The 263,685-nt window shown below is 34.8% G+C and overlaps 19 protein-coding genes, 1 long non-coding RNA gene and 4 pseudogenes across 29 annotated transcripts; 11 read left to right on the top strand and 13 right to left on the bottom strand.

Moving 5' to 3' along the window:
* The first annotated feature begins 5,736 nt into the window (after window positions 1-5,736).
* Window positions 5,737-14,106, top strand: LOC142613911 (putative copper-transporting ATPase HMA5). The gene is made up of 6 exons (XM_075786429.1): window positions 5,737-6,030; window positions 9,966-11,354; window positions 11,469-11,723; window positions 12,355-12,477; window positions 12,701-13,180; window positions 13,538-14,106. The coding sequence occupies exons 1-6, from the start codon at window positions 5,737-5,739 to the stop codon at window positions 13,952-13,954; spliced, it is 2,958 nt and encodes a 985-aa protein (XP_075642544.1). The 3' UTR covers window positions 13,955-14,106.
* Window positions 14,107-15,047: 941 nt separating this feature from the next.
* LOC142614261 (glutathione S-transferase T1) lies at window positions 15,048-21,566 on the bottom strand. The gene is made up of 7 exons (XM_075786840.1): window positions 21,393-21,566; window positions 21,160-21,233; window positions 20,362-20,422; window positions 19,532-19,585; window positions 18,897-18,976; window positions 17,294-17,499; window positions 15,048-15,562 (listed from the first exon to the last, which is right to left on the bottom strand). The coding sequence occupies exons 1-7, from the start codon at window positions 21,455-21,457 to the stop codon at window positions 15,347-15,349; spliced, it is 756 nt and encodes a 251-aa protein (XP_075642955.1). The 5' UTR covers window positions 21,458-21,566; the 3' UTR covers window positions 15,048-15,346.
* Window positions 21,567-38,794: 17,228 nt separating this feature from the next.
* LOC142614100 (multiple C2 domain and transmembrane region protein 7-like) lies at window positions 38,795-44,804 on the top strand. Of its 2 annotated transcripts, XM_075786646.1 has the most exons (3): window positions 38,795-39,041; window positions 39,187-39,255; window positions 41,479-44,804. In XM_075786646.1, the coding sequence occupies exon 3, from the start codon at window positions 41,549-41,551 to the stop codon at window positions 44,588-44,590; it is 3,042 nt and encodes a 1,013-aa protein (XP_075642761.1). In that variant the 5' UTR covers window positions 38,795-39,041; window positions 39,187-39,255; window positions 41,479-41,548; the 3' UTR covers window positions 44,591-44,804. The 2 variants fall into 2 exon arrangements, with proteins under 2 accessions (XP_075642761.1, XP_075642762.1); XM_075786647.1 differs by lacking the exon at window positions 39,187-39,255 and having other exon boundaries at window positions 38,861-39,041.
* A 537-nt stretch (window positions 44,805-45,341) lies between these two features.
* Window positions 45,342-47,683, top strand: LOC142613015 (xyloglucan-specific galacturonosyltransferase 1-like). The gene has a single exon (XM_075785196.1). It carries the CDS (start codon window positions 45,675-45,677, stop codon window positions 47,487-47,489), a length of 1,815 nt encoding a protein of 604 aa, XP_075641311.1. The 5' UTR covers window positions 45,342-45,674; the 3' UTR covers window positions 47,490-47,683.
* A 2,626-nt stretch (window positions 47,684-50,309) lies between these two features.
* On the top strand, window positions 50,310-54,765 carry LOC142613354 (putative phospholipid hydroperoxide glutathione peroxidase). The gene is made up of 6 exons (XM_075785671.1): window positions 50,310-50,618; window positions 51,394-51,470; window positions 51,882-51,943; window positions 52,180-52,298; window positions 54,294-54,461; window positions 54,547-54,765. Exons 1-6 carry the CDS (start codon window positions 50,364-50,366, stop codon window positions 54,577-54,579), a joined length of 714 nt encoding a protein of 237 aa, XP_075641786.1. The 5' UTR covers window positions 50,310-50,363; the 3' UTR covers window positions 54,580-54,765.
* A 2,412-nt stretch (window positions 54,766-57,177) lies between these two features.
* On the top strand, window positions 57,178-61,476 carry LOC142613353 (putative glutathione peroxidase 8). The gene is made up of 6 exons (XM_075785670.1): window positions 57,178-57,349; window positions 59,242-59,318; window positions 59,541-59,602; window positions 59,951-60,069; window positions 60,895-61,062; window positions 61,200-61,476. The coding sequence occupies exons 1-6, from the start codon at window positions 57,296-57,298 to the stop codon at window positions 61,233-61,235; spliced, it is 516 nt and encodes a 171-aa protein (XP_075641785.1). The 5' UTR covers window positions 57,178-57,295; the 3' UTR covers window positions 61,236-61,476.
* Window positions 61,477-62,443: 967 nt separating this feature from the next.
* Window positions 62,444-70,489, bottom strand: LOC142612381 (subtilisin-like protease SBT3; annotated as a pseudogene).
* On the bottom strand, window positions 70,300-78,271 carry LOC142613641 (AT-hook motif nuclear-localized protein 5-like). Its single transcript, XM_075786079.1, has 6 exons — window positions 78,014-78,271; window positions 77,045-77,869; window positions 76,242-76,309; window positions 75,303-75,434; window positions 71,142-71,300; window positions 70,300-70,746 (listed from the first exon to the last, which is right to left on the bottom strand). Exons 2-6 carry the CDS (start codon window positions 77,481-77,483, stop codon window positions 70,510-70,512), a joined length of 1,035 nt encoding a protein of 344 aa, XP_075642194.1. The 5' UTR covers window positions 77,484-77,869; window positions 78,014-78,271; the 3' UTR covers window positions 70,300-70,509.
* Window positions 78,272-83,795: 5,524 nt separating this feature from the next.
* Window positions 83,796-85,235, bottom strand: LOC142612380 (putative pectate lyase 16). The gene is made up of 4 exons (XM_075784477.1): window positions 84,972-85,235; window positions 84,361-84,716; window positions 84,101-84,236; window positions 83,796-84,008 (listed from the first exon to the last, which is right to left on the bottom strand). The coding sequence occupies exons 1-4, from the start codon at window positions 85,218-85,220 to the stop codon at window positions 83,796-83,798; spliced, it is 954 nt and encodes a 317-aa protein (XP_075640592.1). The 5' UTR covers window positions 85,221-85,235.
* Window positions 85,236-91,493: 6,258 nt separating this feature from the next.
* LOC142612929 (disease resistance protein RML1A-like) lies at window positions 91,494-104,153 on the bottom strand (annotated as a pseudogene).
* A 4,220-nt stretch (window positions 104,154-108,373) lies between these two features.
* Window positions 108,374-109,600, top strand: LOC142612378 (serine/threonine-protein phosphatase 7 long form homolog). Its single transcript, XM_075784476.1, has 4 exons — window positions 108,374-108,594; window positions 108,715-108,897; window positions 109,001-109,088; window positions 109,184-109,600. Exons 1-4 carry the CDS (start codon window positions 108,374-108,376, stop codon window positions 109,598-109,600), a joined length of 909 nt encoding a protein of 302 aa, XP_075640591.1.
* Window positions 109,601-109,980: 380 nt separating this feature from the next.
* Window positions 109,981-112,149, bottom strand: LOC142612377 (uncharacterized). Its single transcript, XM_075784474.1, has one exon. It carries the CDS (start codon window positions 112,147-112,149, stop codon window positions 109,981-109,983), a length of 2,169 nt encoding a protein of 722 aa, XP_075640589.1.
* Window positions 112,150-116,800: 4,651 nt separating this feature from the next.
* On the bottom strand, window positions 116,801-118,386 carry LOC142612376 (putative pectate lyase 4; annotated as a pseudogene).
* Window positions 118,387-122,342: 3,956 nt separating this feature from the next.
* LOC142612856 (uncharacterized) lies at window positions 122,343-126,105 on the bottom strand. 3 transcript variants are annotated; one of them, XM_075785025.1, is made up of 8 exons: window positions 125,983-126,105; window positions 125,446-125,608; window positions 125,004-125,061; window positions 124,591-124,659; window positions 124,418-124,513; window positions 123,948-124,037; window positions 123,136-123,203; window positions 122,343-122,739 (listed from the first exon to the last, which is right to left on the bottom strand). In XM_075785025.1, exons 2-7 carry the CDS (start codon window positions 125,592-125,594, stop codon window positions 123,153-123,155), a joined length of 513 nt encoding a protein of 170 aa, XP_075641140.1. In that variant the 5' UTR covers window positions 125,595-125,608; window positions 125,983-126,105; the 3' UTR covers window positions 122,343-122,739; window positions 123,136-123,152. The 3 variants fall into 3 exon arrangements, with proteins under 3 accessions (XP_075641140.1, XP_075641141.1, XP_075641142.1); XM_075785026.1 differs by having other exon boundaries at window positions 125,948-126,030; XM_075785027.1 differs by having other exon boundaries at window positions 122,579-122,732.
* Window positions 126,106-128,683: 2,578 nt separating this feature from the next.
* On the bottom strand, window positions 128,684-167,311 carry LOC142611817 (lysine-specific demethylase JMJ17). 2 transcript variants are annotated; one of them, XM_075783960.1, is made up of 34 exons: window positions 167,149-167,311; window positions 165,626-167,003; window positions 163,197-163,254; window positions 162,600-162,722; window positions 161,913-161,970; window positions 161,657-161,793; window positions 161,255-161,416; window positions 161,071-161,157; window positions 156,942-157,124; window positions 155,506-155,658; window positions 155,214-155,405; window positions 155,052-155,117; window positions 154,828-154,923; window positions 147,122-147,208; window positions 146,893-147,009; window positions 146,583-146,790; window positions 146,405-146,469; window positions 146,172-146,230; window positions 145,909-146,040; window positions 145,662-145,821; window positions 145,248-145,583; window positions 136,778-136,954; window positions 136,568-136,629; window positions 135,760-135,838; window positions 133,559-133,696; window positions 133,309-133,442; window positions 132,837-132,957; window positions 132,691-132,764; window positions 131,582-131,726; window positions 131,140-131,289; window positions 129,990-130,085; window positions 129,820-129,915; window positions 129,500-129,699; window positions 128,684-129,053 (listed from the first exon to the last, which is right to left on the bottom strand). In XM_075783960.1, exons 2-34 carry the CDS (start codon window positions 166,957-166,959, stop codon window positions 128,819-128,821), a joined length of 5,520 nt encoding a protein of 1,839 aa, XP_075640075.1. In that variant the 5' UTR covers window positions 166,960-167,003; window positions 167,149-167,311; the 3' UTR covers window positions 128,684-128,818. The 2 variants fall into 2 exon arrangements, with proteins under 2 accessions (XP_075640075.1, XP_075640076.1); XM_075783961.1 differs by lacking the exon at window positions 131,140-131,289.
* Window positions 167,312-171,167: 3,856 nt separating this feature from the next.
* Window positions 171,168-180,126, top strand: LOC142612832 (serine/threonine-protein phosphatase 7 long form homolog). 3 transcript variants are annotated; one of them, XM_075784996.1, is made up of 12 exons: window positions 171,168-171,715; window positions 173,883-173,994; window positions 174,098-174,861; window positions 175,033-175,123; window positions 175,232-175,624; window positions 175,790-176,568; window positions 176,681-176,742; window positions 177,015-177,350; window positions 177,849-178,029; window positions 178,514-178,723; window positions 178,968-179,175; window positions 179,577-180,126. In XM_075784996.1, exons 2-7 carry the CDS (start codon window positions 173,884-173,886, stop codon window positions 176,685-176,687), a joined length of 2,145 nt encoding a protein of 714 aa, XP_075641111.1. In that variant the 5' UTR covers window positions 171,168-171,715; window position 173,883; the 3' UTR covers window positions 176,688-176,742; window positions 177,015-177,350; window positions 177,849-178,029; window positions 178,514-178,723; window positions 178,968-179,175; window positions 179,577-180,126. The 3 variants fall into 3 exon arrangements, with proteins under 3 accessions (XP_075641111.1, XP_075641112.1, XP_075641113.1); XM_075784997.1 differs by having other exon boundaries at window positions 176,681-176,816; XM_075784998.1 differs by lacking the exon at window positions 177,849-178,029.
* A 9,325-nt stretch (window positions 180,127-189,451) lies between these two features.
* On the top strand, window positions 189,452-198,663 carry LOC142613405 (serine/threonine-protein kinase BSK7). Of its 3 annotated transcripts, none has more exons than XM_075785765.1 (12): window positions 189,452-189,710; window positions 189,886-190,054; window positions 190,478-190,577; window positions 190,662-190,882; window positions 191,331-191,466; window positions 192,756-192,889; window positions 192,992-193,097; window positions 193,709-193,794; window positions 195,852-196,040; window positions 196,441-196,590; window positions 197,307-197,393; window positions 197,875-198,663. In XM_075785765.1, exons 3-12 carry the CDS (start codon window positions 190,496-190,498, stop codon window positions 198,118-198,120), a joined length of 1,437 nt encoding a protein of 478 aa, XP_075641880.1. In that variant the 5' UTR covers window positions 189,452-189,710; window positions 189,886-190,054; window positions 190,478-190,495; the 3' UTR covers window positions 198,121-198,663. The 3 variants fall into 3 exon arrangements, with proteins under 3 accessions (XP_075641880.1, XP_075641878.1, XP_075641879.1); XM_075785763.1 differs by having other exon boundaries at window positions 197,280-197,393; XM_075785764.1 differs by having other exon boundaries at window positions 189,454-189,710; window positions 189,946-190,054; window positions 197,280-197,393.
* A 340-nt stretch (window positions 198,664-199,003) lies between these two features.
* LOC142613978 (tubulin beta-1 chain) lies at window positions 199,004-203,097 on the bottom strand. The gene is made up of 3 exons (XM_075786504.1): window positions 202,547-203,097; window positions 200,681-200,950; window positions 199,004-199,947 (listed from the first exon to the last, which is right to left on the bottom strand). Exons 1-3 carry the CDS (start codon window positions 202,938-202,940, stop codon window positions 199,271-199,273), a joined length of 1,341 nt encoding a protein of 446 aa, XP_075642619.1. The 5' UTR covers window positions 202,941-203,097; the 3' UTR covers window positions 199,004-199,270.
* A 3,056-nt stretch (window positions 203,098-206,153) lies between these two features.
* Window positions 206,154-216,370, bottom strand: LOC142613144 (glutamate--cysteine ligase, chloroplastic-like). Its single transcript, XM_075785357.1, has 16 exons — window positions 216,177-216,370; window positions 214,761-215,107; window positions 213,865-214,015; window positions 213,519-213,626; window positions 211,621-211,713; window positions 210,840-210,923; window positions 210,493-210,561; window positions 210,338-210,408; window positions 210,160-210,228; window positions 208,792-208,885; window positions 208,556-208,645; window positions 208,382-208,462; window positions 208,055-208,147; window positions 207,204-207,284; window positions 207,060-207,129; window positions 206,154-206,516 (listed from the first exon to the last, which is right to left on the bottom strand). Exons 2-16 carry the CDS (start codon window positions 215,096-215,098, stop codon window positions 206,428-206,430), a joined length of 1,581 nt encoding a protein of 526 aa, XP_075641472.1. The 5' UTR covers window positions 215,099-215,107; window positions 216,177-216,370; the 3' UTR covers window positions 206,154-206,427.
* Window positions 216,371-223,733: 7,363 nt separating this feature from the next.
* LOC142612375 (subtilisin-like protease SBT3) lies at window positions 223,734-224,455 on the bottom strand. The gene is made up of 2 exons (XM_075784473.1): window positions 224,062-224,455; window positions 223,734-223,819 (listed from the first exon to the last, which is right to left on the bottom strand). The coding sequence occupies exons 1-2, from the start codon at window positions 224,453-224,455 to the stop codon at window positions 223,734-223,736; spliced, it is 480 nt and encodes a 159-aa protein (XP_075640588.1).
* Window positions 224,456-229,150: 4,695 nt separating this feature from the next.
* Window positions 229,151-230,830, top strand: LOC142611713 (2-methylpropanoate--CoA ligase CCL4-like; annotated as a pseudogene).
* Window positions 230,831-241,507: 10,677 nt separating this feature from the next.
* Window positions 241,508-242,562, top strand: LOC142614308 (zinc finger BED domain-containing protein RICESLEEPER 1-like). Its single transcript, XM_075786899.1, has 2 exons — window positions 241,508-242,134; window positions 242,304-242,562. The coding sequence occupies exons 1-2, from the start codon at window positions 241,534-241,536 to the stop codon at window positions 242,372-242,374; spliced, it is 672 nt and encodes a 223-aa protein (XP_075643014.1). The 5' UTR covers window positions 241,508-241,533; the 3' UTR covers window positions 242,375-242,562.
* A 2,509-nt stretch (window positions 242,563-245,071) lies between these two features.
* LOC142613067 (uncharacterized) lies at window positions 245,072-246,120 on the top strand. Its single transcript, XR_012840227.1, has 3 exons — window positions 245,072-245,189; window positions 245,651-245,877; window positions 245,982-246,120. It is a non-coding gene; the product is annotated as an uncharacterized LOC142613067 (long non-coding RNA).
* Window positions 246,121-250,155: 4,035 nt separating this feature from the next.
* LOC142613300 (5-amino-6-(5-phospho-D-ribitylamino)uracil phosphatase, chloroplastic) lies at window positions 250,156-252,293 on the bottom strand. Of its 2 annotated transcripts, none has more exons than XM_075785594.1 (2): window positions 252,165-252,293; window positions 250,156-251,622 (listed from the first exon to the last, which is right to left on the bottom strand). In XM_075785594.1, the coding sequence occupies exon 2, from the start codon at window positions 251,569-251,571 to the stop codon at window positions 250,429-250,431; it is 1,143 nt and encodes a 380-aa protein (XP_075641709.1). In that variant the 5' UTR covers window positions 251,572-251,622; window positions 252,165-252,293; the 3' UTR covers window positions 250,156-250,428. The 2 variants fall into 2 exon arrangements, with proteins under 2 accessions (XP_075641709.1, XP_075641708.1); XM_075785593.1 differs by having other exon boundaries at window positions 250,156-251,703; window positions 252,165-252,284.
* Window positions 252,294-263,685: the final 11,392 nt, after the last annotated feature.

Below are 263,685 nucleotides of genomic sequence, written 5' to 3'. Positions count from 1 at the left end.
CAATGTAAATATGTAATTGACACCCTGTACTGCCAAGTTAATATTTTTGCTCATACTGAACCGTAAGCTAGAAGTGCAACTGTGCAATATAACATATGGTTATTAGGCTTTAGCCAAAGCAAAAACAGGGATCTCTACAGCAGATTCATTCAAAATGTTTGACAGCCACAAGTATGTAATTGAACCTGTACGTTTATGCTGGGCTAGCTTATCCCATATCACTATATCAGCACAATTTTTTTTTTATTTGCTTCAAAGCTTCAATCAATCTTATTATTACTTAACTGAATGGGATGTGTATGAATCGAGTTAAGGGGTTTTTTCAATCCAATCCACTATGGTCAGGTTGGAAAAAAAAATTCAAACCAACCCAACCCATCACAAGTCCAATCCAACAGTTCCAACCCAACCCTCCTAGATTGGGTTGGACAGTTTTTTTTTTTTTTTTTTTTAACTGAGCATTAGAACAACACCAATACAAGAGCAAATTTATAAGTTATAACCTAATAAATCCGAACATAACACAAAATCAACACAAACTATTTCATTAGTGCTTCAAAGTTAGTAAGATATCATATAATTATATCTCAATCCCAACTCAATTGATTAAAAAAAGAGTAAATTTTAAAATTATATAATATATTTTTTAAAATATATATTAAATATAGGTAGGTTTGACTGAATTAGGCGGATTTGCGAATTTGCTAACCCATAGACCACACCCAACCTTACCCACCATAAAAATAAAATAAAATTTTGACAATCCAATCCAACCCATCAACTCTTAAAAACCGACCCTCTTGACGAATTGAGTTAGATCAGGTTAAATTTGGCAAATTTAACTCCTACTTAACTCAAAATACATACGGTTAATTTGTTTCGTGGTTTGCGCGTTATAGTTTTGGCTGTCAAAACAAACTAGAGACCTCCTTACGAGGAGAAAAAAAATGACTTTTTTTTTTTGGCTTAAATCGCTTTGCTTTTTCCTTTTTTCTTTGTTCTTTTTTCTTGTTTTGGCAAAAATGCAAAACTGACCCTCTAACTTTCAATGTTTTTCATTTCAGTCCTCTAATTTTAAGTTTTGTCATTTCAATCCTCTAACTTTCAATTTTTGTCAATCTAGGCTTCTGTTAAAACTCAGTTAAGATTACCGTTAAACTCACTGAGAAATGACCTTTTTGCCCTTCTTCTTCTTCTTCTTTTATAAATTTTGAAATTAAAAGAAACAAAGAAAAATCTAAACAAAACAAAAAAAAAAAAAAAAAAAACGCCGTAGCCTCTCCATAGTCCATAATCAGACATCTTACAATAAAAATCACACAAACAAAAAAATGTTAGTAGCTCAGATCTGAACCCAAAACAGCAAAAAATAATAATAAAAGACAAGAAAAAGAAACCCATTTGTGGAAAAAAAAAATGGAGAATGAGATGAACACAAGGATCGGGCTTTAATATAAGAGCTGAGTTGAGCAGTGGTGGCAGCAGCAATAGCAGCGGCAGCATCGATCAAACCCACGAAACCACATAAGACACTGCAATGGCAGCAACCCACAACCACTGATCAACCCAAGCCAACATCGATCAAACCCAGTGTCAGCATCAATCAACCCAAGTCACCACACCCACGCCCAGCAACCCACAACCACCGAGAAAGCCACTGATTTAAACCCACCGAAATCACTACCACACATCCACGCAGCCCAATTTAAACCCACCAATTTCAACCCAAGCCACCACACTCACGCCGCCCTCCACCGATACCATCCCCGAAACCAAAGCCCTATGCCACTGAGAGAGGAGAGAGAAAAAGAAACAGAAGAGAGAGTGAGAAGAAAGTCAGAGATAAGAGAGAGAGAGTGTGGAGATATTTTCTGAAAAATCTGAAAAATTTTGAATGCTTGCTCATCTCGCAGTCCATACAAGACGACTTCAACAAACGCCGTAGCCTCCGCTCAATCTCCGCCGTCAAACCCGAAGGAGCCCCAGAAGTCTACCCGAGAACTCACCGTTTGAAGAAACTAGCATCAACAACAACAAACGCTTCATCATCATCATCAACAACCACGTCAACCATGACGGTTACAACAACGGTGTCTTCTTCAGATTTTTTTTTTTTTTTTCAGATTTTTTTTTTTATCGGCAAACTGTTTTTTTTTTTTTACAGATTTTTCTTTTTTTTTAATTTCGAAATTTATAAAAAATAAAAAAATAAAAAAAGAAGGGCAAAACGGTCATTTCTCAGTGAGTTTAACGGTAATCTTAACTGGGTTTTAACAGAAGCTTAGATTGACAAAAATTAAAAGTTAAAGGACTAAAATGACAAAACTTAAAGTTAGAGGACTGAAATGAAAAACGTTGAAAGTTAAAAGGTCAGTTTTGCATTTTTACCCTTTTTTTTTTTCCTTCTATAAAATGAAGAATCAAAACGGAAACTCATAGGAGGAATGCGTAGGCTAATTTCGAATGGTGATTGTGGGTCATATATACTCTATTTTATGGAAGTTATATATGTCCAAATTATTGACATTATGATTTTTTATGAGTAATAATTATGAAGACTGATATGGAGAGATTAAAATATAAGTAAATGGTTGGCCCCAAAACGTTAGCTCTCAGCCTCTCACATTCCAATGATCTTCCATGTGACCTAATGATGCACTTTTACATTAGTGTATGATTAAAGGTAAAAGTCTCCTATTGCTTTCCCTAAAAAATAAAAATAAAAAAAGTCTCCTATTGCTTAATAAGGGCTTATGATCCTCAGCTTGTAACGGACATGTTCATGTATAAGGGCTTATGATCTGCTGGGGGCTTTCCCTCTATTGATGAAGGAAAATGTATTTACAACATGAGAGGAGAATTTTAACTATGGATAATGAAATTTTCATTAAAAATACTAGAATGTGTCGATTTGTTAATTTATAAGTTTTTTGGCTGAGAATAAAAGCCTAAGAAGCACCTGCACAGATATGGTACAACAACATGGTAATTAAAAAAAAAAAAAAAAAAAGTAGAATATAGGTACAATGAGGATACATTTATGATGTCCGTTCCTGATGATAACTCTTTTATTATCAGACTAAAATACTAGTCAATTTTTTATGGAGGCGGGGTTCAGGTGAAGATTGAACCTTAAATCTCTTATTCAACCATCAGAAATTTTATCAGTTGAGCTAACTAGAACCCACTTTTTAATTATATTTTTATACATGGTTAAGCATTTATTTTTCATATAATATTAAACATATATCAAATTAAGAGAAATAATTAATATTTTATTTTTAAATCATTTATTTTTTAATCAAATTAAAAGTAATAATAGATAATAAAGCAAATTTGCTACTATTAAAGGATGTTCAAAACTTAGAATACAAATCAAGAATAAAGATATTTATTAATTTTCAAATGCAATACTATTATTCAAAGTATGAATGTTCTCTTTATCTTGTGAAAACGTGTTCGTTTCCTCGGGAAAATATGAAATGATGACGAAAAGATCAAATTTGGGAAGAAAAAAACTCATAGGTTCAAGCAGTGTTGCCAATGCACAAAATATACAAAGGAAAACAATGCACTTTAGATGCAATTATGCAAAGAACACAATGTACTGCACTTTTGTATATTTATAAAAAAATAATAATAATAATAATAATAAAAACACATTGCATATTTGTTAGGCTTTGGTAAAAGAATAGGCAAACTCACATAGACCGAAATCTATGAAATTTTTGTGAGGGCCAATCATTACAATTTTAAGAACCCAGCCTATTTGAACATACTATTATAAAGGGATTTCAAAGTTTTGGGGGGCCATGTACCTCCGCCCCTAACTGCAGAAGCGTCTGAGAAGTGTCAAGTGTTCAACGCATGTCCGATACAAGTAGGACACTCCTAGTGAAGTGTTTATGCTTCCTAGATTTAAAAGCTATCAATGAAAACAGATAGAATTTGCGAAACTATCACAAAATTCACGACAAATCCTGTATATATACCGAAGATAGCATATTGTTTGACGAATATGGATTCAACAAAATAATTGATTCACCATCCTATGGTTCACAGATTATTTTTGTAACGTAGAATATCATATATGGCATCATCATCATCATCCATTTTAGCGCGTGGTGCTTCAAGTAACCACATGTAGGACACACTTAAAAGCTAAAACAAAGACTGTATGTGTAGGTGATAAGTATGTGTCAAGTTATATCTCTCTTTCGAGTAAAACCTCTCCGTGTGTGTCTCATTAGCCAAAAAGGTGGATGAAAAGATAATATATTTATCTCTCTTTCCCACTAATCCCGGATTCTTTTTATTTTTTGATTTGTTCATAACTAATAGTTTAGCTTCCATTTGTAACACGCTTAAGATTTGCTATATTTTATGGTGTTGCGTTTCATAGAAATGGAATTCCTTTTTTACATTCCATTCAGCCACTTAATTAATCTTTTTTTTTTTGGTTGTCTTCGATTGCTTTTCCGGTTTTCCTTCTTTGAAATACGAGAGTAGGTCATCATCTTTGTGACTTGTACGTGATGCCATTTATTAGTAACAGAATGGTGAGGGATACCAACAGAAAAATATCACCACAATGACAACTAGTTAGAGATGAGAAATTTGAACCTTGGATATATCTCTGTTGTCTTTGATGTACAAAGCATAGTTGATTTTTTTTTTCCTTTTTTTGTTATTATATAACTAGTTTAGTACTTGATATTAAAAATAAATAAAATAAGATAATTGTTGTCCAGCTCTTGCGCCAAGTTGCCATCTACATTATAGTTCAAGCCTTGAAGGTACAATGCTTATCAAACTTTATCATAGAGTAAACCTAGTCTTGGCCCGTTGAATAAAAAGATTAATACTATAACTTGGTCAAACAAACTAAAATATTTGGTCAAACTTCAAGTTGTTCTTAATGAATATTCAAAAACAATTAACTTGGTGCATATGCGATATATCGCATATGTCAACTTAATTATTGCTTTTTTGTATAGGTGTGTATGTGTAATTGTGTATATGTCAACTATGCAAATTTCAGTTTGTTTTTGTCAAAAACCTCATAATTCACTAGTTAACACTTCTTGATATTTTCAACGAAGACATTTAGAGTTTAAATTCCTAAGTGGAATAGAGCTCAATCTTTTGGCCTCAAAACACCAAGAACTTCGACCCTTATGACTATGAAAGAGAGGCAAGAAAGAACAAAAAGTATAATAGTATATATAGATATATGAAGAAAACGTGCGCCAAGATTAATGGTTTTGAGTGGGACGCATATATATTTCTACCACATATTCTGTCATTACTCTATGCACGCTAGAGACAATAGGAAAATCCTTCATCTCCTGATCAAAGTGTGCAATTCCTAAGTAGTTAGGTTTCTCAAAATTGATTTTGTGCAAGGTTTTAAGTGGGAACCTACACATACTTCTACTAAACATTTTGCGTTTTTCTCAAGAAATGGTGGACCCCTGAACTGTACTTCAACCATATCAATTCTGATCTCTCCACCATCATGGAGTATTAAACTGTGTATCCAATTATGCAAAAAATTAAAGGCAGCACTAACCTCCCTCCCATCCTCAAACTTCATCATTCCCTGGTTCTTCCATGTTCCTTTTTATTTTTAAATTTGCACAAAAGCACACTGTTTTTTAAAGGGTAAGGAATAATATATAGCAAAAGAATTTAGCTTTTTTGATTTTTAGTAAGAGACACACACATATATCATATATGCACATTGCTATGGCCACCAAGCGTCGAGCAATATCGAGTTTCATTTGCAACAAATGTGCTGGGAACCTAACTCCAAGCCCAAAGTACACCCCAACTCTTCAGCACCCAAGAGGCGAAAACGAGTTGGAAGGGTCTGAAGCTAAGGCTTTGTTCTCAGTCGCCGGAATGGCAGACTCGACATGTGCTGTTCCGGTCGAGAAGGCCATCAAGGGGCTTCCTGGGATACATGAGGCCGTCGTAGATGTCCTCAACAATAGAGCACAAGTCCTTTACTACCCGAGTTTAGTCAACGTAAGTTTATTTTCCACCACTTTTGTGTTTTCATGATTTGATGAACATATATGTTTCTTTCTTTCTTTTGATCATAAAATGTTTCCCAGAAAATATAATTAGTCTTTTTTCATGAAGGTGATTGAGGTATCCAATGCATTTGTTTTTGATAATTGGATAGTTATGATTACTCTAGATACGTATTAACTGATGAGACCACGTTGCTACCAAGTTATACTATTTACTGCATCAAAAAAAAAAAAAAAAAAAGTTATACTATTTACACACACCCAATGACAATCATTCACGTGTCATGAATATGTGGATGTTGTGTGTGAGACATATCACATCAGACACAATATTACTATTGCAAGTTTTTTTTTAATTACTAATGCACGGACAAGGAACGAAAATATTCGAATTAATTAAAAGTTCGAAGTTATGAATATTTCTTTCTTATTAGACTAACAAAAAAAAGGTATTATAGATACGTTTAGGTATGTTTGATACGATTCTTCCTCCATTTGTTCGAACAAGAAAATATTCGTATAAAAATTCTTCTCAAGAAGATTTGTATTAAAATATTTAAGTAAAATTTCCAGCTGGAAATCGAACAATCATGATGGACATTTACTAACTCAGCCAAAAAATAATAATAACAATAATAATGAATTTTCACTAACCTTACATGAATATGTATGCAAAAAGATTTACGAGTTATTATGTTATAAACCTTTTTTTTTTTTTTCGAGAGGGATGATTATGGTGTAAACTATAATATTAATTTTGGTTCTTTTCTTTTGAGAAACAATTTTGATTCTTATGTTTCATCGTAACATATGTTAAGTAGAGAAGTATAAAATTAGGAAAATTTTCTATACTACCCTTCATTTTTTTAATAAAAATAATATAATATATTGAATTATTTGGGCGCATTTTCTTTCCAAAATTTTGGGTCTTGTAGCCTTTTGAAGCTCCCGAAAACAACTGAATCCAATGTCTAAAAATAAATAAAATCTTTTAATATGAGAGCTCTAAAATTTCAAATTGTTCTTGAAGATTAAAGGACTCACAATCAAAGATTTAAGGAGAAAATGGGCTTTTGCCCCTTTTTTTTTTTAAATATCCAACATTTTGCCCCATTTCTGAAACTATTTAGGAAAATGCCCCTGTTTTAAAACTCGATTTTTGGACAATCGAGTTATAGCGAACTGAAAATTTAAAAAAAAAAAAATTCTGGAACTCATGGAACTCGAGTTTCTTGAAAAAATTCAAGTGGAACTCGAGTTCCATAAACTCGAGTACTTTACATGGAACTCGAGTTTACGGAACTCAACTTAAGTCTACATTCGCTATAACTTGATGTTCCAAAAATCGAGTTATATATTTGAAACTCAATTTTTAGAAAATCGAGTCTCAAAATAGAGGCATTTCCCTAATCAGTTTCAGACATGGAGCATTTTGCTAAAAAAAAATTGAAAAATGGGTAAAAGCCTATTTTGGCCCAGCTTTAAAAAGTATGTAGAAAGCACTATTTTTTATGAGAGATATTTTCAGTGCCCTTATCATTTTCTTTAATAATTCAAGACGTAACCAGTAAACCTACTTGTGTCTCCCTAATAAATGGCCCTCCCTTTCCTGTTATCTAACTTTCGCTTTCTTCCTTGATTGCTTGAAGATGAAGATGATTGAGTTTACTGACTTGCCGTGTTCATCATGAAATATATGCATATTAACTTTATATTACATTTGTATAATTGAGGCCAGAGTAAAGCCCTGACCAAATTGTTGATTCCCTAGTCAATTTATGCACTAGGTGAAGCCATGCATTTAGTTTTTAAAGCCATGCTACTTTCTATACACTAACTCCCCCATGGGTTAATTGCTTCTAATTTATTTCTCATATTGAAGGAGCTCTTAATTCTATTAGCTTTGGGTCTACAAACCATCTTGTTAGGGAATAGCCGATTCCTTGGCCCATAATTTGGTCAATTGGGCCTTGTTGTTCTTTTGATGGAAGAATTCCAGGTCAATGCCCTCCCTTCTTTTTCAGGGCGATCCTTTTGTGATTGTGTTTGTTTTCTTTAATAAAGTAGTACTATTCAAGGGAGAAAAAAAAAATGTCCAGGATGCATTTAGGATAGAATTAGATATATATATATATATATATATGTGTGTGTGTGTGTGTGTATATATATATATATATATATTAAACTTCTCTGCCTTATTTTTTAAAGACTATCACGGATTTATTTTGAATTGACATAAGAGTATTGATGTTTGTTTTTTTCTACCTTAGATTTCAGTTCCAATTATCAAGAGGTGAATTGATTACAAAAGACCTTAAAGAGTTTATAACATTGTAAAAAAAAAAAATTTAAAAATTATATAAAATCTAACATATTGGTTAGGAGATATTGCGATAATATACAATGTTAATTTTTTTTTTTTCTTGACTACATTAGGAGAGTTGAAAAATATGATTTTCCCTTCATTAATAGTCAGTCACCCATGTTCAACAAAATATGATTTTCTCTTCTTTTTTCTAAATATGAATTTTGATAATTATAGTAGTTATTAATTGGAATTTATTATGATTGTATTTTTATATGTATGGAGGTATTTATTCTACCATTAAAAAAAAGTATGTTGTGAGAGTGTAAATATATATATATAGACAAAGTTTAGCTACAAAATTAATTGTAGCCTAAAATTACGGATTCAGATCCTCTAGAGTTCTTAGGGTACTCTACCAGTAAATTTCATTAAATCCTAACCACTCTTTAATGATTTAATGGTTTAGATTCTGCCATGTCAGCATTTCATTAATAATGTTCTTAAAATAATAAAATAATGTTGTAAACAAAACAATTACGGATCTGAATCCTACAACCAACCTTACTCAATATCTTTTTTATTGGAGGTGAATTTTGACAAATCCACTATTGGATTCCCTTTTCTTCTTATATCCTCAATGCTTGCAAAATTTCTAGAAAATTAAAGATCAATAGCTATCTCATTAATAAATTGTATAAATTGCAAGTTTTTATAGTTTGAAATTATGCATAAAATATAGTCTTATAGATCATATAGTAAATAATATCAATTTGGTACAAAATTTAACATGTATATGTATTAAAAGTATAAAAATTATACAATCCAACGATTAGATTTTTGAAATATGTAGTAAAGTTAATGATATTGAGTAAGGTTGTAGCCTTAAACTATAATCAATTTTGTAGTTAAATTTTATCCTTTATATATATATATAGAATATTGACATGGAAAAAAAAAATTAAAAAGGGTTTTCTAAAGCTTATGAGCAACATTAGAAGAAGTCAACAAATATTTTCATTCTATATTATATATAGATAGTTAGGTAGATATAGATTTGGAACAAAATCATAATGTAATCTTTAAAATCTAATTTGGATCATTTTCTGAACTTTCACTTTAATATATTATATAGATTAGTTAATCCTCTTTCTAAAGTGCACTATTGTTTTTTCTAAAAGGATTTTTGTAGGAAGTTTTTTTAAGGACCCGCGTATACTATTCATTTTGTGGTATATGATATCATTAAAATCTGAAAAATTAGTTTTCACTATATTATCAGTCTTTAATTAATATGGTACACAAAGTTTTTTTTTTTTTTTGAGAAGATGTTACATAAAGAATGTGAGCATATTACTTGAGTGAATTCATAATTATTTAATTATTTCAATTAACTCAACCACATAATTCTCTTTTCATAGTACATGATAACATTAAGACATTTGGAAAATTATTTGTAACTATATTATTTAATATAATTATATAATTAATATAAACGGTTAAATGTATTTAAAAAGATGCATTGTACTGCAAGTAAGCAAGCTAAATTGCATTAAGTAGGACTATTATAAAGTTGCATTAATTAATTCTTAGCAGTATCATATTGTTTAATCATTTTATAGGAGGAAAGAATACAAGAGACTATTGACAAAGTTGGATTTCAAGCCACATTGATCCAAGAAGACACAAAAGAGAAATCCACACAAGTATGCAAAATACGCATAAGTGGAATGACTTGTACTTCTTGTTCCTCCACTATAGAATCAGCTCTGCGAGCAATTTCAGGTGTGCAAAACGCCCAAGTGGCCTTAGCAACTGAAAAGGCAGAAGTTCATTATAATCCAAAGTTTGTGAGCTACAGTCAACTATTGCAAGTCATAGAAGAAACTGGATTTGAGGGCACACTTATTAGTAGTGGGGATAATATCAACAAGATAGACCTCAAGGTTGATGGTGTAAACTCTGATCATTCCTTGATTATGATTGAAAAGTCTCTCCAGGTGCTTCCAGGGGTTCAAGAAGTAGAAACATACCCTGAACTCAGCAAAGTTTCCATTTCTTATGAACCAGATATGGCAGGACCAAGAACTTTTATCAGTGTCATTGAGTCAACTGGGAGTGGACATTTTAAGGCAACAATATATCCTAGAGAAGGAGAAGAAACTGGTAGACAGCAGGAAATTAAGCAATATTATAAATTCTTTGTATGGAGTTTGGTTTTTACGATTCCCGTGTTTTTAACATCCATGGTTTTCATGTATATTCCTGGAATTAAGATGGTATTAGATACCAAACTAGTCAACATGATGACTGTTGGTGTGATGTTGAGGTGGGAGCTCTCTACCCCAGTACAGTTCATCATAGGCAGAAGATTCTACACAGGAGCCTATAAAGCCTTGCGTCATGGTTCTGCTAATATGGATGTTTTGATCGCCTTGGGAACAAATTCAGCCTACTTTTATTCTGTCTACTCAGTGTTAAGGGCTGCTTACTCTAAAGATTTCAAGGGTACAGATTTCTTTGAGACTAGCTCAATGCTTATTTCATTTATTCTACTTGGGAAGTATTTAGAGGTATTGGCCAAGGGAAAGACATCAGAAGCTATTGCCAAGCTTATGGACTTGGCGCCTGAAACAGCTGTATTGCTAACTCTGGATGATGAAGGAAATGTGATAAGCGAACAAGAAATTGATAGCCGGTTAATACAAAAAAACGATGTGATTAAGATTATCCCTGGTGCCAAAGTAGCTTCAGATGGTTATGTTTTGTGGGGGGAAAGCCATGTAAATGAGAGCATGATAACAGGAGAAGCACGGCCAGTGTCAAAAAGGAAGGGAGACACTGTGATTGGAGGAACTGTGAATGAGAATGGGGTGTTGCGCATCAAAGCAACTAGAGTAGGATCAGACAGTGCCCTTTCCCAGATTGTTCAACTTGTTGAATCAGCACAAATGGCTAAAGCTCCAGTCCAGAAGTTCGCTGACCGCATTTCTAAATACTTTGTGCCTCTGGTAAGTATGTATTACTAATGCTTTATCCTCTTTCTGGATACCTTTTGATAAAGTTTTTACCTATTATTAGTTTGTTTATGGAGGCATTTGTTATCAAATAGCTTTCTTTTGCAGGTCATTATGCTTTCATTTTCAACTTGGCTTGCCTGGTTTTTGGCTGGAAGGTTCCACAGCTACCCAAAATCTTGGATACCATCTTCCATGAGCAGCTTTGAGCTTGCACTTCAGTTTGGGATCTCTGTCATGGTCATTGCATGCCCTTGTGCTCTAGGCCTAGCAACCCCAACTGCTGTTATGGCTGGTACTGGAGTTGGTGCATCTCAAGGGGTACTGATTAAAGGTGGCCAAGCTTTAGAAAGTGCACATAAGGTAATATTGTGGAATTCATCTCAGAATATGCAACTTTATATAAAAATTGAAAATGTTGGTCTGTGTCCATATTACTAAATATTGAGAACTTAATCCTACTTCTTCCTATCAGTATCAACTTGATTCCTTGAATCTAAATTTATTAGAACTTCAAACTTGTCCTTAGAATACTGCTGTTTAACATTATGGTTAAGTGACAAGAACTAGTGAACTACTACTTCTGCAATTACTTCTCATATACTTTTCCCCAGCCAAGTTAAAATTCTGTCATTGTGATCTTTATTCTCCAAGAAGATAGAGACCAAGAAAGGAGAGGTTTAGGTATAGACAAGTTCCATTTACCAAACCAAATGCTTGTAGGTTTCCAAGATTTGACCTCTTTTTATGCTTTCTATATTGTAACTACTTCACCTGGGAACACTTGAATAAGAAAAAGAACTTAAAACTCATTAGCAATTAAGTGGACCAATGTTCTGGATCATGTTTGTTTCTAGTAAGTCAAGGTCGCCAGTAAGTCTTAAATTTCATATTCTAGGTAACTCATGGAAATTAATCCATATTCCTTAAATATTTAATGTTTTCCACCCAGCATTCTCGGATCTGCTTCATGTGTGTCTATTTACTCATGTAGGTTAACTGCATTATATTTGACAAGACAGGGACTCTCACGGTTGGGAAACCAGTGGTCGTTGACACACAACTTTTAAAAAATATGGAACTTCGAGAATTCTATGTTCTCATTGCTGCAATCGAGGTATACCTTTTTCCCTGCGGATTCTATATCTTTTCGCAATAAGTCTAGGGATCCAACATTCTTCACAACTGCTGACATGGCATGTAGTGGACCTACGTAAAGATGTTGCTTCAATCACAATATGCCATATTTTCAATTGTGAAAAAAGTTGTCCCCCTTTGTAGCAGGAGAGATAATATGTATCTCTGGCATTGATGATGTTGGCTTAATATGTCTGTCGTAGGTGAACAGTGAGCACCCATTAGCCAAGGCCATAGTGACATATGCCAAGAAATTTGTAGAAGATAAAGAGAACCCTGTTTGGCCAGAAGCACAAGACTTTATCTCCATTACTGGCAATGGAGTGAAAGCCATTGTTCAAAACAAGGAAATAATAGTGGGCAACAAGAGTTTGATGTTGGACCAGAACATTGCCATTCCAGCCAGTGCTGAAGATATACTTGCACAAGCTGAAGGCATGGCACAAACTGGGATTCTAGTATCTATAGATAAGGAAGTCGCCGGAGTTCTGGCCATATCTGACCCCCTTAAACCAGGTGCTCAAGAAGTCATTTCCATTCTCAAGTCCATGAAAATTAAAAGCATAGTGGTGACAGGTGATAATTGGGGAACTGCCAATGCCATTGCCAAGGAAGTTGGAATTGAAACTGTTATTGCAGAAGCCAAACCAGAGGATAAAGCAAAGAAAGTGAGGGAATTTCAGGTATGTAAAGTACATCACTTGAAGAAACCTTGTTTTACGTAATTCGAGATTAAATGAACCATGGACACATGCCATAGTTTAATACCCCGAGGAGGGACCAACATAGTATTTATCCCAGTGATCATTCATCCACGTCTAGATCTCGTTTTCTTAAAAGATAAACTTGACAAAGACCATATCTGATATGATATCTCTACCTCCATGTATCTTTTTGTTGATTAAATGTGAAATATCTTTTACTAAATTGTTGGTCATCAAGACTAACAGTTTGACACAGTCACAGGCCTAGCTCAAGTCCTAGTGTTTTTGTATGCTTAAAAGACTTTAAAACGTGTAAGTTCCGTTTCTCATTCACAGGATGCAGGCTACACTGTGGCAATGGTAGGAGATGGCATCAATGACTCACCAGCACTTGTTGCTGCAGATGTTGGAATGGCCATTGGTGCCGGCACAGACATTGCTATCGAAGCAGCTGATATTGTTCTCATGAAGAGCAACTTGGAAGATGTGATAACTGCAATTGATCTTTCCAGGAAGACCTTCTCACGTATACGTCTTAATTACATTTGGGCTTTGGGGTATAATATGCTTGGTATCCCAATTGCTGCTGGGGTCATGTTCCCATTTACTGGATTTCGTTTACCACCATGGATTGCTGGAGCTGCAATGGCAGCCTCTTCTGTCAGTGTTGTTTGCAGCTCCCTCTTGTTAAAGTATTACAAGAGACCCCATAAGTTGAATAACCTGGACTTACATGGAATACAAATTGAGTAATCAACAATGTTGGTTTTGATCCATATTTGTCAGTAAGTATCCAGGAGTTAAGGTTCTCCTAGGATCAAATTTAGGCAGCGCTGATTGATGAAAAATTGTAAATAGTGTACTTGTTTTGTTGGTATACCCTGAACAGGTGACAGTGACCAAAAGATGAATGAGATGAAGATTAGTGAAGGCACCGAAAAACCAGAAAACAAGAAGTACTTGTTTTTAATGAAAGATGAATAATAATAATAATAATAACGGTGATAACTATTCACATTTGTCATTGTATGACTTATTTGCAACAATTGTATGTGGTAGTTTGGAAAATGAAATTATTTTAGTGTGCGCCATCTCAAAAGCGAACCAGTAGTAGGTCTTATAGTCACTCTTGTATGTAACATTTACTTCGAACATCCCTGGTATGGCAAACTCAAAATTGGAAGATATCGGTTTTTTATATGACTTGTAAACTAGGGGGATTGGAAATTGTTGAAATGCTACTAAAAAATCCATTAGCAATGTTGCATTTCAGATTAGATGATATAATATTCTTGATGTGCAAGAAACATCTGGATGGGAATGCAACCATATCACAATGAAGATACTACAGAGAGGGTACTATGTATCCAAAACATTTTCAATGAGTTTGTGATCTTCTGCAAGCTCAGAATGATCCACTTAGAAAAAGGAGTGAGGCACACAAATATCTTTGTTCAGAACTTCTTGGGGTTTTCTGTCCATATTTTTCTTGGGTGTGACTGTGAAGGGAGCCTAATTCAAGACTTTGTTGGTTGTGCTCCAAAAGTTCAGATTAGAAAAACCAAAACAGATGAGCTCATGCTCATCTGAGCTTAAAGAGACCACCCCCCCCCCCCCCTCCAAAAGATTTTTAATGATTTAAAGAGACCACCCCCCCCCCACTTGGCTCATATATGAGAGCCATAGGTGTGACACCCTCTGCACTCCCTCAGGCTCGGTCCATTTATAATCTTGAGCTTCAACTCATTTGTAAGACAGTTTTTGACATCTCTAGCAAAACACAACAAAGTCTACCATGGAAGCTCAGAAAAAGGATCAGAAATTTAATAACAGAGCTCGCAACAATATAAAAAAGCAAGTTTTCATAGACTTGACAAGTCGCTATATAGAATAACAAGTACCAAGTGAAGACTTTCCACTTCACATAATAAGGGAAGGGGGAACGGAAACTTAAAATACATAACATCTATTTATATATATGGTTTAATGGTTGAAATTAAGGCATAGTTGAATGCTGGAATAGAACTCACATTTATTTTCTCTGATGCAACGGCCAACGGTGACATTTACAATGTCAAGCCCAGAAACCTTTATTACACAATAACACTAAAATTTACAATAGTCAACAAAACAGAAACCTGGTCATCACATCTTTGAAGGCAATGCCTTTCTTATGCTAGACTCCTCCCTCTCACTGTTTGCTTGCAGAGTCCGCTGCACTTGAAATTTTGTTTTGGCTTTGTAGAGGATTTTATGTGCTTCGTCAAAGTGAGGTTTTGTAGCATTTCTTGTATCCTCAATCCACTGCTGAACTTTCTTGTGTGGGCCTAGTACACGACTGCGATCCTTCTCATCCAAAAGCTAAATTTAACACAAGTAATATAATGAGATCCAACAATTTCTCCTGGATAACCTTATAAAAAAAATTGTAATAAACTACAAGTTACACCAAGACTAGAGCAAGAATAAGTGCCTACGGACACCCATATATAAGAATTCCAACTGATAAAATATACAACAGTTGTTCCCCCCCCCCCCCCCCCCCCTCTGAGAAAATGAAACTAACTTATATTTTTCCAACCAGTTATCTCAACTAATACCAATTTAAAACTTGTCTTGGTTTGGGGTCTGTTAAGAGCATTGTAAGCGTGTGATCTCCTTAGAATGACCGGTTCTTCTTTAATTAATATTTCTCCACTCATTATTCTCAACAAACACCAATTACAATCCCACCATATTGAAATCAAATGAAGAAAAGAACACCATTCACTTTTAGATTAAATTTAAATATGGGTTAATTGCACAAAAATCCACCTTAAACATGCGGGTACTTTTACTTTGCACCACAAACTACAAAAACTCACAATCACCACCTCAAATAAAACAAAGCTTGCAAAGCTTGAAAACTTGCAAATTACACAACCAATTCTCCCAAACTTGGTTCAATCCCCGCCTACACCAAAAACTGATTGGTGTCTTGGTTTGATAATGAATAGCTATCATCAGGAGCAGACGCTATAGTTTGAAACTCTCTCAAAAAAAAAATTCCCCCAAACTTTCACAATCTCCAACAACCCCACCAATAGCTAATCACAAGCTACAACCACAATGACTGATTAGTCAATACCACCGCAAATGCAAAGTCATTCAGCATCCACAAATTTATCATTAAGCCAAATCTCAAGTGTTTGGCTAAGTATCACATAATCGCCGACCTGAGTTTAAGCAGCATCATCGATCACTGAACTGTCAAGTCCTCTACACACCAATGGTCTCAATTTCTCTCTGTGTTGCAGCGCCACCAGGAGGCCGCCAGAAAGCCACCTTGGTCTGAGGCCACCCCGAGCTAAATAAGTTGCTGATTGGGCTGAGAAAGTTAGGGATTTTGGGGGGAATTGGTTGTGTAATTACAGAAAGAAGTGGCTGGGTATTTTGCCCTGTTTGGGAAATTAGTAATAGTTATTTAGTAATTTAATAATAAGGGCAAAAGGGAGAATTCATTTTTTTAGGGTCAAGTAAGTTGCGTGTGACCATTAGTTTTGACAATAAATCGGACACTATTGGATTCAATTCGCAAGCTTTGTTATAATTGGGGTGGTGATTGCAACTTTTAATGGTTTGGGGTGCAAATTACAAGTACCTCCATAATTTCCCTAAAAATATTCCAAGAATGTAATGAATGGCATTATAAAAAAATGAAATTCTTTATGATAAATTAAATCAAATGGGAGAGCAGAATTTATATTTAAATCACACTAAATTAAAAGCATTAGAAGGATCATTTCATTCTATCATTTAAGCCAAACAATAGCGAAACAAATACTGTAAAAGTATGAATATGATAATTTTCCTCATGCACATAATTGTTATAGCAAATTGGTTGAAAGGAAAGCTTAAACGCAAGAGGAACACTATAAAGTCATTGTGCCATCATTGCTATATTTTGTTTCTCTCAATGGTACCTTTTTGTCTATATTTTCCTGGGACCTCTTTGTTTTTGTACCCCCTTTCTCCCGCAATATTCTCTCACAATATGTATTGCCGGTTTAACGACTAGTAACAACAAGAAAGCATTGAGTCACGTCCAATTACCTCTAGTTGCATAATCTCACAAACAAGGCTGAGATCAGCTATGGATGGTTGCAAGCCACCCAGCAAGAAGCGCCCATTCCCCTTAAGCCAAATGGACTCTATTTTTGACAGAGACGAGGATAAAATTTTCTCAGCTTCAGCAGCTACTTGTGGTTTCATGGGAAGGCCAAGCGCAGCTCCTAGTACGGTGTTGAGAATAAATGTGGCTGAAATGAGAAGAGTCAAGTGAAAATCAATAGACCATCAGAAAAGAGAAATCTTGGTGAAGAGAATTGAAACACCAATAATGTGAATATGTGTCGCTACATTAAATAATAATCATAAAATATATAACATCCGATGTTTCGATGCTGATTAATGCAAACTAATTTACAAATCAGTACATTTACTTCCCAAAACACAGCATCATTATCATCTTCCTTTTTTGAAAGGAAGGAACATGATAATCTACAGATGCAAAGGAAAGTAACTAATTATGAACTCAAAAGAATTGGCTTTTTTTTATGGAACCCACCACACTACAAATTACTACTAAAGAAGTGTATTTTAAAAGATAGCATATTAATCAGCAACAGGAAATCATTATGTCGCTGACCTAGGGAAGGTAGAGTAATTTATTCATCAATATACTCTAAGATCCTAACTTATACAGGACAGAAAAAGAAGAAAACCCAATTGCAAACCAATCAGCACCACCACCACCATCCCTACATTTAATGATTTTCAGTACAAACCAATTGGCAGAAAATGTTCAGGATCATTTTCAGAGTCACAACCAAAAATAGATAAAAATAGTTATTTTACCCAGGAAAATATTTTCCACCAAAACAAATGGAGTGTCAGTTAGAAAAATCATATTTTGGACACTACAGATAATCAAATGAAGAATTTGGTTTATATTGACAGCTTAAACTACTAAGATTGCCAAAGATGAAGCATCTATCACAAAACTGTGCCTATTCAAGAACCCTTATTTGAAGGGGGTTTAAATTGGCTACATCATAGTAAGTCAACATGCAAGAATCGAGTTTAACCATTGTAAATGCAAACTCTAATTTTAAAATAAAATAGAATAAAAATATTTACTGATACTGAAATTTTTTTAATGTTATTACATGGTAAGAGGGTGTCTCTCCTTATGTCTCTATGTAAAAACATTTGCCTCTAGACAAAAGATGAGAAGAGTCACATATAGGCAGCACAACTGGTTAACATTTATGTCACTTTTTCCCAAACAACTTTCAGGATTACAACAGAATACCAATGACATTGAATTGCAAAGATATATATATATATATATATATATATATGTTGCTAGACACCATGGCACCACCTAAGTTCCAGTGAAGTCACTTCATATAGGTTCTCCTTTTTCATGGATACAGAAACATATGGTTGTCAAGCCAATATGTGGGGATACTAGTATACATGTCAACATTAGAAAGATTCATATATCAATGTTAAGTCATCCATGACTCGCCTATCATATTCTACGAAACATAGAACACTTGATTGTTTCTAGCAAATATGACCAAAAAGAAGTAAGGTTATACTTCGCTATTTAAACACGAAGAGCATCTTTTTGGAGTTAGTATGAAAGCACCTGCACCCCGGCGTAGATTGGAGTGATGCCAATCCAACACTGAGTGAATTTTAGCTCTCCTGGTAACATCAGCTGGATACCTGATAGTATGAAAAGAAAAAAGAAGTTAAAATTAGCTACAGAAAGTATATACTGGGGATATGTGTGTGTGTGTGTGTGTGATACAACAAACCACTGAGATAATATAGTAACATTTCTGAAACAAGAAGCACATAGATACAAAACAACATTTTAAATAAGTTTATGTAGACACCAGCATACACATTAGAGTACCTAGGTGCTGAATCCACCTAGCTTCCAAATTTAGGACACAGACATGCCTTTCTAAATAAGTTGTTCAGTTTTCTTCTTCTATACCGTAAAATGAAGTGTGCATTTAAATTGCACGTTTAGATTTTGAGGGAGACAACAAAGTATGCAAATCGTCAAGGAACTCCTGGTGAACAAGGCTTCTTTTCCTCAATTTTGTCAAAAAACAGCATGTAGTGAACGAGACCAAGACACTACACTACCCATACCCACACACACAGCCCCAAAACCTTATCATCCTTCATCTATATCAGGTATTCCACATATTTTGAATGATAATAAATATAATCAGAAATATACTGCATTCAAGGAGCAAATGTACTTACCAATGATCTGCAACTCCTGGAAATGCAGAAGCGAGATAGATAAGAATTGCATGACTGGGAAAAAAAAGGAAGGGTTAATTAGACAAAAGAACAAAGCAATTCTTTAACATGTTCAATTTAGTTTTTGAAGCAGGCATATGTTAGATTTCCAGAAATGTTTCAAGCAGCAGCAATTCTGGACCAGAATTGTAAAGATTATAAGCAAACTGAACTTTAGTCTAGAATATGACCTCTAAAAATCCGTGATGCATGTACTACAGAACAATACTAGAATAAAATAAAGCAAATTACAAGGATGAATGGAATGATTGATGATAGAAACCATGACTATTTAAGATACCAGTTTCATCATATATTCATATGTATATCATCAAAATCAGGACTCTGTAAACCATATATTGTAAAGATCTGCAGCCTATAAGCGTTAGACATCCAAAGAAATCCACACAGCTATGTATAAATATCCTCAATAAGAACTTGGACTAGGGGAAACTATAAGAACCTAATCACTATTTTCAAAAAAGCATATTTACCAAGTGGTGGATTTCAAAGCCAATATCTCAAACGAAATATAAATCTTATTGTGTCTGCAAGAATAAAGATTTAGATACATTTAAAATGGAGTAACAAGATATGGAACTGAAGCATACAAGAAAATGACTACAATGCTTCCGTAACCATCTATTTCAGAATTCTTCCCTATGATAGTTGAGTTGTAGTATCATTTCCCAACCACTAAGAAAACTCCCTCTCATTCTTCAAGACAAAAACATTTTGGTGAAAGACTCAGCCAAATTATGATGAAGCAGGGGGTTACAATTTTAGATTACCTTTCAAACAACTTAAACCTTCCATCAACAATAGTTGGAACTTGCCTCATAGGGTTTATTTCTGAAAATAAATACAAAGGGGAAAAAAGGAGTTAGTTCAATATAAATGTAGCAGATAATAGTGGGGCCTAACAATTGTTGCAATCTCAAATCACAGGAGCTAGTAATCAACAATATGCTCATATTGGTGACACTATTGTTACTATAATCAAGGAAGCAATACCAAACACACCTATAGAAAAATCCAAAGCGATCAACGCTGTAACTGTATGTACTTAAGATTCGCCTTCCACTTCCCCCTAACCCCCCTCTCACCTCGGACCATAGATGCATGTGGTTCTTTACTTCTTTACATCCTTGCTACAATCCCATTTGAAAAAAGGAGAAAACTTTAGTCATTACTTTCTTAATGAACGGTAGCATTATTGATGTTTTCTCTTAATAGCCACTTGCATGCTTTGATACTGAACACCAAGTGTCAAATCATGCATCATGGAATGTGTATGTAAAATTACCAATCAAATGACCCTTCCTCTTCTCATAATAATGGAGAGTCAGGTAATGGACAAATAGCAGTGAGTATGCAACTTAGCCCACCTCACTAAATAAAGAAGAAGAAAAAAAACTAAAACCAAAATTCATTATAATTTCTACTTCTTTCAAATGATGGGTATGCAGTACAATCATTTATAATAAATTCTCAATAATATTAATATACAGCACACCCACGAAGTCTGTAAACATGATAAGCAAGCTCCATTCCCACCATAAACATATACTCTAGTTATATGGATTTACCTTTGAACTCAGCAGACAACTGCTGGCGTTTGGACAGGTCCACTTTGATTTCTTCAAAGTTTATTCCATTAACCCTGATAACATCAATTTCCCAGAAAACAAAAAACAACCCAGATTCCAATCACTACAGATAATGATACAATTGTCCCAATAATTGAACATTACACTAATGAATCACACCCCAACAAACAAAAAAACAAAAAATTTGAGGATTAAGGAATATAGAAAATTACTTGCAGAATATAATAACAGCACGAGATGGCTGGGACATCCTATCTGCATATACTTTCAGCTCCATTTTTTTAGCTCTTTCTCTTCAGTCTCTGTGAGTGTACCTGGGAATTAAGCAGCACAATATTATGTTGTTCCGTGTGATAAAGGGAACCTTTGGGGGATACAAGAAAAGAAAGGTGTTTTTTTCTTTTATAATTATTATTTATTATATACTTTTTTTTTAAACAAATATATCTTTGGACAATGAAATTAAATTTTAGTTTTTTTTAGGAAAAAATTATAATATTATCTTTGACTTCTTCATCTTTTCTCTTAAAGATTTGTAGAAAGTGTTAATTTTGTCCCTCTTTTTATTGAATAACTTCGTCCTTTTTACCTGCATTTCATTTTCTTAAAAACAGTAATAACTAAAAACGATACTCTTGAAAAAAAAAAAAGAAACACATGCACACAATATTATCAAAGAAACAATTGGTCAGACATGTAAACATGTTGCAGACAATTCAGATATGAGCTCATGGATGAATCTTATGATCAAACTTTGTTCTTTTTACCTGACTCTCAAAAAAAAAAAAAACTGTCCTTTTTACCTTTTTTGATATTTTTGGAGAAAAAAAGTAATCTTAGTATTAGATTCAAATTTGAACCAATAACAACTAACCACCTGTGATTTGTTGTGATAATGTTGTAAAAATGTTGTGAACGTAGCATCTCTCCTTTCCTTATGTCTGTTTGTTGATAATTTTTTTTAATACCATCTCTAGAAATTACTTTTTTTGCTTTTAAATTGTAAACTACCATACATAAATCTTAAAATCATACTAAATTTCATAAAAGAAAAAAAAATGAAATTAATTAATTTAGCATTTTGCATCACATTTTGGGCTTCCATTCTCTTCACTAAGTAAGCCCTAATACGTAAAAATATTCACTTTCAAATGGGATGTGATAATGTTTAAACTCATAAACATATGCAGTAAACGGATTAAGGAGAAATAACTACTCATATATGCATAGAATTAAACCATTAGTCATTTTGAGTGATTTTTGGATAAAATTACCGGACTAAGTGAGTCCTTAAAAGTCTAAAACGACTAAAATGATTTTTTAGACAAAGTTAGTGGATTAGAATGGCCAACTTAAAATTTGAAGGATTAAAATAAATTTTAGGTGAAATCAATGGACTAAAATGACCTATTTCATTTGCTCAAAGAAAAATGACCTATTTCAAATTTAAAGGACTAGAATGATTTTTGGTGTAAATTTTATTTTTGGCAATTGTTTATGATATGAACCTCCTTTTTGTTTCGGATTGGGGCTTTGTATTCGAGGGTAGATCTACTAAATTTTATGGCCTATAATTTTGCGGGTTGGGTTCCTAACGTATTGTAAATCCTTTGGGCCGAGCCTCATCTCCAAACTTTTCCTCTGGGCTTTTGAGATGGTTCGGGTTGGATCCATTCTTTCGGGTTTTTTTCTGCTATTAAACTATTAATTAAGCCGAGGGCCAGTTCACAATATTTTCACAACAAATTATAGTTGGTTAGTTATTATTGGTTCAAATTTGAACCTAACACTAAGATTACTTTTTTGCCCCAACAATAACAACCAGGCAACCAACCACTTAAGATTTGTTATAAAAATGCTATGAAAATATTGTGAACATATCATTTTTCATTAATTTATTAATATGAAATTTTTTTTTTTATACAAAAGAGGGTACGATAGTATTCAACATCTTTGAGTATTTAAATATTTCATCCAATGTATATAATCTTTAATCTTATGCACCATATTATTATCGGGAAGAATTCTAGCAATAAATTTCAAGCTCAAAATGTCATAAATATTACGAGGTATAAAGATTTAAAAACCACTTAGCCAATCCAAGTTAACATGGATTCGATCCTTAATTCAGAGGAAGTTTGTGACATTACTACACGTGACTAAACTACTCATATATAACTCAATGCTGACTATGCAATCAACAACGATAATGTAAGAAAATTCATGAAAAATTCATATATGAGACCGTCTCATACTACACTTATTCGAAAACACATAATTACAATATTAAAAGGGGGAGGTTTAGTCTAATGCTTCCAATGTACTGGATCTAGTTGGATGATGACATGTGTTCAAAAAATAGGTCCAATGCTTCCAGTGTACTAAACCCGGTCAAATGATGATATGTGTTCAAAAATAGACACATGTCATAATCCCAACGGTTCCAATGTTGGACCCAATCCGGACCATCAGAAGATTGTGACGGTTCCTACTGATTTCACAAGACCATTGATTTCCCGAGTCTGGAACCTTTTCCCATGCTGAATGTCATAAAGGCGTTGGCAATATATTAAAGTCCACCATTAATGCTTCGAGGTGGACCATCATCTTCTTCTTCTTCAGGTTACAGGGGCATGGAGCTTCTGAAACCAACTTTGACGTTCGTACTCAATGGGGTACTATTTAATCCTCCATACAAGTTACATTAATTAATTCTACCTTTTCTTTTTTCTTCTCAAGCACGTGTAGTATTTATTGTATATGATGAAGCATGCATAAGTATGGGGCAAAAGCCCAACAAATTTTGAGGTCTAAGGCAGTATATTTAAATGAGATTTTTTTGTTTTTACTTAAATAATATTTAACTAGTTTTTAATATCATAATTTTTTTATAACAAAAATCCATTCTTTTTATCTTGTAATATGCTTCTTCTTCTTTTTTTGAAGAAATGCTAAAGCTATAAAAAAAAAATTTACTACAAAAAACTTACAAACAATATAGCAATGAATGTGATTAATAACACTTTAAGAAGATAATAAATAAGTATTTGAATAAATGATGTTAGGGATGTTATAAATTTTACAACATGAGACTTATAAAAAGTAATTTAAAAATATATTTAATAGGTTGTTGATGTCCACAAATCATATTAATTGTCATATTAATTTGTAAAGGTTTTGAAGTAAAATTTATAGTATTTTTAGCATTTTCCTATTTGAATTTATTTCTTGCGATTAGTAACACATATTTGTAAGGCCTATATATTTGAAATTGTATTATCTCTAGTATTACTCATGTAGGGACACGATTTGTACCTAAGCTCAAAATAGTGAGGGAATCGGCCCAAAGAACCTAATACAATGAATTTGTAGAGAGTAGGTTGGAAATTTAGCTTCTAATAAGTTTGTAAATCAATTATAATGGGCCAAGATCACAATAGAAACAAGTTTATATAGGGTAAATCATCATCGGACTCAATCCGAGGAGGCTAGCTCTTCTTTATACATCTCTTTCACTTAATAACAGATTACAAATATTATTCCTCAGTCTACAGTATTTTTCTCTCTTTCTTTTCCGATCCCCCATTTTGGGAGTTTCCTCTCCCTTTTATACCATCCTTCCTCCTCTCTCTACCCTCCACGTATGGATTAGATTACTTGTTTAATCTGCACCTTCCGGAAGTCTTTGGAAATAGTTGTAAGGTTGAACCTTGCTGCTTAGATATCACTTCCTCATTAATGCGACCAGAGAGTTAGCTGCAGAGCATTCAATGCGGTGGTAGCAGCTTTCTCTCTAGATATTTCATAGCATTTCCTTGTCCTGTGCTCTTACAATATATATCCTTACCTACAGGATCATCTAGACGTTGCTTCTGAGTGGCAGACTGCCACTTCCGACCTCGGCTTTGCTCAGCTGAGGAAGTATACCTCCTTGGACCACCTTCTTTGAACAAACATAATCAAACCCTACTTCTTTGTTTCTTAACACAGGTTCTTGGGAAAATATTTGTCCATCCTCAGACTACATAATGTCCTCGGATTGGGCCTCTGGCCCAATAGTTACATATATATGTACTCCTAGGCCTGTCACCCCCACAACTCACTTCTTTAAAACTTCTCAAAAGTAGAGGAAAAATGTAAAACTATTTTTTTTTCTTATATCTCAAAAAAATATTTTTTATAAAAATATATTTCAATTTATGTCACAAAATTTGGGGCCTTTCTCTGGTAGGGGGCCTTAGGCGATTGCCTAAATGGCCTAGGCCTAGGGCCGGCACTGGGGCAACTATCTTACTATTTTTGTAGGTTTTAGTTAACTCAATTGGTAAAGTCTTTAATAGTTGAATAGGAAATCTGAGATTCAAATCTTGGCTATAGCAAAAACCAATTGGTGTCTTGGTCTAATGATAAAAAGCTATCATTAGGAACAAACATCATTAGTTGAAACTCTCTCTAAAAAAAAAAAAATCTTACCATCCATAAGATATGTGAAATGAACCGTTTAGAACGTTTGCATCAGCTAATGTAAAAAAAATGTCTATTTTAATATAAGAACCAACATTTTTTTATTTTACATACTTAATTTTCTAAACGCCCCACATCAAATTATTTATTTTATACTACATTTTATTAAAAAAAAAATCAATTTTTTAATCGTTTCTCTCTCTTGATTTTACACTACTTGAGATTCATGCATGAATACTGTGAGGTCCCGAGGACCCAAGAACCCTAAGACCCGAGGAAAAGAAGGCCGACATGCATAAGCAAGAGGAAGTGAAGGAGTAAGGGAAGTTACCTGGGGATACCCGAAGATGATGTGGCATGGGCACTGCTGACATAAGGGTTACAAATATCCGAAGGTGGCAGGCTAATTGCATTAAATGCCCGGCAACAACCATTCTGGCCGCATTAATTGGAGGATACCAACTCAATCCATTGCATTAATGTGGACATGACCTGAACAGTGCTAAATGCAAAGTTAGAACTCTGCTCCATTACCGACAAACAGGTGTCAGAGGGAAAAGCATAGTAGATGGTGAGGTGTAAGGCCAAGATGAAAGGAACAAACGATATAAATAAGAGTCAGGACACTACGGAGAGGGGACTTTTGTTGTTGGACCCTCTCTACCAAATATATTGTATAAGGATCTTTGATCAAGAAACGAAGAAGGGGTAGTTAATCAAGTTTGTGAATTCTCAGGTCCTTACAAATACCATATAGAGATTCAATGGGAATTGGGACACCTGTGTTTGGGTATGGATGTTTATGAAAGTTTCCTCTCCTATAATCCTATTTCATTATTTCTATTAGGATATTTTATGTTGGCTAATTTCATGAAAATTTTAATTATAAATATTCAACTATATTCAATTGTGATTGCAAGGTGTAATTGAGGATGAAGAAAGTTCATAGTTCATACATACATATATTTGAATTATTTAAAATTGATTAGATTTTTATATGTTTCATGATTTTTTAAACTATTTATAATTTAATATACTCTAAATTTTTAATCTCAAATTTATTTAACAAAATAAATCTTGATCTGAAATGTTTAAAGAATATTAGCCATAATCGGTAATATTTAAAAGATAGTTCATACTTTACAAATCAAATGACTAGATAAAAAAAAAATTGTAAATATTTTGTTATATATAAGAAAATAACATATGCTAAATTATGTTTTTAAGCATATCTTGTGTGTGTGTGTAATATATGTTATATTCTTTGAATTTAAAATTTTCTTGATATATTTAACTTGACTCTGTCCCTACCCCAAGTTGTTATCTCCCCAATAAGGTAACAAGTTTAAGTTTGTTATATAACTATAAAGTAGTATAAAGTGTAGCTCAAAGTTTTTCAAAAAAAAAGTGTAGCTCAAAATTTAAACACACCTTTTCCTCCTTTTCTTTAGACCAAGTTGTTATCAACTAGCTTATAGCTATGTTGGTATCCGTTGTTTCCATCTTTGGGGATTGTCTCTAAGGACTCAACCTTGCTATAGGCACCAAATTTTTTGTTAAATAAATCACACCACCACTCATCCATCTCATTTAGAGGTGACAATGCATTTGGCACGAAGTGCAAACACAACACCTTTTTTTTATATATATAGTTTAGTGTTTAGTATAAACTAGTCACAAACCCGCGCGATGCACAGGAAAATTTGATAGAAATGTGTTTTATTGGATAATTATTGAATTAATATATTAGATTATATATTTTTAAAAGTCAGTATTTGCTATTTGAAATTATGTTTGTATTAGAAGTTTTTTGTGGTGTAACAACTAACAAATTAAATATATTTTGTAGTTGGATATTACATATAGTGAGATATGTATGAAAATACATTTCAATAAATTTTATATAAATTTTTTTTACCATGTAAGAACTATTACACTAAGTTCTAACCATGTATATATACTTTGTTTATTACTATATAGATGTATGCAATTCAACACTTATAGGTATATTCTTCTCCAAAACATAGATCCACGTCACTTTCTTCCACACAATTGAAACTAAAATAAAATAAAATGCAAAAAAGTAAACTTTATTTCATCATATGAACATATGAACAAACCCCGCAATATATAACTCTTCAAATTCATAAACCACATAATTACTTAGATTTTATAATAAAATAGATCAATCCATCCATCATGACATTGCAGTGTAGTCTAGATATAATTATATAAAAATCACAGTTTGTTGATCATGTTTCATAAACCAAAAGTACCATATATACATCTAATAAAATCTTGAAAGAGTAACACATAAGAATTCTTAATTTGAACAGTCGATTATATATATATATATAGGATTGAGTTCAAGTCACACCTGGTGTAATTCTAAACAATGTTACACTACTCAATAACTTACTATAGAATTCATATTTTGAGAATCCCACCGCTGAATTACATGTTCTCAACATGCATGCCAATTTTCATACCAGTCAAATGTAATTTATCATTCGATCCATAAATTCATCTTTTATGCATTATTTCAAACTACAAAAACTTGAATTTAGACAATTGATTAATGACATGGCCATTGATTTTTTATTATCTTTAAAATTTTCAAGCATGAAGAATATACGAAGATAATGTAATCTAACGGTGGATTTGTCAAAATTCTTATCTAATTAAAAAATATTGAGTGGTGTAACTTTACATAAAGTTACACCAAGTGTAACTTGAACTCATCTTTTATTTATATATATATATATATATATATATATATATATATATATATATATATATATAAAAGATGAGTTCAAGTTACACTCGGTGTAACTCTATAGAAGTTACACCATTTTTACACCGTAGATCTCTTAACGGTTTAAAAAAACATAGTTGACTTTTTATTGCTTTCCAACTCATTTACATAATTAATAGCAATTTTTTTCTCTCTCCTTAAATTATTCCTACCTTCCAGCTTCCATTTCCTCTTCTTCTTCTTTTGGTACAACTACTATATTAAATCAGAAGCAAGTTCCCACTTTACATTGTAAAAAACAGAGACCTAGCAAGTAATATTTTGCACAAACAAATAGCCAAAACTATCCAAGGGAAAAAAATGGAAAGATCAGTTTTTATATAGTTGATGCCACTACAAATAATCAAGTTCATGAATAAATACCAGTAGATATTGTTGCTAAAAGGCTAAAGAAAAAAATTGGTTCATAATGCAATTGTGAGTGAGTGAACAACCATTGGTATCTCCTTGCTAGGAAAATATCATTGGTACCCTATCAAAACAAATGCTACGATATAATTAAACGCCCTATCAAGCCACAGATTACTGAAGATGACATCTTTGTAATGTTTTGGCTATGGTGGGGTGACCTTAAAGGCTTCAAAAGTTTCTTGAAAAAATGGCAGAATGACATTTAATGAGATGGAAAACAATCGTATATCAACCATTAAAAAATAAAAAATATATGGAAAGTAATAAATAAGGAGTGAGAAAAAATGCTATTAATTAGGTAAATGAGTTGGTAAGGAATTAATATTTAATGGTGTTTTTTAAACTGTTAGATCTTTTAAAGATCTATGGTGTAAAAAATGTGTAACTTCAATAGAGTTACACTAAGGTATCGTTTGGGAGGAGGGAATGGAATGGAATGGAAATGAATGAAAATAATAATTTTAAGAATATTCTTTCATTCCCTTATTTGGGAGTTTTAATGGAGGGAATTGAAAGTCCATTCCCTTATTTGGGAGTTTAAGTGGGAGTGAATGGAATGGGTATGAAGGAACACTTATTCCTCTCTATTCCCTCAAAACCACAAATTTTCATTCCCCCCGAAATTAGGAATTGGAGGGAATGGAATTAGATTTAATGAATTTTTTACTAAAACTCCAAAAATACCCCTATATATTCAACCCTTTATTTTAAAATAGGGGTTTAATAGTAATATTGTCATTAAATGATTCCATTCCATTCCCTCCATTATACTCCCAAACAAGATTACTTACTTTCCATTCATTTTCATTCATTTCCATTCCTTTATTTTAAAACATCCAATCAAGGTTACTTAATTCCATTCCATTCCATTCTTTTCCACTTCTTTCCATTACTTAAATATATTACATTCTCTTATGATCATTCCATTTCATTCCCTTATGAACTCCCAAACGGAGCATAAGTGTAATTTGAACCTATCCCTATATATATATATATATATATATATATATATATAAAGAGAGAGAGAGAGAGAGAGAGAGAGAGAGAGAGAGAGACGTAGATGGTGGTGGAGGAGGGATGATGGGTTTTGAACCACAAATAGGGGACACCATAAAGAATGTTGCTAGGCTATCACTTGAACCCTCAAAAATTGATCTAAGAGGCTAGGCGTAAGGATAATAGGAATTCCAAGAAAGAATTAATCAGTTTTCTTAAGTATCTATACATAAAAACATTAATAACATAATGCTCTAGAGTAGATTATATTTTGTCTTATTCTCTTATTGGCCTTTTCCTTAAAGATGATCAACTAAACAAAGTAAAAGCTTACCAAGAAAGCTTAAATTAGCTAAAAATTTAATTGTGGAGATTCCTATTATTTGTAACAGAATGAACAAAATAAAAATCACAAACAAATTTGAGAAAAGATGCATAAGATTTCTAAAAGAAATTTTACCAAACACATGGGATGCAACAATAACAAAATTACGGCACTGGAAATTTTTTGACTTCTTGGCACTTTACAAATAAGCACAAAAAATGTTCAGTATTAATAAGTTTCATATCAACATTAGGAATTTCCACAAAAATGATAGGCTAAATAAATTGCATTAACAATTCTAAGTCTCAATTAAAAATAACAAAAGTCAATATTGTTGAAAATTTTGGGAAAAAAAACAGCAAAATCACTTCAAAAAATGCAAAAATATTAAAAAGAAAGGAAAACGAAAAAAAAAGAGATCATTTTTTATTGTGCATTTTGTTGACCTCAATGGTCTTCCTATTGTTGCCTTAACTTTGAAAGTTTCTGACAAAAATAATTGATGTCTTTTCAAAATGATGAAAACTAAATCTTGATTGAAAAATATGAAGAGCAATTAGTATTGTACTAATTTTTTTGATTCAAATGACGGGTGATAGTATCTAGAATGTGCATTGATATATATAACATTGTAAAACTTAAATAAATAATCAATGTATGAGAGAGAGAGAGAGAGAGAGAGAGAGAGAGAGAGAGAGAGAGAGAGAGAGAGAGAGAGAGAGAGAGAGAGAGAGAGAGAGAGAGAGAGAGAGAAGGTTGTGTAAAACCAAAATTTTGGAAGAGAAAATACTATAACGGTAGATAAATGAAGAGACACTTAATGCTTGATGTTTTCTCAAAATGGTGAAAACTAGCCAAAGGCCTTGTAGCTGAATTGACACCTCTCCATGTACAAAGTGCTTGGGCGTCTAGAGGAGAAAGTGTTCGAACTGCGAGGTTAGCAGCATGTTGTAATTATTTCTCAAAAAAAAAAAAACTGGTGAAACTAAAGCTTGATTGAAAAATATGGACAACAATTAATATTGTGCTAAATTTTTTGTTGTAGATGATTGGTGATTGTATCTAAAATGTGCATTGATATATATAACATTGTAAAACTTAAATAAATAATCAATGTATGAGTGAAAGAGAGATAAGGTTGCAAAAGACTGAAAGTTTGGAAGATGAAACACTATAATGGTAGATAAACGAAGAAACACACTTGAAATGATAATTTTATCCACTAAAAAGATAATGAATTATTCAATTTTAACAATTACTTGAAATTTGAAAGAAGAAAATGAAAAGTTGAAATCAATTAGGATAGCTGAATAGTCAAATATGTGTATCTAATTAATAATAATGTTTGTCCATGATTTGTATTTAATTATTTTATAAAAAAAATTTTAAAAATCATAAAGAGAAAAATGATTTAAAATAAAAAGAAAAAAAGTATGATGTGGCTTAATAAGAGTATAGTAACATTAAATGTTACGTCTCAGCTTTTAAATATAAATAAATATAATATATATATATATATATTTATATGTTCAAGTTACACCTGATGTAACTCTTATAGAGTTACACCTGATGTAACTCTTATAGAGTTACACCTTTTTATAACCATTGATTTTCATAAGATCTAACGGTTAAAAAGACACCACTATATATGTCTCGTTAATATAGAGGCTTTAAATGCCAAATTAGCCAATTTTCCTTAAAAACCTATCCATATACATCGTTCCCAATATTTAATACTTTTCCATCTTATTTTTAGAGAAAAACTTAATACTTTTCCTTGAAAGTCTCCACCAGTATACCATCTTCTTTAAACAAATCCCATGGTTATGTTACTGCAACCAAATTCACGTGAGTGATATAGTGGATTCTAACTTCTAATTCAAGAATCATAGTGAAGGAAGGAACATTTCTTGGCAATTTTGCGAAGTTTCTATTCTCTACCCTCTTCTTAAACATTGGAATTCCTAGGTGTTTGGTGGTCATCACTTCAGTGGGCAAATGCAAAGAGAGAAAGAGAATAACACAAATTGACCTCCATTGATGCACCTGACCGTGTAGTGAAACTAAATTTTAAATCATGGATAGATAATTCACAAAATTTCTCATTGTCTTAAAAACAAAGAGATATCCACCTATTTTTTAGATGAGTAAAGATAACAATTTAAGATTTGGTTTTACAACTATTAATGTTAATTTCCTGCAAATCCCTTTGTTTATCTTCCTTATTTCTCTTTATTTATCCATCACAATTTTATTTTTTTCTGATGGGATTTATCCGGCCATCACATTTGGTGGACCATAACTAAATCCAAATAAAGTTAGGATACTTGTAAATGTAATTTTTTTTTTTGTTGAGAAATTGTAAATGTAATTAATAAGGAGAGAGATAATGAAGATGCTATTAATTAGGTAAGTATTTAATAATGATGTAGATAATACTGTTTTTTTTTTTAACCGTTAGATCTTATGAAAATCAATGGCTATAAAAATGTGTAACTTTTATGGAGTTACACCAGATGTAACTTGAACTCATCTCTAAATATATATATATATATATGAATTCATGTCAAAGTGGGTTGACATGCTTTAACACAATTAATAAATGTGTCAATTTTTTGTAAACTAGTTAACTTACTATCAATTTGAAATGATCGATTCATGTAAATAAATTTGAATTTTATATATGATTGAGTAATTAAGAAAATTTTAATGGTTATATTGATAAATTTTTCATTGAAACTTTGAAGTTTCTAACTCTTTTACCGAAAACAAAGAAAATAAATTATATTTTAGCTTTTCAGTTTTCTTAGATTGTGAATTGAACGGGATTAAAATTGATTGTGTCATGTAATTGATAGGGTTTTCCACCCGAATGGAATTGATGGATTTTTCCACCAAACGCACAATTCTTTTTTCATTACAAATTAGAAAGAAAAAAAAAAACAATGAAAAAAAAAATTACCTCCACTCTTTCTTTGTCACATTTTTCATCCTCCCAAATTGCTACCGTGGGCTAACAACTTTTTGTTTTGTGTTCTTTGGGATGGAGACTATCTAGCAACTGTTATGGGTTTGGAGACATCAGACCAAGCTTTGAGATATTAAATTATGAACAGGATGGAGTAAAAAATTAAAAGGCAGAAGGTAAAACAAGGTGGTGCTGCTGATTTTATTTATTCACCAATGCAGCAGGGAACTGTTTATGGACACCACAACATTAAGAGTTCAAGACTGTTTTTTGGCCAAAATTGGAAATTAACCCTGTTTGTCAAACAATGTAATTAGTAGGCACTGTTATAAAACTATATTTTTTACTAACATCTTGAGTCTCAAAGACTCGATTTTGGGCCTATAAATTGAGTCTCAAAGACTCGGTTTTAGTGTTCTGATCACGTCTAATTTGACGTATTTTCCACATGGCGTCCACCTGGAAATCGAGTCTCTAAGACTCGATTTATAAGCCAAAAAAATTTAAGTCTAAGTCATGTACAAGCCATTCCCAAAAATACCAAATTTTTTTTAAAGAAATCCCAGCACAATGAAACACATTCGCTATTTATTCAACAATGAAACAATTTTTCTAGGTTTTTCTATTTTGACTAAAAACTAAACTTGAAAACCCAAATCAGATCAGAGAGAAAAAGAATCCGAGGAGACCCAGATTAGATTAAATTCTTAGAGACCCAGATCAAATAGGAGAGAGAACTCACCCATAGCACAGCAGCCACCACCACCACCTAAAATCCAACAACACCACCACCGCCAAATCCATACCCACAAACCCAAACAGACCGGACTCCACCACCACGCCAATCCCCACAAAGCCACACCCTCCATGCCGATTTGAGAGAGATGGACTGAGACAGAGAAAGGAGAGAACAAAACAGAGAGTAGGGAGATTTGAGACGCGAGATCCAGAATCGGATCCAAAACCCGAGACGATCAGATGGAGATTCGAATCGGAGCAAAGCTCGTCGAAGCTCTCCACCAAGTCCACTGCAATTCCTCCTCCTTGTCATCGTCAGCCAAGCACTCCTCCTCCTCCTCCGTAGGACGACACCGTGAGATCCGAGACGCAGCGAACTGAGTTCTCGCCATATCGGCCCCATGACCACACATGGCCCACGCCAAGCTGAAGCCATCCACGTTGGTCTGAAGCCACCCACGCTGACTTGAAACCGACCCACCCATGGTCCCATGCCGATCTGAAGTCACCCACTTCGATCTCGATCTTCGACTGACTACAATCCATGTTTTTTTTTTTTTTTTTCCTCTCTTTCTTCTCTAATGAGACTTCTCTAATGAGAAGGTGTAAAGTGGATTTTAAGGGTTATAAATTGAGTCTTTTAAACTCAAGATGTTAATAAAAAATATAGTTTTGTAACAGTGCCTACTAATATATTATTTGGCAAACAGAGTTAATTTCCAATTTTTGCCCTGTTTTTTAAACATAGAAGTACGGTATATGTGGTCCTTCAGAAATGATATCTACAAACGAAACAGAAAATATTAATGAGTGGTCCTTCAATAATCAATATATAGTCCTGCCTTCATTGCAATCTCTTTACTGGGGTCTTTGTTTTGGACAGCCAGGAGAAAAGAGATCTGTCAAAACCTGCCTGATTGAGAGGCTTGTTTCTAACGCAGCTATGAAAGCACATTCAAGCCTACAATTCAACTTCTAACATTCCAAAAAAAAAAAAAAAACCATGCAAGTCACAATTCACTTCCTACAAAGAAGAGATAAAATTTGGTAAAATCATATGTTCTTTTAAGTTTTTTGGACGACTGAGATCTAGAGCCATAGCTCAGTCTATTATACCGCTGCACCATGCAATAGCACTGTCAATAGCTGCTATTAAAAGTTCACTCTTAATCTTAATTAGTCCTTGAATTTTTCTTTTGTCCTTTTTTTTTTTTTTTTTTTTTTTTTTTTTTTTTAATCTTTTAACTTGTTACTTTGTTAATTTTTCCCTCTCACATCAAACTAATAATTACACGGATCGCACCATATTCAAATCTAACTATATTTCTAGTGAGATAGATTGATCAAATCTTGAATGTTTTTATTAGAAATATCGTAAGATTTCAATTGTCCTGCATGCTATTAACATTATTTATCGTTTAAGTGATTAATAAAACTTACATATAAAATATTGTGTTGATTGCTGAATTGAATAATTACTAATCACGTATCCTTCCATTCTCGAAATTAAAAACAATATATATATATATATATATATATATATATATATATATATATATATATATATATATATATATATATTGCTTTGAAGTGTGTTTCTATCAGTTTGTTCACTTAAATGGTTTAATACATGAAATATCTATGTTTTCAAAATTTCCCAATAAGATATAATTATCACCCAGATTCGAGATGATCTTGATCATTTTTTTTCCACAATAACCGATATCTTAATATTGTATTAATTTGATATTTTTTTAAAATTTTCAATATTTTTTTTAAATCTTATTAAATTTTTTTAATTTTTTTCATGAATTTTCACATGTAAATATATAATCATTTTATATTATTTTTGATATAATATATCTTCAATAGAGATTATTTTTTTAATCCACGTTTTGAAATATAATTTTATCATTGAACTTTAAAATGACCCAACTTAACATATATTAAGTTAATTCTTTTTTCTTTCATTGGTACGAGGAACTAAATCTAACTTAATTCTTTTTTCTTTTGTTGGGAATGAGGAACTAAATCTAACCATGTCTAGCCATGAGACTTGTAGTTCATTTCCATGATGATTGTTCTTTACGGTCAAATCAAAATACTAATTGATTTTTAATGTAAACATAATTTAAATCTTAAATCTCTTATTCGACAGCAGTAGCATTTACTAGTTAAGCTAACTGGAACCAACTACTAACATTTGTGTTTTTAATGGAGACATCCATTGTTTAGATCATAATTCCTCCAATTATTGAATTATGGGAGAAAATAATAATTTAGTAATGTCTTTGGCCCGCTACAATCCATGCTATAAAGTATAAACTCAACTACTTTGAATAATAATTAACTCAATTAGTAACCTAGTGGGGTTGGCCGAGTGGTTGGACACTCGGTCTCAAAGTGGCTTTCTTAGAGTTGACTGAGAGCTTCCCAGTTTAAGGCCGGACATCAGCACTTCAAAAAAACTCCTTGAGCCAACGATTTATTTTGCTATGAGCCCACTCATCGTGAACAATAATTAATCTCTGGTTAAAAATCAGACCCTCAATAATAGATACATTAAAGATCCAACACTCAAAATGAACCCATTATGCTGCGCATCCACATTGCATCCCTATTACGCCCCCGCACAGCACAGCATCAGTTCTCTTCATAATAAATGAAACTTGGACAACGGACAACGATGCGTCACTCAGAAAGCTATAACAAAAACTGAAAAAGGGCTTTGTCTCTTTGTATTTGCTCTCACCACCGGAGACATATTTCTCTTTCTCAGCACTAAAAAGTCACTGCTCTCTACTAATGCTATTGTCTTTAACCCCAACTTAAAAAAAAGTAACAAGCCTATATATACTCGGCTCCAAAACAGCCACGACAAGTACCCACCAAAAACAAAGTTCCTATTTTATAATTTACTTTCTTTTGGAGAAGATAAGGATAATGGGTTAATTTTGGGTTGGATTTTACCTTATTTATTATTCACGATGCGATCTTTTAAGAGATTTTACTGGTTATATTAATTATTATTTACAGTGATTGAGTTTATACTTTATAGTATGGATTGGATTGTAACGACCCAAATAGAGAATTAGATTTTTTTTTTCCGCTATAATTAATAGTTAAAGGAACCATGGTATGAATGGTGGACGTTTCCATTTAAAAAAAAAAAAAAGTTTGAAAACAACTGTTTATTTGAGAAAAGAGACTTAGGGCATCTGTATCAAAAAAAAAAAAAGAAGACTTACAGCATTAGCAATGGATATTGCAAATCTCAAATGTAAGCCTAATTTATAATTCAGGCCCAAAATGCCACTCCATTAGATGTTGGGTTTTGAAATTATGGCAAAAAAAAAAAATACGATTGTGCTACAATGCGATTCTAAACATAGAATCGCACTGTAGCTCAATGGTAAAAATAAAAATGATTTTTTATTCTGTTCCGACTCACTTGTCTTCCTCCCTTTTTCCTCATTCTCTCTCTTCTTTATTTTTTCTCTCTGTCTCCCTCTTTTCTATCTGTTGGCATGGGGGGTTGGCTGTCATGGGTGATAGATTTCTAGATCGGCGTGGTGGAGACCAACGTGGAGATCAGCATTAGAGACCGACGTTTTGGTTTTTTTGGCCCCAATCTCTGTTCCAATAGTCACATTCCAGTCAATTTCTTTGAATCCGCGTGGTGGCGAGGTTGGTGGCGTGACTGAGATGGGCGTTGTGGCTAAAGGTCAGCACGGTGGAGATCGGCGTGGAGAATGGCATAGAGACTAGCGTTTGGTGGTGTTGACATGGTGGCCGGTGTTTGGTTGGTTGGGTTGCTATGGGTTTACTGGGTTTTTAGTAGGTACTTGGTGGGTTTTATTTTGTTTTATTTTTGAGTTTTTGGTTCCGGTGGGATTTTGTTGGGTAGAGGGTAGTGGTGGCGTGGTGGGCATGGTGGTGGCGTGGTGGTGATTGCTTAGTTGTGGCCGGTGCTAGAGGTTAAGGGAGAAAGAGAAGAAAAGGAAGAGAAAAAAAAAAAAGTAAAAAAAGGAATATTTAAATAAATGGAAAAAAATAGAGTTTGGAATGTTGGATTTATTGTAAAATGGTATAATATAATTGTAAAGTAGGTTTTTGAGATGGTAAAATGGGATAGAATTGAGAAAACCACTGTTGATGCTCTAATAGTTTACTTAGACACAACTGGGGAACATCTCAATTGATGAAGGCTTATAGTTTTTTTTTTTTTGGTTGAGAAAAAAGGCTTATAGTTTACTAAAATGTAAGTTTCGATTCTCCTCAAAAAAGAAAAAAAAAATGTAAGTTTCGATTAAAGGTTTATTTAACTCCTATGCAAGAAATAAGTTTCTTTAGGTAGATATGGGAGGAGGAAGTGATCATTTGAGATAAAAGAAGATGTTTATTTAACTCTACCGTAAAATTCTTAAAATTTTATAAATTAATTTTTTAATAATATTTTATTTTGTAATTCAGAAATTTTTTTGAATATTGAACATCTCTTGAAAACACACATAAATGTCTAATAATTTTAAAATGAAAAGATTACGTTTTACCAAATCATTAATAATTTAAATAATCATCAAAATGATACACTTAAAAAAGCATTTAAAAATATTTTAAAAGAAAAGTTCATTCAAATCAATCATAAACCTCCTACTTCAACTTATGAAAAAACATTTTTTTTAAAATTACACATTTTGCACATAAGATGACAGATTATATTTTCTACCTCAAGTTATGAAGTTATTGAAAAGAAAAAATTCACATATTTTCACCTAATAATAAATTAATAAGTGAGTTCATGAGTCATGTCTTTATAATTGAGTTAACTTTATCTTAGATATTTCCCACCCACCATTAATAAAACACTTTTGTCTGCACCGTCAAACAGGCTCGTGTAAATAAATATGTCTATCTGAGTTTGTTGTTTCTTCTTCTCTCTATCTCTCTCCTCGTTCCACGTGCATTGCCTTTTGTGCCATAACTCTCTCTCACAGTCTCACTCTCTCTCTCTCTCTCTCTGAGTCTGAGTTTGATGCTTCAGCTGTGAGGTCAAGGGAGTCCAAACTACAAAGCTGTGAGATCTTATGGAGCTCCTGAAATTGAAAATGGTCATACTCTTTACGCTTTTCAGCTAAAAAAAGGTAACCTTTTTTCTTTTAAAAATTTATTTTGATTTCTTCTGCGTTGTCTTTTAAACCATATTTCTCAGTCATAAACTCCAAAAAGCTAGCTTTTGTTTCTTCATATGCTACTTTCATTTTTTTCTCTAACTGTTTGTTTCCTCAGCGTTACATTTTGGATTTTGCTTAGTAACGGTTGGAGTTTCAGTTGCTAGAATTTGCTAACAAAGAATGTGTAAGTCAAATTTATCAACTTTTTAACACTTTCTTATCCTACATTTCGTTTTTTTGAGTAAAATAATATGATATTTAGCACACTAAGCTCACACTTCGTATACTATTCACTGATCTGTGATGTTGACAATTTTACTTTTCAAATCTTGTTTTGCTACATTTTCTTAGCAAAGTAAACGGATCAAAGAGATGGGTTCGGAATTTTTTTTGGTTTTCCTTTTGTATTTTTGTTACTTTTGCTTCTACCTTTTTTTTTATTTTATTTTATTTTTTATTTTGAGTATATTCAGTGGGAACCTCATGTGTGTGAAGCGGGGTTTAAGGGTCTTTTAGCTTGAAGAGTAAAAGTATTACTGTTTACTAATATATAATAAGCTTAAATTTCAAGATCCTTCTACCACGGAGCGATGCACATGATAATAATTTTTTAGAAAAAGATTTAGAAGTCTTGGCCTGTGTGCTTTCTGGGTCTAAATTATATAATTTTGTTTAAGTTCAAGACTCACTTTTAGTGTTAGTCAAGTAAGTAAATTAGCTTTCGGATTTTCCGGGTAATTTTCTAGTGTTACTTAGGTTGTAATTATAAAAAATTAAATTAGCACAATAAAAAAAATTAGAAGAAGATAAAAATGAGAATATCTTGTGGATTCTGCTTGTGTTTGTCTTATTCTTTCTATTTGACTCTTGACGAAGGTGAAAATGATAGTTTATAAAGTTTGGTTTTTTAATTTTATTTCTCTGTTTTGTCTCTATCACAAGAGTTGCTAGCTGATGGTAATTTTTTACTCACTGGTTTCTTTTTTAACCAAATTTTCCATTGAGAAAGAGCCCGTGTACTTTAAATGCAAGGAGGAGAAAAATATTGGGTTTGGATTTATTTTTATTTTTATTTTTTTATAGCAAAGATTCTGATAAATCACTATCTTCGTGGTAATAAATATTCAATGCATAATTTTTGTGCACATTAATATTTTAATGACTTTCTGCATAACTGATCTGTCTACTTCTATATTTGCAGATTTAATTTTTAATTTTTAATTTTTAATTTAAGACCAGATCTTTAAACTAGTGTCATCTATTCATTTATTTATTTTTTGTGTGGTTGAAGTAGAGAACAAGTTAATAATTCTTAGTTTGTTACTATTTGAAGCTTGATTTTTTTCTTAGGGAATGTCAAATGTGACTACATGAAGCTTGTTTGCAAGCTGAGGTGTATTTTTTAGGTGGCACACCAGCATACTGTGTGTGCCCCCAGATTCTTATGCAAAAGGTTCCATCTTCCTATGTTTTCATCTCAACTTAAGAATGAATTTAGTTGAACTACTTATGAGTTATGAGAGCTACACTCATGATAAACATCTTCAAAGACTTAAAAGGCAATGTGTAACCCTTTTTCTCATGTCACTTTATCCCTTATGGTGTACTTGCACAATTTATTTATTTATTTATTATATTTGCTTGTCATTTGATGGCATGCCTTGTAAATTAAGGTTTATTGCCTGCTCTTTCAGTTAATTGCAAGGAATTATGCTCGGTTTATTTCACTTACACTGCATTTGATTTACCAAAACATGATTTCTTGGGCATGGCAATCTCTATCCATTAATGAAATATTTGAGAGCTCTTTCATTAGGTGATAGATTCTTGCGTTTTACTCATATGTCAGGTCCTTTAGAAGGTCCCATATAGCAAGGTTTTGTGTCTGTTTTGTTGGAACAAATCAAATGTGTTTCCCCTGCCTACCGCAATTTGAAGCCCTCCATTACCTTGCCAAAAGTCACTGCTAGAATTTCATTTCATTTTTTACTTTTTAAGGTTGGGGGTGAGGGGTGGTTTATGATTTTTTCATGCTTTCGTTAGTGTTTACTGGTGAAACCAATTCAACTTTGATTCTTTTACAACTTTCTGATTGTTGTTGAAATTGATCTTTCTATTGTCTTTATTGCCGTGTTAGTATTGTGCACACTGATACGCCCAAGCATTCTCATATTTATTGACTTGTGACCTTTCCTTCATTGCTTTTGTATTAGATCGCTTTAGAGTACATTGACTGCTCTCGTAGTAGAATGTTTTATTTCATAGATGTATAGCTTCTACTGCTTTAATTATTGGATGTTTATCATAGGTATATTGCTTCTATTAATTATTCAAATAAAATTTTATCTCTTTCTTACAGATTGTTGCAAGCAATTGCGCATATTGATAGCTACCCTCTTCTTTGCAGGCACCAGTAGCTATTTGCTCTCTCTCCAGTAGTTCATATTCTCTTCAACAAACCTATCTGCCTATTCATCATGATGAACAACCTTAAGTTAGGGGTAGATGTAGTAAGTGCCCACAATCTCTTGCCTAAAGATGGGCTAGGTTCATCCAGTGCATTTGTGGAGCTCTACTTTGATGGTCAAAAGTTCCGTACCACCATCAAAGAAAAGGATCTCAACCCTGTTTGGAATGAGAGCTTTTACTTCAACATATCTGATCCCTCCAACCTCCACTATCTCACTCTTGATGCCTATATCTACAATAATGTCAAAGCTACCAACTCCAGGTCCTTCCTTGGGAAGATTAGCCTAACTGGGACGTCTTTTGTTCCTTACTCTGATGCTGTTGTCTTGCACTACCCTTTGGAAAAGCGAGGCCTCTTCTCACGAGTAAGAGGAGAGTTAGGCTTAAAAGTTTATATTACTGATGACCCAACCATAAAGTCTTCTATTCCGATCCCTGCTACTGAATCCTTGCCAAGTAAGGAACCAAGCGTAACTAATGCACAAGCCCAAACAGTTCCAAATGCAGCCACAAACACTCACAAAGTTGAGTCAAGACACATCTTCCACCATCTCCCTAACTCAACTCACCACCATCATCATCAATCTTCTGCTTCTGCAGCTCCGAGTCCTATAACTGCAGCTGTTCCCCAGCATGGAACCAAATATGAGTTTGATGAAATGAAAGTAGAATCACAGCCTCCAAAGGTAGTTCGTATGTACTCTGCATCATCGTCACAACCTGCTGAGTATGCACTAAAAGAGACAAGCCCTTTCCTTGGTGGTGGGAGAGTTGTTGGGGGCCGTGTCATTCACGGAGACAAGACTGCAAGTACTTATGATCTTGTGGAAAAGATGCATTTTCTCTATGTAAGGGTTGTTAAGGCCCGTGATCTTCCTGCTATGGATGTTACAGGAAGTCTTGATCCATATGTTGAGGTGAAAATTGGAAATTATAAAGGGATTACAAAACATTTTGAGAAGCAGCAAAATCCAGTGTGGAATCAGGTGTTTGCCTTTTCAAAGGACCGGACGCAAGCATCTGTTCTGGAAGTTGTGATTAAGGACAAGGATCTTGTCAAAGATGATTTTGTGGGCATTGTAAGGTTTGACATCAATGAAGTTCCATTGCGAGTACCTCCGGATAGCCCTTTGGCTCCAGAATGGTACAGGCTTGGGGATAAAAAGGGTGAGAAGATTAAGGGTGAGCTGATGCTTGCAGTTTGGATTGGCACCCAAGCAGATGAGGCCTTTTCTGATGCATGGCATTCTGATGCAGCTATGCCTATTGATAGCACACCAGCTATCTCTGCAGCGATACGTTCTAAAGTCTATCATGCACCACGGTTGTGGTACGTGCGTGTTAATGTTATTGAGGCGCAAGACTTAGTTCCAACAGAGAAGAATCGTTTCCCGGATGTGTATGTCAAGGCACAGATAGGTAACCAGGTTTTGAAGACCAAAAATGTTCAGGCTCGGACCCTGTGTTCTCTTTGGAATGAGGATCTTTTGTTTGTTGCTGCTGAACCCTTTGAGGATCATCTGGTCATATCAGTTGAGGATCGTGTAGGTCCTGGAAAAGATGAAATCATTGGAAGGGTCATCATACCCTTGAGCTCTGTAGATAAGCGTGCTGATGACCGTATGATCCATTCCCGTTGGTTCAACCTAGAAAAGCCAATTGCTCTGGATGTAGATCAGTTGAAAAAAGAAAAGTTCTATAGCCGACTCCATCTCCGAGTCAGTCTAGATGGAGGATACCATGTTCTTGACGAGTCCACTCATTACAGCAGCGATCTCCGCCCCACAGCGAAGCAGCTGTGGAAGCCACCAATTGGAGTTTTAGAGCTTGGAATATTGAATGCTGTAGGGCTTCATCCCATGAAGACGCGAGATGGAAGGGGCACATCTGATACATACTGTGTAGCAAAGTATGGTCATAAATGGGTCAGGACACGCACCATTGTTGACAACCTGTGTCCAAAATACAATGAACAGTACACTTGGGAGGTGTTTGATCCAGCTACAGTTATCACCATAGGTGTATTTGACAACAGCCTGCTTGGTGAAAAGGGTTCAAATGGTAACAAGGACCTGAAGATTGGGAAGGTTCGTGTTCGTATCTCCACACTTGAAACAGGCCGTATTTATACACACTTTTATCCATTGCTGGTTCTTCATCCTTCTGGTGTTAAGAAGATGGGAGAACTACATTTGGCAATACGGTTTACATGCACCTCATTTGTGAACATGCTTTACCAATACTCACGACCTCTACTGCCAAAAATGCACTATGTAAGGCCTTTTGGCATTATGCAGGTTGACATGCTCCGTCACCAAGCTGTCCACATAGTAGCAGCACGGTTAGGTCGAGCAGAGCCTCCACTTAGAAAGGAAGTTTTGGAATATATGTCTGATATAGACTCACACCTTTGGAGCATGAGGAGAAGCAAGGCTCATTTCTTCCGGCTAATGACAGTTTTCTCAGGACTGTTTGCTGTTGGGAAATGGTTTGGGGAAATCTGCTTGTGGAGGAATCCTATTACAACAGTCCTAGTTCATGTGCTCTTTCTTATGCTTGTTTGTTTCCCAGAACTGATACTGCCAACAGCTTTCCTCTACATGTTTCTAATAGGGGTGTGGAACTTCCGGTACAGGCCAAGGTATCCTCCCCACATGAACACAAAGCTCTCACAAGCTGAGGCTGTACTCTCTGATGAGCTAGATGAGGAATTTGACTCATTCCCTACAAGCCGGAGCCCAGATGTGGTGAGAATGAGGTATGATCGGCTGAGGAGTGTGGCTGGTAGAATTCAGACTGTGGTTGGTGATGTTGCAACTCAAGGGGAGCGACTTCAGAATCTATTGAGTTGGCGAGATCCTCGTGCTACAGCCATCTTCATTACATTCTGCCTTGTAGCTGCACTAGTGTTGTATGTGACACCATTCCAGGCTGTGGCAGCTTTGGCAGGGTTTTACGTGATGAGGCATCCAAGATTTCGCCACAAGTCTCCATCAGTGCCTATCAACTTCTTCCGCAGGCTGCCTGCTAGAACGGATAGTATGCTGTAAATTGGTGATTGGTATGTCTTCCTACCTGGGTTCTATGCTCATGTAACTTCATCACCCATGTTGCAAATCCTCCTTGTTCTGCATGTTTTTTTTTTCTTGCTATGTCTAAATTAAAAGTTGTAATTGACCAGATACTGAGGGACAATGAATACTTTGTATCTTCCCATTCTGCCTAAAATAAAGTAGCTTATTAAAGGGTTAACCAAGAAAAAAATAACAACAATGGACAATTACATATTTGTTGATTTACTTGTACCAGTTATTTTTGCCCATTAGTGCTCCACTAAAGCATTTAAATCCAACTGCAACTGCATGAAAAAGGAATCTGGAGCCGATATTAATAGAGAAATGTTACGTCTATAACATTTTTACAACAAATCATAGATAGTTAGTTGTTATTGATTCTAATTTGAATTTACCACTAAAATTACTTTTTTACTCCACCAATAACAACTCGTAATAACCTATCACATATGATTTGTTGTGAAAATATTGTGAACATAACATTTCTCATATTAATTTGGTCCCATTTTGTACATTAAGCATACAAAAATGTTATTGTTATAAAAAAAAAAAAAAACCCGTTAGTTGGATAGGAAATGTGGTATGGTAGATTTAGCAGTTTCTGGGATCAATCAGTTGACCAACGATTCAGTCAATTTGATGATTTTGAGCATAATTCAAATTGACAAATTTGAGCTGGTCTTAATGGCAGAGTACTGAAACTGTAGAAAATAGATACTTGGCTTGTGCAGTCCAAGTTATACATTAATCTAGCACGTCTTTGACTATTTATATATTTTGATACTTTGTCCATGGACAAAATAGAGGTTCAATCAGCATGCATGCTAACTAAAACAAAGAAGTGCTGACCTGCAAAGTTTATATTATAATGCTGAGGCATCACCTTCAAAAATAATTTTTTAGTCTCCAACGTGCAAACTTATAGGACACATTCAAACGTGCACACATATCTCATAATACGTGCTTCCATGTTCAAATCATTCCAGGAGACAATGGAACTTTCCCCTACTAGAAAACCAGAACTAAGACCAGTTACAAACATTGTTCCTAGCTACCAAAAATGGCAGTTTCTGTGTCCAAAAAGAAATCAAAACAATCCAAAAAAGTAGAAGCACGAGAAATTTGCTTCTCTTATTCAATTTTGATCAACTTTTTTTATCGAATCCCAGCTGCTGTCTTCCTCCTAATCCTTATCTTCCTTTGGTCTTCCTCCACCACCATTATATCAGGGAAAATCATTCATGTCTGCGTCTCATCTCGGAAACTCAACAACCTCTATTGTCTCTCTGCAGGGACCCAGCCAAATTTTGATATCCCTATTCCGGTAATCAATAATAGTGCCATTAGTCCTAGCATCAACGGGGATATAAAAGAGATTCTTAATGTTGTTCGGGATGATCTGAATCCTGAGATAGGAAAAAAGGTCAATGCAGACAGAAAAGAGGAGGTTGCAAATACTGTGCAGGCTGTCAATGTTGTTTTGGATGAACAAATTCCAAATGCTGAAAACCAAGCTGACAAAGACGAAAATGAGGTTGTAAATGCTGTGGAGGTTCTGAAAACTGCTCAGAATAACCCAAATCCAGATATTAGAGAATTAGAAAAAGGCAGAGAAGAGGAGATTGGACATGCTAAGAAGGTTGTGGAGGAACAGTTGCAACTTCATCGATCATGGAAGTCAAGTAAGAATCATCCGGTGTGTGATGGGAGGGGGATATATGTTTATGATTTGCCATCAAAGTTCAATACTGACTTGGTTGGTCAGTGTCATGATTTGGTTCCATGGACAGATTTTTGTGAGTATTTCAATAATGATGCATTGGGTCAGCCAATACCAAAGCTTGGAAAAGGATGGTATCAGACTCATCAGTACTCACTGGAGCCAATATTTCATACGAGGGTCATGAAGCATCCATGCAGGGTTTATAATGAGCATGAGGCCAAGCTTTTTTATGTCCCATTTTATGGTGGTTTAGACATTTTGAGATGGCATTTCAAAAATGTATCCAATGATGTCAAGGATACCTTACCATTGGAACTCATAAAGTGGCTGGAAAAGCAGCAGCCTTGGGTTCGGAATGCTGGTAAGGATCATGTGTTTGTGTTGGGGAAGATATCATGGGATTTTAGGAGATATGACAATTCTCCATGGGGGACTAGATTTTTAGAGCTTAGTCAAATGCAAAACCCCATAAAGCTCTTGATCGAACGCCAACCATGGCATGTAAACGACATTGGAATTCCACACCCGACCTTCTTCCACCCTCATTCAGATGATGACATTATCTCATGGCAATTGAAGATTATCAGTTCGAGTCGAAAAAGTCTTGTGAGCTTTGCTGGGGCACCACGGCCTGATCAACCGGACAACATAAGGTCAATATTAATCAACCAGTGCAATTCTGCAGAGAATGGAATGTGCAGGTTTATGAATTGCAGTTCAGGAGGTTGTGATCAGCCTGAGTCAGTTATTGAGCTCTTCAAGGAGTCTGAATTCTGCTTGCAGCCTCCAGGGGATAGCCCAACAAGAAAATCAGTATTTGATTCTTTGGTATCTGGTTGCATTCCAGTATTTTTCTGTCCTTTCACAGCTTACTACCAGTATCCATGGCATTTGTCTGCTGATCATGGTAAATATTCTGTGTTCATAGACCAAGAAGAGGTGAAGCAGATGAAGGTGAATGTGGTGGAGAGGTTGATGAAGATTTCTCCAAGGAAGAGGGAGGATATGAGGAGCTTTATAATATATGAAGTACTACCTGGGTTGGTATATGGGGATTCAAATTCACAGCTTGAGAAGTTTCAAGATGCATTTTCCATAGCTATGAATAATTTGCTTGAGAGAGTAACCAGAATGGAATCAAATGCACAGTAGAGGTTGCTGTTCTTCTTTATTTTGGTTATTGATTTTTTCTCACTTATATACAAAGTATAGTGTTAGTGGGGACAGTTTCGTATTTGTCTTATTACAAACTGTAACTTTACTTTTTAAAAAAATTTCGATATAAAGTCGGCAATCATGACAACATTTTATTGTTTGCCGACTACCTTATTATCTTCATTATTCCACCCAAGCATTTCAAAGTTGTGATACTCCTTCTCTCTCTCTCCATTGATAGTTGGGTAGAAGATTTGAACGACAGACATTTTTGTTGAAAACATTTAAAGGTGCCAATTGAGCAATAAGGCTCTCGCCAAAGTTAGTGCTCCTAAATTACAAGCAAATATCATTTTTATTTACTTTCCATGCAATTGAAGACCAAATCAAGACATTGATTTCAAGAGAAGATATTGTAGCATTTAAAATAAGTTATCAAATCTTGTCTTACACAATTTGAAGCACTCTAAGCTTCGCTTTGGTGCGTGTAAGCTTCTTATAAAAGCTTTCCTTTATGTAATCATACTATTATTTCCACGACACATCTAGGTTTAACTCATATAAAAAAAAATTGAATTATAAGTAGACTTTTCACTTATTAGGAAACAGAGTAGTCTTCTCATGAATGTATTTTTCCATTTTCTATCAACCCCTACTCCAAATATCCATCCACAAATACATTGTGAAAACATTTTTATTTAGACCCCAATGGCTTAACTACCAAATTTTAATTGATTAACCCAATTCTTATTCAAGGTAATTAATTTGATAACATTTAAATAACAAATAAAACACAACAAATAACCATAGTCACACAATAGACAAGAACTTGTTCATGAAGTGAAAACTATCATAGGAAAATACTACCAAGGTGATGACACTTTGAGGGCCAAACTCCAAAAAAACAAATCCTCTATAAAAGGTTGTCGGATATAGAATGTACTCATAAACTATACATCCCGTTAGATAGTCACCGTACCCAAGCTCTCCACTTCACAAACGATTTCTGCTTGTAAACTAAATCTCTCGGCCACTCCAAGAACTACTTGAAGATTTGGATTCTTTTATGCGTTTCTGTGATCAAAGTCCAACACACAGTAGGTAATCAAGTTCTTGGAACAATAAGGCCTCTCAAGGATAGTCAATTGGAGAGGTTTGGAAGACCATGGAAATATGGAATTCTCTCTCTAGGTTTTCTCTTTATTTTATTTTTTTCTTTCAACGGTCTTCCTTTCTAGATATGAGGGTTCAATTTTGGCTTTTATACATGTATGGTTGGGGTAGAGGTGCCTACAACATCTGCCTTGTAAGTACAAATTTGTAACTTCCACAATAAGGTTTTGGTCAATTGGGGATTATCGAGTGTGTACATAAACTTTATATCTTAACTTCATTCTCACTTGAACGAAATCATGTCTTGTACAATGAATAGACATTTTATTCGACCTAAATTGCACCGGTTCATATTACGTAATACATAATCCAAAATTACAACATATTTTTATAATGAAATAAACTAATACTGAAATTTTATAACAAATTAATCATTGAGATAAAAACTTATTTTTTGTGGCCAGTATTAATTTACAATTTTTTTTTGCTAACATTATGTAGTCTGTGACACTCTTCATAGTTTTTGACTTTTTGTGTTTCTTTTTCTGGAAATAATTAGAAATAAGGAAATGTTAACTGATACCTTAAGGGCATTTGTTAGTGAACCATTTTAGAAAAGTTTTTATAGAAAAAAAAGTAGTTAATATTGTGATAGTTTGTTCTATTTCCATAAAAGTGGTATAAAAACTTTTCTAAAATAGTTTGTTAACAATTGTTTTAAGGTACTTGTTAACATTACCCTTAGAAATATATTACTAGTATGACATGCCTTATGCAGCTTGAACCAAGGCCCTACTAATCCTCTTCGAAAGGACACGTGTATGTGAGTTTGTGGAGAGGTACCATCTGGAGTTCGGATTAATGATTCTAGTCTCATACTTTTTTGTTTTAGAATTCAAATTATTTTCGGTGTTTGTTTGGAAATAACTTATTTAGTTTTTTTATTAAAATTATTATAGTAAAAAAAAAAAAAAAAAAGAGCGAGACAAGCAAAACGTACTTGATATTTTGAGATAAACCATAACATAGGACTCGCATTCAGCTAATCACTTAATTGTATTGCCTTTCTGACCAAAAATATAATAGTGGAACTTGAGAAAATAAGCTACCAAGGCAGAAAAAAAAAATTCATTTATTGTGGGATCAACATGCAATAAATTTTTTCACAACTATCTTTACGTGGTAGACTGTAATTTATTATACGTAGTAGACTGTAATTTATTATCTATTATTTTTGTATGAATCACATATTCCTACTTATTTTTCCTTCCAAAAATTACAACCGTATCAAAATTGTGATAAAGTTGTGTCCTACAAGGCTATTGTCCAAAAAGAGATTGTGACAAACTGGCTTGTAATTTTAGTCCCGAACGCACGGACATGTGAACCTCTAAACTTCTACCTCATGCAAATTCTCACAAATCACAATGCACAAAAACAATACGCCACGTCTCAAAAGCCATCCTCTAGAAGCACACAGATACCCCGTTCACACTAGTACTAACCAGACCAGTTCACACTAGTATTGCCATACCATGACGTATTCTCTGATGCAAATGATCCTAGCCGTCCGTTTCGCTCAACTCCAAAAAACCCAACACTTGGTCCATAATGCTCCACACGTGCACACAACACCAGCCCTCCACGTGTAACCTCAAGATTCACAAATCTTATATAGCCCCTACGATCATCTAAACCCACACGAGTACAAACCTCTGTACCTATCTATATGTGTATATATATATCTCACAACTCGCAATGCTGTGTTCCTCAACTCGCATTATCCTACGAAAAAATCAAATATTGGGACCCATTTTTGCGTCCTTGTTGACAAACCAGTTTTCAACCTATTCTAAGCAAACCCATTTGCGTTTTTCGCATCTTTCTTCTGTTTCTTTGTTCTCGAAGTCAATCCGAACAGAGTTCTCGAGGCCCTTGTTGTTTGATTTTCGATCGGTTCGTGCAATGGCTAGCCAATCCCAGACTGAATCTGTTCACAACTTCATCGTCAAGGTTGGTTATTTTTGGGTTATTTTGGGGTGTTTGGTAAAGTAGTTTGACTAAGGTTGTTTGATTGTTTTTGATACGTGTGAAAAAGATTGTGGAAATATGTAAAAGTGGGTTTAAAATGCTCAAAAGTGTGCTTGAAATGCCCTCCCAAACGGCTGTTTGTTTCCCTTTGTCAACTTTTTGGAGACGCTTTTCTTGTTTCTTTGGTTTTTGAAAAAAAATTTCATGTGGGTTTGTGATGTTTTGTGTGGTTAAGAAGTTGATTTGATTATATCTTTGTATTGAGTGACATAAGTAGTGATCGGGGAATGAGTGTTACTCAAGAAATGGGGATTCAGTCTGTCAAATTAGTGTGTTTGCATGCTGAGAAAAACTGTGAAAGAAAGAAGAATATAAATCATAGGAGTGGAGAACTCATATAAAAAGATCTAAAAAGTTGTGTTTTGACTTTAAATTATTGTTTTCCTTTGGTGTTTGCTTGATAATTGTCGTTGCAACTATGAAAACTATATTTTATGGCATCAAACTAGTCACTAAGTCTGCATCTGTTTCTACATAATTGAGTGATGGATTTTGCTGAGGGCTGTAGTTTTAAGGTAGGAACCTTAATGTTCGAATAAGCACTTCCAAGTCTGATTCTTTATATGCTTCTCAAAAAAAAAAAAAAGTCTGATTCTTTATATAAATTATTGTCCTTGAGATCAGTAACATCAATTTGCTTTCTCAGACACATAATAATGTTTCTTTCATTCATCCGAGTTCTCTTTAATGCTTGCAGGATGCTAAGGGAAACGATGTTGATCTCAGCAAGTACAAGGGGAAGGTCCTCTTGATTGTCAATGTTGCATCACAATGGTATGTGTAACTTCTCATTTTTATTTTTACGATTAGGTGACTGTCACAATTAGAGTATAGAAAGTTCTCTTGATCAGGATGGAGACTAAAATTTGGATGGTAATATCCTGATTTGAATAAAATAAGATTTTAATATGAATTATGCTCTCCTAAACTTCCTCATGGCATACATATTTTTATTTTTTATGGAATGGTATGAATATGTTACCTTAGAAGCAATTCAGCAAGACTGTTCTTAGACCAGAACCAGTTTAGACAGAGTCTCTCAAGCTGGATATTTACTTATTTAGTACTTAAGATAGTGATATTTGTGAACTTCCTTCTGCTAAAGAGTTGTGCTTATTGCTGCTCCCTCTTGCTGTTTATGTGCTACACTTTATGTATAGTTTTAACACTCAGCTTTTTATGCAGTGGCTTGACTAATTCAAACTACACTGAGCTGAATCAAGTGTATGAGAAATACAAAGATCAAGGTTGGCTTTCATTTTCCTTTCCCTCCCTTTCTTCTTTGTGCTGTTTTAATTATTTTTGCTTTTCCTGGCATCAAGTTACACTTACACCCATACTATAGAAAAGCATAGAACATGTTACGAACTCTTGCTCTGGAATTATGTCTTGCAAATTTAGTAGTGACTTTTCATCTTTTTATTCTTCTTTTTTTTTTTTTTTTGGATGCTAGAGGACTAATCTTGCTTCTGCCTTGTTTCAGGACTGGAGATTCTTGCATTCCCATGCAATCAGTTTGGAGCTCAGGAGCCTGGGAGCAATGAGCAGATCTTAGAGTTTGCTTGCACCCGCTTTAAGGCGGAGTTTCCTATATTTGATAAGGTAGGAGGGTAATAATTTCCATGTTTTGTTTAAAGATAGTTCTAGAGACTAGGTTTTATATTCAAAGATTTCGATAAAAACCAAACTAGAGCTAAATTAAGCAGCACTAAAGTGACAGGACAACTATGCAGTTTGAAATTATTTAATGTTGGAAGTAACCAGGCGGAATAGTTTCTGGTACTAAGATGGATAGGGTTTTTTTTTTATAATTTTTTTTCAGATGTTGTAACCATTATGTTTTGCCAATAAGCTTGCAAAATAGTTTTAGCCCACTGAATTAGACTTTGAAAAGCTAAAATGTTTTGGAGGTGAGGTGTTAGGTAGGGTGTTCACAGTGTGGTGTGGCTGGTTTTCGGGTTTTTTTTTTTTTTTTTTTTTGCACTACACCTACATGGGTGGTTTCCCCTTTTGCTTGATTCACCTGTGGAGAGGTGGGAATTGGTCTACACAAGATGTGGTGCATCATACTGGTTTGGTGCGTTTAGTTTGGTTATGTAACCCTAGATGCAAAATGCCAAAAATAAACACTTACATACAATATCAAACATTTGTGAACTCAAAAGAGAAATTCCCTAGTAATCTTTGAGCCTTTGGGCTTTAGTCCTATACTAGGCTAAATTGCTTAAACACCCCTGAAATTGCAAGAAAATAACCCAAATAAACACATTAGAATCACCAAATCGGACAATTGGTGAGCTCCAAACAAAACCAAAAAAGAATCGGAGAGAGTGCAAAAGGGAGAAATAAACTTACCAAAGAGAGAGCAACATGGTGGCACTGGAAAACGGTGGCTTCAAGTGGTGGAGGCGGAGAGGGGAGAGAGATTGACTGACTTAGGGTTTTCGTGAGAGGAAAAAATTTCTGAGTGAGAAACTGATTTCAAATGTGTGGCTGAGAGCAATGGAGGTACACAATATCTAACCTGATTGTCATTATTTCATGGTATGTTTTATTTTTTTAACTTGATACTAAAACCACGTCGTTTGGACCTGATATTAAAATTATTATCAGGTCCAAAATGGTGTCTTGTTTAGCATCATATAATCGAAACGACGTCGTTTTACTATATGTATTTTTTTAAAACTGAGACACAATTGAATATGTAATAGATATGTTAAAAAATATATATATATATATATATATATATATATATTAAAATTGTATGTCTAAAGTAGGAAGAAATTAGTTTTTAGATTTTTTTTTCTTTCCCGTTCATGAGATTTGTACTGCCAAGATATGCTAGTTTGATTTTTCTGGTAAACGTAGCTAATTCGAGTTACTAAAGATCCAATTATGATTTTAAAAATTGTGAGAGCTGTGTTATTATCATTCTGAGTCTGTAATATGATAGGTCTCTGAACATTTCATGTGTGTTTGGATGCAGGTTGTTGCAGATTGCTACTTTACTGAAAATTTGTTGAAGTCTAATTGTACCTTGAAAATGTTAAGACTTTAAAAAGTTGTATGTAAGAAAAAATAAGCTAAAAACTAATATTAACCAGTTTGCTTAACTAGGGCTAGGCTGCGAGGGGGTGGTTGTGAGTTGGTTCATTGGAAAATGTTTGTGGGTTGATGGTGAGTGGCTATGCTTGGATTGAAGGGAGTTAGGAGTTGGCGGAATGGAAAGGGTAGTTGTAAGCAGCAGCATGTAAAATATATATATATATATATATATATATATATATATATATATATATATATATATATATTTTATGCATTATACATGTGGCCGGTTCTAATTAGTTTGTTGAGGATTCATATCCAACCTAAAAGTTTTGGTATAAATGTTGCCGAAAATAATACATTGTGTTGTTTACAACTATGGGAAACATAAGAGAATTTGAGAATTTCAAGGTGATAGGGTGTTAGGCTTCAATCAATGATTGTGCCAGAGGGATTCAATTTATTTCTTTGTTTCATGGGTTTGTTTTTTATATTTTGTGTCATCTGAGTTGGAGATGATGCCTTATGAAACTTTATTCTGTGTATTGGTAGGTGGATGTGAATGGTAATAATGCTGCCCCGTTGTACAAGTTCCTGAAGTCGAGCAAAGGTGGCATATTTGGAGACAGTATTAAGTGGAATTTTTCAAAATTCCTGGTTGATAAAGACGGGAATGTCATTGACCGTTATGCCCCCACTACTTCCCCACTGAGCATTGAGGTAAAGCCAGTCTGTGGCATTGTATATTCATTTATCTAATAGTTGGCTTATTTGATTAACTACAAAGTTTGGGTTCCTCTTGCAGAAGGACGTAAAGAAGGCACTGGGGATCGCTTGAGCTCTGCAAACTGCTTCTTCAGTTCTTAGTAATAAATGATGATGTTGACTATGAATAAGCATCGATATGTAAATGCTTCCTGTATTTTTTATCTTCACTCATCGACATTTACTCAAGCTGTTGTTTTTATTTTTGTTTATGATTGAAACCATAACTGTTTCAATAAATTGAGATTTTGCTATCCTAGTAGTAAAGGATCAGAGTACTTGATCTATCTTCTAACCTTGTAGGCAGTGGCATTGAGATCTTATTTCACATGCCAGTTACATGGATTGAGACCTCCAAACATGGGGCTGGTTGAGTATTGAATTGCATCTTATAACTTACAGGTTTACCCAACTTTTATGAGCTGCGCTTGAATTTGGGTTGGCTATTACATCAACGTTGGTGATATGAGTACCAAACATGTTGGTTTTGTGGTGGTCACTATCACTGGATAAATTGCTTGTTTGGGAAAGTGAAGAGGCTGGAGCAGTGTTGGTAATAGGTGTTCAAATTGGCTAGTCTTTTTCGTTTCTTTTTAGGATGGAAGACCTACGATTGTATTGTCTCTATGAGGCACACTACAATATAGTCATGGTTAGGGAAAATTACCCATTTAACTACTCACGTGTTTCAACTTGTCCATTTTATATTTCACTTGCGGATGAGGTAAGTGTTGAGGGAGATCATAACTAGTATAGTTTTTAACTACCCAATATTGTATTTTTTTTTTTTTTTTTTTTTTTGAGTAGTAGTTTTTTATCCCTAAAAAATTACTATACAAGTCTTTTCCCAAATAATAATAATAATAATAATAATAATTTGGAGATCTAATGTATCACCTGAAGTTGCTTTCTTTTTGTGGATTGGGGGAGATTTTAACTAGTGATAATTTACTAAAGAAACGGATTGATGTTAAATTAGTGTTATATGTGAAAATGGATTCTTTGTGTGTTTTTTATTTTTTATTTTAATTTTTTTTTTGAGGTAGGATTCTTTGTGTGAAATTAGTGTTTTATTTGTTTGGTGTTTAATGGTTTATGCCACAAAGAGTGCATGAATATGAGTTTAGACTCCATCGGAACATAGCCTTTTGGAAAGTAGTGTCTTATTGTGTAAGGTGGTGTATTTGGTGGAAAAGAAATCAAAGAAGATTTGAGGGCTGTGAATGGATTACTCCTAATCTTAAGCTGTTATTCTCTAAATATTTGCTTGATTGGATACTAGCTTTGGCTTCATTTTCTTTTACTTCTCTCTCAGATGTAATTGATCATTGTAACTTGATAACATTTTTTTTTGGAGAAGATTGTAACTTGAGAACCTGATTGTGTTGTACTCATAGTATACCCCTTTATGCTTGGCTTACTTTTTTTTGTTAAATAAAGTTATATCATTTATCAAAAAACTAAAAACGAACATAATTATAGCTCAGTTGGCCCAAAAAAAAAAGTATAATAGCATCCAATTAGCTAAAAAATTCACACAAAATGATAACGTTATATATTCCAAACATAATTTTTTTTCTTTTCCTTTCCTTCACTTCTTAGCCACCAAACGGCAAGAAGTGTTGAACTGTTGATGCGGTGATTTCTGCGAATTAGAAAATATTTTTATTAATATTAGGTATAATAATAACTTGACATATCAGAAATTCATTTGTCACCTCAATGGTTTTCATTAGTTTTGACTGGGAAAAATCGCATTGGATTATGGTCATTAATTAATTCAAACAGCACAAGAAACTCTTTATCATTGTTTAGAGACTTTCACATAGAAAATCAGGTTCATCTTCTATCCATATCTCCTCTTGGTTTATTGTTTGACAATTCTGAGTTGTAGTAATATCTGTGGAATGATTATCAAAGCTCACTCAATTCCTCTACATGGCTCAAGATGATTCGCACAATAAAAGGTGATATTGAAACATATGCTTTAAAAACAGTAATAGGGACTAAATTGAAAGCCTTATAAATTTGCCAGAGAAAACATCAATTTTTTTGTTTAATTTAATTTCAAATTTCCCAATTTTATATAATTGTATTGGTTAAAACTAAATTACAGTGAATACCCTTTTAGGGTAGTTCATCGTAATATTACATTACGCTGTAATATTATACTATTGTAATTTTACGTTAATGTAATCTCATACAAGAATACAATATAACATTGTTTAGGAAGCGATGAGATTAAGATGATGCGATATATTTTATAATTTTAAATTATGATAATATTATAAAAAATAAAATAAATAAAAAATTTTAATGTCATATCATCCTAATGTACATCATATTAAGGGCACATTATAGCAAACCGAACGCCCCTTTAAAGTTTGCGCTAGCCAAGTCTAAGACATTATAAAATTGACCAATTTGATCCCTAAACTGTTACTCATTTTTCTCCACTCTTGGTAATTAAACACCAAATTGAATAGTTTTGAAATATCAAAAACTTAGCTAGTATTAGCTCAAAGTTAACTGTATTTTTGTACTCTAAAATGAACCAATTCTACAGTCTCTCCAAACATCATTATCCAGGAGAAAAAACATCATTATCTAGGAGGAGAGAGAGAGAAGATTTTACAAGTGTCAGAAGAGTAGTGCTTGAAAGCGGAAAAGTCAAAAAGCATGCTTTATTAACATCTCTCTGCTCCCCAAAGTTGTTGCTTTGTGTTGTTCTGTCTTCTGTCATTTGTGTTGTTCTTATTTTTCTTGTTCAGAAAAGAAAAGATTATAGGATGGCAAGCCAACCAGCAAAGGAGCAACAATCGATCTACAACTTCACTGTCAAGGTTAGTCTCTTGCATTAACATGTGTGCCTTTTAATCTTTTTTGATAAGTTGCTTGCTTGTACAGTTTTTGCTTTGTTACTATCATTTTAGCTCGGTTTCTGTGATTGTAAGATATAAAAGTACATTTTTTTAACATGGGTATTCTTTTTCCAGTCTTGGTTTTCTTAAGGGTTATTGAATTTACGATGGTTGGTTTATCATGTACAAAGTACTGAAGTAGAACTGATTAATACGTCTTATTGCTCTTCTTTGAGGAAGATGACCAGTGTTTTAGACCAAATTGTAACATGGGTGGTCCCTTTACACTTTAAATGATCAACCGGTCTCTAAAGCATTATATAAATGTTAAAAGCTTTGGATATTGAGTATTTTGTTATAGCATGTTTACCAGAAGCTTCTGAAAATTTTGCTTTAGTCCGGAGTTAGCAATCAAATAGATAGTGCAACCAAAGTCAAGATCAATTCAAGTATGTCACCACAATCCAAACACAATAAAGATATTTAAATCAATAAAAGGCACACAAAGATTTGGTGATGAAGTGGAAAACCTGTAAAGAACTCTTCATAGGAAAAACCACTCCTGGGCTAACCAATCCCTTAGGAACTTTCATTATAGAAGAAGCAATTACAATAATTTAAACTTTTGTAAACAGACTCTCTATGCAACCTCAACAAAAGATAGGGACCCCAAAACTTGAAAATTCTTCTACGAAGATTTCCTCCACAAACAAACTCGTCTACAAATTTTTGTAGTGGGTGATGCAAGCCTAGTTATGGATCCGATTTGAAGAAGACATGATCTCAAACTGGAACATCTCTTTAATAATTAAGGGCATATGGAAGTTAATGTTGAATTTTGAATCTTGTTTGTTTAATAGAGTTAGCAGGTCTGCAAACTCAGCTACTCATGAGCTCGGTCAATGGGAAACAAAGGCTATGTTCTCTGGATGGGTGGAACCAGCTCAATTTCCTCCAACCCTTGACAGTGCTCCCATGGCTGATTCTTGTAATAACCTCCTTTGTGCAATATAATGAACTTTTTTTAAGCAAAAATAGAAAAACAAACTTAGAAAGTGAGTGTGTCAGTTTATAACCATCTAGTTTCATCTCCAATTCAAGAAGAACCGGTACATTAGGTTCATATACAATGCTTAAATACCTTGAGTAAAAGCAATGTATCCTAGGGAAATTCTTTGAGCAGCTTTCTTATCACATACAAATAAATTTATATTCTTTGGATTACATAGAATATATAGTAGAAACAGATGCAACTTAGGCATGGAAATAAGGCTCTTGAGAAGCACAAGAAAGAAAGAGAGGTGGTTGAAATGGTTACCCTCTGCTCAAATTGGGAGCATGGTAATCAAATTATTTCCAGTTTTTGTGTCTTGGGCTTTTGATCATTGTCCAATACAATAATATTACCCTTCTATTCCATATAGGTGCATGCATAATTTTCTTACGAAAGAAGAAAAATAAAATACATGAGTTTCTTTTTTCTTATCATATTCCTTGAAACAGATGAATAGAAAAGTACCCAATAGTAATGGTTGAAGGGATGAAGAACAAGACTAATGAATTTAAGAAAAATGAATTAAAATAAAAGATTCTGTGCCGATGTAAATATTCCACAGTGGCGAGGGATATAGGTCTCTTTTGCTTCATTAAAGCCTAAAAAAAAGTCCTAATATCATTTTTAAGGCTTCAAGGCTGAGAATCATTAGAAGGATCTTACCGAAATTATCATTTACAATCTTAAAATGCTTGTTGCATTGATATCTACTTGGTATATATCTGTACTAAATCTTTGCCCTAAAACTTTAGATATGATTCCTATTTGTTATTTCATTATATTTAAGAGTTGTATGCTAATGCTTGCTTCCACTTTGCAGGATGCTAAGGGAAATGATGTAGATCTTAGCACTTACAAGGGAAAGGTCCTCCTGATAGTCAATGTTGCCTCCAAATGGTATCATGCATCTGCTTCATTTTTTCTTCTTTATAATTATTACAAACCTATTTTCCCTAAGAAATTATAGATATAGTTGAAGTAAGTTGTTCTCTACTATTTGGGATTGGAGCTGATCTTATTCCTTAGAATTTTCCCTTACTATGCAAAACTAAGCATCCATAGTATTCTTTTTTCACTATTAAAAATATCTATTTATTGCTTGCTTGTCTATTCATGCAGTGGCATGACCAACTCAAATTACACAGAGTTGAATCAACTATATGAAAAGTATAAAGAACAAGGTTTGGAATTCTAACCTTTGCATAATTGCACTGTAGTTTCTTGCCTGTCGTTTCAAGAACCATTACATTTATAAATTAGTCTAAAAAATGACATTCTTGGGCTTACAAACGTTGTTTTCTTACATGTGGTCCTGTGTCCTTCCTTATCTCTTCCTTGTTCTCTGAGAACAATTGCATGTGCACACATGTCTGAATCTTGTGTCTGTATGGTATCAGGAAATCACTGATACACACAATGAGTACAGCATCAGTTATTTATAAATCAGGCATTAAGAATAGTTTGGGAGCTCACGTTGACATTATACTATTTTCATTATTTTCTGTATCATGTCCTGGGGCTTGATGCAGGCCTGGAGATACTGGCGTTTCCATGCAATCAGTTTGGTGAGGAGGAACCAGGAAGCAATGATCAGATTGTGGAGTTTGTCTGCACTCGCTTCAAATCGGAATTTCCTATCTTTGACAAGGTAGATCTGAGAAAAGTGGAATTACGTTGCATTTATGCTTTAATAGCTGCCTCCTTATTACACACCTTCTTAGGTCACTACAAATATAGGATTTTTTTCCCCTTTTATTTTCCAAATTTTCATTCCCTTTGGCCTCGGATGGTGAACAAAATAGAATGGTTTTGGTGTGCTTGGTATTTTAAGATTACAATCAAATTTTATTTGTGTTTGCATCCACATTATAAAGTTATCTATAAGACATCTTAAAGAAACCGCATCAACAATTGCATCTCGGGTCGCATTGGGCGATCTAATAATTGTTGTACAAACAGCATTGCGCTGCCAAAAAAGATTCTGAGAGTGAATATTATTGGACCCCACCCTAGTGTCATTTAGCACTCCTGCCCTTGTATTTCTTTCTTGTCTTCCCTCTTATTCCATTCAAACAATAGTGGGCTGCTGAATTTTCTGTATGCCACTAAAAAGGACAGGATCTTCTGCACCCAGATGGGAAATTCATCAAAAATAACTGAGTCATTTATCTTTCTGTTAAAAAAGCAACAAAGGGTGCAAACATGATTGTGGTGCATGTGCATGCACACACTTCAAACTTATTAAAGTTAAATTAATTTCATATCTTCTAAATTGTACTAGTAGTATATCATTATATCTAATGGTATGTTTTCATTTCCTCCTTGTGTTGTTGTATATAATTTCTTGAACAGTAAGACATTTGAAAAAATTTACATGACCTTCTACTCTTCTTCCCTCTGGCTATTCCTGTTAAGGTTTGCAGCATTATAGTTATCATGATCTATGAGATATATTGCTCTTTACTTGTTTTAGATTGAAGTGAATGGTGAGAATACTGCTCCAGTGTACAAGTTCTTGAAGTCTGGAAAATGGGGGATAATCGGGGATGATATCCAATGGAACTTTGCCAAGTTTCTAGTTGACAAGGATGGGCAAGCTGTTGATCGTTATTATCCCACAACTTCTCCTCTTACCATTGAGGTAAAACCCAGTTTGCAGTTTATGTTTGATTCTCAAAGTTCAGTTGGCTTATGCTGCCTAATTGTTCTTTTATAGCAAAAGATCATCTTATTCTATCAAAGTGATGTAGTTCTTCTTGCTTTGTGACATTACTGCAGCATGACATCAAAAAGCTTCTGGGAGTGACTGAATGAATGCTATTTGGGAGGGGACATCCTATGTTTGAAGCCTTTGATGTGAACTTGGCTTTTGTGTTTGTGACTTTGTGCTTTTGTGTTTGTGTGCCTTACTGACTCGTTAGATTTGTATAATAGAATATTATGTGTGACTATGATGCGTATTTTCCTTCATCTGTGTTAGTTTTAGTTGGTTTGGAGTTGTTGCAATCTGAACAAAATCCTTTTCTATGTATTGATGCCGTTTATCAGTTTTTAATTTTTTTTTCCTTTAAAGTCAAAAGGAAATTTTTTACTAGATAGCTATAAGGCCAACTATATTGGTCTATCAAAAAGACATTCATAAAAGCAGCAATAGAAAGTATAATTTTGGATGGGATATAAAGACGGAAAATAATGCATATGGCTGCCCCTGATTAGTATGTTGAGAATCTGAACCTAAACACACAATTTTTGGTACTGATGCTTTGTTGTTGTTGGTTGTTGTTTGTAGTTAAGATAGTGTCGTTAACCACACCATATTGCTTGTGCAAGGAAAGAAGCAAAATGTGGATTTAGGAGATCGAAACAAAAATTTAAAATTATCAGGATGTAAAGGGTTGTCAAAAATGTAACTTTGAGATTCCGTGATGTGAAAGGTATTAATATGCGTAGATCCTTCTTCAGAATTTTGGGTAGTCCAGTACATCATCATGGTTAGTCCTTTTTGGGGTTTGTGGGCTGTACTCAGAAGTAGTTGATGAATTCGGGTATGGTATAGAAATCCTCCATTCTAAACTGTTACATAGTAGATCATGGTACTATAAATCTATTCCATATGGTGGAATGTATAATTTACGCAGAAGACTAAAAAGAAAGTACACAACTTTCTTCTTTCTTCTTTCTTCTTATTAGTATTATTATTTTTAAAAGGAATGAATGAACTGGTACCCGAAATTAAAGTAATGGTTGGGATGCAGAACCGGATTAATGAATTTAAGGAAAATAAAATACAGCATTACAAGGTGCTAAGTTATAACTTGCACATGGTGGTATGTAACCAAAAGCTTCATTGTAGCCCAAAGTCTAGTCAAACACTCATCAACCACAATGGCACTTAATTTCATTCCTTGGTAGGTTGGCACGAATTGTACATATATTGACAATACCAAAGCATCCTAGTCAGGATTTATATATAATCAATTTACTGATACATGCGTGCATGCATTTTCAATTTAGATTTACAATCAACACAAGCCAGTGTTTGTTTTATAGACATCAAGTGTTATTACAATAGGACTTCTAACCATGTGATTTCCATTTTCTTCAACCCAAACGAGTGTGCCGAATGAAGATTGTTCTTTCCATTCATATGTTATAGTGAGATTATATAATTTCTTTTCATTTCTCTTCCTAAAGATTAATTTATCTGGTGAAACCATAACTGTAGAACCCTCTGGTGCTGTCACCATTGCCTTGTAAGTTGAAACATCTTGTCCGACATTGGTTACAGTTCTTTGAAAGTTTTGAATGATTGAAGATGCCCTTTTCTTACGGAGTAGAACTATATATGATGGGTAATTGAGATCAGATGAAGGGCTTGAACAAAATTTGTGCACTGTTAAAATTCATGGAACATAAGAGATTCACGTAATCTTGTGGGGTTGCATCATAAAAAATATGGTAATAAACACCAAGTTATCCAAGTCATATTATGTAATAAAATAACATTATATTATTATATACTATCTTTATAATGCAATATGGACAACATCAATGAAATAAAAAAGAATAAAAAAGATAACAAATTTAAAACACAAAACTTAATCACATCAACCCAAAGTAGAGCACCAAATAATACAAAATTTATCAACCTAAAGTAGAGATGCAAGAAAAATATAATAAAATCCAACAAAAATGAGAGAGAGAGAGAGAGAGAGAGAGAGAGAGAGAAATAACCATTTATGTGTAAAAAAAAACTATGAATAGAATGGAAAAACTAAGGTTATGTTTGGTAACAGTTTTTGTTTTCTATTTTCAAAAACTTGTTTATGGGAATATAAAGAAAAAACATTTTTCTTGTATTTTTGAAATTAAAAACATGTTTGGTTAGTTGAAATTAAAAAAAAAAAACTAAAATATGTTGTTATTAGGATTTGAATTCTAATGCTAACTCATTAAATGAGACAGATTCATTAAATCAAATGCGTGTTTTCATTGACTTTTGAAAATTAGAAACTGAAAATAGCATTTTGCATATTTTTAGTTTGCTTCATAAATTGAGTTTTGAGAACAGTTTTTGTTTTTTGTCCATTTTGGGTTGCCAAACAAGTTTTTAAGTTTTAAAAATAAAAAATTATTTTTGAAAATAGAAAATAAGGGAAAAAAACAATTGCCAAACACACCCTAATTGTAAATTTATAATAAGTGGAGGGGAATTAGAAAAGCAAAAAATAAAGGAAGATAAAGGGATAGAGGAAAAGTGATATTAAGGTAAATAGTAGTGGAGAAATGAAAAGATAAAATGGAGAGGAAAAGTTAGAGAAAATATACAATAAGTTGGAAAATTAATAAGAAAAAAAAGACTTAAAAATAAGAGAAAGAATGTTGAAAATGGGTGGATGATGTTGCCGTTGATGTGACTCATCAGAAGCGTAGCAACAATAAATGCTATATTTTAATTTTTTTTTGACACAAGATAAAATTTCTACTCTAGCCTAATTTAAGTGTACATGTGTGTGAAACTCCCACCTGAAGACTTGAACCCCGATCCTTACCCCCGACACCCCACAAGCATTTACACTTGTAGGCGTTAATCTTGTTAAGTAGGTTGTTTGCTTTTCTTGCAATTTGTCTAATTCGAGTAGGCTTGATAACTTAGGCTTGGTAATTTAGGTATGATAATTTAGGATTTTCCTTGTTTTCATTGTTAAATTGTGAATTTCTCAAAAAGTCCTATTAAGTTGGGCAATTTCGAACCCCAAATCCATATCCTTGAAGTCAAATATTCACTTCAAGTAGTTTGGATCACTTTGAGTAACTTTTTTTTTGATAGAAAGATGCTGCAAATTTAATTAAAGGAAAGCCAAATCAGCTTGAAATACAACATTGATGTGTGGAGAAATATCATCAATGCACACCAATAAAATTGTGACATTTCTATCATGTCTAGCAAAATTATTAGCTACAAAATTGGCAAATTGATGTACATGAGAAAAAAGTAAAATTTATAAAGCTAAAGGATTTTGCAAAAAGTTTAGCATCAATGATTAAATATCTATTTGAATACAACGTTTGCATTTCAACGTCTACATCCCATGCAGTTTTTGTGGATCTTGTGCACTGTTCATGGGACTCGCAAACTACTTTTTTCCTATAAAAAAAAAAAATCTTTAAAACTGGGTCTCACGGTACTATTCACACATTTAAAAATTATTTTGCTACAATATTTTCAGTTTTTAACAAATAAGCAGTATCCAAACACACCCTAAGTAACCAAAAAGGGCAAGAGATTCTAATTCAGCTTTTAAGGAGTTTATAAATTGAAATATAAAAAAGAGACCGAAAGTATATAAAAAGTGGTTTCTACTCAAACAAGTGTACCATTTTGGGCTTAATATTAGTCTAAGTACATTAACATGTTTTTATATATTTTTTTAATTTTTTAAAATTATTTATTTTTTTATTGTGCCGGCCAAAGCATTCCAAAAATTCCTAATACAAACAGGTATCTAATTTGGTACATTTAAGAAGAGTAACTGTAAGTGCACAATTTGTACTCGAACCCAAATGAGTGATGGGCTCAGGCCCAAAGAGCTTTATACAATGAAATTTGTAGAGTATGGTTTGAAACCTAGGTTAGAGATATTGGGGAATTGATAAATAAGTTAGAAGGCCGCAATCCACGCAAATAAAAGATAAATATGGTAAAAAACTCTCCTCAGATGTAAGCCGATGACCACTTGTATAACCTTTCTTTTTCTAAGCAAAAGATTACAATTTTTTAGTTTCCAAAAAAAAGATCATCCTTCTTTTCTCTTTTGTCCTCTTATATCATTCTTCTTCTCCCTGTTTCATCCACGTGTAACACAAATTTTTCTCCTAGATACCTGCCCCATCCATCTCTTTCTTAAAGTCTTCAAACAATAGCTGGAAGGCTGAATATTATTGTTCAGAGATCATTTCTCCATTAATGCGGCCAGGGAGGTAGATGCAGGGCCTTTAATGCGGTGGTAACAGCTTTTTCCTCAAATATTTCTCACACGTTCCTGCTTCTAATGGGTGCTTGATCACGTCTTTACCCAACAGATCTTCCAGAATGCTATCTCTAAACCCTTTAGCAAGTCCCCTGGCCTTTATGGGGCCTGTCCGAGGAGATACTCCTCCTCGGACAACTTCTCGGCCCCATGCAGCGCGGACTGACCTGTAGGTCTCGAAGACTCTGACTGAACAGACTTATACCAATAAATTAGGCCCAAGGTCCAAACGTGCATTTAAGCATTTTTACCCCCCACAGTAACAATACTAGTTTAATAGCGGTTACAATATATTACATTGATAAGGCTGATAGTGATACGATATTGATTACCTTGATATTGACAATGGCAAACCATCTTAGTCAAAAATTTGATTTAGTGATTCATGAACTCATGCATTTTCAATTTAGATTTACAACTAACACAAGCCAGTGCTTGTTTTATAGACATCAGGTGATATTACAACGGGACTTCTAACCTTGTGATTTCCAATTTCTGCAACCCAAACAAGTGTGCCGAATGAAGATTTTTCTTTCCCTCTATATGTTATAGTGAGATTATATGTATTCTTTTCATTTCTCTTCCTAAAGATTAGCTTCTCTGGTGAAACCACAATCGTAGAACCCTCTGGTGCTGTCACCGTCACCTTGTAAGTCGAAGCATCTTGTCCAACATTGGTTACAATTCTGTGATAGTTTTGAATGATAGGTGGTTGAGATCAGAAGAAGGGCTTGAACAGCTATAACTGTTTGATCCAGTGAAATTCAAGACTTGTGTACTGTTAAAATTTATGGAGCATAAGAGATTCACATAGTCTTGCGGGGTTGCATCATAAACTAAACCAGGATCAAGTGCTTGATTTGGACGAATATGACCTGACCCCATGGCCAGAGGTGGAGCAATTTTCAAACCATGCCAAAGATGTCCCATAAGAAACTTTCAAAACCCGTGCATTGCCTAAGCTAATCAAAATGCAAGGGAGAGGAAGAAAATTCATATTCTCCACTACATATATTGAAGGATTATTGATGATAATTATAGCTGCTAACACATTTGAATCGAGCAATGACCACGCTTGAGATTTAAGCTTAGCATATTCACCACGGCATACAATAATGTCCTTAGGGACATTCCGTATTTTATCATACGGTCTCATGATCTTGGGGTAGAATAATATTGCATTTTGAAATAAGGTCTTACCAGGGAAAATGTTCCACCCAACAATGTCTTCCCCATTCCCTAGGGCTATAGTTCCAGCAAACCAACGATCAATGGTGCTAGCTGTGACTGTCATGACCCACGGATACCCATTCCGTATTCTTTGGTCACCTTGGAATCTGATGAGGGTGATTTTACGAGTTACCAAATACCTTAAGAAGGCTGACGGGAGTAGCAAGCCCGTCAGCTCTGGTCAATAAAACGTCTCCTTTTGACATCCATGGCTACACCTCATGTCTGACGGCGTTAGGCTGAAGGAAGAAAAGATGACGGAGTCAAAGCTGACGACCTTACCGGAGACATGCGTAGGCTGACGACCTTACCGGAGACCCGCGTAGGCTGACGACCTTAGGAAGCAAAAGCTGAAGGGGTAACCCAACCTTCATCCATAGCTTATTTTGTCCACTATGTACGTGCATATGAGGAAAGTTCTTGCGCTACACGTTTGGCCTTAGTCCAGAAAATTCCTATAAGGAAAAGAACTCTAAGAAATACGAAATTCCACGAGTTACTCTCCTAGAAGGAAAGAACTTCTTGACCAAGGCGTGAATTTCGGCCCAACGCTACTATATATACCCAAAACCCTCACAAAGCAAGGTACGCATAATTAATTCGACTCTGGCATTCTAGGGTTGTAAACAGACTCTAACTTGACCTTCGGAGGGTTTTTGGCCGACACCACACCGGTGCCCTTTGTTGGTCTTGTCTGTTGTTGTGCAGGTGTTGTTTCGAGTAAGGTGAGGACCACGTGACAACTGGTGGATTTTCGTTCATCATCAGAATCTATTTCCTGCTACAGTAGAAACCAACACACCTTCCTCCATGGCAATAAATGTAGCTTTTGCTAAATTATCTTCTTCTAGAGGTACTGACTCATTAAGAAAGACCATAGATAGGGAAATCACATCCACACCATCAGTAATGGCATGGTCTATGGCAGCAATAACATCGGATTCGTAGGTAGAAGATTTCCCTGCGACCTTGTACATGGCTAACCTAGCACGTGGTGCAACACCACTTGCTGTGCCGGTAGCATAGCCAAAAAAAGAAGCACCCTTTACGTAATTCCCTGCAACAATGGAGGAAGTTAATGTTCCATGACCAACCATGTCTCTTGCAGAGTTCACACTAATATAGAGGCCTGGTTTATTAGCTATCAGACCGTTGCCAAAGCTCCTAGCACCTATGAGCTTTTTATTACACATGGAGGCATTAAACTCTTGCGCTTCCTCACACTTTCCCTTCCATCTTTTTGGGTTTTTAGTCATGCCATCATCATTGAAGCTCTTACTTTCTGGCCAAATTCCGGTGTCAATGACACCAACAATGACACCCTCACCCTGATTTGAAGCTAGCCATAAGCCAGTATTAGGATTGAGGGAGAGGAACTCGGGTGCGAGTCGTTTGAAACTTGAAAGTCCTGTCTTCAGAAGCCAAGACAAAACCCTGTGACTTCTATAGTGCCTCTAGTTCATCTTGAGAAGAGCAACAAAACCATGAATGGCCTGATCATTAACTGTATAGAAGTGATGGTGAAGACTCATCATAATCTGATGATGCATGATTTGTAGTTTGGAGGGAGTGAATGGTGGAGGAATACCAATTGTGATGATTGGTAAAGGCTTTTGGCATGAAGGTCATATCCATGCTTATAATATATGTTTTCCTTGATACTAACTTTGATTTGGCATGAATAGTTTGTAACAAGTACATAAGAAAGAACAAGTATATTAAAGGAACCCCATTGTCACTTTCATGGCTAGACGCTTGAAAAGTTAATGAGATTTGAATGAAAAGAATGTAGAAAATGGGAAAGGGAAAAGGTGACTTCGAGAATATTTATAGGTAAACTTCTTAAAACTAAATTGACCTTTGGTGAAAATTTAGGAGTGAAGGTGTTTCAATAAACTAATGTAACATCACAGTAGGAGAACAGAAGAAGTTTGCTTTTCATATGACTTAAGAGTTGGGACTTAAATTGTTAAACCTAAACAAAATCATATCTTTTCATAGCATGAGAGGTTAATTTTGTCCCCCTGTTAATTTTTATAGAAATTTACTATAAACAATTCACTTTTTTTCCCTAACTTAATTAAAACCCATTGCAGGCTCATTCCATTAGCATTACTGTATGTCTTCCAAGCTCAACTAGGTTGTATTGTCTAAAATGCGATTTTTCAAATTAGTTTCCATTAAACCACCAATTGAGGAATGATAATTTGAACGGTGAACATCTCCTCAAGAGATGCCAGTTGGCCTACAAGTCTTTTGTCAAATCTTCTCTAAAAAGTTTAAATCCATTTCTTACTCTAGTAAACTTATTGAAAATCCCTTCATTATACTAATAATTATGATTTCGAAACTATTCAATATGAAAATATAATGATTATGAAAAATTATTTCTCAAAAAATCAAGGCCAAATTGAATTAAATGATTGGTGTGAGATCAATTTCCTATATGTTAAAATATTCTTGGGAAGTTCCATTTCGATGATAACTTAGCTACAACTATCCTTGACAAACACTACAATGATGTCAAAATGACATATTCAACACTCGAAAATGTAAGCACATAGGAATCAAAGTGAAGACAATGGCTTTTGCAGAAACAATTTACTTAATGGCGGAAATGAACGACAGTTTTTCTTGTAAATCAAAAAAATTAACAAATAATCCAATTCTTATGATGGTGTCCAAATTGTAATTTTAGGGTTATATGTTGTGGAAGGTATTACTATTTACTATGTATAAATAAATTTTCAAAATTTTGGGTAATAAAGTTCAATATAATTAGGCCTAGTTTGGCCTTCCTTGCTAAAAGAGGTTATTTCTCGATTACTCCCTAGTATGGTTTTCTAGTACTTCATGTTGGAGACTATATGCATTTCACCCTTCATCATATTCAAATAATGGATATTATTGCTATAAAATTAAAAGGATGTTATTTTTCTAACTTTTCTTAAAAAGTTTTTTTTTTAATCAATCAAATAACAAGAGATTTAGTGACTTTCTTTGATTATTTTATTATTATTATTATTAAACACCAGTGTTGTGTTAACCCTCTAATACAACAAAAAGTAAATAATAATAAAAAGTCAAAGGCCTTATTGTCATTTACTTATCTATTATGGAAAATGTTCACTAGCATTAGTTTATAAATTATTTTTAAAATCATTTTATAGAAAAATAATAAAACAATTAATTTTATGACAATCATTTTAATTGTCATAAAATTAGTGTCAAAATTTTCTTATTATGATTTATTAACAATTGTCCTAAAAACGCTCATTAACATGACCTATCTATTATTCATCTCACTTTTCAGTATTAGCAGTGATTTTTTTTTTTTTTTCAGAAACGTATTAGCAGTGAAATATTATGTAATACATAGAATTACTATAGAATAATATAATTAAAACTTATGATAAAATCTCTTGTTAAGTATGAAAAAAGACCTTGTGTAAGAGACTAAAAGTGCATTTTGTGTGTTTTGTAAATCCAGATGCCTAAGATTTGCCAAGTGACACTGCTTTTTCCTCACTGAATTTAAATCATAGACATCTAGGAATTCTAGATTTTCCCCACGCATAAACCTAACACTTCAAATTATGAACTTTTAAGTAAGATCGTTTTGTGAGAATCTTGAAAGGATGGCTTTGTTACAGAACATGAGAATCTTGAAATGATGGCTTTGTTACAGAACATGTTAGCACAAACCCGTCACCCGTCATTGGGCAAACAAGCTGGAGTTGTAAAAGTTACAATTCTCTCAGAATCATCAAGTTCATATACAACAACACATATATACAAAATTGTCATGTGTCTGTTGCAGCAAACTTTCATCCACGCGTCAAGTCAATACCGGTGTGGGGGTTGTTTCTCAATTCAGCTTGCCGTGAACCATGCCAAACGTTTATCCCTGAGGGATTGTAATTTTGAGAAGACGGTGCACTAGTTGGTGTAGCTAACTTATCACTACGCTGAGCCTCAGAACCCTCGTTACCTATGGCACCAGCCAAGGCCAATTGTTTGGGCTTGGGTTTAGAACCGCCATATACAAAACTGCACACTACCACCTGCAGTGAGCAACATATTGATAATGTATTAGGCTCCCAAAACACAACAATGTATTCCCAACCACCCCCCAAACCACTGGCACTAGTAAATATTCGACCACCCCACATGTATACACAATCAGCTATAAACATCACAAAAACTTATCAAAATAAAACCATAGCATATTACCAAACACACATGTTAAATGAAAAACCCCTCCCCCTCCGCCTCCCCCAACACACCCCCCCCCCCAAAAAAAAAAAAACTTTTCATCTCCAGAGCACACATTCCATGCCGCATCCACATGCACATGAACATCTATTCCCACACAAGCAGTATGCAAGCATGATGACATTCCAATCAGGCCTAGTATTCTAGGAAGGTATGACAAAATTCAGGGCAATCAAGGAAATACCTGAACTGGGCTAGATGCAATAAGCATTGCAATACCACCACCAATAACATGACCATCAGCACTTGAAAGAGAAGCACTTACGCCACCGGTACGATTACGTGGGCCACCATCTTCAGCAACCAAGTAGGAACCAGACAAGCATAATATCTGGAAACGGCCCTATTAAAAAAAAAACAGAAAAAAAAAATTATAAATTGTTTGAAAAGAAAAATATATATACCAGAAAATATGATACACAAGAAATGGCCAAAAGCTTATCTAACTGCAAAAACTAACTGTGCAGAGTAGATGTTGGGAAAATTAAAAAAAAAAAATAGTAAAACAGTGCATAACATCATACAACATTTTATTTTATTGAATTTTTTGATAAGTAATAAAGATTTATTGATATAAAAAAAGAAACACCAAGTACAGAGGGAGTATACAAGGGGGCTGTTATTGCATAGTCTGGGCCTATGCTCCCTCTCTCTCTCACAGAGGGGTGGGTCCCACCCACCCTGGGGCCCACCCCTCTGTGAGAGGCAGGGAGCAATAATTTTCTGAATACAAGGGTGTACAGATCAAATACAAAAATTACATAAATCAAGTAAATCCAAAATTGAAGAAAAGGGTTGGTTTCTCCACACTAACCAGTCCAATAAGGTTCTAAAAAATAATAACTTGAGACCAGGCATAGAATGCTCATTATCTTCAAAGCACCTACTATTGCTTTCTTTTCTTTCCTTCCAAACACACCACATCATACACCATTTTATTTCTGTTCAGTAACATCATTGTTCACCATTTCAGCATTGACAAAGGACATGTGCGTCGAGGGAGGGATGATGTCCATGAAACTTCTGTATACTCATCTCTAAAGCCAATGCTGCACAACTTAAATCCACAAAGATGCTCAATGCATCACATTGCCTCAACCATACTCTAAAAATGACCTCATTAAGCTGAAATTTGATAGCTCAAGACAAGTTTAGGCTAGTATAGGCCCCACAAAGTCCTATGTTGAGCCCAAGTTGAATGTTAATCAAACCTTAATATGCACAATTATGTACATTTGGTTCAACCGTGTTTTGAAGTTGAAAAGCCCTGAGAGTCACGAACCAACCCCATCAATCCCCACAATAGTCCCTTTTTTTTGTATAGTTACAACAAGGAGGGGGTATTTGAACCCTAAATGTCATGGAAACACCAGGAGGTGCTAACTAATTGAGCTACAAGGCTTTTGACCACAACAATCACTAACTTAACTCAAGTCCATTACAATTCTCAATTCACTACAACACCGCCATTGTGAACTTTTTTTCTTTTTTTGACAAGTGCTCACCAATCACTGCCTTTGTAAACATGTCACTATCACCTCTGTTTCTGAGGTTCACTCCTCTCATCAAAAGCAGCAATCAAAAGCAACTAATTCTATCTATTACTAACTAATCCCACTAATTATCACAAACTAGGATAACTCAATACTGCTAGAATGAAATTGTTTAACTTGAACCCATCACCATTTTCTCTTACTACCAGCAGTACCACTTTACATGAGCTTCAAATTTCAGAAACTCCATTCTGCCCCTATCACCAACCTGGCCCTGCTTGATGTTGCATTCTCTATTTCACAGTATCGCATACCAACCACAGTTATACACTAGCCTCCCTTGAGGCTTGAAGAAATGTAAGAAACCCCCTCATATTTCCAAAAGTTGGCACTTAACCCCCTCTAGTTATTATTTAATTTTTTTTTTTAAATCTTATAATCAATTGGGTTATTAAACATTATTTTGAGGTTATGCTGGATGGGAATTTAATTTTAAAAATATGTATTTTGACGATTTGCAATGGACATAAATGGTCATAATGGGTTAATTATCATTTGAATCAAAACCTCAAGGGGTGGAGTGTCACATATAAAAATAAGAGTCCCCAATCCTTAAGCAAGGTTATTATAATTTACCTTAATAATAATAGTAATAATTATAAAAAGAGCATCACAAACCAAACGTTTAAAGGATCTCCTCTAGTAAAAGCTTTAAAAACTATTTCTTTCAATCAAGAAGTTCATCCATTTAAAGAGAAAACACCTTTCCCCAAAACCTACAAAAGCCAAGGGGTTGTTTGGCTCACCCTCTTTAAAATGTGTTTTCAAAAAGGATAAATCTGGTTTTGAAATGGATTTCCAAGACATATTTTTGTATAGGTTTTAAATGTAAAAGATGAAAAAAAAAATTATTTGGCAAATGTATCTCAATTTCAAGTTTTTTTTTTTAAAAAAATATTTATTTATTTACCTCAATAACCCAAAAAACCAGCTCACACACACACACACACACAAATCACCCAACCAACTCCGGAAAAATATCACAAATCACCCAACAAAAAACCTCCCCAAACATCACCCCAAGAAATCACAATGGACCAACTCTGGAAAAATCCATCGCTTTGGATCACAATCATCATTGTTGTCTCTCCACAGAATACCCCTGTTGTACCATCTTCACAATCTTCGTCATCCAATGGCTCGCATTTCTTGTCATGATGTTTAGGCCAGTTTCACCTCCCTTGCCTCTTGTTGTGGGACCACTTGTGCCTCAGATTGCAGTCTCTGCTCATTGTGGGAGAGCTCTCACCAAATTGGTGGTGGTGATTGGAGGAGTTGTGGTGCTTGTCATTTGTAGGCAGGGTGGTTGCTCTTTTGGGGTGGAAGAGAGAGACATGTGCTGTGTTGATTGGAGTAAAGCACGGATGGCAATGGGGGAAGAAAAAGGGAGAGGAAAATGTGGTTTTCAATTATTTGGTTTGAGTGACACAGGAAAGGAAAAAAGATGGGTTGGATGTTTTCCACCCGATCCCACCATTTTTTTTTTCATTCCAAATCGGTAAGAAAATATGAGAGAAAATGGAAATAAGAAGAAAAGTACAAAATTACCCCCACTTTTTCATCCTTTCACTTTTGATAATAAGCACATGGTTGTAATTTAACCTTTACCCTTCAACTTTTCTATCCTCTTTACCAAACACACATAATGGAAAATATAAACATTTTCTATCCTCACTTTCTCATCCTCCTAACATTTTCCATCTCCCCCTTTTTCCATCCTCCCAACCAAGCATAGCCTTGGAGAGAAGAAAGAGTTGGAGAGGGAGAGCTAAAGAAAACAGAAAATGAAAAATGAAACACCAAAAAGATGTTTTCACTTTTGGTGTTTACACATTAAATTTAAGATAAGGTTTTTAAGATGTGTTTTTTAAACAAGATTTTAATGATTTTTTTTTTAAAGCCCAACCAAACAAGCCCTAGGACACCCATTTTAAATGATAAAAACTGTTTTTAAAATGACCCCTCCACTTTTTCATTCTTCCACTTTTAATGATATGAGCATCATAATAATTTACTCTCTATCCTTCTACTTTTACATCCTCTCTAATAGAAACACATGAAAGAAAGACATTTTCTACCCTCCAACCATTTTCCTCCCTTCCAACCAAATAAAACCTAAGTAATCCTTTGTCCTCCCCACACCCCCCCCCCCTCCCAAGAAAAAAAAAAAAAAAAAACCTATTCCCTTGTTCTGCCAGCTATTGCATCCACTCACCCTTGGAGCTTAGAAGCACACTTAAAATCCCAACCCTCAAGTAACATGCTTACAGCCTCTAACCCAAAACTCATACCATATGCAAAATTTTTCTCTAATTCTTAAACATAATCCTCAAAACTTAGCCTAATTTGGTTAGCTCTGACTGCACTAATTAAGCACTGAAGCTATTGTAGTAGGTATAAAATGAATACACGGCCGCTCTCATATCTCATTTGTCAGTAAAAAAGAACTGTTCTGTTCAACAGTATTTATATACTAAATATATCAACTTTGAAACGAACTATAGTATATATCATATAGACAAATTAAGAGCAGAGAGAACAGTTTACACTTTGAAATAGTATACATATTAAAAAAAAAAAAAAAACCATAATTTATATGTTGGATCCTACATGGGTTTGTATATAATGTCTTTGCACAAAGGAAAGAGAAACTTCAACCTTCATATCCTACTCTCAGAATAAAAATTCAAATAATGACTGACTGAGAAGACATCACAATGGAATACTGTGTGTGTGTGTGTGTGTGTGTGAGAGAGAGAGAGAGAGAGAGAGAAATAATTGAATGCTTCAACCTCATATGTGACACTGACACCCGTAGATGCAGGTTGCCGTAGTGTTACTGAAGAAACTGTACCAGTGCCCGACAAGATGCACAGAGCCCTTGGTCTCTGTTGTGAAAATGACAGTATTTTTGCAACAATGTCCTGCAAAGAAAAATACTCATAAAGAAAAAACGTCCTGCAAAGAAAAACATGAAACAATCACCCTAATAATTAAAGATTAAATTTAGCATGCCCTTGAGCAATAACTGTGAAGTATTCAGTTGCCACCAAACCAGAGATCCAACATAGAGGCCTTTACTAAAAGCCACTTATAGCAACATTTAACAAGACTTGGGGGCTGACATTGATACATGCAAAGTTGTACATGTTTGCAGCAGAACAATACGTATTTGCACGGATTTGCATGTAATTGTGACTTTCTTCCCAATCTATATTCTTCTGATGGATCTCATCTATAAAACTATATGGTCCAATTTCCAGTATGTGTAACTACACCATATATATTGGATATATTACAAACAATATTCATGTAGCTTATATGTCACAACACATAAAGGATCATACTTTATTCATCATCTTATCACTTTTTTCCTAACTATCACCTGTGTACAACACTACAAGAAAACCTTTGGAATCTATTGCCATCAATATAAAAGCTATGTGAATCACAAACCTCTACCAAGTTATAGAAGGAAACCTTTAACAGATCATAAAGCACTATCTGTTTGCATCCCTGGAATCATTCAGTTTTCAAGTTTTTTCTACCCTACATGAGGAAGCAATTTCTACTAGTGTTCACATGTAATCTGTCTCAACAGCTAAGAAAAGGAAAACAGACAATTATGGGTATATAACGTCAGCCTCTTGGGCTCTCTCAGAGGAATTTGGTGAACTCAATATGTGCATCATATTTTAGATGTCTAAGTAATTTAAACGTATGTAACATACCTCCCCAACTCCAATGGTGATAACATGTGGTGCAAAAGCCATTCCAGCTGAATTGTTCATCCATTCACCTATGAAAACAAACATAAAGTATTGAAAAAGAATCCACAGACCTCTCTGTACACACACCAAAATTAAAATTTCAATCAGCTATTACTAACATGATCTTCAGTTACATAAGGACTGTAAAGTATTGAAGCTAGAAAATGGCCAGGGCCTCTCCTTATTGCAATGATTTACCTCAATTTTACAACTCCTGATTATGTCTACAAGATGTTCATTCTAATAAGGTTTCCAACTGCTAATGAGGAAGTCAAGGACACAGCCAATGAATGAACGAAGATATCCATTGGAAATTTCAGTAATCATTAAAACTGGCATGTGCTAATGAACAAGGTTAAAGATATCCATAGATCAAACTGATAAGAAAAACTACCAATGAATGGAAGTTATGAAACATGATGACAAGAACCAAAATTATTGCATGTTAGCCCAATAAAACAAATAAACAATGTTCAGTGAAATAGCACAATATGCATCACCCCATAAAACCCAAAGAGTCGTCTTCTTTTTTCAAGGGAATAAAGAAGAATTAGATAGGCACTAATTACTCCAGCAAAACTGTATCATTGGACAATTCTATGGCAATAAAAAAATAAGCATAATAATTAATCATTATCGAAATACAATATATGAGAATCAAATTGCTTTCTACCACACTGGAATATGAGTTACGAATATGGTCAAGATAGTGACAACATATCGAACTTAACATATACCAAAAACAAAACAAAAGCAAAATTTACCAAGATCAGCTAGTATCTGCTTCCTGCCAGTCCCAGGTGGCCACCCTCTGGCCCGCTTTTGGGATGATGAGTTTGATCCGGGTGTAGCATTAGGAGCAGCAGACATAGGAGACAATTGAAGAGAAACTGGGCCATCAGGACCATATTTCCTGGGCCTTCCTCTCTTCTTCTTTATAGGCTCACCAGATGGAACACCAGGAGACACTCCCATGCTAATGCCATGAGTGAAATTGGGATGTAGTGTTTCTACTGAAAATGTTGGTCCAACCGAGCTGACCCTGACATTGGACTGAGCTGGAATACCCTGATTGTGCAAGGGTCTGAACCCAGGTGGTACATGTATCATCCCAGACTGTGTTCCAGACCCACTAACTCCACCTCTATGCATGTAATATGAAGCTGACCCACTAGACAATGCCATGGCTTCCCTCCCATCCATGCATTTACTGATTGATTTGTTACTCAAAAACTTAAATATTTTGGAGCCTAAAGATTTTAACTTTATACCCTTTAAACCTGGATCCCTTAACTAGACTAGAGATTCTAAAATCATCACCAAAAGTTCAACCAGAAACGGAGCTTTCAAGAAACAAAAACAAAAAAAAGGGTTTTACAAGGGTTTTTCTAGGAATGGTGAAAAGCTAATCAAACACAACATAAATTTTGAATCTTTACTTCCAAAAAAAGAATGAAAAATAAATGACACAGATCTCCTTCTACCCTAAAATCTTCAAATTAGAAACACACGGAGATTCAAAATTAAGGGTTTTACAAGGGTTTTTCTTGAAATGGGGAAAATCTAAGAACCCAACAAAAATTGTTTATCTTTACCCACAAAAAAAAAAAAAAGGAAAGTGATGTTAAAAGCTGAAACAGTACTAAATCCTCAATAAAAAAAAATAATAAATAAATAAAAACAGAACTTCATAGAAGAAGAAATGTAGAAAAATCAGAAGCTCACAGACTTACAGACACTGAAGGTCAACAACCTTGCAGTTCCTGGATCATGCCTCAACCACCCAAGAGAAACAAAACCCTAGATTTGAAATGAAATCTAGGGTTTTGACAGGAAAATGCAGAAGGTGGAAAAAGAAGAAGACAAAAAGACAAGAAGGGGGGAGTTGGGGGAAGGAAAAGAAAATGAATTGACAAATATGAGCTTTTGAATTAAAAGTGGGTTTGTTTGTGTGTGAGTCAGTGCGTGTGTGTGAACTGTGCTACTATGAAGTGGTAGTAGTACTAGCAAAGACTAATGACTAAAGACTAAATAAGAGTAAAGACCATTACTTGTCCAAGCAAAAAAATAAAGAGAGTAAAGCCTTTTTCTTTCTTTCTTTATTGTAATGTTGTCAGGGCGGTAGGGGGGTGTATCTCTGACTATATGAGGGGAAGGACTAATGGTATTGGAGGGACAGTGTGGTGGCCCACCAAAAGTACCAAACTTAGATGTCCATGTCAGGGTGCTATTACTTAGGACATTGAGCCTCTTCTTTTTCTCTTTGTTTGTTTGTTTTTTTTTTTTTCTCTCTCTTTCAAACAAAGACTATATGGTACTTTAGCTGGTTTTGGTTAAGTCTTACTGTACTGATGTAAGCATGCATAGGATTTGAGAAGAGGAGAGAGAGTGTGTGACTGGTGTGTGGTCTTGAGAGACGGTCAAACAGTGTTCAAAGTTCAAATTGGGGAAAAAAATTAAAAATTAAAATAAAATAAAGAAAAAAAAATCAATATTTTTTTTTTTCATGATTGTAATGTAAAATAACTGATTTTTTTTTTAGAAGGGAAATATGAAAAAAAAAAGTTTCCTTTTTGAGAATCAAAGATAAAAAATTAAAAAAAAAAAAAAAAGGTTGGAAAGAACAAACAGCCGGAATTGTCTCCTAAAATTCACTGGTCAATACTCAATAGTGGAAAACATATGTATCATAGTGTGTGTTCCTACTAATGATTCTACATGTGAAAAACGAAAACAAAAAAATTCTACATGTGAGAATAGACTTGGTCTAATTCAGCAACCAAAAAAAAAAAAAAAATATATATATATATATATATATATATATATATATATAGACTTGGTCTAAAAGGTCTCTAAATTATGGTACATAAATTATTAAATTTGCAAAAAAAAAAATTATTAAATTTAGTGACTCCTCTTTTCTTTTCTTTTTTTAAGTCATCCTATAAATTTATCGTTCTTTTGTACGATTTTTCTTCTAAATGAGACAAGTGGTAGCTACTAACTTTCCTCATATGTTGTTGGCATTTTTATTTATTTATTTCTTTTTTTGAGAAAAATGGCATTTTTATACTTGATTGGTTGATTTCATGAAATATTGTTTAAACTTTAAATCAGGAATGGATGCTACATTATGGGAAAAATGATATTTTTGTAATATATTATAAGCCATATATGGTAGCATCAAGCGGGATTGAGATTATAATAAATTTCACAACTGATTCTTATTTAATTAACTCTTAACACCATTTTATTGTCCACAATTAATTGAGAATATATCAAGTAATCAAGAATATATTAAGCTTGACCAAGTTTTGTGTCAGAATAAGCTGGCCTAGGTGCTCCAATTCATAGTACTAGCCCGGCCAACATTGCCATTAGCTGAATGTGGACATTCATGGTCTGATTTTGGTTCGATGTAAAAGACTAATTAAGGAAGAGTTTAAATTCAATAAAGATACAGTACAAAATCCATAGTTTACATCCTCCAATTGCAACAATTTTTCACAAATTAAAGAATATGACTCGCCACACAATCATGCCTCGCTCCGGCTAATCTGTCCTTCTTTCATTGGATTTGAAGAACCACCAAACATCAACCCACCAGAGACGCTGCTGGAGTATGTTTAAAAACAAAACCAGTGCGGAGAGAAATACACAACAGATTTTGGACCTCCACAGCTTTGGCATTGCAGCCACTAACCTTTTATAATTCTACTACATTTAATGACTTTAATGGTTGTGGCCGTAGTAAGGAAATTGCCACTGACAGACATGAGTTAGATGCAAATGCCTAGTTTGTTAATTGAGAAGTGCTACGTCCACAACATTTTTACAATATTTTCACAACAAATCATAGGTGGTTAATTATTATTGGTTCAAATTTGAACTTAACACTAAGATTACTTTTTTGCCCCAACAATAACAACCAGTAACAACCTGCCACTTAAAATTTGTTGTAAAAATGTTGTGAACATATCATTTCTCTTGTTAATTTTAACTTATGCCAATGTGCTAATCTTTGTGTAGTTATTTGATTGGTTTCCTGATGATTTATTCAGAAAAAAAAAAAAAAAGACTGGTTTCATGATTTGGGAAGGAGGGCATGGTAAAAGAGATGAAAGTCATTTTCTTTTTTTAACTGCTTAACTCTGGCAGCTTCTCCAACGGATTTTGCGGCATCTCTCCAGCTGGTTGAGTTTCGATGGTTCTTCAGATCTAAAAGGGAAGGAGGATGGGATTTTATCACTAATTTTTTGTTAGATAGTTAATTAGTTTAAGGGTCCAGTTAATTGGTATTCTTAGAATATTTGTTAATAAACTACTTAAAAAAAAATTTGATACATTTTTTATGGTAAATATAAAAAGTGCAGTTCTTTTTTTTCTTTTCTAGTAAAAAAGTTTTTAAAATTATTTCACCACTAATTAAACACATGAAAATATTTTCTAAATTTGTAACCAAATACCATAAAATAAATTGTTTTCCATCAAAATATCGAGTTTCACAGCACTTTTTACTTTTTACATCAAAACAAATAAGCTCTACATGCCACATCCATTCCTAAGAGATATGGTTTCATATACCTAGTGTATTATTCTCTCTTCTCACATAAAGTTAGACTTCATAAATAGGATTTATAGATAGAATTCACTCTACTAGAGGAGAATGTGTAATACATCAAGTACAATAAATAATTTCAGTAATCTCAATTGATATATATACATATGTGTGTGTGTGGGGGGGGGGGGGGGGGTGCCTTTCAAAGGTTTCCTAAAACACATATTGACATTTTATGATTTTAGACAAGTTATTTATATATGTTAAAGGAAGTGTGACAAAATGATTTAATCATTTGTGAATCAACATTTTTCTCTTTTAGACTTTGAAGCAATTAATATAATTGTATCTTCTTTATTGATTAGTCTAAGATTGTTAATATAAACAAAGAGATATATTGTGTACTAACCTTCAAGATTTAATTCTATCCAATTCAATTAGAGTGGTACAATTCTTAAGAGCTTTGTTTCCCATCTTGAGAGTTCTAGTTTCTCAGTGGTTTATGAGAGACAAAGTTTGGCTATAAACTTAAAAAAAAAAAAAAAAAAAACAATATCAGAGGACATATGTTCATGTCATGTGCAATGTACATGCCGTACGAAACCACACTTAAATGATTGTATATTATCATTTTAAGTAAATCATGTGCATTGCACATAACAGAGACATATGTCATCTTTTTATTGTTAGGTTATAACTAAATTTGTAACTAAAGTATCTCTAGTTATGAGAGCTATAGTGAGTTTTAAGTATCGTTGTATAAATTGGCCACAACCTTTTCCAGCTTCCATTTTGCTTCACGTTGTGGCTGACCTTTATATTGAAATAGTGACAAGGGTGACTTCAATTGAGGATTTGGTTTTGATGTGCATAGTTCCACGTTCTACACGCTAATCAAAAGGCAAAAAATCCTTTAAAGACGAGAACTATTGAGTAAGAGATTTGAACTCAAAACCTCATAGATCATGAGGTCTAAAAACCACTAGACTAATCTTATAGGACGGTTTTGCATCCTCTAATATAAAACCCACAAACTTTTCCTTCCTAGTAAGTCAAGGCAAAGCAGTCCTTTTCTTCTTTAGTTAGGATGCTATAGACAAAAGTTGGGACATTAAATTGGTGCACACCTCTATGATACATACTCAAATCAAAGCTCTCACATTTGACCTAACTTGAACAGTGTGAAATTTTTTATGCGATGTTTTCGATCATAAGTTTGTCTTGTTATCTAATCCTAGTTACAAAACATTGTACTACGTAGTATTTGTTGCTTGTGGTCGTGGGAATACTAAGAAATTGACATATCCTATTGGAGGCCACTTTACACAATAAACCAATATAGGCCACTGGAAAATTAATCAATCTATGATGTCAATTATTGCAATTAAGGGGCAATTATGTGTGGTGGTATGTTCTAGTTTGTTACAATGTTAGACGACTTAATCAAAAGGCAAGAATGGATTGTCTTGGTGATGCCACAAGGACTAGTAGAGTAGTTCCTTCCTTGGGTTGGCTATTTAGATATGGTGGAAATATTGGTGGTTCTGTGACATGGGCAGCAACTATGGATAATAGTTGCATATACCCACAAAAATTTGACAATAGTTGAGTTAACAAGCTTGCATTGATTCTTATTTGAATTCACTATTGATATCATTTTTTATGTTTACCATTAACAATATGATACATTAGCAGGTGTCACATTTTTTGTCTATAGACTTTCTCTAGTTGCATTATTTTTGGGTAATAATTCTTCGTTTTTCTGTGGATGCTTTCGATTACTTTGGATGCAAGCCTAGTATAGCATATACTTGACAGAAGATTACTTGAATATATCCTACAAGAAATTCCTAAAAGACAAGGCAAGGACGTGGGCACGTATAGTATGCAAAACAGAAGCTTTGAGCCACACTTTAGAGCTGAATCTTATAATTATGTCACATCAACCTTTTTGAAAATTTAATTTTGAGTGAGGTTAAGACCATCATATATTCTATTACATATTACATAAATTGTACAAATTGATATAACAAATTTTAAATACAAAATTTTAAAAAAATCAAAATATTGTTTTATCATGTTATTTTTATTTTTATTTTTATTTTTTTATACAAGATAGAATTTTACTCTAGCTTAATCTAAGTGCATATATGTGTGAAGCTTCCTCCTAGAGACTTGAACTCCTGCCCTTGTCCCCTACATCCCATAAACATTTATACTTGTGGAGTGACTATCGCACCAAGGATGTGCGGTGGTAAATTAATATATAAATTAAGTTTTATCATGTTATTAGTATGGTACTAATCGTATTCAATGTCAAGTTTTTTTTTTTTTTTTTGAGAGGAAATGTCAAGTTCATTTGTAAATTTATCTTAGTAAAATTAGTAATAACTTAAACTATTTATTTATTTATTTATTTATTTTTGTTCTATTAAATTTTTTAAGTATTGAAATTTGATTTTTTTTTTTTTCAATGTTCAATGTGCCATTGTTTTTATGCTGTACATTTTTGGACAAGTTTCTCTTTTAGCTGGCGGCTAGCTCCACAAATGTTAATTGGTTTTCATTTTACTTGTGTCAAGGTATTTATTTTCTATTTATTAAAACAAACATACACACAAAAGAGATGATGAAATTGTAACACAAAAGTACACCATACATCACAAACTCCATTCAAATGTTATAGAGCATACCCGACAACTCAAACAACGCTATTTTTTATTTAATTAACAAAAACAAATGTGCATACCCAACGATTCAAGCGACACTATATTTTTTTTTATCCAAATATAAAAGAAGAAGGAAAACCATTGGCATGCTAAGTCAACAATTGCATTGAAGACCAATATTGCTAAAACAATGTACTCCTATAAATTTTATTTATTTTCTATATTCTATATTCTATATTCAGCCTCCTTCCAAGTTGACGCTCCATTTTTCTCTTCAAACTCTTTGCCTCAGCATCTAGACCGTGGTATGCATCGTAAAGCACCAGCTGATTTTGTCAATGACCTCACTGTTCTTGCATCTGCAGCTTGGAAAACTTGTTCACGGTTATAGTTTGGTTTTACCCCACCAGCACCTGTTTCAATGAATCTAGCTCCATTTTCAAATACATCATTCACTGAGTAAAATTTCCATGACCCTCTTTCACCATTTCTCCACGTCACCTGTTAATATTAATTTTATGCATTGTGTATGTGTTAGTACAGGTATATGCATTTTTGTAACTTAAATGACAATGAAAATATTGAAATTTTACCTCCTTGTTCCCTGATTTTGTTGCAATGAAGAGGTTGGCTTGACTCTTGACACTAGGATTCATGCTTCCCCCTATAGCATATTGCATCCATCCTTGGTAAAGGTTGTTCACCACATGTGCATATCCAAATCGAATCCTACAAAGTTTATTTGTGTGCATAAGATAGCTGATTTAATATATTATATTATTGTGGCTTCATAAATATATGATTGATTGGTTTATGTCTAGAATTCCTTGAATGAGGAGGATCAATTACATACCTTGGCATCCTTTGATTGCAATTAGGTCCAAAATGGTTGTACATGACTGTGACCTTCATGTTCTTATCACGCAAGAACCCATCATCGTGTCCAAGAAGGATGACCTTGTCCTGGTTTTTGAACCAGTTGTTGGAGATGGTGATATCTGTAGAACCTCGAGTTACATCAAGAAGGCCATCCTCACTCTCATAGAGTGTATTGTGGTCTAGCCAAACCTTTGATGCAGTAACCAATCTGATTGCATCTCCATCAACTTGACCTAGTGAAATTATCTTTGAGTCTGGACCCATTACTGTGCTAGGTGGTTGGGATTGGCAATGGTGGATGCGAAGACCATGAATGATTATGTTGCTTTGCTATTGATATATAAGGTGCATTTTAGTAATTGGTCAGCTCAAAAAAGCTAAATGTAATGAAAAATGTTAGAGAGATACCACGACAATTTATTTCACAGTTTGTTAAGTTGTTATATTGTGACTAGTCACTAGTACAACATCACTTTTATGTGAAATCATCTATGATATCACTTTTATAGTGTGCTAATCAATAATCAGTATGTTACCTAAGCAATTGTGAAAATTTGAACAAAAAAATTGGTGCAAATTACATACCTTATAGATCATCAAGCATGCATTACCGGCAATGTGAACATTAACACCCCGACCATCAATGGTTGTGAAACTACTAATGAGAAGTAATTTCTCAAGTCTAATGCGCATGCTTCTTTGGAATGTGATCAATTTTTTCCCTTTGATCATGGTTGTTCCATATCTTAAGGTCCCTGGTTTTGGGTTAATTGGGTTGTCACTAGGTTCAGTGACTACATATTGTGTGAGGCCCCTTCCAATGTTGTTGGTCATCTTCCCAACATAACCCACTGAGCATGTGTCAAGTTGGTGTCTGTTCCTTCGCCAGTCGGGGTTCCATTTCCAGCAATTATCAATCGCATTCATTTTTAAGCCAGTGATCTTTGTTTTCTTAGCAAGCCTAACATTAGGAGTGGAGAGCATAACAATGACAAGAACCAAAGCAAAGTGCCAAAGGATGGCAATGTTGATGCCTTTCAAAGCCATATTCAAGTGCATGTACTAACTCAAAAAACGTAAACTCAGATAGAAAAAGAGGCAGGTAGTATTGGTTTGCAAATAATTGGAATGGAGAGGGATATATACAGGTGGAGTGGTTAGTAAAACATATTAGTTTGTTTAGGTGGTTTTAAAGTTGATGCTAAGGAGTGTACGACACAAAAGAAGCTATTAATAGGTATTGGTTTTACTTCCTCACCCCAATTTGAAATAGATTAGATAGCTACAATTTTGTAGCGGCCAAAATGACAGAAAAAGTGAGCATTTGTGTCATTTCTAGGATAAGGAACGCGTAAAATTTGAAACTTCCACGTACAAAGACTATAGCTATAATTGCTTCTCTCGAGTAGGGGTTTCTCCGCTAGGAGATATCATGGATGTGAACCATTACATGAGTGGTGGGTAGAGACAAATTTTCACAATTTTAAGGTGTTACTTAAAATTATGATTAAACTAATGTCACTATTACATGTGTTGATATTGCCATTATTATTTATAGATCATAAGTTGTAAAAAATGACAGTAGTAGAGTTTTTGTTATTATAGAAATGTCTTTTTGTTATTTAATTATCAATTTACTCTTTAAAAAAAGTGATTAGAGCAACAGTGATACACATAAACATAGTCTAGCACGCAACTATCTTTTAAATTGAAGGTGTCAAGTGGGTTTCAATTAGTTCAGTTGGTATAATTTCTTATTATTGAATAAGAGATCTAGGATTTGAACCTCACCTACATTAAAAACCAATTAGTGTCTTGGCCTAATAATAAAGAACAATTACTAAGAACGGAGGCCATAGGTTGAACTATCTCTCAAAAAGAGAATTGAATGTGTCTACTAATTTAATTGTTTTGATCTCTTGTTGTTTAATATTTAAGCTATTTCTATAATTTTCAGTAAAAATAAAATTAAGCTCTTATAATTATCATAATTTTTGTTTTGTTTTTGGTTTTTTTGGGGGTTTTCTTGAGAATCTATCAGAACTATTTCAAGTACATTATAAAATTAATTTTAATTTTATAGCATATAAGAAAACCATCGACCCCTTAACTGTAAAATAAAATATAAAAACGCTCAGCTAGTTGACAAAAACTTGTCACAATCTGTTATAAAAAAAAAAATAAAAAAAAAACTTGTCACAATCTCACTTTGACTTTTAGAGCATTGTTAATATATTTCATAACTTCTGGCTTCATTGACTAATGATACTGCTTCAAAAATTTCAGCAAGCCGCTTCAAATTCAACTTCAATTTTCCCTACCAATTAATTTAATTGAAAAGTTAGGGATTCATCCTTGATTAAAAAAATAATAATAAAATACTCAAAAAAAAAAGATTCGTCTTTTTGACCGAGTGATAGTTGCAAGTTTTAAATTTTTGAGGAACCTTTTTCTTTCTAAAAGATTTTTTTTTTATTTTAATTTACGTTCATAAAGTTCCCATCACATTCATTAACACCTTGTTATATTCATGTCTCTTAATTGACATTAATTGACTGTAGTTGTGTTTTGCTAATCACCCTGTAATACTAATATTCATGTCTCTTATCATTGTTATTTGGCCATGTTACATGTTGGAGATGTATATAGCAACTGTAGTCAAAGAAACATGTGGTATATTATTTGTTGGTCTTTCTCTTTTCTTAGTTTTTTTGATCTTTAATATCAACATGAAAAGTTATCATTAAAATTTTTCTAGATCATAGCTTGGTTTCTATCACTGTCTGAGTATCCCATTTGTAAAACTTGACAAGAAAATTATTAAAAATATGTTTATTCTTTTTTTTTTTTTTGTGTTAATAAAGGTGAGTTTTACTTGCCTAACTAATAAGATAATGAAAACTTCCAAAGAAAAAATTACAAATATAATTTTTCAAAATGTATCGTATGAATTGAAACTTACTTACTCATCGAGTTCAGGACTAGTATAGATAAAATCAACAATGCCAACCTAAGTCAATTCTAAAGTTCATAATGGAGGCTTGGCTATAGGTAAATTGTATGTTTTCTGCATTGCATGATAAAAGTTATACTTATTTTTCGGATCAAATCTGATCTATATGCAGATAGTTGAATGTAGGCAAGTTCTGAAATGGACATGCCCATGGATATAACTTACCTGAGCGTGAACATTCCAACAGACAGATGAGTACTAGCAAGGTATGTCATTTCCTCCCATTGATATAATGTTATTCCATTTGTCATGCAGGTGAAGCTGTGTCTGAATTGGAGCAACTTCATCAATATGTAGAGAAGGAGCTGCCACTTCACCTCAATGCAGATAAAAAATGAAGGATTTCAATGAGTTCCACTCAGAACTTGCCGGACCGAATAGGTGAAATTCCACAGAAAATATTACATAGGGCTTTATCCAGATAATATGGCTTGACCACGAATTAACTTGAAAAAGATTTTGAAGGACTTGAGAATATTGGAACCATTTCTTCGTATTAAATGTAAGACTAGGTGGGGGTATTACTGCTGTAAGATAATCTCTGGCACTCTATATGTAATGACAAACATTAACTTTGAAAATGCCGCCTAACCTTGGCAGGAACATCACATCAGTGTTTTATTTTTTGGCCTAGATTCTGAACTCGAATATCATGCAACTTACTTTCTCATTGAAGACCAAGGCAGTAAAAAATGCTTCACTGTATGCCATGAAGTATGAGTTGCTTAGCTCCTAACTTTCTGTAGAATTTAGAAGTGGGTAATTTTTTGTAGGATGATTAACATTTTACACTTTTCAGCTTTCCTTTCTTCTTGCGTCTGTTTGAATACAGCTGAAAATTGAAAATACTGTAACAAAATAATTTTTAAATGTGTAAATAGTATTGCGAGACCCATTTTTAATAAAAAATTGTTGAAAAGTAAGTGAACAGTACAGTGCGCGTTGTCCCTGCAGCAGAAACGAAAAAAAAAAAAAAAAAAGTCTACGTTTAGCGCTATCCAAACCAAGCCTTAAGACATACTTGAAATAGTGGAGCTTTTCCTATAATTACTCACTGTCTTGTATATCAATGGAAACAGTGGGACTCGGAACAACTTTAGAATTTAGTCCGAACTGTAGATAATGATCTATCAGATGTGACTCTCATGGCGCCTGCAGCAGGACTGTTAAGTTAAAAATGCTTGGGAGGTTGGAGGGCTAAGGGTCCAACATGCAGATCAAGTAGCTCCAGTAGAAATATTGATGACTCAAGCCACTGGTCTGGTGAACATTGAACATTTGAAAATGTCAAATCAGCCACCATCGGCCAAGATGTTCCAGCAACGCTGGTGAACCTAATGAACTGTGCAAGTTGAGGCACCTGATGCGAAGTTATTGGTCCTCTTTCTTTGGCTGGTTGGTTGTAATGGTGAATAGGACCTAGTGGAATGTCATGGAGAGTTTTCCATTGATCACTTACCTCCCAAATTATGAAACTGAGAAGAAAGCATTATGGAAATAAGATCGGAATGGGAGTAAGGGAGATAAGTGTATCGTGTATGTCTTGTGTTAATGGATTATGAGCTATATATAGTTCATGTTTCTGTAAGTTTAGTTGTAGCAAACTTGAAGCCCCCACTTCAGTTGTAAGAATGAACTAGTTGGGGACAAAAAATTTTATTGGCTCCTATATGAATAGAATTAATGTAATATACTGTTTATCATTGCTTCCATTTTAAAAAAAAACCAAACAAATAGCTTTTTGAAAGATTCAAACCCAGTACATCATTGTTCAAAGGTTCAAACAACAATAATGGAGCCTCTTCTATCTAGGTTACATAATCTTCAATATCATGTGCATATCTCGCCAGAATGTGTGTTGTATTATTTGTTTCCTGTCTAGTAAAACTAACTTCCCATTGCTGAAACTGTTGCAGATAAAACTTGGCTTCCTACACAACATTTCCCCACCAATACCATCCTCTCCGTGTTCCCGAAGTTTTGCTATAACCTGTGCTGAATCACCTTCAAGAATTTTTATGGTGAATGCCAACTTCATGAGAAAACCGACTGGCTTGGACAGCAGCCTCAAGTTCTGCTTCAAAGCTCTCCATAAATATTCTCACCAAGACTAGGAATTCATGCTCTCTTCCTCTAATTACCACTTTACTGCAACACCAAATTCTTTGTGCCTCCTCACAGCTCGACAATACATGCACTGTGGCATCCTCATTTAATTTGCACCTTGGACACCATGGCGGAGTTAGAACCCTTATTTTCACCCGACTGGCACATGTAAGTAGTATCTTTCTTGTTCCTATTGAGCATATCCCATCTTGTACATTTTATTTTCTTTCTGTTGTCCCTCCTGTTTAATTATATTTTATACCTAGCTAGAAAGTCCGTAGAGATCCACTCAGGCGAAAATACGCTTTTGGTCCCTACATTTTGAATCAATTCTCATTTTGGTCTCAAAATTGATTTCATTGCTAATGTCATCCCTAAAAATATAAAATCGTTTCTAAAATGGTCTTTGCCGTCAGTCAATCAACGGAAAAATCTTGCATGTCTAACAAAATGCATTGCTTGTTGACATAACGCTGACGTAACCATTAAAATATTATTAAAAAATATTAGTTGGTATTTTTTAAATGCTACGTCAGCATTTTAATTTTTTTAATAGTCATGTCAGAAAATTTAAACAAAAATAAATTAAATTTAAAAAAAAAGCCTTAAATCTAATTTAATTTAAGCCTTAAATTTTTTTTAATTTCTTTTGGTAAGAACATAACAATTTGTTCTTGATGTTATTTCCAAATCCTAGAAACAAACCCAGCAATTAAATTCAATCTCCAGCAACCAAATCCAATCTCCATCAATGCCAAGAAAACAATAAAGAAATCCAACAAACCAACCAATCTCCAGCAAACCCATAAACTCATAAATTTCACATTCAAATGATCAAATTCCTATTCCAAATTCATCTTAATCATGAACACACAAGAACAACACAAGAACACCATCTGCTCCAAGATCCAAGATCCACATCATCGTCCAAGATCAACACAAGAACACCGACGGCATCATCGTCCAAGATCCATCTCCCTCGTCAACCCACCATCTCCGCATCACTCGAAACCCACAAGAACAACACAAGCTCTGCATCACTCGAAACCCACCATCTCCCTCGTCAACCCAATCATATGGGTTTGAGAGCCACTGCCTGAGATCGGGCCAGATCACAACCCAACCACCGATCCGTGTTCACAACACCCACCGATCCGAGTTCACCAAAACCACCAAGCGACGACACTCTTCTTCATGGAGCAGCGGCGCTTTTCTTCACCAGACCCACTTCTCCAAGCCCTCGCTGCTCACATTCTTCACCAGACCCACCAAATCATCACCAACATCAACATCATCCTCATCACGATCCTTACGCTCATCTATGAAACTCAACCTCTACAAACTCCATCCTCAGAACCAACACCAACATCATCAAAATTCCAAGAAATCCCATGATCAAACCAGATACGGTTTTGATCATGGGATCGGTTTTGTGGGTCTTCAATTTAAAGGGTTATGGGTTCTCTTGATCTTGATTTTTAAGAGCTTTTTTTTTTTTGCTAAATGAGAACACGATGGAGCTTGAGTTTCAATCTTTACAGCTTCAATTTTTGGCTGAATGAGAACACAATAAAAGGCTTTATTTTTTATTTTTTTTAATTAAATTTAAACTGTGAAATCTGGCTTTTTATTTTTTTAAAATTTTTTATTAATTAAAATGCTGACATGACATTTAAAAAAGTCAAATAATCTTTTTTTAATAATATTTTAATGGTCATGTCAGCAAACAGTACATTCTGTTAGACACGTGCGATTTTTCCGTTGATTGGCTGACGACAGGGACCATTTTAAAAACGATTTTCTTTTTTTAGGGATGACATTAGTAACGAAATCAATTTTGGGACCAAAATGAAAATTGACCCAAAATGTAGGAACCAAAAGTGTATTTTGATAATGGTATTGCAAGCGCCCCTAGGATTTCCCTCTTTGTTTGAGATGGCTTGCCTTCGTGCTTGTGGATTTCTTTTTATTATACCCATAACATTAATTGGGGACTATACTACCCATAACAACAACAATAATGAAAATCTGTACAACCTCAAAAGATTGTCATGTTTGTTACAGATATTTAAGGAATCACATATCCTAGATACAAACAACAATATTCAAATTTAAAACCCAGAACACATGGTGTGTTGTACATATTTGGAGCTCTACTCAACGTCGCCTCCAAGATCTAATGCTCAGCATTGAATTATCTCTTGAATTTGCTGCAAAAAGTGTGAATGAGAAAGAGACACACAAACAGGGAGAGAGAGAGAGAGAGAAATGTTTATGTGTCACTTACAAAACAGAATCTGGAGCTATTTAAGTGCCCTTAATGGACTTGTTGGATTCCCAATTAAACCAAAAGATGATTCATCTAGCTTAAGAATGTCAATGGAAGACTGTATCAACCATTGAGCTGCTGCTACATATTGTAGGCACAGCGATTTCTGCATTTGAAAAATCTAGCTAATAAGAATAAACCTCAAAGTGAACCCATGGAAATTGGAAGTCAAGTTCTGAACACCAACAAAAAAAATTAACTGTCTTTATCCTTTCAATATAATTCTTCACTGGTAGTTCTTAGTTATCATTGGATTACTTCAATTTCAAAATGGCCATTTCAAATTTTGGTTCCAAGTTCCAGGTTTGTCTTAATCAAAAAAATTTTAAATCTCAATTCTCAAGCCAAAGACATTGGTTTTTTATATGGATAATGAGAACAAACTAAGATTTTTGAATGGCTTGAATTTTTAAAAAATGTACAAAATTACTTCTTTTACCTCCGCATTTTCTTTTGACTTTGATGTGTAGTCTTCAGGGAATGGATACAAACTACAAAAGTTGGAGCCCAATCTTCACAAGTTCTCTTGGGTCAACATCCTGATTAGGAACTTTCTCACATTTTCCTTGTTCATTGTTCTCACTTTTCAAAAGGAAGCTTCAGTAGCACTTGAGCTTTGTTGATAAACAACAGTACTAACCTTCAAATGTTTATGCATAAAAAAATAAATTTTATGAGACACTTATCAAGGAAAAAATCATGGTGCTAGATAACCTGTTTCATAAAATAAACTTTGCCAGCATAATTTTTAGTAGCCCAATAATGATTATGTAGATTTCCATTCTTAAATTGCTAATAGAAATTGCAAGTGCAGGCAACATTCAATGTCTACAAGCAGGGGAAAAACAGAGAGAGAGAGAGAGAGGCTTAAGAAACAAAAGAATGGCCCTAATGCTCACCCATAGCAGAAGAAAAGGAACAAACGTACATCTAAACCTAAGATACAATTAGTTCTAGGTCTAAGTATTATATTCAATTGCTCCAAAAGTGCTTTCCACTTACTTTAAGGGTCGGGTAGCACACAACCTGATGTAATATTGTTTCACCACAGATACCTTGGGGCTGAGGCAAAGGGACTCATTACAAAGCATTAGCAATATGGAAACATCTTGACAAAGTGTGGAAAACAACATTTGCTATAGTACAGAAAATACTGACCTCGAATGTCAGATAATACATAAAGCTATTAATAAATTCGAGCCAGCTAAGACATTGGAGTGATAATCTAGACATTGCAATTCCTCGCATGTTTAAGGGCACGAATTCCTTGAAAAATTATATTAAAATTGAATCATAAGATCACGAAAAGGCCTGTAATATGCAAGGAGGAGAGAATATATGAGAGGTATTTTTTTTTATTTAAAATTTGATGCATTTGCCACATCCCCACAGAGTTGATAGTCAAATGTGTTTACAATAACATATTCTGAAAAAATCTGTCAGGGTTTTGCTTGATAAAACTATAGAAAATGGACATTGTACTTGAAAATGGTGCAAAACATTTCTGAGAAATTCATGGTCACACCATAGGATAGTATAGACTGGTTGGATGAGAAGAATCAAAACCAAGGAGAACATTTAGCCAAACGTATAGTAGGTAAAAAAACAGACTACAGATATCTATCTAACACAATTAATAAAAAAGTAAAAAACTAAAGGATGGAGTTTATTCTAATAAAGGACAAGAAGAATTCCTCTAATAAATAACAATAAGGAAAAAAAAGCATTAGTGATTAGATTCCTCATTGTAAACTCTCTTATCACCAAAAGACTATCGTTCAATACTTTCCAGAGGAAAATAAGCACTTGGAGAGAGAATTTTAGATACCATAGGTCAGCCCACATTTAAGAACTATATCTCAGAGTTCTTCTCCTTCCATATAAGCATTCACGATGGAGAAGCCAGTAGGCTCAGTTGACAGTAAAGAGACCTGATTGATTCATGGGGCCTAATCAGTTTAACTACACTTCCAAACCTAGGAGTTAGCTGCTTCTAAATGATATAGTTAGCTACATGAGAATAATCCCCCAGACACATTGGATCTTACATTAAGCCAAAAGTCATAGTTATTAGGAATTGAGTTCCCAATTCCTACCAGCCATTTTGCTTCTGTGAAAAAAGACAATCCCATTGCTTTCTTTTTTGATAAATAAATAATTTCATTAGCAAGAAAGTTGCTACCCCAGTACACAGTCTTTACTCAAGTACAATTTTCTTTTCACTTCTTATTTAACATGAAAACTTCCTAGAAAGTAGTGAGAAACAGCACCCAACCTCTGTTTCAAGATGTGATAGTAATTTGAGGTTTTCTTAAAAAACAAATGCGCTTGCTCCTTGACATAATGACAACAGCCATTTCTTTAGATTATCTGCAGAAATGGCAGTTAAACTCATCTTCAAAGAAAACTTCAGATTTAAACAGTTTCATTTGGAAGAGATTATTCCAAAAACCATCATCAAACAAGCATTTGCAGTTCTGTATTTTGTGTGTACTGACTAATTTACATTCCCAAACCCAAAATAAGGCCTCAAGCAATCAGCAAAATACAATACATATGCAATTAAAATTTACATGGAAGGAATTTTATCTTAATTTAAAGCTTAACCTTCAGTGGGGAAACTAAGTTAATGCAATCAAAATGGTACCACTCATCACATTGATCAAAAGCAATCATTGCTCTCTGATCATATGGCTTTCGACAAATACAATAAAGCATACTTAGTTCTTATAGTAACTGCACCAACCAAACACTAGCTGATCAATGAAATGCCGAGGCAAATATTATTCTTTTCCATTTTCCTTTTTCAAGTAACGCAAAGGAAAGTAGTTTTTTTTTTGGGGGGGGGGGGGGGGGGGGGGGGCTCTGTACCTTAATTTCCTTCTCCAAGTAAGAAGGTAAATTTTCACCTTCCATGATAAGTTCAAAAACTTTATCTAAGCTGTGAGCTCCAGAATCTGTTGCAACCTGTACAAAAAAAAAAAGAGCTAATGAGAGAGAATGAGTATGAGACATTTATAGACCTTCCTGGCACATTCTGCCTACTGCAAGCCAATACGCTTCACTTCTGTAAGTCTTTGCCTATAGTAATCTTCAGGTGGAATGCTCATATATGATGATTTAGTTTATCATCTATGTCACAGTATTGCAAAATTGCTTTTGTCAAGAAATAAAGTTTTAAATCAAGTTCTGTCAAACAAATACAAATTTTAAAGAGAGATTTTCTACATCCCAGAAAGTGTCTTCACTGTCCAGCTCACTTTTGAGGAAGGTTAATTAATGCACTGTTACTTCAGGTCATTTTTGCACTTTCAAAGACGTTCACATCAATTAGTGCTGTGACCTTCTTTACAAGGAGTAATTAATATTGAACTCTTGAATTATGACAAGGGCCTATATAGAACAGATGAAATTGGCTAGTAAAGCACACCATGTTGAAGTGTGCCAATAATAAAAATGCAGTCCTTCAACGAAGAAGTATTTGTATCCATATTTCAGTCTTACAGGAACATTATCTTCAACAAATTCTTCTTAACAAACTGAAAACACAGATAACCTAAGTAATACCACAGCAACCCAATGATATCTTATAGTAATACTTGAGCATCTATAATAGATGGATTGCTAAACAATTACTTAAAGCTATATAAGAACTAAGAGTGAAAGAAAGATTTTCCTGGATTGACTGCCCATACCAACCACCTCTATCTAGCTAATCTCCATCACCTTATAAGGAATTGTAACTAGTACTCACTACTTACCCAAAAAGGGAAGATAGTCCTCACAAACCCAAATCAATCATTATTCTCCAGCCCTAGCTAAGCCTCCTACTCCACTTTCTATATGTTTTTGTTTATGTTTCCTTCCCTAAAACAAGAATTTCTAGTCTCTTCATAGAATTAGAGACACAAGGCAGAAGCCAGTTGACATGCAACACATCATGAATTTTGTAGGGGCAACATAGGCATTAAACCATATTAGGTTCTTGTGGAAATGGTTTTCTGTTTCTTTTTTTATTCCCTCTTTATTTGGTAATTCTCAAGAACTGACAAATATCAATTTTAATAACCAATGGACACTCTTGGAAAATGCTATCCCCATGTGAACTATCCCACTTTTATAACTAATAAAAGTGAACAAGTGCTAGAGAATTCAAAAGAAAATAATCCATATTAAGAATGTAGAATAGTCCCAAAAGACAAGTAAACAAGTATTAATGGTCGGTAAAACGCACCTCTATCAAATGCTGCTGAATTTGTTGGATCTTTGGCTTTTGTAAACCCCCTAATAATCTATTGACTTCGAATCTCCATGAGTATCTTGCTAAAGCCAGCTCAAGGTTGCGATTAGCTTGATGATCATACAGAAATGCCACTTCAATGGCCCGTGCAACAAAACCATTTCCAATAAGGAAGAATGTACAAATGCATGGCTATATAACAGTTAACACTGAAAGGATAACAATTTTATTAGACTGGAAGCTATTGCATTTTATGCAAACTAACAACATGTATAGCAATAAAAATTTAAAGCCAATTATGCACTAAGGAATTATGTCAAATCCAGCAGAGAGAGATTAATCCAATTATCCCAAGAAGTTGTTGAGGACAATATTTGGATGGCAAGCAAAAAGGATATTTAGGCCAATTAAGAATCTTTATCCCATTGGGAAATATGTCAAATCCAGCAGAGAGAGATTAATCCAGGTTCTCAATAAAAAGAGTAGAATACAACAACCAAATGCTTCTACAGCATAATATGTCAACAGTATATAATGCTAGCCTTGGCAAGTACCTTATAGCAGCAGTAGTTAATTTTTCAGAGACCACACCAAGATCTTTATCAAAATAAGCTAAAGAAAAATTGACTATTTTTGTCAAGAAAGTTCTGCATGCCATAGCTTGTTCCACAAGTTGTTCCAATACATCTCTTTCCTCAATCCTGTAGAGCAGTTATCAAAAAAACAAAGCATTCACATGCAGGAATTTGATAACCCATCAAATAATCTTCAATAAAAACCCAATCAAAAGCATGTGCCAAATTCAGTGGAGAACCATTCTTTTTTACAACTGTCATATATCCATAGTAGTTACATAAGTGCAATTGGATAAGCATGAGGTAAAACAATCCATGAGCCTAACAAGTGAGGCAAAAACCAAAAGTACAAAAAATAAGAAAACCAAATGCCAAACATATGGTGGACCAGGCAAGCCATCCTTGGTTAATATATGAATCAATTGAAGAGGAAGAAAAGACATCCAGTTTACAGGGCACATCGTGAAGCTCAGTTTTGGTTGCAAACCAACCTGCTCAGTTTTAGGAGTACCTTGAAATCAAACTAACATAGAAGTCTATTAGTGAAAATTCATATTTCATATGTAGGCTGAAAAGGTTATTATTGTTATTAAATAGGCTGGTGACAAACTGCTAGACATCAGTGTCTGTCTTAAAATTTCACAACCCAAGGTCTCAGCCATCCCACTAGCAGTTTTCTTACAATCAATCTTTGTTTCTCTAAGTTGTGAAGAGTATTATGGCCATGTATTTTGTGGCTTGAGAACTTAAGTGACATATAGTGCCAACTAGAATCACAGCTAAAGTTCATAACAAAATAACAGAAGGTATTCTTCTTTTTCTCATCAAATATGATGTTTATGCAGAAATTTGAACTTAGGCAAGTTCTAAAATGGACAAATGTCTATGGATATTATTTACCTGAGGACAAGCATAACAAGAGACAGTTCTTTAAGTACTTGAAAGGTTTGTCATTTCCGCCAACTTGAAGGAGACAATGTGTCTCATCCTGAATTGATCCACTTAATAGCTATTTGTAATGCAGGTCAAAAATCTCTGGGGCAGCAAAAGCAAAATAGCATAAAAAGCATGGTGGTTGGCACAACTAGCCAACTCATGCACGAACTAGATGTGTCATCAAGGACCAGAGGAGACTGATATTCTTCATCTTCTTCTGCTTCCAAATCATCAGATCCATAAAATGGCAACTCGCTCCAGTAATCAACATCATCATCATTATCATCATGTCCAGCAGTTAGAAGGGGCAAGTTAGGTATACCAGATTCTTGCGGAGGACAGATGCACTCTACGTGGACCCCCCACCTTGTGAGATTTGGTGGCTCATCGTGTTTACCATGGAAGATTTTATATGTAACCTCAACATGACTCTGGTCAGTTGGATTTGATTTATTCAATATCTGCTGTAGAAACCTTTGAGGTGGAGAATATAATAGCAGAAGATTATGATTTGGATCAATATGCTGAGCCATACATGCACGTTTTTTACAACCATTAATGGAAATGTAAACATAGCATAAATGTATATAGTTCTTATCATGTGCCTCATCGCCTCTAAAAGCAATATAGACGGCCAATTTTGGAAATTTGCGACCAACCCAGAACAATATGGAATTATTTTCAACACTTTGATGATTGAACCATGGAATCTCAGTTCCCGATACCACAAGATAACGAGAATTGGAGAAGTGTGATATGTCCCCATCTTCAGATTCAGATTCGGATTCAGATTCAGATTCAGTACCCTCAGTATCAGATGGGAAGTAATCGGTGAACTGTGGATCCATTAATTCCTTGCTTCTTGCACTACCACATACTCCATTCGGTAAAATCCCCATACTTTCTATTACCTGCATTGCAATTACAAAATTCAACATTTTTCATTTACCAAATCTCGTAAAGCATTTAGAGAAAGTAACAAAAATTGTTTCTTTATAACTTAACTTAAAAGAAAGAGAGAGACCTGATTCAATACCCCACTCGGTGATTCATAATCCAACAACGGGCAATTATATGCATAAACCCTACTTATCGATAGTGGAAGTCCTTGAACTTCACGAAGGTGCTTGCAATGGGAAATATGAAGTGCTTTTAATCTAGGAAATCTGCTAATGCTTTCGGGGATGGTAATAATATTGGCTCCAGATAGATAAATACTTGCCAATGCGGGGAAGTAATCAGGCTTCATCAAAAGATCTAATTCAATTATGCTTTTACAGTGCCAGAAAAACAGTCTTGTCATCTTCAGAAACCCATAACCGGAGGAGCTATCAAAAGAATTGCATGACGGTCTCAATTTGGCAGTAGGAGTCACCAAACGCCGAAGCTGTTGCAATTTATAAATGCCATCTGGAAGATCCCGAAGGTTATTGCATTGATAAAGGGTTAATGTCTCAAGAACTTCAAGAGATGTCAACATGAGGTTGTTCGGAAGATTTTGAAGTTTTTTGCAAAAATCAAGATTCAACGTTTTAAGCTTATGAAGAAATTCACCGGACTTGGGAATCTTAACTAAATTTTCACAATAAGAAAGGTCCAATATCTCCAAATTTGGGGTGCATAATTCAGGTAATTTGGTTATAAATTTACAACCACGGAGATTGAGATATTTCATATTTACTAACTGAAACTCCTGTAGAAAAATAAATTTATAAATAACTTCAACAGACTTTAGAATAAAAATTTAACAAAATCTTAATTAAAAAAATATATTAGTAATTGTACCTGATTGCATAGCTTTTCCAACCCAATGCGACTATATGGCATACCGAGCCCAACAAGTTCTCGAGGATAGTATTTGGATGGCAAGCGAAAAGGATATTTTGGCCAATAAAGAATCTTTATCCTGCTGGGAAGATATTGAATTGCTTCACAAATATTTATGTTATCGACCAGAAGTATTGTGAGATTTTCCATCCTTTTGAAAACATCAGGGTGTAGTGGCACATTTACTAGTTCAGGTGAATGCAACATTATACCTCGAATTTCGTCCGTCCCCTAATTAGATAAAGAGTCAAGTAAACCATAATTCACAATAGAATTTACCAAAAGCAAAAAGTATAATAATTCTGAAATTTCAGCAAAAATGAGACTAATAAAATTCATATTTTATACAAAGTTAAAAAGAAATAAATATATAACTTTTATCGAGTGGTTTTTTTTTTTTTTTGAAGAAAATAGAAGAAAAAGAACTTATACCTTATTTCCAATTAGTACTTCAAGAGCATCTTCATGATGTCATAACCTGCTACGTTTTCCAAGAATATGTGGAGATTCTAGTCGAACAACTTCCCTACCCATTTGTTGTATCAAGTCATGCATTAACAGTATACCATGATTCACAGTAATTAGATACTTATAAACAAGTCTTTGAATACCATAACCTGGATGTGAATCACTAGCATTTAATATATTTACAACGTAATCCTTCTCCCATCCCTTGAAGAAACATGCAATATCAAGGAAAATATCTTGTACTATTTCCTCCAGTCCATCATAACTTACTCTAAGTACTTCTTGAATGTCTTTATTGGGAATTTTGTTATACTTATCTATAGTAATTTCCCATTCACGTTTAGATCTTCCACACAAATCACGAGCTATTATTATAAGAGCTAGTGGAAGGCCTTGGGTATACTGTATAACTTGGTTTGTAAGTTTTGAATAATCTTTATTGGGTTTCTTTCCATGGAAGGCATGCTTTTCAAAGAGTTGAAGAGCTTCATGTTTCTCTAATTTCTTGGCCTCATAAGTTGTACAAACTTTTCCAAGAGTAGCTAAAAATTGTGGATTTGTTGTTGTTGTTATAATGACTCTACTTCCTGAAGCAAACCAATTACAATCTCCAAGCAAGTTTTTTATTCTTCCCAATGTGTCCACATCATCAAGAATTAAAAGAACCTTTTTACAACGAAGTCCCTTTTTTATCAAATTGATTCCTTCGGATATGCTGTGAATTTTCAAATTTTCATCCCCTAAAATCTCTTTAAGAAGTTGACCTTGTAGTTTGATAATGCCATCCTTTGTCTCCGAAGTTTCTCTAACATGCTCTAAAAAACTGCTTCTATCAAAATGATTAGCAATTTTGTTATAAACTGCTTTTGCAATTGTAGTCTTACCTATTCCAGAAAGGCCATGAATCACTACCATGCGAAATTCATTTAACTCAATACATAAAAGCGATTCTATGGCCTTGGCACGAGGTTTTACTCCAACAAGGCGTTCGCCAACAAATACCAGCGTGCATTTTAATATAGTTCTTGGTATATTTTCAACAATTGTTTGGATAAATTTAGATTCAGTGTCACTGCAAACCATAAAGTAAAAGAAACATTTAATGAGTTAGACTAGTTACAAATATTAATATGAAATGAACTAAATTCAAGATGCCTAGTCCTGTGTCTTACTATTTACAGTTTAAGATATTATTGATTAAATTAAATGACATATAATTCAAATATTTGAGTAGTATCTTTAAATTTTGTACATTCTTTTTTGCTTAGAAATTAATTATAGACATTTTAGCAAGTATCTGAGTTGGACTAGTTGCAAATTTTAATATGAAATGAACTAAATTCAAGATGCTTAGTTCTGTGACTTACTACTTACACTTAATATATTATTAATTAAAGTAAATGACGTCTAATCAAATATTTTAGCAGTATCATTAAGTTGGGTACTACATCATGAAATTTTGAGCACAATAAAGGATATGGTATTAGAAACAGGAACATGTTTTTACTCTCTCTTAGATAATTTATAATTTAATTTTTTTATTGACCCATATTATATTGTATACTAATGTTATATTAGATTTTCGATATTGTACATAAAAGAACTAATGACATTACTCATCATGACTTGCACATTTCAAATATAGATATTTTCAGTGACAAGTTGACTACTAACATTATGTGTTTTTCTCCCCATAAGTTCATCATTTAGATTTTATTATAAATTATTTACTTTTTTTTGCCTAATATATTATATTTTATTCTTCAAGCTCTCTATATATTTATTTCTTCTTATTGATGATTTAACTTTATTTAATGTTTCTTTATGAAAAAAAACTTTATTTAATGTTTCATGCATATAATATGTACGCATTTTATTTTTTTTCATTTACGGATTTATTGGATTTGAAGATTATTATATTTATTTACTAGACTGTAAAATTAATAATTTATGTATTGATGCGTTCATTATTCCTATTAGGATAAGAAAAATAGTTGTATAACTACAAAATCTGAATATCCAATTATGTTGGCACTTACACGCGTCTATCATTTGTAGTTTTCAATCCATTTGTACATATTAAATAACTTTACGTCAAATATATATATATAAACTCTTCACATACATTTTACAACCAATGATAAATGTCCATTTAAAAAAAATTCAAATTACAAATTAAAAAAAAAAAAAAATATATATATATATATATATATATATATATATATATATATATATATATATATATATATATATTGTAGGTGCACAATTGTACCTAGACCCAAAAACGAATGTTGGGCTCAGGCCCAATGAGCCTTATACAATAAAATTTGTAGAGTATAGGTTTGAAATCTAAGTTCGGGATGTTGGAAGTTCGATTAACAGGTTGGAATGTTCCAATCTATGCAAATGATGAATAAATATAACAAATAGATCTCCTCGGACGTAAGCCGAGGATGGTTTGTATGAATACCCTCTTTCCAGGTCAAAGTTTACAATCCTTAGCTCCTATTTTTTTTTAGTAGAAAAGTGTCGGGGGCCCTTCTCCTTTCTCTCTTGCCTTCTTATATGCTTCTTCTTTACTGGCTCCTCCACGAGTCATGCAAATCTTCCCCTTAGATACTTGTCACATCCGCCACCTTCTTGAACTCTTCAAACAATAGCAAGAAAGCTGAATTCTACTGTTTAGAGGTTATTTCCCCATTAATGCGGCCAGGAAGGCAAATAAAGGGTCTTTAATGTGGAGGTAGCAGCATTTTCCCTAAATATTTATCTCACATTCTCGCATCTTAAAGGGTGCTTGAATCACCCTTTTACCCATCAGTTTTTCTAGGACTTTGCCTTTAACCTTCTTGGCAAGTCCCAAAGTCATCAGCGGACCTGTCCGAGGATACACTCATCCTCGGACAACTCCTCGGACCTCTGCAGTATAGGCTGACCCGTGGGTTTAGGGGCCCAATGACAAAAACAAACTGGTACCAATCGATCAAGTCCAAAACTCATTTGTTTATTTGATAACTCTCACCCCCCACATATATATAAATTCAAATTACAATATATATATATATATATATATATATATATATATATATATATATATATATATATATATATGATGCATAACCACTTAAGTATCCTACTGGATAAGTGGTTTTATGATTCTCTCCTATCTGATGTCATATGTACCATTCCACTCCCTCCAAAACAAATATAAATAAATAGATCATATAAATTTTTGGTCAGTGGGTCAGGCTAACAGTTTAGGCTTCTGGGCCTCATTGGTGGGCCAAGTGTACACCCATTGATAGAAAAATCAACCCACAGTCAAATCAATTGAGATAGTGGGCTACTCACGGGCCTCAATAGAACTGGATTGGGTTTTGGGCTATGAACTTTCTAGTGACATTTTTGCGAGATGTTACATGTATGTGATACATTAGATACTTTTTTCTTAGAAAGACTCAAAGATTTGAGACCAAAAAAATAAATATTACCTCTCAATAATGTGATCCTAGACGGCAGCCGCATAGTTTTCACTTTGAATATTGTCTTAACGAAGTTTAGGAACAAGAAAATAATTAAGTTCTTCCTTGAGTGATTGTTTCTCTATTTGTAAATAATTTAATTAAAAATTTAGCTAATATAAGAATTATGCTAAGAGATAATTTTTAATTATAACAAACCATTAGAATCATGAAACTCATGAAAGCATAAGACAAGTACTGAAATACATACCATTTAGCACAACAACAAAAATAAAGTAATGAAATACATACCCATTCTTATAGTGCCATCCAGAAAAACTACCCACTTTATTTAGAGCTTTCCTCCAATTCTGCACCTTGTCCATCTCATCTTTGAATATTTCTTCATGCTTTGTTAAAGCTACTCCAAACTCATTCTTTTGTTTACGTACTTCTGATGGATCTATATTGTAAAAAACAGGTAAAATTAATCGGCTACACTCAAGAATCTTGACAAGTTCATCCAAACACCAAGTAGAAGAAGCATAGTTTTTAGATAACACGATGATTGAAACAGTGGATGATTCAATGACTTTAAGAAGTTCTATTGAAATTTCTTCTCCTCTTTGAAGGTTATCGTCAATGAAGGTTTTAAAACCTTGGTCACATAAAGCTTTATGTAAATGGCTTGTAAAACCATAGCGTGTATCTTCACCTCTAAAGCTTAAGAAAATGTCATAGCTCTGGTGAGTGGAAGAAGAAAAAGAAGAAGAGGAGTAAGAGGAGGCTCCTTTGTTGGTCAAGAAAGCCATTGGTATGAGAAGATTAAGAAGATGTAAAAAGAGGACGAAAAGTAAGAGATTAAAGATGTGATGAAATGGGAATTATATATGATAAGAGATGAGTGAAATGGTGCAATTTGGGTGGAGATTCTGATAAGGTTTTGAATCTATTCGTTTGATTGGAAAATTGATGATAGGGTGAACTACCATCCATAAAAGTATACAACACGGCTTCGGTTTCCCTTCCAAGAAAGTCCCAAGCAGTACAAACACAGTTGTTTATAAAATAATAAGAAAAATGTTAACCAACACCGCTTTGTGTTGGTTAAGCGTAGAAAAGACAAAAAAAATTTGTTAAGAAAAAGTAAAATAAAAATCTAAAGAGTCCTTATAAAACTGAAAAATTGATATATATTGAAAAAAGACAAAAAATTTTGTTAGAATAAGTCAAAAAAAATCTCAAATAGCTTATAAAACTGAAAAGTTGATATATATTAAAAAAAAGGCAGAAATTGTGTCAGAAAAAAAGTAATGACTTTTGTGCTTAGCGGCTCCACTGACTGTATCACGCATCTTGCGTATTTCCACGAAGATACAGTGCTCTTAATTTATTGACTCAGACCTCTAAAAAATTACAGAAATTGAAAAGAGACTTTCATGTATGAAAGTAAACAAAAAATCTTTCTTCCACTAATTTTCCATGATCATTCGCTAAAGTCGTGCCATGCTTTTCATTTTTCTAAGGAAAGTAAATACTACTTTTTTGACCATGCCCAATGTAATGTATGAACCCGTGACGTCTTATTTTCCACCAATCTCGGAAAATCTTCCACCTTCTTCCTACAATTTTATTTTCGATATTGTGTTTCTTCTCCATTGTCACGGGGGTTTCTTCTATTTGAGGATGAACATTTGATACATATATATATATATATATATATATTTTTTTTCCTTATTCTGTGTCATTGTTTTTAGGCTGCATTTTTTAGTCATGCTAGATCAAACTTGTTTCAACTTTCAAGTAGTCTTATTTTTGGACAAGTTTTTCTTTTAGCTAGCGGCTCCATAGATGTTAATTTGTCCTCATGTCATGGAATTTATTTATTTAAGTTTAAAAAACATACTCATAAGAGAGGAAGAGAAGTTTTAATACAATCGTACATTGTACACCACAAACACCACTCAAATTTCTAAGAATTTGAATGTGCGTGCATACTCAATAACTCAAGAGACACAATTTTTTTTACAGGTAAAAAAAAAAAAACAAATGTGCATACCCAATAGCTGAAGTGACACGAGTCTTTTGGGTAAATATTGGTAAAAATGAAGTTTTTTGGAGTTATAGTCACTGTTCAAAGTTATTTGGGTAAATGAGGAGAGAGAGTGAATTTCGGCAACAATGTTGCCGAAATTCGAAGAAAAGTATGAGAGAGAAAATCCAATTTGAGGAGAGAGAAATTTTGAGAATTTCCGCAACAGTGTTGCCGAAATTCCTTCTGCCCAGCCTGCCCGCTTCACTGAGTGCCCATGCGTGAGCGCTCAAAAGGAAAAAATAAAAAAGGTTTGCGGCAATCCCATTGCCGAAAATGGAGGGAAAAGAAAAAAAAATTGAATTATGGCAATGGGATTGCCGAAATAGGGGGGAAAGAGGAAAAAAAAAAATTGTGGCAATGGAATTGCCGAAATAGGGGGAAGAAGGAAAAAAAAAAAAAAAAAAAAGGAAATGTGGCAATGGTAGTGCCGAAATAGTGGAAAAAAAAAAAGAGGAAATGTGGCAATGGTATTACCGAAATAGGGGGAGAGAGAAAAAAAAAAAAAAAAAAAAAAAAAGGGAAATGTGGCAATGGTATTGCCGAAATAGGGGGAGAGAAAAAAAAAAAAAAAAAAGAATGTGGCAATGGTAGTGCCGAAATAGTGGGAGGAAAAAAAAAAAAATGTGGCAATGGTAGTGCCGAAATAGTGGGAAAAAAAAAAGGGGAAATGTGGCAATGGTATTGCCGAAATAGGGGGAGAAAAAAAAAAAAAAAGGGAAATGTGGCAATGGTATTGCCGAAATAGGGGGAGAGAAAAAAAAAAAAAAAAAAGAATGTGGCAATGGTAGTGCCGAAATAGTGGGAGGAAAAAAAAAATGTGGCAATGGTAGTGCCGAAATAGCGGGAGAAAAAAAAAAGGGGAAATGTGGCAATGGTATTGCCGAAATAGGGGGAGAGAAAAAAAAAAAGAAAAAAAAATGTGGCAATGGTAGTGCCGAAATAGTGGGAGAAAAAAAAAATGTGGCAATGGTATTGCCGAAATAGGGGGAGAGAAAAAAAAAATGTGGCAATGGTAGTGCCGAAATAGTGGGAGAGAAAAAAAAAAGGAATTGTGGCAATGGTATTGCCGAAATAGGGGGAAAGAGGAAAAAAAAAATTATGGCAATGGGATTGCTGAAATAGGGGGAAGAAAAAAAAAAAAAGAATTGTAGCAATGGTATTGCCGAAATAGGGGGAAAGGGGGAAAAAATTGTGGGTATTGTGGCAATGCTATTGCCGAAAATGTGAAAAAAATTATTTAAAAAAAAGAGGAAAATCAATCGTGGCAATGACATTGCCGAAATAGAAGGATTCTTATCTACATCTTCAATTTCAAGTACATAAATTCTAACACGTGAAAGTTATATAAAAAAAATATTTTGATGTGACTCGTACTTGAATAAAACATTGCTGAGATTCTTTGCTAAGAATCAAACAAGACTTGAAGAATAATTTCTGCAAGAGAAATATGATTGATGTAACAAAAAGACTGGAACTCAGTTAGTCTCCGTGAGAAATGAATTTTTTTTGTCTTTTATTTCACATCTTTGTAATAAAAGGCAAGCCTTCCTTCTCACAAAACACTTCTACATCTCTGCTTGAAGTTTTCTCACAAAGCATTTCTATCCAATTGTTCAGTTTTGCTTCAGCATACACAATTGTAAGTTTTGGGTTAATGTAAGTTTTTTTACTTTTTGCTTCAGCGATTATGATTGTTGTTGTTGTTGTTTTTATTCAAATTTTAGATTAATAAATTTTTTATGGTTAGTACTACAAATATTTTTAGTATTGTTGTTATTTTGTGTTTATTTATTATTATCTAATTGTGTTTTTCTTTTTCTTTTTTGCAAATATCACTCTATAATTCTCACTCTTTCAGTTGGTATCACAATTATCGTAAGTATCTCAACTCTCTATCTAATTAAATTTACATATATGTTTTGTTAATTTTGAAATTATTTAATATTATTTATTGTTATTATTATTAGTAGTATATGACCACAAAAATTGTAATAAATTGTATTATTGTGATCTTTTTATAGTCAATTTTACTTTGTTATTATCAGTTATTACATCATTACTTGGAAAAAAGTATATTGCATAATATGTTTGTTGATTTATAATAAAGATATGTATGTGTATTTTTTTTTTTTTAGTACAATAAATCCTACATTTGTGTTTCGTGGAAAAATTATATGCTTTATGTATGGTTATATTAATGTTATTATATTTTATTGTTGTTCTTTTGTTCTTAGAAGATATTTATGATTATCTGATTATGTTTTTTTTTTCTTTCTTTCTTTCTTTCTTTTCTTGCAAGCATCACTCTATAATTCTTACATTCCTTCACTTCGTATCACAATTGTAGTAAGCTTCTCAGCCCCTAATTTAATTGGAAATTATTTGCTTAGTTTGTAATTTTTTATATAGATGATTTGTAGAAAATGTACTTTAAGATATTGTAATTTTTTAATCTCAGTAGTACAATATATTAAAGATACTGTGAAAACGCATCTTCAAATATGGTTTAACTCATTGTAGCATTTAATGTAGGATATATTTGAAATGGAGCCTGGGTCATTCGATCATTCTCTGCCAACCCAACAACAATATCACATCTCTAATGATGCAATGGAAGGCAATGTACATTGCAAGAACCAAATTTATTAATATCCTAATAATATCTACAATTATTCAATTTATATGAAAATAATTTCAACATTAGCAATATAACATTGTACATTTTAAAAAAAAATTCAGGTTTCCACGTTACGAGTGCGACCCCAACGGTTTGCACCCCCCCGGCAGTTAGGCGAGCGTATCACCCCATATTTGCATCAATGTAGACTATACCGTGTTACCCGCCTACCACATATAGATATTGACTAGAATCTTATCACTTCTTTGGTGAAGCGGTGGCAATCTGAAACTCATACATTTCACCTACCAAATTGTGAAATGTCGATCACTCTACAAGATATAGCAATCATTACAGGATTGCCTATTGATGGCAATGCGGTGTGCGGGCCCACTAATATGGAATGGGGACCAGTTTGTCAGAATTTACTTGGAGTGACACCACCTGAAACTGCATTGACATATGGTAGCCTTAAAGTAACATGGGTTAGGAATACATTCTTGAACCTACCAGAGGGTGCCAATGCTATAACAACCCAATAGTATGCTAGGGCATACATGTTCCAGGTCTTGTCTTTACTATTTGGAAATAAGAGCCAAAATAAATTGCATTGCTGCTTTCTCAGGCTGTTAGCGGACTTTGGTGTAGCTGGGCAATATAGCTGGGGTAGTGCCACGCTTGCTTTCCTTTATAAAGAGTTGTGTATTGCTTCTATTAAAAAAACCACGGAGGTTGCAGGTCCTATTTTCATATTACAATTATGGGCATGGGAGCATCTTCCATATCTGACCCCAATTCCAATAATTCCAATAAATTTAAATGGTGACGACCCATACGGTTGCAGGTATAATATTTACTTTTTATTTCTATACAAAATTGTATACTGTAGCGTTTATCCTTGATACTTCCAAACCCTAAAATCAGTGGCAATCATTAATTGTGTATAGGTGGGATACTAGGAGAACTTATACTCACACACCAACGCATGTTCTACCTGCGTACCGTTCTAATCACGATACACATAATAAGGATCAGGTAATATATGTTGTTACAATGCATCAATGGTTAATTTATTAGTTATATTATTGCCTTGATCGATTATAACATAGTCATTGTAATTGAAATCGCAGGTTATTTGGACACCATACGATAATTATCTGCATCCATGGTGTCTTGTAGGACAACATATATGGCTTACAACAGCGCCATTGCTATGTTTCCAAATTGTTGAGTTTTACCATCTAGAGAGAGTCATGCAACAATTTGGATTGTTGCAAAGATGTTCAAAGTGGCCTACTGACAATTTGGATAAATCTGTACATTGTGTAAAGTTGACAGGAAAGGCTAGTGTTGATTGGTGTAAGCATCATGCACATTACTACCAACTTTGGAACCAGCGAGCTCAAAATATAGTTGGAGATGAAAATTTTCATCTAGATGTGGACTACACAACATGGTACCACCAACATGGCCACTCATTTACGACACCACAGGCGGCTGCCCATATGTACCAGGTTATTATTTTAGCATTTTCAATATTGCACTAATATTGATAACAAATTATTATTTTAGCATTGATTTATTTTAGATTGTGGCCCTTTGATTTATTTCCTTATTTGAAGCTCTCAAACATGGTAAAGGACCCAAGCACTCCATAAAAGTATATATTTGAAGGTGTTATCGAACCCCTAAACTATAATACGCAATATATATATATATATATACACACACACATGCACACACACACACACACAAAATAAATAAACATACACCCCAATCAAACTTGCAGTGATAGAAAACATTATAGCATATGGAATTAGTACCAACTTGTTCTATCAAATAATACAAACTAACAATATGGTCTAACTCCTAAAAAAAAAAAACAGTCCAACCAATCCACTGAAGTAGATTGAATACTTATGTTGGGTCATTCAGTTTGGCCACTAGTGGAGCCAGCCACAGTTCGAGTGGGGCGTGTTCTTCTGTTATGGCCTTCTTGCCTACAGAGGCTGCACAATGGCCTTGGTTGATGCTCTATCCCTAAATCCATTTCATTTAGAAGCCGAGTTGATCTTGGTCGACCTTTTGCACGGCGCAACCTCACATTAGGATACAAGACCTGGAAATCAGGCTCATTCCAATGTACACTGTCTGGAACCATGCGAAATCTAGGTGCATAACAAGCAACTTGTTCTTCCAAACAGTAACAACAGTCGATATATCGCATTGCAGAGATGCCTTGATATTTACACACAGCAATGACATGTGAGCACGGAATCTTATAAACCTGCCATTTTTGACAACTACAAGTGCTCTCCCTTAAATTTACCTCATGACGATGATTACCCCTATATGCAAAGTTAGGGTTTATTGGTGTTCTGACTTCAAATAGACCATCTTCATGACTAAACAGAGTAATTGAATGCTTTGGTGCCTTTTTTTCCCATTTATTGAATTTATTCTTTGCATAGGCTGTAATGCGTTCACCAGCTGTAATCTCTGCGCGTGACTTAGTATACCAATCGGCAAAGTAGGCTACACAACGGTAGTATGTAAGCTCGACTAACGCAGTTATGGGCAGATTTCTAGCACTCTTTAGAACACCGTTGAAGCTTTCAGACAAATTTGTGGTCATTGCCCCATAACGACGTCCACCATCATGTGCCAATGTCCACTTCTGCACTAGTAATTCCCTTAAATACTTATCACCATCTGCATTTAATTGAGTAATTCTATCCCTTGTTATTTGATACTTTCGTAGCTGATTCTCCATGCCTGCCCACATTACCATAGCCTTCAAGTTTTTATTCCCAATTTTTTGATTGAAATTGCTAGCCACATGGCGAAGGCAAAAACGATGATGCCAACGTGTCGATTCACATATAACCCGTATTGCTGACATTATACCAGGGTGGCGATCAGATATGACACATAACTCATCTCGATTAGTGACATTATTCTGAATACAACGCAAAAACCAATACCAGCTATCATCAGATTCCTCCTCCACAATGGCAAAGGCAAGTGGAAATAGTCTATTGTCACCATCCCAAGTTGATGCAATCAATAACTTACCTCTGTACTTACCATATAGGAAAGTTCCATCTATACTAATCACTAGCCTACAATGTTGAAAACCTTCAATTGATGGACCAAAAGCCCAGAATACTCTTTCGAATATAGCACAGCCTGGCACAGTAGCAGGTACCGTTCTCCAAATAACCCTGCTGCCCGGGTTTGAATCAGTCAAAGCTTTCAACCATTTTGGCAATAATTGGTAAGATTTGTCCCAATCACCAAATGCTCTACCAATTGCCTTCTGTTTCGCCTCCCACACCTTAAAATAAGAAGGCCGGTATTCGTACTTATTGTAAAGACTCTGTTGAAGCGAAGAAATCCTTATGTTTGGATCATCTTTGACAATATCCCTCAACTCTTTCTCAATAATATGAATGTCTAATTGCTCGTGATCTTGTGTGAGCGTGGACTCCGTACATGTGTGTGGACCATTGTAGTTCCGAACCTCAAAGAACCCATGCGTAGCCCGGAAGCATGCTTGAAGACGCCAAGAACAATTTTTGTAACGTACAAACCAACATGTTGGATCTGACTCTTTTACACTAAATGTTTGGTTCCTCTTGATGTGATATTGTTTAACAGCAGCTTGTAATTCATCCTTATCAACAAAAAGCAATCCCACATAAAACTCTTGGGTAGGGTCCCAAGTACTTTGAATGGGCTTTTCAAATGGTGGGGTTGGATCAATCATATTATCCCACGTGTTCTGTGAAAAGCTCAGTGATGAAGGTTGATGAAACGCCATTGCTGGACTGCTTTCATGATTAGGTTCATTGGGAAGCTCCTGTTCATCTCCAACATCATCAAGGACCTCGTCGTTATCAAGTTGGTCATTACTATCCATGGCCCGTATCCTTTCAGATAATGTATGGACCGCATTTTCAGTAGTAGCAGCTATGCGGTGTGTATCATTGGGATCATTAGCAGCTCTCTGAGTGGCGGTTTGGTCATACTGAGCTTCAAACTCTGATGCAAGATGCTCAGTTAGGTTATCATAGTCAACATCATTGGTGTTCATTGGCCGATAAGGAGCATGTTAGTCCTCAGTTGCAACATGGGTATATGGAGCATGATAGTCAGCACTACCAATGTTGATTGGGGAACGAGCCACATCTTCAGAATAATGACCAGTATGAGTGGCATATGGATCATGAAAGTGCCCGCCATGTGAATAACTGAACGGTGCACTTGGTCCTTCGTTGCCATATCGAATGGGAAAAACATCTTGGTGGCTTCTTATGGGCTCCACACCCACGCACAACTCTGCACCTACAAAACCATATTGGTAGTCTAACATATTGAATATTACATTGACACCATTATCATCTTCTACCAAAACTTGTTGGTAATTCACAGGATGTGGATGACATTGAAAAGGAAATTTATACCAAATAGTAAGTTTTGAATCTTCACTGTTTATATGAAGCGTGGATGCTACTCTATCACATAGATCTTCAAATGTCACACCCCTGCTTAATAAAAGCATAGAAGGAGGTGGCCCTTGGTAATAAACCCCATTTTCGTCATGTTTAATTATTCCACCGGAATGGATGAGAAAAATGAACAACATTTCTGCCATTCACACTAAAACATAAAAGTAGTATTAATATATTAACACTACACAACCATTAAAATGCAATACAAGAAGGTAATCTATTAAAAATATTCAATGTTTAAATAGCTAGAGTTAAAAGAATTCTATTAAAGAGGATTGATTCACTGATAATTTATTATTGTCTATCATAGTAGTTAAAATTATTTAGAATGATCTGTTATGGTTACGTAAATTATTTTATGTTACTCTTCATTTTGCTTCTTCTAAAATAAGACAGATTATATTTCTCATGCATCATTACGATAATAGATAAATATTTATAATATCGTATAATTTTTGTTATTATTATTATAACTAAAACTTAGATTTTTGATTTAGGGGCATATACTAACCTTATTTTTTTTGGGGGTTTTCTTATAGCATGCATGTATATTTTAGGCTAACAAAGTAAGAATTTTTTTAAGAAAAATTTATGTCAATTTTAAAATTTATTTTTGCTATATGAAATTTTAGGCAAGACCCATAATTTAAAACATATCATACAAATCAGTTCTTGTTGCAAAACACATAATACAAAAACAAGATTTCATGAACAAATAATTTAACAAAAACAAAATTTTCATGCTTAACTATGCCCCTAAAACATATCAACATGAATATTATAAAAGAAAAGTAACTACTTAAAGAGATGTAACTCACCTTGTAAAATGATAACCACGGATAGGTATTTGCAAGTGTTGTTCCTTATAATTGTTTGTAGAATGTATGGCACGCATGAATTGAAAATGGTTGATAGAATTATGAGGGGAATAAGAGTGAAGAAGAAAGCTGATATAATTTTTAGGGGGAAAAGAGTGGAAAATAAGAAACGTGAAAACTAAAGTAATATTGGTGCTGTTTAAATAAGATGCAAATTTCGTATAAGTTAAATTCTTAGATTTTAAACTGTACTAATAGAAATTGACCAAATACAGCAAGGACCATCTCTGCAAAAAAATCTTAAAGTGTCTCTGTTTTTTTGTTGTTTACACCGTGCACATCAATCATTTTTTCTTCCATAAATTTCTCACATGCATGGATAAGAATCTGAATAAGAATATCTATGTACTTTAAATTGTACTAATCAAAATTTACCAAATACAACACAGTTCATAAAAAAACAAAAAGCCAAAAAGATGAGGAGACTTGTCACAACACAGTTCATAAAAAAACAAAAAACCAAAAAGATGAGGAGACTTGTTACAGGGAGGAGGAATAAAAAGTAAAAAGAATCTCTGAAACCAAATTTTAGGCGTGATATGGTTTTATTGGGAAGGATGAATGGAATCATTTCAGGCAGAAAATAAGAATGAGAGGAAGAGGTGAATATTTTCACAACAAATTATAAGTGTCAGGTTGTTACTAGTTGTTATTATTAGGGCAAAAAAGTATCTTAGCGTTGGGTTCAAATTTGAACCAACAACAACTAATTACCTATGATTTATTGTAAAAATATTGTAAAAATAAAAATGTTGTGTACGATTTTTTTTCCTTTTATTTTGGCAATGCCACTGCAAAGAATCTCTGCAAAAATCTCAGTTTTTTTGTTTTTTTGTTGTTTACACCGTGCACATCAATCATTTTTTTCTTCCATAATTTCTCCCATGCATGGATTAGAATCTGAATAAGAATATCTATGTACTTTAAATTGTACTAATCAAAATTTACCAAATACAACACAGTTCATAAAAAAACAAAAAGTCAAAAAGATGAGGAGACTTGTCACAACACAGTTCATAAAAAAACAAAAAGCCAAAAAGATGAGGAGACTTGTTACAGGGAGGAGGGATAAAAAGTAAAAAGAATCTCTGAAACCAAATTTTAGGCGTGATATGGTTTTATTGGGAAGGATGAATGGAATCATTTCAGGCAGAAAATAAGAATGAGAGGAAGAGGTGAATATTTTCACAACAAATTATAAGTGTCAGGTTATTACTAGTTGTTATTGTTAGGACAAAAAAGTATCTTAGCGTTAGGTTCAAATTTGAACCAACAACAACTAACCACCTATAATTTATTGTAAACATAAAAATGTTGTTTACGTTTTTTTTTTCCTTTTATTTCGGCAATGTCACTACAAAGAATCTCTACAAAAATCTCAGTTTTTATTTTATTTTTTATTTATGGTACACATCAATCATTTTTTCTCTTCTATAACTTTCTTTCATGTACGTTTTAGAATTTAAGTACTTTGAATAATAATCAAACGGTACTTGAATTTGTTTCAAACAGACGGACAAGACAAGAATCAAACACTCAGCGTACTTGAGTTTGTCGTTTTCCCCTCCGGCAATTCTTTTTTTTTTTTTTTCTCTCCCACTATTTCGGCACTACCATTGTCACTTTTTTTTTTCTCTCTCCCACTATTTCGGCACTACCATTGCCACATTTCTTTTTTTTTTTTTTTTTTTCTCTCCCACTATTTCGGCACTACCATTGCCACATTTCTTTTTTTTTTCTTTTTTTTTTCTCTCCCCCTATTTCGGCAATACCATTGCCACATTTCCCTTTTTTTTTTCTTTTTTTTTTCCTCCCACTATTTCGGCACTACCATTGCCACATTTTTTTTTTCTCTCTCCTATTTCGGCAATACCATTGCCACATTTCCTTTCTTTTTTTCTTTTTTTTTTTTCCTTCTTCCCCCTATTTCGGCAATTCCATTGCCACAATTTTTTTTTTTCTCTTTCCCCCCTATTTCGGCAATTCCATTGCCATAATTCTTTTTTTTTTTTCTTTTCCCTCCATTTTCGGCAATGGGATTGCCGCAAACCTTTTTTATTTTTTCCTTTTGAGCACTCACGCATGGGCACTCAGTGAAGCGGGCAGACTGGGCAGAAGGAATTTCGGCAACACTGTTGCCGAAATTCTCAAAATTTCTCTCTCCTCAAATTGGATTTTCTCTCTCATACTTTTCTTCAAATTTCGGCAACACTATTGCCGAAATTCACTCTCTCTCCTCATTTCCCCAAATAACTTTAAACAGTGACTATAACCCTAAAAAACTTCATTTTTACCAATATTTACCCAAAAGACTCGAAGTGACACTATTGTTTTTTTTTTCTTTAGTATAAAAAAAAGAAAATATGCATACCCAACCGCTCAAGTGAAACTATTTTTTGGAATAGATAGCTTCCACATATATAATTGATGATGCCAAGAAAATCAGTAGGCTGGATGCTTCGGACTTGATAGGACCGGTTGCTCTCTCTGCGGCCTGAAAAAGAAAAAGAAGCCAATCAAAGGCGACCGGGGCTACCGGCCAAAAACCCTCCGATGGTAAAGTTAGTTCTTCTTACTGTGTTTTTGGAGTTCCAACTTTTTTGGAGTCGAAATCACACATACCTTTGCCTTGTCTGAATCAGTCTTTATATAGCGCCTTCATAGACGGTTATCAAAATAGGAACCTCTCCTGGATTCAAGGAGGCTTAACGTAACTGCCATAACCGTTTAGGAGTTACACTTCTATTTCACAACGGATACATGACCGTTATGCGTGGGATAAGGGATTGTCACATTATATTCGGAGATTCTCCTAAGTATAATACCCTCGTCCTGGAATTCCTTCGTCGAGTGCGCCTGTTAATTCCAAGTGTAACATCCTAGTCCACAAATCTTTACATGGACGAGTCCTCTCAGGGTAGGCTGTGCGCATCCCACGGACGAGGGATGTAGCTTCGCTATCACCCTCTGGACGTCCTTGTCCGTTACCCTCGTCCTGAGGATAACTTCTGGACGGCTGCCGAGGTGATGACCGTCCAGGGACGGGTTGAGTGTTTTTATCCCACATCAATAATTATTTTGGGTCACTATATGAATTAAAATAAAGTTTTAAAAAAAATGTCCTCACATAGAAAATGTCCACTAAATATTCAAAACTTTAGTATATTTGGTCTTAACAACTGAACAACAAATTTTGTATTTTGATAGTAACTATCCAACAATTGATCTTTGATGAAAAAAAAAATAGATAAAGGAAAGCCATTGGCATCCCAAGTCAACAATGGCATTGAAGACCAATAACGTTAACTAAGTGCTCTTATAAATTATACTTTCTAATTTGTATATTTAGCCATGTTCAAGTTGATGCTCCATTTTTTTCTTCAAACTCTTTTGCCTCAGCATCTCGATCGTGGGGTGCATCATAAGCATCTACTGATTTTGTCAATGACCTCATTGTTCTTGCATCTGCAACTAGGAAAACTTGTTCACGGTCATAGTTTGGCTTTACCCCCCAGCACCTGTTTCAATGAATCTAGTTCCATTTTCAAATACATCATTTACTAAGTAGAATTTCCATGACCTTCTTTCACCATTTCCCCACGTCACTTGTTAATATTAATATTATGCATTGTGTATGTATTAGTACATGTATATGCATTTTTATTACTTAAATGATAATGGAAGTATTGAAATTTAACCTCCTTGTTCCTTGTTTTTGGTGCGATGAAGAGGTTGGCTTGACTCTTGACACTAGGATTCATGCTCCCCCCTATAGCATATTGCATTCATCCCCGGTAAAGGTTGTTCACCACATGTGCATATCCAAATCGAATCCTGCAAAGTATACTTGTGTGCATAAGTTCATAAATATATGATTGACTGGTTTATGTCTTGAATTCCCTGAATATGGAGGATCAATTATGTACCTTGACATCCTTTGATTGCAATTAGGTCCAAAATGGTTGTACATGACTGTGAGCTTCGTGTTCTTGCCACGCAAGAACCCATAATCGTGTCCAAGAAGCATGACCTTATCTTGGTTTTTGAACCAGTTCTTGGAGATGGTGATATCTATAGAATCTCGAGTTACATCAAGTAGACCATCCTCACTCTCATAAAGTGTATTATGGTTAAGCTAGACCTTTGATACAGTAACTAATCTAATTGCATCTCCATCAACTTGACCTAATGAAACTATCTTTGAGTCTTGACCCATTACTGTGGTAGGTGGTTGGGATCGGCAATGGTGGACTCAAAGACCACGAATGATTGTGTTGTTTTGCTGTTGATATATAAGGTACATTTTAGTACTTGGTCATCTCAAAAATCCTAAATGAAATGAACAATGTTAGGAGGAAAAAAATCACAATTTATTTCGCAACTAGTACAACGGCATTCTTATGTAAAATCATCAATGATATCACTTTTATTGTGTGCTAATTAATAATCATAACATGTTACCAAAGCAATTGTGAAAATATGAACAAAACAAAATTGATGTGTAAATTACATATCTTATAGATCATCAAACATGAATTACCAACAATGTGAACACTAGCACCCCAACCAACAATGGTTGTAAAACTACTAATGAGAAGTGGTTCCTCAAGTTTAATGCGCATGCTTCTTTGGAATGTGATCCATTTTTTCCCTTTGATCATGGTTGTTCCATATCTTAGGGTCCCCGGTTTGGGATTTATTGAGTTGTCACTAGGGATCAATGACTACATATTGTGAGGCCCCTTCCAATGTTGTTGATCATCTTCCCAGCATAACTCGCTGAGCATGTGGCAGTTGTTGTCTATTCCTTCGCCAGTCAGGGTTCCATCTCCAGCAACTATTAATCGCATTCATTTTCAAGCCAGTGATCTTTGTTTTCTTAGCAAGACTAACATTAGGATCGGAGAGCATAACAATGACAAGAGCCAAAGCAAAGTGCCAAAGAATGGCAATGTTGATTCCTTTCAAAGCCATATTCATGTACACGTACTAACTCAAACTCAATTAGAATATTAGGCAGGTTGTACTGGTTTGCAAATAATTAGAGTGGAGAGGGATATATATAGGTGGAATGGTTAGTAATGTATATGAGTTTGTTTTGGTGGTTTTAAAGTGGATGCTGGGGAGTGTAGGCATGGTTGTCAAAATCCCGATTTGGATCTTATGATCCTACAATTTTACGATTCCACCTACTCAAAACGATTCAGATCTTTCAAGAATCTTAGCGATCATTTAGGATCAGTAGGATCGTATGATTCTAACGATCCTAAACAACCTTGGTTTTTTATAATCTTTTTTAACTTGACAGAAGGCTCAATTAGACCAAATTGAAAAATAAAATCTCAGTTAACCAAGTTTTTCCACTCTAATGTAGAAAAAGTGTCAATTGGATCCAAATAAAAAAATATCTCAATAGAGTGTCACATTTTGAGGTTTTTGGCATCTTTAAATGATGCTTATAAATGGATGTAGTGATGTATGGTAATTATATCAATGAATGTATAATTTATATGATTATTTAACATACCAATATGTTTTTTTTTTCTTGACTAATGTAAGATCTTACAATCCACGATCCGATCCTATGACCTACAATCCTACCTTCCTCCCACGATCTTACGTAGGATCTCGATTTTGACAACCTTGAGTGTAGGACATAAAAGAAGCTATTAATAGGTATTGGTTTTGCTTCCTCAATCCTCACCCCAATTTGAAATAGTTAGGTAGCTACAATGGTGTAGTAGCCAAAATGACAGAGAAAGTAAGTGTTTGTGTCATTGCTGGGATATAGAACGCGTAAGATTTTAAACTTTCACATATAAAGATAGTATTTACAATTGGCTTCTCTCAAGTAAGGGTTTTTGTGCTAGGAGATACAATGGATGTGAACTACCTATAAAAGCATGGGGTTGTTATTACACTATCATAAATTGTAATTTACGTATTTAAAATTTAAAATTAAAAAAAAAAAAAAAGTGATTGGAGTGTGTGACACACATAATATCTTTTGATTGTAGGTGTCAACTAATCTAATTGGTTCAATCTCTCGGTATCAAATATTTAAGCTATTATAATTATCATAACTATTTGTCTAGTTTTATTTTGTAATACATTATAAATTAATTTTATAGCATGTAAGAGAACCCATCGACCTCTTTAACTGTAAAATTTTTTTTTTTTTTTATATAAACGCTGTGTAAGTTGACAAAAACTTGTCACAATCTCACTTCGACTTCTAGAGCATTGTTATAGTTTTTATTTGTTGCATAATCTGTCTTAGCAACTTTTAAGTTCTCTGGCATAAAAAATTTCATCAAGCCGCTTCAAATTCAACTTCAAGATAAGTGAATTTGGTGTTCTGGAGTTTTGGACAATTGTAGGAATGCAAGCAAGCAGATCAAATGACTTCAAGTATGTCTTCAACCCATAATCTCTAGATATATCCCCGTGTTTGGTAATGATGGCTAGAAGGATTTGAAACAGCAATTAATACTAGCATCTAACGCTAAATCAATTTTAATGGAATAAGAGTTTGAGATGTATATTTTTTAATCAATTTATATTAAAATAGGTACTCTCAATCCAAACTTACTTTTACTTATTCTTAAGTAAATGAACTGAAAGTCTGAAATAGATTGAAGTAGACTAAAATATTGGACTAAAATGCTATGGCTCAATAAAGGCGTAACAAAAATAAATGTTAAGCTTCAGCTTAAATATATAATTATTTTGAGATGTTGCATAATGTATAATTTTTTCTCTAAATTTCATTATATATAATTTGTTCTCTCTAAAAATTAAACAATTTATAAAAGTAATTTCTATCTTTCTATTTTTACATATATATAATTTTATTATTTTTGGTGTTTTTGATTGATATTATTCTTTTTTGATAATGGTCCACATTCTTCTAAATATTATTATTGTATATTATATTTTCTTAATTTTTTTTGGTATAACTAAAATTTTTAAGTTTCAAATTTATTATTCAATGCGAGGTTGAAGGGTCCGATTTAAAGCTTAAAGATCCTATATTTCATTTTCATCAACTTTAATGTATAGAGATAATAAAGAAAACAACTTTATTTGTTTATAGTTTATACTCACCCAAAATGGATCGAACTAGATTTTTTTTTTCTATATCTCTTAAAATTGATGAAAATGACATATGCTTCACTAGGTAGGAGCGAAACTGGAACTTTTAACCTAATCTTGAATACTGCAATAGCATACGATTATGAATACAATAGTAGAATAAGATTTTTTTTGCGTGAGTATAAACTAAAAATAAATAAATGGTGACTTTGTCTAAGGTATTCGTAATACATGTAATTTTTTATTATTATTATAATTAGCATTTAGGTTGAAGAATGTATATTTTCTCAAAAAATAAAAAGATTCAAGAATGTATAGTATACATTCTCGAACTTTTTTACTACATTATTGGTCCCTCAAGTTTACCCGGTATGCGCAATTAGTCCCTCAAATTTCAACTAACCACAATTGGTCCACTTAAGTTTAAAAAATGAGTTGTATTAGTCATTTTACCAACTGCCGTTATTAATGTTATTTACATGACTAACAAAATAATGACTTGACATTTTTTTAATGACGTGGTATTTTTAATTAAAATAATGAGTTTCCACATTAGATTAAATCTAAAGCAAACTTAACTAGTTGAAATCAAATCTAAATCAAACTGACCCAATTAAAAACAAATCTTGTGTTTATACTTTCTTTGAGAAAAGTTCGTTTATGTTGAAATCCGAAATGTCCTTCACCTTTCAAATAGAACTGAGATAAGTACAAACAATTTTAAAGGTATGATATTGTCCTCAGCTATGAGTCAGTGCGACACCGCTGCCTAGGATTTTTTTTTTTTTTTTTTATTAAAAAAACATACCCAACCAACAAAGAAAAATTGAACATTTCAAACCCAATTTCAAATGGAATGATAATATCCATTCAAAATTATTAAGAAATAGAAATGCTTATTTGTTTAAATTGAAAGCATAACAACACGAGAGAAAAAAAAAGCAATATCTGTGAGGTTTTTCAAAGAGGGGAGGAGGAGCGGCGCTGTGTTGGTGGCTATGCGAGCAAGAAGACACACTAGTGGTATGCATCGCTTGGAGTCAGGATGCCACAGTCTCCAGCAGAGGGAAGAGGCGTTGCCGCTGGTGGCTATGATCCACTTAGTCTCTTTCTCCCCCTTCTCTCTCCCGCCGTTGTACATTTGTGAATCCAAAATCACCACAAACGTATGTGATTTTATTTGGAACGGGGTTGTGATTCTAGATTTGATTTAAACTAAGTCAGTTTGATTTTGATTTAGATTTAGATTTGATCTTACGTGAAAACTAATTATTGTAATTTTTAATTAAAAAATGTCACGTCATTAAAAAAATGTTAAGTTATTATTCCGTTAGTCACGTAAGTAACACCACAAACGGCAATTAATAAAAGGACTAATACAACTCATTTTTAAAACTTGAGGGACTAATTGCGCTCACTTGAAACTTAAGGGACCAGTTGCGCACATAGAGTAAACTTGAAGGATTAACATTGTAGTTTCACCTAAAATCATTGTAGTAAAAACTGATTATTTTATCATTATGGGTAAGTTAAAATTAGTTTTGAGAATGTATAAAGACATAATGCATTATTGTATACATTAATAAATTTCTCTTTTTAAGGATGGAAAGAAAATGATGACATGACCACAAATGTAACTCAACATAAATGTAGCACCAAGAAATTATACTCTTCAACTTTTATATATATATATATATATATATATATATATATATATATATATATATATATATATATATATATTTTTTTTTTTTTTTTTTTTTTTTTGATGAACAACTTTTATATATTTTTACTATAATATATATATAGATAAATAAGAGACTTTATTTTATATCAATTTGTCGGGATGACTACAAAATTGAAGATTTAATAACAAAGTTAGGAATTCATCCTTGATCCAAAAAAGATAATAAAATACTCAAAAAAAAAATAAAGAGAACCAATTTCTCTTTTTGACCGAGTGACAGGTGCATTTTTAAATTTTTTTGGGAGCCTTTTTATTTCTAACAGAATTATAAAAAAAAAAAAAAAAAATACATTCATAAAGTTCCCATCACATTCATTAACCAATTTTACAACAAATTATAGAGCATGTAAAGATTTAAATAATCCACTTGGTTTGTTTCAATAAATGCTCCATGCATCCACAGCTCCACCTTTTTTTGCCCCCCAATGCCTGCCTTGCTAGAGAGCTCTAGCCTATAGTAATTCATCGGATTAAAATATCAAAGACGTGTAATTTTAATGAATAGGCAGTTTTTTAAAAAGATTTGCAATTTTTTATTCCTGTAGGACCATGATTTCAGGGCAACTCAAGTGAAACATGACAATGAACTAAATTGTCACATAATATTGCTTCAACAACTATGTTGTGACTTGTGACGTTTTTCTCTTTTTTTATCATAAGTAGAATAGATCTATTAAAAATTGAAAACACTTCATGTTCATGATGATGAACACAAACAGTTCAAAAAATTACAAAGCAAAGCTAAGGAAATTGTGAAACTCAAAAACAGAGGTACATCTATGTTGTGACTTGTGAGTACAACATTCATTTAACAGTCCCGTTATGTACATGAATAACAAGCAGCTTACATCCATTTAGAGACATCTTACTCTGCTGCTTCCAACTTCATCTTCCTGCTAACATAATCCAGGTATCCCTGCCCAAAATGCCAGCATATGAGACAACTCTGAATTCAGAATAACTGCTCTGAAAATACCTTCAAACTAACTGTTCAAATATTGCATAACTATTCTCTGATTTAGTCTATTTAAGACCCTTTTTTTTTTTTTTTTTTAATAAGTAATAAAGATGTATATTAAAAAAAACTACCTCATGAACACAACAATTTCATGCAAATTAAGAGAAATCGAAATAGTAGCAATTTTTTTTTTTTGAGAAACAAATACACAGACGCGCACACACACAAGGGAAAGAAAAAGGGGTTTTAACACAAAAGCACACCACAACTCTACTCAAAAGATCTATTGAATTTTCAGAATGTTGAAAGTTTTATAAGCAAGATACCCCCAAATAATAATAATAATAATAATTACTATGGCCTGCCTTCTTACTGCCAGCATTATTCTGTCTTTTTTAGTTTCAGTAATCAAACTTAGTACATTTTAGTCACCTCTTGCCTATGTTACAATTTATACATTTTTTTAATATGTAAATCTCTAATCCTACCAGGGTAAATCTTGAATGTATTACATTTTAAATAGAAATTATCTAGATCTCTAATCATACCAGTTTGTTGTCTGACAGCACATGGATGAGTCCATTGTGCTTAATATAACAATTGGAGTCCATTGCATTTTACATGATGAATTCCGTGTTAAATATGTAAAGCACAGTGAACCATTTGATTTTTTGATGGAATGTATAGAAGAATGAATAATACCTGGAGTATTCCCACAGCAGCAAACTTGTCAATTATTGTCTTTGACTGGACTGGATGTAAATTCAAAGGCTTTAACAGTAATTCCACATTCTGCAAAATAGTAACATGAAATTAGACTCTTTGACATTTAGTAATAAGAACACAGATAACTAGATGTAAATTGAGATTGAGATGCATAAATCATTATAATTTTCCAAATCTAGCGTTTGCAGTTCATCCAACATTTCCTAGGCAAAGGCCAGGTTTCCAGTAGCTAGCTACCCAAACAATGAAATTGATATTTTCAACATTTTGGAAAGGAAAATCACAGATCTCATATAGTAATCATAATATTAGGTTGACACAGGGTAATCCAAGTACATCATTAGATTAATTAAAAACCTTCCACATGTGCTGAGTATCTATAGCTATGCCACAATTTCTACATATGAAACTTCGCTAAATCTCACAATATAGCCAAATGGACCAACCTTAGATGTAAAACTCTCATCCCAATACGTGTAGTTTAAACCTTTGAGTTTCCCTGTTTTACAGGAATCATCATTGAAAAGCTTCACTTGAACAGCCTAATCATGGTGAAAAATTAAAATGCAGTCAGGGAAAGAACAAGAATCTATATTAATTGCTCCACTTGAAAACTCACATCAGGTGCGCTTCGTCGTCTGTCGAAAGGGCAGCCAACAACAAAGCCCACCAGAGAGAGTTCAGAGATCTGTACATGAACAGAAGAAGCCGTTATGACTTTGACTTTGGTCTGAAGATAGCTCAAAGTTCAACACCACTCAACATAAATACCCAATTTATCTAGATAGAGAACTTCTTGCAGGAAAAAAGAAAAAGAAAAAAAGAGCCTCTCGTGATAGACATAATAACAGGACTCAAACTTTTTATTCCATGACACTACTAGCACGATTGTTCAGTTTATTTCATCATAGGATACCCTCTTTTGATTTAACATGACACTGCAGACAATCATTTCGATTTATAACCTTCTTCTGAATTTACAATAACAACAAAATACAATCTTATAAAAGAAAATCAACAGAAAGTACTCACCAGACTTTGAAAGTCACTAACCATTAGATCAATATTTGATTTCTTCCTTAGCAGAACACTGCAGCATCACAATAATTGACATTTATACCATATAATAAACAAAGTTTCAATGAGAGCGCTAACATAAAATGGGGAAAAAGGAGCCCTAAAGGGGGTCTTTGATGTGGACTCATTGACCCCACGCCACATGACAGCAATGGGTAATACTACCTGCACCACCGAGGCCTTAATGGAGCTATCACTCAAACTGCTCACCAAGTGAAGCAATAAGAGAACTCCTACCATCAAGCCACACCCTGTGGTGGTAAGAGGGATATGCTGCTCTAGTCTATAAAACTAGAGATTCAACATTCACCGACCATACCATATACTGGGTGGCCTTTAAAATGCATTGTCAAGCATAGTTTCACGGTATTATAAAAAGTATAAGATATCAGATTACCTTAGAGGTGAAGCTATCTTATTGTGAGTGTCTGAAACAGCAAGCCCAACATACTTATCACCAACATCCAGACCAAGCAAACGACCCCGTTTTACTGCTTTTGACGTGAGCAAATCCTGGAACAAGTTCAACGGCTTCACGTACCTCATTAATCAACCAGACCCTTCAACAACAAAAAACAAAACCTTTTATTTGTCACTATGTAAAATACGTTTTAAGCAAATTAACATTACAAAAATGAACAACATGGGCAATAATATTTTTACTTCCAAAATGCAAAGAAACAAACTTTTTTGTTTTGCTTTTTTAATGCATCAAGTCCAGCTTTTCGGCACAAAGTTCATTTTCATTGCAGCATTTTTACAAACAGTTAGTCTACAGACTCTACACAGAGATCAAATGCTATTTGTTACATATTTCTACTGTGACATATTTTTTCACAAACACTTTTGGAGCAAAAATTTAACACAGAGAGAGAAAGAGAGAGAGAGATATTCATTACAAGTGAAATTCAATGTTTCAGACGAAGTGAGTTACCGTTCGGAATGGTTTCAATGTTTCAGACGAAACTCTCAAAATGGGTACGAGTCTACAGACCCAATTACACCAATTTATGATAAGTAGTAATTGAGGGTTACTTTTGATTTTTTTTTTTTTTTTTTTTTTTTGAGAAGCTTTTTTTGTTAGTTTAACTAGATATTTGGGTGAGAGAATATTTGAATCATGTATATTTTTGTTAGTAATTAAATTACAAGGCTTTTGTAAACATAGTAATTTGTTGATATAATTCAAGTTGGGATTTTTAGACATTTCTTAGATATTTTTTTAATAAATAATAACATTTTTTATAAAAAATTTCTTTAGGTAAAGTACGTGCCTACTACGTGGTATATGGATGCTTTTTTTTTTTTTCTTTTTTTTTTTTAAGAATCATCTGGATGCATTTAAATGCATTTATTTTCTTTCCATTTTTTTTAAACTATATGATTTTTCCCCTCATTTTGAAGGTTTAGAGGTATTATGATAATTTTAAACCTCTTTAACATTATTTTGGTCATTTTTGAATGTGTTGAGGATATTTTTTCATTTTAAATATTTGGGATATATTTTTTATTTTTTATGTAAATATTTTACATATTTATATACACACATAATTAGATAAATATGCTAGATTTTATTTTAAATAATTGGACTGGATTGAGTTGGGTTGGATTTGAATCATAACTACTTTGTTAAATGAGGAATAAATAGGTAAAAGGTATTTGAAAATCCAACCCATTCATAACCCCAAACACCTGTAATTCGGCCGAAATTTAAATTGTCTACTCGTGATTTGACATTTTACCTACCTGAGTTTTAACCAAAATTTAAATTGCCTACTTGCGATTTAAAATCCCATGATCTTGTATTTTTTTTATATTTTTGTGTTTTTGGATGAGACATAAAAATGGAGTAAAATTATATATTTAACCATGTTTTTAACAGATATATGTTATTGAACTCTAACTGAGCTAACTTCTGATAAGTAAAGTGTCAAATTTTAAACCACAAGTAGGCAACTTAAATTTCAGTCAAACCACAAATAGGTAAGTTGTAATTTTCCCTATTATTTTTTAAATAAGTAAAGTCTTGTGGATGAGCAACTATTAATGTATACTCAATGTTGTGCACTTTTCTCCTCATAAATATGAGTCTCATTTGCGGGATTCACATTATGTAAATGGAAAGCGTAGTACCCCAAATATACCAAACAATTTTGTCTAGCAAAATATCAAAGAAATTATGTTCTTTTAAAAGTTTTTATTACAATACATTGATCTTTTAAGTTCAACAAGAGTATAAGAAGATAAAATAATGAATTCTCCTGAAATCTCTAATTACTAGTATGTTTGGGATTACTTATTTTTATTGGTTTATTTTGTTCAAAAAAAATAAATTCAATATAAGTTCAATTGTACATAAAAAGGTCAAACTTTTAATAGTTATATAAATATATATATATATATATATATATATATATATATATATATATATAAGCTGACAACAAAAATAAACGAGATTTTAAACTTGTTCAAACTCAAGTCACAGCACATTCGCACCTCTTAATTTCAACCACAAAGCAGCGTATATACAATAAGCTTTTTCATTTTATGGGACAATTTGATTGTTGGTGATGACAAAATATAAAAGCTTGTTAGTCTTTTTTGGGCCCATACATGTGCCATGTTTTAATACATCAGTGATTAAGTTTGAGTTCTTTTAGGGAGTTGAGACCAGAACTACTGTCAATGGAGCATTCGTTGGCCATTACCATTGTATTTCATAATGTAATGACTAATGAGTAGGTGAAATAGATTTTTACTTCTAAAAATAAGTGAGCAAGGAATAAATATGTGCAAGTAGAATACACCAAAACTTGTTTAAAAAAAGTACAATACAACAAAAATAATATTCATAATAAAAAAGAGTTAATTGATAATTTATCAGACTTATCTTGTAGTTTGTTTGAATAACTTTTGCATTAGAGACCATATTAGGCATTGAATAAATGAATCAAGGAGAAGAAAGTTAGCAATGAAGCATTCAACAGCATGACAACAAAGAGATTGCAATCCTGAGATGTTAAAGAGACACGAAAAAGAACATGGGATAGCTTTCAGCAAGGCTAGATAAAGGTAATCGGCAAGACAAGAATGGTATATTCAGCAAGATCAAAGTAATATATTCTGCAAGGCTAAAATAATGAATTTAGCACAGATAAAAATGTTATATTCCATATTCATTTGGACATGAATTTTGTGTTCAACAACAAAAATTCCATGTTCAGTATCTTGAACGTTTTGTATTAACCAAGAAGAAAAAAGAATTATTCATCAAGAAGAAAATCTCATATTCAGCCGCCACGGGTGAAATCCTGCATTAAGACGAAGTCAATAGCCTCAAAATTGAAAATCAAAGCACAAGGGAGGATGGGTTGGTAAGGAAAGAATACAACTTTATCTGTGCATGTCAAGGATCATATGAGAGTGGTTTTTGAAGTTAATTAGTAGAAGAAGTGATAGAGAAAGATGTGTTTGAGGAGACACAAGGGTGAAATATGCCTTCTGATTTTTCTCTCTAATGCTCACTACTTGTGTCTCCTCGAAATTTTGCTGAAAACAAGTAAATCATAGGAAAGGAAGAGTCTAGAACAGGAAGCTCAATTTAATTTCAAATTGTGGGCCGGCTCAAAAAATTTCACATGCAGATGAGCACGTGTTTATAGGACAAAATTTTCTTATTATTTCTCAAGGAGCTGAAAACAGATAATTGAGCGGAAACCATAAAAATCAATTGAATAAATTAAATGATTGATAACCATCTACTTCCAGTTTTATTGTTGTACATGGAAAAATGGTGAAAGAATGTCAAGCTCAGCACGTTTTTTTGCTGCTCTTCTGAAGGGCTTCCGATTTCGCCACCATAAGCGTTCAATCCCACTGCTAAAACTATTACTATGATCTGTAATTGAAACCATCTTTTGCCTTGGACTAGGCTCAGCTTCTCTCGGTTTCTTTGTATGTTTAGGAGAAGGTGTTTTAGGCTCTACAAACTTGACACTAACTGATCTGTCAAGGCAATAAAGGGAAAAAAGTTACTAAAGATGAAAAGATGTATATATATATTGAAACAGATATTATGGTCCAAACAGATGACAGAAGTAAGAAATATATAATTTCTTCTCTCCCTCAAATTTTATGAAAAAATCTACTCATAATTTATCACCAACAGAATAAAAGACAATCTGGCAAGATTTTATCCCTCCCAGCACTTTCCTCCCAATAATAATCATTTAAAGAGAGATTTTCATTTTATCATATGTTCTTTAAATGCTCGTTTGGAAGAGATTATTCCATAAACCATCATCAAACATGCATTTTCAGCTCTGTATTTTGTGCGTACTTACTAAATTACATTCCCAAACCCAAAGTAAGTCCTCAAGCAAACAGAAAAATACAATATATATGCAATTACAATTTACATGCAAGGAATTTTTTCTTAACTTAAAGCTTACCTATCAAGATCAACTGAAGGTGTTGCAGACAAGTCTTGTTGTTGAGGCTTACAAGCAGGACAGATGTAGACCTTTGGTGTGGAAACTAAGTTAATGCAATCAAAATGGTACCACTCATCACATTGATCACAAGCAATCATTTTTCTCTGATCATATGGCTTTCGACAAATACAATAAAGCATACTTCGTTCTTGTAGTAACTGCACCAACCAAACACTAGCTGATCAATGAAATGCCAAGGCAAATATTTTTCTTTTTCCTTTTTCAAGTAACGCAAAGATAAATAGTTCTTTTTTTTGTGGGGAGGGGTATCTCTGTACCTTAATCTCCTTCTCCAAGTAAAAAGGCAAATTTTCACCTTCCAAGATAAGTTCATAAACTTTATCTAAACTGAGAGCTCCAGAATCAGTTGCAACCTGTATATATAACAAAAGAGCCAATGAGAGAGAGTGAGAGAGCAAGAGAGAGTGAGTATGAGAAATTTATAGACCTTCCTGGCACGTTCTGCCCACTGCAAGCCAATACGCTTCACTTCTGTAAGTTTTTGCCTATAATAATCTTCAGGTGGAATGCTCATAGAAAGACCCTGCCACACATTCTTGATTTAGTTGATCATCTATGTCACAGTATAGCAAAAGTGCTTTTGTCAAGAAATAAAATTTTAAATCAAGTTCTGTCAAACAAATACAAATTTCAAAGAGAGATTTTCTAAATCCCAGAAAGTGTCTTGTCTGTCCAGCTCACTTTTGAGGAAGGTTAATTAATGCACTCACACTTCGGGTCATATTTGTTCTTTCAAAGATCAAATCAATTAGTGCTGCAACCTTCTTTACAAGGAGTAATTAATATTGAACTCTTGAATTATGGGAAGGGCCTTTGTAGAACAGATGTAATTGGATTAAAAAGCACCCCAAGGGGAAGTGTGCCAATAATAAAAATGCAGCCCTTCAACGAAAAAGTACTTGTAACCATATTTCAGTCTCACAGGAACATTGTCTTCAACAAATTCTTCTTGACAAACTGAAAATCCAGATAACCTAAGTAATATGACAGCAACCCAATGATATCTTATAGTAATACTCGAGCATCTATAATAGATGGATTGCTAAACAATTACTGAGAGCTATATAAGAACTAAGAGTGAAAAAAGGATTTGCCTGGATTGACTGCCCATACCAACCACATCTAGTATCTAACCATACCTCCAACACCTTATAAGGGGTTGTAACTGGTCCTCACTACTTACCCAAAAAGGGAAGATAGTCCTCACAAACCCAAATCAATCATTATTCCCCAGCCCTAGCCAAGCCTCCTATCCACTTTCTATATGTTTTTGTTTATATTTCTTCCCTAAAAAAAGAATTTTTCGTCCCTTCATAGAATTAGAGACACAAAGCAGAAGCCAGTAGACATGCAACACATCATGAATTTTGTAGGGGCAACATAGGCATTAAATCATATTAGGTTCTTGTGGAAATGGTTTTCTGTGTCTTTTTTCATCTGTCTTTATTTAGTATTTCTCAAGAACTGACAAATATTGAGTTAAATGATCAATGGATACCCTTGGAAGATGCTATCCCAAGAATGTAGAATAGTCCCAAAAGACAAGTACACAAGTACTAATTGTTGATAAAACACACCTCTTTCAAATGCTGTTGAATCTGTTGGATCGTGGGCTTTTGTGAACCCCCTAATAACCTATTGACTTTGAATCTCCAAGAGTATCTAGCTAATGCCAGCTCAAGGTTGTGATTAGCTTGATGATCATACAGACCTGCCACTTCAATGGCCTGTACAATAAAACCATTTCCAATAAGGAAGAATGTACAAATATGTGGCTATATAACAGTTAACACTCAAAAGATAACAATTTTATTAGATTGGAAGCTATATTACATTTTTTGTTAACTAACAAAATTCATAGCACTAAAATGTTAAAGCCAATTATGCACTTAAGGAAATGTGTCAAATCCAGCAGAGAGAAAATAATCCAGGTTCTCAATAAAAAGAGTACAACACAACAACCAAATGCTTCTACTGCATAATATACCAACAGTAAATAATGCTAGCCTTGGCAAGTACCTTAAGAGCAGTAGTTAATTTTTCAGAGACCACACCGAGATCTTTATCAAAATAAGCAAACGAAAAATTGACTATTTCTGTCAAGAAAGTTCTGCATGCCTGAGCTTGATCCACAAGCTGTTCCAATACATCTCTTTCCTCAATCCTGTAGAAAGCATCAGCAGTTATCAATAAAACAAAACATTCACGTGCAGGAATTTGATAACCCATCATATAATATTCAATAAAAACCCAATCAAAAGCACGTGCCAAATTCAGTGAACCATTTATTTTTGCCACTGTCAAATACCCATAGTAGTTATGTAAGTGCAATTAGATAAGCATGAGGTAAAACAATCATGAGCCTAACAAGAGAGGCAAAAATTAAAAGTACAAAGCCAGAAGAAAACCAAAAGGTGAACATAAGGTGGACCAGGCCGGCCATCCTTGGTTAACATATGAATCACTTAAAGAAGAAGAGAAGATACCCAGTTTACAGGGCACACCCTCAAGCTCGGTTTTGGTTGCTAACCACCTGCTCAGTTTTAGGAGTAACTTGAAATCAAGCTAATTTAGAAGTCTATTAGCGAAAATTTATGTCATATGTAGTAGCAGCAATTCCAATCCTGAAAGGGTATTGTTATTAAACAGGCTGGTGGCAAACTGCTAGACATCAGTGTCTGTCATAGAATTTCACAACCCAAGGTCTCAGCCATCCCACTTCTCTGATTGCTCAGCCACACTTCATAGTTCTCTAGCCTTAGCTGCTAGCACTGAATCAGTTTGAATAGAAAAGAATCTCCATCCAAAACCCAGATCAGTTCTTGCTATTCCTACTACTGCCACCTTAGTTTTAGAATCAAATGATCCAGCACAGTTAAACCGTTTATAATGTGGGGGAGGAAAAGTAAAATAGCAAATATAATTTGAATTACACAGCAAGGAAGAAGACTAAAATTTATATCATGCGCATTCAGCATCATAAGAAATTTCAAAAGTCTTCCAAAGATGCATCAGTTTTGCCAATTTTTTTTACCAAGGGGAAAAAAAAAGTATTACCTAATAATTTATGAAATTAAAAAAATTACAGAAATTGAAAAGTAGTTCTCATCAATAGTGCAACATATTACCACAAAGAAAAGTCTTTAGCATCAGATAGAAGTTCAACAAGCATTTGTAATTCAGGACGCTTCCCTCCAAATCTCTGTACCAAGCAAAGATGTGAGACAGCATACAAGCTTCTTATGGAAAACACATTGAAGAAATAAAGGCATACCATAGGGCCGCCTTTATTTTGAAAATTTGATCCACCCTCCAAAACTTGGCAATAACAACATATATACACTTCTGCATGATTTGAATCTATTGTCGTTGGTCCTAGGCACCGCAAATGATAGCTGTTCATATGAAAGATATCTAGAACATGTGAAACCAGAACAAAAAAAAATAAAGCAAAGAAAACAAAAAGTTGTGAAAGGTAGAAGTAGAACAACAATTAAATTTTTTGGGATGTTCATTAGCAGATTAATTGGTAGGCAAGGGAAAAAAGAGGGGCAAGGAAGAATCTACAGAACAATGGTGAAGTCTTGAAGCTTAAAATTCCTCAAATAAAGATCAGATGACTACAGGATAAAATTGAGATTGGAATAACAACCTACTATGCAGATGATATATTATTGACTGTGGTTTCTCAACCTTGATAAACAGATTAAAAAAGTGAAACACCAACATAGTAGAAAATACCTTACCAGTACTTGCATGTAGAACAAGTAAGAAGCTCCAGGTCATCGGTATCATTGGAGCAGCAGACACATAAGTTTCTGGTTTTACAGGGGCATGACGTGTCATATATATACAAAGATCTATCTAGAGTCTGCTTTATCTGTACAATGATATTATTAAACAGACATTGTGAGTTGTGACTAAACCATCAATGAATTTTAGAAATTAAAACATCAAAATTGTATGAGAAAATGGATAAGATTGACAGATTGAAACCTTTCGTAAAGCATCAAGTAAAGAATTGTTCTCTCCAATCACATCTATGCAGCGCTGCACCCACTTCTCAACCCTTTCAACTTTACATAAGACCATATCAAGTTCTGAGCAACTAAAAGCAACAGCATTTCCAAGTTCCTGCAGATATCGCACAAAATTTTCCAACGAAAGAAGTCATTAATATCAGTAGCATATTGAAAGTATAGCTTAAAACAAGTGAAGCTGACAAAGGCTTTGCAACACAGGTTAGAAAGATAATTTCTTGAAAACATAAAATCAAAAGCAACAAATCCTTTCAGCCATATTGTGAGTCTAATGAAAGTAAGGAAGGACTAAAATCTTTTTTTTTTTTTAATAATAAAATCAAAAAAAATATATGAAACAATAAGATGGGAAAGAATGACATCATTCCCCAGAATTATAGTTAGTAGAAACCCAGAGCATCAAATCCTTTCAGCCACATCGTGAGACTAATCAATGGAAGCAAGGAACAATAAAATCAAAAATATAAGACAATAAGATGGGAAATGATGACATGATTCCCCAGAATTATAGTAACTAGCAACCCAGAAGTCCAATGAAATACTACTGCTCATTGGAGGAAACAGAACTCCATGCACAACAAGAGTTCATAGTTATGGATACATAACAACATGACATGAGACAAGGCAACACGGCAACTATTGAAAAACTAGGACATGACACTGCAGGGCTACAGAAATTAATTTATATTTTTATGTATATTTTATATTTTAAGCATATTTTATGTTAATAAGTGATCATATTTAAAATATTGTACCTAAAATTCGTAATAAAAATTAGTGATAATAATATATGTTTTGGGTGCTAAACATTATTCCCTATTGCCTTTCAGCTTTGTTTGACCAACAGAATTGGAAACAAAAAGCATTAATTAAAATCAGTCAGCCGGGTTCTCATACATTAATTCATTAACAACAAGCATTTTTTGAGGTTCGTATCAGTGGGGAAGTGAAAAGCATTAATTAATATAATGAAAAGCCTCACAAACATCACTTAGCAAAAGCAAATTAAAAAAAAGAAGACAGAAAAAAATTGAGGACAACAGCAAATGGCAAGGGCAGATCAGCTAAAGACCAGCACCAATGCGGAGCTAGCAGTGCTAATGGGTTGAGACAAGTGCCAATGGGCCGAGACCAGCACTGATGGGCTTTGCTGGTGTGCAGATGGAGGACAACAGCAACCAAATCAAGGGAGAGCATTGAAGGACCAAGACCAGAGGCGATGGCCTGTTCTGCTCAAAAATCCCACCTTTTTTTCCATCTTTTGTTCAATTTTTTTTTTATCACCATGTCATAACTGTGTCCCAGTCGTGTCTTGACCATGTCCAAAATAAAAATAAAAATAATGTTTTTTTTTCATGGACACAGACAGTTGTCTCCAACACAGACACACTGAGCTTTTAGTCGTGTCCATGCACCTCTCCTAATTGTAAGCAGGTCTGGGCAACTCATGTAGCATTATGATATATACATGGCTAAAGCTTTCTTGTGCCAATTTGACTAAGAAAGAAAGAAAGCATTCCTATGCAACCCTTAATTCCAACAGAAGCATGAAAAAGTTACAAAGACAGATTGACAAAGTACATGTACCCTCTCTTTTTTGATTAAGTAAAATACATGTATCTTTTTTTTGTATAAGTAATAAAAAATTATTAACAGAAGAGCGCAAAGGGACACAACCCTAGTACACAGGATGTAAGGATGTATACGACGGAGAAACCCCCAAAAAAAATGTTTATCCATGAACTCTAGGAAGTCCAAGGTAAAGAAAGTGTGAGAAGTCGAAATCCAGTCATATAGAGTACTCAAAAAAAAAAACTTCCAACTTTAGTGTGTGTAACTCATTACGCTCAAAGCAACAGGATCTTCTAGAATAATTATACTGACCAACATAAAAGAAAATATTTTGGAAATACAAAATTGACATTACCAATAGAAAAGGTAAAGCAATCTATGGTAAACACTACCTTAGTCTATATAGAACTTGTTGATATTTTAACAAATTAGCATGCAGGCCCATCAATATACTGATGAACATGAAAAATTGCAACATGTGACTATTATACAGATTCAAAAAAATGGAACAAGAATATAAGTGGCTTTATTGATGGCAATATAAGTAATCAAACTTTAACAAACACATGCCCACACACTGCGTACCTTGAGCTCTAGCATTTGAGACCAAGATCGATGCTCAAGCCTTAGATTGAAAAACTGAAACACTTGTTCTTGCCACAGCCTACATGTACAGTTACAATGTAATAAGAATCAAGTAATGTTAAATAAACAAATAATCAAGAGAAATATTCCCAAAGCTTGGTTAACCCAAAAATGTTCATCAATCTTAGAGAATAATTTGCACAAATATACACCATCCAATTTAGTTGGCTGAGTTTTGAACAATATCAAAATAAAACAAAGCTTATATAGAGTGCATTGAAGCTATCAAATATGTAACTATCAATTCTCTCCAATATATATAGGCAACGATCAAATATGACAAGAAACTTCATCTAGGTTTGCAACAGGGCATAGGTAAAGAGACCTGAAAAAACTACAAGGAGAACTTAAAAATAAAAAAATAAGAAAAAAAACCTGCATTTGTAAAGAAACTATAACCGGGAAGAACAAAGAGACACGAGTGAATGGATAAAAATGAGAGAATAGATTTCAGACTCCTTAGGCACCATTTGTTAGTAAGCACAAGTTGCAACTTTCAAGTAGATGCATAATCTGCAATGGTTGATTGACTAACATTTGAACTTTTTACGGCAAGAAGACACTTCATCAGATCAGAGCATAGAGTTACATATCTAAAAGTATGCTTGAAATTAATGCTCAATATAAACATGTGCAAATTTACACCTGGGTGTGTTTTAATGCTACAAACCCAAGTGATAAATTTTAGGTCAGAATGGTAAAAATAACAAAATAAAGACAAATAAAATAAAATAATCAGTGGACTCACTTATGTTTCTGGATAGAATTTTCAAGTTGACCAACCATCACTGGAAAGGAGACATTGGTATTCTGCAAGTAGAAGACCCTAAAAGTAAATCCTATATAACAAATAAACTTTAAACTATTGGATAAAATGAATGCTAAGTATTCCATTTATAAAGTTTTGGAAGTATATTCTTAAAAATAGGAAGAGGCAATACAACCAGCAAGCAAATACCTCAGCAAGAATTTCTTCAACATCACTCAAATTGCATCTTTTGAAACCGCGTGGCACAGAGATTGCCTCTGTGGCTTTCTTAAACCATTTAACACCAACAATCAACGAGCTGCATAAAGGACCAGAGGTACGTGAATGGGGAAGTTGCTCTACAGACTCCATCAAGCTCTCAACATCCTACAATATAAAATGTGAATGAATCCCTTCATTAAAATGCACCACTCAGTAAAACATTTAAGAACTGATTAGAGATGCGTGCTTTGAATATTTGGAATCTAGTACCCTCGTGTCTAATCTTGATTATGTGGAGGGAACGTAACAGTCGCATTTTTTAGGGTAAGGAACATTTGAGGATCAGCAAATAGCATTATTTACTGGCACTTTGTTTGACCATAAACAAGCTTGAGCATTCAGGTCTAGTTGTTTCTAGATTCTCTTCTTGTTTGTACAGTTTGTTTTTCTTTTTTCTTTTTTCTCTGTATATATTCTGTTTTTGCTACTTCATTCTCCTTGCATGAAGTGACCTTGCTTAATAAACTTTTTTCTTAATTATCAAAAAATATATATATCTAAGAACAATTTTCTACAACTTAACTAAACCTTAATCCAATTGAATTGCATTAAAAAAGAAAATACTTCAATTATTTTTTTGACAACTTATGCATCCAGTAGGTTTTGAACCTAGGAACCTCACCCTCCACCTTGCTCTTACAAGAGGTGTGGTGCATTTGAGCTAGAGCTCATAGGCCATTAAAACGCTTGAATTATCTCACATAAGCAAGAAATAGCTAAAACCACAATAAAGTTTTGGAAATCACAACTATTCCAAGGAAATTTGATCGATGTGAAAAGGAGAAAGGAAACCAAGTACAAATTTTCAGCATTAAAAACCAAAATTGACTAATACAAGCAGAAGGATGAGGATACTAAAGCAAAATTAATACCCAGTCGATGCAAAAATTTCTCTGTATTTACACTTTCTTCCCTATTTTTTTTTTTAGTACCAAATTGTTAATCTTACTCTTGTTTTTTATATGCAATTTTTATTTTATATTAGCATAAGGGTATTTGATAATCTTGTCATATCACTCTAATAAAATATGTACTAAAGAGAGGAACTAATTGAGTTAAATTATACAAGTCAAGAACATGTTACATTTGGTGTAATTTTTTCTTAATGTTAGATTTGGTTTAACCCTTCCTTATTTATTTATTTATTTTTGATAAGTAATAAAGATGTATATTCAAAAAAACTACCTCATGTATAACGGCATAAGGCACATCAAATATTACAGAAAGAGAAGAAAAAACAAAGAGAATACTAATTACAAAAGAAAGAACTAAGAAACGTAGAGAGAGAATCACTAGAGATGAGTTCTCAAGCCCTAGACCAGTTGAAAAGGGGGCCACTAAAAGAAGCAAGTAACTGGTCATCAGTGCTTTCCATGTCCTCAAACGTCCACCAATTTCGCTCCCTCGAAGTACACCACATTAAGCACAACGAAACCAAATTCCAAATGCTAGACGAATGCTTTCCCAACCAATTCCACCAACCAAAAAGAGTATCTGCAATCGATTTTGGCAAGACCCATGAAATCTCAAAAGATCTAAAAACTAAACTCCACAACCGATAAGTTTGTCCACAATGAAGTAACAAATGATCCACCGTCTCCTCATTACAACGACACATAATGCACCAGTCAACAAAATCAAACCCTCTACCCCGCAGATTGTCACTTGTAAGAATCTTGTCCCAAATGGCGGTCCAAACAAAGAAAGAAACACGTCGAGGAGCCTTAACCTTCCAAATACCTTTCCAAGGAAAGATAACGGGCAAGGGACCTCGTAGTTTATTATAAAACGAGCAGATATCAAAATCTCCATTCTTCGTCAACTTACATCTCATACGGTCTCCAGTCTTAGTTGGAGGTAAATTAAAACTCAAAGTATGAAGAAATTCATCCACAACACCCATCTCCCAATCATTTGGTCTCCGAATGAAACGAACATCCCAACTTCTCCGTTCCTCTATCCCCAACCATTCAAGACAAGAGACCATAGAGGCTTGCTTTATTGGAAGCAATCCCAAACATAGCCAGAAAGGTCAGTTGGAGTGGTGAATCCCCACGCCACCGATCTGTCCAAAACTTCACTCTATCCCCACCCCTACCTCAAATTGAATATTTTTGCTGAAAACCTCCCAACCCATCCGAAACTTCTCTACAAACCACACCCATGTACACCTCTACCTAGCTTGGAAGTCCATCCCCCCCCCTCCCACCCCAAACTTCAAAGCTACAACTCTTCTCCAAAGCCTTGTCTTCTCAACCCTAAACCGCCATAACTATTTCCCTAGTAAGACTTTATTAAAAGTAGTTAATTTTCTTACTCCTAACCCACTATTTTCCATAGGTGCACACACCTTATCCCACCCCACAAAATGTGTCTTGGAATTCCCCTACAAGAAATCCCTTTGCAACTTCTCAATTTTATTGGTCACATGTGTAGGGATAGTGAAAAGAGATAAAAAAAAATAAGTAGGAAGGCTAGATAACGTGCTCTTAAGCAACGTCAGTCGTCCACCTTTTGACAAATACTTCTTCCACCCAGCCAATTTACCCTCAATTTTCTCCAATATAGGGTTCCAAATAGTAGTGGACTTGTGGGAGGCTCCCAATGGCGTACCAAGATAGGTCATAGGCAAAGACCCAATCCTACAACCCAAAATCTCTGCCAAGGCATGGACATTATGAACCTCCCCAATGAGAACCATCTCAATCTTCAAAACATTAACCTTTAATCCTGTCACAACCTGGAAACAAAGTAGTAGCATCCAAACATGTAAAATCTGCTCCAAATCTGCATCAGAAAATAGAATCGTTTCATCCGCGAACAAAAGATGCGATACAAATTCCCCTCCACCCTACCTACCATCAGCCTTAAAACCATGAAGCAAACCAACATCTTCAACTCTTTTCATCATGCTACTGAAAACCTCCATCATAACCAAAAACAACATAGGAAATAGCTAGTCCCCTTGTCTCAATCCCCTCGAGCTTCCAAAAAAGTCAGCTAGAGACCCATTAACCAAGACAAAGAATTGAACTATAGATATAAAAGTACGGATCCACCTACACCACTTCACCCCAAATCCCATTCTCTTTAGCAAATTTAGAAGTGCCTCCCAATTCACATGATCATAGACTTTCTCAATATCCAGCTTACAAATGACCCCGAAATCTTACTCTTCATCCGATTATCAACACACTCATTAACAATAAGAACTGAATCAAGTATTTGTTTACCACCCACAAAACTATTCTGAGATTTAGATATTAGCTGATCCAATACATCTTTCAAGCAATTTGCCAAAACCTTAGCCAAGATCTTATACACACTTCCTACCAAGCTAATAGGTCTAAAGTCTCAGATATTGGAGGCACCATTCTTCTTAGGGATTAAAGCTATGAAAGTTGCATTAAGAGATTTTTCAAACTTACTATGTTGATAAAACTCTTCAAACGTTAAAACATTACTTTCCACAACTATCCAACAATGGTGGTAGAAGACCATAGAGAAACCATCAAAACCTGGAGCTTTATCTCCTTCTAGCTCTTTGACAACTCGAAGAATCTCCTCCTTTTCAAATCCGTTCAAGCCATTCCCTCTCCAAACCCTCAATCTGATCAAACTCCAAGCCTTCCACAAAAGGCCTCCACTCCTCTATCTCCTTATACAATTTTTTATAAAATTGTACTACTTAGTCCGCCACCTTTGATTCTTCCTCATAATAACCCCATCTACCTCCAACATACTGAGATGATTATACCATCTATGAGAATTAGCTATCTTGTGGAAGAATTTAGTATTGTTGTCTCCTTCCTTAATGCAAAGCATACTTGATTTCTATCTCCATGAGATTTCTTCCAAAGAAAGAAGGTTCTCTTTGAGATCTCACCACAACCCTCTCACTTATCTCCACTTCAAAAAGGCCAAACTCTCCATCCTTAGCATCTAATAATTTCAAGGCCTCCAATACTTCTTTCTTTTGACGACCTACATTTCCAAACTCACTACAGTTCCACTGAATAATGTCTCCTTTCAAAGCCTTCAACTTCTTGGCAAGCACATAACTAGGAGTACCTAAGAAAGAATATCGATTCCACCAAGAATGAACCCTATCTGTGAATCCATCCATCTTTAACCAAATATTCTCAAACCTAAAAGGACTATTCCCCTTCATTATTTCCCCTGCCTCCACTAAAATAGGAAAGTGGTCTGAAACAAGGCGAGGTAAAACCCGCTGGTTCACATCTAGGTATTGGTCCTCCCGATCATGAGAAACCAGAGCTTTATCTATCCAAGACATCGAAGGCTGATCTAAACCACTAGAACAAGTATAACTCCCTCCCTCCAACGGTAAGTCTATCAAATTAAGCTCCTCAATAAACTCAGAAAAATTCTACATAGCCGAAGTAAGACGCGATCCACCCAACCGTTCACTTGGGATGCGAACAATGTTGAAATCACCTATGTAACACCGTGGAACATCCCAATATTGCTGAATTCCAATCAGCTCATCACACATCTGCCCCCTCAAATTATTATGATTTGGGCTATAAACCCTAGAACATGCCCAAATAAAACCATCCCTCACATCCTACCACCAAACCGACACGGAAAAGTAACCCACCATAACCTCCAACTTTTCTAAAACCTTCCTATCCCACATCATCAAAACCCCACCAGCCGTCTAATCCGCATCCAAAGCCACCCACTCCACACAAGGACAACTCCACAGGCTGCAAACCACCCGTCTATCCATGCCCACAAGCTTAATTTCTTGAAGGCACACTACATCACACCACCTAATAATTTTTTTATTGATTAATAAATTGAAAATCCTACCATTTAATTACATGTTCTTTATATTCTTAAAATGCATGCCAAATTTCGTGTTCAATAGATGCCGCTCTCTCTCTCTCTCTCTCTCTAGCCCTAAGCTTTCATATTTTCACAACTCATCTTGGTATCAAAGCATCCTAATCCAACCCAAACACATGTTTAAACAATATGGAAGCCACCGTCAGATGACAGAGGTATGCTCATGTCATCATCCATACAATGACATCAGGCTTGACGTCTACACCAACATGACCACCAAAATCCAAAAATCACATAATCTGAGTTGCCAAACTCTCATTATATTTTATTTATTTTTTCTTTCTTTAATTTATTCAAGAAAAATTAACCTCATGTACAAAATATATACACAAGATAGCCTAAAGAATTACATTCAAAGAATACAAGAAAATGAAAGAGATTCTATGACCTGTACAATGGAACCAATAACATTAAGACCCAAAACAGTAGACCATTCACATGGTAATCTAAAAAAAGAGGTCTTCAATTGCATCTCCAAAACTTCCAAGTCTTCAAAGTGTGATAATCCCACTCCCTCCACAATATCCACATCAAACATAAAGGGACTAAATTCCAAACAATAGAAGAGCATTTACCAAACCAATTCCTCCAGTCAACCAGGATGATGAAGCCAGCTAGATTGATTTTTCAAAGATGTCTATAATATTTTCTTTAAGTCTGGTCAGTTTATTATTTAGTCCTTTATGATGTAGTTTGTGTAGAATTTAAGTCAGTCAATATGTCCTAATTTGAGTCAATAATCTTTTATGACCTTTTGAGTGCATGATCTTGGAACTGGGGGAGTAATGATTATGAAAGCTGTCACTAGAGAAAGCGGTGCTATTTATATAACAAGTATGGGCTAATTAAAGGCATCTTCTACCAATTAATATATATATATATATATATATATCTATTTTAGAAAATGATTCTCTACAGCCCTATTTTGGGTTTGTCTCTTCATCTACTCTTTCTATTCTCCTGTTTTGCTTTGCTCTAAAGCAGTTCCAGCAGTCATTGGTTACTGTGGACTGCATCACATGAGGTTAATCACTCCATTTGGCATCACCCAATGAACCCCAAACACACAAAAGAAATAGCTCCACAAAGCACAAGCAAGATCACAATGAAGTAACAAGTGATCCCTCAACTCCGCATTGCACCTGCACATACAACACTGATCTACTAGAGTGATTCCTTCCTTCTTAAGGTTATCATTAGCCAAAAACTTCCCCCAAGATGTTGTCCACATGAAGAAAGTGATCTGCTTCAAAGCTTTGGCACACCAGATACCTATCCATGGAAAGTATATATCCCTTGGAGCTCACAAAACAATGTAGTAATAACGACCATCAAACACCACATTGCATTTCAATCCCCATCTTATTCTATTGGGAAAATACTAGAATTTGAGCCGAAGTGGAATAGGGAGGTTATGTGTACCAGTTTGGTGACTGGAATGATATATTTGTGTTCACATGACAAGAATGGAATGGAATTGAAAACTATGTTAGGAATGCAGTTGTGTGGTGGTTCGTCAGAATATCATGCTTCACATCTTCATTATAATGCTATTTGTTGTATCTTGCATTACTTAAAAGGTGCCCTGAGACAAGGAATATCATACAAGCCCTCTGCTTCTCTAAATATGACAGGTATTAATGATGCTAACTGGGTTTATAGTCATTCTAACAAGCTATCCACTTCTAGCTATTGTACAAAAAGGATTCTTTTTTTTGATAAGTAAATATGATATATATACGAAGGGCTACTCTATGCATGAAGAACATAGAGCAAACCCAAATAATACAAGAAGAAGAAAACAAAGAGAAACAAAAGAGAAAACCAAACAACTGAAAAATTACAAAAGAAAAAGGGAGGAAATCACTAGACGTGAGTCCCCACGCCTGAGACCAATCGAAAAGAGTTCCACTAAAAAAAGCAAGCAACGAATCACTGGAGCTATCCAAATCCCCAAAAGTCCTCCGATTCCGTTCCTTCCAAATACACCATAGGATGCACAACGGGACTAAGTTCCAGATCTGAGATGAATGCTTCCCCAGCCAATTCCAACATTCAAAAAGCAAGTCTGGGATCAATCTAGGAATAACCCAAAACAAGCCAAAAGTTATAAAAACAAAGCTCCATAACAGATAAGCCATCTCACAATGAAGAAGTAAGTGGTCTACCGTCTCTCCACAATGACGGCACATAATGCACCAATTCACAAAATCCAATCTCCTCAATCTCAAATTATCTCCCATTAGGATCTTATTCCAAGCTACACACCAAACAAAAAAGAAACTTGCTTAGGGGCCTTTACTCTCCAAATAGCTTTCCAAGGAAAGGCAGTTGAGCTAGAATCCCTTAATTTGTTATAATACGACCGGATGTCAAAAGCCCCATTAGGCTTCAATTTCCATCTCATCCGGTCTCCAACATCCATAGGAGGGGTATTGGCACCCAATATATGAAGAAACTGCAGCCCTTCATCCATCTCCCAATCATTAAAAAATCTACTAAAACGAACATCCCAAATTCTTTTCTCCTCCGCCCCCTGCCTAGGCAAAGAAGCTTCAACAAAAACCTCCTTATCAATGGCAATACCATACAGCCTTGGAAAAACCAAGTGAAAATGTTGATCCCCATACCATCCATCCTGCCAAAACCTCACTCTATTCCCCAACCCAACAACAAACTGACAATTTTGCTGAAATCATTCCATCCCATGCGAATACTTCTCCACAAACCACACCCATGAACTCCCCTACCCAGCTTTGAGGTCCATTCCCCCATTGTTCCCCAAAAAGTAGAACGTTATTGGTTCACTCTATCCTTCATGACTTGGGTGTTGATGTTCCTACTCCTATGCAACAGTCTTGTGACGATCTGGTTGCTATCTTTATCACTAACAATCATGTTTTCCATGAGCTTACCAAACATATTGAGGTTGACTGTCACTTTATTCGAGATTTATTAATGCGGAAACAAATTGTCACTCCCTATATTGGTTCAGATGATCAACTAGGTGATATTTTCACAAAGTTGTTAGATTGTATCTCTTCTCAGCAATAATTTTTCAAGCTAAGCATGTTTTATCTGTATGCTCCAGCATTATGGGAGTGTTAGCGTTACTCTTGTTTTTTTTTTTTATTAATATTATTATTACTATATTCACTTAGTATTTTATGAGGCTATTTTTATAATCTTGTTAGATTGCTCAAAAATAGATGTGCTGAGGAACTGATTGACTGAGCCCTAAACCTTTTCTGCAATCTCTCACTCTCCCTCCATTCTCCTTCCTACTTTCTACTCTCTTAAGAGTAATCCTTCACATATTTAAACAAATAACACTTTAATATGCAAACTTCTATACTTTTCTAATTACTCTGTAACAAAAAATAATAATAATAATAATTGCAAATGGAAAGTAGCACATGCTTCGCCATAATTGTCAAAGTTCTGAGAAAATAAAACAACAAGTGCAAACAAAAATTAAAAGCATCAACATTTATACATCCATGTTAATTAGTTTTAAAAATATTACCTCAAAAGCAGGAGCACCAGAGCAGAAAGAAAGGGCCTTCTTGCACCATTGAAGTGTAGAGCATGCATCTTGAAGATCCGGAATCTCACAGAAGTCAAAACCAAGAGATAAACCACTTTTCAAGGTGGATTCCACTTTAGAAACCATACATTCCATTTTGGAAATAACACAGTTGCCTATTCCATCACCAATATTACACATATTCAATATGCGTCCGACATCTTGCAGTAGAGAACATGCGTCACACACCCACTCCTCACACTTCTTCAAAAATGTTTCTAGCACCCTTCTTTCATCCAAAGATATCTTCAGATGCTTTGACTGAGAAACCAACTCCTGCAAAATATAGAGCATCTCATCATATATATGGTTCAATTTTTGGCAAATAAGTCATATGCAGGAGAGAGCAAGAACCTTCAACACCTCAAATTCTAGCAAAGAGCTTGAGGCAGGAGCTACAGACAAAGCTGACTTTAAAAAGGGCTTTGACTTCTTTAACCATGACTTGGCTATTAACACCGCATCTTTGACATCATTAAGAGAAGGTAGAACCACAAATATGTCTTCCGAAGCCCTAAAAAAATCTATAGTCAACTACTGTAGCCAGCAAGAAAAACCAACCATAAAAAGTACGAATGAACTGGAAAAGCACATTAAATACCTTATGGCATCCTCGAAGTCACACAACAGAGCCTCATGTGCAAGAATATCTTTTGCTCTTTCTTCCCAATGCATGGCAACAGCAAGTATTCCAGTCATATCAACAAATAATTTCTCTACCTCAATCTCAAGCCTGAAACCCAAAAAAAAAAAAAAAAAAAAAAAAGCAAAATTGGAACAGGAAACTTTGATGCAAATATAAAGCAAAAACCTTTGAAACTGTTAGTTTGAGAGGGGTCACAGGCATCGAGGTAAGAAGCATACACAGAAGCCTCCATCGTCAGTTGCTGAATGAAGTCCAGAGACATTTTCATATGACGTGCCTGTTATCAACAAACCCAAGTAGTGTAGAATATTCATTTAGTAATCATGAAATTTGAAACCATGAAGTTCATGAACAAAAGAGAGGGAGAAGAAGACCCTGAAGACAAGGGTTTATGAGATCAAAACATATAATAATATTCAATCTGCCAGACACTGCCACAACATTGAATTACCTTCAGAGCTTTTTCCCTGCAACAGGCCTTCTTCAACTCAACACCAACTAGAGGCAATTCATCAACTGTTCAAAAACAAACATACTATTATAGTAATAAACAATAAACAAAATGATAACTATAATAATTATTTCCAACAATAATGATACAGAAAACTTGCATATGCCAATGAATGAACCTTGAATTCTTAAAGATTCTCCATCCTTGAGAATGCAATTTAACTCATCAACCACATTGTGCTGATCCTCCCGTTCACTAATGTTCACCAGGACTTCATTGAAGCGGAAGATCCATAAAACAGCATCACTATGGTATTGCCTCAGAAGCTTCAACTCTGGTACGTCAACAGTACAACTATTCAATTCTTGAAGAAGCACTTCGAGATTCTGCATACATTTTGAAAAAAAAAAGGTATCCCCTTAAACTCTAGTGAACACTACAAACCACAAGAGTGAGAGAACAAACAAACAAAAAACCTAAGAACTAACCTTTAGATTAATAGGACCATTCAAAATCTCACCACACTGAGCACGACATAATTCAGCTTGCCTTAATAGGTCTAGAAGCATGTCTGTCTCTGGGAGTTCAACTTGAAGCTCAGAAATCTGTTTGACATTACATTTAATATCATAATATTAGGCTACAAAAAATTAGAAACCGGAGACATTGACAAAAACCAGATATAGCAATTGCAAAATATATAGAAAATCAAATCACCTGTGACTTTAACTTGTAGAGGATATCAACCTCGATTGCAGCAGGATGTTTCTCTGAGATGCATTTTCTTACGTTTTCTATCCAGACCTAATTGTTTTTGGTAGAAAAGCCAGAATAGAAAGAAAATAAATGGTTGAAAATATTAAACTTCGGAACAATGAAATCCATATTTAGCATATCATGGCTTCAGCGGCAAGAAAGTTCTCTTTAAAAGCACACTTTGGATTTTATTTGGCAAAATAGAATTCAAGTCAAAGAAGGAAATCCTTTTAACAATTTTTTTTTTTTGATAAGTAAGAAGAAAATATTATTAAAAAAGAAGAAAAAGCAAGAAAATACAAGGAGTTCACGGTAGTGAACAAAAAGAAACAAGCAGCCACAAACAGCCACTAAGCTATTCTAATAGACGAAAGGAAATCCACAATGGTAAAACATTCTGAGAGACCCCAACACCGAGACCAATCAAAGAGGGTCCTTTGGCATAAGTCTAATAACTGAACCACAGTTTTCCCCTTATCCTCAAAAGAATGCCGATTCCGTTCAGTCCAACTAGTCCACATTAAACAACTGGGGACCAAATTCCAAATATCGGAACTATGCTTCCCAAGCCAATGATACCAACAAAATAATAAGTCCCCTACTGAACTTGGCATGACCCAATTGATCCCAAACAACCAAAGCATATACGTCCACAAAGAATGAGCTATCGGACAGAAAAGTAATAGATGATTCACAGATTCCACATTACAACAGCACATACAACAACGATTCGCCAAAGGGCAACCATGAAGCATAAGGTTATCCAAAGTTAGAATCTGACTATGAACTACTGTCCACATAAAAAATGCCACCCTTTTAGGAACCTTGACTTTCCAAATGCCCTTCCGGGGGAAAGTGGAAGGAGCTGCATTTCGAATCTTATGATAAAAAGAACAAATGTCAAACTTCCCACTTCCATTAAGACCCCAACAAAGCTTGTCACACCATTCACCCCTAGGAATCCGAGTTTGGATGAGATGAAGAAGAGAGTATGAAGCTGCTAACTCCCAATCATTAAATTCCCTATAAAATCTTAAACTCCACACTCTGTCATTATCACCCACTGGAATGCTTAACACTTCAGAAATACAAGCATCTTTATTGGCTGAACACAAAAATAGCTAAGGATAAAGAATTTCAAGAGGAACATCCTCAGTCCATTTATCATACCAAAAAAGAATACGAGAACCTTCCCCCACCACAAAAGACAAATGCTTAGCGAAATTTTCCCACCCTTCACTAATACTCCGCCATAAACCACAACCATGAGCCCTTCTGCAAACTCTTGTGCACCAACCCCCTTTCCCCTCCCCATATTTCATGACTATGACCCTCCGCCATAGATGAGTGATTTCATGGCCATACCTCCAAAGCCATTTCCCTAATAGGACCTGATTAAAGGACACCAAGTTCCGAATTCCCAATCCACCCAATTCACGCGGTAAACAAACCTTTTCCCAAGCCACCAATAGATATTTGAAACACTTAACTGAAGAACCCACAAAAAAATCCTCTGAATACGTTCCAATCTAGTCGCCATAGCTTTAGGAATAGTAAAAAGGGAAAGGTAATAAGTCAGAAGGCGTGAGGGGGTACTTTTCAACAAAGTGAGTCTACCACCCTTTGACAAGTAAAGCCGCTTCCAGCCTGAAAGCTTCTTTTTGATCCTCGCAAGAATCAGATTCCAAATCGAGGCTGTTTTAAACAAGGTTCCCAATGGCATACCCAAGTAAGTCATAGGCAAATTGCCCACCTTGCATTGAAGAATATTAGCCAAAGTCTAAATATTGCTCACCTCCCCAATAGGGGCAATTTCACTTTTTCCCACATTCACCTTCAAACCAGTAAAAGCTTGAAAACAAGTCAAAACCAGCTTAACGGAAAAGATTTGCTCTCTAGAGCCTTCACAAAAAAGAATAGTACCATCAACAAATTAAAGGTGAGAAATGCGAATACCAATTGAATGATTAGGACCCAAATGAAAGCCCTAAATGAGGCCACCTTCCTTAGTTCTCTTCAGAATACGACTTAAAACCTCCATAATCAAAAGAAACACAAGGGGAGACAAAGGATCACCTTATCTTAGACCTCTAAAGCAACCAAAGAAGCCAGCCGAAGATTCATTAACCAAAACTAAGAAGCAAATAGTAGTGACACAAGTCTTCAACCATCTCCTCCATCTACCCCCAAAACCCATCATGTCCAACAGATAAAACAAAGTGTCTCAATTCACATGATCATAAGTTTTCTCAATGTCTAACTTACACACCACCCCTAGAGCACGACACTTCAGTCTACTGTCTAAACATTCATTAGCAATAAGCACCGAGTCCAAAATCTACCTGCCTCCAACAAAAGAATTCTACAAATCCGAAATGAGTTTATCCAACACCAACCTCAAACTGTTAGCTAACACTTTAGACAATAGCTTATACACACTGCACACTAAGTTGATAGGCCAAAAATCTTTGATATTCAATGCATTATTTTTCTTGGGAATCAAAGATAGGAAAAAAGCATTCAGAGACCGTTCAAACTCTGAGCTCATATGGAAATGATCAAAAAATGTCATAACATATGTTTCCACTACCCTCCAGCATTTTTGAAAAAATGCCATAGTGAAACCATCAGGACCTGGGGCTTTATCACCCTCCATCTCTTAAAGCACCTTTACCACTTCCTCCTTAGAAAAATCCCTCTCTAGAGCAAGCCGCTCATCCTCCTCAATTCTAGCAAACTCTAAACCATCGATACAAGGGTGCCAGGTATTTGACTTAGTATACAAACTATGATAAAACTGAACCACCTTAGACCGCACCTCTTCCTCTTCCTCTTCCTCATCCTCATAAAGAACACGATCCACCTATATACCCCGGATATGGTTAGTTCTTCTATGGGAGTTTGCAACCCGATGAAAAAAGCGAGTATTATTGTCCCCCTCCTTCACAAATAATATCCAAGACTTTTGACTCCAAGAGATCTCCTCCAAAGAGGCAAGATGAGCAATCTCACTTTTAATTTGAATTTGCCTAGTTTGATCCTCCTGAGAAAGACCTGACAAGTCCTCCCTAGCATCCAAACCCAACAATTCAAATAAAAGGCATTTCTTCCTAAAGGCCAAATCCCCAAAAACCTCCTTATTCCACTTTTTCAAGTCTTCTTTGAGAGCTTTTAATTTACGAGCCAAAATAAAGCTTGGAGACCCCGCAAAGCAATACCCATTCCACCAATGCCGAACCCTCTCTACAAAACCCTCTTCATGCAACCATATATTCTCAAACTTAAAGGCTCTTCGACCTTGATTAACACTACCGGCCACCACCAAAAGAGGGCAATGATCCGAGACTACACGAGGGAGTACCCTTTGAGACACGATTCCAAAATGATCTACCCAATCCACCGATGCCCAGGTTCTATCAATCCTTGGCATACAATCCATCCCTGAATCTCTAAAGCAAGTAAATGATGCCCCTTCAAGAGGCAAGTCCACAAGGTAGTTAGCCTCAATGAAGTCAGAAAAAGCAAGCATAGCCGAGCTAAAGGCTTCACAACCAAATCTTTCACTCGGATATCAAATGATATTGAAATCCCCAATCACACACCATGCCGTATTCCACCTAGCGCGCATCCTTGTGAGCTCCTCCCACAGAGAACCCCGCTGACTATCATCATTAGGGCCATACTCTCCTGAACAAGCCCATACAAAATCATCTACAACCCCCTTCAATAAAACATTAACAGAAAATTGACCAAAAGCACATTCCACTTTTTCATAAACTCTCGTCCCAAACCAATAACACCCCCCTGCAGTGTTGATTGTATCTAGAGCTACCCAGTCTAGGAACGGACTACCCCAAAGGCTTTGAACAACAGAAGAGTTTGAAGAAGCCAGCTTAGTTTCTTAAAAGCAAACAATATCACACTTCCACTCCTTGAGAAGATTTTTACAAACTTCTCGCTTCTAAGGACTGTTTAATCCCCTAACATTTCAAGAAAGAAGCCGTAAACTCATTTAACAATGGAAAGCACCCCCGTACCCGCTGAGGAATCTCTGTTCCTCCCCTTAGATGCTACTCGTCATAATTAATTGACGAAATCAAGCCTTTAAGTTCCCTAAGCCCTTTCTACCTTGAGTTCACAATTTCTTTAGAATTCCCAACATTTACAACATCAATGCAGTCTTGTTCAAGAAGACGAAACAAAGCCAAACATTGATCTTCATGCTTAACAATGGGAAAACCCACAATTATACAAACTTTTCATCAGGCTACATACCCATTTCAAAGTTTTCACCTCTGACCCCCAAAACTCTCCCTCATCAGCTTCCTGGATCACATCCAACTCCTTTTGCTCATTGGGATCCCATTTAGATAAAGGTGAACACTCCAACAAGTCACTGTCTTCCTCCCCGTGGCACAAACCACTAGGATTTGCTTCACTGTGCTTCCACAGAAGCAGGAAAGTGCTCAGACCCATCCTGTGCCAGCTCATCCCCATCCTGTGCTAGCTCATCCCCATCCAAATGGCTCAACGTATTGCTCCATTTTTCTCCCTTCTTACCTGATACCTCCGTGGAATTCTCTCTCTCCCGAAAACAAAAGCTCTTCTTGCTACCCAAACCCAATAGAGGAGAAAATTGATTTTAGGTAGCACCCTGATGTTGTTGAGACAGAAAGACAGCCTTCCCAGGCCCCATCGGCCTCGCCAACATCCCTACACTGAAGTCACCATCCAACGAAGTCTAATTTTCGACCTCCGTCCCCCTACAGATCACAGCCTCTCCGATGAACCCATGCTTGGAAGCCACCATCGCACTTACCGCTACATCGGGATTAGCTCCCTCCAAGCTAACTGACGGTGAGACCACCGAGGCACCATGAACAAGGTCGGCATTGACAGCAGAGGCACTGAGATCCAGATCCAGCACTGTTGCGCTCTCCGGTGACTCGGAATCCCCACTCGTTCTTCCTCTCGAACTCTCGCCCATTACCCATGTTGACTGAGCATCAGACTTCACTTGTAAAAATCTGGGCTTGACCAAACTGCCCTTCTTAAGTGAAGGCACTTGCACCACAGGTTAGGCTTCATCAAGCCCACAAGTTTGTTGTATGGCTTCTAGCCCACCACTTAAATCCTTGGGCCAGCTAATCTCCTTAGCACCCAGAAAAGTGACAACACGTCTTCCTCCCTCAGGCTTGCACACCCTCAAAGCCAAAAAAGCAGGAGTCAACGTAAACTTAAATGCCCACATGGATCTGCCATATAAAGCTGCATGAATCACGTTCTGCCCCCATTTAGTTCCATTTTTTTTCCAAATTCCTGATCTTCTGCTGATTACCATAAACAGACATACTCTTCCCACTCCGGCCACCACCAGCAAGCTAACCACCTCCACCCCCATTATTTACTGACACTTTGGCCATAGATACCGGTTTGGCACCAGAGCAAAAATCCCTTAGCTCTTTCTGAAACAAAGACCAACCAGCTCTATTAGAGCTTGCCGGTATCATTATACAACCTCTCCTAGACCCTCCAAAATATACCGCAATAACAACAAAAAGACCAGCTTTGTTAGATCTCCCACAAAACTCTTAACAACTTCCCATTTTCCCTGAATCTCTTACAAAGTAAAACATGGCCAGGCACCCAATCTCGTATATCTTCAAGACAAGAAAGTATCCACTCCATGCCCCTACGTCCAACCCATATAGAGCTCTTAACATTCCAATGTGTCTTATGTATAGCATACGAATCAGACCTCCCCCCATCAAAAGAAAAAGAAAAAAGTTTTGCATCAATATGAAACAACCTCTTGCTGCCCCCAAGGTCAGAGGATTGAGGTTTAGGAGGGATGTTTTGAGGGGTTTCTATGGAGGGAGAACTTGGTATGGTTAAAGAAGCAGATACAAGGGTAGGCTGTTTGGGTAAAGCTTGGTTAGACCCCTAAGGTGATGGGGAGGGGGAGGGAAAAGACAGTGGTGGAGGAGGGGGATAAGGATATGGGAAAAACCCAAACTGTGGAGGAAAGCAAATGGGGGAGGGATAAGGAAAATGTGAGGGTGGCAGAAAAGGAAAGAAAGAAGGTGATGGTTGAGGGAGAGGAGAGGGTGGGGTGGAGGAGGGGGTGGAGAGGGGGAGGATGGGGTAGGGGAGGGGGGTGGGGGGGAGCAGGAGTCATGGCATAGAACCAGTTTCAGTATACTACTTTTCACTCCTTTTAACATAATAGAGATCATGTTTCTAGTTTATACTTTCTTGAGGTGAAGCACTCAGAAACAGAATTGCTTAAATTAAATTAAACAACAAACCTTAATCCCAAATTTTTGAGGACGGCTATGGATCCTCAACAGATTAGCTAGGGTCAACTCCATTCTATTCTATCAAAGGCCATTTTATTTTTTTGATAGGTAATAAAACTTTTATTCAAAAATACTGAGCATCATGTTCACGATGGTGAACATTCTGATCAGGAAAAAATACAGCAAGTTCAAGAACTTGATCTTTTTTTTTTTTTTTTTGATAAATAACGTAAGAGTATTATTAATAATAATAAAGGAATTGCCAAACCGAGTACATAGGGGATGTACTAATGATGCAGAAATCATGAAACAAGAGAACAACGGTCAAGAAAAATAGAGAAGGAAGAAAAGGAAAAATGAGAAAAAACCACACTCCAATAACTTGATCTAATAGAGTGTAAGAAATCAGAAATAGAAATACAATTTGTAAAACCCCAAACACGCGCCCACTGAAATAAAGTACCGAAGAGAAGAACTTTTGAAAGAACTTAGGTTCTCTCCTTGTCTTCAAAAGCCATATTCTTTAATAATCCCTTAATTAATAAATCCTTTCTTATTACTTCTACTAATGTTATTTTGGGTCTGCTGTCTTCCTCTACCTTTTTAATTCCCTCAACTTGGATCAACTCTCTCTTATTGGTGTATTAATTTCTCTCCTTTGAACATGACCACCCCATCTGAAACAATTCTCTCGGATCTCTTCGTCAATAGGAGCTACCCCTATCTTTAAGGGGATTTCCTCATTTTGGTCCTATCTTTCCATGTATTTCCACTTATCGATCTTATCGTTCTCATTTCAACTACAGTCATTTTATGAATATGTTACTTCTTAACAGCCCAACATATGTTGCTTCTCATTAAAACTACACTCTTTTTTTAATTCAATTTATTTATTTAGATAAATAAATAACCACCCAATTTTTTTTAATATTATTTGAAAAAATCCAGGTCAACCCAAACCCGATTGACCTGATTTCTAATTCAATTAGCCCGACCCATTTTTTCTAACTCCTTTTTTTCTAACTCAAACCTGAAAGCATCAAACCCAAACCTGATTGACCCGACCCATTTGCCAAGGTCAGATCCTACAAATACCATATAAGTAACAAATATTAAAATTCTCAATAAATGAGAAACACAACAAAAAATGAAAATTGAAACTACCATACGCATATTACCACCCCAGCTCATGTGATATGCAGGCAACCATATGAACATTATTTCACAACATTAAGCCGCAAAAATTTTTTTTTTTTTTTTTGAAAAGTAAGAATGATATATAATTATTAAATTATTTTAAACGAAAAGCAAGACAAGCACCCCCAAAAAAAATATCAGACTAAATCAGCAAATGTCAACCGAATATACCTTTACTGAAGAACTTTTCAGTGATAACTTCTCAATCTCCTTTACATAAATTGGTAAGTCACAAGCTTGGGAGTACAAGAATTCCAAAACAGAAATCTGCGGTGAGAAAAATTAGTCAAGATGAATGGAGAAAAAGGCAACACCACTCAATATAATTGAATTAGTGCTACACACTGCCAGAAGACATTATATTTTCTCAAAGAAAATATTACTAAATTATATACCTTTGTGCATGTTGATAGGGCATTATCAATTTTCTGAATCAACAGTCTTGCCTCTTCTGCATACTCCTGAGTGTCATAAAACAAACAGCGATAAGAGGTCAATTTGAAGACATAGGGCAACCACACAGTGGAAACAACAATCACTCACTAAACCATAATAACCTTCAACTTGAGATGCTCAGGCTCATTACAGGGCACAGGATTGAAACTCAGCAACTCTTCAACATATTCAAAGTGAATTTTATCCAGATCAACATCGCAATGACGTGACCAGTTTTCAATTTTAGATACACAATCTCTTATTCCTTCTGCCCATTTCTGAGCTTCAATCAAATTCTTTACTGTGTCTCGCACCTGTGTCCAAAGTGAAATTTTTTGCTTCATAAAGTATTGTTGCAAAATCCAATTTTAGGGGCAACACATGAATGGAAAAGGATGGAGGCTCCAAACTCACCAAATCCATTTCAGAACCAGCCCAAAGGAGCTGTTCAGCTTCCTTCAATGCGGCAACATAGGATTCACTTGAAAACGGACTCTCAAAAATCTTAGTTGAATGCAAAAGCCATTGTGCCGCAAGCTGATCAAGAGTAACATGGCCACCATTCACCTACATGCAACAAGGTCCCAGAGAACAATAGCCACATATTACTTAATCCTCATATACTTAAAGACACTACATTATAACCAAATAGCACTAAATTCACTAAAGTACACAATTGGTCCACAAATCATCATATACTCAACAACAAAACATGGTATCTCTCAAACACACCCCACTTGCACAAGAAGACAAATATATCCAGAATAATTTCTAAAAAATAGAGTTATTTACTGGGAAATTTTTGCATTGAGATTTGTTATACAACAGAAGTTTTTTAGGTAAGGAATGACCAAGCCAAAGAAAGAGCAAGGCTGAGGACAGGTGTGGGCATCATAAAACTTAGGCCCCATTTAGTGGCGTTTTCCGCAGTTTCTTCAGGAGCACTTCAGCTTTTAAACTTCCTGTAGCTCATTTCTAAAACAAACTGTGCTTCCTTTTTCTTTCTTTTTTTTTTCTTTTTTTTTTTGGGTAAGTGGAAACCATATGATGTTTAGCTTTTCAAAAAAACTGTGAAGTAGCTTTGCCTTTCTCATTTGCTTTTGAGCATCCAAAATTATTCATATTCTAAACTGCTACAACCCTGCCGAACTGGCCCTTTTCTCTCTCAGGTCTCATTCTGCCTTTTAGGAGAGAAATGCAGAATCAGCTTTGTGGGCTGCAATCCTTCATATTCTTTTCAGCCCAATTAAAAAATAGACATGAGAGAATATTCTAATAAAAGAAGCTCAGCACAAGAAAGTAGCATAGCTACAATAAATAGGCAAGTTATTTTCAATGCATCTCTTTTTCATCTTGTATTGAGCTAATCACTAAACATTGATTATATTACTACCTAAAGTTTGTTTTTGATAGGTAATAAAATCTTTATTGATAAGAATAGTACAATGAGTTTACGATAGTAAACTCACTGCAAAAAAATGGAAATATTACTACCTATAGTGCAGGTGCTCTACCCTTCTGTTACTCAATACTAATGTATTTTTATGTTTGGGCTGAAGGATAATGAACATCCAGCAACAATACCTCCAAGGCAACTCCAAAAACTGAAATTTTTAAAATTATCTTCTAAATAAATCACGACACTTCATAAAGGAAATTTATTGTAATAATCAAAGGAAAATTTCAAGAAGACTGATCCAACATATTTCCTATCAATGATCAAGGGCCAAAAGCATAGTCGGCAAAAGGAACTCAAGAGGCACATATTTATAAACATTGTATAGCTAAGATAACCTAAGGAGAGGCACATTTACAATTATTTGATAGTTAATAGAATATCAAAACCAAACCTTTTTTTTCAAAGCCTTTGGTTCAATAGGACAAGGTATTTGCCTCCGTATATTTCTACTTTTTGCCGTCTCTTCACAACTATATTTATCTATTGTATGCACCAAGTCATACAATTCAGCAAGTGTATGACGATAAAGAAGACGCAGTTTACTGGATTTGCATTCACAAAGGCGTTCCCAATGCTGCATGAGACACAGAAACAATCAGGAAACAATCAGTATAGAAAATATTATTGTAATGCAACAACCATTAGGTGTTTAGAACCACAGAAATTTGATCATGCCTATAAAAATTTCTAAGCATCTTCATAGGATGCATGGGTACTGGTACGGGTATGGAGACACAACATTTCTTGAAAAGCTAGGGTATGACATGTCGGGATATGGAAATTAATTAATTAATTTTTATTTTTAGGTATATTTTATATATTTTTGGACATAATTTTATTTATTTTAGGTTTTAAAACTAAGTATTAATAAATAAAACGTTTGAAAAAATATCAAAATTAATTTAAAGGCAAAACTAAAATTAATTATTAAACATAAACGCTTCTTACTAAAAAAATAATAAATTTAAAGCTACATATAAGGCTTTTTTTTAAAGGAAAAAAAAGTTATATATAAAAACATAATAAAAAAGGCTGGTTCCATGCTTTAATTTAACAGAAAGTGAGCCCATTTTATTTCCATGGCTTTGATTTGATGCAAGTAAGGGAAGAGGTTTTCTCTTTCGAATAAACGTGGCCTTAAAACTTTAAAGCGCATAATATAAGGCTTACAATTAAATTCTCACATATATGGGCTGGGTTGGCCTTGTTTATTATTGAATGTAGGCCTATTAACTATGAAGTAATGGCCAAATTATTTTAAAGTTTAAGTCATGCCTTATCTAAAGCCCAAGCTATGTCAATTTATCCGTCTAAACCACCCAATGTTAATTTAACTCCGGTTATGTGCCTTTAATTTACGAGGAAGAAAAGAAGAATGTCAGTTAAACCAAATGAAAGAAATTTCTTGAACCAGTGGACTCTAACAAGTAACCTCAACCAATAAATCAAGGCAGCAAATCAACAAAGAATACAAAGGCAAAAGTTATGAGAGTTTAAAAATATACCAGCCCTTTTCAAAGAGGGTGATGGTGGTGGTGCTATAGTGGTTCTAGACTGAAGAAAGTTGTGAGTTTAAAAAGAGAAGGCAGTGGAATGAGAGTACGAGGGGCAGAGGACTGGTTGAGGCTGCTGCAGAGTAGACTTGAGGAACCAGACTGGTACGTATTTAGGGTTCTTTTCCTGCCTTAAGAACAAACTAAATCTCTTCGTTTTTCTTTTTTTTCCTCCCGTGTCCAGGACGTACCCAGCCGTATCGCGACCATGTCCTGGCTGTACCCATAATTAAAAATACATTTTATTTGCTGGGCACGTATCGCATACATTTTGTACTTGTATCACATATATTTATCCAAGGAAGGTAGAGTCACTTTAATTAAAAGTACTGTCTCAAATCTTCCTATTTATTTTCTTTCTTTATTTCCTATTCCTGCTTCAGTGGCCAACTAAACTGCAAGACTTCAACGGGACTTTCTATGGGGTGACCTAGGGGATGAGCCCAAATTTCATCTTGTTAATTGGACTACGGTTTGTACTCCACTTTCTTCAGGTGGTTTAGGGATTAGGAACTTGAGAACCTTTAATGTAGCTTTATTAGGATAGCGGTTATGGAGACTTAGGTAAGAATGGGATGCTCTATGATGACAAGTGACAGAGGTGAAGTATGGTTGTAATTGGGGTGGTTGGTGTTCTAGCTCACTCTCTGGTCCATATGAAGTTAGTTTGTGGAAAAATATTAGAAAGGGGTGGCCCTCTTTATCTCAGTTTATTTTGTATGAAATTGGAGATGGATCAAAAGTGCAGTTTTGGCTAGATCGATAGCGTGGAACATCTTCTCTTGCAGACTGCTATCCAGAAATATATAGGATTTGTCGAAACAAAGAGGCAAGTGTGGCTGATCTAATGAGGTACACCAATGGAGTCCTTCATTGGGAAATACATTTTTGTAGGGATGTACATAATCGGGAATTGGAAGCTTTCTGCAGCTTCATAAATACCATTTATAGCACTCCTATAAAGGGGATTGGGGAGGATAGGAGATGTTGACGACCTTGTAAGAGTAAGGGTTTATGGTTAGTGTCTATGAAGCACGAACGCGGCATCGGAGGCGCCGCACCAGCGTCCGACGCGAGGTGAGGCATGCAACGCAGCTGCCTGCGCGTTGGTGCCGCGTCGCTTTTTTTTTTTTTTCATTTCCCGATTCGTGCCGACTCAGCACCAACTCAGGCCGATTCGGGTCGTATCGGCCGAAAATCGGTGTGTTTCTACCGAAAAAAGGAAATCTGCCGGTAAAAAAAAAAAAAAAAAAAAAAACGGAAAATACCGGTGGACTGGACTTGATACACCGCTGTCACCAGTGGACTGAAATCATATCTTTGCTTTGTCTTCTTTGCTTCGCCGGTGGACTGGGTATTGATATGCCATTGTTCTGTTCTGATTTTTTTTTTTTTTTTTGAAGAGTTCTGCTAACTTCTGTTTCTCTTTTTGATAAGGACAAGTGGACAACACTTAAAAGCCCCTTCTTTCTTTTTTGTGCCTCTCTGACCAACCACATGATAGCCCCCTCTTCCTTTTTTCTTTTCTTTTCTCTTTTTTTTTTTCTTTTTTAATGGGAACGTGAGAGCCACCTCTCTTTTTTTTTTTACTTATTATTATTATTATTATTATTATTATTATTATTATTATTATATAAAAAAGCATGCTTAGCAATATATAAAATATATAAATAAAAATATTTTTAATAATTTTTTAATCGCCACACCCCGCTGCACCCGCACCCTATTTTTTCAAAAATTGCCGAGTCCCGCACCCGCACCCGCACCTGAATATGAAAACGCACCCGTGCTTCATAGGTTAGTGCGTACTACCATCTTCTAGTTGGCCATAGTAAGCAGTTTTTCCCTTGGAAAACCATTTGGATGCAGAAGATTTCTTCTAAAATGGCTTTCTTTGCATGGACTGCTGCTTGGGGAAATGTCTGACAATTGACAATTTAAGGAAAAGAAAGGTATGCATTTTGGATTTGTCTTATATGTGCAAGTGTAATAGTGAAACTGTTGACCATCTATTCCTTCATTGTCCAGTTGCTCTGGAGCTATGGGATATGATTTTTGGTTTATTTGGAGTTTGTTGGGCTATGCCAATGTTTATTGTTGAGAATCTTGCTTGCTAGCAAGCTCAATTTGGTCGCTATCGTAATGGAGATATATAGGTGGTTGTTCCTCGTTGTTTGATGTGGTGTATTTTGAAGGAAAAAAATAGTAGGTGTTTTGAAAACAATGAGCGTTCTATGCCTAATCTCAAGCTTCTATTTTTCAGAACCTTATTGGACTAGTTCTCAGTGTGAAGAAACCAAACTTTTTGTTCAATTTTGGATTTATTGGATTTACTTGATTTATGTAATTTTTGTATTTGATATGTTACACCCTTGTATACTCCCTGTGTAGTCAGGTGTCTCACTTTTTTTTATATCAATAAATCTTTATTACTTATCAAAAAAAAAAAAATACATTTTGTACCCATACCCATGTTGGACACAGGAACTTTGGCAATTTTACTATCTATGGAACCTAGCCATCTTCATTAATTCATTAAGTCCATGGAAATAATTAGAAAACCAACTACAAACCCACTCCCCCCCCCCCCCCCCCAAAAAAAAAAAAAAAAGCCACAGCGTATAGGGAGTGTACAGTGTTTCTTTGTTAGATTAAATAAAGTCACAGGAATTTTTAGTAGATGTAACACTTATAAAGGACAAACAAGAATTTAGTTTTTTTTTTTAATTTGGTAAATTACATATGCACCCAATGGGTCTTAAACTCACAACCTCAACCTCTATCTAGAACTTATAAAGGGATGAGGTTCCAGTTGAGCTAGTATTCATTGGCAACAAAGTACACAGGTTCCAAAAACTAAGGCTTAAACTTTCAATTGAGACAACAGTGCATCTATAGTTATAAAGTCATCTAAAATTACAATTGGCATCTGAAGTTATAAAATTAGAAATTATGAACTTCACATACCTGCAGACATACAAAGGCAGATGGCCTACAACGGCAAGCAACTGCAGAGAGATAAAGATACTGCTTGCAAATAATGCATGTTGGATCCTACAAAGTCCGCCAGGAGATGTTCATCACCATCAATATTATCTTGAAATAACTAATTTCATAAAATGAAAACCAATAAGCGTGTAGATGGTAATACCTCCTCAGTACCCACATATTCAGGACATTTCCGAGGGGACATGGGAGATGATTTTATAATGCCATTTTTCCAAAGTCGCTCTCTACAACTTTTCTCATTAGTATATATTCTAAGCAATTCTTCCTTCAGATAAGATGATACTCGCCTATTGCAGTCACTCTGCTAAAAGCAAAAGAAAAATCAAGCAGAAGAGATAGACAAGTCAATGGAGTAACTCCCAAGATTTAAATCAACAAGCAAAGAGTAATAGCAGTATTAAGTAACAAAAGGTTAACAGTCTTATAACGGTAAAAAAAATGACAATGGATATATTGAAACTTCAGAGGCCAATGTTGAACAGTGCAGGAGCAAGTTTTCTGACATTTTAAATAAAAAGATAAGTTACAGGTCAAAACTGATAACCTTGGCTGCAACACAAAGAAGCTCCTCATGAGACAACACAGCAGCTTTGTGATACTCCCGATACCGATCTGCTCCAAATCCACCATGAGGCAGCCAGTCAGCAGGAGCAAAATTGACGGCCTCGGCACAATTTAAACCTGAAAGAAACAAGAAGCCGAATTGTTGTGTGCCACTTATGGTTCATTACAAATTTACACAGCACTAAAATCTTCAACTGATCACCACTGGCTAGTAAACCTAAAGTGGCATGGCCTACCAAGATTGAAACCTCCATGATATGATCTTGGGAAGGTGATGACAAAATTACCAGGCTCCTGGCAGATAGCAAGCATAAAGAGAATATCAATAGCCATGAAAAGCAAAGTATCATCAAAAGAATATCAGCGAGATGTTATTAAAACAGTAAATGTAGATACGATGGTTTAGACATGCAACCTACGCCCACATGTCCAATTGTACCCATGCCCATTTCTGTACAATTTAATCCTATTAGAATAATGGTTAAATGACTATAATCACCAATTCCTATCAGCTTAATCTTTTGGGGAAAAATAATAGTTTATCATGGTATCTGAATAGGTGGTCACAATACCAATTCCACATGTTGGAACCCAATTATTGAGAGAAACTCTGAAGCACACAAATAAGAGGGAATGTTAAAAAAGGGTTAAATGATTATGTTGACCATTTTCTTTAAATTAAGTTTTTGAGACAAGTGGTAGTTTATCAAATACAAACAGAACAAGGACCCTAAATTCCTAAAGTCTTTTTTTCTTCTAAGTTCAAAAACTAATCCTGCTTCATCCTTTCTCCCAAAAGTAGAAACTCAAGTATAACACTTATATTTCATCAAACCACTCAACTAATTTACCTGTTCATTAACAACAAAAACAGGATGAAAGGAGAAAAGGGAGGAGAATGAGAGAGAACTTTCAGGTCAAACCTGTAGAATGCTATAGACAGGAACTCCATTTTCTTGCAAGACAGATGGATTCAACATGGTGACAAGCTGGAAGAGCAGATCTGGTTGTGCATCAAAAAGATCGGGAAGAGTCTTCCGCATGACCTACAGGAAAGTGAAAATGTGATGGTGACAAGCCTTTTCTTTTGATAACAAGAAACTAATTTATCAACACACATTGTTTATCAGAATTGACCAGCACAATTGAGAAATTGCTAGATTATCATTAAAATGAAAGTTAACATACTTCCACAGGCACTGCAGCATGTATCCCATAAAAAATGCAAAAAGAAAAGCTTAAAAAAAATTAAAAAGAGTACATAAAGAAAGGATACAACTACAACTACAACTACAACTAGACTTAATTAGTAGAAGCTGATAAATAACAGAATTACTCATTAAAACATGTAAAATTCCAAAAAAAAAATGACAATGAATAGTAGACAAAAAAAGATACCATAACACGAGCTAGAAAGAGCAAAATAGGTTATTTGGGAGAAAAAGGGGGGGGGGGGGGTGGGGGGGAGCCTTGGACCCCTAAAAATGTCAAACACTATTTTAAAGAACTCTGAGTATTACCTCTTCAAAAGCACCGGCTTGATTACCAGGGACACTGTACCAACATTTTGGCTCGCCCCTGAGACAACATAGAAGTGAGCGTCAGAGTCAATTTAAAACAGAGCAAAAGAGGTAAAAATCACTGCAGACCACAAGAACTTAGTATATATATACACACACGCACACACAGAAAAGAATAATCCAATCACTAGCACTTCAATATCTATTCAATGATTCATCTTTCAGGAAAATGTGTTAGGGAATAAAAAAAAGAAGAAGCTCTAAGCCTCTATTACACCAACAGTACCACCATCTTAAGACTGGCTGCCTCTTCCCAACCTTCTTTTGAAACCCAAAGGAGGTAGATTTGAACTATACAATACACCTAAATAGAGCTAATGAGCTCTAACTCAAATGGAACCTCCTCCCTTTAAAGAGAAACGTGATGTCGTGGGTTCAAGATCCACGGATAGATTTGTTACTATCAAAATAAAATTGTAAATAAAAAGTACGTCTTAGTGGAATAAAATGCATCTCTATTCTCTTGGTGTTTGGGGATATCGTCTTATGGTTGAAGGAGGGGGATAGAAACACAATTCTTTCATAGATTGGCTGACTCACCCAAATAAAACAACCATGTGAGAGGTCTGGACAGACGGTACGTATTATGAGGAAGAATTGGCAGTTCATAATTCGGTGGTGCAATTTTATCAAACTATATACAATGAAACAAAAAGATTGGAAACCCAATGTGGATGGGTTAGACTTTCAAGCATAGATGAGATTGATAAATAATTGATTGAGAAAGAATTTGCAAGAGAGGAGGTAATCCAGGTGTTAAGAGAAGATGGAGGGCAACAAATCCTCAGGCCCAAACGTGTTTACTATGACATTTTTTCAACAGTGTTGAAGGGTGGTCAAAGTGGATGTAATGACATTCTTTGCAAACTTTCATAGGCACTATGAGTTTGACAAATCCCTAAATGCTTCTTTTCTAGTATTAATCCCCAGAAAGAAAAGTGCCACTAATGTTAGGGATTTTAGGCCATCAGCCTTGTGTGTAGTGTATATAAGTCACTGGCAAAGGTGTTGGCCAACAGAATCTGAAATTGCAAACCATGTTGGATAAGCTCAAAGGAAATTAAAATCCATTGCGATGTTGCATATGTTTGTGGTGTAGTTTTTAAGATGTTGGGGACTCATTGAGTGTTGCCACTGGTGGTAGCAGATCTTTTGTTTGGGGGAGAAATTGGTTTGGGAAGCGCTCTTCGGATGTTTGGAATCTCACTTCATTACGTTTGATGTGGATAGTGTGGAAGGAATGTAATAGCCACACTTTTGAGGATACTGAGAAATATCTTGAGCAACAGAAATCCTTGTAGCTTTGAACCTTGTTTGATTGGTCCCACACATGGGGTTTTACTCATTGTACTCCTATTGTTGAGTTTCAAGACTCATTTCGATTTTCTGTATGATTCTTTGTAATTTTTTAAGATACTTAGTGTTCATCACCATGAGCATGAAGTAATCTTCTCTAATAATAAATATTATTACTTATCCAAAAAAAAAAAAAATCATCTATACAGCCAAACTAAGTTCAAATTGAACTGTGAGTTTTTTTCTTCTCTTTTTTTTTTGGAAGCCTCAATCCCAATTAATTGGGATCGACTACATATTCTTTAAGATAAAAGAACATGTAGAAAAAAAAAAAAAAAAAAAAAACCTGGAAGTTAAAAGAAACAGGCTCTAATTCTAATCAAACTTCAGTCTTTAATATGATTATTCTGTTTTAATTTGGAGGACCCTTTTTTGGATAAAATTTAATTTGGAGGGCTCTTCTATGATGCAATTGTAAAATACTTCAAGTCTTGGGCAGCCACTTTATACAAAATTGCTACCTATCAAAAAAAAAAAACTTTATACGAAATTGCTGATAGTTAAAATCAAATCCAAACCACCCCTCCCAGTAAACACCCCCTCCCCCCCTAGTGTGAGCAACATTGGGCACAGAGTCACAGATCCTTCTCAGTGTTTGATCTGAACTAAGTTGGTTTCTGTTCTGATAAGCCAACTAATCAAAAACTAAAGCATGTAAAAATAGATCTAGCTAATACTATGGATACTGATTTAATCATTTTAGACTTCTGTTCTGATCATCATTTTAGAACTCTAATTTTTGTTAACATTTCATGTTGCTCTATGCAGTAGATTTTTTTTTTTTTTTTACACCTCAAAGCTAGTAACTGCAACTTTTCTTTTTCTTTTTCTTTTTTTCATGAGTAACTTCTAGGAGTTATCCTATCATGCATTCAAGCAGATCCTTTCATTGTCTAAAACAGAAATACTAGTTCTCAAATAGAAAATTCAACAAATAAAGGCAAAGAAAATTAATGAATTTTTGTTGCATAATCATGAAAAATATGGTGAATAAGGCAAAATTAGATACATACCAGTGTAGATAATTCATTGAGTAAAAACAGTGATCTTCAAAATGCCAGCAAAAAGCCGAGAATAGCATCCCAATATACAGCCAGGGCACCATAACACCAGTAATGTTTTGATGAAGAGCTTGAAGCATTGACCCTTTCAACTTAGGCAATTTATTAAGATTCCAAGGACTATCACAGTATTCATCCCAAGCTTTAGCTTCAACTGCTTCTGGTCTCTGGTCATTTGCACGTGGAAAACCACTGCCATATATAGATGTATCCAAGTCACTACCATACATAACTTCAACCTCACCAACCGATCCCTCCACAATTTCCCAGAACTTTTTCTCTATTTGAACCCGTGAAGGGGATCCCGACCCAAACCATCTCTTCTTGGCACGTTCAGCCACACGCCTAAAAGAATCCAATGAGTACCGTTTACCAGGCACAAAACCAAAGCAATCCTTGTCAGAATTCAAGCACTCTAAGCAATACCAATTCCCAGGTGGGACCTGCTTTAAAGGCGGAGAAAGACAATAAATATGCCACCCCTTATTACACCTATCACACAGAAGCATCACTTCCCCATGCAATCCACTTCTGCACTGTTCACATATCTGATCACGCTCTTCCTCCACCTCTACCTTACAAACCTTAACTTTATCCCCACCATTATTCTTTCGCCTCCTTTTCGAGCCCGAAAATTCAGCCTCATGTTCACTCTTCCCCTCCTTATGCAATCCCCTCTTACAACCACTACCTGCCTTTCGATTCAACCGATTATAATATTTCTCATAATCATACAAATGCTCTCGATACAACTGACACAACACATGCTTTGCACACTCTGAAATCTTCCTCACCGACTTCACGAACCGCGAAACCTCCCCCCACTTCTTCTCCTTGGCAACCTTATCATAACCACCATAACGCTTCACGGCGTTAAACAATTTACACAAATCCAACTCCTCCCCCTCGAAAACCACCTTCTTCCTCAACTTCTTCCCACAATGATCATCCAAAAACCTACCGTACTCCAACTCAAAAGTCTCCGAATCACACGCGGCGGGCCGCGCCTGTAACTGGTGAATGGCTTGTGTTTTAGTGGGAAAAGTAAATGAACCCTCATCCAATGCAAATGGGGGCTTCCAATTCTTTGGTGGAACTATCCTACAAATCCCATAAGGCTCAGCCTCTGGCCTGATCTTACATATATACTCCAAAGGGTCTCTAAATTCATCCTCAGTTGGATAATACACAGGCCCAGATGGTATATTCAATGACCCAGATGGCGAAACACTAAGATTTTGCCCTGAAACACCCTTCTCCACAGCCCTAGGTCTACCTTTCCCCATTTTATCATACAACTCCACCACAAATACATACAGAAAAAAACAACCTATACACACACCATTAACACATTCAAATTATACATAAATATAATACAATACAATACAATACACACCTATAGAAAAAAAACAAACAGTATTGAAGTACATATGTAAAACCAAACAGAGCAGTTTCTAGGGTTTTGCAGAGAGTACCTTGTTCCAAGAGCGTGTGAGATAGAGAAGTGTGGCTCTGAGTTTTCTCTCTCTGTGATATTATGAGAAGTAAGTTTCGTGGGGGTTTGGTTGAAAACGAACGTGGAGGGTTAGTAGTGCGGAAATTCTGGGGATTTAGATATTTGGCCTCAATTGTGGATAAATTTACGAAAGTGGGCAATTCACTTTTGGCTTTATTTATAGTTGTCTATTTATCCCAAAAAAAAACCCATTTTAGAAAAAATACAAAACATAAAACAAAAAATGTCTATCCCAAAGATATTTGCTGCCTTTCACACTTTCAACCCTAGGCTCCACAAATCTCTATTGATTTTATAGTATTCGTCACACTATTTTATTTTAGTGTCCAAACTCAAAAGTTACATGTCAATAGATAGTTCAAAATTGAGAAATGATATGTCCACAACATTTTTACAACAAATCTTAAGTGGCAGGTTGTTACTGATTGTTATTGTTGGGGCAAAAAAGTAATCTTAGTATTAAGTTCAAATTTGAACCAATAATAACTAACCACCTATGATTTGTTGTGAAAATATTGTAAAAATGTTGTGGACGTAGCACCTCTCTTCAAAATTTATACTTTAACCTTTGAAAGGAACCAACAATTTAATAATTATTAATAAAATCTAATATGTTAGGTCGAGAATTTTTTTTTTTTTTTTTGAGGGAATAGTTCAAGAAAATTGGGGAGTTGAGGATTGTAAAATTTGAACAAGAGAAATTTTGTAACTTGTCCATCATTTTTTTTTAAATAGAAAATATAGAATTTGTATTAATTGTACAAAAAAAATAAAGATATATTAAATTTTAAGTTATCATTTAGATAATATTTGATTTCACTTCATAAGATGTTTATGTTATTTATTTTTTTACGTATATCCTTACAACATTTTGTCAATTAAGCTAATGAAAACCAACTATAAAATAATATATATATATATATAAATTAAAATTAATTTCTTTTATTTTTAGTGTGACATTTTGATACATCATATGTACTACAAATTAAAATATGAATATTTCATATCATAAAATAATTTTACTTTTTTAAAAAAATTTATTCAATTCAGGTCTTTTCTGCCATAGCACCAAACTTTTAAGGTCAGTTATAAATCTCAACAAACTAGTTAGGGTCAGCCGTCCAATTTCAATAAAAAAATTGCCAAAAAAAAATATTTCTCTCACATTTAAAAAAAATTAAATTAAATTAATATATGAGAAATTTTTTTTTTCAAATTTTTGATTAGTTGATTGTAATTAATTGAATTGGACCAAAAAACCTTAATTGAATAAATTTAAATTTTAGATTATTGAAAGAAAGTCAAATTATAATAATAAATGAAATTCAATCAAATTTAATGAGTATAATTTACATATTAACATAATTTTAATTAACAAAATTATCTATAAAATAAAATAAAAATTCAATCAATCATTCTATTGCTCTTTTTCGGTGCGACTTTTCTATGGGCCATCTCATTCGTCTTTATGGTGTTTGTTATCTCATATGTCTCTTCCTCCCTGACCGTGCGTGTTGGGGCATAGTGATGTGTTAAAATGAAAGGCTGTGATTGTGTGGGTCTTTTACACGTGCAGTGACAGCGGGTGAGGTAAATGCAAGTCGATTGGGGTACACGTGTCGGAGACCCATCAAAGCTCAGATATTCATATAAGAGGATCTCCACGACGGCCAGGATGATTTGTTAAGATCTTGCTTCGCAAGTTATGAACTTTTGTTTGACAGTTTGACTTTAAGTTTCTTCATTTTTGTACATTACTTACAGTTTCAATTTTTCCACTTTTTATTTATTTATTTATTTATTTCTCTTTTTTTGGGGCCATTCATAAAAGTCTCAAATGGGAAGACTCTTTGGTAGTCCGTTATTTCTAAGGGCTCCTCCAACTATGGTATTAATAAGTCCATTTAATGATTCCATGGTTTTGTTTCATTTGGATTCTAGGCCTACCAATTTGTACTAATGGTTTTTTTTTTTTTTAATAAGAATTTCTGCAACTTTATTAAGATAATTTGTACTGATGGTTGATTTCAAAAATAACGATCCATATTAACTTTTATTAACGTTATCAATGAGATTGGAAATGGTGTTTTTTTCAATATGTTTGGTATTAGAACTTAGGCAAAAGTACACAATTAGTCCTTGAAGTTTACTCTATGAGTGTAATTGGTTCCTCAAATTTCAAATGAACACTATTGGTCCTTAAAGTTTAAAAAATGAGCGGTACTAGTCCATCGGCTAACTTCTGTTAAAAATATTACTTACATGAGTAATAGAAAAATAATGTATTATTTGTAATTTTACTATAGGCACTTACTAACTAAGGTGGCAACTTTAAGTGTCCTGTGCCATATCAGCTATTTATTTATAAAGTTGATATGTAATCTTTAATTGGATTTTATTTATTCTTATGCCAAAAAAAAAAAGAGGATAAGATTGGCTTCAGCCCCTCACTCTCTCCTCCCCTATTTTCCCTTTCTTCACTTCACTGTTTTACAGTTTCTAATCAAGTGGCTAGACCACCTCAAAGCCAACAATAATTTATTAGAAACTCTCTTAACAAAAATCCAGATATGAGTTGAAGAGAACACCTTTGAGGATACAAAGTCTTTTACGTAACTCTCTCTCTCTAATCTAAATTGATTGGCCACAAATTCTCTCTTGTTAACGAGAGTAGTCTAATGTCAGGAGCAAGGAACCAACAAATGTTTTGAGTGCAACAAAAATGATAGGCAACAAAGACTTCTACAGTGACTACCATTGGTCATGGCATGAAAGAAAAATGACCAATTTTTTTTCAAATATTTTTGAGGAAAAAAAAAACTTGAATATAATACTTCAAATATTTGACAGAAGTTTGAAAGAAAATAACATTACAATTATTTGACATAAGTTTTGCAATAATCTAACGTTACAATGAAACGTAATATCGAGCAAACCAAAAGGCATATGAATGTACATAATTATGTATATTATTTGAAAAATATATACGTTGAATGTATATAATTGTGTGTGTTATTTGAAAACAGTGTATATTGAATTTAGTAAATTATTTGAAAAATGTGTGCGTTAAATATATACATTCATTGAAAAAATCTGTATTTTAAATATACAAAATTGTGTATATTATTTGAAAATTTGAGTATTCTACGTAATTATGTATATTTTTCGAAAAGTATGTACGTTATATATACATAATCGTGTACATTATTTAAAACTTTGTGTATATTGAATATACAAAATTGGGTACATTATTTAAAAGTGTGTACATTGAATGTACAAAAATATATACATTGTTAAAAAAAAAAAAAAGTATACGTTGAATGTACACGATTATATACATTATTTGAAAAGTGTGTGTGTGTGTGTGTGTTTTTTTTTTTTTTTTTATACAAGATAGAATTTATACTCTAGCCTAATCTAAATGTATATGTGTGTGAAGCTCCCTCCTAGAGACTTGAACTCCAACCCATACTGCCCACACCCCACAAGCATTTATACTTATGGAGTGACCACCACATCAAGAATGCGCAGTAAAAAGTGTGTATGTTAAATAAATAAATTTGTGTACATTATTTGAAATATTATGTACAATAAATCTATATTGTGTACATTCTTTAAGAAATTTAAAATATGTACGTTGGATGATTGGCCAGAAGAACTCAGTTGTTGGGTTCAGATCATCTTATATGCAATTTTTACCAAATATTGGCCCTTTTTATGTATGCCCAAATTTGGATGTCTTGCACCCATATATTGCTCAGCAGGACCTCAGCGTCGTGGGGAAGAAGTATGTATGGACGGAGTTAATAAAAGAACAATATAATCTAAAAGGACAAAATGGGCAAATAGCCCTAGCGGCTGAAGAATATAGTTAGTAGGCACTGTTTCGGAAGTTTATAGAATACTAACATCTCGACTCTTAGAGAGTCGATTTTGAGACTATAAATCGACTGTTAAATACTCGATTTCCATGGCTTGATCACAGCTGATGTGGCGATTTTCCACGTGGCGGCCACCTAGAAATCGAGTTTATAAGAGTCGATTTATATATCGACTCTTAAATACTCGGTTTCCAGGTGACGTGGACGACACGTGGAAGAAGCTACCGCAGTGAGTTGATCCACCTGGAAATCGAGTCTTTGAGACTCGATTTCTAATAGGGGTTTTTCAAATTTAACCCAAGTCTAGCCTCTCGCAGACCTCTCTCTCGCGCCTCTCTCCACTCTCTGTCACTCACCCTCTCACTCTCGTGGCTCTTCACTCTCTGTCACTCACCCTCTCACTCTCCCTCTCGCGCCTCTCTCCACCTTCTCACGCTCGCAGCTCTCCACCGTCTCACGGCTCTCCACCCTCTCACGGCTCTCCACCGTCTCACGGCGCTCCACCGTCTCACGGCTCTCCTCCGTCTCACGGCTCTTCACCGTCTCACGCTCGCGCCTCTCTCACTCGCCCCCTGAGCTGTCACTCACTCAGTCTCCACTCTCAAGCACTCTCTCCACTCTCAAGCACTCTCACTCAGTTCTCAGGTAGATTTCTATTCAATTCTTCACATATTGGTGTATCCTTAAAGCTTATGTGAAAGTTGTAAATTTTTCAATGCAATAATTATATAAGAATTATACTCTGCCTGTGCCTGATGTGATTGATTTTGGAAGTGGAGGACGTGAATAGTGAAATTTTGGGTATTTTGGAGATATTTATGTGAAAGAAACTGTAATTGCATTTTTGGATGATTTTGTACATGCTAAAAGAATGCCATGACTTGCTTGCGATTGAGTCATTCAGTCATACTTCAAGCTTGCTTTTCATGTTGTTATAAACTATTCTAGTCCAACTATAAGAAAATGTAGCACACAATTTTGCCTTTCTAAATAAATGTATAAAGCAAACAATCATAACATTATTAATGTGTGTCTGTGTGCAACTAACAGGACAGAGTAATTAATGTGTGACTTTTACAATTGGCATATAAATACAGCCAGACTTAGGAACAGAATATCTTACAACACCAGACTTCAAAGAAGCTATCTGAGGTCCTTTTGAGGTTCCTCCGTATAGACAAACTGATTCCACACCACAAGATTTCCCAGCATCACACAGAACATCTGAAATCTACAAACAAAAAATAAAGCCAATTATTGGTTACGTTTTTAGAGAACAAAAACCTTCACAAAATCAAATGAAAATATAGAAAAGATATTGCCGGAGAGAAGATAAGAAGATGAAAACCATAACAGAATCAGCACAGTAATAATAGTAGATAGACATAAAAAGTTAAATGCTATTATCACATAATCCATAAGTTTCTCCAATTGCCCTGTTTTATTCAAGCAAATATGTGCTGGCAATAGTTCATGTTTACAGTTATAGAGTTCTTGTTTTTAGTGCATACCATCAGCTCTCTCTCTCTGAAAATACAAGTGCTTTGTTATTCATGTTGGTTTCTTACAACCAATGATGAGAACATTTTCTTCCTCTTCTTTTCCCCCACATTCTTCATTCAGATAAGTAAATGTGCGTTCCTTATTATTCAAATTGCAATTGTTTCTGCTATAATAATAATAATAATAATAATAAATTATTGTATTCAATAATTTTGGATAAATAATAAAACTCATTGACATTCCCAGAGTACCAGGACATATGGCATATTTCCAAGTCCTGTTGCAGCTTCCCTTCCTAATGAACCTCCAAGATCCTAAAATGATAAAAAGTCCTGTTGCAGTTGATGTTGTCTCTCATACATCAAGATATTAGACAGCTTATATATATATATATATATATATATATATATATATATATATATATATATAAAATGGAAAAATAATGGAATGGAACAAGGATATGTTGCATGCTAATACTTATATTTGGGGTCCCTGTCTACACTTCACAATTACAAAGCAGAGATTACAAGTTGATACCAAGATTTTTCTACAGATATAACTTATTGTCATGACCAACCTGAAATAGAACCCAAGAACTAAACCCAAGAACTATAAATGAATGCTCTAGTTTTATAATTTTTATAAGCATTAATGTAAGTTTATAATAAATTGCAAGATCATTCAAACAAATTGAAGAGAGAAACAAATAATAATGGAAACAGCATATGAAGGAAAAACTTTACATGGTGCACTTCATATAGTCCTAAAATTATTAGAAAGCTTTGAACCCCACCTCCCCCAACCCACTATTATTCTCAAGGACTTGGTGGGTTTACCTCAATGAAGGGATCTTTGCATTCTTTATTACTAGAAGAAATAGATTCCAGGAATTCCTTGTAATCTTGTGTCCATCTACGGATTGGTAGCTCTGTTATCCTTAGAGTTGTCTCATTGACTTCCTCTATAGTTCCACAAATAATGTAGCTATTCCCTCCTTCCTTTGCAGCAGTTTTGTCAATAGTTCCTCTAAACCATTTATACCATGGATCCATAGGCTCCATAGCATCACCATTCAACAAGCGCCTAATATTTGCTATTATGTCTCCATAGCTCAATCCCAATACTCACCTATACAAGAACCACTACCAAGAAAGTGAACATAATAGGAACAACTTCCATTTAATTAGGAATGATTGATTCATTGTAAAAATTGAAATAAATGTAACGTGCAGCACCAATTCATATAAATATGTTTTTCTTTTTGTTTTCACTGTCTATTACGTGCTAATTGCTTATCATTTTTCTGCAGTATGGCTGCTGCAAATGCTGGACAGATTGACCACGCACAGCCTGGCCCCATTGACCAGTCGGTGTTGACGTTGCAGGCCAACCATCGGTCAGAAGCTATTTGGAATGGGCAGGTAAAGCACAACACTAAATATTTAACGAATGTACACGCATTTTATTCATACAATGTACACACACTTGCTGTCATATATTAATCCATGGTTTTGTTCTGTGCAGGATCCAGGGTCCCTTAAATGCCGTGTCCGCACTGAAGAGTTCTCCGACCGAGAGCCAATGGTGGACGACCGAGTCGTTGACATCATTAAGGCACTTGGTTTGGAGGGACTCCTCAGGACCCCGGGTAGAGAGATTGATCACGGCCTGATAACGGCCTTAGTGGAGCGATGGCGGCAGGAGACTCACACCTTCCACATGCCACATGGTGAGGTCACCATCACATTGCAAGATGTGGAGGTTCTTCTCGGGCTTCCTGTTGACGGCGAGGTCATTACAGGGAGCACGCAGAAAGAATGGGAGAATGTGTGTGACGAATTCCTTGGCTTCCGACCTGCAAATAATCAGAGAAAGGAACTTCATGGCCAGAGGATTCTCATCCAACGGCTTTTGGAAGCTGTTGCCAATCCATTGCCGCCTAATGCCACAGAGGATCAGTTGCATAAGTACGCACGATGCTACATCCTAGCGCTACTAGGGGACACAATCTTCATGGACAAATCCGGCGATAGAGTGCATCTAATGTGGGTGCAGCAGTTGGAAGACCTTCGCAACCCACGAAGGTACAGCTGGGGAAGTGCTTGCCTTGCATGGTTGTACCGAGAGTTATGCAGGGCAAGCGATAAGAAAGCTAATCAGATTGGTGGGTGTTTGCTGTTGGTCCAGTATTGGGCATGGGCCAGGTTCCCATATTTGTGCCCGACAGTCACTAATGGCCCGCCAGTGGATGCTTATGGTCCTCCACTTCGTGGTCCACTGTCCCTGAAGTAAGTTTCTACCTCATACACGTCATGTAACTTCAATTTATTTATTTTAAAAGCTTCTAGGAATTATTTAAGTCTATATTAAACAATTTGAAATAGAGGTTATACACTATAATTTTGTGTCAAATTTCCTAAATTATATCCGTTAATATGCTCCCTTGTTCTGGGTTGTAGGTGGTTGTGGGTCCCAAACAAGAAAAACAGGCCCGCCCACATCTTTCTGGACAGGTACCGCGAGCAAATAGCTTCAATGTTGCCAGACCAGGTATGAAAATGCCTTATTTAATATGTTTAGGAACAAGATATAGTTTTGGTGAACTTTGACATATAAACATTGTTGCCTAATGTGTTGCTTGTTTTTTGGCTGTCGTAGGTGGTGTGGCAGCCGTATGAAGCTGAATTCGAGGACCTTCCGCCGTGGTGCGTTGCAGGGAGGGCCGTGTGGACGGCAACGGTGCCACTTGTATGTTTCCACCTAGTAGAGAAACATACACCGGATCGTGTCGTTCGTCAATTCGGGATGATCCAAGAAATTCCCCGTAATGTTGACACCGATACAGCGCTTCATGCCATTGATTTGAGGGGGAAGGTTGGTGTTGACTGGATGCGGAAACATGCTGTGCATATTACAGAGTGGGGTAATCGCCTTCAACAGCGTTGTGAGGCAGTGCTTGGTGATATGCCTCCACAACACGAGTACTTCGGTTGGTACAAAAGGGTAACTCGGAGGTTCATCAATGTCCTCGGTGCTAGATTGATTATAATGGTATAGTTTTCTATCTGTTGAATTTTTAATTAGCATTTTGTCTACTCTATAACTTGCAATTATTACTAGCAGAACCAATTCAAAACCAATGTTTATTTTATTATCGATTGAATTACTAATATACCTGGTATTGCATTACTAATATACCTGGCTTTTTCATGTCAGATTGAAGGATATGCCCGTTTGTTGAGGCGTCACCCAGTGGGCACCGAGGACCACAAGGACATTACTGATGTGCTAAATGCAGTGCAGGAGATTGGCCGTGTACAAGCTCCTATCCCTGAGGCCCCGAATGAGGAGGTAGCTACTCCTGCGGCAGCGCCTACTCAAAGCCCAAGCACGAGCAGACCTCTCGTCGGACGTGGGTCTCGTTCGTCTGTTGCTACCCCGAGAGTTGTCCCTACCCCCGATCCCCACCCATCCACCCCAAATCCATCCCCTAGCCCCACCATCCCCTCACCCATCCCACATCCATCCCCTAGCCCCACCATCCCCTCACCCATCCCACATCCATCCCCTAGCCCCACCATCCCCTCACCCATCCCACATCCATCCTCTAGCCCCACCACCATCCCTTCACCCACTCCACATCCATGTCCTGGGTCTGACATCCGTCCACCCACCCCACGGTCATTTCCTGAGCTGTCACCCATTCCTTCCTTCGACTTGGGTCTTGATCTAACCCCTCCTGACATGCAACCGCAGCCACCCTCCCACAGTACATCCACTAGCCCTTCTTCGGGCATTGACCCATCCCATGTTCACGTTGAGCAGCCTGTTGGGTTACCTGCAGAGGCAGGAGGTCGGCCGAAACGCATAGCAAAGGCACCTCCTTGTGGGACAGGAGGGCACAAACATGGACACAATGCTGGGCCTGAGGCATCTGACGAAGGACATGCAAGACCTCCTCCTCATTATACGCGACGGCGTAAGGTTCAAAAAAGGTAATTATACACTGAACTGAGACACAGATTTCTATGTTATATAGTCACATACTTCATATATTTGTCTTATGTTTCTTAGTAGTTGTGTTTCTGTGTTGTGTGTGTATGGCAGGGAATGACGTGTGGAGGATGTGCAGCTAGTGTGAAAAGAATTCTAGAAAGTACAATTGATTTGTAAGCAACGTTGACACATGTATCACTTTTCCACAATTACTGTGGTTTTCTTTGACAAGCTCTTTTCCCTTGAGGCAAGATTCAAATGGATAGTTCTTGCTGCCTTCATTCAAGTTCTTTCACATTCATCATCCAATATAGTTCATGCTTCTTACATCATTCAAGTTAATCGTTTTGTTGCCAGTGACATGTTAACCGATAGAACATGTGTCTTTTCAATTTTGACTTGTTAAAAGATCTAGTGTAATTTATGTTTTCTTTATATTGATTAGTGTTTAAGGATGGAGGCAAAGAAGGAAAGAAAAAAGACCCAACTTCTTCATCTGTCAAGTGTTTTTTCATTCGTATGGAGTCAATTGAAAAGGTTTATGAAGCAAGTTGAGTCGAGGGAGTGCACCAGTTCCCAAGGGGAAGAAGAAGGGAGCATTATTTGTTGTTGACTGTACAAAGCCAGTGGAGGACAAGATCATGGACATTGCATCCCTGGAGAAGTTTCTCCAGGAGAGGATCAAGGTTGGAGGCAAGGCTGGTGCTCTTGGTGACACTGTCACTGTAACCCGGGAGAAGAGCAAGATCACTGTTACTTCTGACAGTAACTTCTCTAAGAGGTAATTTTGATTTGTTTCCATATCTGATGTATGTGTAAATATATATTTTCCACTTATGAATATCTTTATTGATGTGTTTGAGGCTAATGCTCTAATGTTATTTGGCATCTGATTATTGGACACCTATTTGAGCTGGTATGAAATTCATGGACTGATGATTCTGAGTTACTTAGTGGGTTGTTTATGTATAATTTAGATTGGCATTTGCATAAATTTGTATGAAGCTCAAGCTAAATGTGATCTTTTATAATGATGAGTGTTTGGGTGTTTCTTAGGCAAATTGGTACTTTTTACATACAGTTTCATTTGGATTTAAATTGTGAAGAGTTCTGATTTGTGTGTATCAGACTATAAGTCCATAATAGAAGAAGGAAATAACTAAATTTAGCTCCTCCCTAAGTGTTCTGGGTTAAGGCTTTCGGTCAGTTTCCTTTAATTATATTTTTGAGCTCAAGTGCAGTGCAATAAGCCTTAGAACATGCTTATTTTATCTTGAAGCTTGTGAGTCTGGAAGCATCTTGAATTTCTTCCAGAAGGTTTGAATATGTATGCAACAACATCATCAAATGCAGAAGAGAGCAGTTGGGGAACTTATTGTCCTGGAGAGGATCCTAGTCCTCTCGGATATCCATGAAACTTGTTTGGGTGACTTGTATAGTGTTGCTTGGATGGAAGACAGGTATGCAAAATTTTTCTGTATTTTTATGCATGTTATATGAGAAATAACAAGAATAGTTTGCAAATATCAGGTTCACTTTAGTTATACTAAGATTAGCCTCAACCGTATAGAAGAACTATCTCCAAAATGGTTCCAATTTACTTGGTTGAGTAGACTCTGCACCTCCACTGTCCTCCAAAAAATGAAAAATAAGTCATATAAACATAGAAAAATTGAAAGGTAAGTGCATGTTAGCTGAAATCTATCACATCATGAATCTCTTTTCTCTACACCTATTTTGGGTGCTTCTCTACTTAAAATATTTTTGTTTGATTGGGCAATGTGGGCCAAGTTTCCTTCATGTCAACAATGGGACATGTACAAGGAGTCAAGAACAAACTATGTGTGTTTTTGGGATCTGCTGTGTTAGAAGGGTCCAGATGTTGCCCGTGCAATTATTACTTTCTGATAGCATCTAATGATATCATTATGCTGGCATTCACAGGTCATAGATGGACTGCAAATGAAAATTCTGCCTATGGTTCTCATGTCATGCAATACGGTGATATAGATCTTAGCATGGACAATCTCGTCTGGTATCTGGGTACAAATCCTGCAAAATGAAAACTCCACTTTTGTGGATGAAAACTCCTTGAGGCCACCTACAAAAGCTATCAACCAGCGAGATGCTGATCTCGTCCATTTTTGGGATAAGGTTTGTTCTCCCAACTGTTTTTATTTATCTTTTACTGTCCTTAATTCCAAATAATACAAGGACCTGTTGATTATAAGGAAAATGGGCCATCAATGTTACTTTTCTTTCTTGCTGTGAAATTGTAGTTGTAAATGTAAGGGGCTCTCCATTATATGTTGGCAACACCTAATACATTTTCTTTGGAAGCTCTCATCCTTTAATTTATGCCTCTCATTCAAGCTTTTCTTTCTAAATCTTTTTTCAGTTCCGCAAGGCTCCTGAAGGCTCTCCTAGTTGGTATTGAAGCTCAGAAGCAGTTTGTTGAAGCAATGTCACATAGAATGCATATAGATAACAGCGTTAAACTTATTGGGAAGCTCCTATTTGGAATTGAGAAAGGTCCAGAGGTACTCAACACTGTTCGACCTGCTGGGTAACCACTTGTTGAAGACTGGGACTGCCTTAAGACACTGGTATATTACCAATCCTCTGCCTTATTTGTTGGTACTTTTTGGGTCAAATTAATGAAAAAAATCATGCTCTTTGAAAAATATGGTTGTAAATACACGTCAAAATCTTTAATACCCTCTAATAACATACATCAAAGGTACGAACACATCACAAACACAGTAAAATATAACATGCACAATTTGAAGGGTTATTATACCATGGAGATAACTTTTTGAGACAACACATCCATAACCAACAAATTCTTCTCTCTAATTACATGGTGGGTGGGTACATGTCGTGGGGAGGGGGGGACACTAAAGAATCACACACATTTAGGAAAATTAATTGGCTGCTTGAAAAATAATGGATACCTAGGGGGTACAAAATAATGTCTTGTATTTTCTAATTTTAAATATCAATGCAGGCATAGTTACTTGTTGAAGATGGCAAATGATGTTGCAGAAGGGGCCTCAACTAGCATTATCGCTGTTGGAGTGCAACTTCTGGCTAGCTACACTAAAGCGAATGATCACGACAAGGCAGAATGTCAGAATAAATTAACGAAGGCATGGGGAATCCTTCTAAAATCTGTTTCCTAGATTGGAATTTTTTTACCTGTGTGGCTATCTTCTCAGAGGGATAATCTTTTCTTCAATGTACACAAGACTGGCTTCTATAGATTGCAGCTGCAGGAATTTGGTTCTTCACAATATATTGACTGGCTTTCAGTTAAAAGCTATTTTTGGAAGCTGTTAGTGGAGATAGTTTTCATGACATAATGGACTGTGGATGGTTATTTATTTTATTAACACTTGTAGTGTTGAGACATAGTGTTTTTTTTTTCTTCTTGTTGAATTTTTAAGCCGTTTTCTGTTGTCACATTACTTGTCTATTTTTTCTTTTTTTCTTTTGGCACTTGAACTGTACCAGCCTTGTGATTTTATCATTAATATGAACGCAAATATTTGAATACGTAGAGCATGATTTGTTGAGATGAGTGGCGTTTGAATGCTATTTTTATGTTTAGTACTTGTTTTTTAATGGTTACAATGTACCACCCTCGCACAGGCAATCATTTCAGGAAAGGCTTGTAATTAGAGATCAAGGTTGATACAAGAGTGGGTTTCAAAATTTGGTTTATAATTTTTAAACTAAAACAATGTACTTCCAGGAGTCTCAAATTACCCATTGAAAGTTTAAGATAGATAGGGACAACAAGTTTCATAGTTTTCTTAGTTTCAAATACAGTTCTGAAAAAAAAAAAAGACAAAAAAAATAAATAAAGTGTAACTCGAGTTTTAGACTGTCGATTTGCATCAGTGGAACTCGAGTTCCATACCAGCGAGTACACCAGGCAGAGAGTTCAAAAATATTTACGGGCAACTGCCACTGGAAAAATTCCCAGTGGAAATCGAGTCTTAAAGACTCGGTTTCCATTGAAGTGGTTTTTTTGTAAATAAGTCCTACAGAAGTCGAGTGTTTTTAGCTCGATTTGTACTACATGTATTACCATTATGCCATCCGTTTAGAAGTCGAGTTTTAGACTGTCGATTTACCTAAGTGGAACTCGAGTTCAGTACCAGCGAGTACGCCAGGCAGAGAGTTCAAAAATATTTACGGGCAACTGCCACTGGAAAAATTCCCAGTGGAAATCGAGTCTCAAAGACTCGATTTCCATTGAAGTGGTTTTTTTGTAAATAAGTCCTACAGAAGTCGAGTGTTTTTAGCTCGATTTGTACTACATGTATTACCATTATGCCATCCGTTTAGAAGTCGAGTTTTAGACTGTCGATTTACCTAAGTGGAACTCGAGTTCAGTACCAGCGAGTACGCCAGGCAGAGAGTTCAAAAATATTTACGGGCAACTGCCACTGGAAAAATTCCCAGTGGAAATCGAGTCTCAGAGACTCGATTTTTATCTGAGTGGTATTTTCGTGAATAAGTCGTATACAAATCGAGTTTCTGTAACTCGATTTACACTAGAAATCGAGTCTTATATACTCGATTTCTACTGGGTTGTTTTTTTTTTTTTTTTCTGTTAGTCTTCCTAGGCAAGCAGCAAAGGCCAAGGCAGCCCCCACGGGCGTGCTGCCAAGGCCAAGGCAGCCCCCACGGGCGTGCTGCCAAGGCCAAGGCCCACGCAGCCAAGGCCAAGGTAGCCCCCATGGGCACGCTGCCAAGGCCAAGGCATGCACAAGGCCAAGGCAGGCAGGCCCTAGGCAGCCCCATGTGCATGCAGCAGCCAAGGCCAAGGCGCATGGCATGCAGCCTAGGCCAAGGCATCCCCCATGGGTGTGCTGCCAAGGCCAAGGCAGGGCATGCAGCCAAGGCCAAGGCAGCCCCCATGGGCGTGCTGCCAAGGCCAAGGTAGCCCCCACGGGCGTGCTGCCAAGGCCAAGGCAGCCCCCACGGGCGTGCTGCCAAGGCCAAGGCCCACGCAGCCAAGGCCAAGGTAGCCCCCATGGGCACGCTGCCAAGGCCAAGGCATGCACAAGGCCAAGGCAGGCAGGCCCTAGGCAGCCCCCATGTGCATGCAGCAGCCAAGGCCAAGGCGCATGGCATGCAGCCTAGGCCAAGGCATCCCCCATGGGTGTGCTGCCAAGGCCAAGGCAGGGCATGCAGCCAAGGCCAAGGCAGCCCCCATGGGCGTGCTGCCAAGGCCAAGGTAGCCCCCATGGGCACGCTGCCAAGGCCAAGGCATGCACAAGGCCAAGGCAGCCAGGCCCTAGGCAGCCCCCATGTGCATGCAGCAGCCAAGGCCAAGGCGCATGGCGTGCAGCCGAGGCCAAGGTAGGGCATGCAGCCAAGGCCAAGGCTTTCTTTACATGGGCGTGCTGCCAAGGCCAAGGCATGGGCACGCAGCAGCCAAGGCCAAGGCATGCAGCCAAGGCCTTGGCATGCCCTGCAACAGTATACCAAAAATTTTTTTTCCTTCCCCCTGCAACTGTAAACCAAATCCAGAACACAACACATGGGCAATGTATACAAACATTAATTAGTTACTGGGCATGCGCAATATAGTTGCCCTCTTAGGTACAGACCATACAAATTTAAGGCCGTGTACATCCGGCATACAATTTGATAACTAGCTATCATTGCTTCAAACAAGGCCCCTGTGGTTGAATTTGCCGAAGTAAGTGCTACTAATGCCAAAGTAGTACGATTGCTGGCATTATAGGCAAAAAAGCTGCACAACGCAACGAATGTAACGAGTACAATGGATAGCTACTGCTTTAATTACAACAACATTCAGTAATAAACAAAATAACAACTAAGTCGATACAACATAGTCTACATAGTTGCGTAACACTTGTTGTCCATACCGAAGATAACTACAACTCCCACGTACAATGCCATTCCAAAATCGAGCCTCCGCTCGCCTGAAAAACATTAAAATGCAGTTGTTAGTTCCTAAATGCGAAGAACAAAAACCAAATAACATTCTGAGCATATTATATGAAAACAACAAAGGCACTTGCCTAGTTTGTAGCACTACCGCGTGTCGAAGCCCCACGGGAACCGTTTGTCGAACCCCCAAGGGAATTGGGACATCTTCTGCGGTTATGCCCCTCTTCATGACACACTCCGCATCGCTGCCTCGGTTGAATCTCCCTCAAGTCCGAATCTGGGTTTCGGCTTCCCGGTTTTCGCCGTACCCCATCCATTTCATTTCTTATTCTTGACTTCACAGGGCGACCTTTGGCCCGCAACAGACTTGGGTCAGGCACCCACCGTGGTCCGCGAATGTCCCTCCACAATGACTCTGACATTGGCACCACAAATTGATGTGAATATGTGTGAATGGCGTTCTCCAAACTGTAACATGGGTCAATATAGCTAGTCGCATTGAGATGCAATTGTTGCAAAACTTTAATTGCATGTGAACAAGGGATCTTAATGTTTTGCCACTTTCCACAACCACATGTTCTAGCAAATACGCGTACTTCATGACTGTGGTTTCCCCCTCCACCTCTATGGTCGTTGTACGGGGTAACCACTTGATATACACCAGTTTCATGATTAAATTCCCGCACAGTGTGTCCTGAAGTTTTCTGCAAATTTGTGTTATAAATCCCCATTGCATAATCACTCCACACCTTACCTTGAGAGCAATCAGAAGTAATTTGTTTATGTCGATCATGGAAATATGCAACAAGTTTGCACCAAGTGAACTCAACCATTGCAGCAATGGGCAAACCGCGGGCACCTTTAAGTACCCCATTAAAGCATTCAGAGATATTGGTTGTCATTGCCCCGTAACGTCTTCCACCATCATGTGACTGGGTCCATTTCTCCACATCCTCACTCATTAGATATGTGTATGGCATATAGCGTTCAAGATGGGGATCATCAGGGTTTACCCTCCTCAGTGCATTAATCTCGACATCCTTAATAGTTTGCATTATGGACTTAAATTTAGCGTCATGAGTCGCATATCCAGCTTTCAAGGCCAATGCCTTTAGAGTCGGGTCATCAAAGTGTGTGTTGAAGTTGCTAGCAACATGTCGAAGGCAATATCGGTGATGTACCTGTAACTTTCCATCATCACCTAAAGGCCACTCTGCAATGCCGCATTTGATACCTTTATGTCGGTCAGAAATAATGCAAATGCCCTCGTTAGGTATCACATGCCCTATCGAATTCCTGAGACACTCTAAAAACCACCCCCAACTAGCCCCTGACTCCTTGTCCACAACAGCAAAGGCGAGAGGCAAAACCTTTTGGTTAGCATCCGTTGCCATTGCAATCATCAACACCCCTCGATATTTACCATACAAATGAGTCCCATCAATACCGATCACCGGCTCTGCAATATCTAAATGCAGCAATGCATGGAGCGAATGCCCAAAATACATAGCGCAGTAACGTAGTACCGTCTATGGGGCTAGGTATGGTCCAATAGCTGTACTGGGTACCCGAATCCTGATCCAAGTATGCCAACAACAACTTTCGCAACCTTTGGTAAGACTCCTCCCAATCTCCAAATATCTTAGCAATTGCCTTTTGTTTTGCATCCCATACCTTATAGTAAGAGAGCTTATGATTATACTTAGTATCTATGTGGCCCCGGAGCTCTTCAATACGAGCAGTGTGATTTTGTCGCAATTTCCCCACAATTTCTGATGCAACAAAATTAGAATCCATTATTTTACCGTCTCAATGTAGGCCAAAGGGTATACAACTGTGTGGACCCACATAAGACGTGACCATCCACAAACCATTAAATTTAGCCTTCATGAATGCCCCAACGTACCACTTGCAGTTGGTGTCAATGCACGCGGCACACAATTTAGTTTTGGTCGACCTCCGGATTATAAAATTTCTATTATCCTTTGCTGCATATATTATCAATGCACGCTTCACCGCCTCTTTATTTGCAAAAGTCAACCCTTTATTAAAATGCATCCCATCTTCCCAAGTAGAAACAAATGATATCTGAAGACGTGAAGGATCAACCATATTTTCCCAAGTATTTGCGGAGAATGACTCGGCAGGAGGTGTGTAGGCAGTGGTCGTATTTGTAACATGCTGGACACCAATATCATCGTCCGCATCACCTTCATCATGGCACTCCATATTTTCCTCTTCAAAATTGGGAGCAAGTTCATGGTCATCCACATCCTTCTCAAAGTCGCCTCGCTCAATCCTCTCTTCGTACTCATCCATATCATCAAGATTTTTATCATTATTCGCAAAATGATCTTCATCCTCCACCTCTAAATATGTCTCTTGAGGTTGAAGTGTTTCACTAGTATTGGCAGCATTATCTTGAGATGGGAATGTGTAACCTCCCATTGTAGTGCATCCATCGTCTAATTGCAAAGATGTAGTTGTTTGTTGCTGCAACTCCTCGACATCAACTTCTGCGAGCGGCTCGGAACTTACGTACAACTCAGCAGCATTTACTTGGGGCATTTTATGGATTCTATTAAACATGACCTTTACATGTTTATCTTCTTTGATCGCCATGTACTTGTAATTTATCCGCTCATAAAGAACTTCTTGTGGGTAACGATAAATAATATTTATGTCGTAACAAGTAGGGCTCAAACTCAGTTCTTTCATTATTTTCAACTTCAAATCATTCAATGTCTTCAACTTACGACGTAGTATCATGTAATAGCATTCGATATTCGGCCCTTGAAATGCGAATCCGTCAATCTGTTCAGGATTGGAAAGGGGACCACCGTAGTATACATTTACGTCAATATTCTTCAGAGATTGTGAACCTATTAAAGTCAAGGGTAATATGTTAGTGACATATTTTAACACAATTACAAAACATTTTTATGTACTCAAAGTAGGAAAATTACAACTTCTTACATCCAACACACCCCACATTTGCATATACTCACTCCACATCACATACAAACACACTCAATCATTATTATTTCATACTCAAACAAATAAAAAAACTAAAGACAACACTTACCCCCACTACAAAATTTCAAATCATTCTAACAAAAAGATAATAACAAATATTAAACCAAACAACAACAAAAATAGCCATGATAAAAGCCTAACAATACAAATATATATCTTAAATATTTGTTACTTCTTATTAAAAAAAATTTTAAAAAAAAGCCTAGCATATATACACTAACTTGTTACATCATATGCATCTACAAACCCCACATTAACATATATACTCAATCATTACCATTTGTTTCTAAACAAAAAAAAAATTCATTAATCATACTAAAAAAAAAAAAAAAAAAACTAAATGCACAAATATTCAAATCATTCTATAAAAAATATAAAGAAAAATTACAAACCAAACAAAAAAAATAATGATACATACCCATAAAAAACCTAACATTACATATATGTAACTAACAACTACCCATAAAAAAACCCTAACATTACATCTATGTAACTAACAACTATTCAAAAAAAAAAAAACTAACAACTAGAGAGAGTGTATAAAAACCTTACTTGACATGATAATATGTAAATGGAGGATGAGTTTGATTTGAAGTTTTCTATGAGAGTGAGAGAGAGTGAGAGAGAGAGGAAGAGAGAGCTGCTGGATTTTGTTTTGCAATGGCAAACGGCAGACCTCACAAACTTATTATTGGGTGATAAAAAGCAGCTGCCCTAGCCACGTGGACCAAAGTGGACCAAACATAGCAAATCGAGTATTTGAGACTCGATTTCCTTTAAAAACCGACTCTAAGATACTCGATATCTACCTGGAGTCCCTTTGGTCCCGTAAGCGTATTTAATTTTTCACAAGTAAATTGAGTCTCTAAGACTCGATTTCCAGGTGGCCACCACGTGGAAAATGGCCACATCAGATTTGATCAGAACATAGAAATCGAGTCTTTAAGACTCGATTTTTTGGTTGAAAATCGACTCTCTCAGAGTCGAGATGTTAGTATGTTATATACTTTCCTTCCGGAGCCTACTAACTAGATTCTTTAGCATCCATGCCTAATGGGCCATTTTCTCCTGATCTAAAAGCATAAACGAAAGTTGTCCAAAATATATTTTAAAAATATTAAGAAAGGTTCCTTATGCCAACAAAAAAAAAAAAAAAAAAAAAAGCCAAGCAAGCCAAAGCAACAGTAGATTTTCTTTAATGGTTGGAATTTTTTTTTTCCTGAAAAATTTGACGGTGGACAAGGGAAGGCAATAGGCAAAGACTTAAAGAGTTAATAATACTGTTGAAACAAGACTAATTTAAATTTCCTTTTATGATATATTTTGATAGATATATAGTGGATAAGGGAATCACATACAGTTATGGTGTATGGTTCTTAGTTTCCCCTTGTAGGCCCAAACTTAGGAGATATAATACTACCATGGATCTATAATAACGCTTAAGTAGAAAAGCCACTTTGGTCGTCCCTCCTACTCTTTTTCCTAGAAAAAAAAAAGTTTATTCTCAAGTTGATATTTATCCATCTCTTTTGTAATTCTATTATTATTATTATTATTTTAATGATAAGTATTGTTCAAAAAAAGATAAAATGTACTTGAACAGCTTGATAGTTGATACAGTGGGTGTTAATGCCTCTTTTAATTCATCAAGTTCCATCTTACTGTCTTCTAAAGAAAAAGAAAGTGTGCAAAGTGGCATTTCAGCGTTTGCCTGCGTTTACATTTCACTTGGCTGGTCCCATGGCACTGTTCATAGACCAGCCAAGTGATAAAAAACATGTGAACAATATTTTTAGCAAAAAAAATATTTTGCTATAGCATTTTTAATAATAAATTTTTAAATTTCAACAAAATAAACAATACCCAAAGTCCAAACACACCAAAAAAGAAAGTTTCCATCAATATTTCAGCCAACCCCTTTTGCAATTGGGCAAGCTTTTGCCTTTAGCCCATTATATAGTCCGATTGGGCATATCCTTTTGTAAATTGAAATATCAGTGGCAAGGGCGGAGCGGCCCACTTCTTTTGTTCTTCACTAAATATAGGTGTTTTTGCCTTTAGAGGTGGAACAAAAAAAAGGATTTGCAAGTAATTTGAATGTCTCATGCACGTTTGACCCGTTATGTACAAAAAGTATTGTGATTCTTTTTGAACGGAATGAACCGTTCTTGTAACGTTCAATTATGGCATGGTGCCCAGCTTTCTCTTACTTTGGTTGTCTTCTTTTTTTATAATTATTTGAGCTGCTGGATCGCTACACAGACAGTGTGGTAAGTGGTAACACACAATACAATCATTATATATGGATTACATACACTTGATCCATTTCGTCAAGTTTTTGTTCTGAATAAAAAAGGGGTATTTGGTATGAATTCAATGACTCCATACCACTTGAAAATAAGAATTATACCGTGTACCATCTAGACCTTAATCCGTTTCTTCTTTATCGGCCTATAATATACACATCGACTTTATTTAAAGGTACTTTCGTAAAGCATTTAAGGGAATGAAAAATTGCCAACTTATAATTACTACAATTAAGTATAGAAAAAAGTCCTGCTTAATAAAGCACACTATTAAATGGAGTAGAAGACAATAATTCTTGAGCTTAATTTCACCAACCAAACAGGAAGAATAAATTACAATTTCCACAAGAAAACCGTGTTGACATGGCAACAATCAACATCACCGATTTAAAGCAACTAGTGCCTAGTGGCCAAGAAAATAAAGATTGGCAGAAAGTCTAATAAATAACATTTTATTTCACTTCAGCCCACCTAAGATTGATGCATAGTAAATTAAATTGTCAACCTAGGACACTTTACAAACTGAGATTTAAGGAAAAAAAAATACTGAAATTTAATAGTATTTACTCTTGACACATGACTATAAATGAGACTCAATAAATTTAGTTTTAAAACAGAACAATTATGGATTCCATGATTCTCACTCGTGGGTTTTAAATATAGTATCCATTATCCAACCTTATGTGAGAGAAATGGTCCAAATAGACGATAAATATGGATTTTATTATGTGTAACAATTGCATATAACATTTTTTCACATCTTATCTTCATATGAGAGAAATATTATATACATGGATTACATAAAACAATAAATTACAATACATTGAATTCTTGTAATTCACTCATGAATTTTAATGCTTAGTGACTGATAAAATTAATGTGTAAACGTAATTCTTTGTAACTGAAAAAAATTAGAAACAAAGAAAATCTTTTAATTGAATTTTCTTACAAAACTATCAAGTAATAAATGTTGGGTATACTTTTAATCACACAAATTATTTAAATAGTCATATAATCTATTTAAATAATACAGTGAATAATATGATTAAAGCAAATATGAACCATGTAATATATCAGTATGTAACAAGTCAAAGAAAATTATAAATCACATGTAAAGATCAAATATATATTGATAGAAATGAACAAGATATTTTGAATCCTTTATGTTCAGGTCTTGTTGATGAACTCTATTTAAAAAAATTTAGAGGTGAAATACAGTTAACAATTTTGAGATTTAGATTAATGCTCGCCAAGTTCTAAACTTTTCAAAACTAAGCTGAATTGGTCCCTTAACGATTACTCATCTCCTCATTTTCATAGTGATTATATACCAAATTGGTCAGTTTTGGAAAGTTTTGAACTTAACTAAAATTAACCCAAACCTCAAAATATTAACTGTATTTTACTCTAAAACTTTGGTATTCTAGTTTTACAGAAGTGGATATTTGAGAATGGTATGGAAAATTGAAAAGGGAAAGAGTGATGTCGGTGGAAATAGGAAAAATGGGGCGGAGTACTAAAACTAAAAACACCCACAGTCACACTTATCACACGCACACAGCAAATCGCATACATAGTAAAAGAAAAAAGAATATTAATAATTATTATTATGTTGTTGTTGTACTACAATATACATGTCCAATCCGAATCTCAAAGCTTTCAAATTTCTCATTCACACAAAAAAACCCACCAAAGAAACTCAAAGATCTCTTCGATTTATAGAAGACCCATTAACACTTTTTTATGGGACTACATACATACTTAGTAATATAATCACAAAATAGAAGGAAAAAGAAAAAAAAAAAAGACTTTGCTTTCTATGCCTTTTGACCGAATCGAGGACAAAGAATCACTTGGTTCACTCACAGGTTCTCAAAGCTTTAATCTTTTGTTTGTTTTTATTATGTTTTTATTTTTATTTTATTTTTATATTTTTGGATTTTTTGGGTGGGGATGGATTCATACTATTCTGTACAATACTTTTCGTGCTTTTGTTTTTGTGATCCTTGATTTGATTAAAAGGTGCTCTTTGATTGGCTCTAGGACGCACGCTTTGTTTTTTGTTTTTTAATTACTGGGTTGGTGCGCTTGATGTGAATAAAGGAGCTCTTGGAGCTTTCACAGAGCTGGGTTTGAGCTGGTGGATTGGAATTCTGTGAAGCTTAAGGTCACACTAAAGTTGACTTTGAAGGCTTCAATAGCAGTTTAAAGGGTATGTTTTTCCTTTAGCTATAATGCTGAGTATTCAATCGATTACTGCTTATTTTTGACTTGGGTTTTTTGAGTTTTCACTATGAAGTTAAGGTTTTTTTTTGTGTTCTTATTGTTTGAGTTCAGTGGTTTGGTTTTTGCGTGAAGCTTATGGAAGCTCTAAATTGAATCTTGAATCAAACTTTTGATGTGGGTATCTTGAAATGTCAAAGTTAACGTTAGTTGTTGTGAAAATGAGCTTTGTTTAGATTATGGATATCTTGGGGTTATACTACGTCATAGCTGATTCCAAGTGTAAATTTGTTTGATGGGTCTTGTTCAGCGGAATGAGCAAGTTGGGTTTATATGTCAAGTTGGATGGAGTCTTTTAGCTGTAGGAAACTTGTGTAATGTTTGAAGGCTCAAGACTTGATTGTGTTTGTAGTTAAATTCTGGAATTGGGATGGGCTGTGGGTGTTCCAAGTTCTCGGTGTGTTGTCTGCGTTCCGGACATGATAAACCAATGGTTGAGACCCACAGCATTGGTAAGTGGAAGTATACATTTTTTGTTTAGTTACTTTTGTTGTGAGAGAGCAATTGCAGTGTGTGAGTTTGCTGTTTGTATGCAGAAAATGAGGAGAAGAGTGAGGTTGGTGATTTGCCCACATTTGATGAATACACGATAGATCAACTTAAAAATGCTACATCTGGGTTTGCGGTGGAGAATATAGTTTCTGAGCATGGTGAAAAGGCTCCAAATGTAGTCTACAAAGGGAAGCTTGAAAGTCAAATGCGTATTGCTGTCAAACGATTCAATAGATCAGCTTGGCCTGATGCCCGGCAATTTTTGGTACATAAATATGTTCCCATTGCCAAGGATTCTAATATCATATTTGCTTGTTTCAAGTTTTTGCTGTCCTAATCCACTTACACATTCACAAATTTCACCATGTTCTTTGTTGGCTATTTTATTTACTCAGTACACAAGAGGTTAGCTAGGATGATCTTGACCACTTTTTTTTATAATGCTTTATCTAGTAATATAATGCATCAAGGTGTTTGTAATTTGTAGCTGCCTTTTCCCCTTTCTTTTAGTGGCTTGAAATACTTAATGAATTAGAAAATTCATGCCTAAGTGACTTAACTAATCCAGTTTAAACTTTAATTTGTTGGATGCATATTATGTAAGCACAATCTTGACAAATACTTGTATTTGATTGGATGTACAAATTGCCACTGATGTATTTTCTTTTCTTGCAATAATTTAGCTCTTTAACTTTGAGCTTTTACCACTTCAGGAAGAAGCTAGGGCTGTTGGTCAGCTTCGGAACCATAGACTGGTAAATTTACTTGGTTGTTGCTGTGATGGTGATGAGAGGTTACTTGTTGCAGAATATATGCCTAATGATACATTAGCAAAGCACTTATTTCATTGTAAGTTTGTAAGCTTATCCTTGGTGTTGTTGCATGAGCACTACTCTATATCTAATTGTATGTTATCTATTAACTAAATCCACTCTCTAAGTTTAATCTTATAAAGTGCAAAAAGCAGGTCCTTTAATGATTCCCTGCATGGACATGGCTTGCCTGAATTCTACAGAAATAATTAAATCAACTATAAATTAATAAATAATGCAACATGTGGGAAGGTTAATGGCCCCAGAAGCTAAAGTGAAAGTAATGTCGAAGAAGTGCCCTCGAATAGATATTTCATCCTACCAAGCAACTACGTGCATATTAAGATAAATGACTCTTGTCTAGTTGTCTGCCATTGAACATATATCCTTTGCAATATCTACATTCTGAGTTGGTCTAAGTGATATGGCCAATAAACCATAGGCTTGATGATGGGTTGTAGAAATTAAATGGAAAGCCCTTTTTTTTTGGGGGGGGGGGGGGGGGAGGAAGGTTTTGGTGTTTTCCTATGACATTCCTGTAATTGTAAGACAGGCAGTTTCATAATTGCTGCCTAATGCCATCTTTTCCTTCATATCTCATGTTTTCCTTTTGTGACTTGTAACTTAAACCACATGTTACTATAATAATCTTAACTATGTTTTGTATAAAGGAACTTAAGAGATAGGTAAATAGATCTTTCCTGGATTATTTCCCCAAAAGTACTGTTTCACTAAAATAAGGGCAAATTACACTTTTTTCACCATAATCTTTCACCCTGATTACACTTAACCCCTGGAACTATCAAAATGCATGATTGACTTCCCAAAGTTATAACTTTGTTTCATTTTTGTCTATTTTGGTGTTAAGTATGATGGAATTTAGTGTTGCAAGACCAATTTACCCTCTCTCCAAAACAGATGGCAAAGGGGTAAATTGGCCCTTCAATGCTAAATTCTGTCAAACTTAATAGTAAAACAAACGGTAGGGGTTAAGTGTAACATATTCTAAATTGGGGGGTTGATCGTGCGTTTCAATAGTTTAGGGGGTTAAGTGTAATTAGAGAGTGATAATGATAATTCAAGGTGGAAAACAGGAAAACTGTAATTTACTCCTAAAGTAAATTATGAAGCTATTTCTTCCTTCTTTTTCTTTTTCTTTTTTTTTTTTTTTTTTTTTTTTTTTTTTTTTCAGAGTGGTATGGTGAAATCTGATTATGCTTCTATGCTGTATGTGATTTTCTTTCTAGTTTGCTTTTGTTTCAGTTGGATCATCACAGGAGGTGAATTGTTTGGAACTTACTTTTAATATTTAATTGCATGACTCAGGGGAAGCACAACCTATGAAATGGGTGATGCGATTAAGGGTGGCTTTACATCTTGCACAAGCTTTAGAATATTGCACCAGCAAAGGACGAGCTCTGTATCATGATCTGAATGCTTATAGAGTTGTTTTTGATGATGTTAGCATTTTAACTTATAACTTACAATTCCCTTTTTTTTTTCCAAAAGTTTTTTAACTTGGGAATCGATTTGTCATTTTCATTATTTATATTATTTCTTAGGATGGCAACCCAAGACTTTCATGCTTTGGTTTGATGAAAAACAGTAGAGATGGGAAAAGTTACAGTACCAACCTGGCATTTACTCCTCCTGAGTATTTAAGGACAGGTACTTACCCTCCCAAACGAGATGCATGTAAATATGATGATATATTTTCTTCTTTCATAGTTTAGCTTTATAAGATATCTGTAGCTTGATTATGAACCTGAGTTACCAACTTGATTCATTAATAACACACACACAAAAAGCACACAAACTGAGAGAGAGAGAGAGAGAGATGGGAAAAGTTACGGTACCAACCTGGCATTTACTCCTCCTGAGTATTTAAGGACGGGTACTTACCCTACCAAACAAGACGTATGTAAACATGATTTTTTTTTCTTTCGTAATTTAGCTTTATAGGATGTCTATAGCTTGATTATAAATCTGTGTTACCAACTTGATGGGGTTTTGAATTTCTATTTAAGTTAATAATACACACACACAAACGCACATAAACTCAGAGAGAGAGAGAGGATGTACATTCATGCATACACAACTGTCCTATGGCCAAAGGTGAAGGCACTTGGTCTCTTCCTATTGTTTTTCTTTATATGCAACTGGTACATGATTTGCTGAATCCACTCTCTTTATATACTTCCATTCAATATTCTTGTAGATTTCATGATCATTATTTCTCTAAAGTTTATGTTAATTCATATGTCTCACCTGTTCTGTAGGAAGAGTTACACCTGAAAGTGTAATGTACAGCTTTGGCACCCTTTTGCTTGATCTTCTCAGTGGAAAACATATACCTCCAAGTCATGTAAGTCTTCTTTTGACATGTATGTTTTGGTAAAAAAAGTCAGCGCATTATGATAGTTGTTTCTTGCGAACTTCTTTTATCAACATTCCATGTCATTTACTTTATGCTTGAGAGAGACTGAGGCTCTCTACAAGAAAAGAATAGTACTAATGATAATAAAGAAAGAAAGAACACTAATTTAATGATCATGTTAAAGATTGTTGTACCACAAACTAATTACAGTAGGTAAGTTCTTGCAAATAGGGACTTCTTAAATTATACATGCCACATTGGGGATAATTTGTTAGAGATTTATCAAAGAAAAACTTTTTTTTTTTTTTGGTATTGTATAAGACTTTTAGTGCAAATCTTTTGGCACAAAAACGAGTTTTTGTGTGTGTATTCTGAATAGCTGAATGGAATACATTTTTGATGACTGGAATGATATTTCAGCTGGTTGAAATCTATGTGATCTGAAGAAATACCTTAACGCATCTTGTGTCTGAATCATTGCACTTGAGAATCTATCCAAAAAGTGAATTACATTATAAGACGTTACGTCATTTCAATAGGAAATATTTTTAAGGAGTTATGAATAATAAAATGCCGAAAAAAGGTGAGAACTTTCGAATTAATCTTTCAATGAAAATATTTAAATCCGGGAATTGAGTTCCAAAACTGGGTGCAATAATGAGAAATATTGTATCTGGCTTTTGGAGGTTGATTTTTAGCTTGTAACTTCCAGATGGTTGCAAGTTTTTGGAAGTTGATGTTTTGCCACTGTGAGCTAGATCATCTGTTTGTTTTGCTGGAATTAAATCTTCTGATCGTAGATGCAGTGGCACACACACACACACACACACACACACATATATATATTTTGATAGATTATGAAAAATTTTATTAATAAAAAAAGCCAACCTGAGTACATTGAGGATGTACTGTGGGGGCAAAAATCGATAACCAAAATTACAATGATCAAGCAAAACAGGAAGGGAGAAACAGGAAAAAGGCAACAGAGCTACACTCCAATCAAGGAGAGTATGTAAGAAAAAGGACTTAATCTCTAGCAAAGACCGTTCGCATCCCTTAAAACATCTAGCATTCCTTTCACTCCAAATGCACCACATCAAACAATGCGGCACAAGTCTCCAAAAATCTATATTGCGATGTCGCTCGAATTTACCTTGCCAAGATTCAAACAACTCAATTACCTTAAGAGGCATAAAGTGGCATATATATTATAAGCACAGACAAGCTTTTAATTTATAAATGAAAGGAAAAATAAAAATCCTACCAAACCATTTAGCAAAAATTGCAGTCTTTGTAAGTGTCTTCCTTTCTTTTAGGTGTGCCTTTTCTTGCTGGCGGGGGGGGGGGGGGGAGATTTTAAGATTTAGTGAAAGACTACTACAAGATTCTCTTGAGAGCTGTCCTTTTAAAATATATATATATATATATATATATAAAATTATTCTGTTTATTTTAACTAAAAAATGTTGTATGTGGGGGGGTGCACATGAGAAGCAAACTTGGATGGAAATAAATTGGGAACTGTATAAATAATGAGTTATATTGGAGATATACACTGTTGAGAGTACACCATGGAACAGATGTATACTCTTTGTGAGCCCTAGTCAATAATCCAGGCATCAATTGCACCTGTTTTTGGTTTACATCTGTTTTGGATGCTTATTAGATTACTTGACTTTGGCTGTCATGTCTAATAGGAGTGCTAATGAAGCACCATTACGTCCTTTACCTTGACATTTGGAAAATACCTCTAGGGTGTGCTGATTTTTTGGTGGGTAACCCCCTTTTTTTTCTCTCTCCTTCACTTCCTACTTCTCTTTGATATTTTCTATACCTAGCAATTAATAACATTTCTTCCGTGAAAATGAGACTGGTAGTTCATGGAATGTTGTTTCTCCTCTATGCTGCTCGGTGATCTCCTATGAAAGGTGGAGAGTATAAGAATTCCATTCTTCGGAACCTTTATGGTCTTTCTCTGCTTTTCATCTGAGCATATAATGCTGAATTTCATGTAATTGCACATCTAATGTTGCATAACATTGCAGGCACTTGACCTAATACGGGACAGGAATATTCAGATGCTTACTGATTCTTGTTTGGAAGGCCAATTCTCAAATGACGAAGGGACAGAATTAGTACGTTTAGCTTCACGATGTTTACAGTATGAGCCCCGAGAGCGTCCAAATCCAAAGTCTTTAGTTATTGCTTTGATTCCTCTTCAAAAGGACATTGAGGTTGGTTGTCTTTTGAATTTTAGAGGTTGCACATGTTGTTCAGAAATAGTTAACCTTTCTAATTGTCTTTCTATCAAATACTGTAGCCTTTTAAAGCCTGCTTTGGACCCCTTAAGAACTTAGAAAATTTGAAATAGCAGCCATTTGGATAAAAAGGCTTTCTGATTAGGCTTAGGGGCATTAATCAATTTGTCATGCCTTCTGCTTGTGGAGTGTATGTTAAGTGGTTATTTGGTTTTTTGGGAGGTCTCTAATCACATGGCAGAGGAGCTGCACATCTCTCTCTCTCTTCCCATTTATTTTTTGTTGAAAGTTAATGATACTTTGTCATTAAGTTGATTGAACTTTTTACTTATCAAAAAGAAATTAAGTTGAGTGAACTTTTTGATTTGTTTTGCAGGTCCCTTCTCATGAATTGATGGGTATAGCACATGGTGAAGCTTTGCCTCTAACACCACTTGGTGAAGCTTGCTTAAGAATGGATTTGACTGCCATACATGAGATCTTAGAAAAGATTGGATATAAAGATGATGAGGGCGCTGCAACTGAGGTTTGTTTCTTGTTAATCAGACTTAAAAGGATTGCTCAATGATCTGTATGAATCATTTGGCCTTTTCCATAATCGGCATTACAAATTTTTGTTCTTGGGCTTGTGTTAATACTGGGCAAAATCTTTACTATCTGATTCAGATGTTTCTTTCTACTATATCATTTTTTTTTACAACTTATGATCCTAATACAAAATTTTTGGCTTTAGGCTTTATCTTTCTTATTTGACCATCTATATTTTGGTCACTCAATCACAATCTTCTTGTTACAATATTTTGGTCACTCTATCACAATCTTCTTGTTACAACATTACCATAGAGGGTGGTCAAGTTGGGACTGAATAGTCACATCATTAAATGGCAGATAATCAATAGTGAGCTATGGATATAGGTTCTTTGCTTTGTTCCCTTGTATGATTGTTTTTATGGCAAGTGCATGCTTGATTAGTTGCAACTTACAAATTGAGCTTTAGTCCATGTGCATTTGTTTGTTGAATCTAACCAATCATACATTCTCTGTCAACCACTTAAAGATGTTAGTAAAGCTCTGTTGAATTTCTCTATACATTCTGCAGCTGCATTGTGCTTCTTACATGCATATCATTGTAAACTTTTATTTTGCCACCCCGTTTTGCTTGGTTAGTGTATGGTCTGCTTATTATCATTGTTATTAATTTTCTTTCTGATGCAGCTCTCATTTCAAATGTGGACCAACCAGATGCAGGAAACGTTGAACTCAAAGAAAAAGGGTGATGTTGCTTTCCGGCATAAAGATCTCAGAGCTGCAATTGAGTGCTACACCCAGGTCAAAATGATTAATTGCCATTTTTTTATAGGGATTAATTGCCATTTTGAATTACTTAGGATTCCTAGTAGATGTCTACAATTGGCAATCTTATTTCTTGCATATCAAAATTGTATCAGTGTATCCTTAGGGTGTAAACAATATCAAATTTTTTTTGTTCTTTGGGAATTACCAAAAACAGTAGAAGACAGAGAATAAAAAGAGTAACTTCCAACATCCCTCATCTTTTGAACAGTAGAAGAAAAAAGATTATTTTGTCAAATTTTTTTTTTTTTGAGATTACACTGTTTGGATGGAAATCATAATGTTGGGGCTCTCTTTGTTTGAGTGCTGATATGTTTTGTGGGCCAATCTGAAGTTTTACTCCTAAAATGTTTGACAGATTATATGATGCTTAACCAAAGAGGCCTCTGCAATTCTCGGCATAATCATGGGAGAATTTCTGGCATTTTTGCTGACAGTTTGTTTATTTAATTTGCAGTTCATTGATGTTGGAACCATGGTTTCCCCCACAGTTTTTGCCCGCCGTAGCCTATGTTTTCTTATGAGTGATATGCTACAGGAAGCCCTTAATGATGCAGCACAAGCACAAGTAATAACCCCTATCTGGCATATTGCTTTCTATTTACAAGCTGCTGCTCTTTTTGCTCTGGGAAGGGAGAATGAAGCACAAGTAGCTCTCAAAGAGGGCTCTGTACTTGAAAATAAAAGGCATGCAGCTTCTTGACCTTTATGAAGGCTGCATTTGTTTCTGTTGAATTGCTCTTTTACTGAAGATGAGCATCATAGAACAGACACATGCATCTCACTTTCTGGACAAAATGATCAAAGGTTTTGACACCCTGAAGCAGATATTAAAGTCAAAATGGAGAAATGGTGCCAATCAAATTATGTGCATGTCTGGTTCGTTGTTGTCATCTCAAAGCATTCTTTTGCAACATTATTGGATCGATTGGATTAGTGAGTTTGCTGGGGGTATAGGGGATACCTCCCTGATTATGTAATCACAAGCCTGCCTCATATGCTCTTTACTGATTTTTCAAATACAACAATCATGGGCAATAATTGAGATGCTATGGAATGATTTATATGTTTGTAAAGGATCCAACTCTTATTTTTAAGTTGAAATCAAAGGGTGAATAGAAGATCTTGGCATGCTTGTAATTTATGTACAGTGCAGTTGGTTATGGCTGCTCATGTTGACTGATAATTCTGTTTTTGTATTCTATTACTTATTTCTTTTTAATAAAATTTATTGCTTTATGGTGAAGTTGATGTTTATATTAGTCAGTTTGTTTTGCATTTTGGTCATGTAGATCCATTAATAACGAAGAAGTTTGTATACCTTATTACTAGGCTACCTAGTTCTTGGTTGAATAAAAAGGGTAAAGAGGGGGTAGACCAGTCATGGTAATCCTACTTGGACAACCATAGTAGCCCCACTGAGGAACCAATGTCTTAAAACATTTATATAGGCTCTAGTCGACGAGGAAAACTAAAGTGAGGGATTTGCATGTGCACCTTAGTTCTTAAGTTCTCATTCTAGCTATGCCTTTTTCTCATTAACTTTTATGGTTAGAAACAAATAAAAAACAAATTGAAGCATGTCATATAACAAGTCATTGAAAATTTTGATATATATACATAACTCGTACTCATAGTTACATAGTTATTTTTCCCCTTTTGTGTCTTCACAATTACATAACTTATGATACTCACAAATTCACAACATGAATAAACAGAAGCTCATCTCACCAAGCATGAGCCCTTATTCACAACCAAATAGTAACAAATGCAAACATGCTCAAACAAAACACATTCCTGTGCAGGTCATTACTCATGAGAATACCCAAAAGAACAAAAAAAACACATGCCCCTTAATTCTCCACTCCCTCTTCATCATACTCCTCTTCACCCTCCTCCTCCGCAGCAGCTGCATCTTGGTATTGCTGATACTCCGACACCAAATCATTCATATTACTTTCAGCCTCTGTGAACTCCATCTCATCCATTCCTTCCCCTGTGTACCAATGCAAAAATGCCTTTCTCCTAAACATGACGGTGAATTGCTCAGAAACACGCCTAAACATTTCTTGAATGGATGTGGAATTCCCCATGAATGTGGAAGACATTGATAACCCAGTTGGTGGAATGTCACAAACACTTGATTTAACATTATTAGGAATCCACTCAACAAAGTAGGAGGAGTTCTTGTTTTGTACATTTATCATTTGTTCATCAACTTCCTTAGTGCTCATTTTGCCGCGGAACATAGCTGAGGCAGTTAGGTACCTTCCGTGGCGTGGATCAGCGGCACACATCATGTTTTTGGCATCCCACATTTGTTGAGTGAGCTCAGGGATGGTTAGTGCACGGTATTGTTGGGAGCCACGAGCGGTTAAGGGTGCAAAACCAACCATAAAGAAGTGGAGACGTGGGAAGGGGATCAAATTCACGGCCAGTTTGCGTAGATCAGAGTTGAGTTGGCCAGGGAAGCGGAGGCAACATGTTACTCCACTCATGGTTGTTGAAATCAAATGGTTGAGATCACCAACTGTGGCACAAGTATGCAAATAGTAGAGAAATATTATTAGGGAAGTACTAAGGTTTCATAGACATGCACATATTAGAGGACCAACAGTAACACACATCATTTGTCTAATCATTGAGGGCATGTTTTGATGCTTCATGACAATTGAGAGGCATTATTAGTTTTCATGTAGCCTCGAGGGTAAAACTTAACAAATTTTCTCAAATGTTGTACCCTGGATTTTCTGACTAAATTCAATCATGTAGTTACATTGACCAATGAACCACATGGTTGAATTTAATTATCATTAAAAAAGATAATACTGTTTCTATTATATTGGTTAATAAAGCTATGTAGTTGATTTCAACTAGAGAACTCAAGTTATAATATCTATAAATCTATAAAGTTTTGCTCATTACCCATTGCCCTTTAATAGGTGAGAGTAAGAAACAAGTTCTCTAAAACCCCATGAAATGGGATGATTTTGTAAGCAAAATGACATATATTCAAATAAAATTATTAAATTTTATGCTGATTGTTAACCTATTGCGACCCTCCTCCTCTTTTCAGATTTAGAATGACTAAACAAAATATAAGACACTAAATATTGACATAGATGGAGTTAAAATGGCATATATACTATTCTATTTTTAGCAATTCAATTTTTCGAAGAACTTCAAATGCCCCTAAATATTCATAAGGCTACACATTATAGAGTACATAAAAATGTGCATGGGAATAGTAAGTTTCAACTTACAGCTTGGATTTGTGAGCTTGAGGGTTCGGAAACAAATATCATAAAGCGCTTCATTGTCAAGTACCATGCACTCATCAGCATTTTCAACTAGCTGGTGCACAGAGAGGGTGGCATTGTAAGGCTCAACCACAGTGTCAGAAACCTTAGGGGAGGGGAACACTGAAAAAGTCAACATCATCCTATCAGGGTATTCTTCCCTGATCTTTGATATCAGTAGTGTCCCCATCCCAGACCCGGTCCCACCTCCCAGTGAATGGCAAATCTGGAAACCTGTCACATACACACACAAACACAAACACAAACACAATCCATGAAAATTTTAGAATGTCTAAGTCTATATCGTTATCAAGGCTGGCTCAACAAGATTTGAAAGGTGATGACTTTAAGTGAAATATTTTGTGTATTTATACTTCAATTATTTAATATTTTTTATGGGAAGATTGATAGATTTTGTTTTGGGTAAATGATGAAAGACTTTTCTAAATGGGATAGAGAGAAAAATACATATAAATTTCTTAATTATTTTAGCTGGAAAATATCTTTTTCAAAATAAAAAGTATATAGGTTTGATTTCAAAATAAAAACTATAATGTTATACAGGTATAGCATTATAGTTTAGGAGTACGATTAGGTGGCCTTTTTATTTATTTTTATTTGAAGGCCTCTGCAATTGCCTAAATTGCCAAGGGCTTGAGGCAGCACTGATCTTTATAAGTTAGTACTTAGTACATCTAATATTTTGGACCTAAATGTGGCATTTGTGCATGGGGAAAAAATGTTACATGTTTGTTTGTATGACAAAGTCCAATACCACTAGGTTGGATGTATCATGTATGTTGAATTTGTGCTCTTGCATCTTGGGCTGTAAACGAGCCAAGCTTTGTCGAGTAATGCATGTTCAAGCTTGGCTCATTAGGAAAAATAAAAAACTCGAGCTTGTAACAAGCTTAATAATAGTGTTTGAGCTTGAGCTCGTGAGAAAGTCAAAAAGCTTGAACTTGGCTTTATTTGGCTTGATTAATTAGTCAAGCCAATCTCAAGCTTAATATCAAGCTCAAACTAGAGCTCAGATCAAGTTTTTGAGCTTAAGATCTAAAAAAATTACTTTATTGAATGCTTAAATCTCTAAAATTAAGAAAAAGAAAATAATATACTCATTTTATCATGCATCTAGTCTTACTTATGATTAACTATTATTCAAATTAATAATTTACATAATTATATTCATTCATTCATCATTCATTGCCTACAGTTTCAACAATTGTTCAAAATACAATTTTTTACATTCACGTTAGATGGTGAAGGACTAGAAAAATACTTGTTGGTAATTATTATGAATGAGAAAATACTAACATGCTTCATAACTTTACTTTGAATGATTGATAGGGAAGAATCATATGTGGCCTACTTAATTATTTATTTATTTTTAAATGTAACTATAGTTTAAAGTGGTTCTTGATCAGTTTAAAGGAAAGAAAAAATTAAGGTAATATAGGTAGTGGTCTCATGTTGGCAATGTCATTATTAAGATATGTGTAATGAGTATATCTAGCTAACACATATAAACTAATAAATGAGTCTATGCTTGAATTGTTGTGTATCAAGCCTAATAGCTCACGAGCTTGTTCGTGAACAAATTTTTTTGCTTGGGCTTGACTTGTTTATTAAACGAGCCTAAAACTAAGACTCAAACTTGGCTTATTTATAAACAAACAAACATGAACAAGCTTTTTATCGAACCGAGCCTGAGTTGTTCATGATTGACTTGGTTCATTTACAGCCCTACTTGCATCTAACAAAGAGTGTATCATCAAAATGTGCTTATATATGTTGACCTATAAATGAAGAAATGACAACATGCAATACCTTGTAAGCAATCACAATTCTCAGCCTCTTTACGAACAACATCAAGAACAGAATCGATCAATTCAGCTCCCTCAGTATAATGCCCTTTAGCCCAATTATTTCCAGCCCCATTTTGGCCGAAAACAAAATTATCAGGCCTAAATAATTTCCCATATGGACCAGTACGCAAGCTATCCATGGTCCCTGGCTCAAGGTCCATTAACACAGCTCTAGGTACATAGCGACCACCACTTGCTTCATTGTAGTAAACATTCACTCTTTCAATTTGAAGGTGGGAATCACCAACATATCTTCCTGTGGCATCAATGCCATGTTCATCACACATAACCTCCCAGAATTTGCCACCAATTTGGTTGCCACATTGCCCAGCTTGTATGTGCAGAATTTCTCTCATTTTTTTTTTCTTTTAAAATATGAATAAGTGAACTTATATGAAATGGCAAATGGGTTTTTCTTGACCAAGATTTTTGAATTGCAAGCCAAAGAAGTAGAGAGAAATATATAGAGAACTTAAGAGTAGGTGAATAAGTGAGGAAGAAATGAATGATGGTGGCCTTTTGTAGGTGCTAGAGAGATTGGATTTGAAGGTGGAAACCATGATATTTACCTGTCTTTCTCAAAAAGAAAATACAATCTTTTTTTTTCAAAATAATAATAATATAAGGTTTCAATTAATAATTTCATGTGGGTTTGTTTGGAGGATGCCATGTCAAACTCCAACAAGAGGTGTGAGCTGGATATGGAAGGTGACAACAAGATGCTTGCTATTCCCTATGGCCTTATTCCAGCTGAAAATTACCAACCCATCCTCTTAATTGATTTCCCATCTGTCACTAGGTTTTCCATATATGCTTAATGCCTAACTTATTCATGGATTTGCTTATCCACAATGATTAGACATCATATTATCTTTTTAATCAAGTGAGGAAGTACCCATTTAAAAAGCATTAGTTGAAGTTATTTGCAGACAGATAACACTTCAATCAATATCATCTACTTTATTGATGTTGCTCCGATTGGTGGGATATTTTCAACAATGCATACAAATATGACCTCAGAAAAATTGGATCTATTAAGCATTCCCATCCACTTATTATGCAAAAGCCAAAAAAAAAAAAAAATTTAAGAAAACCACTTTGTCAATTTTACATAACCAACATTCCAATCTTTATTTTACAATACATCACATTAAAATAATCTTACTTTAATTCTACTATGGGAGAGAAGAGAAAGAATTAAAATCATTTACACAATGCTATGTATAATTGTGTATTTACATAACCGCTGTAGTAATAAATTGTAAAATTTATGCAAAATACATTCATTTATTCATTGGACACGGGCGTTTTCGTTCATTTTTGTGAATAGCATAATGTACTTTGCATTTTGATGGGTTATACATTACCCCAATGGGAATGCTTAGATGCTGGTTTGATCCTTTCTTTTTCAAAAAATTATTATGCTTTCTCCTATTGTGGATATGGTGAACAACCTACGAAAAAAAAAGATATGATGACCGAATGACCAATTACCACAATTACAAATCTTAATTTTATAGGGAAACAACAACGTAGGGGGTCTCTTTCTAGGCTCTAGCACCAGCATGAAGGCAAATTATGATTCAAAAATCTGTTGGCATTAATAACAAACTATTGCTGAATCAAATTTGACTTCATAATCATGAGCTAGAACATTAAACAATGTTCATATAGTAAGTAATTATATATCTGATTCTCAAACCTTTGCACATGCTATAGAAATAGCACACAAATATCCACATTTGAACAGAAACAAAACTAAGTAAAATGCTAGAGTTATCATCAATTTTACTACAAAAATTTACAAATTGAGGTGCAATGATGTGAATGTGCACATCACCTTACACAATAGACTTTGTAGTACTCACATAGCATCACTCCAAAACTTTAATCTTAATCCCGTGAAGATGATCAACAGAACTTTAGTAATAAACATTAAGAATGGGGAACTTAGTCAATCAAGTGGATTTAGATAAAGTACTATAATATAGCACAAAAGTCATTATAAGATTCTATATGTGATTTAGGGATCAAATTAGGTACGTCTTTGTAATATCTAATAAAGTGAGGACCAGGTGAGAAAAAGAGGTATGAAGCCTCAATTATGTGAGGCATGAGAGTTCCCTGACAATCCGCCTCCAAAAATGACTTATTTCAGGCCCTCTTTCCAACACTTTACAAGGACCAGTTGGCTACTTGTGCTGGAATCCAATGTTGCACCCCAATAAAAGTAACATAGACATAGGAAGATAAGAACCATGTCAACTAATCTATACTTCCAAAAAACAAAAAAAGATAAAAAGAATAATATTATAAAAACATCTGACTACCTTTTCTTCTTCTTTATTTATTATTATTTTTCCACTGTATACCTAACTAATTATCATTCTTAAATAAACAGTAGCTAAATGATGGAGAACTTGCTGTTAGAGTAGTGTTTTCAAGTGGACACTCAAGAATGGTATGATAACAAATGCTAGGTAGGCTGTCCATATCTACATTATCACCAAATTATGCTTGGAGGATGTTTCCTCCATAGCAACATCATACCTATCACTCCAGTAAGATGAATTTGACACACCCCTTGTTCATTATGAGCTCCTAGAATTTATATACAGCACCATTATGATTAAGTGGTACTATAAAGGAGATCATGGACTATGACTTACTTTTAACCCACAAGAAGAGAGATTTGAGAGCTTCTCCTAATTGTGTAGCATAGTGTCATTCTTAAATTTCACAACAAAGCGCAAGACCACACATAATTTGGTAGTTTGATACACATAGGTATTGACCTTTTCATTGTTTCTTAATTCATTCATTTTTCTGATATATGAGGAAATTAAGAAAAAATAAGAAGGATGCATTATCATCTTTCAAATACAACCCTGTAACATATGGTTGTAAAAGAATTACAGGGAATCATTGGCAGGAACAGGAAGCACATGACACATGTTGGCAGCCACATGGGTTATTGACAGCCAAAACAAGCAATGAGAATATAAGAGGTCAATAATACAAGCATAAACCCAAAGAGTTGGATAAAACAAATTTGCAGTACTTGGATTAGTCAACAGAATTTACAGAAACTGGAGTGTGCAAAGAGTGATATCTCACTTAATTCACCCACCAATCACAACTTGCCACGCAAGTTATTAAAAATGTGTGAAGTAGGTTGGGTACATAGATTTACTCTTGTTGGAAGTTTGCTGCCAAGGACCAGACCTAGGGTCCAATAGCCACGAGGTTAATTGTATAGAACCTATGTTGCTATTCTTGTAAATTTTTGGGGCCACCCCCAAGGAATTCCTCCTTAAAATTACCCGGTATGTGTGGAACAGGACTACACACATCCGAGGGAATAATTAGATGCTCAGAAAGCTTTGGACACCCATGTTAGTAAAAAGGAGATCAACAGAGTATATAGGTTAATCATATCTATTAAGTTAGCGAGAGAGGCACATGACCTGAAGGTCTTTGAAGGAAGACCAAAAATAAATGAGTTACAAGTACTTGTATCATATCAAATATCGATACTCATTATCAATCATATAACATAATGCAGTTAATGTTTTGGAAGTTCAAATTTATTTATCTGAGCTAACATGTTCTCAACAACTTGCAATAATTTATGAGAGAAGGTGACCAGAGTTTGATCTGGTTATATTCAATGAGAATTACATGAGAAGCCTCCTGTCAAGGATTTACATCACAATTTATTCCTCTAGGATGCTAAATCTACAATTATAAACCAAAACCAGCTTGAAAAAGAAAGGATTACACCCAAAAAATCAAGTTCGCACAAAAGGATCACAGTAAAGTGCCACAAGAATTTGATTCACCTCAATACAGTAGCTCCTCAAAAACAGGATCGACAGATTGTTCCCACTTCCCATAATACAGCTCCAAAAGTTTTTCAGCTGGTGTCACACCTGCCACAAGAATATCATCCATCATTGACACCAGATCAAAATAGACCACAAGGGCAATAACTGACTGCCTCTGAAAAAGTAGTGTTGCATTCAGATGTCTTTGCAAGGAACATCTCCCAAATCATGTTTTATATTCCCAAGACTGAACACTTGGAAGTTCTAAAAACAAAATGATTTAGAACTCCAAACTTTTACATGCTTCTAGTGTTTTTGCACTCTTTAGTACATATAAGAAACCCAAAATATCATCGGAAGTCATATTCATAGATTAAGCAAACTGTAATAGATATTGAGCTACAAAGCATGTGTATACTCATGATAGCAATAAGAACACAGGCACACTACTTTGTGTATGAACAGCACACAGATAACTTCATATATATACCTATATACGTACATACCGAAAAATAAGTGAATTAACAAAAAAGATAATACGAAGTCTTCATGAAGATTTGTAACCCAAAAACTTAAGATCTTATTAAAGTAGCAAATGCCAGTGCCAGAGAAAAAGAATAAATAAAAGAGAAAGGCCTAAATCAGTACCTGTTCTAACCACTTCAGCCACCTCATTCAGGAAACCTGATTCCTTGAAGCCTCTCCTTTCCAAGCCATCCTGCAGCAGAAGAATACATCCTTACATCAACAAAATCTAATAAAAGCAGCAAGAACCGCAATAATGCGACATACCTTTGCCAACTGTACAACATCTTCAGCAACATGCCTCAGCAACCCATCCCTAAAAGGTGTCTTTAGACCAGTCTTTGGAACCTACTGAATATATTTGAAATTAGATTGCCATCTTGATTACTGTAGAAAGATGTAATTGGCATTTATTTTCATAGAAACAGAAGAATAGACTAGGATGCAAGTGATCGTGTTTATTAAAATTATAGACAATTTACTTATCAAAAAGACTATAGACAATTTAATTTTTCTATAAACATTAAGACTTTGAACAGGAAACAATAGCTAGTTCCATAACCCTAAACGGCTGCACCAAACAACAACCATGGGTCCACATCTACGAACATTATCAAGTATAAAACTCATGAGTCACAAGAAGAGGAAGAGAGGGGGAAGGGAGCATGGGAGGAGAAAATCTGAGATGCCTGTCAGAAATATTATTCAAAACTTGAAAAGATCTTTCACTAACTCGCCTCAGCCAGACTGAGAAGCCACAAAAGGGTGCCCTTTTGAATTAGCCTGGCTCTATGCATGATATTCCAATTCTGATAGACTTTCTTTGAATTAAATTTCCAAGAGAAGCAACATGAAGCATATAACAAGCATAAACACCAGAAAATTTGCAACCAATACCAATACACTGGAAGTGTCAACCACTCCACATTGTGTATCTCTTCCAAACAAACCAGTAACTTATCATATCCAGAACAAGGCTTGTTTAATGCAAGTCAGAATGTATGCATGAAAGGTAATAAAGTATACCTCTTGCAATAGAGTATCAAGCCCCTTTAATTATGATTCATTTAATTTTGAGAGATCACATAGACATTTGTTGTATAGAAAGTTATTATTACCTTATTTCTTAGCATCTGTCTTTCTTCTGCAGTCCAATCAGCTGTTATGTCTAGAACTTTTTGTAGTGAAACCTCATCATATAATATACCTACCTGACATTTGATAGAAAATCACAATAAGTTGATATCGTTGCAATGAAGCAGTTTGTAAGATGATCTAAACAAGTTACAGCAGCAGATAAACTACATCTGAGGTGACATTGCAAGGAACTGCATAAGGGTAAAAGAAGGATAATTGAAACAATGACATGTACAAAGGAAGCTTTATGCACACATACAGATTACAAATAAGCTAATTATGTTTAAACAGTCAAAGAGGTCAGCTACCCAAAATGCAGGCAAAGCACATAACCTCCTCCAAGGTCCTCCATCAGCACCCCTCATCTCCAAGTATCTCTTCAACCTGACCTGAGTAAAGAAAGTAAGATATGGCATACATTAGGTGATCAAAGCTGAAAAACGTGCAAATCCAGAACTTTAATACGAGATGCAAGTATCAACCTCAGGAAAAATTGTTGTCAAATGGTTCTCCCAATCATTTAGTGTTGGCAATTCACCTGGAATACATGGAAGCTTTCCAGCCAGAAAGTCCTACACAAAGTAACACAACCAATATATTTCTAGAATAAATAAATGGCTTTAAATCAAACTTAACAGTCAAGAAAAAAAAAATATTGAGTAGGAAGAGCATGGCTACAGAAAGTCTTAAGTTACAAGATTTAAGGATAGATGGAAACCCTGAAAGTCATTCCAGTACAGTCAATATATTTCTTTTTCCGGTAAACAAAATACATTGGGACATCAAGAGCATAATCAACATACTGCTCAAACCTGCATTAAAGAAAAGAAAAGAAAAAAGGTCATATAAAACTAACTCAATGCAGTAACAGGTAATGCCGGACTTAGAAAAAAAAAAAAAAAAACAAACAAACAAACAAACGGCTATCATTCAACAAGAAAAAATTTATCTTCACAAAGCAGGATATGAAATCCAAACAACATTCCCCCGGTGCTCTCAACATATATGATATGTGTGTGTATAAGATATAGTATAAAATAGTAATTTCCTGAACCAGTTAGGTGGTTAAGCCCTCTACATCATTCTAATGGACTCTTGGCCAAGTGGTATGAGGTAGGCACTCCAAATTTTTCAATCAGAAGAAATCAGTAGTTCTGACCTGCTTGGTTGTAAATTACAGTGGTTTCACCAAAGGCATGGTTTTAAGGGGTTTGGCTTCTCCTATGGTTTGCATGCAAGGGGGAAAAGTGGACAACGCTAACTCTACATAAGCACAAATGTGTGTCGAATTTAAGTCTCACATTAAGCCAAATTTTCTGCTGAAAAGAAGTTTCACTTAGAACTTATTCTTTTATCATAATAATAGTCCCAAGTAAAATGCCAAAAGAGATGACGTAATAGCCCAGTAAAAATCCAAAAAGTCAGTGAACAGATGCAGAAATCAAGATGCAATCAGAAGTTACATGAATGTGTATGTGAACATGTATCCCAGCATAGCTCAATTCTTTACACAGCAGCAATCAAAAAGGTAAAAAGAGCATTAAGTCAAATCAACAGTCCAATTATACAGTCAGTCTAAAAGAATGGGGCTCATTAGTAGGCTTTCTCCACAATAACAAGCAAGATTTCAAATTATTTCTGTTTGAATTGCTGATGGGCAATAAAGGCGAAAATATTCTAGTATAATTATGACTTTTGAGTCAACTCAGCAGAGCAGGAGTCAATTATGACAATTGTTCATTACAAACAAGCACGGACATATTGGCATAGGCAGAAGTACCCTCATAGTATGCCTTTTCAAAGATGTTGGAAACTGGATGTGCATGATTCATGTTGACTAATGTCCGATACAAGAAAATGTTTAAAAGAAGCTCAGAAAGAGAATGTTAGTCTGCCATTTTATTTATAAGTAAAATAGCATTTATTAGAGAGGCCAATGAGTTATAGCTCGACTGCTGCCTCCTCCCCCTAAGGGTTAGGTTCCATTGGGTGCATGCACAATTTACCAATCTAAAGTAAATAAATATATGCATGTGCCTGTGTGTGTATATATATAATTAGAGAAAAAAAGAGAGGGGAAACTCACCCAAAGGAGTCATCAAAAACAAAAGGAAGCATGCCAGTGCGATTATTATCGGTATCAGTCCATATTTGGCTGTTCAAATAAGAAAAAAGATTTAAAAAAAAAAAAAATTAATACAGAAGCCTAGAGGAAGCAAATAGTAGATATGAAAGGCATCAACTATAAGAGAACTGTTGGAAACCTCCTCATGCTGAGATAACCATTTGGCTTTCCCTCAGTGAAAGGTGAATTCGCAAATAGAGCTGTTGCAATCTGTTTTATCGGTAAAACTAGTAAGTAGACATAAAATTAGACAAATTTCCACTAAAAACAGAAAGGACAATATTTTTTTCTCACAGGCTGCAAAGCAAGACCAGCACGAAATTTCCTGATCATATCATCTTCAGAACTGAAGTCCAAATTAACCTATAAAATATCAAAATTAATATGCATCAATTTCTCATTAAAAAAGAGGGGAAGAGTTTGAATTAGAGGCCAATAGCCTCTGGGCCAAGTGGCACATCCACCCTCCATTAGTGTAGGGTGGTGGGCAAGTAGGGGGGGTTCAAATCCCCTCATGTCTTTACCTAGCCAAATAAAATAATTAGAAGGTTTCCTTTTCATCTCAATTTATGGAAACGTGCCAGTCTTCAATTGCGTGCTTTAGAATGATCTGATTGCTAACATGGTACCATTAATCTCACCTGTACAGTGCATGTCCTAAACATCATATCAAGTCCAAGTGATCCAACTTTGGGCATGTAATTCCTCATAATCTCGTACCTTCCCTGAGCCAAAACATTCTGTCAGTACGCAATTAATTGAAGTGCCCAAAGTGCAAAAAAGAATTATAGAAACATGAAACTTCGCATTGTAAAATGGCCAATCACTGGACAGGAACTAACAAAGAGAAGATTGTTGATATATCTGTTAACTATAAATTCGGTCAGGGACTCTGAGTATCAGTCAAATGCTCTGATATTCTGTAGAAGCTAACAAGATCATTTCTTGAATTTTCTTTCCCCCTTATATTTAACTATACAGTATATAAAAATGCAACTCTAGATATCAAAGCTTCGATTGAAATGGAGTTTTCCTGCTAGTTCAAAAAACAGGCTTTTAAAAAGTAAAGTATATTGACTCTTAAAAGGTTGACACCACATGATATGAATACTATGACTAACACTCACACCTCCTCCCCCCCCCCCCCCCCTTTTTCTCCTCCTCCAACCAAAAAAGAAGATATAAAACACTATTAATAAATTAAATGGACCAAGTTTTATGATCATTCTTATTCTTCATTGCAAATAACTTTAAACTATAGCCACATGCTAAAGACAGATCACAGTTCTATTTCCACTAATTCAGTCCAAGAGGCAACTTTCAACAAGTGTGGTGTTTTTTTTTTTTTTTCCTTTTTTAACAAATTTTTGAATCTGTACTTTTCAATCCAAATGAAATGGTTGGAAAGAGGATTAAAAATACCTTGGGCATTACAGGTATGTCTTTAATTCCCCACTTAGGCTGGAAACCAATTCCTAGAAATCCAATTCCCATTTCCTCTGCAACAGCTTTAACCTATTAAAATGTAGCATTTGAAGACAAATGATAAGTTCAAAAGCATACAATAGACACTTTTCATGAATCCGGAAAAAATAAGGCAAAAGTCCACTAAGTTCAAATTTAATCATGCACTATACAAGGTTATGATGCCAAAGACAATGAAAAACAATGATGGTGATGACAAAGATGATGAAAGAATGCTACAATAAAAGATATTTAATTTGAACATGCAGCATCCAAAGTCTTAGGAATTGTACTCATAACTTCAATTTAAGATCAGTTCAGAAATATCTCTAGTTGATAACATATAGCATAAGGGAACACTATACAAAACAGATATTCAGAATTAAAGACTATATCCTTTTTCCATAAGCAACAAATTTCATTAAAGAATTAAACACCATATCTAATCTTACATAATAATATATTGATTGCTAGTTTATCACAGACTCAATATAGACCACGTTACAGTGCTCCACCCCTTTTTTTTTATTTTTAACAAAAAGAATAATGGCATTCACAGGCCCTGACACAGAAAGACACGTGTCTTGACAAAAGAAATGAAATCTTAATTGGCTAGAGGACAGACCACAAAAAAAAAAAAAAAAAAAACCTGGAAGTGGTGAGCAACTGCCAGGAGAAGACCTTACCAAAATAATTATTATACTCAACACTGGAAGCATTTCCTCATTGTCCTCAATAGAAAAAATAACATTTTTTTTAATACAGCAAAAACCACAGATTCTTAGTTTGTGTGATATATATTTCAACTGTTCAAAAAAAAAAAAAACAATTACGTTGATTTAGTTGCCCTTTTTGATGTCTGATAATTGTTTCCACCATATAAACACAAATCAAATAGGTTGCTTTTGTGGCTAGTCAAAAAGCACTTCTAAGATAGCATGTACATTGACTACATAAAGGAATGATACTTATAGAGCAAGTACCGGAGAAACAGAACAAGAAGAGCATGAAAGGAGTTTATCAAGTGGTGTAAGTTGTGCTTTTGCTGATACATTTTTCTAATTATATTGTTGGAGAAATAAAGAGGTAGGACCTTAGTGCATTGGCAAGTGTCCCCCCTCCCCCAAGCAATATGTATCAGGTTCAAGTCCATGAATCAACCTTTCCAAAATTGGTAAAAGGCTGCCACTTCTCCCATACCTTGCAAAAGTGGGAGCCTTGTGTGGGCTGTGACATTTATATATATATATATATATATATATATATATATATATATATATATATATATATTATTGAATACAATAGTACATATATAGAATACAAGTTGGAAACTCTGATCCTAAGATTTAGAGATTCAATGAACTCCGCTAGTTCGAGAAAGGTTTTTAATTTTATAGGTAAATAGGGGGAGGGAGGTTGGCGGGGTTTGAACCCTAGTCCCCAGGCACCACAAGTGCTGAAACAACTGGGGTATCCATCAACCCCGAGAAAGATAAAGAGTTCATAGAAGGCATCCAAACAAAAATTACTCTCAAAAACTGGAATTTGTCCTTCACCACTGATATCTCATGGCTCTAAAAAAATGCAAGCATGCACCACATAACACAAAAAGGAATTGAGTTAACCATGGAAGCACAACATGAGAAGTGAAAACTAGAATTTCATCAATTACTATAGAAATTCAAGAGGTTATTTTGTATAATAATATCAATTTGAATAAAAGAAGCTATATTGAGATCAAAGAAAAAGAAGATGGTGATAATGATGACCACTAGACTTCAAATTGAACAGAAATTTTTACTTGAAAACCTGCCACAACCTGCTCTTGCCTATGACAAGGTATATTGTTCACCAACCTGATAAAGGTGTGAATTAACCTCAGCACAAGTTTGATGCAAAGTTTCAAGAGGTGCACCACTAAGCTCAAACTGATCCCCAGGCTCCAGTGATATGCTTTGCTTCCCCTGGCCCACAAAAAATTAAATTGTATTATTATTATTTTTTTGGTTTTGGAGAAATTCAACAACAAATGAAAAGTTTTTTGCTAGTTTCCTTACGAGAATTGATTTTGAGAAAACAACATTAGAAACTGTCTCTTTTCTAAAATAACTCTAAAGAATTACTGTTCACAACTTCACATGGATAAAATAGACAACATAAGCAAAGTTCAACTATGATACCTAAACAAGATAAGTATTTTACCTGTTTGAGTCCTATAATTTTGTCACCTTCCATTACTTTCTCCCAATCAAATCTTTCAGCAATCCCATTCAGCAACTCTGCTATTTGTTCATATCTCATTGGATGTAGAGTTCCAAACTCAAAACCAAACTTCTCATGTTCTGTTCCTATTCTGCAATGATCATATGATTATGTTAACAAACTCGAAGCATTGACATAAGAAATCGCTCTTGAAGAAGGAAATAATAAGATTTGCTAACCAAAGAAATTCTGAACCAAATATAATAAAAACAATTTAGCACATTGAATTCAAGAAAGTTTAACTAAAAATAAATAGCACATAATTCACATTAGGACATTTTAGATTAAAATATTCTTCTTCGATATTGCATGAAGAAAAGCATAAAAACTTTCAGAACAGATCAGATGATGCCAATTAATTTTATGGTTTTTAACATAATATAAGGAATTGCCAATTGATTCAATAAAGTTTAAAATAATCAATTCCACAGCTCACAAGAATGATCACATGATCACCTGTCCAAGGCCCAAAGGGAGTTAAACAGTGCTAAAAGGCTGCAATAAATGGATAACTGAATCCATAATCAATCAAATAATGTTCCAATGAGCTCTAGCTCAAAGTGCACCTCCTCCCCTTGTAAGAGCAAAGCATGCAGGAGGAGAAGAGGGGGAGGGCGGGGGGGGGGGGGGGGGGTGGTTGTGGGTTCCAGAGACTCAGGTGTGTGTGTAAGTAAACACCAAAAAACAATATCCATGTTATATGATGAACTAGTTTCAGAAACATAGTGCAGTGCAAAAAAAGAAACAGTTCAAGATATTATTTTATCTGTTGGAGTAGGAAAGATAGCAAAAAAAAACATTCTGATTAAAGTATAAGGTAGAATCAGTAATTTTACCTCCAATTTGTCTTGGGCTTGCAACCAGAGGCAAGGTAATCTATGAGATCCTGTCTCGTCAATGGTTCTGTAACAATTACAGCATCCTCAGTTGGAGGGCTTGCCGCAACAATCACTCGATGACCTCGTTTGCAACCAACTCCGGGACCATCTACATGCAACATTTGTGCCTTCTTGGCAGAATTACATGATAATGACGAGAAACCAGCACAGAGTTCCTTCATTTTTGATGCCTCCATATTGTTTGTCACGCTAAATCCCGCATGGTTCCCAGCTTTACATCTTATTATTTCAGTGCGGATGCAATACGATGGACCTGCCTGGGAAACGAGTGCCATTGCGTCCCCCTTACAACACACATTCACAGCTTCTCAATTACAACTTATAATGCCAAAACTAGCCACCATCCACCATAAAACATAAATGACTATAATTATATAAAACTAACAAAATTTTATTATAGTAATTGGGGCATTAATAAACTGCCTCTGGCCCAAAAAGTAAAAATACTAGACAATTCTATGAGACAACTCAATCAAGAATGTTTGAGTATCTAGGAAAATATCACGTAATTTGACTTGTTCCATTGTGTTATACATTTATTGAAACAAAATATCCTGTCGATACTGGTACCATCATAAGGCATGATCACATGGAATCAAATTTGAAGAAAGGCTTCAGTTTTAAGTTCTAATTATCCTATGTGATGATGGTTCCCAAGAATTGCAATTGGGTATATTCACAAAGTTATATAAAGCACAATTTGGCCATTCAAAAACTCATAGTACATCCTAAAAAATCCTCACTCTATTCACATAATCCATTGCTTATCAGAAAAAACTTCACAAAACCCATAAGGCCTCTTACACTAACACCCCATTCATACCAATTTAAATTATAGCATATAGCTCTTGCACTTTAAAGGGGGTAAATTTAGAATTTTGATTCTCTAATTCATTTTTCTTTTCAATTTCTCTCATAGCATATAGCTCTTACATAACCCCATATTTGAATCAAACCTATTGTTTCCAATCAAACACTGAACCACCCTTATATTTCCATTAAAAAAAAAATTGACAAATTTGCATGATAGAATTGCCCTAAGTCAAATTTCAATGATTTTATAACCCTACAAAAAATACTTGAAAATCACAAAAACCCAGATCAATTTCTATTCATCTTATGCACTAATCACCAAAAAAAAAAAAAAAAACTGAAAGCAGAATCAATATCACATCAAAGTTTTCAGTGTCAAGACAAATTCCAACTCAACAAATTATATATATACAATAACCCAGAAGTTAGCATGCTAATAATGATTACTCAAAAACCTTACACATAAAGACTTCCACTTACTAAAACAAATAAAAATGAATCTAGGATGAGCTAGTTTGTACAGCACATAAGGACGGTTACCTTTCAAGTATGAGACTTTATCAGAATTGAAAAGATATCTGAGGCCTCTGATGTGCTGACTGGGGTTTTTTGTTGCTGTTGTTGTTTTCACTGAGAGAGAGAGAGAGTCAATGAATGAATGCAGAAGTTTCAGCTTTCATCGTTGCTGAAAAGGAAAAAAAAAATTTGTGGGGACTGGAAGGAAATTGAGAATTGGATAGTGCGGCACCACATCACCTTTTTGGTGCTCCACTTGTCCTAAATGCTGACACGTCATCACTCTAAAGCTTCTCATTCTCATTTTTTGTGAGGGGAGACTTTCAACTTATGACGTATATCATCAGATTAATCTAATCGGTTTTTGGTGTAGACAGGAATTGAATTCAATATCTCTTATTCAACCATATAAAATTTTACCAATTTAATTAATTGGAATTGGAACTTACTTCTTATTTTTTTTCTAGAGTAACATTACCGTGACAAACTATTTTATAATATATTTACAAATGATTGTTGCGGCCAGTTTTTTATTAATTTTCATCTAGGCCTACGATTAACATTATTTTTTTCATTTACTAATAACCATTTACTACATCAACGATTTGTAAAAAATTTTATAAAAAAGTTTGTATCTCTATTATTACTCTTCTTTATTTGTACAATTTTTATTTTCTTTCTCATTTTAAGAACAAAAATAGAGTTGGATTTTTTTTTTTTTATAAAGTATTTGCCTTTTGAGTTTAATTTTTGAGAAGAATATCGACATGTTATTATTTAGGGTACTGGTAAATTAGCAATTGCAACACTCAATATATGGTGGCATAGATTTCAACTAAACTAATAAAGAAAAAAAAACAATCTTACTTTCTTAGTTAAGGCATGTAATATTGTATTGCCTTGCTTAATAATCTCCTAGTTAAGGCATGTAATACTGAATTGTCTTACTTAATAATAGGAGAGAAAGAATAACTCTGAAAATAACTTACAAGGAAAAGGAAAAAAGTTTCGTTAACTAAAGTGCTTAAAACCTGAGTTTAACATGCTACCGTTACAAAGAGTATTGACAACCAATTCATAATCACCCTAAAAAATTACGGGTCTGAAACCAATTTTCTGGGCAAACTTTAGTGAATCAAATTGATTATATTAATAATTACTAATATTAACTAGCATTATTCATCTATAATTAGAATATATGGTCTATAACTAATATAAGGAAACCAGTTTTAATATATATTTTAAAATTGAATTTAAATTTCATTCTATATAGAAAGTTAAACCACCCATTAAAATCTTGGTACGTTGTATTTTATTCAAATAGTAAATTATATAATTTCATGTACAAATACAAACATAATCAATTCCCTATACAACTCCACTCATCATTATTCTAAACTTTTTTATTTAATTAAAATTTTATTTTATATTTAAACCACCAATTGTAATTTTCACAAATCATATCTTCTTTATATATTTAAACCATGAGGCTTTTTTTTTTTTATTTGGTCTAGTGTACATGAGATTAGGAATTAAGGAAACCAGAAATTCAAAAATAAAAATTTAAATAAAAGAAACTAGTTAGTCTTGATAAAGTAAAAAAGTTATAAAAAAAAAAAAAAGTTGAAACGTGGTCTTGAGGGAAATATCAAAGTGGTCTGAGAAATTTTTTAATTTTTAATTTTAATTTTTTGATAAGTTTGTTTTGAAGACATGGATTAATAGGAGAGTGCCCTATTTTGCTGGTGTTTTACGTAAAGTTTGAGATATATTTTTACCAAATTGTCCCTATTAAACATATGGTCTAGTGATATTTTTGAACTATATAAAATTTCAGTTGAACTAACTGAAATTTACATTTTTTGTAATTCACTTCACCACGATAGGTCGCAATTTTGAATAAATTGGCCTCAAAGGCCTTCTTCTAAAAAAAAACCAATAGCTAGCAATTTATCATTTTGTTGTCTAGCACACCCAGATGGAGTGTTTTCAATGTATGCTAGGTTCTGAATCAATCAATTGAATGCAATTCTACACAATATACTAATTTACTTAATAAGTCCTAACTAAGGAATATTACACCATTTGTCATTTGATATATTTTTATTAACTAAGAATTTTAACAAATCAGATATTGCATTCGTTTTTTTTAGAAGAACTTCGAAGCAAAAGCAAAATACATCTCCTTTATTTGTCGGCTCGTTTCATCATTTGCACACATATTGATGTTTGGTTCAATTGTGGTAAATACGGCAACTAGTTTCAGTGACAATTCTTCTCAAAAAAAAAAAAAAGGTTTCAGTGACAATTATTTCTTCGGGGCAATTACACCATGTGCCATTAAGGACAATTATATGCTCACCATGTGGAAGGACCCATTTCTTTTTCCAAAGTCAGTAGTATCAGGTGCAATAATTGCACTATTTCTTTTACGAATTTTTTTTATTTATTTTATTTATTTTTTTAACTTTAATTTATTATTTTTTTAATATTTTTTATTTAATTGTTGAGATTGAAAATTATTTTTTGCCATTTTTAATCTCAATACTATTGCACTGGATGCAATATTTTAAGTATTGTACTGAATCCTAATTTGTTTTTTTTTTTTAAATGTCTGCATATTGTCTGGTCAGAGGAATTGCCTTCTTATTTTACTGTAGTTTTGGTGGATGATTTACTCCAAATTTAGTTATTTTAGTAAAAAAAAATTAGCCTTTTCTATAATTTTTATTTATTTATAATGATGTCCTTTAGAGGATATCCGGGGACCTCGGCCCATACTAGTAACAAAGAGAGCATAATATGATACGGTATAGATTCTATAGGATATAGAGGACCATAGAAATGTGTGTATACTTTTTATTTTACTTTTGTGGGCCAAAACTCAAAAGGCAGAGGGGTGTTTGAGAATAACTCTTGGTGTTTAAATACATAAACATGTATTTTTTTAACATTTTTTAATATATATATATATATATATATTTTTTTTTCATAACACTTAAATAGCAATATTAAAAACCTTAAACTGAGTCCGTTAGCAGACTCAGCACTCAGCACTAGAGAAGTTGTTTTAGTTTTATCTTTTTAAGCTAAATCATGAGATCAATAAAATATGCAAACAGCACATGCTTATTGTTATTATTATTTTTTGAGAATCATAGCACATGAATTAAGCACATGAAGATTCTCACTTTGAAGCCAATACATTATTAGTCTATCACATGCCTTCCTGTTGAAACCAATGTTCAAACCTTTTAAACTCTAAAACCAAAACATTATATGTCATCAATTACAGGTTAATTTTGCTTCTCTCATTCCACTGTTTCAATGAAAAATGTTTTTGGGAGGATGACTTGTTTTGTAGAAAATATTTTCTGTAATAAATAACTTATTTTCAATTGATTCCAAGTTCCAACCTTGAAAATATGTTTGGTATCTAGTGATATTATTTTGTAAGATAATTTTTCTTTGAAAATAAGCTAAAAAATATATTTTGTATTGTTTGGTTCACACAAAAATAAAATAATTGATATTTTACAATTCCAGATAATTATATAAACAAAAACTTTTATTTACAAAGCAAAATTCAAATAAGAAATACACTTTATATTTTTGGGCTATTTGGGAGCTTTAAATGGGAAAACAGACCCCTAATTCAAAATTTATGCAGAAAAGTTATGTGGAAAGTGATTGGTAAAATTCTTCATTTGGGAAAAAGACAATAATCAATCAATTCTAGGTCTATGAAGAGAGAGCAAAGATATAGAAGTTACTATTGAAACATTATCCCCCTTTTTGTTGATTGTAGTTTTTATTTTTTTTGATAAATTTGATTGTAGTTTATTTATGGTGGTCTATGGAGTATTATATTATATAGTCCAAAAAAAAAAAAATTTCCACTCTGTTGGGTTTATTTCTCATTGAATTGATTGCAATTTCAATAATGATGTTTATGGATTCTATCACGATTTTAACAACTATGCCTATGAATGATATGAGTATCGGCAAATTATAGCTTTAAAGTTTGAAAATTCTCATTTGTTCATGATACTTTTGTACTTATCTTTTTATTTTATTTCATGAGTAGATATTGATAATTTTGTACTTATCTTTTTTATTTTATTTCATGAGTAGATAGTAGGAAATGGTCAACTTTATTTTCATTCATTCGTTAACATATATAATTACTATTATCTTCTCAAAAAAAAAAAAAATATTAGTAGTTTTTCACTCCCTTTCTTTTTTGAGGAGTATATTTCTTAATAATACTAGGGAGTAATTTTAGAATCACAAATTATTACACAATATTTTTGTCATCACTTGATTGTAATAAATTGTAAGTGATTAACCATTATTTATATATAAATTTACTATTTTTTCTTCACTAATTATACTGTAACGTTATAATTGTGACAAAATATTATTAAAAAAATCGTAATATTGTGAAAAATATCGTGATGCTTGATTATATAGCATAGAGCCATAGACACACCAATCTTAAAAATGAAAAACTAAAAAAAAAAAAAAAAAAAGGAAAAAGTGGGGTAAATAAATACGCCTCTCACCGTGGCCACAAAACAGTTGTACTTTGCTTTTCCAATTTTCAAGACAAAGACAATGCCTTTCCCTTGTACTTGATGAGCTGGTGAACCGTGATGGTTGGTGAATGGTAACCACACTTTCAGCCAAAAAAAGAAGAAGCAGACTAGGCAAAGTTGGAAATTTGGGCTGTTTCTAAATAGGTTTAAGTCTGAGGCCTGGGCTCACCTCAGCATCCACTACCGTCCGAACAATCCAAAAGTATATCTCCTTTATTTTACCGACTTTGAGCTCATCTCAGCATATATATATCTCACCTCACCTCACCATCCACTGTCATCCAAACAAATCCAATAACAATCTAGAACTAGCAATAGCCAATAGCATTCATCCTCAAGGATGTGTATGGTAAAGTGAATTGTGGGAGGATTAAAAAAAAAAAAAAAAAAAAAAAAAAAAAAAAGAGAAATTGAGGAGGTAAAACTTTTTTGAGAATATGAATAGGTGGACAATGCCAATGTGCGTCCTGCACATGGGCTTCTTCACTTCAGTACGTTTTGTTTTTGTTTTTTATTTTTAAATTCCAATTTTAAAAAGATTTTTATTTTTGTTCTCATTATTTTTTATTTCTATTTTTTTCATTTGCTTTCCTAGGCATCAGTACCCTTGTTAAGTGTTTCTTTTGTTCTCATTCCTTTTTTTTTTTTTTTTGGTTTAGAGGTGATTTTTTTAGACATGATTTTTATTTTTTTAATAAATTTGGGTGATTGTATTTTTATTTTTGCTTGTTTGTCACATTTTTGTTTCAATTAGACATTATTTTTTAACAAAGGTATATAAGTAAATTTATATAAATTCACTTTTTCCATCTCTCTACTCTTTCACTCCCAACCAAACAAAAATGAGAAAAATGAAAATCTTTTCTATCCTTCTATTTTTCCATCCTCTTACCATTTTATATTCTCTTACTTTTTCATCCTCCAACTAAACAGACCCTAAAGTTTAATTGAATGGATTTAGGGATGACAATGGGGCGGAGCGGGGCCCAAGGATGGGGTCTTAGTCTCCACCTTGCATGGTTTTGTCTTACCCCATCTCCGTCCCGCCCTGCCCCACATGACAGGGAAAACTTTCTCACCCTATCACTGCCTCTTAGGGCCCCGTGAAATCCTGCCCCACCCTGTAAAACTCTACTTTTTGTTAATTTACTCTACAATTAGTACAATTTTTTTAATGAAACTTATTTCATTAATAAAAATATACTTGAAATTACAACTAAATTTATCCCATCAAATCAAATCAGTTTTTAGAAAAAATTGAATAATATATCCAAGCATTTAACAAGACAATCACAAAAAAAAAAAAAAAACTCATAGTATAACACATAACAAAATAAAGACAGAGAATCGCATTGGATAGAATAAAATAAGCTAATATTAATATGTTTGTTTAAATAGTAGGATTTTAGGGTATAAAAAATTTATAATTATAACCCTTAGCAACGCTGGCAGAGCAGCGATGGGGCGGGGCGGGGCGGGTCTAAAAATTCTAAACCCATCCTCGCCCTGTGGTGCGGGGTTAAAATTTTGCCCCATCCCCACTCCATCACCTTTGTGGGGTGGGAAAAATCCGCGCAGGACGAAGTGGGGAGGGACGGGACAAAATTGTCATCTCTAAATGGATTGAAGTCCCTTTTCAAAAAAAAAAAGAAAAAAAAAAGAAAAAGAAGAATGGATTGAAGTTGATGAAAGGGCCAAGTTAAATCGAAGTAGACCAAAATAGTCCGAACGAACCGAGATATAGACCCGTTGGACTGAAATCTATTGGGGGAGAATAACAAATCATACTATCATAGGCCTAGATCGAGATTACTGCTAATGGTTAATCGGCACAAAGCTTTGTCGGTGGGAAGGCTGTGAGAAATTCAACTTTTTCTTCCATAAGTTTTTGGCAGTATTGTACTTGATTCCAATTTGGAATTAGGTTGCATATCAGGTAACCATTTTTTTACCATATTACCCGCTACTTCTATTCATGAAAATAAAAAAGAAAAAAGAAAAAACCGTACTACTTTTGGTGAGGTTCAAACATTTTTTTTTAGAACTATCTTCTTTATGGTTTTCATAAAACATCTAGTTGAATCTTTTTTATTCTTTTTAATTTCTTTTGGACTTTGAGAGACTTTGATTTGTGCTTATATGTACGTGTTATAAATGAGTAAACAAAGATTTTATTACAATATTTCTGGCCATCTTTTTGAGAAGATTTTTTAAGTGGAACTCTGTCACCTAGATAATTAAGTGGAAAAAAATGTTAAATATATTACAGATTTTAGTATAAATTGTTTAGAAACTAATATAAAAATGAATGCAATTGATGGACTTTAACAATTAATAAATAAATGTGTGAATTACTTTTTTATAATTAGTGATAAATAAGCATGTAAAGCTTTTATATATATATATAGGAAATATTGGTAGTAAAGCTTATATGGTAAAAATTGGTAGTATTTCTAATATCACACTCTAAGCTAACATTATTTGGTAACTTGTACAATCACTTGTAAGTTGTAACCCATCCAAGTGCATAACAACTTGTGGTTATCGTTCAAATGCACGCATGAAATACCATTTTATGTTAATTTTTTTTCTTTTAAAAAAAGTAGTTTTTACTTCTTTGTACTTGTTATGAAAATTTAATCCAGCCATCTTAACATATTTTATATTTGGTTGGATGTTCTATAATTCATCCACATTAAAGATTGCAACTATATATAGCTTTATGCCTGTATGTGATATTTTTATTTTTGCTTGCAAGAAAGTCATTTTGGTCAGAGTAAGAAAGAAAGAGAGAGATTTTTAAGTATTAAACATAAACAATGTCAAAGCATTTTTATTCATGATTTATATCTAGTTGATGGGACTTCTCACTGTATGATTTCCATTTTCTTCCACCCATGTAAGTGCACCAAATGAAACTTCTCCATTGTTGTTCCCTTCAGATCTTATACTAACCGTATATGACTGCTTCTCATACTTATTTCTAAACCTCAACGTCTGTTGGTGAAACTGTAACTGTTGAACCTTTTGGCAGTGTGACATTTCCCTTGTAAGTCGTAGCACCTTCTCCTACATGGGTAACAATTCTTTGAAAATTCTGACCAATTGATGTTCTATTGTGACAGTTTAAAACAACAAATGATGGGTAATTAAAACCAGAAGAAGACTTTGAGCAATCATATTTTTTTGACATAGTAATACTCAAGATTTTGTTCTCTTCAAGGTTCATAGAGCATAAGAAATTCACATAGTCTTGTGGGTTGCATCATAAATTAGGCCCGGATCGAGTGCTTGATTGGGATGAATTTGACCTGCTCCCATAGCTAAAGGTGAAGCAATTGAATTATTCTTGTTATCCTTTATTGGATTATGAGTATTATCATATGTATCAGCAGTAGTCATAATGCAAGATTTAATAGCAGTAGGACTCCAATCTGGATGTGCACGTTTTAGAAGTGCAGCCACACCAGTAGCATGTGGGCAAGCTATCGATGTTCCAGACAAAATAGTGTAGTCACCATGTAAAGCTCTCTGTTTCTGATCTGTAGCTACTTTAATATTTGAAGGCCAAGCAGCCAAAACTAGTGCACCAGGTGCCATTACATCAGGCTTCAATATGCCTGGAAATCTTGAAGGACCTCTTAATGCATTAGCAACTACACTTGGTGCAGGCTTAATCCCTGTAATGGTCTGGAAGAATGTCATGGTAGCTGAGGGCATTTGAGTAGACTCTTAAGTATTCCATTAGAGCTACCCCATTACTTGATGTAATTACCATACGAGGAAAAAGTCTCTTTCATGAATTCTATTTCTGATGATATAGGATTGTAGGTAATAAATATAGCTCCTAGTACATATGAGTATGACTTGGCTATACGTTCTATTTGATAGGCAAGAGAACGATCTCCATGGCAAATGATAATACCATTAAGAATGTTAGATAAGACCTTGTCACACGCCAATAGCCTTTTGTCATACACAAGTGGCAGGTTTTTGAGTACTGCAATGCCAATGAAAGTGGTGCATCCAGTAATGGTGAACCTATTTCCTAGAGCCAAAGTTCCGGCATATCAATGATCAATGGTGCCAGCTGTAACAGGTAAGACCCATGGGTATCCATTGCGTATGATTTCATTGCCTAATGACCCTTTATTCCCAGCCGAAGTTGAACCAACACCCCTTTCTCCAACGCACTAAATGAGGCTTTTGCCAAAAAATCCCTATGCAGTGGTGCTTCATTTGCATGAGAGGACATAGAGATGGAAATTATGTCAACACCATCAGCAACTGCTTGGTCTATAGCAGAAAGAGCATCAAAGCCATAGCTTCCTTCATCCCAAGAAACCTTGTAAATTGCTAGACTAGCTTGGGGTGCAACACCATTTGCTATTCCTGAAGCATAACCAAAATAATTTGAATTGTTTACATAATTCCCAGCGATTATAGAAGAAGTCCCATGCCCTCTAGTATCCCTAGCAGAGTTCATGCCAATCTTAATGTTGGGATTTTTTTTTCAATTAGAGCCTTATTGAAGTACCTCACTCCTATAAGCTTTGCATTACACATGGAAGAATTGAAATTTTGTCCCACCTCACACGCTCCCTTCCATTTTTTCTGAACTTTTGGAGGCATACCAGTGTCTTTGAAGCTCTCACTTTCTGGCCACACTCCAGAGTCAATGACACCAACGATAACGTCTTCACCATAATTCGAAGCAGGCCATAGACCTGTGAAAGTATTGAGGTTGAGAAACATAGGTGTGTGAGTGGTATGAAGAATGTGACTCCTATCCTTTATAGCAGAGATGAACCCCAACGACTTTTTTAGAGCCTCTAGTTCATACAAAGAGACGAGCACAAAAACCACTAAAAACATGCTGATTAGTACACACTAGTTATGGTGATGATTGATAACTATCGAATGAAGCAGGGTTTGCAAAATTTGAGAGAATAAATGATGGACGAGTACCAGTTGTGATGATTAGTGAAGGGTTTAGGAGGAATGAGGGACTCGTCCATGCTGACAATATATATGGTCCTCTTTGATGAGATTGATTTAGCTTGTAGACCTAGCAACAAGCACCCAAGCAAGAATAAATATGGAAGAGGAGCCCCAATAAGGCAATAATAAACCCCATTATTTCTTTAACTTAACAACTAAATTTCCCTTAGAATTGAAAAAGATATTGCGAACTATTTATATAAGAAATGAACATGGACAAGTGTTTCTCTTCTATAATTAACAAGGGTACAACAAGTTCATTGTTAACCACATCATTTTATGAATCTAAATCTTCTTTTGATGTGGAATAAGCCATCTTGTCACCTTGCTCTTACAAAAGCAAAATCCCTTAATAAGGGGATCTTATCAAAAACATGATCAAGCACCCCAGAAGATTACAGACAACAGTGGCCATATGCAGACATTTGGCAAATGCCCAACCCTTTTATTGGATATGATGACCCCTATTATGATAACCATGACTCAGATGTTAATGTTAACATCAACATCAACAAAGAATGGTTCCAAAGAAAAGATGGATGAGACTAAACAGCTCCAACACTTTTAAAAAAAAAAGTCCTAAAAACGTCCTAAGGCAGCTAATCCTTATCCATGCCTGTCAGGAACACTTATTGTCCCTGCAGAAGCTTATCCAGAAGCAAGTAGTCAGACCCCTATTTCCATCAACACCTGTCAATCACAAGCCAGACCCCTACCATCTTGTGTAAAACAGATTGTAAATTGTATTTGAATTTGGTTTGAGTTCTGTTCTCTATAAATAACCTCTTCGTATCTTTGTAATGAAAAAAAATAGCCTCCCTCAAAAGTCCTTATGATCAATGCTGAAATGGTTGCTTCTTGCATTTCTTACATTGCCGTTTCCATAGAAAAAGCTAGTGTATGGTTTCCACGACACAAATGCAAGAAAGTCTGTTTTCGATTGGTGAGTGTAACATCGAATTGAACATCTATGAACAAATGCAGCAAGTTGAAAGGTAAGCTACCTATTAGCCAAGGCTGTAGAAGATTCTACATATTCAATTAGAGCCACTGCATCACTTGAGCTAATTATCATATAAGGACAACGTGTCTTCTTTATATCTTCTTTTAAGCTGGTTTACTTTTAAATATAAAAAAATTCTCATATTTGATCATATGGGTTATGGTATTTTTTGGGGGATATGGGTTATGGTTAGAGATCTTAGATATGATCTTGATATGGTTAGAGATCTTAGATATGATCTTGATATTATTAATTTCTTTAAAAGAGATTAACAAATTAAATTTGGTTTGAATTGGATTTGGGTACTTGAGGTTTAGAGAATACAAGGTGGGAATCGGGTCAAACGGGGATCGGGTTTTGGGTTCTAGTCCACCTGACCCAAACCTACTCTGTGCCATCCCTAATTGTAGGCAAAACCTAGAGCTATCATATTTGAAAATTTGGATGATATAATTTTAGTGAAAGGGCATAATTGTCTCCAATTCTAGCTGAAAAGAGTACTCTAACTCTAAAAATATATCATTTAGACAATTATTAAATCAATATTTGACTCTCTTTTTAACCGTGTGAAACAAGTTTACAAGAAACCTTTAAAGGGTCTTCATTTTCTTTTCCAAGTAATTAAAGAGAATGAGGGGAGTAAATGAAGCTCTTAAACTCTTAACAATCTGACTACAAGAAAAAAAATTCCAATAATTAATTCCCCAATATAGGGAAAAAAAAAAAAGGTACAACCTAAACTAAAACTAACATAAGTAATTCTAATAATACAATAATTTTATACCTCTTTATAATAAATATAATAGAAACTAGTCGTTAACCCGTGCAATGCACGGAAAAATTTTGCATAAATGTAAAATGTATCAAGTATAAGATTCAAAGCTGAAATTATTAAAGTATAATGAAAATATTTGATCATACAACAGAGAAATATAAGAGAAAGAATCTGAATATTCTGAGCCTAAAAAAAACAAAACGCATATATATCTATGTGATTACACAACAAAGAAATATAGAGAAAGATGAGTTACCTTCAAAAGAATAATTTGTGGATATAGTTGTTGAAATCTATTAGATAATTTTAGATCTTGCAAAAAAAAAAAAAGGCAAGAAATCAAAGAATCAAATGTAAATTTCCAAAAGTCCAAAAAAAAGAAAAAAGAAGATGATTTAGAGCTTAGAAATTATTGAAACAAAACAAAAGAATATATGACTTCACAATAGAGAAATATAACAAAAAGATTGGTTCTACATTAGATTAAACCCTAAAAAGAACTTTGTTTTTTTAAATACAGTAAAAATTTCAAAAATTGACAGTCCAAACCCAAGAAATTGGAAAATTTTAATTGTAAATTAGCATACCTTTAACCTTGATTCAATTTATTTTTGACAGGAGGCCCAATCTCTAGAACAAAAATCGAGAAGATTAAATCTAAACAAAACTGAATGGAAGAATAAAAATTAATAACAGAACCTTTGATGTTGCAAGGAAGGATTAACACAAACATGGATCGCCCACTTGTAAATATGGATCGCCACTTGTGAAAAATCACAATCCGGGTGAATGTTTAAGATAAGTTTCAAGACGACGACCTTAACATCAATATAATAGCCTCACCTGATTCTCAATATATATATATATATATATATATATATATATATATATATATATAGCCCTACCTTAACGTCAATATAGTAGCCCTCCTCTCCCAGATCGAAAATTTTACATATTAAAAAAGCGTGTCAAATTGCATAAGGAGAAGATTCTTGTGTTTCACTTTTTAATAGGATTAGTAGTGTTTTAGTAGGATAGGTAACAGTGTTGCAAAGAGATTTAAACGTGTGATTAGTAGTGTTTTAGTAGGTTGTATATTTTTTTTACTGATTTTTTGTTTTTATTTATTTTTATTTAAATAATGTTGATGTGGAAAATTGTGGAGAGTTCATATATATATATATATATATATATAGAGGTTAGGTGGGAAGGGTGTTAAAAAAATCACTAAAATTAACTACCATAGTTGGCCACAGGTGACAGAGCATATATATGCACCCTTAGTTGCTCACTACTCTCCAAGAAAACAACAGAGGGAAAAAAAAAGGTCCAAAACTCAAAATCCATACTAGCTTCACACACATGCATCAAAAAAATTTCATTTGTAAGTCTCATACTACATTTCTTTCATGTTAATTGGATTCCATTCACACGTGTGATCTCACACAATATAGAAAGAGATGCCTGTTAATCCGAAATTATATATGGCCCCTAATAATTTTAAAAATATGGTCAACGACAACAAGTGCATTCCTAGAGTGGCTCCTTCCAAAAAAACAAATTTAGAAAACAAATTGCGACAGTGAGTGTGTGTGTGTGCCGTGAGCGTATTGGTGGGTGAATGGAAGAACTAAAAGCAAGGCCAGCGAAGTCGTCTTCTCTGACTCCTTTAGGTTTCTTAGAAAGAGCAGCGACTGTGTATGGCGATTGCCTTTCTGTTATCTACAACAACACTACCTACACCTGGTCTCAGACTCACCGTCGATGCCTCCAACTAGCTCATCAATTGTATCACTCTGCATCAACATCAAGAGGGGTCACAACATGGTTTCCGTTGTGGCCCCTAACATCCCCGCCATGTACAAGCTCCAATTTGTAGTCCCTGTGTCCGGTGCCATTTTGAACAACATCAACACTTGTCTCGAAGCTTGCACTATTTCTACTCTCCTCATTCACAGCGAATATAAGCTCGTCTTCGTTGACTGTCTCTCACTCCCTCTCATCATCGAAGCCATCTCTCTCTTCCCACAACATGTGAATCCTTTACGTCTCATCCTCATCACTGATGATGAGATCTCATCGATAGATGATTTCCATGACACTTACAAAGGTCTGGTAGAGAAAGGTGATCCTAACTTCAAGTGGGTCCGGCCAGAGAATGAGTGGGACCCAATGATCCTAAACTACACGTCTGGGACAACCTCAGCTTCTAAAGGAGTTGTCCATAGCCACAGAGGAACAACCATCGCAGCACTTGATGGACTCATAGATTGGCCCGTACCAAAACAACCAGTTTACTTGTGCACCTTACCTATGTTTCATGGTAACGGGTCGTGTTTCTCTTGGGGCATGGCAGCAGTTGGTGCCTTGGTGGTACCAACATCTGCCTCCGTAGATTCGACGCCACCATTGTTTACCGTCTAATTGAAAAGCATGGTGTGACTCACATGTGTGGTGCACCTGTGGTGCTCAACATGCTATCAAACTCTCCCACTGCCAAACCACTCAAAAACCCGGTTCAGGTACTCACTGCCGGTTCTCCACCACCGGCTACTATACTCCATAAATCGGAGTCAATGGGTTTTGTAGTGAGTCATGGGTACGGGTCGACTGAAACAGGTAGTATTGTAGTTTCATGAGCGTGGAAATCAGAGTGGAAAAAGTTTCCTTGCTATAAAGAAAGCGAGGTTAAAAGCAAGACAAGGAGTGAGGACTATTGGAATGAGTGAGGACTATTGGAATGAGTGAAGTGGAGGTGGTGGATAAAGAATCAGGAATGAGTGTGAAACGAGATGGGTTAACGACGGGTGAGATCGTATTGAGAGGTGGGTGTTTGATGCTTGGTTATCTGAAAGACCTAGTGGCAACCTCCAAGTGCATGAGAGAAAATGGTTGGTTTTACACTAGGGACGTGGGATTGATACACCCAGATGGGTATTTGGAGATCAAAGATCGGTCCAAGGATGTTATTATCAGTGGCAGAGAGAACTTGAGCAGTGTGGAGGTTAAGTCAATGCTTTACACACATCCAAAGATTAACGAGGCGGCTGTGGTGGCTCGGCCAGATGAGTTTTGGGGTGAAACACCATATGCATTTGTGAGCTTGAAAGGGTCAAGTAAGAAGCCAAGTGAGAAGGAGATTATGGAGTTTTGTAGGGAAAGGTTGGGCCACTACATGGTTCCGAAGACAGTGGTGTTCAAGGATGAGCTGCCCAAGACTTCAACTGCGAAGATTCAGAAGTTTGAGCTCAGACAGACTGCTAAGGCCATGGGATCCCCAACAGTGCTGAGTCGAATGTAGCTACTTGCGTACTCTGAAGAAAATGAATGAGTTGTTGCTTGAGTCAAACTCGCACAAGTTACTCATCGTCGTCATCGATGATCATCCTCTCTACCATTAATAATTAATCATAAGAAAAATGTTGTAATTGTGTGATCGCTTATGTGTCACATATATGCTTTAGGTAAACGTTCGATGTCACTATAATGGCTTGCGCTGTTTCTACCAAAATAATAATAATGGCTTGCGTAGTATTAATTGCATGTTTAAGTTTCTGTGCAATTATAGTGGAGCATAGAATTTCTTTTACTGAGAAAGATAGAATCATTTTATTCAACTAAATTGATTTCTAAAAGTGCAAGTAAAAAGGGGGGTCCATGGGCTAGTTATGCAGAATTAGCTAGTCTAAACCCGTGGACAAGACATACAACAATGAGAGCAACATGAAAAAAAATTAGAAACATCACCTACTGAGTCTTTGGTCTGCCCCTAGCTTCTAGTACTCCTCAAGAAAAGACGTTGCCCCATGCAAGATAGCCTCAAAGTGTACCTAAGTCTGAGTGTCCTCAAAATAAAACTTGTTTCTTGCATTTCATATTGCCCATGTTGTAACGGCCCAGCTCTCCAACTCCTTTTTTGTCAGTTTTGCCACAAGGTTGCGTATCAGCAAGAAAAAAATATGGGGTTGTGCCTGGCATTTTTGAACCTTTCCTTGAAATGGTGCCCACATATTTGTCGCAAACGGACATTCCCAAAGTATATGGCTGATCATTTAAATAAGAAAACCTAAATTTTTTTTTAACAAAAAACTATAGCTACGTTTCAAAAATGTAGCTGTAAGAGGCTTTAGCCGCATTTTTAAAACGTAGCCCAAACATGGGCTATAGCTGTGTTTCTTAAAAACGCAGCTATAAGTCTCAACATATAGCCGTGGTTAAAAAAATGCAGCTATAGACTCGCAGAGCTATTGTCATGCAGTATAAGCCACGTTTGTAAATGTGGCTATAGGAAACACAGATATATAACTTATAACTGCGTTTTTAGGGTCTATAGCCGTGTTTTAGAAACGCGGCTATAGCCCTCGTTTCTTGTACTGCCTCATGATGTCGGATATTGCGTAGTGAGGATCCACCTTCACCTTGCGACTCTGCAGATTGGCTCTAGTAGGGAGAATATTTGCACAAGCTCTCCATAGAAAATTTCGAATGTTCGGTGGGATATTAAGAGCCCAGATAGATCTTAGATTTGAAGCACTAACATTTCTTTTTTTGAATTGAAGTAATTTGACATGATCCAATTTCCATAAGTGAATCAATATTTTGATTTTGATTTTGATTTTTTTATTTATAAAAAGGTTCATACTTCATATTTTATAAGTGATTGATTAGCTCATGAGCTTTTTCTAATAGTCAAGAAATAAACCTTATTGTACGTGACATGACCCATGCATTTTATTTGTGTAAAAGATTTTCAAACAAGCGGATAACATAAATGGTAGGGGTGGCAATTTGCGTTCACAAGTCGGGTTCGTGTCGTATTGAACCATGAGTATTCAGCTATATGGGTTGACCCGAACCCAACCTGTTTAGTAAACGTGTTAGGAATCCTCAACTCGAACATGACCTGTTTATTAAACAGGTCGACCCGACCCGACATGTTTAACTCATTTAATTAACAATTCATATAAAGGTAATTACAAATGACTCATTTAATAATCTATTTGATTAATAGGTCATACCAAACCTATATAATTTTTATCAATTCTCATATATCTAAAATTAAAATACAATTACAATTATAAATATTGTAATAAACACATAAAAACAACCATTAATTAAACAAAAATATCAAAATAACTAATAATTTTATAAGCTAAATGGGTTAGACAGGTTCACATATTGAACACGAACACGACCCGTTTATTAAACGGGTTAGCTGTATCAACTCAAATATGACCCGAACCTGTATAGCTTCAACCCATGACCTATTTATAAACGGATTAGTTGTGTCAGGTTCGCAGGTCGTGTCAGATTTTGCCACCCTTAATAAATGGGCACAGGGTCTATCTTAGATTTTTTTATTTTTTTTTATTTTTTATGAAAGGGTCTGTCTTAGATACTGCAATATCCCGAATATCAACTGTATTCCAGTGCTATAGCAGAAGCTTTTGCCTTTAAATGGGAATAGGCGTGTCCATTTAAAGGCAATATATTCAAATGGGTTCTTTTTGTTACACTTAACTAATATTATAGTGTTTAATATATATATGAATAAATTGTTAAAACTATAATAAATTTTACTTCAAACAAATTTATAAATAATATAACAACTAATGTGATAAGTGATACTTGGAGAAGATAAAAAACAAATATTTAAATGAATAATGCTATGGATATTATAAATTTTTACAATACAAGACTTACAAAAATGTATCATCAATCACAAAAAATAATTCAAGTATGCATCTTATAGGTTCTTGAAGTCTACAAATTATCAAGAGCGGATGCTGTAGATTGAAACTTTCTAAAAGAAAATGTCCACAAATCATATTACTTGTTACATCAATTTGTAAAGGTTATGAAGTAAAATTTATAGTATTTCTAATATTTTCCTATGAACTACTCTTTGTAATTAATGACACATATTTATAAGTCCTATGTATGTGAAGTTGTCTCATCTCTAACATTACCCAATTCTTCCGGACATCTTAAAAGTAGAAGGAAACTGTAATACAAATATTTTTTTAATCTCTAAAAAATATTTTTTTATATAAATAATCAATTTTTACCTCAAAATGTGTGGTCTCCCTCTAGTAGGGCCCTGCGATGGCCTAGGCCTACGGCCCGCTCTAAAAGGGCATTACAGGTTGCAGAAAACCATTAAAGCCACAAATGCGGGCCAAATCGGCCCAATACCATCATTTCTAAAAAAAATTAGGCAGAAAACACTGTTTCGGAACTAATTCGGGATATACCACTTTTTCCAGTACTCGAGTTTGGTGAACTCGAGTACTAGATTTTACACTTCCACCGTGGCATGCCAGCGTGGCATTTTGGATTTTAAAAAATGTCGCCTAGTACTCGAGTTCTCCAAACTCGAGTACTGTACGATCTGGTACCCGAGATTAGGAAACTCGGGTACCAATCTGGATTGTACACCACCATGCGATGGGATAATCCAGATTTATACTCGAGCTTCGCAGACTCGAGTACCATGAAAAGTACCCGAGTTCTTAAAACTCGAGTACTAATCTCTATATTCAATTTTGAACCAGTCTGGATTGTGCGGGAATAAGGGATGGGAATCCAAATTTATACTCGAGTACTTTGAATGGTACCCGAGTTTTTAAAACGCGAGTACTAATCTGGATTCCCATCCCCTCTTCCCGCACAATCCAGACTGGTTCAAAATTGCATATCCAGATTGGTACTCGAGTTTTAACAACTCGGGTACTTTACATGGTACTCGAGTCTGCGAAGCTCGAGTATAAATCTGGATTGCAATTTTGTGTAAATGCCCATTATACTCGAGTTTTATGGGCTCGGGTATTGTTGAAAGTACTCGATTACATCATTCTCGAGTATGGCGCACTAAAACTGGTCATTTGCACTCTCTCATCTCTCATTTCTCACTCAGTTACACACTCTCACTCTCCAAACCGAAAACCCATTTCATCGCCGGTAAAACTCGGACTCCCAAACCGGTTTCATCACCGGCGCCGCTGTAGAAACCCCAAACCCCTTTCATTGCCGGCAACGTCGGACTCCCAAACCCGTTTCTTTGCCGGCGCCGGCGTTCAAACCCCAAACCCATTTCTTCACCGGCGACCTCGCACTCTCAAACCCATTTTATTGCCGGCGACCTCGCACTCAAAGGTTAGCAATGTTTGGGGTTTTTTTTTGTTCTTTCCATGAGTTTTTAACTAATTGTGGTAATTTTGATTATTAATTGTGTTATTTTTTATAATTGTGTTGGATCTAAAATGTTGTTCATTGTTGTGTAAAATGCAAAGAAAACAATGAAAATTGTTGTGAAATTTTGACAAGAAATGAAATATTGTTGGCTGGTTTTTTGTTTTGTTTTTTGAAAACATTGTGAAACGAAATTGAGAGTAGAGGAGGGTGCATGTTGCATTGTTGTAATTAAAAGGAGTCAAGAAATTGAAGTGAAGCTAATTCTATTAAACTATGATAAGTGTGTCTTAACATAAATAAATAAAGGATGTTTGGATTTTTCAATTATTTGATCTTTTTTGATTTGGGTGTGTCTCTTTGTTCCTTGTTATGAAGTTTTAGAGGGGAATTACTGTGTTGTTTATGTTACGTGGTTCTTTTTATTTTAGTTTTATTTTGAAACTGTTTGATTCATTCTGTTGTTGATATGTAGGAATTTTTTTTATTGCAATGAGCTGTGTTGTGTTACATTTATTGGGAAATTACTGTGTTGTTTTTCTTATTGCTTGATAGTCTAGAATAATCCAAAATGCAATTTGTTTTGGATCAATGTTGCTAATAGGAAGTGATGATATATAGGAGGATGCGAGTTTGTATTTGTTGGCTCATGAACGGATTTGACATTCTTTTCCTCTTTTTGATTTGGTAGTTGTGGAAATATTCCCTATAGAATTATATTAGTTTGTGATTGTGCTATGTTGAATCTTGGATATTGTGAATTTAAAAAACATGAATTGAAAGAACTCACTTATTAGAAAGAACTTATTAGTTTTAAAAATAGAAAGAACACATGAATTGAAAGGCTTAGATTAGAGCCCTTTAAAGAAAATCAATCAAGTGCTTAGGAGAGTTTTTGAGGGAAAAAAAAAGGGAACTTCCCCTTTTAAAGTTCTATAGTTTTTTGTTATCATTTTGATTTAGCTTATGGGTATTTGACTTGTGAGGATGCTAATGGGCCATTAATCACCTTTAATTTATGGCAGGTATGGACCCACATCGAGCAGGACCCTCTATAGGGACTGTCTTGACGAGGCAACCTATGCATCGTTCAAGTTTGCTTTGGGATGCTCCTTTGGTAGGCGAGGTATGCACTTGTGTCATTGTAATCAATATATGTAGTAGAAAGATTTTGGGCATTATGTTTGAAGTGTAATTATTACGTGGTTAGTGAATGTTATTATTAATACTAAGCTGCTTTGTTTGCAGGAAGTGCCAAGTGTTCTGACTTGTCGTCACCGAGATAAAGGTCTGTTTGATGGTGGGTTAGATCCACGGATTGCCACTTACATCACAGATGCGGGGTTAGATGGGCTACTTCGAGTCCCACATATGGACCTTGACCATGCACTGATCACGGCCTTAGTGGAGAGATGGCGGCCAGAGACGCATTCATTCCACTTGCCACACGGTGAGATGACCATCACGCTACAAGACATAGAGGTCATCCTGGGGGTACCTGTACATGGCTTGCCGGTGGTAAGATTTACCCATATGGACAACTGGCGTGACTTTTGCATAGATTTGCTAGGCTTCCTTCCACCGGACAGACCAGTTGGTACAAAAAAGAACACTACAGTGTTGGAAGGGCCGAGGATAAAAGCCAAATGGCTGGAGGAGCAGTTTCGCAACCCTAGGGGTGTGCAAAAAACCGTAGAACCGAAACAACCGATTGAAACCGACCGAACCGGGACAAAATTTTCGGTTCGGTTCGGTTTCGGTGTCGGTTTTGTATTGTAAAAAACCGAAATATTCGGTTCGGTTTTCGGTGTCAAAATTTTGTACACCGAAACGACCGAACCGAACCGAAACATTATTATATTAAATATATAATATAATATATATTTAAATAAGTGGCAAACGGGCAAAGTTTGGCCCAATTTTTTTCACTGTGGGCCTTGAGTCTGGAGACTCTGGACTGATCCGGCCCTTTTTTTTTTTTGTTGTTTGTTTGACTTTGAAACACTCCTACAGAATACAAATAACTGAGATAAGTGATCCGGCCCCTAATGGGAATTGGCCCAAAATTAAAATGAAATTTATTAAACTAATTACCAATAATTACCTTCATTAAACTAAATAAATATTTAAGAGTCTAATTAAACTAAAACTAATTACATATATAATGTAAAGATGAAACCCTACATACCCCACAGCCCACATTTTCACCAAACAGTCAAAGTGTCAAACACTTTCCACTCTCTCCTTTCAGACTTAGCCGCCGCTCTGCCTCTCCAATCTCCATCTCCATCGCTTGCTTCTCTTCACAGTTCACACTTTCCGGTCTCCACTCTCTCTCTCTCTCTCTCACACACACACTGACTAACACTCACTCATGCACCGACGGAGTGACTGACCGAACTGAGCGATCCAGCCATGACTCGGCCATGACTCAGTCTCTCACTCTCGTCTCGATCCAGCCATGACTCAGTCTCTCACTCTTGTCTTGATCCAGCCATGACTCGGCCATGACTCAGTCTCTCACTCTCGTCTCGATCCATCCATGACTCAGCCTTGACTCAGTCTCTCACTCTCGATCCAGCCATGATCCAGCCTTGACTCGGTCTCGATCCAGCCAAGACTCGACATGACTCAGTCTCTCACGGTGAGGGTTCTCCACTTCTCCATATTTGCCTATTTGGTTCGATTTAATATTTTAATGGATCTAACTTCTAAGTCTAACAGTCACAGATTCTAACTTGTGTTTTGTTGGGGATTTGGAAAAAAATAAAGGACTATTTGGTGTCCAAAAATTGGTTTTTTTATTTTTATTTTTATCAAAGGGTTTGAATTGGTTGTCATCAAAAACCGGTTGTTGTAATATTTTTATAAAAAAATTTATTTAATTATTTAAAATTATTTATTTAAAATTAATTATTTTAATTTAATTAAAATAATTTATTTAAAATTAATTATTTTAATTTAATTAAAATAATTTATTTAAAATTAAAATAATTTATTTAAAATTAAAATTATTTATTTAAAATTAAAATAATTTATTTAAAATTAAAATTATTTATTTAAAATTAAAATTATTTATTTAAAATTAAAATTATGATATGAATCTGACCATATGAGTTTTTGCCTTTCTAATGAGTTTAATGAATATGTTTTGTTTATCAAGATTTTGTTCTTCAATTTTTGATTGCTATATTATAATATATTTTATCTCTCTATGTCATCATTTTTTTTAGTTGATTTTTTTTTGTATATATCTATAGTAAACTAAATAATTGTTGAGAATGATGATATATCAACATTGATAATTCAAAATTCAATAAATATTTGAATTATGATTATTGTATTAACACAACAATTTTTGTTGTGGATAGATGCATACTTGGACATCAGTCTGAAATCTCAAGGTTGAACCAGGACCATCGCTTGCTTCAGTGTGTGCTGCACAATTTGGATTCCAGCTCTTCAAAGCAGTTTATCAAGGCTCGATCTTCACTTGATGCATGGAGACAGCATATTAGTTCAAAGAACCCCAAACCTCAATGTAGCCCCGTTCCATGCTGCCTGTATAGCAGAGGCCATCCTTGAGGGATGTGTTCCTGGTAATATCATCTTTCCCTAGGCTTTTGTTTTTTTTTTTAATGCAATTGTTTTCCATAAATAATGCTTTTGATTTTCTTTCTTTTGAAGGTCATTTCTTTTTTTTCTTAGAGAACATTTTTGCTGATACTAGATTTCCTTTTGTCATTCCCAATATGATTCTCTTTTAATTGTTTTTTAAGTAGTTTATGTGTTCTTTGCAGTTGTCTCGTTAAGCAACCATAATTTGCCATTCAATGATATTCTTGACTGGACCAAATTTTCTGCAATAGTCTCCTCCAAGAAAGATTATTTCACTGCTACAAACATAGAAGGTGAAAATTTTACCAAATTGCACGACAACCTAAAGAAGGTCAAATAATATTCTGATTTCTTCCCCATAGATGAACATTATGCTCTGTTGTCTTTATCTGATCTGTTTTAGACCATTAATATTAATATCATGTCATGCATCATGTTATTATGATCATTTTCTTAGTTCTCTAAATCACCAATATTGTTTCCAACACAGATTCTAGAATGCAGCTAATTAAAATGATCTCTTATTCTTTTTTATTTTACTTTCTTATAAGTTTCTTTCAATGTGTTGTTCCTTTGAACATGTTACTATACAATCTCATGTTCGATTTTTTATTTATAGATTCTGGCTAAGGGCATTTTTTTGGATTGATTTGGTTCTCTTCTATTTGAGTGCATTCACTTATTGTTGGCTGGTTGGTAATTAAGGAGTTAAAAATTTGGAATTCACTTTTAAATGAAAATTGGTGCACAGTATTTGTATTTCCAAATCCATTTGTGTAGTTTTAAGTAATTTCAGCACTAGTCAACATATTTGTTTTGTGAGGAATGTCTCATTTTTTTAGTGTTGATATGTTTAAAGGAGATTGCATTTGTGATTTGCACCTTGCGACAGAGTTTGCACTATGTTGACTGCCACAATAAGCTAAATTCTTTTCTTCTCTTGATTTCACCTTTTGCTTATGTTTAAGTGTTGATTCCAGGTTGGTCATTCTTAGAACAAGTGTGTCTTCTTTTTTTTTTTCTTTTTTTTTTTTTTTCGGAGGTCTCATTCATGCCCTAGGTTTAATCCCATATGCTATGGTTTTATTTACAATAAACAACGTATTAACATGTTGTTGTTGTTATAGACAGTTGAAAGAATATATGTTATTTGTTAATGTGTGCATGAAGTGCATTGGTAAAGACAATATTTTTAATTACAATCAATCAACTTTTTTATTTGGTCACATAACATTTAGTTAAAGAAATATAAGTTTTTTAGTTTTTGTAACTTTTTTTATGGAAAAAAAAAGTAACAATTGAAGAAGATCATTTTTTTTTTTAGTTTCTATGTTGAATTATTTAGAATTTTACTCTATGATTATTAGTTTCTTGCTGTTTTTCTAGTGTTGAATCAGTGTGCATTCCTTAGTTAGCAATGTGTCTGAGTTGGGATCAAGTTAAGTTGGGATCAAGTTAAGTTGACTTGTTGATGCAAAAAGGTAGTTTGATGAAGTGTTTGAAAATAGGAATGATGCTATTTGATACTTGTTGCTGTATACTAGATTCCTTTTCCTTCTTTTCTTTTTTTTTTTGGTTGCTGACTTTTATTGTGTTATTGTTTTATTGTTATTGGGGTTTAATTTTTATTTTTTATTTTATACTTTTTATAGTTGCTGACTTATTGTGTTTTATTTTTTATTGTAGATGAATGAGACAACGGAAATCCCAGAGGGTCAAGACCTTGAAGCGGGTCAAGGCACAACCAATGTGCAAAAAGACAAAGGCAAACCCCCACTCCCACCAAATGCAGGTAATACTGGTAAAAAAAGATCTTTTGTTTGGGGTCATTTTACTGTTATTGAAGGGGGGGATAAACCTAGGGCAGCTTGTAACTACTGTGGCACAACCTATGCTTGTGACACTAAGCAAAATGGCACTACAACCATGAGAACTCACATACAATCACTATGTTTGAAATATCCTTATAGGGAAGAAAAAAAAAACCAATCAACCCTAGCATTCAAACCTAAAGAAGAAGGAGAAAGTAGTGGTAAGCTAGTGTCATGGGTGTTTAATTTTGAGGAATGTAAGATAGCATTGGCAGAGATGATTATTCTAGATGAGCTGTCTTTTAGGTTTGTAGAGGGCTATGGTTTTAAGAGGTTTATGTCTAAAACCCAACCTAGGTTCAATCCAATCCCTAACCGCACAACAATTGCCAAAACTTGCTTTAAGGTTTTTTTAGATGAGAAAAAAAAGTTGAAAGAAGCCCTAAAAGAGCAGCGGGTCTGCCTTACCACAGATACATGGACATCCGTTCAAAATTTGAACTATATGTGTCTCACTGCCCATTTTATAGATAGTGATTGGAAAATACACAAGAGAATTCTTAGTTTTTGTTTAGTGGAAAATCACAAGGGTGAAACACTTGGGAAGGCAGTTGAGATGTGTTTACTTGATTGGGGGATAGATAAGATTTTAACTATTATAGTTGATAATGCTGCTTCTAATAGTGGGCTGATTTCTTTTATTCAAAAAAAGACTAAGCATAGGAAGGCAACAATTTTAGGGCAGAAATACTTGCATGTGAGGTGTAGTGCTCATATCTTGAACTTAATTGTTCGTGAAGGGTTAGTTGAAATGGATGAGACAATAGTGAAGGTGAGAAAATCTGTGCGATATGTGAGATCATCTCCGCAAAGACAAAACACATTTAAGTTATGTGCGGAGAAAGAGAAAGTTGAGTTTAAAGGTCAGTTATGCTTAGATGTGCCCACTAGGTGGAATTACACCTATATTATGTTGGAGAAGGCTGAGAAGTATCAAAAAGCTTTTGAGAGATTGGAGGAAGAAGATCCAAATTATCTTATGACAATTAGAGAGGAGGAAAAGGAAGATGGAAGTGATATAGATGAGTTTGCTTGGGGAATGGGTGATGTGGATTGGGAAAAGATTAGGATCTTTTCTAAATTTCTTAAAATTTTTTATGATGCAACCTTGCGGTTTTCGGGTGCTAATTATGTCACTAGTAATTCTTTCTTTTTGGAGCTCATGTCAATTCATGACACAATTGATTTGGAGTATGAAAAAGATAGTTATTTGTTGAAAAAAATGGCTGGTTACATGAAGACCAAATTTGAAAAGTATTGGGGGAACTTTGATAATATGAATCACTTGTTGTATGTAGGGCTAGTTCTTGATCCTTGATACAAGATGAGGTATCTTGAGTACTGTTTTGGTACTTTGTATGAGAGTCAAAAGGCTGTTGATATGGCAAAAAGAATAAAGGCTGTTTTGATGGATTTATATAATGCCTATGCTCAAAATCAAGTGGGGAGTAGTAGTGCAAGTGTTGCTGCACAAGGCCAAGGCCAAAAACCAAGTGGATCAATGGAGGGAGATGATTCTAGTGTGGTTGATGCGAAGGCAATGAGGATGATGGGATTTAAGGAGCACTTGAAGGGTATTGATTCTTCAAATATCAAATCAGAGGTTGATAAATACTTGTTAGAGAGTTGTGAAGATGTCTTTGATGATAATTTTGATATTTTGGCTTGGTGGAAGGTTAATTCTCCACGATACCGTGTCCTTTCAAAAGTTGCACAACATGTTCTTGCAATTCCGGTATCCACTGTGGCCTCAGAATCTGCCTTTAGTACGGCTGGTCGTGTCCTTGATCCCTTTCGGAGTTCATTGTCTCCACTTATGGTGGAAGCCCTCATTTGTGGTCAAAATTGGCTCCATCCTTCATCGGCTCCAATCTGCCTTCGTGCTGCCATGGATGATGTTGAGGAGTTTGAAAAGCTTGATGGAGGTATGACTATTATTTGTTATATTAAAAAATTTTTTATTTCTATTTCTTTATTTATTAAAAAAAATTCTGCATGTCTGTTATTATTAAAAAAAACTGCATGTCTTGGATTCTTGGCATATATACTGTTTCATTGTATAAGTGACATATTTTTTTCATTTTTTGTTTGTAGAACTTGTGAATGATGCTGCTACATCGGAACTAGGCATGTCCACACCAACACCTATTGACATTGATGGTTGAAGATTGCTTTTTGCTCTTTGGAAGGGTGGTATAATGGTATATGATATTCACATTTTTTGCTATTAGGCACTAGTAGATAGTGGCCTACGTATAGATATATAGGTATGGGCTTTTATTTTGTGCTTTGACAGTGCCCTATACATAGAAAATATAGATATTAGTCAATAGGCAATGACATGGCCAATTTATTTTGAATCTTTGGCCAAATATTAAATATGAATAGTATATGTTGACATTGACATTGACATTGACATATGGCCAATTTATTTTGAGTCTTTGGCTATAATGCTATTATGTAAGTATTGACACATGGACTAGTTAGTTTATTATGTAAGTATTGACACATGGACTAGTTAGTTATTTTGTAAGTATTGAAATCAACACCAGTAATTTTGGTGTTATGTAAGTATTTTGGTGTTATTTTGTTATAATGTTATTATGTAAGTATTGAAATCTACGCTAGTTATTTTATTGTGACTTGTATAGTTTCTTTTTTAATCTTGTTTGTATTACAGGTTGTGATTTATGAATCTGCTATATGTGTTTGTATTTTTGGATTTATGAATCTGTGACAGGTTGAGGTTGTGATTTTTTTGTTTTTTGATGAATCTGTGTAAAATACAAAGCTGGTTCAGGTTGAGGTTGGGATTTTTTTTTGTTTTTTGATGAATCTGTGTAAAATATAAAACAGGTTGAGGTTGTGGTTGTGATTGTGATTTTTTTTTTGTTTTTTGATGAATCTGTGTAAAATATAAAACAGGTTGAGGTTGTGGTTGTGATTGTGATTTTTTTTTTTGTTTTTTGATGGATGAATCTGTGTAAAATACAAAGCTGGTTCAGGTTGAGTTTGTGATTTTTTTTTGTTTTTTGATGAATCTGTGTAAAATATAAAACAGGTTGAGGTTGTGGTTGTGATTGTGATTTTTTTTTTTTTTTGATGAATCTGTGTAAAATATATAACAGGTTGAGGTTGTGGTTGTGATTTTTTTTTGTTTTTTGATGAATCTGTGTAAAATATAAAACAGGTTGAGGTTGTGATTGTGATTTTTTTGTTTTTTGATGAATGTGTGTAAAATACAAAGCAGCAGGTTGTAAAAAGGCCCAAAAATGACCAAAATAGGAAAGACCCAAATTTGGGCTGAAAGTGCCAAAACAGAAAACTTAAAAATTTCTACAGATGGCCATGGGCCAAAATAGACAAGGCCCGAATTTGGGCCACAATTGGTTCCTAAAATAAGCCCAAAACATGTTTTTAAAATAGGCTTAATTAGAGCATAAAAGGGCCAAACTAATTTTTTTTAAGAAGCCCAAATAGAATTTAAAAAAAAAATCAAGAGGCCCAAACTCTAGGCCCAGGCCCAAAACCGTGCACTCACCGAAAAACCGACCGAAATAAACCGAACCGAAACGAACCGAAACCAATGGTGTTTCAGATATTTCGGTCGGTTTCGGTTGACAATATTGAAAACCGAAAATATCGGTTTCGGTTGGTCAGTTTAAAAAAAACCGACCGAAACCGAACCGAAACACCCCTACGCAACCCTCTTCCTGCTGACGCCACTGAGGTGCGTGTGCAACAGTATGCTCGGTATTACATACTCCAAATGTTGGGTAGTATACTGTTTATGGACAAATCTGGCGAACGACTCTCAATCATGTATCTACAAGCCTTACTTGAAGCAAGTCTCTCTTAATTTTTTGTGCTGAACACAAGAACTTGTTGCTCTGTCTGGAGCTCATACCCTTGGAAGTAAAGGTTTTGGAAATCCAACTGTTTTTGACAATTCATACTTTAAAATTCTTCTGCAGAAGCCATGGACGTCTTCAGGTAGTCAACTGATCATAAAAATCATTTTAGTCCAGCAATCTTCTGAGTTGTTTATCAATGATTGCCTTTATCTTTAGCCTGAGATGTTTGTCTATTAATACCTTCTTTTGTCTTCTTTAAACTCTGCCATATGCGGCATTATTGGCCTTAAATTGCTTGCTCAAGTCTAGCCTATATAAATGTAAGATTATAGCATGATATATTCAGTATGATTGAAAGGGAGGAGTGAGATGGGGTTAACATTTTTATTTGCTGCTTTGTCTTTAACAACTATTATCAACAAATTTAACTTAAGCAACTTACACTTTTTATTTTAATTATCAGAAAAGTCTTTTCTCCTTATTCATTTACTTATTCTGTTCTTCGCATGCAGGTGGTATGGCAAGCATGATTGGGCTTCCTTCAGATCGTGCACTTACTGATGATTACGAATGCTTAAGGTTCTCTGTCTTTCATAGATCTCTTGAGCTTCCCTTATGACCTGTATTGTTTCACTAATTTGCTGAGCACTCAATAGCTATAGTAGGGTATGTGCTTGTTTTATAAAAAAAAGGTTTAGGAAAATGAATCTGATTGGGTGGAAAGAAATATGAAATTTGGAAACATACTTGCTAGCGGGTGTGGTGCAAAATGATGCCAAACAATGCAATACATGAGCTGTAGAAGCAACACAGATGTCCTTGATAATTGACATAATTTGAACATGTTTCAGAACATGTCTGGTGTCTCCTTTTTGTTCTACAGCTTTTTTATTGTGGTCAATTATAGACTTTAATGGTGATAAATTTATTTAACCTCTTGTTACTAACACTTTATTCATACCATATTCAGCTTTACTGCAATACATGCAAAAGGTTCTTAGCTGACCGGCGTGTGGAGGGTACTTGCCCAAAAGAAGGGTGCAATTACCAGTCTGCCCGAGGAGATCAATGTGAAAATTGTGGCAGTCTTTTGAATCCGACAGAATTAAAAGATCCTAGGTGCAAGGTACAAAACTTACTTCTAATATTGAGGTCTCTATTTTGTATTATCAAATTCTAAATGAGGAACCTGATTGTATGGAATGTTATTCATGTTGCGCATTCAGCTTTTTAAAATATGTAGTTTGTCCAAAAAAGATATTTTATCTCAGACATTTGATTGTTTCTCTGTCAAATGAATAAATTTTTCATCCTCTAATTGTTTTGGTTGTTACGTTTTGAAGCTATAAACCAAATTTAAATTTATCTGCAAGCCAATTATATTACAACAAAACTAGTGCTTAGTAATCTTGTTGGGGCCTGTTTCAGAGCCCTCAGCATCATATTTTTCTTTCATAATTTTCTAAGAAGAAGAAAAACTATTAAAAAAAAGAAAGAAAGCTACTGTCAGTAGATGTATGATATTATGCCATTTTGTTTTATTTATACATTTCTTGTAGTTGATCCATGAGCTTTGTCTGCTAACAGGTCTGTCAGATGACACCACACATTCGTGACACAAACCACCTGTTTCTTGAACTCCCCTTGTTGAAGGACAAATTGGAAGAATACATTAACAAAATGTCGGTGGCTGGATCTTGGAGCCAGAATGCTATTCAAACAACAAATGCCTGGCTTAAAGAAGGGCTGAACGATGTATTACCAGGGATCTGAAGTGGGGGGTTCCAGTTCCACTTGAGAGATTTAGTGATAAGGTTATTAGTTGTTGATAGATGAACATGATGAATTCATGCTAGCCTCTTCAAGTTTTATCTCAAATTTTGGCAAATTGACCTTTCTATTTACTTGTGGTGGATAGGTTTTCTATGTCTGGTTTGATGCGCCTATTGGATGTGTTTCTATTACTGCTTGCCACACACCTGAATGGGAGAAGTGGTGGAAGAATCCTGAAGATGTAGAGTTGTATCAGTTTATGGGCAAGGACAATGTGCCCTTCCACACTGTAAGTGATTTTTTGTTAAAATTTTTTGATAACATTAAGAAGAGGGCAAGATACTAACTCAAAGTACTAAGATTAGTTAGAATGTTATATTTTGTTTTTTTGTCAGATATATGCTTATCAATGTTTTTCCCCCTAGCTGAGAAACTAACGTTTAATTTTTTTTTTTTTAAAAATCTGCTTACAGCCACACATCTATGTTATTCTTTTCCATGTTTTCAGTGTTTTGAGTTTTTGCCGGCTACTTCTAATTTTTCTTTTGTCTTTTTGGGTAGATATTTCCAGAAATGTACGTAGTCTTTGCATCTTGTAAATAACATACAATTTGTTATTGCATCTTAATATTTTTAAAAGTTTACAGTAACCATTGTATCTTTTAAATAACAATAACATACAAGAGTTATTGCATATAATTTTAGAACCTTGCGGCAGTCACTAAGTTGGTATGTTTTCTTCTGGGTCATAGGTAGGTGTAAATCTTGTCTCACCCTTATGAGGATTTATATCTTGTATCATTGTGCTAGTAAGGTCCCTGCGGGCAACAGTTGATTTGATAAACCAGTTACCAGATGACACTGTATCTCCATGCCCAGCTCCTCATGCCCCTTTATTGAAATAAAAGGTATTGCTCTCTCTCTCTCTCTCTCTCTCTGTATGTCTGTTGCCTCTATCTTGTTCATCACACACTTGTGTTAATATGTATATTAATGTTTTACAAAAATTGAATATCCTTTGTATGCTTGCAAACTTTGGGAACTTCTATGCAGTACATGGGTATATCAGTTCAAAAGGAAGTTCATAATCCAGGTCAGTTGACTAAAATTTCATGAGTCTGATAGGTAGTGAAGCCAAGTTAATATGTAGCATTTACCTGTGTATAGGACACAAGATCTAACAAAATCACCTTAAAAAATAAACATAATTCTACTGTTGAACCCCTTAATCATGAAGTACAAGGTTGATTGTACTCTATTATTTACAATTTATTGAATTTAAGAATTTGGAAAATTAATTATGCAACTCCTGAAAATTGTATTAGAGTAGAACAAACAATGAATTTTTTGGAGTGAACTGAAGGTTCTCTTGGAAGATGCAAGACCTTGTTGATAATCTTCAAATGAAAGTTAAAAACTGAAATTTGGTTTTCAGATGCATGGAGTATGAGAAGGCCCATAAGTAGCTTGTGTTACGTAATGGGTGGTTGCTTATTAAATGATGGTTTTTATTGATTTTGCAGGATGTTAGCAGAAAATCTGCTGTGTAATCAGTATTTTTGATCAGCAAACTAGTGGATGGAATATGTTTGATAGGATAACATATAAAATAATAGACTGGCATTGTGTTTTTTCTTGGCCTGGATTCATACTTTAAATCAAATGCACAAACTTGGAAGTGGCAACACTAAACTGTTTAGAAGTCCTTCACTTTGGTCTGATAAAGTGGATCAAATGGCAAGATTTGCCCCTTCATCGGTCAGTTCTTATGCCTTAATGGATTTGCTTTTCTTAATTTGCAGGTATTTATAAGAAGCTGTGTACCATGTAGTGCAACCAATGACTGCAAATTAAATGTTCACCTACTGTAGTAGCTGTTCAAGAGAGTGAGTGCATGTTTTATTGGTCCCTTGACATATTATTCAACAACCTTCCCTCGTTCTCACAACTTCGTTCCTCAAAAGGTGTAACTATGTCTTTCTTTCCTCAAAAGTTGTAACTATATCGACAAATGCCCATGGGATTGCCTCTTGGTGAAGGAGTGGAAAAGAAAATTAGAATACATTCACTTTAGGGATGCATAGATATTTTTACGTATTTCTTTGTAAATGCAGACTGAATTCCAATGACCAATCTAATTCAATTATTTTTCTGTAATTTGTGCAATTGAGTACCTTTTTTTTTAATGGGTGCAGCGGAAGCTGTGCACACAGCATTTTTTTATTCAATGGATGAAATGTCAATACAACAATTTTTTACTTAAATGGATGGAAGGCTAATTAGACTGGCCTAAAGAAACTGCCAAGTTGCCAACTAGCAGTAAAAACTAAAAAGAAAGCCATTCTATAGATACAACTTTGGATATCTTCCTTGGAAATATCAGGATCATTCTTTTGTTCACTGGATGCTTTTCTGTTGTACCTCCAGTGATGATATAAAAAAAACCTTTGGTTGTAGTGGTAGATGTTTTGAGCTTAGTAAACGTTTGGTTGTCCTTTTTTTTTTTCCATCATTGTCATGGAGACTTATGGTTTGGCTCCTCATTTTTTTAATAGATTTGTTTTTATCCGGTTAAAAAAAGGTGCATGACCCAAGAACTTCGGGCCAATCCAGATTAGTACTCGAGCTTCAAATACTCGGGTACTGTTCACAGTACTCGATCACATGAAGCTCGAGTCTTACTCGGGCATAACCCACGGCAATTCCAGTGTCAATCCAGATTGGTAACCGAGTTTCCTAAACTCGGGTACCAGATTTTCCAGTACTCGAGTTTGGAGAACTCGAGTACTAGGTGACATTTTTTAAAATCCAAAATGCCACGTTGGCATGCCACGGTGGAAGTGTAAAATCTAGTACTCGAGTTCACCAAACTCGAATACTGGAAAAAGTGGTATATCCCGAATTAGTTCCAAAACAGTGTTTTCTGCCTAAATTTTTTTTAAAATGATGGTATTGGGCCGATTTGGCCCACAAATGCGCAGGTAGAAAGGTATTGCCTTGAATGTTTGGACTGTAGAGGCCCAAATTTTGCTCAAATCTAATGCTGTCAGGTAGAATATTACAGGAGTATTGAGGATTGTTTTGATACTTGTTTGTTTTCTTGGACCCTTAGGAGTTATAACTGAGCACCTCATGGGCTCCTTTTTGTATTGTGGTGGAGGAAGAGGCTTCCTAAGCCTCCACCCCCCAACTTTTGTGTGTGTGGCCTCCTCTGGTTTTTATGTACTAGCTTTCCTTCTTCAATGATATTTTCAATTCATCAATCAAACAAAAAGAGAAAAGAAAAGAGTAAACTTAGATGACACTGAAGGTGATGAACGAAGCTAGATTTCAGCTTTTTAATAAAAAAAAATTCTTTACAAGCGATAGAATAATAAAAAATTCCAAAGTTATCCATGGCAAAAAATCATTCCCGGAACAATCCATTTTTAAATTAATGGCCATACTTCTCCACAAAGTTATCAAAAACACCAAAGTATTGACCTGATAAAGATCCGCCGGGGTTGTAAACTTGCAACAATTTTTTTGAAAAAAAAAAATAGCATGATAAAAAGAAAATTATATATATAGGACAAATTACGCTTTTCCACCTAAACTTTCACCCCATTTACAATCCCCCCATTGATAGTTTGGAGGACATTGTAAATGGGGAGACAATTTGGGGTAAAAACAGAATATAATTTCTCCTATATAAAAGGCATATTAAGCAAAACCCGCTACAACTTAACTAGTTTTGCATCCATCAGTAGATCATAAATTCTCATATGTGCCAAATCTTAAGTCAATTCATTTCCAGTAGCTCACGCTTATTTATATATAAAAAATGTTGATTATAAGAATGAAATAGTTGCTGATTACTTGGCATTTTTGGCAAGCATTACAAGTGAAGCCCAACATACAGCAGCAAATAAGTTAAAATAGAGGCATGTGGAAAACCACAACCCCATGAACACTGATTTTCAAAGAATAAATATAACCACCACCTTAGCTTTTCAACAAACCAAGATGCTGTAAAGCAATCTCACAAGAAGAGCAGCTAAAGTTATAATAGCAGATGAATTCTATTATTTCAAAGATTGGTTATGTTGAAGTTTCTAATTGTTTAACAGAAAAAAAAAATTTCTTCTGAAGAGAAACGACACTTCTTGCTTTCTATAAGTCTAATGAATATTACTGGGCTGACCAGCAAGCTATGTGCCCTTGAACATATATCCCTAACATAATTCTAGAAAATGTACAAGCAGAGACTGATATTATAACAATTACATCTTTAACAATATGCTCATCATCTTCCTGTCTATCCTATTACCAATTAAAGATTCAGGAATCAATTTTCCAATTACAATTGGTTCAATTGTTCTAAAAGTTGTATTGCGAGAGAAGCACCACCAATGAAATGTGGGAAATTCCAAATGCTTATTGTACAGAAAGTACATACATGATGATAAAGTAGTCCAATGCAGACCACCTTTTGCCTTTATCTTTACTGTCTTTTTCTTTTTTTTTCCCCTCTTTTTTTCTTATACACAGTAACATAGAACTATTATCATCAAGAATCAGATTAAGAATATAGAACTGTACATTTTATGGGGTTACCAGAACTTATCATCAACTTCTGTCAAGGTTGATGAAGATGGGTCAACATCTTCTTCCTCCAGCTCCAACTCTGGCTCTCCAGGCCCAAATTCAGCAGATTCAATAGCAGCAAGATTCTTCAAATCAACCACTGAAAGTTCATCTAGGTGCCTCACCACCAAGTCTGCAGCCCCAAGCTCATAGACTGGATGTTTGCTAGCAACAGCAACACACTTCATCCGCGCATCATGGGCAGCCTCCACTGTCTGATTTGAGTTCCCAAACACAATGCACCGCTCAGGAATATATTTTAGAAGCTGTGCTGCATACACAAACATCTCTGGATCAGGTTTCCCCCTGTGAACATCCTCTGCAGCTACAATCACAGTAAAGTGGCCTTCAATGCCAATTGTTCCAATTGCAGTCTCGAGAGTTTTTCTAGGACGGGTAGAAACCAATGCCATAGGTATCTTGTTATGCATCAAGATATTCACAAACTCTCTTGATCCAGCTCGTAGACTATAAATCCCGCCTTGTAAAGCCTGGTATATCTCTTCTTTCCTATCAGCCATTCTTCTCACTTGTGCTGGGTCTCTTGACCAGCACAGAACTTCAGATATCGCCTGCTCATTCTTCATGCCTTCTACTCTTCTAAGAATAAAAGCTGGGGGAGGAGATTTTCCTTCTTCTTGAGAAAGAGCCAGCCAAGCTTGCTTCTCAAGATCAGGATTATCTTCAATTAAGACTCCTTCCCATTCAAATATGGCACCTAACCAACCAGATCCCATTCTTTCTTGTCTAAGGAGGGGATTGTGTAGTGAAGGATTGTCGGCTTTGTTCTCGGGTGGCCACAAACCAGGTTTTCGATCAAAGTCATTGTCAAATTCATAATTCCAGTCACTAGGAATTCTCTCTTCTCTGAATGAATATGCCTCTTTAGTCAGCTCCATCGCCAAGGCCTTAATTGATGAAATTTCCACCCGATCAGCTCTCAATCTTGGCAAAGTAGGAGAAGCAACAAGCCTTCCACCAAGAAATTCTGTAATCGGGAACCGGCAGTTACCCGAAGATCTCCATTTGCATGAAACATCCTTGACAAAAGCCCCTTGACACAATGGTCGATGCCCAAGAATAGATGTTGTAGTAATCGATTCAGCCATTCTCAAAAAGTGTCAATCACTCAAAACCCACTTAGAATTTAGCAAATTCCCCTAATGAAACAGACCCTTTTAAGCTCTTGGTGAATTGAACAGAAAATGAACCAAGCTTGACCAACTATATACCTTTAAAACCTATATACCCAACTGGGATTCTTAGCAATAAAGTCCAACCTTCTTTAACAGAAAACCAACTCACACATGAAAATACCACAAGCAACTTATATACTAGTCAAAGATACCATCTTTTTTTGAAAATTCAGAGGGGTAAAGAAACAAAGCAGCCTTCCCACAACAAAAATACAAACTTTATAGTCAAAGAACCACCACAAACATCCCCTTCAAGCAAAACTATGCATATCCCATTAATCCAAAACCCCAAATTAACAAGATAAACTACCAAATAGCTATTGAATTCAATCCCCAGAAGTGTAAACAGGAAAATAAAAATCACTATAGTATATGCATCAAAGACCCACCAAGTTTCATAAAAAAAGCAACTCTTATTAACTCCAAATATATACAAATTATGACTATGTATATACAAAGAGAAAGTGAAAGGAAAAAAAGATGAAGAAAAACAGAAAATAACTGACCGTTGAGGAAGGATTGGACGGCTAAGATATTAGAGACACACAGAGAAAGAGAGGGTCTGATTCTTCAGGAAGGATTAGATGAATATCTCTCTCTCTCTCCAATTCTTTCTTGAAGAAGAAATGAAAAATGTGCCTTTATATTTTTTTGTGGTTTATAACTTCGACAACGGAGACCTGTCATGCCGGTGATAGCCACCGGGTGAAGGGACACGTGTAGGTGAGTGAATTCATTACCTGTTTGGGGGGTCACTGGCCACAAACCTGTGATGATAGCCGGTCCTTCGTGGTTAGAGCTATGCGCCGGGTTAAGCTAATTATTTACAGTAATGCCATTATTACTGTGAATAATTAGCTAAACCAGGCACATAGGATGGTAGTAGTCTTTTTAACTATTATCCTTGTGAGTCTAAGGGTTGTGGTTCGAATTGTGGCGCTTCAGTTTAAAATGTTATGCCCGTATGGATAGCTCTAAGCAGCTTTGATAGTCTCACTTCATAGAATTCTAGTTTAGGTGGGCCAAGGTAATGATATTTTGCAGTATGAGCCATTTTTTAATAGTATTGCTGTTATTAGAATTTCTTATCTATTTATTTTTTTAGGCTTGAAACAGTGATTCCTAATTCTTATCCTTTATGAACAAATGCTAAGATTGCTACTTTTGTATCATTTTACTATGTGGCGAGTAATAAGTGGTGGAAGTGTGTTTGATTGAAGTAAATTTTTAATAGTATTACCATTATTATAATTTTTTTAGTAATTTTTTTTTCCATGTTTGAAACGGTGATTCCTAATTCCTATCCTCTATGAACAAATGCTAAGATCGCTACTTTTGTACCATTTCACCATGTGGCAAGTTATAAATGGTGGAAGTGTGGAGATTTGATTGAAGAAGCCTGACTTTAATTTTATTTTATTGTTTAGAATTTACAAAATTTTTAATTTTTAATTTTTTTTATATTTAAAATGCTCAAAACATATGAAAAATCTTCATAGCATTGTGGCTATATTTTGCATGAAATGCATTTAACATGCCAATAAGTAAATTATAAAATTGGCTGTGTTAAGCGTGACTTGGATTTATTGATACATATATTATTATCAATGAGAATTATGAAATAAACAAATATTTCTTGATTTTGACCCCAAAAAAAAAGGAAAGAAAAAAGAATTGAATTACGTAGCTTATAGGAAAAGGAAAAAGGAACTGACTTTCTCAAGGTTGCTTCTCTCACCAGCTCTACAACTCCAATAAATGATTCTATGCTCTCCTTTTTTTTTTCATATAATGAAATCAATAATTTTTATTTTTTTTTGATAAGCAATGAAATCAATAATTTGATACTAATTACTAGCACAGCTTTGAGCATGCGCATTGTGAGGTGCACCAGCAATGAGAAACATCACCTACGGTGGACAAAAACGACTTGGCTCATCTTCTTTCTAAAGTTTCGGACTTTAAGAGGTCATTACTAGAGGGCTCATGATTGCTACTTGCACGCCTGTAATAGTGTGGTGTGCAAGTCTTTCGAATATAAAGGCAATTATTTGTATAGTTGTATTTCCCTTCATCTGTCGGTGACCGGACTAGAGTGGAAGACTCCAATAAGACAAGGAAAGAAATTAATGAGAGCAGACATTTGATCCACATATGTGATTCCACGAGTTTTGGCACAAATTACTTAATTCGTTTATGGTAGAGATATATTAGCTCATTAGTATAGGCTCAAATTTAATTTTACTTTATGTGTAAGTCAAGTTTCCTTCTTGTACTAGAAGTCTATTAGTCTAGGGTTTAAATTACTATATATTCACATGTTATGGTTTATTGTAATACAAAATATATACTACACTATAATATATTATTGATGTAGTCTTTTAAAGTTTCTTCTATGAATGTAGGCCATTAGGCTTAACTCTCGTGTATTATTGTGTTCTATACTTTATATTTTCGCGCATCCATACTAACATGTTCAACATAATATTTCTCTCGGTAAGAACTCTACCCATGTTATATCTTAGTGGTTACATGCATCACATGCAAAGTTGCAATATATACGCACACATATAGCTAAGGCGTTTTGTGCTATTTTTACTAGCATGCATTTATCCGTCTTGCCATATTGCATTCGTTAATAGGAAAGAACTCTTGTAGGACTGGTATTTAATGCCACTCTCATGTGAGATCCATCCCCATTTAAGAGTGTCATTACTTATGTAACTGTGACATAAAATCTTTTTTTTCCTCTCGTAGGACAAGTATTAATATCATAATTTATTTTTTAATGAAGTGCATATATGCATGGCACATCGAGGATGAGTTGCCTTCAATTTCCTGTGGTCATTGAACTTCATGAGGGTGGCTTCCGAACTCATTTCCATTTTCCTATCTGGAGTAAAAGGTTCTTAATGGTTAGCTGCGATAACAAATCCCTTTGTTTCTTACTAATATAATATCTATAAAAAATTGTTACAACTAACTACCCAACTACCCCAAATTGAAGTTTATAAAAAAAAAAAAGACTACCCCAATATATTTAATAAGTTTCTCACTATCACATTACAAAAAGAAATACTATATCCATAACATTTTCACAATAAATTCTATATGGCAGGTTGTTGGGTGTTGTTATTACTGGAGAAGAAAAGTAATTTCAGTGCTGGGTTCAAATTAAATCCAATAACAACTAACCACCTATTATTTGTTATGAAAATGTTGTGGATTTACGTAGCAGCTCTCGCTTGCAAAAGGTTGATATAGAAAGTAAGGATGACAAAAATTCTTCATCTCGCCTGATCTATCTTCTTTATTGCAAGTTTTCTTCGCATCGAATAAGTGATTTGGAGGGCAAGGGCTTTGCTCTCCCATGCCTTGTCTTTCCCCGAATGTGTATATTCTGTCTACACAAAAAAAAAAAAAAAAAAAAAAAAAAAAAAAAAAAACTACTGAGACAAAATGCAAAAAACTAAAAACTTTTAGCTTTTAGCCAACCAGACAATTAGTCCTTTTTAATCTTCAATCACTTATTGACTACTGCGGTTACATTCAAATGGTTGAATTAGATTGAAGTGAAATTTCAAACTAGTCTCTCTCTTTCCTTCTCCCCTAAACCAAACATAAGATTAGTATAATTGGTCAATTAAGTAAAGAGTTAAAGCTTGTGTTGTGTATTCAAGAGTTAGGTCATTTTGGATTTATACCACTGTCAGTTTCTTTAAAACATTTTCCCCTCTCCCTGTGTGTTTTAAAATATTTAGTATTCTAAAATAAAAAGTGAAATGTAAACCTATTTTTTGGGTTCTAATAAAAAAAGTTAGTAAGTCTAAGTTAAATGAACAAATTAACTAAGTTAGTCAAAAGTGTTGTGGATCAATTGATTGAAACTTCCTAGTACTTTCAATGGAGATATAAAAGATTCAAATTCCTCTTCCCAACTATCAAATTATGGAAAAAAAAATATTAATCATAATAATAACAAACATAATATACACTTACGTAGCTCTCTAGGAAAAAGTTTACCTGCCCTTAATTAATAGGTAAATACTAACTACTGGATATACAATTAAAATAAATAAATAATCCTAAGATTATTTTGTGGCAAATAGGCTTTATAACGTTTTCCACAATTATCAAGTCTTACCTGTAGCTAACATTATACTATAACTCAAATTTATTTTAAAAAATATATAATTTTTTTTGAGAATTTATAGAATATTTTAAACTTCTCTAATATATTTTTGAATGAGATTTTGCATATCTTGTCACTACATGCTAAATTTTTATCTATAAAAAACAAGTATCTTAATTGTTCCATATGTAATATGACTATGATGGCAATATATATTACATAAACTACCATGATTATAAAATGAATGTTGTTGCCAAAAACAATTACATGGATGTTGAGAGAGAGAGTTGTGAATACTAAAATACCATCCCAACTAATGGAGAGAATAAGCGGTGATGGAAACAAGAAAATTGTTTTACGTTTTAGCTGTTTGTAGACAAGAGCAAATGAACATGATTCTGTGTACTTCTTTTACTCGTTATTTATTACTATTTTTCTAGTCTAGATTAAATTAAAGCAACATCTATTCTACATTTCTTCTTTTAATTTGCAGATAGGATTTCCTGAATTTAATTTTAATTAAATTAAAGGATGGCCTTATCCTTAACTACTTCATTCTTTTTGTGAATAGTTAATAGTAATAATCAATTAATAATATATATAATTTTTTTGTTGAGAAACAAACACACACAAGAGAAAGAAAGATGTTCTAATACAAATAATAGTTTAACCGACAAAAAGACTAGTTAATAATAATAGAAGTAGTGTAGTCCAAAAGTTTGATGTGTAGTGAACAAATTGAACCGTCCAGACTCGACATCATGACTGTATACTAAGAACCAAAACAAAAATACAAAATCACCAAAACAAAAGTAAAATTGAACTGTATAACCAAAATCATGACAAAACACCTTTCAACTCTGGTTGGTAATAGAAGCATTCTGTGGTCTAAGTCCAAACATGGCATAACCAAACAGAAAAAAGAAAAAAGGACACATTCTAGTGAATCTAATCTTGTGGTTGGTTTTGGAATTGTGTTTTGTATGTATATAGAAATATAACGCTGCTTTTTATTAATTTTTTTATAATTATAATTCTCCAAGAATTTTGGTTGGTGGAACAAATATGTGGTCCAAATATGAACAAATATTTACCAATGCAGAAAATTACAACCGCAGTGGGCCTGGCCGGAATCGTGAAGATCCTTCCACTCCTCCACGTTCTAGAAGTGAATACCAGATTCATATATACCTGAGTACTAAGCCAAGCCGACAAAATTTATTGAATGCCATTTATTGAACGTCTATATCGGGCCTAACAGTTTTGGCCACGTCATTAATTGAATGTCTATATCAGGCCTTACAGTTTTGGATTCTAATTTTTTTTTTTTAGTTTACTTTAAAATTTTTAAGATAAGTACAGCAGTTTGGAGATTTGATTGAAGGAGCCTGACATTAATTTTTTTTTTAAGCAGAAGATATTTTTTTGAGTGAGGTTTGAAATTGTTTAAAATTTACAAGTTTTTAAAATTTTTATTTTACATTTAAAATGCTCAAAACATATGAAAGATGTTTATAGCATTGTGGCTATATTTTGCATGAAATACATTTAACATGCCAATAACATAATTACTATTTCATGATTTTGGGATGATCATAATTATATTTAGTATAAAGAAACTAATTCAATTGAGGCCAAAATTGTTAAAAATAAAAAATAAAAATAAAATTGATGGTTTTGCAAATAAGTGCTCAACAAATACCACCATTAAAATATTAGAGAAAAACTAATAATTTTTCGTTAAAGACCCATTTTAAGAGAATTTTTTTTTTGTTAAAGATCCTTTTTTAAGTTGTCGCGCAGTTCACTACTAATTCTATCAATTTCACCACTAAATGATATTCTGGAGCATTAGCCTAATTGCCTAACCACCACCACCAGGAACAGTAGTTTGAGATCCACACAGATTATTAGGAAATAGTTTTTTTTTTTTTTAATTTTTTTTTACAAGATAGAATTCTACTCTAGCCTAATCTAAGTGTATATGTGTGTGAAGCTCTCTCCTGGAAACTTGAACCCCGGCCTTTGCCCCCCACACCCCACAATCACTTATACTTGTGGAGTAACCATCGTATTAAGGGTGTGCGGTGGTAGGAAATAGTTTTAATAATGTTAAACTTATAGTGTGTTGGAATATTTTTACAAAAATCATAATTTTACTTAAATGGTCAATGAAATGATGTGTAAATGCACAATTTGTACTCGGACCCAAACGAGTGATGGACTCAGGCCCAAAGAGCCTTATACAATGAAATTTGTAGAGCGTAGGCTTGAAATTTAGGCTTTACGGATATTGGACAACAAATAGGTGGATTAGATTGCTACTACCTACGCAATCAATAGATGAAAATAATGGAAACTCTCCTCGGACGTAAACCGATGACCACTTGTATTGCCTTTCTTTCTTTAAACAAAAGATTAAGACTGAAGATAATATGTACAGTGTTCTCTCTATCTCTTCCTCTCTTTTTTCTCCTATCCCCCCCTTTCCTAATGCCTCTTTTCTTTTCTTATATCCCTTTTTTCTCCCTTTCATCTTCCACGTGTAGTACAAATTACCTAATTTGATATTTGTTCCATTCACCACTTTCTGGAAGTCTTCAAACAATAGTTGGAAGACTGAATATTACTGTTCAGAGGTTATTTTCCCATTAATGCAGCTAGAGAGGTAGGTGCAGAGTCTTTAATGCGGTGGTAGCAACATTTTCTCTTAATATTTCTCATACGTTCCCCCTCTCTCTAACTGTGTGAAACATATCTTTACCCAACAAGTTTTCCAGAATTTTCTCCCTAAACATCATGACGTGTCACATGATCTTCACTTGACTTAGCCGAGGAGATGCCTCTCCTCGGACAACCTCATCAACCTTTCTAGCAAGAACTGGCTTGTGGGTCCCAAAGACTCTGCTCGGACTGGCTCACACCGCCAAATCAGGCCCAAGGCCCAAATGCGTATTTTGACCATTTTTTACCCCCACATGATGAAATCGGTTTTATACATTTAAAATTCAATCAATATAATAATGTCTCTAATAATAGCATTGGTTTTCTTTTACCGTTTTCTAAGCTTTTTAATTTGCTCCAACGCATAGCTTAAAATTGTTTTTGACTACAAACTTATATGTCATAGAGCTGAAACTTTTCAAATTAGGATTTTGTATCCGCTGCATTGTTATGTTCAAAGAGGCTAGTATCTTAATTATTTTTATGTGCAATTCAATAGCCACACGTTACTATCCATTTTAAGGATAATCATAACAGCAATAAAGTAAATGTTTTTAAAACCCAAATTAACATGATCTTTATTGTACGTTTCTTCAGCCTATATAACATGCAGCTTATATGTAGAGATATAGAAGAGAAATTTTATAGACATATATTTCAATATATTTACTTTGTTAGTTTTCTCGTCTTAATGAAAAATAAAGTAATCTTGTATATACTATATATTTCTAGCTAAAGAAAAGTAATATTGAGAGCTTCTATCCTACAAGTTGTGTAGGAATGTAAGAATAATTAGGGAAGGGGGCTGAATTATTGTATCCTGAGGCAGCACGCACAATGTTTAGTCTACTACATCAGAAACCACGTAGACACGTGTATTGTCACAAGACAATGACTTGATTCAGGCCTCAACTTCGCTATTTAAAAACATATATGAATTGACGGTAGTTTGTTTATATTGTTATGAGATTATTTTGAAGTATCATCGAGGGAATATCTCTCTATTGTCCTCTAATTTTATGGTAAATCTAATTTATGTGAATTTTAATTATTTATATGATAAGTTGAATGTAATGAAATTTAATTTATTTATCAATTGTTCGTAGGAACGACAGTGTTAGAAGTGAGAAGAAAGAGCAAGATCTACAGATATGACTCAATTCTAAATCATATTCGCTGCTGCAAATGGGGAATTAATTTTGCACTACTTAATGCATGATCTTGAGAGTATCATCTGAGTTGTGCTACATGTATATTCTGTAGAGGGTGGTTTATTTGTTACTGTTAGCTTTGTGTTCGGATCTGTTCCGAGTTCCGACTGTGGGGATTTTGAGCTTTGGTCTAGTTCAGCATATTGGCTTTTGTTGTATTTGTTTTAGTAGTCAACCATTAATTTTGGTTGGTGGAACAAATATGTGGTCAAAATATGAACAAATATTTACCAATACAGAAAATTACAACAGGAGTGGGCCTGGCTGGAATCGTGAAGATCCTTCCACTCCTCCATGTTCTAGAAGTGAATACCAAATTCATACCCGGGACTAAGCCAAACCAAGTACACAAAATTTCATTTAAGATCCAGTTTTTGCCACATCATTAATTGAATGCCTATATACAGTTTTGGATTCTAATAATTTTTTTTAAGTGTACTTAAGCTGATTAAAAATTAAAGACAAGTACAGCAGTATGAAAATTTGATTGCTTGACTTTAATTTTTTATTTTTTTTAAGCACACTATAAAAGATATTTTGTTTGAGCTAGGTTTGACATTGTTTAGAATTTAGAAGTTTTTATATTTTATATTTAAAATGCTCAAAACATATGAAAAATCTTCATAGCATTGTGGCTATATTTTGCATGAAATGTATTTAACATGCTAATAACATAATTACTATTTCATAGTTTTGGGATTATCATAATGGTATTGAGTATAAAGAAACCAATTCAATCGAGACCAAAATTGTTAAAAATAAAAAATAAATATCAAATTGATGGTTTTGCAAAGAAATGTTCAACAAATACCACAATTGGGATATTGCAGAAAAATTAATAACTTTTCATTAAAGATCCCAGTTGTTGTGCAGTTCACCACTAACTCTATATACTCCACCGTTGGACGATGTACTGGAGCATTAGCCTAACCATCCCAGGAATAGTAGCTTGAGATTGACACTGACCACCAATGGGAACATTCGGAGGATATTGAGCGATATTATTCATCTCGAAGTTAGTGATTGGATTATATTTTTTAATCACTTTGTGTTTAGTTCTTGCAATATTGTTTCTTTTATGAGGTGGCGATTGATCAGTGAATGTTTATTAGTTTTCATATTTTGACAATATATACATTTAATTCAATATTTTAATTGTAAAAAGTTTTTGTGACAGAATCTCATGCTAGAAAAAGTGCATAACATTATCCATTTACAAATTTGCATTTATGGCTATCAACCATCCTAATAACCCTATCATAAAATCCTGCAATTAGAAAGAATAACGCTCAAAGTTAACGATGTTGAGACTTGAGATGAAATTGGATGTTGAACGCTTAAAATTCTTGTAATTAGAAAATTAATGAGGTTAAAAACTGAGATGGAATTGGATGTTGAACGGAGAGTAACAAGAATGAGGGCATAAGGCCATCTCTCTTGTCCCATAAGACACTCGAAGTGGGCCAAGTGGCACACTTCAACTTCAAAGCCCACTAATCCATTAAAAAGACTTGATAGATAATTTTGTATTTTGTTTGTTTTTCATTGTTCACATCAAATAATTTGATTAAAGTCTACTTATTTTGTTCAAATTAAAAGTAATAGTTAGCTAAAATAGTATAATAAAATTCATGAATAATATCAAAAAGTGTAATAAGATTATGAATAATAATAAAAATAAGTTGAATAATAAAATTAGCTGGCTTTTTAAGTTGGATCCAAGTGCACACTTAGTGTGAGTTTGGGAAGTGCGTTTTGCGCGTTTCGCAAGTAGCTACATTTTTTTAGTGGGTCTCATGTATTGTTTACGGGACTCACATATACTTTTCTTAGCAAAAACAACTTTAAAACTGGATCTCACAGTACTATTTACATATTTAAAAATTATTTTGCTACAGTGTTTTCAGTTTTCAACAGTAAGTGGTATCCAAATAGAACCTTAGTGTCCGTTTGGCTTCAGATTAAAAGGTCAGCTTATTTAACTATTCAGCTTATTTTTGCTACTATTCATGGGTTCATTGCACTTTTTGGTATTATTTATGGGTCTCATTTTATTATTTTAGCTAATTTTTATCTTTATCTTCCGTACTTTCAGCAAAAAATTTTCAGTTTCAGCAAAATTATCGGATCCCAAACAGACCCTAGTGTCCGTTTGGCAAAAATTATTTTTACCAACTTGTTTTACTATTCAGCTTATTTTTGCTATTATTCATGGATCCTACTGCACTTTTTTGGTACTATTTATGGGTCTCACTGTCAGCTAACTTTTACTTTTATTTACAAAACATTTACTTTTATTTACAACACTTATAACAAAAAGTTTTCAGTTTCAATAAAATAAGCGAATCTCAAACCGAAGTAGATAATTGTTTTTAGTTAAAAGATAGAAAACTTGTATTGATACAAAACTCTGTAAGGAAAGAACATTCATAAAGACAAAGCGATGACAATCCAAAACTCAAACTACGAAATAGTACGAAAAAAATCTTGGGCTGCATTAGTACATTTTTTATCCTCCCTCTAGCCATTGCCCAAATATTTCTAGCGAAAGGGCATTTTCACAAGACGTGGCTTACAGTCTCCGCACGGTTCCCCCTTCAATTTTTTCTTTGTAAATTGTCTTTTAAGAGTAAGACGTTGGAGCATGCTCTTAACAAAAAATTCCGAACCTTAGGAGAGTGACCAAACCTTCTTCCAAGTGGTACTGTCCAGCTCGGGTGTCCTCATCAACAGGTTGTTGTTTAAGACGAAGAGCTACCTGATAGGTGGTCTTCACTGAGAAAGATTGAGTTCTATTTTCCTACCACACCGGCTTGTCTCTGCAGGTTACACTGTTCAAAGGAATAGCTAAAATTTCCTGCCAAGTAGTAGTAGAGCATGGATTTTTCCGTGGTCCCATTGCGTAGTACTTTGTCAAGGAGGTCTCTTACTTGTATAGACTGTAAAAATTGGAGGATGAGGTAACCATCGGTGTGTTCGTACATCGGTGTGCCTCCCATCTCCAACCTTTCACCTAGATCCTTGAATTACCTCCCTAGTAGATAATAAGCTTCGCCACACATAACTTAGATAAATTCATAAGTGATAAAAAGATTGATGTTTTATTTTCCTTTTGATCTTTGAAATTATTACGTGAAAGTTGGATTTTTTTTGGGTGTGTGTGGGATATAATGTTAGTTTGCTACAGCTAATTAATTATTTATTCACATTACAGTTGTAATGAGTATTGAATATTAATTAGTAGGTTCTAGTTAACGGACTCAACTAATAAAGTTTTTTATCGTCAAAAAATAAATCTAGTAGTTTAAACTGTACCTACATTGAAAAGCTCTTGACCTAATAATAAAAGGGAAATTGATAATTACAGTAAACACACTTGTGGTTAGGTCCGTTTTCATTTTGCCTACCTGTGGTTCAATTATTTACATTTTACCCACTTGTGGTAACTTCTGTTAGAACTCTATTACCCATCTTTCCCTTTGTCGTAAAAAAACAAATTTCTAAGAAAAAAAAACATAACAAAAATAAAAGAGTTAGGGTTTCTGATTGCTGAAGAACTTCTATGAGAATAAAGTGGAGGACATTGTTGTATTCTTTTTTGGTTGATAAAAACTTGGTATTTTCCCAGAACAAAGGTGAGAGTCGAGTAGGACACGTTAACCTGACTGTCTTTGCCATATAGGAAGCCCATATATGAATTTGGGTTCTCAGCTTTTACAACCACAACGAATTCGGTGAAGGGGCTCATATTAGATTGGAGTTTAAAAGCATGAACACCGAAGCTATCAACATTGTAGGATGGAACTTTGGGCCTATACATGTTGTAGAGCTAGACACGGTTCCCATGCTTTCTTAACATTGTTAACTCCACTCATGAAAAATAACCAAAGAACTCTATTCTAATCTAATAAACTACATAAAACTCTCTTTGAGAAGACAAAAACAGAGGGACCCATCTCC

Source organism: Castanea sativa, chromosome 10, assembly GCF_040712315.1.
Source record: "Castanea sativa cultivar Marrone di Chiusa Pesio chromosome 10, ASM4071231v1".
NCBI classification, from domain to species: Eukaryota; Viridiplantae; Streptophyta; class Magnoliopsida; order Fagales; family Fagaceae; genus Castanea; species Castanea sativa.
The sequence above is the reverse complement of the archived record's forward strand: the minus strand, read 5'-3'. Positions and strand labels throughout refer to the sequence as shown.

Coding starts and splice junctions, on each gene's coding strand:
- LOC142612832 (XM_075784998.1), top strand. CDS start 173,884: ATGGCTGCTGCAAATGCTGGACAGATTGACCACGCACAGCCTGGCCCC. Junction 174,862..175,032: donor CGTGGTCCACTGTCCCTGAA/GTAAGTTTCTAC, acceptor TCTGGGTTGTAG/GTGGTTGTGGGTCCCAAACA. Junction 175,124..175,231: donor CTTCAATGTTGCCAGACCAG/GTATGAAAATGC, acceptor TGGCTGTCGTAG/GTGGTGTGGCAGCCGTATGA.
- LOC142614100 (XM_075786646.1), top strand. CDS start 41,549: ATGATGAACAACCTTAAGTTAGGGGTAGATGTAGTAAGTGCCCACAAT.
- LOC142613978 (XM_075786504.1), bottom strand. CDS start 202,940: ATGAGAGAAATTCTGCACATACAAGCTGGGCAATGTGGCAACCAAATT. Junction 200,951..202,546: donor GAATTGTGATTGCTTACAAG/GTATTGCATGTT, acceptor TGTATGTGACAG/GTTTCCAGATTTGCCATTCA. Junction 199,948..200,680: donor CAAGCTCACAAATCCAAGCT/GTAAGTTGAAAC, acceptor CTTGTGCCACAG/TTGGTGATCTCAACCATTTG.
- LOC142613911 (XM_075786429.1), top strand. CDS start 5,737: ATGCACATTGCTATGGCCACCAAGCGTCGAGCAATATCGAGTTTCATT. Junction 11,355..11,468: donor CTAAATACTTTGTGCCTCTG/GTAAGTATGTAT, acceptor TTTCTTTTGCAG/GTCATTATGCTTTCATTTTC. Junction 12,478..12,700: donor TTCTCATTGCTGCAATCGAG/GTATACCTTTTT, acceptor TGTCTGTCGTAG/GTGAACAGTGAGCACCCATT.
- LOC142614308 (XM_075786899.1), top strand. CDS start 241,534: ATGAGGTATCTTGAGTACTGTTTTGGTACTTTGTATGAGAGTCAAAAG. Junction 242,135..242,303: donor GTTTGAAAAGCTTGATGGAG/GTATGACTATTA, acceptor TTTTGTTTGTAG/AACTTGTGAATGATGCTGCT.
- LOC142613405 (XM_075785763.1), top strand. CDS start 190,496: ATGGGCTGTGGGTGTTCCAAGTTCTCGGTGTGTTGTCTGCGTTCCGGA. Junction 192,890..192,991: donor ATAGAGTTGTTTTTGATGAT/GTTAGCATTTTA, acceptor ATTATTTCTTAG/GATGGCAACCCAAGACTTTC. Junction 196,041..196,440: donor CTCTTCAAAAGGACATTGAG/GTTGGTTGTCTT, acceptor TTTGTTTTGCAG/GTCCCTTCTCATGAATTGAT.
- LOC142614261 (XM_075786840.1), bottom strand. CDS start 21,457: ATGGAGCTGAAAGTATATGCAGATAGGATGTCCCAGCCATCTCGTGCT. Junction 21,234..21,392: donor GCTGTTATTATATTCTGCAA/GTAATTTTCTAT, acceptor TGATGTTATCAG/GGTTAATGGAATAAACTTTG. Junction 17,500..18,896: donor CAATCTACGCCGGGGTGCAG/GTGCTTTCATAC, acceptor TTCTCATTTCAG/CCACATTTATTCTCAACACC.
- LOC142613015 (XM_075785196.1), top strand. CDS start 45,675: ATGGCAGTTTCTGTGTCCAAAAAGAAATCAAAACAATCCAAAAAAGTA.
- LOC142612856 (XM_075785025.1), bottom strand. CDS start 125,594: ATGAGGTACGTGAAGCCGTTGAACTTGTTCCAGGATTTGCTCACGTCA. Junction 125,062..125,445: donor AAGATAGCTTCACCTCTAAG/GTAATCTGATAT, acceptor GTGATGCTGCAG/TGTTCTGCTAAGGAAGAAAT. Junction 124,660..125,003: donor TTAGTGACTTTCAAAGTCTG/GTGAGTACTTTC, acceptor GTTCATGTACAG/ATCTCTGAACTCTCTCTGGT.
- LOC142613300 (XM_075785594.1), bottom strand. CDS start 251,571: ATGGCTGAATCGATTACTACAACATCTATTCTTGGGCATCGACCATTG.
- LOC142612378 (XM_075784476.1), top strand. CDS start 108,374: ATGTCGATCACTCTACAAGATATAGCAATCATTACAGGATTGCCTATT. Junction 108,595..108,714: donor AATGCTATAACAACCCAATA/GTATGCTAGGGC, acceptor TGGGCAATATAG/CTGGGGTAGTGCCACGCTTG. Junction 109,089..109,183: donor ATACACATAATAAGGATCAG/GTAATATATGTT, acceptor TTGAAATCGCAG/GTTATTTGGACACCATACGA.
- LOC142612377 (XM_075784474.1), bottom strand. CDS start 112,149: ATGAACACCAATGATGTTGACTATGATAACCTAACTGAGCATCTTGCA.
- LOC142612375 (XM_075784473.1), bottom strand. CDS start 224,455: ATGACATTCTTCCAGACCATTACAGGGATTAAGCCTGCACCAAGTGTA. Junction 223,820..224,061: donor ACCTTTAGCTATGGGAGCAG/GTCAAATTCATC, acceptor TTACCCATGTAG/GAGAAGGTGCTACGACTTAC.
- LOC142612380 (XM_075784477.1), bottom strand. CDS start 85,220: ATGACCAACAACATTGGAAGGGGCCTCACACAATATGTAGTCACTGAA. Junction 84,717..84,971: donor CATGCTTGATGATCTATAAG/GTATGTAATTTG, acceptor ATATATCAATAG/CAAAGCAACATAATCATTCA. Junction 84,009..84,100: donor CAAAATCAGGGAACAAGGAG/GTAAAATTTCAA, acceptor TAATATTAACAG/GTGACGTGGAGAAATGGTGA.
- LOC142611817 (XM_075783960.1), bottom strand. CDS start 166,959: ATGGGGAAAGGTAGACCTAGGGCTGTGGAGAAGGGTGTTTCAGGGCAA. Junction 154,924..155,051: donor CCCTATCAACATGCACAAAG/GTATATAATTTA, acceptor TTCTCACCGCAG/ATTTCTGTTTTGGAATTCTT. Junction 131,290..131,581: donor AATTAACTACTGCTCTTAAG/GTACTTGCCAAG, acceptor TTTATTGTACAG/GCCATTGAAGTGGCAGGTCT.
- LOC142613353 (XM_075785670.1), top strand. CDS start 57,296: ATGGCAAGCCAACCAGCAAAGGAGCAACAATCGATCTACAACTTCACT. Junction 60,070..60,894: donor AATTTCCTATCTTTGACAAG/GTAGATCTGAGA, acceptor TACTTGTTTTAG/ATTGAAGTGAATGGTGAGAA. Junction 61,063..61,199: donor CTTCTCCTCTTACCATTGAG/GTAAAACCCAGT, acceptor ACATTACTGCAG/CATGACATCAAAAAGCTTCT.
- LOC142613641 (XM_075786079.1), bottom strand. CDS start 77,483: ATGGATGGGAGGGAAGCCATGGCATTGTCTAGTGGGTCAGCTTCATAT. Junction 75,435..76,241: donor TCACCATTGGAGTTGGGGAG/GTATGTTACATA, acceptor TTTTCTTTGCAG/GACATTGTTGCAAAAATACT. Junction 71,301..75,302: donor GTGTCAGTGTCACATATGAG/GTTGAAGCATTC, acceptor TTTTTTTAATAG/GGCCGTTTCCAGATATTATG.
- LOC142613354 (XM_075785671.1), top strand. CDS start 50,364: ATGCTGTGTTCCTCAACTCGCATTATCCTACGAAAAAATCAAATATTG. Junction 50,619..51,393: donor TTCACAACTTCATCGTCAAG/GTTGGTTATTTT, acceptor TAATGCTTGCAG/GATGCTAAGGGAAACGATGT. Junction 52,299..54,293: donor AGTTTCCTATATTTGATAAG/GTAGGAGGGTAA, acceptor GTGTATTGGTAG/GTGGATGTGAATGGTAATAA.
- LOC142613144 (XM_075785357.1), bottom strand. CDS start 215,098: ATGGCACTCGTTTCCCAGGCAGGTCCATCGTATTGCATCCGCACTGAA. Junction 210,562..210,839: donor TTAGGACATGCACTGTACAG/GTGAGATTAATG, acceptor GATATTTTATAG/GTTAATTTGGACTTCAGTTC. Junction 210,409..210,492: donor CTGGTCTTGCTTTGCAGCCT/GTGAGAAAAAAA, acceptor CCGATAAAACAG/ATTGCAACAGCTCTATTTGC.